General features: G+C 48.4%; 2 protein-coding genes across 13 annotated transcripts; one reads left to right on the forward strand and one right to left on the reverse strand.

Moving 5' to 3' along the window:
- Positions 1–13,670: 13,670 nt before the first annotated feature.
- Rimbp2 (RIMS binding protein 2) lies at positions 13,671–189,219 on the forward strand. 12 transcript variants are annotated; one of them, XM_060382288.1, is made up of 24 exons: positions 13,671–14,235; positions 61,205–61,312; positions 104,944–105,032; positions 112,508–112,622; positions 127,182–127,286; positions 132,976–133,026; positions 140,100–140,304; positions 143,006–143,142; positions 144,264–144,340; positions 145,773–145,882; positions 148,559–149,371; positions 156,853–157,004; positions 158,711–159,166; positions 161,965–162,111; positions 163,576–163,734; positions 166,207–166,902; positions 168,247–168,364; positions 173,258–173,442; positions 173,974–174,142; positions 175,768–175,871; positions 177,336–177,407; positions 186,367–186,501; positions 186,964–187,009; positions 188,533–188,640. In XM_060382288.1, exons 5-23 carry the CDS (start codon positions 127,185–127,187, stop codon positions 186,988–186,990), a joined length of 3,915 nt encoding a protein of 1,304 aa, XP_060238271.1. In that variant the 5' UTR covers positions 13,671–14,235; positions 61,205–61,312; positions 104,944–105,032; positions 112,508–112,622; positions 127,182–127,184; the 3' UTR covers positions 186,991–187,009; positions 188,533–188,640. The 12 variants fall into 12 exon arrangements, with proteins under 12 accessions (XP_060238271.1, XP_060238270.1, XP_060238272.1 ...); XM_060382287.1 differs by lacking the exon at positions 188,533–188,640 and having other exon boundaries at positions 186,964–187,287; XM_060382289.1 differs by lacking the exon at positions 188,533–188,640 and having other exon boundaries at positions 186,967–187,287.
- A 6,187-nt stretch (positions 189,220–195,406) lies between these two features.
- Piwil1 (piwi like RNA-mediated gene silencing 1) lies at positions 195,407–214,422 on the reverse strand. The gene is made up of 20 exons (XM_021639844.2): positions 214,345–214,422; positions 213,961–214,075; positions 212,601–212,726; positions 211,988–212,202; positions 211,611–211,732; positions 210,458–210,538; positions 209,815–210,012; positions 209,451–209,562; positions 208,292–208,418; positions 208,072–208,189; positions 207,500–207,614; positions 204,699–204,886; positions 204,288–204,360; positions 201,359–201,559; positions 201,142–201,245; positions 200,547–200,617; positions 200,281–200,434; positions 198,671–198,796; positions 196,718–196,865; positions 195,407–196,595 (listed from the first exon to the last, which is right to left on the reverse strand). Exons 1-20 carry the CDS (start codon positions 214,420–214,422, stop codon positions 196,479–196,481), a joined length of 2,589 nt encoding a protein of 862 aa, XP_021495519.1. The 3' UTR covers positions 195,407–196,478.
- Positions 214,423–214,716: the final 294 nt, after the last annotated feature.

A 214,716-nucleotide genomic window follows, 5' to 3' on the forward strand; every position in this document is an offset into this window, starting at 1 on the left:
CTGAGGCTAAGTCCCTGACAGTAAGGGAGTATGTGCTGGCTCCATCTGGCAGGGCAGGCACAGCGTTGGCTGGGACAATCTGCTGTTTGCTTACAGCGACAGCAGAATACTCTTCTTCAGGACGTGGTTACTCATGGAGACACCTGCCAGTCACGGGAACAGCATCAGGTGGCATCGGTCCGAGGAGCCCTGACTCCCACAGGTGGCAGTCGGGTGCTTCTCTTGGAAGGTGTTGGGGACCCTGAGAATGGGAGAGACAGCTCTGGGGGGCAGAGATCGGCCTCCAGATGACTCCCCACATGTGACCTTTCTTCCTTTCCAAGAAAGGTTGAAACTTATACACACGCAGGCAAACACTACACACATAAAATTATAAAACAGATCAAAGACAAAAGGGTTGAAGCAGATATTTCTCTTCTCTCTTATTTCCCTTTGTTTTTTTAAATAATTTATTTATTTTTATTTTATATGCACTGGTGTTTATCCTGCGTGTATGTCTGTGTGAGGGTGTCAGATCTTGGCGTTACAGACAGTTGTGAGCTGCCATGTGGGTGCTGGAGATTGAACCCAGGTCCCTGGAAGAGCGAGCAGTCAGTGCTTTTTACCATTGAGCCATCTCTCCAGCACCTACCTTTTTTTTTTTTTTTTTTAAGGCTGGCTCTTAGTCTGTAGAAGGCTGGACTTGAACTCATGCTAACCGTTCTGCTTTAGCCTCCCAAGTGCTGGGACTGCAGCCAGGAGCTCCCGTGCCCAGCTTTTTAATTACTTTTTAAACACTGTGATACTAGGTCTTGAACATTCCAGGTGAGGGTGCTAGTGCTCAGACACACCCCCAGCTTCATGCATCACAATTAGGTGGCTTCAGGTGAAGAGCTTATCCAGCCCCCTCACCTCACATGAGGGGCACATGGGGAGCCCAGAGCAAGAAGGACCATCTTGACACTGCTCCCCTCAAAGGACTAGCCTCTGTGATCCCTGGATGGACACTGGCCTCCATCTCAGCCCAGCCGTCTTCGTCTTCATCTAATGTCACTCACATCCTGCTGTCACCTGCTGCCTGCCACACCGCGATGCCCACTAAAGGCCCCGGAGGTGTGAGATGAAAGTTCTTGTTACCTTCTAAAGGTCCTGCTCAGGGCAGTTAGGATCCATACTGGCCATAGCCTTTGTGGGGTACAGTTCAAGCCCCTGCTTTCTGCAATGTATGCCTCCTAATTCTGCTTAACCTGGTGTCCATAGGGTTCATGCCAGTGGTTCTCAACCTTTCGAATGCTGCGACCCTTAACACAGTTCCTCATGCTGTTGTAACCCCAACCACAAAACTATTTCCTTCCTTCCTTCCTTCCTTCCTTCCTTCCTTCCTTCCTTCCTTCCTTCCTTCCTTCCTTCCTTCCTTCCTTCCTTCCTTCCTTCCAATGATCTGTCTGCATGTACACCTGCAGGCCAGAAGAGGGCACCAGATCTCATTATAGATGGTTGTGAGCCACCATGTGGTTGCTGGGAATTGAACTCAGGACCTCTGGAAGAGCAGTCAGTGCTCTTAACCTCTGAGCCATCTCTCCAGCCCAGAAACTATTTTCATTGCTACTCCATAACCGTAATTTTGCTACTGTTTTGAATCACAATGTAAATATTCTTGGAGACAGAGGTTTGCCAATGAAGTTGGAACCCACGGGTTGAGAACCACTGGTTTATAGAGATGAGGCTCTATGTGCTCAGCCTCTCTTGGTCACCTTTATCCCTTTAACCCACAGACGTACACTGGGACCCATCTACAGGATAGCTGAAGAGAGTCCATCACCCATGGACAGCCCCAGATCATTCTCTGCCTTCTTGTTTTGCTGCACCTGCCCCTCCTCACCCTGGACCTCAGGTGTGCCTGTGGCTTCCTAACAGTATGATCTGAGGTGTGTCCTTTAAATCTGCAAATGGAAGCTCCAGCTGCTAGTGCCTGAGAATGCAGAGGTCATGTGGCTGCTAGCTCTTCAAAGAAATGCTTATGCAGTGTGACTACATCTTTCTTGCGAGCAGTGATTAGGAAACAGGTGGGTAAAGGCACCCAGGTTACTGTCAGCTAGTTGACACCAGCCAGGGTCACGGCAGCCCTGGAATCATTGCATTTCCATGTTTTAAATCACATGTCTTGTGCCTTTTTCTCCTGGGTTGAGCTGACACACAGAACATGTTCTGAGGGTATCCAGTTCTTTGGGGATGTAGATGGTTTAGCTTCAGTTTTGCTCCAGTATAATTAGATGAAAAGGAGAGAGAGAGAGAGAGAGAGAGAGAGAGAGAGAGAGAGAGCGCCAAGTGTGTGTATGTGTGTGTGTGTCTGTGGAGGTTAAGAGACAGTATTGGATACCTTGGAGCTGTAATTATAGGCGGTTGTGGGCCATCAGACCATTAGACATAGGTGCTGGGAACTGAGCTCGGAACCTTTGGAAGGGCAGCAAAAGTACTCTCAACTGCTGAGCCATCTCTCCTGCTCTCAACTGTTTTGTGTGCATGTGTGCGCACATGTGTGTGTGTGTGTGTGTGTATATTTGTACAAATGAGTGCAGTGACTGAAGGCACCAATCGAGGGTGTTGCATTCTGGAGAGTTGGAGTTACAGGCAGTTGTAAGGCACCTGGTATGAGTACTGGAAACTGAACTCAGGTCTTCTGCAAGAACAGTACACACTCTTAATCTCCGAGTCATTGCTCTAGTTCCACACTTCTGATATATCTTTTTAAAAAGTCAAGATTGATGATAGAAGTCCAACAAACCCAAGCATCTGATAAAGTTACCATAAAACACCAGATTCTGCTATTCATTTTCACTAAGCTCTTCATGTTGTCATAGTGACAGAAAACTCAATAACATAAGTTTCTTCAAAATGAGTACTTATAATTTTAAAAAAGATTCATTTCTTTATTTTAATTTTTTTGTGTGTGAGTGTTTTGTCTGCATCTACATTTATGCTCTATATGCATGCCTTGTGCTCTCGGAGTATCGGGAGCCTTGACTCAGCGGCCTGCTTTGATATTTAAATCTCGGCGGAGAGATGGCTTTTAGCAGGCCTTTACTAATGGCAGAGGAGAACTTGCAAGTCCATCTCCTTTTGTTTGTGACAACAGGTGGGATAGCTTGTAAGAGTTACACCTCTTCCTCAGGCTCCTTGTGCAAATTAACCTATTGTTCTGAGATGTTTTACTGGCTAAAGTAACTCCTCAAAGAATAAAGTGGTCAGAAGGCTGGAGGCAGAGGATGAGGCAGCACTTGAGACTTGCTGCTTGGTGCAGTAGTCTGCCTTTTGCAAAAGCTGTCGAGTCTGGACCTTTAAAAAGTTTCCTGTGTGCTGTGTGTTTATTTTATTAATATTAATCCTCACACCCGACTCAAGAACCGTTCGACTCTGCCCGGCAGGCCCCGGCAGATTGGCGCCCGAACGTGGGGCTTGAGATACAGGGAACCTGTGAAGGACACCGCTGTTTGGCTGGCGAGCTCTCATTAAATAGAAGGGGAGCGGTGAGTAAATCCCAGAATAAAAATGGGACAAGGCATTAGCCTAGTGTTTTCTTTATGGAACTTAATTAAAGGTAGTCTGTATAAGCAACAGGAAACTGAGAAAGCTAAACTTTCAGGCTCATAGAGGAGGTTAGAAAGATGGCAGGCTTCAAGAGAAAATGTTATTATACCATCAGCTCCTCCAGAGGAGTTGTATTGCCCTTCTGATGACAATAATTTCTTGCCAGAAGGAGACTTTGAGGAAGACTTGCAACCTAATGAGGTTGCAGAGTTGGAGGAAGAACCAGATCAACACTATTCTGAGAGATACCCTCCAATTCAGGCTATGCATGTTAAAAAGCGTAAGCCTTGGCAAAAAGAAATTAAAAGACTGGAGTGGGGCTTGGAGGAAATAAACAGAAAAATTGGAGCATTAACTATTAGGGAAAATGAAGCTCAATCTCCCACTCCAACTCCATCATTGGTGAAAGGCTTAGGCCCTCCTTCTGGGAATGCTACAGTTTCAATGGCCCAGAAGGCAAGGAGACCTTTCCCTTTGTCCACTGTACGAACATCTGTATCTGCTTTACAAGCTTCTTTACGAGAAGCCAGGCAGAATGGAGAAGACGTATCTGAGTTTTATAGTTTTCCAGTTCTAGAGCAACCCGATGGACAAGGTAATATGGTGAGAGTCCATGCTCATATACCTTTTAAACAGATAAGAGAATTAAAATCTGCATGTTCCCAACAGGGTCCTACAGCGCCTTTTACCCTGGCTCTGCTGGAATCCGTGTCTACTGAGGCTCTCTGCCCAGGGGACTGGAAACAGTTAGCAAGAGCATGCTTATCAGGAGGAGATAATCTATTATGGAAGTCAGATTTTGCAGAGCATTGTCAAGCTACAGCTGAACTTAATCGAGCTCAGCAAATTCCTATAACTTATGACATGCTTGCTGGAGAAGGAATCTACAAGGAAATAGGACAGCAATTGGATTTTGATGTGGCCGTTTATGCTCAGGTCAATACTGCTGCCCGGAGGGCCTGGAATAAGCTTCCACAAGTAGGTAGACAGGTGGAGGATTTGTCTAAAATCTGTCAGGGACCTGATGAATTATTTCAAGATTTTGTGGCAAGATTAATGCAAGCAGCAAACAGACTTATAAGTGATGAAAAGTCTGGATTGTTATTAGTGAAACAATTGGCTTATGAGAATGCTAACAGTGCTTGCCAAGCAGCCTTGAGACCTGTTAAAAAGAAAGGAGAAAATAGGAAAAAGGCCAAGGATTGGGGTACTAAGTTACAGACAATAGTACTCATCCAAATAATTAGGTTAATAACAGCTAAAATTCAAAGCTCTCTGGCTGCAAGGTATTTGTCAGTTCTTTCTGGTAAGGGTCCGCCAATTTATTGAAACTTCAACTAAAATAATCAACTGGGCTTTGTTTGTTATGACATAAATTGGCTAAGACCCCATTTAAAATTAACAACAGGAGAACTAAAAGCACTTTTTGACATTTTAAAAAGAGAGGTTAATCCTTTGTCAAAAAGGGAACTTACCAAAAAAGCTCGTGATGCTTTACAAAAGATAGAATTAGCTATTGATAAACAACATGTTCAATATATTGATTATTCAAAAGAATGAGGTGCATATATTTTGGCTACTGTTCATACTCCAACTGCTGTATTGTGGCAAGAAGGACCATTATTATGGTTGCACCTGCCTTTATCTCCTGTTCGAGTTCTGACACCATCTTATGAAGCAGTGGCTAGTTTAGTTCAAATGGCTCGCTCAGAATCTCGTAAATATTTCGGTAGAGAGCCCTCCTTAATTGGAGTCCCTTTTACCAAACAGCAAGTAGATTGGTTATTTCAAAATGCAGATTGTTGGGCGATAGCTTTTGCTCATTATTTAGGACGTATTGATAATCATTATCCAAAACATAAATTACTTCAATTTGCCAATGAGCATGCTTTTGTATTTCCTAAAATAATTAAACAAAAGCCATTACCTCAAGGTCCAACAGTATTCACTGATAAATCTTCAAATGAAAAAGCTGTTTTTGTACTAGATGGACAAACTTTTGTTTTGCAAACATTGCCAGCCTCAGCTCAAGTTGTAGAATTATGAGCTGTTGCTGCAGTCTTTAAAAATTTGGCTTCTACCTCTTTCAACTTGTATACGAAAACAATTTAATATTACCAGAGAAGCCGCTAGACAAATTGTAAGATCATGTTCCTCTTGCCCTGAACATTTTAATGTACCTCATTATGGTGTCAATGCTAGAAGTTTAACTCCCAATCATTTGTGGCAAATGGATGTAACTCATGTCCCAGAATTTGGGAAACTAAAATATGTTCATGTAACAATTGACACTTTTTCAGGATTTATCATGGCAACTCCCTTAACAGGGGAAGCCACCAAACATGTTATAAGTCATTGCTTAAAGTGTTTTGCTGCAATTGGTATACCTTCCATTAATGTAAATCATAAAATGGGGATTCCATATAATCTCCAGGGCCAAAAAAATTATAAATCGAGCCCATGGATCTCTTAAGAACCAATTGCAAAAAATAAAAAAGGGGGATGTTATAAGTCATTGCTTAAAGTGTTTTGCTGCAATTGGTATACCTTCCATTAATATAAATCATAAAATGGGGATTCCATATAATCTCCAGGGCCAAAAAAATTATAAATCGAGCCCATGGATCTCTTAAGAACCAATTGCAAAAAATAAAAAAGGGGGGAGTCATGTCCCCAAATATTAATCATGCTCTCTTTATTTTAAATTGTTCAAATGTGGATACACAAGGCCGTTCTGTGGCGGATCGATTGTGGCATCCTAAAACCAAAGATAATTTTGCCCAAGTAAAATGGAAAGATCCAATTACTGGATTATGGCAGGGCCCCGACCCTGTATTAATATGGGGAAGAGGGCATGTTTGTGTTTTTCCACAGGACGCAGAGGAGCCAGGTGGATCCAGAGAGGCTGGGACGGTTTGCAGTTGTTCCCCAGAAAGAATATGTTCCCGCTGCTGACAACCGTAAACTCTGCCCTGACCTAGACTGAAAAGCTGCGTTAGACCTGAGCTCCTGACCCCGCTTTTGCTTCCTTCTGCTCCTGAGAGAAGACATCATGAAGAAAACCTCTTATATAATAAACTGGACTTGACTGTTTTGCTACAAACTTCAACAAAATCAAGAGAGAACTAACTGTAAAACTTTAATCTGGCTCTGGTTTTCAGCAGAGCAAAACAGACTTGCTTCAGGAACTATTGGGAGGCCCTGTAACTGCCTATGTAAATTCTTCTTTTGTTTTGCTGTTTGGAGATGTTAAGCTTTCAAATGGTTCTGTTTGCTCGACAGCCTTTTACTGTGGTTCCTCTAAATGTTTCTCAGACTTGGTAATTTGCACAGGGAGTCACCTGCTAGTCACTTTTGGAGTGTTACTTTGGACTTGGCTTGCGATAGGAGACGTGCTCCTATCAGTGACAACTAAAGCTGCCTGAAGGCCTTTTGGTGTGTCAAAGCTGAGCTGATCTGCACAAGATCATATCACAGTGTCCACCCTAGCAGAGGTTGGTAGTCAAAGACGGGTAAGTTTTCTCTGGGGTGTATGAAAATTCATGTACAAATATTGACCCAAAAATGGGGACATGAATAAAAAATATATACCTTTCGAGAGAAACAACCTAAGACAGGCACAATCTTCTGCTCCATAACTATTAAGTTATGGCCAATTTTAATAATATAAAAAAGGGGGACATGTCGGGAGCCGTGACTCAGCGGCCTGCTTTGATATTTAAATCTCGGCGGAGAGATGGCTTTTAGCAGGCCTTTACTAATGGCAGAGGAGAACTTGCAAGTCCATCTCCTTTTGTTTGTGACAACAGGTGGGATAGCTTGTGAGAGTTACACCTCTTCCTCAGGCTCCTTGTGCAAATTAACCTATTGTTCTGAGATGTTTTACTGGCTAAAGTAACTCCTCAAAGAATAAAGTGGTCAGAAGGCTGGAGGCAGAGGATGAGGCAGCACTTGAGACTTGCTGCTTGGTGCAGCAGTCTGCCTTTTGCAAAAGCTGTCGAGTCTGGACCTTTAAAAAGTTTCCTGTGTGCTGTGTGTTTTTTTTATTAATTTTAATCCTCACACCCGACTCAAGAACCGTTCGACTCTGCCCTGCTGGCCCCGGCATTGGAGGCCAAGAGAGGGCATCTGTTTTCCTGCAGCTAGAGTTACAGATGGTTGTGAGCTGCCGTGTGGGTGCTGGGAATCAAGCCTAGCAAGTGCTCTTACCCCCTGAGCCATCTCTCCAGCCCCAGGCTCATGACTTGTGTGATTTTTCTCCATCACCTAAATCAAGATGCCTGTGGGCCCTTTATCCACGATGAAGTTTGAGCAATCTCTGAAATTGATTTGACAAAAACATAACATTGAACCCTTTCCCAAAACCCGGGGATAGATTTTTCTGGATACAAAGAGGTTAAAAATTGAATACAGCAAAGTAATGTTATAGTTCGATACATACCAGGTTGGGCTGCTGTTTCATTTTACGTGTTAGCACTTGATTTACCTGGACCAGGATTGATGTGTAAGATGATTGTCTCCCTCCCATTTTTTTGAGACAAAGTCTTTTTGTGTTTCCCTGAAACTTGCTATGTAGGCTTTGATCTCGCAGAGATCCACCCAAAGTTGCCTTTGTCGTGGTGTTTTATCACGGCGATAGAAAAAGTAACCAAGACACAATAATACAGTTGATTTAGGGAGAATTTTACAAAAATCTAAGTAACCTCCCTGTCCCTTCTCACTTCTCTGTTACTCTGATAAAAACACTGACCAAGAGCTGGGGAGATGACTCAGTGGTTAGGAGCACTGGCTGTTCCTCCAGAGGACCCAGGTTCAATCCCCAGCACCCACATGGCAGCTCAGAACTGTCTGTAACTCCAGTTCCAGGGGACTCGTGGTGCACATATATATGTATGCAGGAAAAATACTCGCACACCTAAAATAAAATACATAAATCTTAAAAATAAAAAACGCTGACCAAGAGCAACTAGGAGGCAAGGGTTTATTTGGTTTACAAGTTTAATCTACCATAGAGGGGAGCTTTGACAGGAACTTATGCAGGAACCCAGAGTCAGGAACTGAAGCAGAGGCTATGGAGGGGCATTGCTTACTGGCTGGCTTCAACTGATTTTCTTAGCCTACCTTCTCATACAATGCAGGATGACCTTCCCAGGGGTGGTACCACCCACAGTGGGCTTGCCTTCCCTACATCCATCATTAATCAAGAACATACCCCTCAGACTTGCCTACATGGCAATCTAATGGAAGCATTTCCTTAGCTGAGACTTCCGGGGTGTGCCAAGTTGGCAACACAATTAACCATCACACTCCCAACCCTGCCACCTTCTTTTTATTAAACATCCCCCTTTCACTCCTCAGTCCTTCTTTCTGTGAGTCATGCATACTCATTTTTTTTTTTTTTTGCAGTGTTGGGGGAGGAGAGACCATTACTCTAAATAGGCTTGTCCTGCCCTTCTCTTTCCTTGTGGGTTATTGATTTCATATAGGAGGGTGGCTGAGTTTTGCATTAACTATTTTCTTGCATTAATATACAAATGTTACATTCATGAATTTTACCAAAAATAATCATTGCATTCTAGTTTAGGATATGTAGGATCTCCTGTTCATTCTTCTCTTCCCATCCTGTCCCCCATTTGATTTCCCATCTCATCCATCTCACGCCATCCATCTTATCCCATCTACCTCCTTCTACCTGATCTATCCCATCCCACCATGCATTCCGTTCTCCGTCTCATCTCATCCATCTACATCATCTACCCTATCCCACACCATCCAACACCATCCTCCATCCTATGCTGTCATTCATCCCTCCCCATCCCCATTTCATCCATCCCATTCCACCTCATTCACATCATCCTACCCCACTCATCCCATATCACTACATCCTATCTCAACACACCAATCCCAAACCCCCATCCTATCCATTCATCACGTGACCATCTCAACCCATGCCCATCCTAATCCATGCCCATGCTAGTCCGTGCCCATCCCAACCCCATCCTTATCTAGTCCATCCATTCCATCCAATTCTTTTTTAAAACATGTTATTTTTTATTTCATGTGTATTGCATGCACGTCTGTGTGAGGGCATCGGATCCCCTGGAACTGGAGTTACAGACAGTGGTGAGCTGCCATGTGGGCACTGGGACTTTCCTTCCTGTCCCCCAGGGAATTGTGCAGGTTTCTTCATGAAGAAACTACAAGCACAGTGCCGAGATTACGTCAATCCCCGACTTCAAAATATTGCGTCAAGGACTTAGGGAGCTCCTCTTTTTGCCCACTTCGGAGCTGGCTGGCTGTGAGGCTGGCTGTGCTCTGTGACAGCCTGCTGGGGCGCTGGCACTCAGCATTAGCAGAGACCTATTATTATGTACCTTTCAAACAAAGTCCGAAGCTCCACAGATCCCGTTTTAATGCTGAGCCCTGAGAACTCTGTGACCAGAATGCCTGGTGCTTCTGCCAGCAGCAGGACCTCACGGAGGCAGCTGTGTGTCTCCACCAGGTGAGGGCTGGGGCACAGAAGGGGTATTCATTACACAGCTCTGCTTCTGACCCTTTCGTGACATACTCTGCAGGTGCAAGATCCAGGATGGGACAAACTCTTGGTGGTGTGTTATTGATCATAGTCCGTGACAGCCGGCTGACCCAGCGAGCCCCATGCTCTATTATCCTCTCGGGAGTGAATAGGCGGGGACTGGCATGGTTGCTTTTGTTTTATCTTTCAGACTTGGCAGTTCCTCCTGTTGGGCTGGACCTGCCTTCATCTGTCTTGGAGCAGAGTGGCCTCACCTATCACTTCTTCTCAAGAGATGTACCCACAAAGCCTTGAGCTAGCACCGTTTCCAGTATTTCATGCACATACTCCCCCATTTATTTATTTATTTATTTATTTATTTATTTATTTATCATTCATTCATTCATTCATTCACTTGGTGGAATTAGGCAATGACATTAAGAAATAGTGTGGTCTGAGCTGCTCGCCGCACTGTGTAAGGCTTCATCCTGGCCTTCAGGATTTCTCAGGATGGCAGCAAGGGCCACAACTCTGCCCCCGTTCCTGTCTTGCTTTTTGACCACTGTGAGAGACACCAGCAGGGAGGGATAGAGCCATGAGCCTTGGACTTGGGGCCTATTGGATGTATGGGAATGCTTTGAAAATGATTTCTTCTCTGATAAGGAAGTAGGAGTCAAAAGCCATCCAATTCTAACATGTTCCTTATTTAAAAAGTTTTCACTATTTAATCTAATTTGATTTATGTGTGTTGTGCTTTTGTGAAAGTCTGTGCACTGTGTGTGTGCAGCCCACCAGAAGAGAGCATTGGGTCCTCTGGAACTGGAGTTACAAATGGTTGCGAGCCTCATCTGAGTGCTGGGAATTGAACATGGGTCTTCTGGAAAAGCAGCCAGTGCTCTTAACCACCGAGCCATCTCTCCAGTCCTAAATGGTAGGGGATGGAGTCAAGGGTTCCCTGCTATCCAGCTACAGCCCAGCCCATATAGCCATTGTATCAGTGACTGGCCTTTAGAGGCATGATTTCTGTAGCCCAGGCTGTGGCCTTGAACTTACAGCAGTCCTCCTGCCTCAGCTTCTCAGAGTGCTGAGCTTTCAGGTCTGCACTTCATCCTGGCTTAGAATGGCCCTTTTAGAGCAGTAATGGATTTACTTCCTCCTGTCAGATATTTTGTTTCCCAAAAAGGTGCCATGAAATTGGCATGCTATTTCAAACAGTTGGTGATTCTGTAGGAGAAGGACGGCTTGTCCTCTCCAAGGCCATGTGGAAAGTCAGGAGGACCAGGCCTGGACCAGTGTGACCCCAGATTAAATGACACAGTTTAGCTCTTGTAAAGAGCTAAATTCAGTGGCATGTAAATTCAGTGGCATGTAAATTCAGTGGCATGTGTAATCCATGGTGTGTGCCGTCACTGCCTGCCTGGCTACATGGTGTGCCTGTTGCCATAGAATAAACCCCATGCCCACTAAACAGAGTTTCCGGTCTCTTTCATCTCCAAGTTGCTTTTTATTTTCTTTTAAAAATAGTATTAGTTTTTATTCAGTTTACATTCTTGTTGTAGCCCCATCCTTCCTTCCCTTCCTCCCCCCTCCCTGCTTTTTATTTTCTATTGACTCATTTATCCTGGACATTTCATAAAAAAAAATACTCCGAAAAATATTTACCTGTTTCCATAGAGTAGTGGAAGTCAGTCCTTCATGTGTTGTGGGTGTTAGTATTTACTATTGATATATTTTTTTTTAGTTAAGCAGCGATTATTCCTAAACAGCTGTATACCCAAATCACCACCCAGAGACTAGGATTTATTTAATTAACCTAGAACACAATGCTGGGCAATAGTTACTCCATCCTAAACCTCCAAGCTCGCATAGTTTTCTACCATTCAGATTTCCCACATTATACTTGCTTTTTAGTCATATCTTAGGTCCAGTTCAATTCTCCATGCGGTTCCAAGATCTCTCCGGATTCTCCTCCTCTTCTGCTTCCTTCCTCCTCCTCCCACTCTAGACCAGGATGTCCCACCCTATCCTCTTTATTGCTCAGCATTGTGGCTGTTTTAATTGACAATACAGAGAACAAACGGTGGAATGTTTACACAAACTTGAGACAGGTGATGCTTAGAATAAGCACCACAGTGCAATGTCTGGATTGAAACCAGATAGTGGGGGAGAGAACTCAGCATTTGAATGAATAAGGGTAAATTGTATACATTCCACAAGAACATTATACCAACATTCATGACTTTTCACGGTTGAATTCTGTTGTGTGGGCATACCCCATTCTGTGGGTCAGTCATTGGTCCCTAGATATTGAGGTGTTTTTCCCAGTGGCTACTATGACAGTCCTGCTGTGAAGAAGAGCATGTGAGTCTTTGAGTAGGTTCTGGCTCTTTCTATGGTCTCAGGATGTTGGCAGTTGCCAGGACAGAATGGCTTTCAAGTGTAGGGTGTGGTAGGCATTTCACTTGCCACCTTCATATTTCAGTGTGGACCCGTGTTTGGGTGAAGCCTCCCTTCCTAAGGGCAACTTCAGAGGCTTATTTAGGATGCAAGATGACTGTAGATTAGGAAATTTCTTTAAAAAACATTTATTTATTTATTTATTTATTTATTTATTTATTTATTGTGTGTGTGTGTGTGTGTGTGTGTGTGTACTCGCCGAATCCGCTGGAGTTGGTGTTATAGGCGGCTGTGTGCGCCTGATGTGGGTTCTGAAAACTTTGGTGAGCAAAATTTTGTGGTAGGGGACATTATCTTGGAAGGCCAGACCCTTGGCCTCTTAGTTTTAGTTTCTGTAGTTCATTCAAGATCCAAGCATGAACCCACAGTGGCAGAAGGGTGTGTGGTTTTCACCACGGTGCCTTTAGAGTTTTAGGACTTTTTTTTTTTTTTACTTACTTACTTTTATTTTATGCGTGTGGGTATGCTGGCTGCATGTGTCTGTGTACCACATACATGCAGTGCCTGCAGAGGCCAGAAGAGGGCGTCAGATTCCCTGGAATCAGAGTCACACACAGATCGTTGTGCGCATGAGTGCTGAGAACCAAACTCCAGCCTTCTGTCAGAGCGCCAAGGGCTCTTAACCCCCAAGCTATCTCGCCACCCTGACGTGAGGGTTTTAAAACCACAGAGTGAGTACCTTAATTGGAGAGGCCACGGACAGCTTTCAAAAACCCCTTCATTTGGTAGGAAGGACCTGAAGATGATGAGTGCCAGCTTTGCTGCTTGTTTTTAGTTTTCCTCCAGTCTTTTCCTGCATAGGCCACAGGGCCCCACAGAGCCTCAATCAGGATGCTGCTAGGCTAAGGTGTCCCTTCAGAGAAGCGGAGCTACTGGGCATCTTTATAGAGCTAACAGCAAGATTCTGACCCCAGGGGAGTGTGTGTGTGTGTCCATTTCCTGGTATTATTTTCTCTTGCTCCTCTCCTCTGTTGCTAGGTAGCTGGTACATCTGGCAGTTGCCAAGATGAGGGTGCATGGGGCTGATGGGCAGCTGGGGGGGAGGGAGGCCGGATAGGGGTGAAGGACCCAGGCAGCTGGGAGCTCTGCACAGCGGCAGGCTTCTGCATCCTTAGCAGTGCCTGCTGGGCACACTGAGGTCTGCTTCCATCTGGCTGCAGGGCTCCGGACCACCTGCAGGGGCAGACCCAGCCTCGGGCCGCCAGGCGAGCTCTTCTGCCCAGAGCCCGCATCAAGGGCCCCAGCTCCGCCTCCATTCCTGCCCTGCTTTTGACCATGGCTTCGTGAGAGGCACCGACAGGGAAGGGACAGAGCCATCTTGGGATGAGTGTGTGCATGCGCGTTTGTGTGCACACGTGTGTGTGTGTGTGTGTGTGTGTGTGTGCATGTGCGGGCATGCTTGTGTTAAAACACTCCCTTTTCCAAGCTTTGGCTACTGCTCTCTGGCGGGTGGCTCTTGTGCTTTCTCTCTCTCTCCCTCTCTCTCTGCAAAAATTAAATGAATAATTTCTAGCTGATTTCAAGCGGTGCCCACACACCCTTGCCCTTTAGTGTTGATTGGATCCCTCCTCTCTCTCTCTCTCTCCACTGTCCTCCCTCCCTCTGGCCCCAGTTTGTAATCTGACACAGTGCACTGCAGTGGCTCTGGCTCTGTCTCTCTCTGGGAGCCCGGAGGCTGAGCACCGAGAACATCCAAGGTAGGCTGCGATTTGAGATTTAATTTTTCTCTCTCCTAAAAATAGCCGCTGCTCCATTCACCTTTCCTCTTAGAGCCGCAGAGACACGGGAGACAGGGGCTTAGCGGGGAACTCTTGGCCCAGGTGAAGTTTGCATCGGAAGGGTGTCCTTTGGCGTTGGGTGGGCAGTGGTGGCTGCCGGGGACGGAGGCTGCCGCGGGTGACGGTTGGTGCGGATTGCCACCGTGCTCCTGTCAGCGTGTGGCTTGCCACCAATGGATCCTTGTCAGAGTGAAGGGAAGGGCCGGCTGGCTGGCTTCTCTCACCCGTACTGTGTCAGCGATGGCGATGACGGTGGCGCTGTGGCTCTCCCGGTCCTCTTGGGCCCCCAGCCTTTCAGAAATGCCCCTTTGGGCAAAGTTTGACACCCGCTCTGCTGGGGCAGAGCTTTTGCAGAGGGCAGAAGCTCGGTCTTGGTTTCAGACGGGAGTGCCTGGGGCCTGGGGACGACTTCCTGGGGAACGGCGCAGGGGGGAGGGGCGGACTCGCAGCATCCCAGTCAGCCCCGCCATCCACTGCCCACGCGGACCGAAATGTGCAAAGTGAATTTGTCAAATAGTGTCCCGGAGAGCGGCTGCAATGATTTGTTTATGGAGACAGATGTTCTTGGCACAGTGTGTGTGTGTGTGTTCTGTGTGTGTTCACAGAAGCCTTCGCCTAGCGCAGACTTTCCTCTCCACCTGGAGAGGCAGGGGTTGCAGGTTTACTGGTTGGATGACCTGCCAGGACGCTGGTGTGGACAGTCAGAGGGAGACGATGGCTGGCTGGGACCTCTGGGGAAGCAGTTTGGTTCTATCCCCAGGGAGGGCAATCTGGCTGTCCCCTGAGCTGACTGGGAGCGGATATCAGGGCGATTGGATCAGGAAGAGAGAGGGGAGATGAGGGGAGATGAGGGGAAGAGAGGGGAAGAGAGAAAGGGGAAAGGAAAGGAAGTGGAAAAAGGAGAGGGGGACAGAGGAAAGAAGAAAGGAGGGAAAGAGAAAAGGAAGAGAGGAGAAAGAATGAAGAAGGACAAGGACTAGAAAGGAAAAAAGTGTGGAGGAAGGAAGAAAGAAAGGAGGGGGAGAAGAGAGGGAGGGAGGAAGGCATGGAAGAAGGAAAGAAGGAAGGAACTGGCCTTCTGCCTTCTGCTGGGTAGAGCGAGGCAGGTTTACTGTGGGGTGTCAGGACTGAACCTGGGGCTCCCTAGACCCTTCTGAAAGTCCATGTATTATAGAGCCTCAGAGTGCTGGTGGCTGAGGTGTGGGGTGAGTGGGTGGGGGCAGACAGGAAGGTCCTGTCTCAGTAGAGACCCTTCTGAAGGACACTGAAGAGGATGAGGGTGGGAGACAAGTCATGTCCGGAAGAGGGTAATGTCACAGGTGGAGCTGCCTGGTAGGGACAGGTGGATGTGGGGGAGTGTGGAGGAGGAGTTGGTACCTAGGGCCTGGGCCTCTATGACAGGTTGTGGAACCATTTCTTTCCTGTCCAGTTCTGAGCTAGGAGCCTAGAGCTGGGGGCATCTCAGGTGACCCCAGGTGTGGAATGTGACTAGCATGGGACCTTTGAAAACTGTCCCATCCCCCCATTTCTCCCAGCCCTACTAGAGTACCTCCAACGCCAAACTGGCTTCTTTCGAGGCTGTTGCTGAACCCCTTCCCCGACATTTACAGTTCTGTTGCATGGGTTCTGAGGCCAGGACTTCTGAGCTCCACACAGGGTGGCTCTTTAGGGGCATGGTATGACAGAGATGGAATGGCTCAGCACCCAGGGCACAGAGCTCAGCCCTCCTAGTAATCCAGGGTGGAGGGGGCAGCTGGCCCTTTACCCTCTAACCCCACTGGCAACATGTGGGAAGATGGGGAGGCATGGGGGCTACCAGGTGCTTCCCCAGTGGGTGGTGGCCATGCTGGGCTAACAAGCCTGTCTGCAAAGACACACTAGTCCCTGTACGGACTCTATCATGTAATGTATCAGGGGTGTGATTCAGGGGAGGGGTGAAGCATCTACCTTTCTAAAAGTTCCCAGAGATGGCTGCTGCTGCTTGGGACCCCATGTGAGCACCCCTGGATCAGAGGGCCAACCTCCTAGCACTCAAAGCAATTCTACTGAATGTTCTCCTTGCTTCCTTAGTCTGGGGGGGGGGGGGAGAAGGTCACAAATCATGCTCTGTTACAAGCCTGTGCCAGCCTTCCAGGAGGTATCTAGACTTGTGAGTACCAGGCAGGGCACAAAGACTCGGGGGAAAGTGGCCTTAAACCTCCTCTGTGCCCAGGCAGCTTCCACTGGTGCCATGGCGAGTTGGGTTCATGTGTGTATGTGTGAAGGCATGTGTGTGCAGATCAGGGGGAAACTTTGGGGAATTGTTATCTCCTTCCACCTTGTGAAGTTTTGGGGTGGAATTCATGTTGTCAGGTTTGGCAGCACGTGCCTCTATTCATTGATCTATCTTACTGTCTCCCCACCCCTTTTTGATACAAGTTCTGCTGTAGCCCAAGCTATCCTCAAACTCTTGATCCTCTGCCCCTAGCTCCCAAGGCCTGGGATTACAGGCATGTATTAGCATATCCAGTTTGACATCAGCATTTGTTTGACAGCTTTCTCATCGTATACTTCACTAACCATGCAGTTCCTCTGCGTAGTGTAAGCCCTGAGGGGCTTGTGATACAGGCTCTGTGTTGTATAGCCTCTTTATCCAGCTCAAGGTTCCCCACACTGTGAGATGTAGTGAAATGTGACAGCTTTTTTTTTTTTTAATAGTGGGTAAGTAGTTACATCATGTTGTATAGGTGGACATTTTAAAAACCAATATACCAGTGTGGGCATGTGTGCATGTATGTGTATGTGTGTAAGTATGATTAGGGATGGAACATAGAAGGCAGATGCTCTAGCCATACCCCAACCCTTCACTGGGGGATTCTAGGCAAATGCTCTACCACTGAGCCACACCCTAGCCCTTCACTGGGGGATTCTAAGCAGGTGCTCTATCACTGAGCCACACACCCCAGCCTCTCACTGGGGAATTATAGGCAGGGGCTCTAGCCACACCCCAGTCCTTCTCACTGGAGGATTCTAGGCAAGCATTCTATTCCTGAGATACAACCTTTGCCTGCTCAGAACTACTCCTGAAAGCAAAGGCATGTATAAAGCATATACCCCCCCACTTCCTCTCTCCTATCTAAACTTGGCATTCTGTCTGTCTAGACATTTATTTTGATTCCTCCAGCTCCACCCAGATTTGTCCACCACTGCTCCCTTTCTCTTTGCATTGAAGTTTGACCTCTTTCACTGTGGCCTTGGCCTGAGATCTCCTCATGGGCTGTGACTCATGCCCCTGGCCTCCTGCATCCATTTCTGATCTTCAGGTCACTCAGCATGACAGATAGAGTCCTATGAAAGCAGGTCCAGCCTGCTGTGTTATGGGAGCTCTGTCATATTTAGCATCTGTCAGAGCCACTGTGAGGTCCCTAGAGGCCCTGGGCACTCCTGATGTGGTTGTGTTCTGTCCTTCTCCCTGACATCTTAGCCCAGAAGCCTCTACCCAAAGTTGACCACTTGTTCAGGGCTCTGCTCAGAGGTCACTTCCTTTGAGAGTCCCTCCCTGCCTGACCTGCAGGACAGCTGATGCCCTCTCCCTCCAACACAGGCTCTCCTCTCCCGCGCTCCATGGACACGGCAGGGCCATTTGCTCTCTGCTGCCCTCTGGTGGCCCCCTTCTGTATGAGCACCGAGCACAGGGCACAAATGTCTTGGGCAGGGTCTCCTCCCTCCCTGGTGCCCCACAGCATTCCTGGAGGGAACTAGACTTGAAGCCACGATGACTTCCAGACTGCTGGCCCATTGCCGTTCGCTTGCAGGTCAGCAGCACCCCGAGGCTACTAACTGTCCACGGCTCTGTGACAGAGCAGGTCAGACTCTGGTCTAGGACGGAGACATTGATCTGAGTACCCAAAAGTGTAAGCTCAGCTCTTCTGCATTTTCAGAGTTTACACAATCCTCATGAATTTCCTCTTTTCTGTGGGTATGAGGGGAGCTACACTGGGCTAGCTGAGCCATTGGAGCCCAAGCAGAGCTTAGCAGACACTTGTATCCCTAGGGGCAAGAGAGATGAGAGGAGGTTCCTACTAGCCTTCAGACACCATTCTGGGACCACCAAGGTTATCCTGTGAGTTTCATTGCCATCCTTGATAGGCAGTTTGGAGCCCAGTGATACTCGGAGACCAATGACACTCCACTGGGAGCCAGGCCTATCCTAGAGGCTTCATGACAGTTGATAGAGGATTCCAGAGGCAATAGCTTCTATTTATTAAGTGCTTATACTGAGCATTTTTTCTAGAACAATCTCATTCCTTGATAACTCTGAGGATGATAAGCTGTGCTTCCCCTTTTTATAGTGTAGAAACAGAAGAGAGACTCTGAAGGAGGTGCCTGTAGACTTCAGGTGCCATAGACACCTAAAGACTGTGTTCCGTCACCTAGGGAAGGTCATTTCAGTTGGTCACGTGCATGGAGCTGTTTCTGTTGTCACTGTGGGGCCCTCACAGGCCTGCCTTGTCTGATACTGTGGTCAGTGATGTTCACTGTGACCACGGTACCTAGTTGAACTGGCGTGAGGACTCAGACAAGGGAATTTTAACACCTCAGATAGTTCATTATCATGGAGGGAAGCATGAAGGTGCACAGGCAGACATGGTGCTGGAGAAAGAGCCCAGAGTTCAACATCGTGATCAGCAGGAGGCAGGAAGAGAGAGTGACACTGGGTTTGGCTTGAGCTTCTGAAATCCTAAGGTCTGCCTCTGGTGACATACCTCCTCCAATAAGGCCACACCTCCTCCAACAAGGTCATTCCACCTTGGCAAGGCCACACCTCCCAATAGTCCATGGGGCCATTTTCATTCAAACCACTGCAATCCCCATTTGTGTCCCGCAGATGGGCTCATGTTACATTCTGTGTTGTGTTGAACTTTGCTCTCTGATGGTGGGGGCAGCCCAGCCCTTTTGCACCCTGGCTCAAACGGTGTGCCTCTCTCTTTCTTGTCTTTGATCTCAGTGACAGGAGCAGTTGGGTAGACATGCTGTTTCCCTGTGACACAGGAGTGGCCCAGTGTTGACGTGGCTGGGTTTACACCCCTGTGCCACCCTGTATCCTGCAAGCCTGGCTAGGGAAGGCTGGGTGCCCTGGTAAAGGGAGTTATACTAATGGCCTACAGTCTTGAGCAGTGGCCCTCACCGCCTGACCCTGAAGAGTGTGTGGATCTTTGTCCCCTGTGAGCATGGATCAGAATTTCTACAGACCCTTCTGCAATGTGTGTGATATTTTTCCTTTCTTACAAGCTGCACTGTCAAGAGTGAATGCAAATCTAGTGGCCAGGGTGGGAGGGAGAGACCTTCACATTTTGGCTGTCTGTGTCCCTGTGTCCTTGTGATGGGGGGGGGGTTGGAGAGAGGTAGCCCTAACCTTTGCCACAGCCTGAGACTCTAACCTTTGCCAAGCCCAGGACCCTGGCCATTCCTGGCCTTGCCCCAGGTCCATTGTAGTTTGGAGGCTTCTTTCTACTTTTTGGCTTGAGGCTCCATGGATGGAAAAGGGGTGTGGGGTACAACCCAGGGCAGCCAGAGAATGGAATAACACAGCTATGCTGCTGCTCTCAATAACATCACTCTTGCTACCTTCAGGTCTCCTATCCCATGGTTTCCCAGGGGCGATTAGCATGTGGTCTTGGGTTTGACTGGAGGTGGCAGGACTGGTCTGGTAGCCTGGCTCTTCTGGCTGGTTGTCCCAGGGACAGCTGTGTCCCCACCTCAGTGTGGTTCTATGGCTCACTATAATAGAGATGGGAACACAGGACCCCTTTTTCACTCCCAGAAGTGAGCAATGTAGGGTCACTGCAACACGGTCTCTGGCCTGAATTCTCCAGTTAAAGGCCATAAGAGTCACTACCATAAGACTTGTTCCCCTGTCTTGGTATGATCCTTCTGTTTTCACCCTGGGGACATGGTTATCACAGAAGTTCCCCCCAAGCACCAGTGTTGCTGGCTAATACTGCAGACCCCAATAACATCACTCTCTCTACCTTCAGCTCCCCTCCCATGCCCACATGAAATCCTGCCTGCATTTTACAGACTTTATCTGTTTTCAGTAAGTGTGCTTTTTGAAGGCATGCATAATTTAATGTAACTGTAGATGAGGGCCTATGCCTGCCACCTAAATAAAAGTAATGTATGGATGGCACAGCTGTGATGGGTGAGGGGTGCACAGCCTTCCAAGTCTGCATCCTGACAAGCCTGTGCCCGGATGCCTACTGTGACATCTATTGCGAGGTGAGGTTGGTCAGCCTGGGAGCCTCTGACAGTAATGCCCTCCCCCCAGTCCTCCACGCCCCCGACCTTCAGAGCAACCTTATAAAGCAAATGCTTTACGGTACTGACCATGATGAGGTCGCTATCCTAATTTCCTAGGGGTGCCAAAGGCTGCCAGGGAGGTCAGGTCTTACTTGGGGAGGTGGGGCTTTATCAGATGCACTCATACAAGTAAGAGGTTGGAGGTGGAGTCTGAGGCAGAGGAAAACAAAGCTGTGGGCCACAGAGGCAGGCAGGGCTGAGGTGCTGTGGCTACCTGAAGACACCAGAGAGTGACAGTCACAAGAGGCAGTCCCCCAAGCCTGCGGACACTGCAATCCCGGCTGCGTCTTGAGTGTTGGCACCTATGGTCCCAACCGTGAGGAGCCACAGCCCAGCATTGTTCTAACTTGTTGTGCAGCCCAAGCTTTTACTACCATTCACATTGTGTAGATGGGGAAACTGAGGCATGGAGGGAGCCGTGTGGGAGGGAGGAGAAGGGCGCTCTTCAGGGTGTCCCATGACATAAGATGGCTTTCTAGACTTAAAAAACTCCCATTTAGGGGACACTTGCTTTTGTTTACTTAGAAAAAGTTAGTTATCGTTTTTCTAAAGATTTATTTTTATGTGTATGAGTATTTGCCTGCATGTATGCCTACACCGTGTGTGTGTGCAACCACACACACACACACACACACACACACACACACACACACACTCGCTGGTGCCTGAGGAAGCCAGAAGAAGGTGTCAGATTTCTTAGAATTTGAGTAACAGGTGGTTGTGAGCCACCATGTAGGTTCTAGGACTTGAACTTCAGTCCTTTAGAAGAGTAACAAGTGCTCTTAACTGCTGAGCCGTCTCCCCTGTCTCTGTGTATACTGGAGATAAGATCTCATGTATTCAAGGATGGGGATAATTCTGCCTTTACCTCTGGGATGCTCAGATTACAGGTGAGGGTCCCCATGGCCTGTTTTATGTGGTACTGGGGACGGAGCCCAGAGTTTCAGCCATGCTAAGCAAGCACTCTACCAACTAAGCTACATTTCCATACTTTTCTTTTGTTTAAAAGAAGAAGTTGGGAGCCCACCGAATGGCTCAGCAGGTAAAGGTGCTTGCCACCAAGATGGATGGCCTGAGATCAAGCCCCAGAACTCACACATTAGAAGGAGAGAACTGACTCCCCAAAATTGTTCTCTAATCTCCACTCGGATTCTGTGGTATGTGTGTGCACCCACACAATAAACAAACAAATCAATAAATAAAACCACCAATGCAGTTTAGTGTTTTGTTTGTTTGTCTTAAACAAGTTGGGAGCTGGCTTCAGGAAAGCCTGGCGAGAAGGGCTGGTGGTTACCATTCTCAGGCAGGGCCTGGCCTCTCTGTGCCTTCTCCGGGTGATGTAGGCACTTGATGTCCTTACTTAGAAGAAGGCTTCTCCAGCTTCTCCTGGGGCACAGACAAGGAGATGTTTAAGGGGACTTTGCACAAGACCCTATGTGAATGAGTTGGTCGGGTTACTTTACCAGCCTGCACTGGGGACCCATCCCCTACTTCCACCATGGTCAGACACCAGGCCTGTGCATTGCTGAGTATTTAAGCTCTGCTTATAGATTTTTTTCCCCTTGCTTCTAGGAGTCTCTTTTTTCCCTGCATCCCATAAGCTCCATCTGCAACTATAATCCTATTTTACTTTCTTCTCCCTCAGCCAACCCCACTTAAAAGCAAGCCCCGTGTACACTGTACATTAAAGCTATTGATTCCGACTCAGAATGTAGAAAGCCACCAGACCTCAGAGGAGGCCTTGGCTGTGTGTGTGGAAAGCTAATCAAGGCTCATGAAGGCAAGTCATGGGGAAGAGGGGGGTGGGTGTCAGACTTCTGTGGATCCAGTTGGAGGCCCAGCCAGGCCTGTCAGGGCTAAGCTGGGACAGTGGCCACCCAGACTGGTTACCTCCCAGTTCATGGAGGCAGTTGGCCTGAGAATGGTCAGAACTTACTCATCAGTGAATCCGATGGTGAGTGAAATGTCCCGTGCAAACCTTTGATAGTCATTTCAAGATACTCTTTTCACTCAAATTCTAAAACAAGGTGGTTTTCAAACACCAACAGCAGGTGACATTCCTCCTATTAGTGAATAAGTTATTCTTGGGAAGTCTGTGTAATGAAGCGACCTGGGAATGGCTGGGCAGAGTGGACCTACCTGGAGATAAATGGGGCCTGCAGGAAACCGGTAGAACCTGGGACCAACAAGAAGCAAGCCTCTCTCTGTGAACCAGCTCATTGCTGTCCATGGTTCTTAGTGGGACCACTGGCAGCCAGGGTTACTTCTGACTTCCAGGCATTGTTAGGAAACCTACTTCTTCTGACCTTGGAGCAGCAGTGTTTCACGGCAAAGAATACATTGCCGGCAATCGTAGTCTCCTCTGGGCCCTTGACGGAGACATACATGCCTTGGGCCACACTGGCATGCCTGGACTGCACTGCTCAAGCATTTATTACACGAGGCCTCTACGTGGTTGCTCCCCACTCCAGCTTTATGAATAGAAAAGGAAGCATAGAGAATTCAGGTCATTCATTCAGAGTCACAGACTTTGTATCTGGGGTTGGGGAGGGGATCAAGACCCCAGGCTAGATGCTGATTCTAGAGCCTTCCATCATCACCATGGAGGATCTTGATAGGGGAAAACAAAGGAAGAATGTACACCCCCTCCAGATACTCATGCTCCACAAACCAGGCACACACAGAGACACTCCAAGCCAGCCCCTGTCCCCACAGCTCCTTGGTTGGGTGTATGGTTATTTCTTTGTTATTGTGGTGTTGAGAGTTTGGGCATTTTCCTAGGAATACTGCACTGCACAGGTTCTGCTGTTTAGAAGTCTGGGTTTCTCTGCCCCTTGTAGTATAAACTGACAGGGAATCCCCAGGACTCTTCGATGCTGTGTTGCCATGGAGGGAAGTCTCAGCCTGCAAGCTTTACTTTTTGGTATTCCAACCCTTTCTGAGAATAGCATAAGGGTGGCATGCTCACCTCACAGGGTGAAAGGGGTCTATCCTTAGCAAAGGAGGATGCAGGGAACAGCAGTTATTTACAGAGGACATTGCCATCTCCCACTTTTTACTGAGAATGTGAGGTGCTCCACTTTGGAGGAGACACCCAGCTCCACCAGCGCTGCTGGGGGAAGCCTTGGGAATGTCATCCTGGCCTCCTTCCCACCACTCTGGTAAAGCCGAATCCTTGACAAGTCAGGACAATGCTAAGGTAGAGAATTTCTTAAATAGATAGGGACAGTATGTGCTTCAGATTTAAGGGGTAAGGGGAAGGGGAGAGGAGAGGGAGGAGAAGGAGGACAAGGAGAGGAGAGAGCCCATTAGCACTTACCTCAGACATGGGTGTGGCCTTCTGAAGAGGAAAATGTCTTGCTTCAGTGTCTCTAATGGTTTTGTACAGGATCTTGTGGCTTTTGAATGTCCATTGCCCAGCTGATGTAATTTACAATAGAGTTTAAAGATTAAGCAGAGTTTTAAAATCAAGTACAAAAACTGCTGCTTTGCTTCTCTTTCCCTCTTTCTCTCTGTCTCTCTCTCACTATTTTTCTGTCTCTTTCTGTCTCTTTCCTTCCTTCTTTCTTTCTCTCTTCTTCTTTTTGGCTTCAAAACACGGTTTTTCTATATAGCCTTGGCTGTCCTAGAACGTGCTCTGTAGACTAGGCTGGCCTCGAACTCCCAGAGATCCACCTGCTTCTGCATGCGCCATCACTGCCACCACTGCCAGGGCTTTTTTTTTTTTTTTTTTTAATCTTAAAGAATTTTCTCCTGTAAATAAAACTGTAAGGTGGTTTTATGAGGTTCATTGTCTGCGTTTGGAAGAGGATCACCGATTCATTTAAGGTCAACATCTCGAACCTTCTTCCCTGTGCACTGTTTCTTATTTTTAGCATCTTTGTTTGAGTTTATCCCACGCAGATAATCTCTGTTATCATTCTTGTTGACTTTTCTGACTCTCCTGGGAAATGCAAATTAGACCCCAGGGGGAGGGGCTTGCTGTCCTCCCTGTAGCCTTAACTATTTCTTAACTGCCATGTCTCAGGGCTGTGACACAGCTAGCTGCTGTGCTGGTTATGTTTATAGCTGATCTGGTGATGTGTGCTGGCCCAGGAGTGTGCGAGGGGGCCACTCCACTCCAATAATCACATCAGCCGTGCTCACGAGCCTCCACAGGACCTATGTTTCAGTCCAGGGTTGTGATCTGCTGTTGGCAAAAATGGGATTGAGGTCGTGGTGGGGTCGGGGAGAGGGTGAGAGCAGGGAGGAGAATGAGGATGCTGAGCTGGAAAGATGCCTGGGCTGTCAGGAGACTTGTTCCTTCGAACCAGCACAGGCGCCGCCTTTATTAATTAAAATGTAATAAATTAAAAGAGAATAATGGACCTGTCAGGTCACTGTTTGTCATCTGCTGCTTAGAATCAGGCAGTTACAGAGCTTGTGACAATCAGAGAGAAGAAAGAGGCTGGTGGGGAGACAAAGATGGTATCAGCAAGGGGGTGGGAGGGGTGGGGTCTTTGGCAGTTCCACCCTGGGCCCATGGCGGTCTAGGCCTCGGCCCACATTCAGCTGCATCACAGAGAACCCAGGCTCTGTGCCCCTGGTCTGAGGTTGGAAGCTTCCCTTTGTGGAAATAACAGATCTATTCTCTTGATCCTGAGAACCTTCCAGGGCAGGAGTCCAGACAGCCCCTTCTCCCCTGATGCTGTACTTGGTGAAACCCAGCAGTCACCAACTATGCTTTTCCATTACAGCTTTTGTGGAGGTTCATGCTTGGAGGAGGCCGGGTGTTCAGTAAACATTCAAAACCATTAACTGAAAACAATCAACTACATTTTCTTAGGAAGTCTTTCCTGGTAACCTGGTAACATCTGCATGCCAGGTGAACTTAATTTTTAAGTGTTATTTTTTTTTTCTGACTCCTCTCCGTTGTCTGTTTTCCATCTCCAGAGACTAACTTTTGTTTCTATATTAGTCATATAGACCAGGCTGGCCTTGAACTTAGAGATCCACCTGCCTCTGCCTCCCAAGTGGTGGGATGGATGTCATATGCCACCATGTTGACCCTACAAAATGTGACTTTTATTGGTGTTTTCTGTTCAGTTTCTAGTCACCTGGTATGCTTGTTGTAATTTTTGTCACCTTGACACACCGGGGAAGCGGGTCCCCTTAGCTGAGGGATTGCCTCCATTGAGTGGCCTGAGAGCGCATATGTGGTACATTTTTCAATTAATGATTGAAGTAAGATGACCCAATCTACAGTGGGTGGGAGGTGTCATACCTGGGCATGTGGTCTGGGCTGTATGGAAAAGCAAAGTGAGCAAGCCGGGAGGAGCAGGCCAGTGAGGACATCCCTCCGTGGCCTCGGCATCAGCTCCTGCTTTGAATTCCTGCCTTGGCTTCTTTTGATGGTGGATTCTTAACAGATAAGCCAAATTACCCCCCCCCCATGTTGCTTTCGGTTAGTGTTTCATTACAGCAACAGACAGCAAATGAGGACACCTGGGAATGTAGGAAAAGAAGCAAGCATGTAGAAGTCAGAAGGCAGCTTGAAGAAATCTATTCACTGTCCATCATGTGGGTCTCACTGAGTCATCTTATCAGCCATTTATTTATTTATTTATTTGAGACAGGGTGACAAGGTTTTTCTTTGTAGCCTTGGCTGTCCTGGACTCACTCTGTAGACCAGGCTGGCCTCGAACTCAGGGAGATACACCTGCCTCTTCTTCCCTGAGTGCTGACATTACAGGCGTGCACCACTGCACCCTCTTTTTTTTTTTTTTTTTTTTTTCTTTTTAAACACACGCATACATACAGTGAGTGAATGATGATCAACCTGTTTGAAAGTGGACACTCTCTGTTTTGGGGGGCTTCTTTTGCAGGCTGGTCTTTCATCTCACTGGTGACATCAACCACTGCTGGGCTGCCCCACCCTTCCTGTGTTTTGAGCTGCTCTGGGTCCTCTCTTTCTGCTTCTCTCCCTGGCACCCTTTCCACTTCACCCTTCCTTCTCACCATCCTCCCGCTCCCAGCTGGACCATGGAGCCCCTTCAGTGGCATCCAGCCAGCTGGCAGGAGATACACACTTGTTGGTGTTGGAGCACATGGCCTTGTGGATTCAGCCAAGTGATAACTGCTTTAGCTGTGTGTGCTGGGCCCTGGGCCAGCATTGGGCCATCGTCTGCCTAGTGTCGAGTTATGGTCTTGGCAGACTCTCGTTCTCCCTACACAGTCATGGCCTCTAATCTCAGCAGATTCCTGAATTTATGCTTGGCACCCACCACGAGGGCCTACTGTCAGGACCAGCGGGCAGAGCAACGTGAGTCCAACACCAGGGCCCTTGTCTGGGTGTCTGTCTCATGTGGGATGATGGGAAAGGGGACAGTGGCTTCATGGTTTCTCTGTGTGCATCACACTTCAGTGTCCTGGCACTTCCTGTTTGTGGTACCCCATGACTCAAGCAGCCGGAGGCGGGCAGAGGATAAATGTCATAGCTCTCAGTACGAAGAGGAGAAAGAGCTGTGATGGATGTCACGTGACACACAGATGCGTCTTCATTCAGAAGGATCCTAGAGGAGGTGGGGGCTGTGGTCTGGAGGGCGTTCTAGCCAGGACAACTGCAGGGACCTCCAACACTAGGCCAGATAGGGTTTCTGTCTTGGAGGATGGGCAGTGATCTTGAGAGACTGATATTGGAGGCAGCTGGGATGTGCAGGCAGGTGAATCGCAGGCTGCTTCCTTGAGATATCTGTTTCCAGGGCTGTAAGCTCTATCCATGGCTTCATCCTGGGAATAACCCCCAAAGTAGAGTATGGCTCTTTCAGGAGGTTCCTCCTGTCTCTTGAGCATCACACAGAAGGGTCTTCCTGGAAAGAGACCAGATTTGCTAGTGCAAATGGAAGCCAGGCCACGGTGCTTGGATCAGACTCAGAGAGTCCAGGGAAAACAGTGAGAGGAGCATAATAAGAAAGAAGAGCCCTACCATGGTGTGGCTGTCTCAAGCTTCCAGAGCAGAAATTTATCTTCCCATGGTCAAATTCAAGGTCAAAGAATTGTCAGGCCATGCTTCTAGGTAGGAGGGAAACCAAGGGCTCCTTCTGCCCCTACTCCAGCTTCTGGTGGTCAACAGTCCTTTGCATGCTATGCTTGTGGCTACACTGCTGTGCTGTCATTGTTCTTCCCATGCATCTAGTCTCTTTTAGGGACAACCTTACTAGCTGGAGTGGTAACCTGATCTTCATGTCACCTGAACTAAATTGTAAGGGACCTGTTGCCAAGTAAGGTCACAGGATCTATGATGTGGAAGGAACTGTTCAACTCACCATAGCTACAACAGCTCACTATGCAACCCAGGCTGCCTAGAAATGTGCCGCAATCCTCAACCTGTGGAATTACAAGCACGTGGGGACCAAATCATCCCACCTTAAAAATGAATTACCTAGACCTCACATGGCCCTAGAGTAATTAGCAAATTAAAGAGGACTGCCCATTTCTTCCTTTTATTTCCTTCCTTCCTTCCTTCCTTCCTTCCTTTCATTTCTTTATTTTTGTTTTTGTTTTTGTTTTGATTTCTCTGTTTAACAGAGCCTTGGCTGTCCTGGACTCTGTTTTGTAGACCAGGCTACCCTAGAACTCACAGACATCCATCTGCCTCTGTCTCCCTGAGTGCTGGGAATAAAGAAATGGGCCAACATGCCCAGCTGTTTCCTTGTTAAAAAGGAAATAATTTACTTACAAATCTTTTGGGAACAAATGTGTTGTTATATTAGGGCGATTTGTATCTGAAAGATGGACAATCATAGCTGTAACTTCAGAGTTCTGTGGAAACAGGTCTTGCCTTTTTTAGTCTTAAGATTTATTATTTATTTATTTATTTTAGTTTTTATTCATGTGTATATTGTGTGTGTCTAGTGTGTGAGTAAATACCACAATTTGTGTGGGTGCTTGATGAAGAGGTTATTAGACCCCCTGAAAGTGGAGTTGCAGGAAGTTGTGAGTTGCCTGACATGGACTCTGGGAACTGAACTCAGGTCCTCCGTAGGAGCAGAATACACTCAAAACCAGAGCCATCTCTCCAGCCCCATGACCCTGCCCTTCTGAGTGCAGCCAGTGAGTGGGTCTCTTGTTACTGTGTGGTCCTGACAGAATGGTGAGGTCTAAACAGTGATTGGACAGTGCTTTCCATGGCATGGGGGAATCCATCTTGGTGGTGCTGCTGGCTTGGCCATAAAATGCTGAGCATACACTGTGCAATCCATCGTTTTCATTTTTGATGCATTCTGAAGTTCTTGGAAGACTGCAGTTTCTTAGCATATTTCAACTTTTAAGACTCTGTTTTAGCTTTCAGTAGCAGCAGCTTCTATTAATTGTCTCCAGCGAGCCATGCATTGTGGGGATTTTAGTTGCTCACATCTGTGTCTTGCTGTGGGTTAGGCCAATGCTAACAGCATCAATGGCCAGAGACTTGTCTGGCTCAGTACAGAAGGTTTACCACACCACGTAGAGGTGTAGAAGCAGTGGGTGTGGATTTTACATAGCCATTCAGGACCATGTATCGACTGTCTATGGCTCTACCGTGTTAGAGGGCCCCACGTCTTCACATAGAGCTGACAATAGGAATGAGGCTTCTGATCCCCCTTTGCAGATTTGGCATCCTTCCTGCAGCAGCAGGAAGTCAAGTTGCTCCCAAGGCTCCACAGTGCAAATGTGAGATCCATCTTTATGGGGACCCTGAGACCTGCCCTTGCCACATGTGTATCTATAAGAAATACAGGCCTGGGCTGTCGCGTGGAGGAAGGAATGGGAAAAGAATCGACGCCTCTTAATTACAAGTGCTTGTAATTAACACCCATGACCTTCAATTCATCTGCAATTCATTGCTTAAGCTTGGCTCGTTAGGCATGAGACCTGAGATTGACTTAAGAAAACTTCAGAAGCACATTGACAGGACCTGGGTATGGAGTGGGGATTCCCAGCAGGGAGCAGAGGGGCCAGGGACTTGATGGGCTCAGAGTACCGTGGATGATGAGAACTTTCTGGAACTCACGGAGGTGGTTCTGGACAACACTAAGAGTCTTTAGTGTTACTGAATGATTAATATTACTGAATGATTAATATACAAGGCTGACATGTTTTTACCGAAAAACATCTTTGTGGAAGGACAAATGTTTTATTTACTCATCTTTGTTGGGTGAGTTGGGTAAATACAGAGAGCAGTTGGTAATGCCTAATCATGGCTCCTTTATTTCTTTTAAAAATTAGTCCTTTGAGAATTCAGAACCCCTCCCTCCCATCCCTGCTTCTCTATCCACCCAATTTTGTGTCTTTTTTTTCTTCTTTAGTCTTTTTTAAGACCGATCTGTGCTGCCCAAATGTTTTTGGCTGTGTGGTCTTTCACTGGACAGTGGTCAACTTACCAGGAACTGTCCTCTTAAAGAAAACTCCCAGCAGCTAACATTCACTCCACAGGTCAGGGTAGGATTGTGGGCCCAGTATTCCTCTCTATGTTGGGATGTTTTTCTGGCTTGGGCCTGCACAGGTTTCGTGCATGGGGCTGCAATTGCTGTGAGTTCACGTCTTACACTCTCCTCAGGCCCCTCTTCTACAGTGATCCTTGAGCCTTGGTTGTGGGAGGGTGATTTCCTTTAGGGCTGAGCATTCTGCAGTCTCTTACTCTCTCCACTTTGACCAGTTACAGGCCTCTGTGTTGTTCACCAGCTGCTGCAAATAGAAGCCTCTCAGATGACCTTTGAGTCTTAGTCACTGTTCTATTGCTGTGAAGAGACACCACGACCATGGCAACTCTTATAAAAGAAAGCATTTAATTGGGGGCTGGCTTACTTATTGAAGGTTAGTCCATGATTATCATGGTGGGGAGTGTGGAGCAGGCAGGCATGCTGCTGGAGCAGTAGCTGAGAGTTTTACATCCTTATCAGCAAGAAGCAGGGGGACAGAGAGAGCAGTTGAGGAAGAGGGAGAAGAGGTAGAAGATGGAGGGAGAGACAGACTGGACCTCTTGTGGGTTTTGAAACCTCAAAGTCTACATCCAGTGACACTCCTTCTCCAATGCCACACCTGCCAATACTTCCCAAAGAGTCTCACTAACCAGGGAACAAGCATTCAGACCCGTGAGCCTACAAGGGCAATCTTATTCAGACCACCACAGGTTGAGAGATGCGTCAATCATCTCACTGGGAATGATTGTTCCTGCTGAAGTTTCTCTTCAGTGTTCTGACATCACCTGCTAATCAGGAGCAGAGCGAGAGGGACAGCCTTCACAGCCCACAGCAATAACCACTGAAAAATGTCAACAGATATACTGCATGTCTCCCCTGCAAGGGGGAGGCACACCAGAGCCAAACTGCCTCCTGAGGACCCCTGCCTTTGAGGCAGATAGTCACGAGTGTGTGTTGGCTGAGTGAGAATCCCACGTGGCCAGCAAGAGTCCATCTCCTGGCTCTCTCTGTCCACTCATCCACACCTTGCTCTTCTGAAATGTGCATCTCAGCTATCATCCGGTGTGTGGGTTGGCCTTACTCCTTGCTGAGAGGGTGCAGTGGTGAAGTGGTCTGTGGAGAGACGTGTAGGCTCCTTCCAAATGTCGTTCTTCTCTCTTATCTATGAAGTCACTGTAGGTAAGATTTCACACCCACGAGGATTCTAGCAGGATGGATTCGGGAAGAGGAAACATTTACCTCTCAAAGAGGTGGGACTAAGAGACTAAGGCAGGAGGATTTCTATGTGTTTGAAGTTAGCTTGAGCTATGTTGTGGGTTCTGAGCTAGAGCATGGTACCATGTCTCAAACAGAACAAAATGAGCTGGATGGTGGCTCATGCCTATAATAGCAGTACTTGGGAGACTGGGACTGGAGGATTTCTGCAAGGTCAAGACCAGCCTGGGATACATAGTAAGTCTGAGGCCAGCAAGAGTGCTCATGATGAGTCTGTTTCAAAAGGCTGAAGGGGAAAACAAAACAAAACAAAACAAAACAAAACAAAAACCAGGCATCCTTCCTTCCTGTGGTTTGTTGTTTTTTGTTTTTTAAATTAAGCATCTCTGAGCACCATCCACTCTTGATTTTCCACAGGTTGTTCAGGGTGCAGCTTGTGGCCAAGGAAATTGATTCTCACTCTTGGCTCCTCTTGTCTGTAGAGAAGTCTGATTTTTCTTTCTCATGTTTAAAAGTGGAATGTGAAGTGTTTTTCTGTGCAGCGTTTTGAAGTAGAGCATCTTTTTAAAAGGGGTAACTAGCAACATTTCCGGGTAGGGAAGTTTTACAGGGCAACACTTCCATCATAGGCACTGTACTGTCAGGGTGCCGGAAGCCCCTCTTGGACAGGGCCCTGCCATCCTGACCTCTAACACTGTTGCTAGTTCTCAAAACAAAATACAGATTTTAAAAGAGTGTCCTCCTGGAGGCTGTTTCTCGGGGCCCCTCCCGTCCTCTGGGTAAATGGTTTATTAGAAGCCAGTCCTGGGGCAGCAACCTCCAGTCACCTCTGGTTTCTGCCCTGAGCGCAGCAGAGATCAGTCATGCTGGCCCCAGCCTGCCTGGAGACAATAAAAAGGGCTAGCTCCCGACTGTGTGTGAGGTACCGGTTGGTTAGATTCCCTTCTCACCCTGGGCTATTATTCATCGCTTTATATCCTGTATCCTATCACCCGATCTTGCTGGGGATTGGGCAAGTTATATTTTCTTTATATTGGGCCATTGCAAGGCCCTGCAGCTGGTAGGTTTAGCACATTCACAGTGTATCAACACTCCCACCATCTCTGTCCAGGATTTTATCCTCTCTGAAAAGAAACTGGGCACATCACACTCATGTCAATTCCAGTTGAAAGTTGAGACTGAGAGCACTGGCCAATTTATTAAATATAGTTTTAAATATTTATTCATGCATCTGCTATGTTTAGATCCAAACCATCCCCCATTCCCTGCAATGCACTCCTTCCTCTATTTCCTCCCAACTTCATGTGCTTTTTCTTTTCTTTAAGTCCACTGAGTTCGTGTACTGCTTCCTGTATGTGCATGGGTATAGGGCCATCTACTGGAGCATGGAGTGGCATCGCAGGCACACATTCCTGAAGAAAAATGATGCCCCTCTCTCGGTAGCCTTCAATCACCAATGGCTTATTCGTTAGGGGTGGGCCTTTGAGAATCTGTCCCCCCACTTTTTTCACATTGGGCTTGTGTATACCAAACTTGGCCTCATACTCACCATGCAGCCCATGTGGTGGCATTTGGAAGACCGACTTCCAGCCCTAGACTCAGGAAGAGAGACAGGCTCTTTAGTGGGTGGCTGGGTACGGACCGAGCCACTTCACTCCGGCAGCACTTCTGATCTTTTGGGAGCCTGGACAAGGAACTGCTTTGAGGATGTTCCTGGGCTCAGCTCAAATCAGATAAAGGTATCAGTGTAGAGGCAGGCATGGGGGAGGGGGGCGGTGGTTGGAGGAGGGCCGGTGAGTGGGCTGAGAGCAGCGCAAACCCCTAACTACTGAGAGAAGGGTTTATGGAAACAAGCGGCCTCCTAATGAGGGTATGTGGGCAGAGGAAGATGAACTTACAGAAGACTGACCTATAAGATGCCCCCGCAGGACCTGCAGATATGTTGTCTAATTTGAATTAGGTCTCTGGAGTGTTAAACTGGAAGCCCAGAGATGGTCAAGCATACCCCAGGTTTATGATAGTGTTCTTGAAAAGAAATTAGGGGCTCTGCAAATATCTGTTCCCCTCCCTCCCTCTCTCCCTCCATTTTCCCCCTCCCTTCCTCCCTGACTCACCTGGATTGAACACAGGGCCTTATTCATGCTAGGCAGGTGCTTTTCCACTGAGTCACATCCCTTTTTGTTTTGGATCCTACTAAGTTGCCCAGGCTAGAACTCACTCTGTAGCCCAAGGTTTCCACCCTCCTGTCTTAACCTTCAAAGTAGCTGCAATGTCAGGCTTTCATCACCAGGCTCCTCACCCTACTTCCAAGTGGCTGCAGTCTTTATTCTTCCATAGCCCCTGACCAACCTCAGAATCTTTGCTCCCCCACCTCAGATGTTTCAGTCTTCTGTTAGAACACCCGAGGTTTGCCCCACATGGCAGCCTGGGTAGCCGGGGAGCCCTGCCCTTCCATCCCACCAGCAGAAGGCACTGCGGGACAATCTCAGGGTACAGTGACCTCATTGGATTTTCAAGAAAGGGATCTGGAGGGCCAGGAAGCCACAGGAAACTGGGTTTTGGGTCCTGTAAAGTCTCCTCACATGAGCTCCAGTCTCCACAACTGTCTGAAGATGGTGTTTAGCCACCCTCCCTGCTGGTGGGAGCCAGTTGCTTATTTTCATAAATAATTGCGCAGATAAGTGATTTAATTGACTTAATGAGTCAGATTGTGAGAGTCAGATCTGGCTGAGAGTACGAGTATATTTCCTGCTTATTCCCATCTCTGACTGTGGACCTTTCCCTGAAATCAGGGATCTGAGGGCTAATGGCATAATCAGTCCTTGGCAATGAAAACAGTAGAAGGCCCATCCCAGGCTGGTCAACCAATTCAGATTTTGGGGTTTCCTTTTGTCCCCAGGGATTGCATTCCTGGTATCAAGCCTGCTAAGCAAGCTGTCTGTCACTGGGCCATGCCCCCAGTCCTCTTTTCTTAAATTATTATTTGAGATCAGATCTCACTAGATTGTACAGGCTGGTCTTGAACTTGTAATATTCCAGCCCCAGGCTCCTACGTAGCTGTCATGACAAGTATGTGTCACCAGGCACACACTTACAAGTCACCAGTGAACACTAGAACCAATCAGTGAAGGCATTACACATTGACCAGTCTGTAATGTGATGCATTCCACCAGAGATTTTTTTTTTTTTTTTTTCATGGCAATCTTATGAGAAATGTCCTGCCAGTCTTTGGCACTCTCACGAGCACTTGGAGGAGCCATTCAGGCATGCCTTCATTAAACATGCTGTCTTGGGGTTTCTATTGCTGTGGTAAACACCCAACCAAAAGCAACTTGAGGAGGAAAGGGTTTACTTCAGCTTATAGGTTCCACATCAAGGTCATCATGAAGGGTAGTCGTGGCAGGGACTGGAGGCAGGAACCGAAGCAGGGACCATGGAGGAGACATGCTTACTGGTTCACTCCTCATGGCTTGCTCAGCCTGCCATCTTATATAACTCAGGACCACCTACCTAAAGTGGGTTGGGCTCTCGCACATCAATCATTAATCAAGAAAATGCTCTACAGACTTGCCTAAAGGCAATCAGGTGGAGGCGTTTTCTCAATTGAGGTAGAGTTGGCAAAACCAGCTTCATAACCAAGGATGTTAGAAACGTCTGCAGGTTTTGGTTGTCATAGGTGGGTAGACCTCATGGGCCAGGGACGGTTTCCTGTTTCCCCTCCCTGTAGACACCAGCTCATGCCCAATGTCCCCAGGCCATCTATACATCTGACTTACTCATTGTTTGCAGATCTCTGGGCTACCCTGTCTGCTCAGCCTCAAGGATTTGTGCATAGGATAGATAGCTCAGCCCGGGAAGGTGCTGTGGTCACAGCAGTCTTATGGGAAAAGCAGGACATGGGAAAAGCCTCACCTGGTGAGGCCATGAAGGGACTCAGATATGAAGCTTCTGGGACAGAAGGACAGACCACCCTGCCAGTCTGTCACCGGTGTGGATGCGTGTCCCTGTCCGGAATCCTATTGGAGATCTCACTCTATCTGTGATTGTCTGAGCTCCAGGCCCAGCCAGCTCAGGAGAGAGGTGAGATGTTCATTCCTCCCTGTTGGGGGCTCCTTCCCATTCCCCAGGCCCTCTGAGTCTATCTGTCTACTTTTTGGAGCTGTTGACCAGCTGTTGGGCTGTGGGACACCAGGATCTTGAGGATTTACACATTTGATGATGGCCCATGAGAGCTTCATTTCTTTTAAGAATATTTTTTCGTGTGTGTGCACACGCATGCACGCATATCTGTTCACATACATGCTACGGCCTGGGTGTGGAGTGTGGAGATCTTGCAGAAGTCAGTTCTCTTCTTCCATCATGTGGGGACCAGGTGTGGACCTCAGGCTGTCAGGCTAGGCAATGAGTGCCTTTACCCACTGAGCCATCTTGCCAACCCTTCTTTTTTCTTCCAGAAGATTTATTTATTTTGTTTTATGGGTGTGGGTGTTTTGCCTGAATGTATGTCTATAGGCAGCATGTGTGTAGTGCTGGTGGAGGCCAGAAGAGGGCATAACAGCCTCTGAGACTACAGTTGCAGAGGGTTGTTAGCTGCCATTGTGGGTGTTTGGAACTCAACTGGGTCCTCTGTGAGGGCGCCTGGTGCTTGTAACTGCTAAGCCATCTCTCTAGGCCCACTTCATGCTTTTTTTGTGTGTGTTTTTGTTTTTGTATTTTTGTTTTTAAGGCATACTCTCACTGTATAGCCCTGGCTGGCCTGGAACTCACTATTTAGACCAGGCAGGCTTTGAACTCACAGACACCCCCATCTAGCTTTCATGCCTTTCGATATTGTAGCTGCTTACAACCCTCTGAGTGTTGAGATACAGGGCTTCTGCCCACACTCATGTGTAGCTTAACGGCTGGTGGATGCCCCCGAGGGCTTCAGGACTGCACCAAGCCAAGCCTAACCTTTTCTTGCAAACAACTGCTGATTTTCCCACCCTGGAGGACTTCCAGTTAAACAATATACCTGTTGATGAATCTATGCCCATGAGTTACCATTCAGTTAGAGCCAGTCTCATGAAGAACACAGGCTGCTTTTTGTTTAGACATAACCCCAAGCTTTCTGTGAAGTTGGAAGGATTGATCCTGTGAACCTCCTATCACTTGGGGTCGTGTTTCTTCTCTGTTTTTCCCTCTCTCTTCTTTGGCCTGGTGGTAATGGTGGTGGTGGTGATGGTGAAGTTTATGGTGAAATGTCTGACTCTCTGTGGCAATGTGAAATGCTCCAGAGCTTTCTGTGGGAGAGGAGGATGGGTGAAATTTCATTGTGCAGATCAGGCTGGCATGAAAATCTTGGTTCTCTTGCCTTAGCTTGACAAGTGATGAGATTACACATATGTGCCTCCATGCTTGCCCGATGTAGAACATAGAAAAGGTGAGTCTAGTTGGAAGTATGTGGCTGGATGTGCCGCCCTCTGAGGGAATAATGCTGAAGATAATGCTGTACTAGGAAGAGAAAACCATTATGAAATAACCAGGCTAGCCATCCATGGTGATGCATGCCTTTATCTCAGCCCTTGACAGGCTGGGGCAGGCAGGTCTTTCTTGCCTTATAAGTGAGGCTGACCTCCAACTTTATAGCAGTTGAAGGTGACCTCGAATTTCTGATCCTCCTGGCTCCACCTCCCACATGCTGGGATTACTGGCGCATGCTACCAGAATCACTTTTATGTGGTGCCAGGGAGTGAGCCTTGAGCCTCATGCATGCTAGCTAAGCCCTCTACAAAGCCCACCACCACCACCACCACTTCCACCTCCACCACCCCACCACTACCATCACCTCCACCACCATCACCACTACCCCTTCCACCACTGTCACCATCACCACCACCACCCCTGTCTATTTCTGTTTCTGTTTCCAGACTGTCTACAGAACAACTGATATCCACTAGAGATCAGTCCACGGGCTCACCTGGCCTCTTCTCTTTCCACAGTTTTAGCTCCTTTACTGACAGTGAGAAGCCTGGATTCACCCCACACAGTCTGTACACTGAACAGCGTATTCCTTGAAAAACATTGCTGGTGGCTTTCACTTAAGCTTTTGGTTGTTTTAAGCCCTCGCTCCATAATCTTCATACCACCCAGGTATGTTTCTGGGATGCCCCACTGCCTGGGTCCGCCTGCTCATGATGTTACAGCTCCAGGGAAGCTTAACTCAGCTCAGCTGCTCCTGTTTTTTGTTCTGTTAAGTTCTCTCACCTGCCAATTTCTCTCTTTCTGAATATGTCCTTGGTACCAGAGCCTCTGACAGGCTTGTTGCCTGGAAGCATGGCACAATGAAGTGACTCCCTCTTTGTGTGCACCATCCCTAGCTGACACACAGGGAGCCCCACTCAGTAGAGCGGAGGAAACCCATACCTTCACAAGGCACCAAAGGTCCACCCACCAAGCCAGCCTCCTGTTCCTTCACTCCTGGCTTCAGGACTGAGGCAATAATGACACACTTGCACTCGCGTGCGTGCGTGCGTGCGTGCGTGTGTGTGTATACACATATATACAGGGATAGATACTGATACAACTTCAAACTCTGACATGGTTCCAAGCCAGAAGGACTTAAGAGGGAACTCCTGGGAATGCTCATTCCTTTTCCTTCCCCTCTCCCTCTCCCTCCCCACCCAGCTGCTCTTCCCTCCCTGTCTCTTCCCCATCCCGAACAGCTATCCTCCCAGCTCCACTTCTTTCCCACCTTCTGCATACAATCAACCCATTCATTTTCCGTCTACTCCCTTATGTTTCTTTGTGCACAAATGAGCACACACGTGCACATTCTCTCCTTTAAAAATTATATTTTACTTATTTATTCTATATTTTTGTGCCTGTTGCATCAAGGTATGAGTATGGTCAAAGAACAATTTATAGGAGTCAGTTTTCTCCATCTGGACCTGGGAACTGAACTCAGGTCATCAGGCTTGGCAGCAAGCTCCTTTGTCTACTGAGCCATTTTGCTGCCCTTTCTGTATTCCTTAGTGCCTTGCACAGTGCCCTCATTTAACAGTATACCTAATTCATTTGCACAGGAGGGGTACGTTCAAGGGATTCACTGTGTAACCTTATGCCTATACCTAACAGTGCTGAAGTACTTCCAGTAACTGCTTAGTAGTGGAGAAATCCGGTGTTTTCCCAGATACATAATGATACATACATACACGGTGATACATAATGATATGCTAATGAGCTTGTTAGCCCTTTCACAGTGCACACAAAAGATAACATCTTTTCCACATAAATGCATTCATTTTTGTCAGTCAATGAATTACAACCCCCTCCTCATCTTAGTTACTTTTCTGATTGATGTAACAACTACGTGGAGTGCAGTCAGGATGGTGAGAGCCACGAAAGCTGCTTTTTGTCTGTTTCTCATGTATTAGTGAAGGGCTCATCTGGGCCTTCCCATTGAGGAAAGGCAGGTTTTACCCAGAAAATCCAGGTTTTGAGCCAGAGGCATTGACGCCCTTCATCAGCATTAAGTTTAAGGTGTCTCTAGCTCATGGGGATAGTGCCTTCCCCATCAGCCATGCTGGGATTCCCATTGAGAATCTCTGCAGTTAAAGCCTCTCTGGAAATTCTCTCATACTAGAGAGATGATTGAAAATCCAGTGAGGTTGGCAATCAAGACCAGCTTGGTCTACATAGTGAGTTCCAAGACAGCCAGTGCTACACGGAGAGACCCTGTCTCAAACTCTCCCCACAAGAGAGTAATTATCACTCTCCCTGAGCCTGTACATATCCTGTAGATGGGTGAACACCCCTTTGTGAGGTCCATCTTTCCTCCTCCTTGTGTCCTACAGTGCTTGCCCATGGGAAGATATGAGCCTTTATGGCTATTCCTGACTCTTTGCCATTACTTAAATTTTTAATTAGAATTTTTATTAAAATTATAATTTTAAATTTGTATGTATGTATATATGTGTATGTATGTATTCATGTATACGCAGGTTTCCCAGGAGACTAGAGGCATTGGTTTCCCCAGGATCTAGAGTTACAGGTGGTTGTAAACTGCCCCATGTCAGTGCTGGGAACTGAACTTGGGTCCTCTGCAAGGGCAGGATGTCCTCTTGCCTGCTGACCTATCTCAATTCCCACACTTAGTCATCATTAACAAGGCTAGTTGGAGCACCTAATGCATGCATATTTTTGTGGCATTACAGATAATTCTTACTGTCTTGAGTATAAATTACCAGCAGCAGGGTTGCTGTGTCAAGAAGCAGACACTTAGGCGATTTTTTTGGAAGACCCCTGCAGAATGCCGTTCTCAGGAGTGTTAGGGCTACTTTCCTCACGCAGTTTGCTGCTACTCTTTGTCATTTTTGCCAATTTGAGAGAATCTAAATACAGTTTTAATAGACATTTGTTTAACCACAGGTAAAGTTAAATATATTCTCGTGCGTGTGTGTGTGTGTGTCTATGTCTGTACTGTATGTGTGTGCGTATGTAGAGGCATGCGTGCACATATATGCATGTATATGTGAAGGCCTGTTCTGTGTACTGCAGAATATGTACATAGATCCGATAGCCACACTTTCGGTTTTGAATGAGTGTGTTTATTAAGCATATAGCCAACAAAAGTGAAATAAAAATAGCAAGTAGGAGAGAGAGAGAGGGGAAGGAGAAGGAGGAGAAGGAGGAGGAGAAACAGACAGTAAACTATCATCCAGTCAGGAGTTTAAAACATCCAGCAGAGAAGACTAGAGTAGGCTGATTGACAGATAAACACAGACAACATCATCTAATCAGGGGCTTACAACATCCAGCAGAGACCAACTGGGGAAGGAACAGCCATGCTGGGGTTCCCATTGAGAGTCTCTTTCCATTGATGAGCTTTGGGCTTGCAGTCCCACTTCAAGCATTTTTACACCATGGGATAAGCGTCATTGGTCTCTGCTGGAAAGGTTCTTCTTTTAGCCAATCTCAAGGGGGCAATGTGCTCTTGGGCTGTTTTGTTCTTCTTTCTCCCTGTCACAGGGTTAGGGTCCAGCCTGCCTAGGGAAAGGAAGTTTAGGCAACACTTGAAATAAAAATAGTTGAGTCTGGGTAAGCAGGGATCTGCTGGTTTCCAGAGCCTGCTTTCAACATTAAGCACATGGAAGTTTAGCAATATAATGTACACCACAAGGCCAGACATCAACCTCAGGTGCCCATCCCAAGGACATCATCCACTTTATCTATTTTTTCAATTTAAAACAATATTTTTATGAATATGGGTATTTTGCATGCATGTATGTCTGTGCACCTCATGGAGGCCAGGAAAAGGTATTGAATCCCTTGGAGCTAGAGTTATAGCCAGTGGGAGTTGCCATGTGGGTGGGTGCTGGGAATCGAACCTAGGTCCCCTGCAAGAGCAGTCAGTGCTGTTAACTGATGAACCACTTTTCCAGCCCCAGTACACTTTATCTTTTGGAGGCAGGGTCTCTCACTAGTGTGGAACTCATCCATTTGGACCTAGGCTGTCTGGCCAGCAAGCTCCAAAGATCCATTTTTTTTGGCTCTGCCTCCCCAGCACTAGGATTATAAGCATGTATCACCATACTTGTCTTTTAAAATTTGGGTGTGGAGGATCGAACTCAGGTCTTCATGCTTGTGTGGCAAGCACTTTACCGACTGAGACATCTCTTCAGACCACGTTTTGAGGAGGCTATCAGTGTATGTGCATGTGTGTGATCCCTTTATGAACCCAACTCCCCCTCCCCATGTATTTCTATGTGTTCTTTGTTCTAGAATAGTCTCCCTCTTAGCTGCTATCTTGCCTCTTTCAGTGGGAAAGGTGATGCTAGGAATAAAGACTGGAGACCTTGCCCTGCCTACTGTTCTATGTTCCCAGGGTAATGGATTTGGAGCCACCAAAGTCCAGAAAGTTCTGCCAGCAGGTGCCTAGGCTGCTGCTGCCTTGTCCCTTTGGCAGGTGTCTCTTCATCCTCAGCATGGTTGCTGTGGCTTCTGGGAGAGGTGGTGCAGATGGGGGAGACATGCTGACTTCCGGTCCATCAGTCCCTTCAGCCTGTTCTTCATCCTCTCTGTCATTATCTTGACAACTGCTGAAAATAGCCCACCGGTTCTCTCTTGCTCCCAGCACCTGCTGTTTAAGCTGATTGTTCCCAACTTGGCTATGCACTGGAGCTAGCCAGGGATGGTTTAAAATAGCTAGGTACGTTTCTTTTCCCCTTCAGGAGATTCTGGCTAATTAGTCTAGATAAGAGTTGGCCTGTCCAGAGTTCTGAGTGCCTCCAGGTGGCTCCCATTCTTAGCTCCATGTTGAAACTCTCTGGGCTAGGGAATATATGAGTGAAAGCGGGCCAAAAAGAAGAAGGCTTGAATTCTGCACCCACACCGTCTCGTACTCTGTATGGTCAGCGGGATTTTTCCAGAACGGATTATTTCCAGAGCTCCCTAGGGCACCTGCTAGTTGATTCAGAGGGTGGGATCTGGACCCCATACTACCCAACACCCTCTCCCAGCCCCACAGCCTGCTGGGAAGGGAGCATGGCTCTCTCTTACAATGGCTCCTGCCTCTAGCCACCAAGGACCCAGTGTGAGAGACCACAAGCTGCAGCTCCACCCTGGCCTATAAATATTTAAATGACAGTTTGGCTTTCAGGGCAAGTGCGTCAGAAGCCAAGGTCAAGCTTTTTGACCCTTTGTCAATTTACACAGTGAAATATGATTCCGCTGGCTCCTATTCTCAAAAATCCTCTGTGGCCACCTTTGCCATAGTCCAAAGGGTGGCTTTGCCTCTAGATGCAGAATTCAGAGCAGGCAGGCCCACCTGCAGTGACTGGAAATATATAAATGCAGGCAATAAGATTTGTTTTTTGCCTATAGAGTCAGGCCTTGCTGGCATAGGCTTCCGCTTGTTCCTTCAGCACTGGGGCGGACGGACAGCTCCTAGCCCAGCTAGGGGCAGGCGTAAGCTATTTGCTAATAGGTTGCCAGAGAATTCAGGGGCCCTGGCAGTTAAAAGCCCCAGCCCCAGCCTTCACTACTTCTCTCCAGGCTGCCAAGCCTGACCTCAGCAGACCCACAGGCTCCAGTCTGCCAGAGCCTCCTTCCTGTGTTTGACAAAGCTACTGCCTGGTACTCCGGGGACCTGCTGTCAGCTCCTGTGGTCCTTTCAAAGCCTCTGGAAGGTCATCTGGTGGAGCGCTGGAGAGGGTACGTGGTGGAAAGGCTGGCGCCCGGGGATTTGGTTTCTAACTGTTGAACACACTCTGGTGAGCTGTGGCCTGGTGCATGCCTAGATGTTTTCCCATGTATGTTGCTGTGATAGAGACACCCTGACCAAACTAACTTCATAGAGAAAAGGGCTTGTTTCAGCTCACAATTCCAGATGCCAGTCACATGACACGTGCAGTCAAGAGCAGAGAGAAGTGAATGCTTGCTCACCCGCTCGCTTGTGCTCAGCTTAGTTTCTTCACTCATACAGTTCAGGAACTCCTGCCACAGAAGGCTTCATGTCCATGAAGACAATCAAGATAATTCCCCACAGGTGTGTCTACAGGCCAACCCGATCTACATGGCCTGCCCCCTTGTTGAGACTCAGGGCTGAGACAGGAGTTCAGCTCTGGTTCTGTGCCAAATCTCCATCGTTCTCCACTTACACAGCTTTCGTATCCCAGACACCCCAGATAGGCCCACAGGACAACCCCACTCCTCATCCAGACTCTCTTCATGGATGATTCTAGGTTGGTTCAAGATGACAACTAAAGCTAATGGGCCTATTAGCATAGAAATACCTAAGGCAAGACAAGCTATTACCGAAGGAAGAACTAAAGAATGGCCCAGGGTGGAGGGGTTGCTTCTAAGTAATACTAAGGGTTGGAAATTGCACATTTTGAGAAACTCAGTTAGAGTAATTAGGATGAGCACACAGATATTTATAAAGTAAGAGTTTATAATCAGCCCTCCCCTCCCCGAAAATACCATCTCAGCCGGCCAGATCATCTCTGCTGTCTTGGGTCAAATTGAATGCAGATGATGTTTGCTCTGTTCAGAAGGTGAATATTTAACTTTTAAATCATTTCCGGTGGCTTGGATGAGAAATCCTTATATGTGTTTGGATGCTTGGCTCCCAGCTGTTTGGAGGTGTGCTGTTTGGAGGAGGTTATGAAACTTTTAGGAGGCAGTGCCTTGCTGGAGGAAAGTTTGTCACTGGTAGCAGACTTTGAGGGTTTATAGTCTCTATCCACTTCTTGAGTGTATGAATTCCTTCCCTCCTTTTCTCGCCCCTGTCCTTTCTTCTCCCCCTCCCTCCCTTCCTCTCTTTCCCTTTTAGTATCTCTCTCTCCTACATTTCCTCTCTCCTCCCTCTCTCTCCTATGTCCTTTCTCCTCCATGGTTCTTTTGCTCCTTCTCCTTTCTCCCTCTGTCCCCTTTCTTTGTTCCCTCTCTCTCTGCCCCCATTCTCCCCTCTCATCTTCCTCCCTTTTCTCCTCTCCTCTTCCTTTACTTCCTGCTTCTTTATCTATATGGATGAGATGTGATCTTTCAACTTCTGGGCTCCTGTTATCATACCTTCTCCATCATTATGGATTCTAGTCTTCTAGAACTGTAAACCAAAATGAACTCTCCCTTAAGTTGCTTTTGGTTGGTCGTGGCATTTTTATCACAGCAGCAGAAAAGTAACTAATACACTTTTCTTTGCGTGTGCATGGGTGTGTGTGCATGCATGTGCCACAGTGCCCACGTCGGGGTCAGAGGACAATGTGTGAGATTTGCTTTTCCCTTTCTACTCTGTTGGCTCTGGGGACTGAACTTAGGTTGTCTGGTTTGGTGTCAAGTGCTTCTATCCACTGAGCCAGCTTGTCAGCCCCAGATGGTGAATACTCAACCATTCATTCCTAAGCACTGTCAGTGCGGTGATTGGACTGGCTGCTCCCTGCCCAGTCTTAGCTGCACTTGAAGCTTTCTGCCTCCCAGTCTGGGCCTGCAGGTGTCTGCGGTGGGTCTTGAATGCTTCCCTCTTCTTTGCTTTCTGGCTGTGATGAGTTAATGCAGTCTCCCCAGAGCAGAAGCTCTTTCCCTCAGCACCTTTGAACATGACCTTGTTTGGAAACAGGATCAGTTTTCACAGGTGCAAAGTTGGTTAAGGTTATTCGGTGGTCCCAACCCAGTGTGGCATGTGTCCTTACGGAGTGGGATTTGTCACAGGGACATACATACGGTGGTACAAAGACAGTAGGCAGGTGTACTCAAGTTGAGGAGTGCAATGTCTGATAGAGGCCTGGGACAGGCTTAAAGCAGCTTCTCCCATTTGGCCCTCTACAGAATCCAGACACCGTCAGCTTGAGCTTGAGTCTCCTGCTTTTCAAACCAAGAGACAGAACAAACACCTTTGTCATTGAGCTCCCAGCCTGTAGCACTCTGTTATCCAGCCCCAGGGCACAAGTTCCTGGCTCTGTCAGGAGAGCAGACATAAGAGGGACAGTGCTTGCCTCACACTGTCAAGACTGGCCATGCCAGGGATAAGAAGAATTTTAACTTTTGCCATCTATGGTTTCTTGTGGCTCCTACTTGCTTCTAGTAAAAGAGGACACATCTCCTCATATGAACCCTCACGATTCTTGCAGGATCTGTTCTTGCTTGCCAAAGTGATGTGATCCCACTTAGAGGGACATCGTGGTGTGTGTGTGTGTTTGTGCACATATGTATATGTGTGATTATGGGTATGTATATGTATGTGTATGTGTATGTCTGTAGTTGTGTGTATGAATGTATGTGTATATATGTGTGTGTATGTGCATGTGTGTATGTGTGAGAATGAGTATGTGTATGTACATATGTGTGTAAATATTTGTGATTATGTGTACATATATGTTTGTATGTGTATATATGTGTGTTTGTGTGTCTAAGGGTAGGTTTGTCTTGTAGGCCAGTTTCCCAAGTTCAGTACATGCAGCTGGTTAAGACTGGGACACAACCACACTCAAGAAAACAGAGAGTTGAGAATCTTTTCTTTTAAAAAGAATATTTAAAAACAGCCTAAATATTCAACATTGAAAATTAGATGAAAAAAATAAGGTAGAAGCAGAACAAAAGAGCAAACAAAGGGAAAATCAGGAAATAATGAATTAGGAATGAGCAGTAGAAGCAGAAATTGTATTTTGTGAATGTTGAAAAGACTTACTTTTCATTTTTATTCATGTGGTTGTGCACAAGTGCAGTGCCGGAAGAAGCCAGAAAGGGGGAGTCAGATCTCCCGGAGGGTTCACAGCCACAGAGGGTTGTGAATCCCCCCCATATGGGTGCTTGGAACTGAACTCAGGTCCTCTGTAAGAGCCATCCCTACATGTTCCTAAACCATCTCTCCAGCACGCAGGGAAAAGGTTTTCCAGTTTGAGATACACTGTTTTCATTACAATGTTTTTTTTTTTTTTTTCAAAATGTACAGTGTCCCCACCACAGTAGCTTATTCTCCCAGGGAAGAAGGGCAAGGCCGTGTTTCTATGCTTCCTGAAAAGCACCATGAGCTTGTATGTCCAGATTCCCAGTTCAACTAACCCACTCAAGCTGTTAGGAGTCCTTTACCAGAGACAGTGACAGGAGACAGGGCTCTAGAAGGGCTAATGGGAAAAGATCAGCTCAGATGTCATTGATGTCTAGATCCTGTCCAAGTGAAGCTGCCGAGTGGCGTGGGTCTGCCTTTCTGCCTTTGTACCAGTTTGGGCACTTCATCTGCTCTGGGATGGGCTAGTACTGTGGACAGCTCCAGGGCCTGAATGTGATCCTTGGCTGTGTGTGTACTTGCTTTTCCACATCCCATGTGCATTATTTGCTTGTGTCACTGCTGTGACAAAATGCCCGATGCAAAGGCAATTTAAGGAGGAAAGGTGGGGGAATGCTGACTCCAGCTTTGAGGGTGCAGTCCACAGTGGCGGGGAAGGCATGCGGCAGCAGGGCAGGATGCTTCCACAACTGGGAAGCGGAGATGAAGGACGGTGCTCAGCTTGCTTTCTCCATCTTACGCGCTTCGGGATCCCAGCCCATTGAATGGTGATGCTCGAACGCAGTTGCATGTGGGTCTTCCTGCTTCAACTAACACAATCTAGAGGCTCCCTCACAGACAAGCCCAGAGGTTCTGCTCCTAGGTGATTCTAGACCTTCTCAAGCCAGCACTGTTATACCACGTGACCACAGCTAAGCAGCTTCCCTTGGTCAGGCGGAGACTATCGCCACCAGGTGGTAAGGATGCAATGACCTCAGACCCAGGGTGCTCAGAACTCTGCCAGGCCCGTGGAAGAACCCAATGAGTGTTTACACTCACCCTCACTACCATTATTACGCCTCCTCTCTTGTTACGGTCTTCACATTTCACCTAGCAGCTACTTTTTTTAGCTTTATCTTTCTGAGCACCTGGAAGTCCCCCTAATAACCATGTGGCTCGCAGTTCTTTGTACCTCCTGTGGCCCTCCCTGTGTGTGTGTGTGTGTGTGTGTGTGTGTGTGTGTGTGTCCCAGAAATACCATATACAAGTGTGTTTCCATGTAGAGCAGTGGTTCTCAACCTGTGGGTCGTGACTCCCAATGACCATCAGAAAACAGATATTTACTTTATGACTCATAACAGTAGCAAAATTACAGTTATGAAGTAGCAATGAAAGTAATTTTATGGCTGAGGGAGTCACCACAATGTGAGGATCTGTGTTAAAGGATCACAGTGTTAGGAAGGTTGAGAACCACTGCTGTAGAGCAAAATGGGAATAAACTGAACTTTTTGGAACACAGCATATCAACAGTCCCTCTGGGGAGCCTCAGCAAAGAGCCTTAAGGGGGCAGGAGGTTCCCAGAAAGCAGTGGGGGTCGGGTGGAGTGGGGGATGCGGTAATTCACCCTGCCCTAGACTCTGGCTCTTTTCCCCTTATAGAAATAAACAGGTCCCAGGCTCCCTCTGTCTCTGCTTAGCATCCTTGCCATGACATTTACAAAGCAGCTATTTTAAAGAATGAAAATGCCTGCTGTATGAATTTTTGTTCATGAAAATGCTGCTTGAGATCTCTTTGGCATTTTCCTCTGAGGTCGGCCACCCAAATGTTTTGACCAGCAATTTTAGGGTACTGCGTGCTTTAAAGTATAGAAGTCATGCTTGTTTGGAGGGAGAATCTCTCCCTGCCACTTCCATTGGTCCCCAGAAAACAGTGATTATTTAAAAATACCCCTTGAGGGGTTGGGGACGCAGCTCAGTTGGCAGAATGCTAGATCCATGGCACCAAATAAACCAGGCATGGGTGGCACAGGCCTTTTGCAGAAAACCGTGAAATGGCAGAGGGTCTTTCTATCCCTGAGCAGACAGGCACTTTGCTGGCAGGGTTTGAAGAGAGCAACATTGGTGACTGAAGGGCTTTCTGTGTGCTTCCCATTGGGTGTCTAATGCTGAGACAGGAGGGTGCTCTTTGGAGAAACAAGCTTGTGTTCTTGCAGGGGATGGGAGACTCCAGCTCCCCCTACCATGGCTTGTAAGGCATGGGAAAACCTCCTTGTTGAACCCACAGAGACAGACAATGATGTGCTGTGAGCTGATTGTTTTGAAGGCCACTGCGCCTGGCGCAGGGCTGCCTCAAGTAGGAGCGGCACAGATGTGCTGTTAAAAGCAGTTCTATTTAAGGCTGCAGAGCGGAGGAGCGGATGACACAAAAGCCGAAGATGCTCGAATGTGCCCTGAAGGATTTTTAAGAATGGCGTTGGCAGCTGGCTGTTGGGGGAGGGGATAAGCTGGGTCCCCAGAAAGCATCTGCCCCTGAGAGACAGAAATTGCCCTTTGAATACCTTGCCAGCTGCCTGCTGGACCCTTTGGTTCTGGTGCTGGCAGAGTAGACGGTCAGCTCTTTCTTGACACAGTAGCCTGGGGATCTTTATCACTGAGCCATGAAATCAGCACAGGATTTGTCCCTTGGTGCTGGCATGTCTCTGTGTTTGATATCTGGGCTCCCATGATGCGCTGTATGCAAACACTGTCTTCTCTGATGTCTGCAGTACTTGCCCTATTTAAATTCTAGCTGTTTGCTCTCTGGAGCCCATGGGTGGAGGGTGTGGTGGTTTCTATACCACCTGGCCCTCTGCTATGGGAGCCATGGGTGGGTGCATTTTAAGTGCACAGAGCCTAGAGGATATTGCGTTAAGCGAAATAAGCCAGACACAGAAAGACAAGGACTGTACATTCTCCCATGCAAGAAATTTGAAAACTTAAGATCCAAGCCTGGCAGAGCATGCCTTCAACCCCAGCACTTCAGAGGCAGAGGCAAGTAGAAGCCTCTTTTAGAGACTAGACTGAGAAAATCAGGCATGGTGGCTAATGAAATGAGGGATACTTGTCAGTGTCTCCTCCGGGGCACAAGTTTCTGTCTCTGCATTGAAACCCACCCATTCTACTGGCCTGCAATAGCAGTAGGGGAGTTGTTTGATTCTCAAAGGAGGACCATGTTCCCAGAAAGTCTTAGGCCTGGGTGGGTTATATGACTGGCTCTAACCAATGAGAATGGGTTTATTGCATGCATATGTGTGTGTACATAATGTGCATATGTGTGCACATGTATGTGCATGTGTGTGGTTCTGCATTTGATTGTAGCCAGGTGAGAGCACCCTCAACACTCATCTTCCAGTGAGGCCTAAAGGTGTGTTGCAGAGGACCTGAAACGCCAGCATCTTACCTGGGGCAGAGGTGGGCTAACACTAACACCTTAGCATAGCTCTGCCCCCTTCAGCCACTCCCTTCTCCGGAAGTCTCTTCCTGAAGCCCCAAACACTCCAGCTGAATCAGCTGCTGCAAAAGGCCTGCAAGAGACCAGGGTCCTGTTCCCTGGGCTTTTAAGTTAGAGGTTCACCAAGAATCATGATATCCACACGTCATCATAGACCAGCGATAAATACAGCCTCTGGGATCCCATAATATTTAATTCATGATGCTTGGGACCAGTAATCACTGTGTGTTCCATCATGTGTATAAGTGTGTGTCTGTGTATGTGTGTGTGCTGGTATGCCTGTGTCTGTGTGGATGTGGAAGCCAGAGGTTAAGGTGTCTTGATCAACTATTCTTTATTTTGAGACAGCGTCCCTCACTGATCCTAAAGCTTGCCCACAAGAATAGACTAGTTACCACCAAGTTCCAGGGATCTTCTTGTTTCTGTGCCTGGTTGGTATTGGGGTTACAGAAGTAGGCTGCTTTGTCTGGCTTTAAAATGTTTTTAAAATAGGTATTTTTATTTTATATGTATTTGTGTGTATGTGATGGGTGTGTGTGCAATCCCTGGAAAGGCCAGAAGAGGGCATCAGATCCCTCTGGGACTGGAGTCATAGGGGATTGTAAGCAGCCATGTGGGTGCTGAGAACTGAACTCTGATTTTCTCTAAGAGCATCAAGTACTCTGAACCACTGAGCCAGCTCCCATTCCTCTGGCATATGGTGTTTTAATGTGGCTTCTGGAGAATCTAAACGCTGGTCCCATGTTTGCATGGCAAGTCCTTTACTGACTGAACCACCTTCTCACCCCTACTTTAAAAATATGCTAATGTCAATAGTTTTTACTTGATTAGGGCTTCTTTGAGAGAATAAGAGTTTAGGAAACAGTTGAGTCACCCATATGCCTATCCAGTCAAAGTGACAAGCTACTGCTGGTGTTTGTAGCTGGGGTCTTACTTTGCTGGGCTGAGTAAAGGATGTGGCTGAGTGTATTTTGGGATATGTTAGAATAGCTTTATTTAAATACTCACGATTATTAATATTCTGTGTTTAAATGATACATTCTGTGCATAGTTTGAAAGGGTGATTTAATTATGTCTACTGTTTTTCTTCAGACAAATTAATGCAAATGAAAATTTGATGTCAAGGAATGTTTCAAAGGCATTTGGTGAGCAGCCAAAGGCCTCTCGGGGCATGCCTTCCTTCCTGTCACCGGCCCACAAGGCCCTTCCCCTGACAGCCCTGGGAACATTTTTCCATCTGTAATTTATTATAGAATATTCAGATACAAAGAAATCTAGACACTGGGGTGGAGAGATGGCTCAGTGGTTAAGAACGCCTGCTGCTCTTGCAGAGGACCCAGGTTTGGTTCTCAACACTCCCGTGGCAGTTTACAATCTATAACTCCGGTTCCAGGGGATCTGGTGCCCCCTTCTGTCCTTCTAAGGCACCAGGCATTCATGTAGTGTGCTTATATACATGAAGGCAAAATACCCATATGCATATAAATAGAAATAAATAGCAACTGGGGCCATGTTTGCTCCATGACAATCATGGTTTATGTTTTGGGCTACCCTGTAGCTTTCCTATACAACGATATGTGAGTGTGTGTATGCATACATGCTTATGTGTACACGTCCTGTGTGTTCAGGGGATCCTATCGGCTCAGATTGTGGAGGACTAGGCTGGGGAACTAACCCAATGCTGCTCCTCAAGGTATCCATCACCCTGCCTTAGGGTGCCCATCACCCCTATCTCAGGGTGCCCATTATCCCTATCCCTGCTGACCATAGAGTGTATGCTCAGAGTCTGGCTCTGTGACAATGAGTTGGGTAGCCTTCCACAGCCTCCTCCCTTGTGACACTGTGTCCCCTTATTTTCTAGGAGATCGGCTTGAAGGCTCTAGTCATCTCTAGCTTTGCATGGTATGTGGTAGGGAAGGGTATTTAATCATAACAGGGGTCTGATCCAATGTTCGAATATTCATTGTCTCTCGGGTCATTTCCATCCCACAGCCCAGACATTTGTGACCCCCAGAATGGGGCCAGGCAAACATGGAAGGGCTTGCTCTCTTAATTCAGAAGGAAACAACTATGCCCAATCCTAAAATCCACACTGGCCCTGCTTGGAGCCTGGGAGGGCTCCTGTATGGTGAATACAATCTCCAGCCCAGCCAGTACTGACATCAGCGATGTGAGGCTCAGGGTGCAAAATGCCTGGATACCCAGCACACAGGATAGAGGCCTTTCAGGCCCAGTGACATAGGCTGGGCTTTCCAGGGTTGGCCTGGGGTTTCCTCATGTCACTCTCCAGAGTGACCATGACAGGACCTTGGTCTTGGACTCAACACAATGCCCCTCCCCATCTGTACATCATTCTCTAATTCTAAGTTGACACCCAGGCATGGTAACTCAAGCAAATTAATTTCAGCTTGCTCTTCAGACCCCTCGAGATACTGAGCGTTTTAACCTCCCTGATCCATGAGGGCTTGCTGTAATATTAGTTTTCTTAAGTGGCTAATAAATCAGGGGTATGCAGAGTCAGGGTCTATGTGCAGTTATATTTCAAGGCAGCATACAACCTGTGTTACACACACACACACACACACACACACACACACACACCTGCTCTAATAAATTGAAGAACAGCTGGGCTGTCAGTCATTAAGATCACAGCTCAGGAAGTAGGTGTGTCCTCATCTACCTCCCCCACCTTCCAGTCTGGCTTCAGACTTTTGTGCAGCTTTGAGGAATCAGCCTCCTTCTGGGTTTCCTTCCCTTATCCTGCAGGGTGGACCATAGATCTCACCAAACTAGGGCCAGGCATTTCTGCCCTGGGAGGAGGAGAGGTGCTAATGTCTGCTAGAGTTGCCTGTGAGTGGTTTTGGGCTAGTGCCTCAATGCCTCTGAGCCTGCTGCACCCATACTTGAGTTCTTTCTCTCTCTCTCTTCCCTAGTCCTGGAATCTTCTTTAGCAGTGCAGAGACCCTCAGACCTCAAGGGAGAATGCAGACGGGTACAGAGGTCAAAAGGGCTCTAATGGAGTAGGCAGTGGTTAGACATAGGCTCTCAGCATCTGCTTCTGCAGTGCGTGACCCTTCACCCCTGTTTGTTCGCCAGGCTTATCTTACCAGCTTAATGGCTGTCAAGAGTGTTGCTCTTAACTGTTGGGTCTTAGGAGGTGTCAGCTCAAGGTCCTGTGACAGACACAGTGTTCCCCAAGTGGACACTGCTGTATGACCCTACTTGAAGTTTCCTACTTCTGTGACTTACCCTCCAGGATTCCCTTTTGTAGGGTCATACAACCTCTGGACTTCCTAGACTCCAAACCAGCACCACAGCGGCCTGTTCTTGTGCTCAAAGTCCCACTGGCTCTAAGGTTAAGGTGGGGACTTCTACCATAGGTGACAGAGACCAGAACCCAGGTCAGCGCTTGGCAGCGGGGCTCAGTGCCAGGCTTATTGCCAAAGCATGCTGTGGTGGCATCTGGCTTGATATCTGTACACACTTGCATACATCACATATATCATTCACACATCTCACTACACACATACCACACATACATGCACACACACATTACACACTTGCATATATAAAATATCACACATACACACATCACACACATGCATGCTGTTTTACCTGGAAACAGCCAGCTGACACCAATCACCCCCTTCTCTGTGGCTTATCCCAGCTACCTACATCCTTACAGGCAAGAAGAAAACCCCATGGCTAGATAGGTATAGACTGGCCAAGTTAAAATCTCAGGACCTTTCCTTCTGAGCTGTACCTCAGTTTATCTATAACACATGAAGACAGTCTCAGCGCCCACCTCATGGGTTGCTGAGGGTTCCACAAGACACTCTAGTTAAGGTGCCTGGAGCACAGGGCTTAGTGTTCGGTGAGTTCTCACAGTGCCTGCCGTCATTCCTGTCCCAGGAGTGTTAACAATCGGCATTGAAAATGAAGATCAAAGTTCCCAAATTATTTCATTTTAGGAAAATAAACACCACACACTAAATTTCAGTTTGGAGAGAAGCAGTTGGGCTTGGCCTGTGACAGAGCCATGTGATTGTCAGGGGCTTTTAGTAGCAGTGAAATTAAGGTTGATGTAAGATGATTAACCTGATGGGTTGGCTCCTGGGTAGGGAGGCATTTAATTAAACTCCAGGCATTGCTTCTGGGGAGCTGCACTTGAGCAGGCGTCATCCCGTGCGCCCAGCTCTCTTCTCTGCAAGCTCTCTTCTTGAGTGACAGTGGCAGCTCCAGTGGTGGGCCCTCCCACCGTCTTCTTTGGCGTCTTAAGTACCACAACAGACAGCCCCAGACAGGTCCCAGTACTGGGCACTGCCTGGATCCTGCAGGTGACCATTGCCAGCGACTGGATATGGAGGTGATGCATGCCATTCAGAGCCTATCTCTGTGCACAGTCTGAGGTGGAAGCTGCAGCAGAGGCAGAGGACTCCTGACATACAGGGAGCTTGTAAGTGTCTTTCAAAAAATTAGTTATTGTGGTGTGTGTGTGTGTGTGTGTGTGTGTGTGTGTGTACACCATGATGTGCAAATGGAGGACAGAGGACCATTTTTTTTCCTTCCACTTTCATGTGGGTTCTGGGGATTTGAACTCAGGTCATTAGGGTTGTGTGACAAGTGCTTTGCCCACTGGGCCATCTCGCTAGCCCACAAGTGTCTTTAGATCTCTGGAATTACTTTATTGATGCCTCTCCAGGGCTCAGAACAGGCTGACTCCTTTTCCTGGGGGAAGGTTTTATCTTGCTTTCAATTTTCACTCGCTAATGCTCTGTCATTCACGGCCAAGTGGAAACACAAGACATAAAGTCTTTAATTCAACAATGGTTTCAGGCACTTGAGGAGCCGGCTGCCTCCTGGGGATGAAGACAGCTTTGAACACAGTGTCCCAGCTCTAGCCGTGTGATGTGTGACATGGACAAAAGTGAATGAACCTCACGTACGTGGGGTGGAGGGAGGTGGGAGCAGCTCCTTCCCTGAATGGTGTAGCTACTTGTTAAATGCAGAACAATAGTAGCTAATGGCTGGTGGCAGTCATAATTTTAGTCATTTAAAAATTAGATTTAGCTGGGTTGGGGTGGCAGTTGCCTTTAATCCCAGCATTTTGGAGGCAGAGGCTGAGTTCAAGGCCAGCCTGGTCTACAGAATGAGTGCTAGGACAGCCAGGGCTACACAGAGAAACCATGTCTCAAAAATTAAAACAAACAAATAAAGCAAAACTCAAAACCCAACCAACCAAACCAAACCAAAACAAAAACAAACAAGCAAACACAAAAGACTTAATAAAACAGAGTTTTAGGCTTAAAGATAAATTGATACAGAATTTGGAGTCCCATTTCCCCACCTTTTGTTTTCCTTAACATCTTCTGAGTGAGGTACATTTTGAAGTGAGACCCGATGTTGGGATTTGTATGTCCACATATCTATAGGTTCCCAGAATCATATGCCCTGTGGGTCAGGGGACCCACAAGGGAAGGGAGAGACAGAGTAGAGAAGGCAGTGTCTTCCGGGCCCTGGTTATTGTGGAAACACGAGATTCCATGGTAGCTCTGTCTGTGTGACTCACCGTGACAGATACGCCCCGTGCTAGCAGCCCCCATTTACAGATTGAATTTCCTCTCTATTGACTGACATAAAGCCGCTCCCGAGCCTGGGGCTGTCCATGAATAAGTAAACAGTCTTCCGGCCTCGCGCAGAGCAGAGCAGCCAGGGTTGGAGCTGAAGGCGGCTGGTGAGCCCTGGGGTGCTGGAGGGGAGGCCTGGCCAGACTGCGGGAGCCAACGATCCCATATCCTGTAAGTACCTGCTACATGGGATGGGGAGATCCAGGTGAGTGCCTGAGCTTCTGCTTAGCTGGACAGACAGAAAGCCCAGTTTCCCTGCAGGCTGTGGCTGGCAGCAAGAAGTATTGCTGGACCCAGTGGGGGGGACTTTCCCGCCTACATGTGTAACTCACACCTCCAGATCCTCCGGGCTCTAATAATGCTTTAAATTTTGCTTGTGATCTGTGGACTTAGCTCTCGACCTGTCTCCAGGCCAATGTCAGCCAGAAGAGAATTTTGGCCTAGAGGGATCAATTCATGGAGTAGATTTGCAAGGAAGGTGTTCACCCTCCTTTGTCACCAAGGACAACTCGGGCCTCACAAGTAGACCCTGTGGCAGGCTGCTTGCTGCCACTCCTCAGAAACTCTGAGCTTTCTGAGACTGGCTTTGCCCTTGCTCACTTAAACATCACACCCCGCCTATTCACCCTTAAGATGTCTTGGGCAGAAAGTCTTTCCTCTGCTTCCCTTCCCATTTGGGGGACAATGATTTTCAAGTTTGAAGGCTGGCTGATGAGCCCAGGCTTAAGCCTATGAAGAGTTTTGAGGGAGAATAGAATTGGGAAATGGTCAGGAGGATCACAGCATTTTCCGTGTCCAGTGTTAGTGCGTTAGCTCATGCCCCCTGAAGGGCAGAGGGTAGTTTATTTTGTCAGTGTGGGGCAAACCCAAAGAAAGAGACCTACCCTTGTGGTAGGAGGAACCCTCCGCTCCTCTCTGGTCCTGTTTATTCAGGGCAGAGCAGGTGGCCGGTGTTTGTGTATGTGGCTCAGCGCTTGATGGCCCCAGTAAAAAGGTGCATCAATTAATCATGGCTTCTGCTCCCATCTCCTTACGCAGCTCAGTTAATTAAAGCTCGGCATGAAAGCGATAGCCTAGCTCTGCGCTCAGTGCTGCCATGCACGTCCTCTCAAAGCTGTTATCCGCCGGACCACTTTTGAATTAATAAGCCTAGTTCCCAGGAAGCCTAGGAGAGCCATTTCCCACGCTTCGCAGCCAGGAGCAGACTATCCAGCCGGCCGGGTGGGACATTAGCCCTCGTACAGGAACCAGAAGGGTAACAGTGAAGCCAGTTTACTGATTCTATGCAGACACCCCAAGTTCAGGAAATGTACCATGGAACTAGGAATCACTGTTCTAACAACACATAGGCTTAGGGGCTGGGGAGATGGTTCCCGTGGATAAAGAGCTTGCCAAACAAACATTAGGGTCAGAGTTTGGATCCCTGGAAGTCATGTAAATGTTGGGTGTACATGGTTGCCCACCTGTAATTCCAGCCTTAGAAGGCTGAGACAGGCCATCTCCAGAGCAAATGGGCCAGCAAGGCTATCAGTATCCGTGAGCTCTGGGTTTGATTGACAGACCCTGCCTCAGTGAGTAAGGTGGAAGAGCAATAGAGGGCGATTCCTGACATTGACCTTGGGCTTCCACATGCATGTGTACACACATACCCATGTATGCATACCCCCACACACGTAAAAGCATGCCTACATACGTAGGGACGTCACACACCTGCAAATAGAGAGAGAGAAAAAAGATCATGCATTTGGAGAAAGGGGGGAAAGTTGCTGGAACTTGCAGGCTAAAATGATTGTTGTCATCCTGATTCTCAGTGGCTTTCTTAAGAAAACATGATGTCTCCAAGTACTGTGTGTGTCAGAGGAGGGACTGGGATGCATGGTATCCTTAGGTGACATCTGACACATCCCTGACAGTCAGAGGGTCACACTGGAGGGCTGCACTTTGATGCGCATTCTTGGGTGTGCATGTGGTGTGTGTGCATGTGTGGTGTGTGTGCGTCATGTGTGTGGGTGCACCTGCATCTGTGGCCTTGGTCATTTTCCTTGATTATGCTCCACTTTACATTTTGAGGAAGGTGTGAGACCAAAAGAGGAACAATATACCTTGCAGGTTAAAGGGAGACCAAAACAGGAACTATATGCCTTGCAGGTTAAGTGACCTTGAACCCAGAGCTAGCCAGCTTGCTCTAGGGATTCCTAGATCTAGGTGCTGGAATTACAGACGGGGCTGTAGGCATTTATGTGGGCTTTAGGGATCTCAACTCTGCCCCCCACATTTTCTGTGAGCTGTCTCCCTAGCTTTGCACTTAAAACAGTGTATTATTATTATTATTATTGACTGCACGTGTGTTTGTGGAGACCTTAGGGCAAGCCTCAGAATCCATAAGCCTTGCCGCTTGTCTGTCTCTCCAGTATAGGCATTGCAAGTATGCACTACTTACTGTCTGTCTGTGTATCTATCTGTCTGTGTATCTATCTATCTATCTATCTATCTATCTATCTATCTATCTATCTATCTATCTTTTTAATGTGAGTTCTGGGAACTGAACCCTGGTTCCTTGAAAGAGCAACAAGTGCTCCCAACTGCAGAGCCATCCCCCCTAGCCATATATGCTATTTTTTGACTAATCAAATTTTGTAAATAAAAAAAAAATATCACTTTGTGCTATGACAGATGAGTGGTTCTCTGGCAAAGGTGATTTTGTCTTTCAGGGGAAAATCCATTGAGAAAGAGAGGGAGGAGAGGGAGAGGGAGAGGGAGGGAGAGGGAGAGAGGGAGAGGGAAAGAGAGGGAGAGAGGGAAAGAGGGAGAGGGACAGGGCTAGCTGGTAGCATCTGGTTTTAGGGTTGCTGCTCAATCATCTACTCTGAGAGTTACTACCTAAAATGTGGACGCCGTGAGGTTGGAAGGTGTTACCCACTAAGAGATGAGGACTTGCCCGTTACCTCCACAGCCCACACACAGGGTCTAGTAGCTACTTTGCTCAAGGCAACAGTTAGCATTGAGGTTGTTGTCATGTAACCCAGCCAGCAGAAGGCATTGCACTTCTTCATCGTACAGTTTAGCCAGGCGGTGGGGGCACACTCCTCAATCCCAGCACTCAGGAGGCAGAGGCAGGCAGATCTCTGACTTCTAGTTCAGCCTGGTCTACAGAGCGAGTTCTAGGACAGTCAGGGCTACGCACAGAAACTGTCTCAAAAAAAATGTTTTTTTTTTTTTTTATTTTCCTGGAGTAACTCATCACCTCTCATTGTAATTATGCCATCTTCAACCGAGATATTAATACTTACTACTTACACCATGCCTGGTGGTGCAGACTTCCTTCCTTAGGCTGTCCCTAGAGCCTCTAGCCTCTCCCTGAGGCCTCGTACAATTAGGACAGAATTGCATACAATTGGTTGAGATGAGTGGCTGGATATTTGGGTGAGGGTCCCAAGAGGTCCCTTCTGTTTAGAGAATATCAAAACCAACAAGCCCAGCTGGGATGAACTTTGGTGAGTTGGGCCAGGTGAATTCCCACCCTGCCCCAACACCACATACTTCTCTGCAATAGTTTCTTTCTTTCTTTCTTTCTTTCTTTCTTTCTTTCTTTCTTTCTTTCTTTCTTTCTTTCTTTCTTTCTTTCTTTCTCTCTGTCCCTCTCTCCTCTGCTTTGGCCAGCTGGTGGTGGGCAGAAGAAAGCTTTAAGGAGTTGCTTCTCTCCTTTCACCATGTGGGTCCCAGGGATGGAACCCACCCCTCGCCTGCTGAGTCACGTCCTTGAACCTTGGGTTTTAAGCTTTTCTGTCAGTCATAGACATCTATTTGGAAGGCTTCGTTTGAATGCAGAGTCGTCATTCTTGGGGAGCTGCCTGATCATAGTGAGAAGTCTAAAAAGCTTAGAAGGTGTCAGAGGCAGGCTCAGTCTAGATGGCTGCCAGGAGATGCAGAAGCGTCTGGGGCTATGGTAGGGAGGACTTTGCTCTGAATTAGCCTTTAATAAACTTGGTATTTCCAGGCTCGGGGCTAGTGAGGTTGCTTTGGGGTGATGTTTAGGTACAGGACACCTTCAGAGTTGAGAGCAAAGCCCACAGACAGATTCTTTCTCTGTTTCTAATGTGGCGGCCTCTTGTGGCCTCTGTCTGCCCCCTCTACATCCAGAGTGCTCTCATTTAATGTCTCCAGAAAGCAGTCCCCACTCTCCTGTCTAGACGGCCTTCCGGCACGTCCTCCTGTGCATCCTCCTAATCTTATTAGATTCCAATTCGAGTTGAAATTATACATGAATGTTCCACCTTTCCCCACCAACCCCGAGTCCTGTAAGGACTGGATCTCATTTACCAACAGTCCCTGGACTGCCAGGCAGGGCAGAGGTGTGTGGCAAGCGCTTGCTTAATTGAAATAAATTGAATCTCAGCCACACAGACGGGTTCTTAGTTCTGAAGTCTGAGATGAAGCCCGGCTGTCTGTCTTTGTTCTTCTGTTACACTGTTTTGATTTCTGCCCGAGTCACTTGTGAGCCTTGTGATAAAACCCAGGGTCATTCAAGTTGTCACCCTCCCCACCTTGACTCTCGAGAATTGTAAAATCTCATTTTAGCAAAATAAGAGGGAAAAGAACCAACATCTTTGATTGTTTAATCTCCATCAGAGGGTCTGGGGTGTGAACATAGAAATACAACTCTCATTTCAAAGGGGTAAGAGATTAGTTTATTCTGGACCCAAATATGGGTGACCATGGCCTGAGAACAAAGACTGGAGTCACCCTACATTGTTTGTTCTAACTGTTTCATGAAGCCTTTGTAGTAGCAAAGTCATAAAGTGAGTCACTTTCCAAATGTGTTGCTGGAGGCATCAGGTAGGCTTTACAGAAAAGCCTGAAAACCTCTGCTGTAGGACTCGGGTGTCTCAGGTGTCACTATCTGATGTCACTCTTGGCCTTTTGGTTGGTAGAAAGAAAGGATTTCTCAATGGTTGCCATGATACGGATAGGTTGAAAAAAAAAAGGCTGTTTATAAGGGGACTAAAGATGGCCCAAAATAAATTTTAATTGGCCCTTGGATCTGTAAAATTCCAACCTCTCCTTAATTATGGAGGCTCTAAGGAGCTAACTGGTCTTGCAGAAGGTCAGTGCAAGTTGACCTTTTGATCACAGGTGATTCCTGATGGCTAGATGGAATTCTTTCGTGCTTGTTAGGTTTTCACTTAGTTTTCATTTATTATTTTGTCCTATGGAAACACTTTCTGGATGATGAAGGTATTAATCATGTTCTGATACTAAGGGCAGAGACAGAGCATTCATGTTGGCTTGTATGCCTGGCTGTCATCACCTCTGTCTAGATCATGAGTCTAGTGCTAGCTAGTTTTTAATCATCAACATGACATAATAGAGTCACTTAGGAAGAGGGCGCCTCAACTGGAGAATATCCTTGATCAGATTGGTTTGTAGACATGTCTACCAGAAATTACTTTGATTGATGATTGATATGTGTGGCCCCACTGTGGGTGACATCATTCCTATGCTATGTAAGAAATCTAGGTGAGCATCAACTTGTGATCAATCCAATAAGCAGAGTTTCCCTGTGGCCTCTCCTTCAGTTCCTGACATTGTTTCCCTCAATGTTGGTATCTTAGTTACTCTTGTTGTGATAAGACAGCATGACCAAGGCAAATAATAGAAGAAAAAGTTTATTTGGGGCTTACAGTTTCAGAGGGTTAGAGGCCATGACAATCATGGCGAGGAACATGGCAGCAGTCAGGCAGGCATGGCGTTGGAGCAGTATCTGAGACCTTACATCTGCTCTGTAAGTAGGAGGTAGCGAGGGCTAATTGGGTGGCATGGGCTTTAGAATCCTCAAAGTCCATCTCAATTAACACATTTCCTCCAACAAGGCCACACCTTCTAATCCTTCCTAAATGGTTCTTCCAGTTGGGGACAAAGCATCCAAATATATGAGCTTATGGGGGCCATTCTCATTCAAACTACTACAGTTGGACTTGAACTTGTGTGCCAGATCACCTTTTTCCAGAGTCACCTTTGGTCATTTTTTTGTTTGTTTTTGTTTTAAAATCACAGCTAAGGAAAAGCAAACTAGAGCAAGCCCTAAATAAATTTCTCTTGCAGAGTCCAGAATCTGGAAGACCCCTTGAGGGCCATGGAGGGGCTGAGGATGTGACTGTGTTGGCAAACTCTGTGTAGCATGCAGGAGACCCTGGGTTCAGTCACTGGACCCATGGCTGCAATCCTAGTACTTGGGAAGGAGAGGCAGAAAGACCAGAATGTCAAGGGTATCCTTGGATGCAGAGTGAGTTCAAACCAGTCTGATCTACATGAGACCCTCCTGGGAAGTGCTATGCCAGGAAATTTGGGTGAAGGTATGGAAAGTTCCAGGCTGGGAAGACTGTGAGTCAAGTCACTCACTCAGCTGGTATTGATGTTGACAGAGTAGTGCCAGCTCTGACTCCCCTGCCTCTAAGGTATGGAGGAAGGAGGAAGAGACAGAAACCCAACCTGGCGCCACTTCTGCCTGCAGAAGCTCATGTGTGCTCTTTCCTGCTCTTTAGAAATGACCTGGCACACCTGAAGACCACAGGTGCTAAAGACGATTTGATCAGACCCAACACTGGGGACACTCCCCCCCCTCGCCCCGTGCCCAGCTGCAGAACTTGGTGGTAAGTGGTCCTCTGGCCCTTTGAAAGCTCTGTCCCTCCTTCCTTTGTCATAGAAGGGCTGTTTCTGGTCTTCATGGTTCAGCAGTCTAGTCAAGACAAGTTTATCAAGTGTTAGTTGCCTGTCTTTGGTTTGAGAGGATGGAGTGGAGAACACAGAAGGTGGTCTGTGTTCTCGCAAAGGCAGTATTCTGGGAGGTGGCAGTGCAAAGGTCCTGAGGTCAGATGCACGGGGAGCAGTCTGTCTGGAACTCCAATAATGGAGAGATAGCTGGGCCAGTTTTCTTGGTACTTTATACTCTAGGTTAGAATGCTGATTGTAAGTCACGATTTATATTATGCTAAGATCACCCTATGTTCTGAGCGTTGTTACCAGTTAACCAAGAGCAAGGAGCACTCAAACAAGTATGACCTCCAGATGTTGGGGCTGGGAGTGGCAGTGTTCCTCAGAGTGAGTGAAAAAACTTAGGAAACTGATGTTCAGGTCCTCACTGAAGCCATTTCTGATTTCACTATCCTGGAGGAGGTGAAGCACGCGGCATAGTTCAGGAGAAAAGTGCTGTCTTTGGGTGGCATTTGGTTTGAGGCTTCCTATGCAGAAAGAGAGGTGTGGCTTGAACACAGGTAAGTTCACACTGTGACCAAAAGCTGGAGTCGAGAGGTAAAATGCCAGCTGGTTCTGCTGCTGTAGGTTTTCACCCTGCAAGTGGCTGGCCAGGAGCTGGCTGCTGTAATTGTTCCATTTGCATTTGGGTTGTGGAGCAAAAATGAGCCGGCAGAATTAGCCTAGGCATGGCATGGGGTGAGGCTCTGCCAGAACCAAAGAGTGTGGTGGTGAGCCTCACACTCCAAGCAGCATGATGGCAGGAGAGGTGATGATGTCACATGTGGGCACAGCAGATGATGGCCATGAGGAAATGGTGGTAATAATGATGGTGATGGTGGCGGTGGTGCGAGCAGGGGCAGTGTGAGGGTGGTAGTTGATGGTGATGATCTTGATGGTGGTGAATGATTATGATGATATTAATGGTGATGATAGTGATAACAGTGATGGTGATGATATTAATGTGATGATGGTGATAATACTGATGATGGTTACAGTGATGATACTGATGGTGATGATGATGTTAATACTTATGATGGCAGTGGATATTGAGGGTGATGATAGTGCTGTTGAGGAATGGACCCAGACAGTATGTGCTCCATACACTTGAGTTCACACCCTGACTTCTTTTGTCCTGCAGGGAGGCAGAAAGGGCCTGTATGTGCCTCTCTCAGCTATTTTGGATATAGGGTATATGCTTGGCAACCATTTGGCTTCCAGCATGAGAGAACCACAGCTCCTCAGTGAGGATCCTTTGAGGAGGCATCCTCAAGAGAAAACGCTGCCTGGAAAACACTGTGAAACTTTAATTTTTATCACTGTCTATATAATGGCATCAAAAAGTTAATTCCATAGAAGATATCACTTCTAGCAAGCAGGTGTTTGTTTTAAAAAGCCAGAGGGAGTCATGAAGAATGCTGTGGAGGAGGGCCTGGCTTGGCTGAAAGGGAGTGGCATAATTTCTGCATGTTTCCCCTCTCAAGTGTGTCTGTTACATGTCAGGTCCATGACAAGATGTGTAACAGATATTCTGTTTTCTTAGGTGTCACAGAAGATTATCTTGAAGGCTTTTTATTTTTTGAATGTTTTCACGTTGTTCTGGGGCTGAGAGCTATGGAATGGACTGATAGCATGTGGGAATCTTTTCTGTGTTTGGAATGGACTGGTGTGTGTGTGTGTGTGTGTGTGTGTGTGTGTGTGATGGATTATCACTAAATTGAACTGAACACACACCACTAAGAACTGTGTCTACATTTAGTTTTTTCTCTTACTTTGGAAACATATAAAACGTTCCTTCAAACAGAGATCAGGGCTCCCTGGTGGATTGAACAAAATGTTAAAATGTCCATTCACACAGGCCTGAGTTGGAAAAGCCGTAGCATCCACACCTCTTTCACAAAAGTGTGATGTGTGTTTTGTGCCTGAAGCTTTAAATAATTTACCCTGTCTTATTGCAAAGGCAACAGATGCACTAGAAAAAAAGAAAGAAAGAAAACATGTTTTACAGAGGCGTATGAAAGAAAATGTTAAAACGCCCCTGGCTAGCTTCCTGGTTGCTAATCCCACTGAGTACTGCAATTAAACTTTGGTATTTCTTTGCTGAAGTTGTAGCCCCAAAGACACATATACACATGTATGGTTGGTGCTATATTATAAAATGTGAGGGTTGACCTTTCAGGTTTGCGCTTGGGTGCGTGGTGAATGTTACAGGAGCTGGGCAAATATTTATCGAGATAGGAATCTCCAACCCCAGCAGCCACCCCCGCCCCATGCCTGGGAACGTTAAGTTACACCATCTGTTATTTCACCCTCCTAGATAAGCCTTAGAGGGCCTGTCACCTGTCTTGGTAGACAACCACTGTCTACTTGATGTCATATGCTTTGCAGGCAGAGATTATATCCAAGCATTGAGTTGTGGGGAGAGAGGGAGAGAGAGGAGGAAAAAGAGATATTGGGAGAGAGAGAGAGAGAGAGGCTGGGAGAGAGATCATCCTTTCTCTCTCTCTCTCTCTCTCTCTCTCTCTCTCAAATTTGAAGGTTTTATGTTTGGTGAAGCCATTGTGTGTATTCATTTTCTAGATTGTTCTGCAGGTAACAGAAGAAATGATGATTAACAAGACTCCTGTTGTATTAATGGGGAAAAATATATCCCTTTCATTCATGGGGATGTGTTCTGAGACACATGACCTCTAGGGGGTCATGGGGTTCTGAACCCTACACATACCTTGTTTGTCCTCTGCTGGCCCATGGCAATATTTAATTTATAAATTAGTAGCAGGAGCCCAGTCATAGTACAGTGGCCCTGGATTTGAACCTCAGCACTAAACCATATCAATCAATAAGCCACAGTGAGAGATTAACAACTAATGATGAAATGGAACAGCCATAACAACATACTGCCATGGTACAGCAGTTAAAACTTATTAGTTCTAGATTTTCCATTTTATATATATATATATATATATATATATATATGGTGAGTGTGGCTGTGTGGTAGCGGGGCTGGGCGAGGGAGAACATGATTGTAGAATTATTTATTAGAAAAAATTGCTAACATTCTTGGAAGGTGGAGGAAGGAGGATCAGGAGCTAAGAGCCATCCTCTGCTACTTGGTTAAGTTCAAGCCCAGCCTGGGCTATGCAAAACACTGTTTCAAAAGGCCAAAGTGTGTGTGTGTCCCTAACTAGCTTGCTACCAGTGAATTCATGCAAAGTTTCCTCCTTTCATAGTATCTCATTAAAAGAAGCGGTGGTTAACAGTGGGGAATACCTGAGAAGTGGGGACCCTGTTCCCTCTGCCCTCAGAGTTGGACCCTGTGATGCTCTGGGTTGCTTGGCATACAGTGGCCACTTCCTGAGGCACAAGGACCACCAAGCTAGGCTGGACTTTGTGGTGGGTGGTTTGGCAGGAACCCCGCATCTTCCGGTCTGATCATAATGTTGTTTGGGCAGAAATGTCTAGTTAAGTGGCTCTTTGTGTCTTTATTCTTCCTGGCTAAAGCAATTATCCATTTCAAATCTGATTTTGTTTACTTCTCTTTCTTAAGGAGGCAAGACAATGTGGGGCGGCTGTGCTGGCCACAGGCAGATGGGTTGTTCGTGACTTCCTGTGAGGAAGTGAGTGAGGCTGTCTGGTCTGCAGGGCTGGGGTGCTGACGGCGCTATGTTTGCCTCAAGGTCTGTAAAGAGTGAGAGAGAGAGGAAAGAAGGAAGGGAGGAAGGGAGGAAGGGAGACATACTGTTTTAGTTAGGGTTTCTGTTGCTGTGATGAAACACCATGACCAAAAAGCAAGTTGGGATGGAAAGAGTTTTTGTTGTCTACACTTCCATGTTGTTGTTCATCATCAAAGGAAGTCAGGACTGGAACTCAAACAGGGTAGGATCCTGGAGGCAGGAGCTAAATGCAGAGGCTGAGTAGGGGTGCTGCTTACTGGCTTGCTCATCATAGCTTGCTCAGCCTGCTCTTATTAATCCTGAGATTTGTGGGAGAAAAACCAGCTTCACCATTGGGCCAATTTAAAGCAAGCTTTTAATTAAATATTGACCAAGATGGGCTTTGGTTAGGACCATGGCCTGGAACTTCTAGCTGAGTGGCCCAGAGACACAGTTGTAGTGGCTCTTAAAGACAAAACCAACCCTACTTTTCTATGAGGCTTTGTTACTTTCCAAGAACTACAGCTCCCAGCATTCCAGAAAGTTACCTGGTCCTCAGGCAGCTGGGGCTTCCAGGTTAACTTTGGATATTACTCTTTCTTATAGAACCCAGGACCACCAGCCCAGAGATAGCACCACTCACAATAGTCTGGGCCAACCCCCATTAGTCAACAATTAAAAAAATACCCTTCAGCTGGATCTTAGGGAGGCATTTTCTCATTTGAGGTTCTCTCCTTTCAGATGACTCTTTAGCTTGTGTCAAGATGACATAAAGGACACATAATGAGTGAGAAAAAGAATATGTGTTTGGCAGCCCTCTCACCAGCCCCCGGCTATCTGCCTTAGGAAGGGGAACTTGCTGAAGTGTCCAGAAGGGCAAACACCAGAGAAGCCATAAGAATCTAGAGAGCCCTGTCAGTACAGGGACCCTTAGGGTGGCCTTGAAGGGTGGGCCACCCCACCGCTTTCTGTCTTTGGGTCCAGATGCTCAAGGATTAAGTTCAAAAGAGCCCGACTCATCTCAGGCATCCACCTTAGGCTGCAGGAGAGTACCCGGCTGCACTCTCACCCAACCATCCCCAAGCTAAAGGAGTGAGCCATACCTCTGACACTGGCTCTTGGATCCAGGAGCTGCATGTCCTGGGAAGATGAAGTCTGAGTCACGATTACCATCGCTGCAATGAAACACCATGACCAAAGCAACTTGCGGAGGAAAGGGTTGGTTTTACTCATTGGTCCACAGAACAGTTCATCATTAAAAGCAATGAGGGCAGGAACTCACATGGGGCAGGGACCTGGAGGCAAGAGCTGATGTAGAGATCATGGAGGGGTGCTGCTTACTGGCTTGCTCAGGCAGACAGACAGACAAACTGCTGGTGCTCTAATGACAACTCTATTCTATAAAGCAGAGTAGAAATCCCTTCATAGGGGTCTTATAGGCAGTGAGTATGTTGTGTGTGTGCTCGCACATGGGAGGGCTTATTTCATATGGGCCTCAGAGATGGGTGGGGTTCATGTCACATGGTTCATGAGTAGTTAACAACACAAGTCTTCATCCAGGTTATGTCTGGTTCCTGGGTGACACAGGGAGAGGATCCTGCATTCTGGGGCAGGGCTGTGCAATTCAGAGGGTGTGTGGAAGTGAAGAGGAGGGACACATTTTAGCTGAGCGGTATCCATAGTAGGAACCAAGGATGTACAGTCATCTTAGTCCTCTGATGCCCACAATCTGGTAACCTGAGGTCTGGGACTCTCCTTGTGGAAATGAGAAAGGCAGATGCCATTCTCCTGGCATCTGGGTACTTGGGGAACCTGAGGAATCACAGTCAGGCTCTCAACAGGAAACTTTCCATTTCCTAAAAAGGAGCTTTGAGAAATAGGAGGCTGCATGTAGGCATGGTCTGACTAACTTCTAGCCCAGAGGCCTCATCCCTCAGTACCTGTAGACCTCTGCTTCTGGGCATCACTGTCTCTATGCATTATTTAAAAAGGGTAATTAACACCAGGTGTGACATTTCAGCATACTGCCTCTAAGGCCTTTGTGCTGCTGGCATTCTCGGGGAGAGGGTGTAGGGGGGGGTGCCCTGAGGGCTGCGGTGGCTTCTTAGACAAGGACAGGCAGGGGTGGGGAGTGGGCAGTTACTCCAGCAGTTGCAAAATTGCTCTGGGGACCTGGTAGTCTCTCAGGAGAGCCACAGTGTACACCCATCTTAGAGTTCTAAAAAGACCAGGAAACCTGCAGATCTCTCCCTCTGTCCTTGGAGTCTTCCTAATAGTTGACCATATCTAGAGACAGCTAAGGTCCTCCTGTTGGAAGGTGTCAGATACAGGTTCAAGAGGAACACTGAGACAGGGTATGAAGGGGAAAGTAGTGGATTCGAAAAATTATCAGATAGGCAAACAGCAGCATGGTAAGGGCTCTGAGGAGGGAAATCAAGTTTCTTGTGTTGAAATGGAGGGGGTCTCCTTTACCTTTCTGAGGATAAGGGTTTCACGGTAGGTGCCTTCAATGAGACTCTCTTAATTCCCCAGCAGGAGACTGGGAAGGGGTGGGGAGCAGGCTGTTTGGCCACCAATACCCACTTTGATATACATTCACTTCCCCAGGGAAAAGACCCTGGCACTGGGAAGTGTGGTAGCTGGAGATTCACAGTCAGTGAATCAGCAGGTGCCCGTCAGCACGGCCTGAACAAAGCCTGATTTCAATATTACATCCTTAACACCGTTCGTCCAAAATAATGCAGGGCTGTTGCCTTGGAGGATCCGAGGTGCTGCCAGCTGGTGCCAGACTGGGACCCAATCTGCACCCCTCTCTCCAAGCCTATCTGGAGCAGGACAGCTGCCTTCCTTCAAGGGAGGGCTTTGGGTCTTCAGTGCCAGATACTGCGGGCGACAGAGGCCTGTCTGTCACTTCTGGCCCCAGATATAGGAGGCTATCTTCAGAGCAGGAAGCCCCCTGTCTTTGCCCAAGAGCCATATGTACTAGCAACCACTGGCAATTAGATAGAATTGGAGTACAAAGCTGTTCTTTTAAAACTTAAGAGGTAAAGGGAAAAAAACACTGCTTTGTGACTGGCTGCTAGGTACTGAGATATCAGTGCATGCTTGCTTGCTTGCTTGCTTGTTTGCTTAAAGATATATTTGATTTTAAATTACATGCACGTGTGCATGTCTGTGTGTGGGATATGGACACATGAGTGTAATTGCCCTGAAGAGTACTGAAGAGGGTGTCAGATCCCTTCAGACCAGAGTTCGGGGAGGTTGCGAGCTGTCTGATGTGAGTGCTGGGAACGGAACTCAGGTCTTCCGCAAGAGCAATACACTCTCTTCACTGCTGAGCCATCTCTCCAGCCCTGAGACCTATCAAGTTGGTTCCCTCATGACTCCAGAGGGTAGATCTGGTACACCGCCAGCCCTGCTAGTACCCAGAAATCTCCTGCGGAACTTCAGGGCTGAGAGGAACTGAGGTTTTCAAGAGACGGTGGAAGAAGGCTCTGATTCCTCCTCTGCAGAGGAACCATAATGAATGTCGGGACCAGCATCCTTTGTGAACATGAGGGTTAATGCCTGCCATGTGCCTGTTATAAATTGGCACTATGTAAAATGTTCATTAAATAAAGAAATCTCTGGAAAGCTTCCATGGCCAGAGGAAATGGGGGTGTAATAGATAGTGCTCTCTTTAACCCCTCTCAAGTTATACACCATTTACTTAAGAGGAGAGCCATAGGCTTCCCTAGTGAATTATGCCACACTCGTTTGCATTATAAATGCATAGTAGCTGCTGAATTAGATGTTTAATTTAATTAATGAATACGCATTTCCAAAGAGCCTCTCTCTCGTCGATGGATTCAGCTCTCCCATCTTTCTCTTTGAGCCTCGACTTGCTGAAATGAGTCTTTGAAGATGAACACAGATCAATAACTCTGTTTCCATTACGTGTGCACAGAGACCCAGGGTGGATTCAGACCGACTCTGGAGATAAGCAGTCTGTGTGCTGGGAGCTAATTGCATTACAGAGCTTGCAAACCTCTCGTCCAACACTGAGGCCTGGATCTGGGCTGAACCTCAGCGGCTCAGCACTGCCCTCACAACAAACTCAATTAAGGTATCAAGCTGGAAGATGGGCTAGGCAGTAAATTAATTTTTAATCTGTGGCCGTAGCTCGCATTCAAGCACAGTGGACATCCTGTGGCCTAACGACTGCCAGTCCAACAAGAAATAAAAGAGATAAACATACTGGCCACATAGCCCTGTCTGGTCCATTCACTGCGGGTCTGGCCTAGCGGCTTGCAGCCAGCTGATGAAGTTTGCCTAATTTCTGTAGACAAGAGTCCTGGTGGCTTGGACTGATTCAGCCCTCCTGGTGATCTCGATGGTGGTGCTGGCAAAATTTGCTGGATTTAAGGGAATTTACCTCAACTCTAATCCCCTGTGAGCTTTCCCACTGAGATTGAGGGTGTTTCTGAGGAAGAGGTCTCTGTTTGGGGTCCTGGCAGGAAGTGCAGGAAACCCTCAGGTGTGACTTGGTGGGGATGCTCAATTTGTACAGAGGTGGGCAGAACTCAGGAGGAAGAGAGTCACCTAGACCTGGCGACGCAGGGAGCTGTTGTCTGCTCAGTTCTTGAAGGTGACAGCTCAATGAGTGTCCATCTAACAGTCTCAAAAGTCTTCTACAAATACTGCTTCTTTCATTTTGTCTTTGTTACAATTAGCTTTCTACGATTTTTAATTCAAACTGTATTGGTCAGGGTTCTCCAGAGCAGTGGTTCTCGATCTGTAGGTCATGGCCATTTCACAGGGGTCCCATATCAGACATCCTGCACACCATATATTTACATTACGATTCATTGGTTTTTGTTTTGCTTTGTTTTGTTTGTTTGTTTGTTTTTGAGACAGGGTTGTGCACCTTGCCGCTCAGCAGGAGTCTTGGCATCTGCCCCCCTCGTGGCTAGTGCTGGGTGAGTGTTCTTGCGCTGAGCTGCACTGGGCTCTAGTTCCTACTTAAGCAATACTGTATGCATTTTAAAAACTTAACTGCTCACAGTACTTGGACATCAATTTCCTTGTGGAGAACTGAGCTTCCAGGGGCCACCCTGTCATCCCTAACTTTTCCTCCTCCAGGGGTCAAGCATCAGATGCAGGCCATGCTTGTCTCCCCTCTCTCCTGGCCCTCCTCAGTCATGGGAGGCTCTAGAGACAGAAGGACAGGAGTCCTGGTCAGTGTTTGGGACAGCTGGGCGGCATCCTTGCCCTGCCCAGAGTAGCCATGGCTGTGGCTGTGTCTCTGAACCTCTGTAGCCTAGGCTTACCCCTCCAAGTGGGAAGGAAAGACTAGACATGAGTCACAGGTGGCAGTGAAGAAAGAGTGAAGGATAGTGAGGAGACTGTTCTGAAGGCACAGTGTTCAGGCGCCCAGTGTTTTGCCACTCCCTGTCTGTGGGCCTTCTAGATAGTACCCTGGAATGGTTGTGGTGGCGCTTCTTCTGAATGCTGAGGCAGGTGCGGACGGACATGCAGTCCTTTCTGGAGGGCATTAGGTTGACAGGGTCTTCCCCCTATCAGAGAAAGTGTAACCACCTGTGGGTTTACCTGACATAGCTGGAAGTGGCCCTTTCCTTTCCCCTCATGCTTTTTCTCCATTCTTCCCTTCTTCTTCCCTCTCTTCCCCTCTTCCCCCTTCTTTCCTTCCTCCCTCCTTTTCTTCCTTGTTCCCATCTCTTCCCTGTCCCCTTCCCCCATTTCTTTTTTGTGGTGCTGGCATGGAACCTGGAGCCTCTTGAATGCTAGGCAAGAGTCCTTCGTTGAGGTGAACCCCAGCTCTTCAGGAAGAATTGTGGGGACAGTGTGAAGCTATGCACTCAGGTTCTGGGTGATGGGTTTTTCCCCTCCTGTACTAGCTGGGTGTCATCTGGCTGGCTTCTTTGTCTGAGGGTCCTCCGATTTCAGTCTTTGCAGGGCTGTGAGGTGCCGGGGCTCTGAACCTTCAACAAACTCTGGTCCATCTTCCGCTGATGCTGGCTCAGGGAGTCCTCTCTGAAAACCATTGCCTCAACTTCTGCTTTGGCTTCGGTGCTGATGGGTTAGGCTACTGGGGCTGTTGGTGGGGCTGACCTTACACCAAGGGCCATTGAAGAACCTGGAGTCCCCAAGCATGTTGAGCACAAGTTTTTTACTGGGATTTGGTAGCTGTAGTTCTTTTTTTTTTTTTTCTTCAAATCCCAGGATCATTATATAAACAGAGCTAGGCTCAAGCACTTCTAGTGCTAACTTGAAAAATAATTTGCAGTTGGATCCCATCTCCGGTTCTTACGCTGAAATAAATTCCAGATGGACTAAAGGTTAGAAGGAGAGCAGTAAAACTCCAGGCCCATTTAAAAAAAAAAAAGGTTAATGATTTACTGGGTGTGAGCCACTGGAGGAAGAGGAGATGGATGGGTTCAGCCTTTTAGTTTGATGGATACTCTCCATGTGAGGGGAAAACTGGCGGAGACCCCAGGTGCTGCGGAGTGATGAGAGTGGTTCCTAGCAGGCAGCCTTCAGCTCAGACAGTGGATGTAGCCTGCTAAGGAGCCCAGAGGCAGCTAGCTAGGACTGGGTCTCTGCATGATGGGTGCTGGAGAGTCTGGACCAGTGGGGAGAGCAAAGAAGCCTACCCAGGAGGAAGTGGCTGCTCTGGCGCGTGGGGTTGGCACCTCTCAGACTGCATTAGCGTTATCAGCTTTAGTACCAACAGCTTCTATGTCCCGGGGTCCCCTTCAGTTCTCAGGAAAGCTGGCAGGCAGGAACTGGCCACTAGGCAGAAAGTGGGGTGTCTGGGAGGAAGCCTCATGGCTGGTCTCAATCCCAGCTGCCCATGTGCCAGGAGCCATAAGCAACAGCCTCGAGGCTGAGCCACCCTGCAGCTGAGATTGCAGGATTGTGGGAGAAACAACCCTGATGCTTGACAGACAGGGACAGGAGCGGTTCAGAGCAGGGACGGGCGATGGCTACTCGGGGAGAGCTGGGTCTCCAGACTGCTTCTCATTTCAACCACAGGAAGAGCATTAGACAAGAAGTATGTGCGTGCCGGAACGCATGTGTGTGAGCTGGTGTGAGTGGGCGTGAGCAGGTGAGTGTGCATATACACACGTCTGGGTGAAAATCTTCCTCTGTGTGTGTGCCTCTTTGTACATATATGTGTTTTGTGTGTAGTGGCGCATGTGTACCTGTGAGTATAGAGTCCAACCGTGGGTACCAATTCTTAGGTGCCCTCCAGCTTGTCTTGTGTTTCAAGACAGTCTCTCACTGGCTATCACTTGCCAAGTAAACGATGCTAGCTGGCCAGCAAGCCTCGGGGCTCTTCCTGTCTCCTTCTCCATACCACTGGGATTACAAACACAGGCATTATGTCTGGCTGTCCCTGTGAGTTCTAGGTCTTGAGCTCAGGTCATCCTAATGACTGAGCCATCCTCCCCACACCCACGTGGGAACCTCTTGTTTAGTCCCAGTCTTCCGGAAAGGAATCGGTGGGGCGTGCTGCTGTATTGGATGCAACTGGAATATCAAGGTGCATCCTGGGAGGTTTAGTGTATTGATCTTCTGGTCACTGGGCAGCAGCTGTGACCAGTGTGGAGCCACCAGCTTTCTCAGAGGCTCAGGGCCAGAAGACAATCTCGCATCACCCAGGGAGTCCTGGAAAGATTAATTTCAGAAGGAAATCCTGATTCTATCATTGCAAATCCCCCGGGGGCTCGAGGGTTGCAGGGAAGAATTTCAATCACAGCGGTTTAATAAAGTGCCCACTGAATGAATATCTTCCAAGAGGCACCTTCGCAGACGTGGGGGAAGCTGGGAGATGACTCTCATTTGGGAAGGACAGTATAGTATATCCAGGTCACAGCATGAGTGTTCTGTATAGGAACATGTCTACAGTGTGTTACGGGAGATCAAACACCACGGTGCCAACTTCTATCCTCCCAAGACCTCTGTCCTGAAGGTGGGAGGTCTCCAGATTGCATACAGTGTCTCTGTGGCCTTGCGACGGTACCCCCTGCCTTCTGTGCTACAGCTCTGACAGCCTAGGTGACAAGCAGGTCCTAGTGACACACACAGACCAGCAGAACACAGCCTGCTCTGTTTGTGTTTTTATTTACTCTTTGGAGGGGGATGATACTGGTTGGTGGTCTGTCTCACTGTAGCCAAATGTAGTGTCCTTGAAGGTGAGTTTATTTGATAAAGTATCTCAAGAAGGTAAATTGATTTATATAAAAAAAATTCTTACATGAGCAAAATAGTCAGGGTATGGCTTTGGCATTGGAGGAAGGGGAACCTGGAATGAGGGTTCAGAAATTGCTGTAGGCTGAGATAAGGAAGAAAGGCTTCTGGAGGGGGCAGGACCCAAGCTGGGTTTTGAAGGTTGCAGAGGGGTTGGATGATGGCCTGGAGAGGAAAGGTATTTACAGACAGGGTGGAGAAACGACAGGAGCCAAGGTTGAGAATGCAAATCCTGCCAGATGTTCCGAGGGCTGAGAAGCCTGAGTGGCTGCTTCTTCCCTCCTGGCTGTGGTGGGTGTTGGAGGGTGCCTGGGAAGGAGGAAGAAGGAGGGGAAGGAGGGATTCATAAAGTGCTCTGAGTAGGGTGGTCTAAGATCTGCTATTCAATTCCTGAGGGGCAGGAAGGAAGGGGAGGGAGTCACCTCTGATTTTTTATCTTAGTCTGCAGATTGCCCAGGGGCTGGTGAAATGCTGGGTCCTTAGAGGAGACTGCCCATCGGGTGTTTCCCGGTTGGTTGTTGGGGCAGTCAGCTCAAGTAACCACGCCCATATATTATTTTGGTCTTTTCTGGAGACTTGGTTCTTTAGAATCTCGGGGTCAGGCTTGAAGCCTGTGGTGGAAGTGGAGCCAAGAGGGAGACATAGGATGGAAGAGTGTGTGTACTGGGGACCATGTCACCGTAGCTTGAAGGGAACAGCTTTGACCTTGACTTAGCACCAGAAGACTGTGTCAGCTTGGGACACTTGCTCATGATGTGGAGCAATGATGTGGAAGATGGCTGGGTGATGTGGAGAGAAGGGGGCAGTGGTGTGGAGAGTGTAGGTCCAGAAAGAACCCAGCAGAAAAAAAAAGTCTCTGGAAAGAGCACCCAGGCAAAAGAGAGAGGATAAGCAGAGGCCCCAAGGCCACAGCAAGGCTGTGGTATTTGAGAGACAGAATACAGATATTGTGTTGGCTAGGGCTAAGACAGTGAGGGTAAGCATGGTTATGCAGGACAGGGCTGGCTGGGGCAAAGCTGCACGAGGTCAGAGGTCGGATAGGTTTGCAATTCCCACAGTTGTCAGCGGGAGCTTAAACAGTGAAGTGGGTCTATAGGGATGCTTTAGAAAGAAGGCTGTGGCAAAATGACTGGTTGGGAGGCTGGTGACATGAAGGATGGGAAAGCACAGCATCCAATGGACACATGCCTCTAGGCTTCCCACTCTGGGCCCCTTTATCGATCTGCTCTGTGGGTACTTCTCTCACCTTTCCTGTTCTGTAATAGATACAATGAACTGGGGGTTCTCCAGGGGACCAGTAGCTTGGTGTGAATGGTACAGTTCTTTCCTGTGATATGTGACATGTTACCATTATCCAGCTTGCCGGCACTAGGTTTCTACAGTCCCTAGATGATGTCATCAGTGTCGCTGTTCCCTTATACAGTCATTCCTCCTTCCTTCCTTCCTTCTTCTTTTTTTTCCCTCCTTCTCTGCCTCCATTTTATTTATTTCTTTTGTTAAGGTATCCTACCCTAGTCCAGGCTTCCTGAGAACTTACAGAAACCTCCCCGACTCAGTCTCCCAAGTGTTGGAATTGTACCTATGAGCCTCCATCCTTGCTATACCTTTTGAAGGAAAGTGTCTGAAGTCAGCTTCGCCCACTGGGAGAAGTGCTAGAGGGATGTGTCTTCCTGTTTATGGTCCCTGGCAGCATCTGGATTGTTTCTGATTGTGGTGACTGTGATAATTGAGACCTGCAAGAACCATTGCAGGTGGCTGTGGCCATAACCAGCATGCAGTACCACTTCCTGGTCTTTGTCTTTGGAGCGCCAATCCAATCAAACCTGTTGCAGAGTCAGCCATGTCACTATCCCTGTTTAATAGAAAACAGGAAGCCCAGTTAGTGCACAGAGAGGCCTCAGGCTGTGCCTGTGCTCAGGGCAGTGTGGTGTTCAGGAAGACTGCCATCCTGGCCTCCATGCCCTGGCAAAGCTGATCTCTCCTTTCTCACTTCCCATTAGAATAGGTTTCTTTCTTTCTTCCTTGCTACCTTGCTTCCTTCCTTCCCTCCTTCCATCTTTTCCTCCTTTCTTTTTCCAGTGTAGCCTTGGCTGTCCTAGACTTACTTTGCAGACCAGGCTGACCTTGAACTCACAGAGATCCTCCTGCCTTTGCCTCCCCAAGCGCTGGGATTACAGGCGTGTGCCACCACGCCCAGCATTAGAATAGGTTCTTCAGTCACTTTTTTTTTCTTCTTGCATTTATTTTATTTTGTGTGTATGAGTGTGTTGCCTGCATGTATTTCTGTGTAGCATATGCGTGCTTGGTGCCTGATGAAGTGGTGAGCCTCCATGTGTGTGCTGGGAATTGAACCTGTGTCCTTTGTAAGAACAAGTGCTCTTAACCACTGAGACAACTCTCCAGCTCCCATTAGTCACTTCCCTCTCTCTCTCTTCTTATTCCAGCTCGGAACAGCCCTTAACTCCCTATGCAGTCAAAGCTAGTTTGGAACTTAGGGGTATCTTCCTGCTTCAGCCTCCGTAGTGCTTGGCTCTCAGGTATGGGTTACCATGCCTGGCTCATTCTTCAATCCAGGGCTGGCTCATTTTTCAGTCTTTGGCCCCAACTGAGCACAAAGTGCTTCATCTTCCCTCCTGGCTGTGGTGTCAGCTGTTTTCCCCTGAAGGTCTCTGCTTCCTGGCCCTGAGCCTGCCAGGCTGTGATGAGAACTCATCTTGCAATCTCTCCCCTGGTGTGATGCATTTAGGATTCGGGGCTTCGTTTATGCCGTGTGGTGCCTGCATATGCCGAGGCAGCTCCGACTGCTGCTTCCAGCAGCTTGTGCTAAAGAGCTTGCGCCACCCTCACCCTGCCAGCTTGTCGCCTCCTCTTAATCCTCCTCTCTGCAGCTTTCCAGGCCCAGCGGGACACTTGGCCAGGAGGAGCCGCACTGTCTGGCTTGATTCTCCTTTTTTGGGCTATTACTTTGGTCTCTGTATGAGCAAGCATGTGCGCACGCACCCCCAGGCACCATCTGCTTAGGCTGGAGGAGGTAAACACCTCCACTTTGCTCTAGAGACGTCACTACATGGCTTGAGCCAGCTGAGCTGCTTTTGGGGCTTGGGGAACAATACTCTGAGACCACAGATTTGTGGGCTGTGGAAGCCACAGTTCATAGTGGGTCCCCGATAGTACCTGAACCATCTCCTTTGTAGGTTGGTGCAATGGTCTTTTCCCCTGGTGTGAAGCTAATACCCTTTCTCTGCCTGCTGACACAACCTCCCTGTTCCCGGCCCTCCTCCCTCCCTTTTCCCACTCCGCCTTCTTTTCTTTCTTATCTCACTTTGTTTTGGCTCTGTGGTGTTCAAGACTGTATTAAAAGATCCAGAGAGCTCAGAGACATCTTTTCATGCTCAAAATTAATAGGTTATCTCCACCAACGAAATAAGGCGATTCAAGCCAAATTAAAGTAAAAATGGAAGTTTTTTAAGGGTAGCTCTCTGGCGGCTTCACAGACCTCACAGGAGGAGGTCAGGGAAGTTGACCTGTAGAGGTAGACAGAAAAGCAGGGGCTGGGGTGGGGAGAGAGAGGAAAGGGAGAGGGGAAAGAGGAGAGGGAAGAGGGGAGAGACAAGATATTTGGAATATTAGTAAAGAGCCTCTTGGGGAGAAGAAGCCCCACCCCTGGGCTGAAAAGCTCAGTGTAGAGGGCGGGGTATGCCAGCCCTGCCCTGGAACAGGTTGGGACTAAGGAATGCTGGGAGAATCTTGAGGCCAGGTCTGCTTTGCTTAAATAGGTACCTCAGCTACTTGTCCCGGGTCTGAATTCCAACAAATAAGGTCCAAGGATCTCAGCACTGTCCACAGGACACGCCCACTGTCAGCTCCGCCCTCTCCCCCATGATCCACCCTCTACTCAGTACAGCCTAGTGATACCAGAGACTCACCGGCTTCAAGTCTGTCCCCATTTCACTGAAGAGCCACACCATCTCCTTCTTTTTACCTCCCTTGGCTCCCCGTCTTCTCTGGCATGGTGTTGTGGTAAGTTGCCGTCTAGGAGAGGAAGACACAGGAGGGTTAGTTTTAACCACTAGACTCCAGGGAACCTGGGCCAGACAGACTCTGGTGGCTGCCCTGGGGGTGGGGGGCGCCGATAAGAGCAGGCACAAGGGTGGCCCTTGCTGCCGGCCTACCTAACCCATCCTTTTCGTTCCTCAGCACCGTTCAGGTTTTGCAGTAGTCTCCGTGGTCTGTATGCTGTTCCCACTGCATCGCATAGTGAGGTGCCCAGTGCCAGGAACAGGCCTGGCAGTTGTAGGTTTCTAGGGAAATCCAGATGATAGTTGCATAGAGAGGTAGCCGGTGCAGCAGTGTCTGTGACAGTTGGCGACAGGCAGGGGACAAGGGTGGACTCATTGCTAGGAGCGGAACTCTGATTCTGTTGTTCAGCAGGACTGTTGATTCTCCGATCTGTCTGCGCAGCATAGGGCACGCTGTGTTGATAAGTGACCCCTGCCTCTTTGGCTTCCCCAGATTCCCACCACCTGTTTGTTCTGACTGGCGGAACCTCTCCTCAGCGCTGTTGCCCCTGATAGACCCAGGCTCCTCTGGCACTTTCCATCGGGGAGAGGCATTTAGACAAACTGGATTCTAGTCTCTGGCCAAGGTCAGACCCTTGGCTATACTGTCCCATGAAGGTGTCTCCTGTAAGTGGAAGGACCCAATCTAGGCTTAACAGCAGGGTGACTGTCACACAGCTTGGGAAAGGAGCATTTTGCTGAGTGTGAGGGTAGAGGTGCAAATGTGGCTACCTCAGAGGCCTGCTGTTGGTGCCTGGGGCCCCAAGACATTTGGTCTGCATTCAGAGAGGTACAATCTCAATGGAGCAATGCTTTTTCTGAAGTCCACCCACCCACCCACAGTGTTCCTTGATGTAAACCAGCAGTCATAGTCACGGCCACTCTTTGGAAGGAAGGCTCTTACCCTGCAGTCTCTTTACCTCTCAGTCTTGGACTCTCCAACCTGGAGTTTCACAGATGGTTCAGGAGGAGGCCTTCTTCCACTTTAGTCTGCATTTCGGTAACTTTTCTCCACTTTTCTCATGACCAACTCAAGTCATGAGAAAAAATCACTGTGAAGCAGGGCTGGGAGACTGAGGCAGGAGGCTAGTCTGGGGCTCAGGGTCAGTTCAAGGCCAGCTTGGGCTATCACTCAAGTCTGTCTCAAAACAAAAAACTACAAAAAGAATTTGAGATGTGGCAGCTGGGTAGTGGTGGTGCACACCTTTAATCCCAGCACTCAGGAGGCAGAGGCAGGTGGGTCTCTGTGAGTCTGAGGCCAGCCTGGTCTACAGAGTGAGTTCCAGGACAGCCAGGGCTACACAGAGAAACCCTGTCTCAAAAAAAAAACCTATGATGCTGATGATGATTTGAGATGTGACTCAGTGGTAAACTACTTGCCTAGCCTAGCACTCATGAGACCCTGGGTTCAATTCCCATCACCACTTAAAAAAAAAATCACTATTGAATTTAGGAGGCCCATTCTCTCCTGAGCTGGATCCCCATTAAGCACACCTGTGGAAGGGTGACACAAGCCCACTTGTTGTTTAAAAGGAGAGGCAGTCTGCTGAGATGGTGGCGGGGAGCAACTCGGGTGTGGTAACGTGGAGACAGTGGCAACCAATGCTGAGCCAGCAGGCGTGTAAGAGACCTCGGAGGCGTCAGCAAGGGTTTAAGTAAACACTACGGAAAAGCTGATTCTTCTGGGACCTGCCACAGCCAGGTGTTTGTTTAAATTTTCCAAAAGCTATTGGCACTGAAACTCAAAGTTTTAACATAACGTCTCTCCTGGGTCATTCTCTGTGTACTTTGCCTCCTTATGTCTTTGAAAGGCTTCATTAAAGGGCTGGTGAAACGGCTTAGTGGTTAAGAACATGTGCTGCCCCTGTAGAAGGTACGCGTTGATTCCCAGCACCAGTGTTGGTAGGCTCACAACTGCGTCTAGGAATTCCAGTGCCCTCTTCCGGAAGCTGTGGCACTGTGTTGCGTACAGGGAGCAGTTAAACTCTTCCTAATACACATTGTTGAAGATAAAAATACATCTTAAAAATATTGGAGGGGGGAATGGAGAGATGGCTCTGAGGTTAAGAGCGCTCTCTGCTCTTCCAGAGGTTCTGAGTTCAATTCCCAGCAACCACGTGGTGGCTCACAACCATCTGTAATGTGGTCTGATGCCCTCTTCTGGCATGCAGGGGTATATGCAAGTAGAGCACTCGTATACATAAAATAAACAAATAATAAACCTTTAAAAAATATTAGAGGGACTGAGCCTTTTTTTTTCTTTGCTTGCGTGTTTGCTTGTTTGTTTGAGACAGGGTTTCTCTGTGTAGCCCTGGCTGTCCTGAAACTTATTCTGTAGACCAGGCTGGCCTCCAACTCAGCAATCCCCTTTCCCTTGCCTCCCAAGTGCTGGGATTAGAGGCATGTGCCACTACTATCCAGCCTGACCCCCTTTGTTTTAATTTTAAAAATTTATTTATTTTACATGTATAGGTTCTTTTGGTCTGCATGTATGTTTGTTTGTGTGTTATGTGAAGTGCCTGGTCGTACTTGTAGAGGCAAGGCAAGGTTTTGAATCCCCTGGAATTGGAGCTGGAGATGATGTGGTCCATGATGTGGTTACTGGAAATTGAATTCTTTCTCTGGGAGAACGGTCAATGCTCTTAACCACTGAGCCATCTCTCTGGTCCCTTACTGACCTTTGACCTGGTATTCAGGACCACTGATAATGAGGTACACCATCTGACCCCTTCTTTCATAGTCTTTGAGCTGGTTTATCATACTGTGCACATGAACCCAGGCTAGAGTGGCTGTCTGATATTTTGCTGAGAAAAAGCTGGGCATGGAGAAGTGTATGCTAAGCACCTAGCAAGCCATTTATTGATGAGAAAGCACCGTAGACTGCTTTAAAGGGTTCTGACATTATGAGATGGGCAGGGTGGGCTCCCGAGTTGTGTACACAGCTAACACCTAGATGGATTTTGCAAAGCCTGCAGACATAGACCCAAACCCTGGGCAGTGATGTTTGTCAGTAAGTTCCATATGGCACCATGGGCTGCCAGCTTCCGATTTTGTCTTCAGAAGGAAGGGTGCAGGGAGTGGAGTGGAGAGGACACGGGTCTATGCCCACATCAGTCATGCTGACCCAGCTGTCACAAACTTCTTGAACTACATGCAGGGCACAGGGAGTCCGTACAAGCTCCACAATACTCTTCTGTCTTCCACATTTCCTTCTTCTCTGAAAGTGGCCGAGGAGTTGTGACAAGCTGTCGCATGCAGACAGCTCCCTAGAGAAAAGGCTCATGTTTTGACTGTGGCTCATTGCCTTCTTCATTTCTGCCCAGCAAAGCCCTAAGGATTTCCACACAACTCTCACCTTTCCTAGTCTCCACATGTAGCGAAGGCAGGAAGAAGAAGAGCCTGAAGGCCCTTGAACAAAGCTTTTTCTCATTCTTTTCTGGATCCTTCCAGCACCACCCAGGCCCTCCCTTCACATGCTTTCATGCAAAGATGCCTAACTCTGCCAAACCCGTTTAATCCCAGCCCAAGTGTCAGTCTGACACATAGGGATGAATTGTGGCTAGCTGCTCGCTATTCCTGAGACTGATCCATTTTAGGGGCTAGCAGCTATGTATGTACTCACAATTCTCCCTGTATAAACTGATTTTTGTTTGTTTGTTTCTAATGGACCAGGACAAACTCTCCCCAAGTTCCTTGGTGGATAGCTTTGAAGTAATTTCATAAAATCATTTTCAGGTTAAATACCCATTTCACTTGCTGAATCTTAAAAAAAAAAAAAAAAGACTGGGAGAGTAACAGATGAATGTTTTAAAACCTAAGAGGTTCTCAGAGCGACATTTCTTTTTCCTGTGTCTAATGATGCAAATCAACATGAGCACCACTCTCATAGAGTCAGTAGAGCAAGAGGGTGGGCTGACAAGATGGCTTGGCAGATAAGGGGACTTGCTTGAAATGGATGTCTAACCTTTAGGAGGTGAGACTTGGATGGACATTGGCCTCCAAGAGCCTTGGAAGGTGTAGACGTAACTAATATAGACTGTGAGGACATCAACCCCAAGCCTCCCTCCTGGTATTGGTGGTAGCTGTCAATCTTGGGTGGTCCTTGCCTGCAAAGTTCCATCCCAGTTTCTGCCTCAGTCCCCACATGGTCCTCTCTCTGTGTCCTTCTGTGCCTTGAAACTGTCAGCAGGCATATGGGTGCAGGCTATCCTCTCCTAGTGTGACCTATTTTAATTTAGCTAGTTACATTGGCCCGATTGGCCTGCTTCAAAGAAAGCCACATGATGAGATCCTGGAATCTGGACATAGAAATCCGGGGGTATGGCTCCATTTACCCCTCACATATGGTTATGAGGAACTTTTATGGGCTCTTGGGTGCTAGGCGGGGTGAAATATTCTAGGTCCTAAGGGTTGATCCATCCTAGAGACCTCCCCTTTCAGAAGCAGGTTTCCATTTGGTATAATTATCTATGATGTGAGTTACTCTTGTGGCTCATTGTGTATGTTATAAGCAGGTTGGGGGTGGGCTTCTGTCAAAGTAATTTCAGGTGAGACTGGGTTCCCAGAATGCCCCAGAGGACACTTGTCCATGCCTGGTGAGGGGTCTGGTTGCCACTGCTGCATATAGCCAGGAATTCTGCTTAGCATCTGAAGAGTCATTCAGGGAGAAGGTCAAGATGCTAGGTTTGCAGAGCAATAGACACCTGCCCGACTAGATTGTCAACAAAGAGCGGGGCAATATGGGTAAGGAATGGGCTTGCAGGAGCAAGGAGAGGAAGGAAAGCAGAAATCTGTGCACCGTGAAACTTGGCCTTGGGACCACTTTTTGTCCTTTTTCCTCTTTGTGGCAGATGTCCTACTTGCTTCTCCCAGGAAGTGAAGCCCTAGCATTGGTTCCTTATCATCTTTGTTCCAGGGAGGGCGTGACCTCCTGTTTGCTGTGAGCAAATACTGCCTCTCGCTAAGCCCATTTTTCATATTATAAAAGGGGGTAGGGGCGGAAGAGCAGTGAAGATTAAGGCTTTCTGATAAGTGATCCATGAATAAGCTGAGAGGAAGGTGGTATCACTCGCTTGACTGGAAAAGTCAGAATCAGGAAGGAATGAGCTGGGCCCCGATGGCTGCACAGTGATGGGGTCAGGACTGGGCCTGCTGTCTCCAGGGTGGACCCATCGCTGGCATCCTCGGCAGCCGTGCTGCAGCCTTACTGAGCTGAGAGGCAGGAAGAGCACATGGGAACTTGACACTGGAGCTGGTGCCCTGTGCAGTCTCAACCGATCCCTGATACTCAGAGGAAGTCAGCCTCAAGCCTGCCTGGCCATTTTCTTTTCATAGCCGGCAAGTCATTTGAGTGATAGATTTTGTTAGCAGCAGCATATGAAGTGACACAGTTTCAGGAGGGAATGTGTGCCCCAGGGATCCAAGGTCAAAGGCTAGGGCTATAGCTCAGCCTAGCACACACAAGGCCGTAGGTTCAGTCCTCAGCACTGCTGGGTGAAAAAGAAACACTGAGTTTCAGGGTGTCTCCAGACTTCAGATATCCACATCTTTCTTCCCATTTTGTCATCTCTCTTAAGTCTCAGGTGTGTGGCCTCTGGCAGCCTCTTAAAAAAGGTTACCTGCCCTTGACTTTGAACTAGCCCATTGAGGTAAATCCTGGCTTGACTACATTTCTGTTATCTGCCTTTCTCTGAAGGACTCTCCCTCATGGGTTAACCAATGTGCCTTCTCCTTTGGGGTCCCAGGGATGTTATCAGCTGTTGTCAGTGCTCACGTCCCCTGGATCGGACTCACCGAGAGCGCGCCAGTGGTTGATGGGAGTCTGTCTCAGTCACTGGCGGAAGGGAACCAACTCCCAGCAGCTGTGTTTGTTCTCATGAGGAGGTGCGTCCGCTGGTGATCATAAAATATTATGATCCCATCTGTCCCTCCAATCACAACTGTGGGAGTGTCTGTTTCCATTTTCATCCGGTGTGCGTGCTGTCACCCTGTTAAGAGCTGTCCTCAGTGAGACAATGAGGGAGGGCTCAGTGGTGGACTGACTCGTTTGGATGACAGATGTGTGAGAAGGAAGCCTGGGCTGCTGTGGCTCCCGAGCCTCGTCCCTGGGTGATCTCAGCCGTCGCCATGTTTAATGATAGACAAGTTTCCTTCAGGCAGGTGTTCTGTGCAGGGCGTTGATGATACACACGGTGCATGTGTGCCACTCCTTGAGGTTGATGCTCTCTCACGCTCACTCTACAAGTGAACAACTGAGTCATGGGAGGTTAAACAAGAGTGAGCATATGTCCGTTCTTGTGTGTGCTCATGCCGTGAGAGGAAAACCAGGGAGCTGGTTCTCTCTTTCTACCATGTGGGTTCCAGGGATGAAACTCAGGCTCCCAGGCTTGCCGGCAAGTGCCTTGACCTGCTGGGGCTCCTTGAGGCCTTAACCAGGTTGCTTAAAGCCAGTTCTGGAGTACAGGGGCTGGGAGAAGTCAGTTTGTCTCAGCCCACAGTGTTTTCCCTATATTGTCCTTCAGCGAAGGCCGAGGTGACAGTATTGTCTGTGGACAAGTCCTGGGAAGGGGAGGGACGTATAGGCGATTCGTTACTGTTCTTTAAAGACAGCTGTGTCTGCTGCTGTTGTCATGTTGTAAGTCACCCCAGGCCTGTGTCTTCGGAGGATCCCTACTGCTTGTTCCTGTGGGCCAGGTGTCTCTTTGGTCTTATGTAGGCTTGCAGGCCAGGTGTCACCTGGAGCGGGAACTGTTCTGGAGGGGACTCTGCCCCTAAGCTCACTCTGAAGTGACCCACCTCTCACTCACATATGGCAGCCCCGGTGGCCGAACACTTGAAACTTTCTGAGGGGGTGTTACAGCCTCTCATGGAACTCCCAGGGGTCACTGATCTGTGGACATGTTGCCCCCTTTCTCACAGGACTTCATCTTAACAGTCATGTTTGCTGTGACCTGATTTTCAAATAAGGCTGCCTTCTGGGAGGTGGGGTCAGCAGGTCAATATGCGACTCTGGAGACAGGGAACCCACTTCATCTGACAGCAGGCCGTGGCTCATCTGTGTGGCTTAGGTCACAGAATTTGACAAATTGACAGGCGTCTCCTGGCCCTGTGGCCAGGCCTGCTGCTCTAGTACTGACCCTGTGTCACGTCTCCACTCTTCACCCTGATCCCTGCTGTCCAGCCTTTGCTAAGACCCCACCAACCCTGTGGATGTCACCACAGCTTGCTCCAGTCCATGGGATGCAGTCAGTGAGTAGCTTCCTAGAGCTGAGGTAGGAGAGAGATGGTCTGGAAGGCTGCATGCACCTTGACATGCCTCTGTAGTGTAGAGCCCTTAGACTCACCTCCTCCAGTTTCCCAAGATATCCCATCCTCCAAGCTCCTCACTCTCCCCAACCCTTCTCTCTTCTCTGTCTTCTTTCCCCAGATCCTCCCAGATTGTCCTTTCCAGCTCACCGCTGATCACAGCTCCTCTCTCCTTTCAGCTCTCTCCTTACCCCAGCCTGCCCAGCTCAGCCTTGTCCTCACACCAGATCCTATTGTCTTTGGTCTTCTCTTAGTAGCTCTCCAGCTATCCTTCTCCTCAGCTTCTCCCTCCTCCCAGAATCACTTCTCCCCCCTCCTCCCCAGCTTACCTGGCTCCTCCCTTCTTCCAAGTCATCCTTCAACCCACTCCTCCCCAGCCTCACTGCACTCAGGGCTGTACTCACTTTCCATATTTGCCAAAGCCAGTTATTCTGGTACCCAAGCAACCCTGCTGCGACCTGAGCTCTGCTCGCACCCTTCTGAATAGCTCCTTCATTAACTGTCTGGAATCCCAGCTGCAGGTGCCTTCTGTCCCCAGACAGAATCTTCTGATGCCACTTCCTGAGTTCCTGTCACTTGTGGGAGACAAGTGGCAAGAGGGATAGGAGGGATGTTTCACAGAGTAGATCATAGGTCTCAGGGCTCTTTGGAGCCACCTGAGTCACTGGGTATGGAGCTATTCTGAGCTTGTTCCTTCTGTCTTAGCTGTTAATGAAAGTCTGGCTACACAGAGCACATATCACGTGTCACCAGGGGAGGTCTGCCATGATATTCAAAAGAAAAAAAAATCTTTACATTAAAAATGGAGCTGTTCAAAGCCAAGACCCACATGTGTCAATGTTGCCGGGGTGGGGAATCTAACTTCATATTACTGCCTTGAATTCTTTTTTTGTCCAAGAGTATAGGACTGATAGGTACACCTGCCTCATCAAGTGGTTGTCATGACAACCACAGAGTTTCCTTTAGGGCACCACTTAGTCTGGCTCGCTACCACTACCATATTTATGGAAGCGGCCTTCATCCATTGCCTTTTGTGGTTATTGGTTAGAATGCAAGCAGACGCCAGTAGAGTTCTGCCAGATGAGAAGTGTGCTGTTTCCAAGGTCTCTGACACTGTCTCTCACATGACTCAAGAGTTTGACTTTGGCATTTTTTGTCATCGTTGTTGTTTTTCTGCAATCTTCCCAAGGTCAGGGCCATAAAAATGCCATTAAATAGCAAACCACTATCCCCTCTGGGTAGACTTAGTTTTGGATTTTAAAAGCCTTTGTATCATTTCTGAGAAGTGTTGTTTGCTGGCTTTTGTGAGAGTCCCACAGGAAGTGTCTTCTCTAATAGAGGCACAGCTCTATGTAGACAAATGCACTGTGTGTACAGGAACTGTGTGTGGCTCTTGACCACATGACATGCAGTTAAGCTCAGAGGTCCAATGATGAGGTAAGGTCACTGTGTCCAAGCAGCAAGCACCGGGCATTGCGTGGTCTGGCTTGCCATGTCTCAGTCATGGCTGCTACGCAAGATGTGACAGTCATTGTGGAAATGCTTGTTTCCTCTCAGGGTTTTCCTGCCGAATCTTGGTGTTCAGTGGGCTACACTTTCTGTCTTAATAGAGGGAGAGGTCTGCAAGGGCAGCTGAGGCAGGGTCGATGGTTCTGTGAGCAAGCTAAGGGGTGAGAATACTTGGCTTTGAACCCTGGCTCTACTGTCACCTCCTTGTGTGACCCCAGCAAGTCAGTGAACTGTTTTACATTTGCTTTCTCTCCATTAAATGGGGCTGATGGTGATAACAGATCCATGGAGTCACTGTAGCCTTTGAGTGAGTCAGTGTTGATAAGAAATGGCTAGGGCCAGCAAGATGGCTTAGTGGGTGAAGGTGTTTGTTGTCAAGGCCCATGACCTGAGTTCCATCCTTGGGACACACATTGTGGAAAGAGAGAACTGATTCCTGTAAGTTGTCCTGGATTCTACACATGCACCATACACACACACACACACACACACACACACACACACACACACACACAAATATTTAGTGTTTTTGCTCAAGAATGCTTTCACAATCACATTCTTTCGTTTCTGGTTCATCTTGTGTGTGTATGCATCTGTGTGTATGTGTGTGCATGAGGGATATACATGTTTGTGCAGGTATGTAGATACCAGAGGCCAATCTTGGGTGCTATTTTTTAGGTGCCATATGCTTAGATCTACTTATGTCTTGAGATAGAGTTTCTCACTGTCCAGGACTCACCAAGTAGGCTAAGGTGGTTTGTCAGAGAGCCCCAGGGATCCCTCCCCTTTTTCTGCCTTCCTGGCACTGGCATTACAAGCATGTGCAACCAGGCTGCCTTTTCTCCCCCATGGGTGCTGGGGATTGAATTCATGTCCTGTGCCTTAAGGCAAGCACTTCACCCACTGAGTCATCTACCAGGCCTTGATCCTGGCTTTTTTTTTTTTTTTTCTTTTTGAGACATGGTTTCTGTGGGTAGTCTTGGCTATGCTGGACTCACTTTGTAGTCCAGGCTGGCCTCCAACTCGCAGAGACCCGCCTGCCTCTGCCTCCCTGAGTGCTGGGATATCAGCAACTCTTCCTAATTTCACTCCAGGGGCATGGCTTCGGATCATGCAGATTATGAAAAGAGAAGCTGGGGCAGCCTTTCTCTTCCCGAATCATAATGAGTTCCTAGGGTTCCTTTAATGTCTGAAAAAAAAAAAATGGGGCCTTGTCTTAACTCCATTCCAGGATACCATGATAGCCTAGATTAATAACCTCCCCTCCCTCCAGAGTGGGAGCCATAATCCCCCTGCCTTGCTGCCTGGCCGGGAGGCGTCTATGGGCTTTATTGTTTCTTGAGGCTGTAAACAGACACCCAAACAGTTTCCTCAGGAAGTCTTAGTATGAGATGAAAAGCTTAGGCAGACATAAATCGAGATTTATCTTCCTAAACAATTCACACAGCCATGATCAAGAGCCCCTCCGCCTCAACCCAAGCCTGCCACCATTCTTTAGCTAGAAAACTGACAATATCATGCAACACTAAAGGAATTCAGGGCTTGGAGGATGCTGCAGGGGCATACGGAGGCTTACATACATATGCTTAGAAACTTCGTTTGCTCTCTTTACATAGAGTCTGGCTGCTCCAAGCTCTGCTGCCTAAGGGGAGAGCAAGGAGACCCTGATCCCTCAGAGGCTTGGTCTGGGAAGAGTTGGAATAATGCAGAGATTTTGGCAGCCTGCTCTCCAGGCCACTCTCTCTGCAAAAGCAAGTTCAAGAAAACGTTCTTTCTATCCACAGGACTCTCAGCACGCCACTCAGCTCATCGGCACCGGAGCAGTGATTCTCCTCCCTAATGCTGCAACCCATTAACACAGTTCCTCATGTTGTGGTGACCCCTGACCATAAACTTATTTCGTTGCTACTTCCTAACTGTAATTTTTCTACCATTATGAATCGTAATGCAAATACCTGATATGCCCGGTATCTGATATGCAATCTTAAAGGGGTTGTACCCGCAGGTGGAGAACCGCTGGAGTGTACGCAGAGTGGGCCTCCAGGGTTCCCTCCTTCCCAGCAGGGGTGACTGGACTCGGGGATACCGAAGTTGCTGGCACTCTCAGCTCCTCTGGAGGGCCCAGGTCATCTATAGGAGTTATCTTGGTTTCAGAGTGTGGGTTAATAAATTAAGCACCAAAGAAATCTTTTACACAGCTATTGCATGTACGCGTGTGCACGCGTGCATGTGTATGAAAGAATGTTCCCAGGTACAGCTATGGCCACACACAGACAGAAGGTTGGCTCTGGAGCAGAACAAAAAGATAAAAGTTGGGCATGCTGGCACACACCTTTAATGCTCTCATCCAGTTGGCAGAGGCAGGTTGATCTTTGTGAGTTTGAAGCCAGCCCGGTCTACACAGGGAGTTCCAGGCCAGCCAAGACACATTGCACCCCTGCAAAGCCCTCAAATCAGAAACAACAACAAGGAAAATGTAAACAAAAAGTTGGCAGGAAGAAACAAGCTGTGATCCTGTGAGTTGTTAATGGCATCACCAAAGGGGGCAGCCCTGTTCCACGAGGGAAATATTTGGTGTGGATGCTTGCATTCCCCTCTCTCTCCCTTTCCTCCTTTTTCCTCCAGTTCCCCCTTTTCTCTTCCCTTCCATTTCCCTTTCTCTCTCCCTTTTCCCTCCCCCTTTCCTTTTTCTCTCCCTTTTCTTCCCCTCCCATTCCCCTTTTCCTCTCCCTCCCCTCTCTTTCCCTTCTCTCCCTCTTCTCTCCTCTCCTTTCCCCTCTTTCCCTTTTCTCCTTTTCTCTTCCCCTCTTCTCCCGTCGTTATTTTTTGACATAGTGTTTTTCTGTGTATCCCAGGCCACCTTGTACTTGTAATTCTTTTCTTGCTGGGATTATAGGTGTCCAGCACCATGCCTGACTCAATTTCTTTTATATAAATTTTGTCTAAAATTTTCCTTTTAAAATTGCTTTTCAAATTTCGGAAAAAAAATTACTCTGTTGTATTTGAAGTTTCTGCATTTATTTTTGTATGCATGCATATATTTATTTAATGAGTGTGTGTGGGGGGTTGTCTCTCATGTGCATGCATGCCATAGGGTATGAGCAGAGGCCAGAGAACAAACTGTGAGAGTCCGTTCTCACCTTCTACCCTGTGGGTTCTGGGGATTGAACTCATGCTGCCAGGCTTGGCAGCAGGAACCTTTACCTACTGTGCCAATTATTGACCCCCTAACTTCTTTTGATAAGTCCCAAACCTGTGGCTTTCTGTTTCCCATTGATGGCATGAAAAGATAAGAACCACAGTTCTACAGAGATCATACCTAATGTCCGTATAAAAACCAAGAATACCCATGCTCTCAAGGTGACAGGGCTCATCAGCTCTAAAGGAGTGACTATAGTCAGTTGTGGTGGTGTCTTTAATCTCGGGAGGTGGGGGCAGTTGGATCTCTGAGTTAAAGGCCAGCCTGGTCTGCAGAGTGAATTCCAGGACAACCAGGGCTACACAGAAAAACCCTGTCTCAAAAAACCAAACCAAACCAAACCAAACCAAACCAAACCAAACAAAGAAACAAAAAGCAGGGACTTCAGGGGGCCTGTCAATGGTGCCTATCTCTTCTTCTGCTGTGATGGCCAAACATTCTGAGTCAGGCTTGTCCTTCTGTCACTCCTTCCCAGCTCTGCCAAGCAGAACCACATCTGGACCTCAAATATAAGTTGGGATTTTCTAGTAGCTAAGTAACAGAGAGGTAGAAAAAAAAGCAGCATATTAACATCAGTAGAGCTGAGTGGATGTGTGTTCAGTATGATTGGGATAGTATGAAACCACTGTGAATTCTGAGCATTTTGTGTTATCTCTCTTTCGGTACCAACTCTGGAGACCTGGGTGTGTCTATACCTGAATCACAACCAGGGGTGCTGTGGCTGACTGCTGAGAGGGTCCTGCATCTGCCAAGACTCAGGTGTCAGTTAGCTTTTTATACTTCCCTGGGCTAGGAGTGTCAGGATATCAGAACAACAGGCTCTGCCTTTGTTCACCTTGGGTTTTTTGTTTGTTTGTTTGTTTGTTTTCTGAAAAAAGCTCCTGGGCCTAAGAGGTGGCTCACCATACAAGTAGGAGGACCTGGGATTTGAATTCCCTGAACCCACATAAAGTTGAACACGATAGTCCGTGTCTACAGTTATAGTGGACCTAAGGTGAGACAGGAAGTAAGGACAAGTAGATCACTGGGCTAGCTCAGCATACCCAGCCACGGAGAAGAAAGATGCTGCCTCAAACAAGGTGGGAGGGGAGAAATGACACCCAGGTTTGTCCTCTGATTTTCACAGGAGGGCCGTGGCATGCGCGTGCCTGGATTCACGCAGGCAAATGTGCCGTGTACACGTGCATCATAGAGACACACATTTATACATAAAACACATAATTTAAAAACTAAAAACAAAGAGAAATTTGAAAACTGAAGGTTAAAATAATCATAGCTGGGAGAACAGCTCATGTTGGTAAAGTGCTCGCCGTGTGACCTGAGTTCAGTTCCCAGTACATGTATAAAATGCCAGTGCCAAGCTTATGGCCTGCTCCTGTGATGCCAGCGTAGGGAGACAGGGGCAGGACGGCTTGCTGTCCTCACTGGTCAGCCAACTTACCCTTCTCGGAAGGCTCTATGACAATCAGAAACCCTGTTTATAAAATGGTGGACTGACCCAAGGAATGACAGCTGAGGTTGACCTCTGGCCTGCTTTTCTCTCTCTCTCTCTCTCCCTTTCATAAACACACACATACACACACACACACACACACACACACACACACACACCACATACGACTCCAAATGAAACTGTTAGAGAATAAAGCAGTTTGGCTCAGAGACAGGCTCAAGTACAGCCACAGCATAAACTAGCATTTGTTCATGAGATGGAAAATGCTTGAGCGTTGTTCTGGCAAGCATGATTTTCCAGAATGTGTTCTCAAGATAAATAGCACACCCAGGAGCTAGCTGTGACACACTGCTAAGGCTGGACACTGCTTGCCACCATGGCTCAGAGATCCAAGGACTCTCTGGGTCAGACCAATACTCCCTGCCAGCTCTCCACCTGTCCATGCTGAGCTCAAGCACCCAGCAGGCAGAGAAGCCTCACGCCTCTCTCTCCAGCCCTCTCAGCATGCTGCCAGAACAAAGGACCCTGCTTTTATCAGAATTGAAATCTTCAGACTGGAACACCGCCTGCTCTGGTCTGAGACTCTCAGGAGTGAGCAGAATGCTAAGAGGATGAGAAGAAGAGAGGAGAAGGTGAAGGAGGGAGGAGTCCCATGGGGGGCTTTCCATTGGCCGGGCTCTCCGTAGCTCACTGTCTGTGAGGATTCTTCACCAGCTTGTCAGTGCCATCCAAGGAAGCAGCAAGGACACGATCATGCACCTGGCTCTGACCACATAACTGGACGCACCAGGGTGACAGCATCACAGAGAGCAAAGTCCCACACAGAACTCATGGTATGTCTTCTCTAGAGGGATTCTGGGGGGCCTAGTGTGAGGTAGACAGGAAGTGAAGGGGATTGGGATGAAAGAGGAAGGAATCAGGATGGAGGGCAAGAGAGGAAGCCAAACTGCCTAGGTGGCTGGAACTAGCATGGCAGGTTTTTCTGGTGTTCTCTGACAACTTCAAGATGAATGGTGATAGATCAGCAGGTGGTTCGGTAGCAAAGCAAAATTCAGGTTATCTTCAGTCAGTGACAACCTTGGTAGGTTCCTCTGTCTTGAGAAACATTCTGGAAAATTCACTGACTGCTAAGCAATGGCAGTTTCTAGAGTCCAAAGACGGTGAAACAGTTGCTTTGTGGTCGCATTGCAATGAGGTTAGCATGCCGCCTTCTTTTATATGGATTCATTTGGTTTTTAATTATGTGCAACTGTCTGTGTGTGGGTATGTGCATGTTGGGTGCAGGTACCCATGGAGGCCAGAAGAGGGTATTGGAGCTGGAGGTACAGGTGGGTTGTATAAAGGCATAAAGTTATTGTGTAATTCAAATGCTGATTTCTGTATCCTCCATGTTGGGCTGCAAACCTTGTTTTGAGAATCTTCTGTCTCAATGTATAGATTCTGTTCCCCAGTTATTCCATGATAGGCCAATAAAGCAGCTTAAAAACAATCAATGAGCAGGGAAGAGGAGTAAGAGGGAGAAGGAGGGGATTCAGCCGTGGGAGAGGTCCAGGTGACATCAGGAGAGGAGCTGGAGCAAGAAGAGCTACAAACTGCAAGCATCTCTGCGCTGTATGCTGGGAGGAAACCAGATTAGCTTAGAGGGTTAAGACTAGAGTATTAACTGCTCGGTTATTATGTTGTGAAGCTTATTATTAAACAAATATAAAAGAGTCTCAATTATTTGTGTGATTAGGAGAGAAACTGAGAAACAAACACAAATATAAAAAAAATAACTTTAGCAGTTGTGAGCCACCTGATGTAGGGTAGGAACCAAACTCAGGTCCTCTGAGCAGTATACATTCTTAACCTCTGAGCCATCTCTACAGCCCCGTTCTTGCAAGATGCCCCAATGTTTGGAACTCTTGGAGATGAAGGTGTGACTCGCCTATCTCAATTTTCACATTTCGGCAAAATTTCTGTGACTCTACTGTGCTGTCTCCTTGGGGTTCCTAAGACCTGGGAAATTTGGGGGAGATCTTTATTTAAAAGATTGTTAAGTTCCTTCTCGGTCAGTGTGGGATAATTCCTTGTGACATAGCCCATGTTTTCCAGTCTCTAGCCCATGGTCCTTGGTGGGTGGAAAGGAGGTGGGGCTCTTTCTTTGCAGGCTCATGGGATCTTCACCTACTGTTGGTGTCATTGCATCCTAGCTTTATTTCTCAGTGGTCTTTACAGGGTTGAATCTTCTCTGAGCCGGAATGGCAACCCCATTGCCTTTCTGAAAACTAGTAAATGTAAACTTTTGCAGGTGTGCTATTTCCATACCATAAGACAGTCCCCCCCACCCCCACCCCCCTCACCCCTGCCCAGCAGAAGTGAATATATATGTGGGCACTTGGCTGATAAATGTCTGAAAAAAATTTTAAACTTACAAATACTAGAAATTAATTAAACCAACAAGATAATGCTTCATATGTATATAATGTAATACTTTTGAAAATAACAGTGCTGTGTGTCGGCAAAGGTGTGGGAAAATATGGAGCTTTTGAGAGAGGAAGTGGAGCCATTCTGGAACTCCAAATAGCCTTGCACCTGCCACAGAGCAGAAGTTTAAAGAACAACCTGGGGATTGGGGAGGGGAGACAGTAAGGAGAACCTGAGGGGCAGACAGACCAAACTGTTTGGGCTTCATTGAACATATGGCTAAGTTTTTAAAACTTATTTTTTATTTAAACTTTTAAGTTAGCACAAAAATTGTGGATTTCATCATGACATATATGCCATTATGTCTTGTTTTTATTTGCCATCCCTTCTGCCTTCCCCTTATTGTTTCCCCACCTCCTTCCAAACATCATCCCTCCTTCAGCTTTTATGCCATATAGATTCCATTACCCTCCTTTTCTATTTCTCCTTAAAAGATTTGTTTTATTTTATGAATGCTGGAGTGAAGACTCAGTAGTTAAGAGCATATATTGCTCTTGTAGAGGACCCCAGTTTGGTTCACGTGTGTGTGTGTGTGTGTGTGTACATGAGTGCAGTTGAATACAGAGGCCAGCAGAGGGTGTCAGATCCCTTGAAGTTGCAGTTGAAGGCAATTGTGATCTGCCCTACGTAGGTGCTAGGAACTGAACTCTGATCTCTGAAAGAGTAGTATATGCTCTTAGCCACTAAGCTGTGTCTTTTATCTTTCATGAGTGGTAGTGGTGCATGCCTTTAGTCCCAGTACTCTGGAGGCAGGCAGATCTCTGAGTTGAAGGCCAGCCTGATCTACAGAGCAAGTTCCAGGACAACCAGAGATACACAGAGAAGCCCTGTCTTGAAAAGAACAATCCCTCTCCCTTCAAAAAAGACTGCCTTTAAGATTTTTTTCTTCCTTTTCATGGTCCTCTTTCTACTTTTCATCACTTGTACATATACCCCTTGTCATTCTGAGTCTGGTTTATTTCCGTTAAATATGAACCCCTCCAATTCTATCTGCTTCCCTGCAAGCATCATGATGCCTTTCTTCTCTATGTATCAAACTTCACCATGAACCCAACCCGCATCCTATATACCTACTGGTTGAGCATCACCTCATAGGTCAATCCCACATCAGGGTCCCACAAGTGTCTTCCTGGATCCACATAATGTTGCCTTAAGGGGTTGATGCACAAGGGTAGGCCGATCAGGGTTCTGCCTACCTTTTATCACTTTCCTTATACAGGGAGTTGACCCCTGCCTGCCACAAGATGCTGATGAATGAGCCTGGGGTGACAGCACTGGGCCAGTTATATCTCAGTCACCAACTGGGGTGGCTGATAAATACATGAGGATGATGAGCTGCAGCATCTGGCCCCTCTCTGCCCTGCTATAGATCTGAGAACACCTTTGTCACAGAGTGAATGAATCCTTTTGGATAAAGAAAGGCTCATCCCTTTAGCAATTACTTGAAACTGTGTGGTTCAGGGACTCTTTCTTGCCCGCCATCACCATCCCCTTTTCTCAAATCCATTTGCTGTTTTCCTTTTGGGAGAGGATTAGGTGTTTCTAAAGCAGGGGGATTAAACTGATCCGTAGTGATGGAGACTTGAGATGGTGTCTATGTGAGGCTGAGTGGAGCTTTGTAGCTTGAGGTGATGTCTCATGTCCTGCCATCCCTGGGGTTCAGTTCTTCAGAAAAGGGACTGTAGTTGGGGAAAAATCTTAGGGTTCTGAGTACCAATGAATCTATAGTATCCGAGAAAGAGATTGCCACTAGATGCGTGGAGGGGTTTCTGGTCCAACGGTGGCAACTCGCACATGGCACTGTCTCTAGCTAGGCAATGCTGTGGGCTCCACATCAAGCCATGCAATTTGCCTGGTGCTGCATCTTGGGTCTCAGCTGTGGCTAATGGTATCCTGGCTGCCCCTACCTTGTCCTCTTGATCATCCATTAAAACCCCACTTCCCTCTGATTCTCCCAGAACCCCTGCTCTCCTCTCCCAGGGCCTGTGCTCTTGAGATAGCCATGTAGTTTTTTCCCTTGCCAGGCTTAGTCCATGTCCCCAGGCAGCCTTGTTTCTCTGTTTTTCTTGAATTAATTTGATTTGTCTTTTTTCTAGAACTTAATCCATCTGGCATGCTGTGGTCCTTTGTGCATCTCCCCAACTAGGATACAACTCACTAGAGCAGGGTTTGTATCGGGGTTCCTTGGGGTGCCCCAATATCGACTGTACTTGGGACTTCTGAACAGGTTGATGATATAGTCACCTGGTCAGAGTCATTGACAGGACACTGGGACATTCTTTCACTCTTAGGAGGATCTTCAGTTTGCACGAAGCCTCCCGAGTTAAACCTTGTCTTAGGAAGCAGCCAAGGCACTCATCCACCATGAAACCCTGTTAGCAAGCGTCTCAGTATTTGATATTCATGTGTATGTGACAGTGCAAAGGCTGGGTCAGAGGCAGTGTGGTCCCCAGAGGTATGACACAGTCTGAGTCCCCCAGCTGGTTGCTGCATCAGCCTCATGGTCTGTGGATGCTTCAAAGGAGACCACTCCAACTTCCCTTGTGAGTAAGCCACAGACCAGAAGGACTTTGAAGGTCTAGTGGGTGTCTCTATCTCTCTCTCTCAAAGATAAGCTGATGAGCAAAGCCATATTGAACAGAAGGAGGAAGTTGGTGTCTTGGAACTGAGTACAGCTATGGTCAGGCTCCCAGGCAAAGGATGCATATGGCAGGGATCTCCTATGAACAAGTTGCAGAAAGTGAGGGGAACAAGTCTCTAAAAAATGCATAGCCCCAGGCCAGATGGAGGGCAGAGTGTTAATGGCAGGCATCACCTGGGGTAGTCTGCAGAGCCTCCTGTCACCTGAGCCCAATCTGTGACCATACAACCTTGGGAATTGACTAGAGCCTGGATGTAGATTCTGCCTGATCTGAGATGTTCAGCCTCCCACACTCTGTCCTAGTAAACCTTTTTTCTTTATAAAGTACCCAGGACCAGATATTTTTGTTTTAGCAGCAAAATAGAGCAAGACAGATAGTGTTATTGACTGAGTTGGGCTCTGAGATAGATTTGCTATGTGATCTTCCTTATATCTTCTAACCTCTCTGATACAATTTCTGGAAGAAGCCCAGAAATAGGCAGTTAGGTCTAATGACAGACACATGGATGTTTACAGCTAATTGTGACTGTCTGGAAGCACAGACACAGCATTGCCAGATCTTCAGTTTCACACCCCTCTTTCCAATAAAATATCAATCCTTACCTTCCTATTAAATATCTTATTTTTTTTTCAATATTTGTCATGATCTCTAAGCCTTGAAAACACATAAAGTATGTGGGCCAAATGCACTCGTCTGCCACCACACCAGATGGCTTCTCTCCCTAGGTTATGGGGTGTGCTCTGGTAGCTGTTTTTCACGAGGGTTCTGTGGGCACGTCAGCTTTCAGAGCCCTGCGGGAAGAAAAAGCTGTGCTTGATGACAATGCTTCCATCCAGCCAGAGCAGAGCTTCTGTGCTGAGAATCACGTTCTTTTTACCCGAGTCCTGCTCGCAAAGGGGGCAGTTTCAAAACTGACCCTAGGTTCGTTTCCAAGCCTCACGGCTCCTCTGTACCTTGTCTAGGTCAGACTGGTAGGGTCGGCTCCTCTCATCCCAGGCAGGGGCAGGTGTTGCCCTGAGTGCCACAGCTTGAGAATTTGGTAGGGAAGGGCCTTCCTTTGCGATGTGGCAGCTGCCCTGCGAATGGCCTGGGTGGAAGAAGCTCTGTCACATCAGGATGATGGAGGCTGGAGCTGGTTTTCTATCAGCCGGTACCTCAAGCTGTCACCTACCACATGGTGCTCATATCAGTCTCCCAGTGGTCTTGGCCAGGGTATACATGATACTTCTGCAGAAGGGAGCAGGAGGCATTAGGGGCATTAAATAACTTGATGGTACAACACAGGTAGAAATGAGGTGTGTGTGTGTGTGTGTGTATGTGTGTGTGTGTGTGTGTGTGTGTGTGTGTGTTGGGGGAATGTGGAGGCCTCCCTGGTCTTTACTGAATCTTTGCTGGCCACTGTTCATCGGGCTCTTTGTCCAGGCTGCTTTGCGTAGGGAACACGTGGGCTCTTGGAGATGTCTGGTCTTAATGACTATTGTGGAAGAAGAAGCCCGCTGGGTGTCTGTAACCATGGCCTGTGCCTTTTGGATGTGGCACCTGTGACTTGGGTGGACTCTTTGCATTACTACATCCAAGGCTACCAGAGAGCCTTCTCAGATGGCTTCCATGGAGGAATAATGCTGATAAGGCTGTGTTTGGTGGCATTTAGGCCCATCATTTCAATCCTAGAGCTAGTTTATTCTGAGGCTGAGTGTCTGCTCACCTTGCAGTTACCAATCCCTGTCTCAGAGGACATTCACCAGAGAGGCATACAGACATCCACAAGACACACATGTATTCAAGAATGTCCTTACTGACAATTTTAAAAATCGAGGTCTTATTCTGTAGCCCTAGCAAAATTGGTACTCATTATGCAGCTTTGGCTGTTTTCAAATCTCATGACAACTGTTCTGTCTCAACCTTCCAAGTTCAGCTATTACATGAGTGGACTGCCACACCTGTCTATAGCACCATTTATTTATTTATCCGTCCATCCATCCATCTGTGTGTGTATCTATGGTCAGACTGGCATAGGGAAGTAAGTCAGCCATCAGTCTTAGTGGTTAGTCTTTGGGAAGGGCCTGGGCCTTTCAGATGAAGTTTTTCTCTGGCAACCAGGATGGCTATTCTATATGTGTGCCATTTACCACATCACCTCCTCGGGGACAGTTTGCAGTACCAGCATCCTCATCTGCTGGCATGCCTGAAGTGGCCGTCTTGGGGAATTTGCAATGCGATGCTGGAGGCTCAGGGCTGGAAGGAAATGGGGAAAGGCTGGAGGAATCTTAATGAAAAATGTCATCATTTCTAAACCATTAATAAATTCTGTCTGGAAGAAGTGCCTTTTAAAAAATGTCACTTAATGTTTTCACGGCCTTGTTATCTGCGGAGAGACCCACAGAGGCCCATCTTTTATATTAACAGCGATACAATTGACGTGCCTTCCTTCCCGCATGGGTGGCTGGTGAACCCTCAGCTCAGCCATACCATGTAGCATCATGTCAACAACCCAGGTGTGGGATTCCAGCTATACACTTTTCTACCTATTCCTCCCTTTTTTCTCCCAGTTCACTGTTCTGAACAGTCTTATCACGTGACTATTTTACTGCAGGCACCCTTCAATTTGTTTTAGGAGTTAGGAATCACTTATGTGTTCTTGTGTGTGGTGCAGGCTGACAACCTGTGGGGTCACATTTCCTGCAAGTATACATCTCCTAAATCCACAGGTCGTGATGATGTTACAGGGAGTGAGGAATTACCCAGAAGTTCTCTTAGTCCTGCAGGAGCTAAGCATCACGAATCTTAGAGGGTTCCTTGGCCAGCTTTCCTGAGCATCTATCAGCAGTCACAAACACGTGCTTTCCTGTTGTAAATTTTTAGCATAAACAGAATTAAACAATGCATGGCATTTGAGGCTCGGGGTACTTCACCCAAAAGCATGCTTTTGAGAATTTTCTGAGAGTTGAAGGAACCTGAAGCTTAGAACTACCTCTCTTCCCTATCATTCTTAGGCAGCAGACTTTGTTATTTGGGCAGCAGCACCCCCTCCTTCAAATAATGGCATTTCCTACTCAGATGATCTCATGTGAATCGCCAAGAATTGAAGGGCTAAATAATTTTCTCACCACCAAACTTGGAATGGTTAGGACCAGACCTCCAGTACAAGCCCTTTGAGTTGTGATGATCCAGCTTATCTAGTAGGTGGCCAATCGGCTGGCTGTCAGGGCGCCAGCATCACTGGGCAAATGTGGCAGGAGGAGGTTAGGAGCTGGGACCGAGCAAACATTCCCTTCTGGCTTTCTTTTTGAGAATTCCATATATTATCTTTTATTTGCATCCCGTTCTCACCTCTTCTACTCTTCCCATTTCATCTCGAGTTCATGACCTCCTCTTCTTTAATTATTATTGCTTCATATGTATATACGAGTACAACCTGTGGCACCCACTTAGTGTTGCGGGTACTGGCTAAACTATCAGGGGCCTCCTCTTTGGGAAAAGCTGATTTTTCTCTCGGCAGCCATTAACTGTCTGCAGCTCTTCATCTAAGGCTTGGGGAGTTCTCTCCCACCAACACTTAAGGCTTGGGGAGTTCTCTCCCACCAGCACTGGCAAGTCAACGAATGTTGTCCTTGTGAAGGTCTTGTTGAGGCAACCATACTGTTCAGATTTCACGCGCACAGTTTTTTTGTCACACATGGAAGACACACTCTCACAGCAGACATCTCTCCCTGGTCCTCTGGCCCTTAAAAATCTTTCTGCCCCTTCTTCTTTGTTCCCTGAGCCGTGGGTGGAGGGGTTGTGCTAGGGATGGGCACCTCACAGTTAGCAGATCTGTTCCCTAAATTCTGATTAGCAGTGGCTTTTTGTGACGGTCTCCCAGCTGCTTCAAAAAGGGGCTTCGTGATGAGCTACACTTACCCATGGCTATAAGGACAGGTGTAAAGGATGTGGTTGAGAGTTATACTGGTGTGCCCATTGCTCACCCCATTGCATAGAGCATGTTTCTTTACATGCCCCACAAATCTATCTTCAAGTCTGCCCTCTCCCTCAGCAACTTCATCTTCCCTGCCAGTGTCACCATGCTGGCACCACCAAAGTTTTCCCAGAAAGAATGAGATAACAAGCACAGCCCAGTGTTGGCTTACTTTGTCATCAATGGTGCCATTCTTCTGTGGTACTATTAGGCTAGACTTCACGTTGTAATGGCACAGTCTCTAATTGAACCCAGTGCGGTGGCTCCTTATGATTTGTAAATAATTAGACCTATCCAGACAGGAGAGTGAGTTTGAAACTTCTGCAGCTCTTCTCAGATGACAAAACCAGAACAAATGACTTACAGTCAAATGCACAAACCAACTTCAGAATACAAACCCTGTCTCCTTTGGCATGTCATTACAGTCCTTAAATCAAGTTTCCCTTTGGAGGTAAAGAACTTACAGTTGGGGCTGTGGAATACTTGCCATGTAAGCATGAGGGACTTGAGTTTGATCCTAAGAACCCACATTAAAAAGCCTCACTCTGGTGAGTCTGGAATCCCAGCACAGGGAAGGCTGAGCCAGAAGGATTCTAGGTACTCTGGCCAGTCAGCCCAACTGAGTCAGTGAGTTTTAGCTTCACTGAGAGACTCTGCCTCAAACAGAAAGACACTCAAAATCAACCTCTGGGCTCTCCCCGACATGTGTACACAATGCATACACACCCACAGGTACACATGCGTGGATGCATGGGCACGCACCCTCACACACATCCTCCCACAAAAATGTTGCATCTGAGTTTCCATTGCTGTGGTTGACCTCTTCCAGGCTCCTGCTGCGTCTTGGTAAAGTCCTTTCTCACGAAATCCCTGCTTAGACTAGCTTGGCTGTTAACGCTGGACAGCCAATGCGGAAATTGCTTTAGTCAGTGAAGTAAGGATGAAACTCTGTGTGGAGTTTCAATGTATGTCCATTTTTTATTTCATGGAATTGAAGGATCCCCCTGATCCTCTTAAGCCCCCATTCCCAGGCTGTGCCTGCCTGTAAGTTCCTAGTTTGGACTAACTGGATAGCCTTCTAGAACATTCTAGGTAGACATTTCTGGGCTTGCAACCCAGGAGCCTGTAGTATGGCAAGAATGGGTGCATCAGGCTGTGTAGGGCTGGAGTCAGAGATCCATAGTGCCTGACTCAACCCCTGACCAATTCTTACTGTGTAGGGGCTTCTTACTCAGGCTGTTAATTAACCCCTGCCCCTTAATTTCTGCATAAGGCAAGCGAGGCACTACCCTGCAGTGCTAACGTGGCAGAGGTCTGGAGAAATGGGGAGATTTTAGGAGTAGAAGCAGAAAGTAGCTAGCCCAGACACTGCAGCTGTGACAGCCCTTCGGTGCCCCTGGCTCTCAGGCCTCCTTGGAGGCCAGGAGTTCAGTCTCTCCACCTCTGATGTCTGTAGCATCCACCTTTGTTCTGTGTCCAGTAGCATGTATCTATGAAAAGTGTCTCTTGGGTCCGTAAAGCACTGTTGGGAGCCTAGCATTTGGTTGCCATGGAGCATGTGGTTCTGGGTCCCTTAAATAGAGGCATCGTGAAATCTTCCATGAGCTCCTATTCTGTGTCCTTACTTTGAGGTTCTCTCTCATTTTACATGTATTTTAGGAAGGACAGAGTTCCCTGTGATCTCTCATGACACCTGCATTTCTGCTGTTGTCAATGTTTTTTTTTTTTTTCTATCTTGTCTTCCTTTCTCATGGGGCTGGGGACAGGGGCCATGTGTAGAACATGCGTGTGTCAGGCACCCACTGAGGTCAGAGTCTAGAGGAAGCAGGGCCCACAGGTTCTCCAGAGAACTGGCTTTCCCACTCTTGCCTCACTTTCCCCTTCTCTCCATCTTACCACTGAAACATGGATATAGTGAGCATTCCTCGAGCTTGGGAGACACCTAAAGCCTGTTGTTCTTTCCTTGACAAGCTCTTGACATGCTCATGCTCTTTGGAAACTAGAACTCTGCTTCCCTGTCAGTGATGTGACAAGATGATAGATCAGTCTGGGAATTCTAGACTGGGTTCATGAAATAAAAGACACTCCAAAGGCTGAAGTCCCAGATCAAGGAGCTGGTTGGTCCTATGCTATTGAAGTTCTTTCATGCTCTCGGGGGCCGATGTCTTTATGTGGCTCTGTGTATGGGAGGAATAGAAGAATGAAGAAAAGAGAGAGGGGGAGAGGGAGAAGGAAGGAGGGAGAGAGTGAGAGCATGAGAGTGTGCACAATTGATTACATTCTGGTAAGGATACCTTATTAATCTCCCAAGAGCCCCATCTACAAATATTGCAGCATTGAGGTTCCAGGGTATAAATTTGGAGAGAATACAATTCAACCCACAGTATGCGACCATGGCCACACCAGGCCCGGATGAATAAGAGCACCCCTCATCACCTCCTTTCTCCCTGCATAAGGGCAACTCCTGCCCATCAGATCTCTGTGCCCTCATTGACCCAGCAGCGTTTGGATTCTGTGTCTGTATGACTTGTCTAACAAAGAGCCTCACTTTCAAGCCAAATCCAACCTGTAGGCATGTCTATTTTGGGAACGAGCACTCTGTGTGTTTTTATTTGAGTCACCAGACCGCATATCAAAACAGGAGTAATCAAGAGAGAAAGCTGTGGTGACAGCTGCTGCAGGCACAGCAGCCCCGGTGACACCGGTCACTCTTCTTCCTGTGTGGCTGCTATGCTTGGGGCTGTGCCGCAGCTGACGGAGGAGGACACATCCGATTCCCCGACAGTCTAGAATGTGGCCCGACTGTCATGGTGTCATGGTCCTACTGTCCGTGTGTAGCGCTCACCTGTCCCTGAGGGCAACTGAGATTCAAGCTATTGATCAGGCCTTGCTTCCTCCTCCTCATTGGAATCTACCCCCACTCCAAAGTATGCTTAACACATCAGGGAATCACATTGGGCTTTTTCCTGCTTAGTGTATGGTAAAAATTAAGGGTTTGATAACGCTGTATTTACCACGCTTTCTTCTTTGGCTTGGAGCTGTTCAGGATTTCATTTTCAGCAGGTCTCATCAACACAGTCCTGGGACCTTCTGGCCCCTTGCCTGCAGCTGTTCCTCATTGCAGTGTGGCCATCTGCAGGGTGTAGCTGGTGCTTCCCGTCTGCAGCGTAGACGCTGGGTCTTCACATGCTCACTTGTCTCATGGGAGGGAGTTACTCTTTATAGATTCTCAAAGGTTGTGACCACCTGTGTCACTGAAGAGTTAACTATCTGTGGGCTAGGAAGTGGCTCAGTGGGTAAAGTACCTGCTGAGCAAGAGTGAAGACCAGAGTTTGATTCCTACAACCTGAGTTAAAAAAAACAAACACAAAAACAAAAACACAGATATGTTGATCTGGAGAGGTAGAGATAGGCAGGAAGGATCCTTTAGACTTGCTGGCGAGCACAGGCCGTTTCAGTGAGTGACAGTGTCTCAGAAAACAAGCTGAGGGCGACTGATGTGTGGCAGCTGACGTCACCCTCCTGCTTCTTCCTGCATCTGCATGTGTGTGTAAACACATGCACAGAACTAACTATCCGACGCAGCAATGTAGTCTGTGCAAGCCAGAGTGCCTGTTTTTGCAATGCTATCTCAGGTCAGAAGAGACTGAGGAGGAGGGACCTGTTTCCAGAATCAGTCCTCAGCACAGTCGTGACAGTGAGTGAGTCACAAGTCTCCCCATCTCCAGGCTGTGGGCGTGTGTCGTTGAGCTTAATAACTGAGCCCTCAGATGCGGTCAGCAGCCATGGTCCCCACCTCCGCAGGGGGTCTGTTCTGACACAGCGCAGAGCCACGGTGACGGGTGTGCCGGTATGTCCAGTGCCGGCTGCCTCCGCCCGAGGAAACCCTGCAGTGCTCCCTCTCACTTCCTTCCGTGGATCCTTAACTTGGCCGTCACCCGCACTGCTTGGTAGAGCTGGGTTTGTCGTGTTGCAGCTGCAAGCCCACACATGGACCTTCTGGTCTCAAGCATGCACCCGACATACACAGCAGTTTTGGCATTTTTTAGGTGGGGCTTGTGGAGTAGAGAGGCTCAGTTTAATTGGAGTGGTGCTGACTTGCCTGAGTAGGTAGCCCTGGTCCCCTCTAGCATCACCTATGATACCCTTTCGAGTACATCTCGCTGTCTAGCAGTATGGTAGGATAAGGGTGAGCACTGAGAACTTGCCGAGTTGTTCCCAGGCGTTACAAGGGATGCACACCAGAACTGCATGCGTGCTCTGTGACAGCAGGGAACATCAGAGCCCACACAGTTTAAGCAGCGGCATTGAAGGTACAGCCATGGCGTCCCTTCCCGTGCCTACTCTGGGCTTCTTTGAGGGTGAGCAGTGTGCTTATTAGTGACATGCTTATGATATTTTGCTCAGCCATGGAGCCTGCTCAGGCTTAACCGGGCTTCCTCCCTCATTCATTCCTGTCTGTCCCTGGCCACGTTCTTCAGCTCAGCTCTTTCTTGGCTGGTCTATTGGTTATTTTCCATCAACTCTTTCTGTGGCTGACTCCTTGCCATGGGGACTCGGGTCATAAGTGGCCCTAAGTGCCAGTTCATAATTGGGCTGATTCGGAGACATTGCAGTAGGAGCAAGAGGAGGCGACATGTCTTTCTCTTTGCCTGGTACTGTCTTGGAGTGGTGTCTCCTGCCTTGAATTAGGCAGCCTGGGTTGTCTTCACCTCTTAGAGCTGGAGACACCAAATGCAGCCACTGGACCCGGTGAAGTGGGATTTAGTAAGTTGAATCTTTCTACAGCTGCTAGAAAACTGGATGGCAGAGCCTTGCCCCCTCTGCACCAAAAGCAGCTCCATGGTCACGTGACATCACGGCACAGGTCACCAATCCCATTCTGCAACTGGGGTATGCATGGCTTCAATAAAAGAAAGACGCAATCTCACCTGGCTGAGGGTCCAGAGTGAGCACCCGGCTTAGAGCTAGGCTCTAAACCAGAACTACATCCCCCAGGCTCTCCCTTGACTCACCACACCCTTTCCTCCTTTTCCAGGAAGATGAACTGAAGGCTGCTGTGCAGAGGGAGCCTCGCCTCGGGCCTCTGGAAAGGCCTTCCCCTTGAGGGCCCGGCAGCATGACCAGGTAGCAAGGCCACTTTTAACCCACCTTGGAATCCCTCTGAAAGGCCTGGGAGGAGCCACAGGAAAGGAGGGGGGCATGTGGAACAGACAAACCCTAGACAGCCAACGTGGCCTGAGGCCTCAGGCTGCTGAAGCACCCAACAGCGTCTCTCAAACACGAACCTCCACCTAGACATCTACCAGACAATGAGTCAGGAGCCCAAACCAGAGTACAACGGCCTATCCCAACTTCTGCCTGGTTCTCCATCCTCTACCCTTCCCACCTGTGCTGTGGGGGTGCTGGCCAGGCCCCAGCTCTCTACCTGGTTTCCATAGCTGCTGGAATTCATGCCAGGCTACTGTTTTTGCTTACCGAGATGCAAAAATGGTTTCTTAATTAGCCTCCCTACCTCCCAGCTCGTCATCCTGCCACAATTCCTACAGCAGATGGAGTGCTCTTGGCTTCTTCAGTGCACTCCCTCCTGTTGCCTCCCATAAATACATGAGGTTCTGGTGACCTTGTACGACCTTGGTGTCTGCCACTCCACCTCATTCACCACACTTCAGACACCCTAACTTTTTTTTTTTTTGCAACTTAGAACCTCAGTGTGGTTTCAGCTCCAAATGGTTTCTGGGCCCAAAAGGCCACACTTCCTCCTTTTCCCAAAGCCCCACCCACCGAGGCCTCAAAGCTGCCCGCCACCACCAGCCTGAAAGCTCACCTTCCCTCTCTTTCCATGGCACCGTGTCTCACCTGGTCTTTATGTCCTTTAGTTTGTCAGTCCTTTCTCACTGCTGTGCCTGTCTGTCTCCTCTGGTCCAGTCTTTGCCGTCACCTCCATTGTTAAAACTCCAGCATGTGGAATGCAAGGATTTCTTCGGTGTTAAGTAGTGGGTTAACACCGGATCCACTTTTGGGTTTTGCTTTTTCAGAGTTTCACTATTTATAGCTGATAGTTCTAGAACTCACTATGTGCCCCTGCTTTAGCCTCCTGATGTCTAGAATGACAGGCCTATATAACAGCAGGCTTTAAAAATTCTTTGTTTGTGTGTGTGTGTGTGTGTGTTTGTTTTTTCGGTTTGGGGAACTGGGCCGTGGGCTTGCTAGGTAAGGGTTCTACCATGGAGCTTCATCTCCAGGCACCATACCTCCAATCCTGCCTGGTGGTTTTGAGCTGCTGATTTCACAGCTTCACCTCCTGACTGTATGACACAGAATAGCCAAACCATTTGATCCTCAGTGTCACTTAGCATCTTTTTTAAAATGTGTTTTTTGTATTAAGGATATAGCTCTATGGTAGAGCATTTATCTTGTATATAAAAGGCCCCCAGGACAACAACAACAAAAGTTTTGGGCCAGAGTGATGGCTCAGTGATTAAGAATATGAACTGAGTGAGGACCTGAGTTTGGTTCCCAGTGTTGATGTCTGACCCACAGCCTATAACTGCTGCTCCAGAGAATCTATCGCCCCCTTCTGGTCATGATGGGCATTGCACTCACATGTACACTACATTCATAAACACATTATTAAATTCTTAAAAGCATGGGCTTTTTTTCTCCCTGAAGAAATTACAGTGTCAATAAGAGTTGGGATCCCTGTACTGGTGGGAACTGGACAGTCAGTGGGGAATGTAGGCTGGGGGTCCCAGTCACTAGGACTGCGTCCTATCCAGCAATCCCACTTGGGGCTCTGTGTTCCTTTAATGGCTGCTGTGTTAAAAATACCCTGACAAAAACAACTCAAGGAGAGAGGGTTTATTTTATAGCCCACCCTTGCAGGGAAGTCATGGTGGCAGGAGTCCCAGGCAGATGGGTCTTCCTACATCAGTTAACCAAATCAGATTATCTGCTACGGGTATGCGCAGAGGCCCATCTCCCACGTGATTCTAGATTCTGTCAGGTCAACAGGGTGTGTAGCCAAACAGATCAAAAGCAGCGTGTAGCCATGGTATAAATTTACAGTGGCCCAAAGCTGGAAGGAACGCAGTGTATCGCCTGATGATGAATAGATATACAGGGCACTCGCAGACAACCCAGCTTGACTCTTCCCCTAAAGATCAGACACGTCTGCTCCTGTTGCCTTTTCTTCGTGCCCTTTTAAGCAGGCTTTGAGGTACTGAGTGAACGTACCTCCCCCTAGCTGTGCTTTGCAGGGGTGTCAGAGGAGCCTAGTGACTCACAGGGCACAGACGGGAACAGCACACTGGCAGGGGTGTGCCCAGACCTCTCCCTCTCCCATACCAGCCTGGTTGGGGCTCTGTTTTCTGTTCATCCATAATGAGATGGCATTCTAATATGAGCTGTAGCATGAGTTGATGTTGGGGACACCAGGTGAACCCAGCCATAAAAGGATGGATAATAAACAAACTTTTTATTTGTTTGCGTATTTGCAGACCAGGGATGGTACCAAGGACCTTGTGCATGCTGGGTAAGCGTCTACCACTGAGCCATACCCCCAGCCTTCTTTTTATTACTTTTCATTTTGAGATAGGGCGTCAAGTTGCCCAAGGTGGCCTTGTTCTTGCTCTATCACCAGGCAGGCTTTGAGCCATCAGTCCCCTTACTAAGTTTCTTGAGCAGCTGCGATTATAGGCCCAGCTCTGGTTGCCCTGAAATGAGGTCCTTGGAGTAGAAAATGGAGTGGTGCTTGGGGCCAAGGGAGCAGAGATTGGGGGTCATTGTTTAAGGGGACAGAATTCTGGACAGGGGTAGCAGTCATGGGGTATGACTGTTTGGTATGACTGAACTTGAAAAGCGCTGAGATGGTACCGTGGATATTTTTAATCAGGTCTTAAAAATGAATGTGCTTTTCAGTTAACACCCCTTTCCCTGCTCCCATCAGCCTCTGCTCTTCAAGGCAGCTCTGGGGAGCAACTCTAAAAAAGTCAGGCACATACACACTAAGGACACACACAAGGAGGCTCAGTGACCTTTTTAGCCCAGGAGTCACTGTTTCAATTGATGGTGACATTTGTTTTAAGCATCGTATACGGAATAATAGGGCTGGTGGGGGAGCTAGGCCATGGGATAGCTTTCTTCTTCCTTCTCAAGTCACTCCACACCGTGGGGGGGGGGTGTTGGTAGTGTGGGTTTCGGGGCACACCAACCCTCTCCCGGAAGCAGATGCAGTCCCAGCTTTGAGGTGGCCTCTCTGCACAGCCTCTGGGATGCACTTGACATTCTCTGCCTCCAAAGAGCAGGACTTGGTTCAGCTTTTGTGTTTTCTGTAAGGCTGGAAACTTCTGGGTCCCTTCTCAGCATTCCCTTTTAAACAGGCTGTTAGAGGGGCTGGAGAGATGGCTCAGAGGTTAAAAGCACATAATGGTCTTGTAGAAGAACTGAGTTCAGTTCCCATCACCCATATCAGGCAGCTTATAATTACCTGTAACTCCAGTTTTCCAATGGCATCTGCTGCCTCTGCAAGGTATCTTCCAAGGGTATCTTCACCCGTGTGTATATTATGTGTATATTCTTACACACAGACAGACACACACACATGTAATTAAAGTTATAAAAACATAAATCTTTGATTAGGCTTCTAGGTGCCCAGTGACAGTACCTCTCTTCTCTGCAGGGAAGACAGAGGAGCCTGGTGACTCATGAGGCCCAGACAAGAACAGCAGGCTGCCAGAGACGTTCCCAGATCTGTCCCACCCCCTTGCCAACCTGGCCGGGCTCTGTTCTCTTCCCAGTTCTGGGTGAGCTAGCTTGCAGGCTTAGAGCCTTTCACAGGAGACAGCAGCTCACCAGATTGCCCGTGGGCTGGGCTTCTTGTGTCCTTGGGTAGCTGGGAAGAGGGGAGTCCCAGGAAAACAGTGAATGTTACACCTGATTTATAGTAGGCAGGGGCTTGTCAGTATAAACCTGGCTCCCAGGAAATTTCAGAGGGCTCACTCCATTCCTTCTCTCATTCTTGCTTGGAGTTGCAATCTGCCTTTTCATAGTCCCCATGAAGAGAACATTAATTACAGATGTGAGGAGATGTGTGGATCCCATACTCGTCTTAAGCCTGAGCAGAGCTGATAGAGTCCAAGGTCCAGATGTGGTCCAGACTATTAAACACCGTATCAAAGTCCCTCTGGTGGACAGCCTTGCGGAGGAGCATCAAGCCCAGAAATCTGGGATGCACTACAAAAAATGTCCTCAATGCCTTGAGGCTTGCAAAATCACCCGTTTACTGATTTGCCAGACTAATTCTAATTCCTTCATTGGCTGAGGTAGACAGAGCTGGGAGCTGCCCCTAGGGCAGGACAGCTGTCCCATGGCAGGTTGAGGTTTGAGGCTTCATTTGCTTCGGGTAGCTATGGCTAAATGTTGTGAGCTTCTCTCTGCCAGGTACCTTGTGGCTCCCTCTAGAATCAGCTGCGAACTGGAAATGTTTCAGCAGATACTCAGAGGCCAGCATTGCCAGCTGAGCTTTGTCTGCCTCGTGGGGCAGCACACAGGCCTGGAGGTGGCAACCCCCAAGCCGAGTACTGTTATTAGTTAGTCTGTAGCCCAAGGACGTTTGAGCTGCAACCTGTAAATCCAGTGACCATGTTGGCAGAGTCCACATCCCACTATGGGATTCCATTATGAAAAGCGACACCATTAGTATAATTAAGAATATTATGAAAGGATGACACACAGGTATTTAGGACTTGATAGGCTAAGCAACTTCAGTTTTGTTTTGTTTTTTCCAATTTGTTCCAGAGATACTTGCACACAAGCAGTGACCTCAGGCATCTTACATTTGGGATGAAAGAGAGCTGCATGACTTTGTCTTTGGCCATCTGGAGCCCATGCTATCTGTCCTGAGGAGGTCTCTTGGGGTGCCTTGTTACTCTGAGTACTTCTCTTTTGCAGGAAGCAGCTCGGCTCAGTTCCCAGGAGAACATTCTAGGCTCAGTGCATCTCTGACAGCAACATGGAGAGTTTTAAGGGGTGCTTTATGGCCACAGTAATGTGGACCGTGAAGCTCTCAGATATGTATAGACACATATCTGTCCTCCCCCCTCCCCCATGTTCTGGGCTCTGCTGGGACCTGTGAGACAAAGTGATAGGTTCCTGGAGCGCCCTGGACTCTTGCCAGCTAGGCCACTTTTACTCACTGGGCCCTGAGGTGGCAGCAGGGTCCGGGGTGTTTGCATGTAGAGGCAACAGGTCTACATCCCTTCTATGAAGCCAATGGCAGAGGCCTTTTCTTGCCTGTCAGCTCCAGTGTCCCTTTTTCACCCAGCAGAAGTAGAAGGCGGGCCTTTGATTAAAGCAGTATGTTCATGGATCCTTATAAGAGGTGTTTCCTGAGCAGAGCTACCAGCTAGAGAGGGACTTGGATGCAGGCCCTGCCCTGCTGAGCCATGCCCTGCCTGGGTGGTGGCTTCTGGGACAGGGTGACAGGGTGTTCTCTTCCTCTCTGAGCACTGTCTCCTCAGTGTAGCTGGAAGAGGACCAGCCACAGCTTTTCTTGTTTTGAGCTCAGGATGGTCATAGTCACTGGGCTCCACTGGGGATTATGTCTCATGGGTCTCTGAGTCACAGCTGCAAGGTGAAACAGAGTCCTAGCCCTGGTAACACAATGGAGGAAACTGAGTCAGGGTCCTTATAAAGTATGGGTGGTTACAGAACAGAGGGTCAAGAGATGTGGGGTGGGAGTTGGGGGTGTGGAATGGCCTTGAGACACAGAACAAAAGGCGTGAGGCTCAGTAGGACCCCACCTGAGAGCAGAGCCCCACCCGAGGCTCTGGGGAGTAGGGTGTAGTTCCTTCAGTATCAGAGCTAGGATAACTGACCTCCCAAGCTATGGCATAGGATGCTGTCTGGGGTCAAGCTGAAGCAACATGGGGTGCGGTTTGGGGGCAGTCCCAGTGGCATTGCAACAGCAGCCAGCTTCCGTGCAAGGCTCATCATCTACATTGCAGAAGGCCCGAAAAAAAGCAGTGTGGTGAATTGGGAGTGGGCAGACAGAAGTAGTAGGGTGAGGTTTCCATTAGCTTCGGTGGGCAGGAGAGCCTGCCACCAGAGGGGCTCTGCTCAGAAATGGAGCTGGACTGGGATAGGAGTGGTACGGGATGGGTGACAGGTAATGGGGTCCCTAGGTGCAAAAGATCAGAGGTGGGAATGAGCGAGAGGCCAGGGTGCCCTCAGCATGTGGAAAGCCAGGCCAGGCCAGGCCAGGCCAGCAGAAGAGAGAGATTACAGAGGCTTGTAAACCTGAGGAGTTTTCATTTTATTTTGATTTCCATGAATACTCCAGGACATTTCTAGAAGGGAGAAGCAGGGCTTGAAAAACACTTCAGAAAGCCATACTGGGCTCCCAATGAGACCAACTTCTGGGTGCTTAAAGTACCTCCACCCCCTTACTCTCTTGACAAGTGGAAACATGAGGCATGGCAGCTTCCAGCAAACCTGTGCTCTGGGGTTGAGGTTCAAGAGTGAGGAGCGTTGGGCTGAAATAGACCACGGCGTTTTCTTCCAGATTTGTTGCCAGAAGCTTCAGGTGGCAGCAAGACGACATGTGTGAGTTCCTGCACACCAGACATCCCTACGGCCCCCGGTAGCAGCCCCTGCAACCACCAGGAGTGCCACGTGCCTGTCCCCCCTTCTCTTGGAGTCAGGGAAATTGTCTAGTTAAGGTTAATGCCTCATAGCTCATGAAGTCTCTTGAGACAATGAGGGCTTTGGAGGTGGAAAACATGTCTTTGTGACAGCCTGTTCAGGGAGGGAAGGAAGCTAGAAGGCTGCCTTTGGGGTGTGTTGTTTCCTCCTGAGAATTAACAGGAACTCGGTGCAGGGACTTCCCTCATCAGTGGCACTCCCTGACCTGCTTTAGAGAAACCACAAGAGAGACAGGGCGAAGGGTGTGCATGTGCCATTTTTATCCAAAGTCAGTCCTAGGCAGAGGTTTGAGAGAGAAGAATCAGTACTTCCAGATAGCCTGGGTAACACTTTCTTACCCGTTAGGATTCTCATGGCATAAGAGACAGAAAATGATTCTTGTTGGTCCAAGTAACTTTGGTAGAAAGGGAAACAGCTTCAGGTATGGCTGGATCTAGGTGCTCAAGCCTTTTCCCTCTGTATGTCTTGGTCCTGTGTCCTTGTCGTTGACTTCATCCAAGAACTTTTCTCCTCTTGTGGTGGCAAATTACACAGTAGTTATAGCCCTTACTCTCAGTTTCCTAGGTCTCCTGGGGAGAGAGGCTCCTTTTTTTCCCACCAGGTTCTCACACAAGGGTCATAGGTTACCTTGGGCTAAAGTATTGGCCACATATTTATTTGGGTCTTATTCCAAATTGCAGTCAATCACTTTGGGTGTGGTGAAGATGGGGATTGGGGGCTCCTCTGGGTGCCAGCTGACCCTGCCTTGTATGAACAGGCCCCAGGCAGTCTTTCCAGAGGGTCTCAAGGCTCTTTACTGCTCCAGAAGAGACTGTACAGGTGTTGGAGGGGACACACGTGCCCTTTCCCATCCTGGGGGATCCTAATGGCTGCCATGTCTCCTGACTTTCTCCTTATAGGTAAAGGCTGAACATGCCTGGCTCTCCGTGGTGACCTGTGAGGAGAGCTCCATTCACTGTGAAGGAGAAACGCCAGCTCCAAGCCAAACTGGAGAACTTGGAACAAGTCCTGAAGGTAGGGCAGTTTCATGTAGGGTGATGACCCTTCTGCAGCCAGCAATGGGGTAGGGGAGGGAGTGCTATTCTCTCAGATGGGAAGTAGCTGAGGGCTCAGAAAACCTCGTCAAAATTCAGGGCATTTGGGGCCACATTTACTCTGTCTCTGGTGTAATGTAGGAATGGAAGGCCAACCCAACAATGCATTCCATCTCTGAGGTGTCTAAACACACCACGGAATGTCCATAAACCATCGAATGGACCATCTCCAGCCCTATTGACCTTTTGGTCATTTGATTTTTCTTTTTTTCTGGTGTGGCCCTCATAGCCACACTTCCAAGCAAACAGCACTTCGACTTCAAAGCCAGTTCATTTGGAGACTCACAGAAGTATATGCTCACACAACACTCTGATGGAGACATACCCAAGCTATTCTGGGCAACTGGCTCCTCTCTGGGCTTTCATTTCAGGAAACTGAACTGAAGACAGAGACAGACAGAGAGGAGAGAGAGAGAGAGAGAAAGAGAGAGAGAAAGAGAGAGAGAGAACTACATCAATCATTAAGCCATTGTCTCCACCCGCTGGGCGTTGTTCAGGATATAAGCTGCCCACCATCTGGAGCCCACTCATGAAAGTGAGCAGCAGGAGGGACAGTTTAGATTGGCCATTCTCAGAAGACCCTAGTAGGCACTTGATGATGCCAGAGGTACACTAATCCCTATAGGAAAGAGAGCCACTAGTGATAGTCAAACCTCCTGCCATGCAGATCAGGACTCAATAGCAAGGGATTATCCCACACTAGTTGCTGGTAGTACGGAGACTGGGCCGTTCCTAAACACCCTGTGTGCCTGCTGAGGAGCCGGCGTACTGGCTAGAGAGACAGTGGGCAGCCTCTACTGTTTGCACATATGACTCTTGCTTTCTTCAAAGCAGACTCTTCGTGGAGCTGACCTGACCAAAACGGGGGTGGGTGAGGATTTGGGAGACAGACAGTGAGACTCCAGTCAGAATAACACAGAAATGGATCGGAGTCCCTCTTGTGGGTCAGGCCAGTCCTTGGTCTGGATCCCTCTTAATTGCTTTACTTTTAAAATGATAACTTGGCTGTGGTTGAAGAGATGGCTTAGCAGTTAAGACCCAATTGCTGCTTTTGCAGAGGACCCAGGTTTGGTTCCCATTGTGGTGCCTCATAACTGTCCCTACCTCTAGTTCAAAGACACCTGGTGCCCTCTTCTGGGCTCTCTGGTACCAAGCAAGCACACAGTGAGCATGCATACATGCAAACAAAACATGTACACATAAAATAAAAATAAATATATCTCAAAGACATGATGATTGGAAGCTGGGGAGCTGGCTCAGTCAGTGACGTGCTTGCTCTGTGAGCTTAAGACCCTGAATTTAGATCCCCAGAATCCACATAAAAGCCCAGTGTGGCAGATACCTAGAGTCCCTGGTGCTTTTGGACCAGTGGTCTAAATAAATGAGTAAACTCAAGGTTTAGAAGAGACCCTCTCTCTCAAAAAAAAAAAAATGAGCTAGAGGGCCTGAGAGGTGGTTCATTAGCTAGAGGTCTTGCTGCCAAGCCTGGAAGCCTGAGCTTGATCCCTGTAATCCTGCATGGAGAAAAGAGAGGATTCTCAAAGGTTGTCCTCTCACATCCATACAATCATGTGCCCTTGCCCATACACCACAGACCTGCGCACGCGCACACACACACACACACACACACACACACACACACAAATAATGACAGCGACAACAATAGAATGAATAAGTAAATATGAAGATGGTGGAGAATGATGGAGGAACACAAAGCTTCTCTCACAGTCTAACCCAGCTCCAAGCATCCAGGGAGACCAGACATAAACTTATGTGAACCACTCCACAATTCCCAACCTTTTTGGAGAAAGGAGCTGTTGTTTACACAGGATGTTTACTTGAAACATGAGAGAGATGCTGAGTGTCAAGGCTGACTCTAATATCATTGCCCCTTTCTTTGGGGGTGTTGCAGTTACAGTCCTATGATAGTTAGGTTTGCTGTGATAAATACCATGACCAAAAGCAAGTTGAGGGAAAAGGACTTATTTCATTTTACGCTTCCAGATCACCATCTCTTTTGGGAAGCCTGGGCAAGAGCTCAGGGCAGGAACCATGGAGGAATGCTACTTACTGGCTCATTCTTTGGATTGTCCTCAGCTAGCTTCTTTATTCAAACCCGGATTACCTGCCTTTGGGTGGCATTGCCCATAGTATGCTGGCTCCTCCCATATCTTTCCACAATGAAGACAATTCTCCTCATGTAGACTTGATCTGGTCCATTCCTCAGTTGAGACTCCTCCTTCTGAGATCATTCTTGACCATGTTAAGATCACTGGGGCAGGGAATCAGGTTTGGGAAAGGACAGTCAAAGGCTGCAGCATGTGGCTCTTGAGGCTCCCTTTTGAACTGTGAGTGGCGGGAATGGGTCAGCATGGGTTACTCCCACACAGGGAGAATATAAGAAGCATCTTAATGGTTAAAAGTGGAGAAGGGACCCTATGACACTCCCACCCCTCAATTCCATGCCATCTAAAACACCATGAGATGCTGTCCACTGTCTTTTGGAGGCAGTAGCTGGTCTAAGGAGACTGTGCTCACCTACACTTCAACAGCAGGCTGCCCAAGTATATGGGGCACGTAGTCTCCCTTGGTGATGATTCTCTGAAGAAAAGCCCACAGGCAGATAGGGGGCAGTGGGATGTATCTTAGGAATGTGCTTAGGATCTTCCCGGGGGGGGAGGATATTTCCAAGTGAAGCCAGGGAGGGGCATTGTTAGTATCAACAAAATAGCACTCGCATGTAGAAGCAAGGAGAGCTTGAGAAGTTTAGATTTCATCCTCAGAATCTTGGGGTACCCAGTCCTCCTGTTATTATTACAGTGATACCATGTGATGGACTGTCTCCAGGCTTGGTGGCTTAAGACTGTAGCCATTCCTTGTTGCTCTCCAGTCTGGGTTCGTGAAACTGCTTCTCAGTATGAGTGGGCTTGGCTGGAGGCTCCAAGGCTGTCACTCGTGGCTGGAGACAGCTGGACACAGCTAGACTAGACGGCTGTGCTCTGATGGCCACCCAAGTCCTAGCTAGCTCCTGGTTGTCTGTCCTTCAGCTATGTGTGGGGTCTGACCAGTGGCATGGAGGACTAAGCAGAACAAAGAACAGGTGTGTCCCCACAGGGACAAGCTTGAATCTGGCACAAGGTTCTGCCACCATGTTCTTGCGGCCAAAGCAGGTTCCAGGCTGTCAAGGTCCAAAAGAATAGAGAGGACATCCCAATGCCAGGCGCGCAGGCGCAGTGGGATCTGGGCATCTTCAACATTGTTTATCACATCTGTTCCTGAGGGCTGAGTCATGGACCCAAGCTCTATCTGATGTCAGTTGGACAAGAAAGCAGGGATCGGGATTGATAGGCAGTCCAGACAGGAAATGGTGGCAGTGTCTATCAGAGCGAGAGGAGGTCATGTTCCTGATCTGAGTTCAAGGTAGAGGCCACAGAAGCTGCTGATGGCTGGAGATGGCAATAGGAGTCAGAGAAGAGTCCTGATGGGGCTCGGACATGGGTTTTACCTGAGCTTAGGGGCCATGCCCTGGACAGGAGCACTGAGGATGGACAGATGGATTTGGCAATCATTTTGTGTCGGGAACAGTTTGTGGTGGCCATGCAGTTCTCTGTGCAGAGGACTCTAAGCTTACGCTTAGACATCCTCATGAACTACTGGGAAAGGTCTTCACTCACTGCTAGATGGAGCACAAGGAGGAATTGACCCATTCAGCCTGACGTTGAGAAGGTGATAGCAGGCGGGGTGTGTGTGTGTGTGGGGGGCATTTGTGTCTGTCATTGTGACGCCAAGTGTCTGGTAGTCATGGTTGTCAGAATTCTCTGACCTTCCAGCTCACACTGCCTTCCAAGTGTGATGGTGTGGACCTGACATACAGTAAGTGAAGGATGCCTGTCGAAGGCTTTACTGTTTGACATCAGTCTGTGGCTAGTTATTCCAGAGGCTACGCCCACACACTGGCTTTTCTGTTTCCAAACACTGCTGTGCCACTTGTCTTAACCCTGACCATTTCATTTAGCTGAAGACACTAGATGCCGCTTGCCTAATGGCTCCAGATTGATTGGTGAAACAAACAAGAAAATCAAGAACTAGAGAAGCGTTTTCTTTACACAGGAGCACACAGCTGGCTAGTGTGCTGTAAGTGGCATTTGAAGGCCATCGGGCTGGCTTGGCCTCTCCCCCCACCCCTCAAGTCCTGGTCTCCATATGTGAGCCTGGGGGTTGGGAACCACTGATATGGGATGTGAATTGTATTTGACAGGTTTTCCATACTTGTGAGTGATAGTTGCTTGATCCTTGGTTTTTGGTTGGTATTAGAGAAATGCTGGACAAAAGAGTGGCCAGCAAAGCACACCTTATTTATCTACTTTAGGTGTGGAGCATGTGTTCGTATGTTTATGAACTCGTGTGCCACCAGGAGCATGTGGAGATCAGAGGAGAGTTTGGTGGGAGTTGATTCTACCATGTGGGGGTTCAGAAATTGAACCCAGGTCATCGGTCTTGGTGGCAGGCGCCTCAATCTGATGAACCATCCCAGAGCCCACAAGGAGACTCTTTTAAAGTTTTTTTTTGAGGCAGGGTTTTTCTGTGTAGCCTTGGCCATTCTGGATGTGCTTTGTAGACCAGGCTAGCCTCAAACTCACAGCCTGCCTCTACCTCCCAGAGTGCTGGGATTAAGGGTGTGCATCACCACACCCGGCTTACAAGGAGACTCTTAAAGGCCCCTCCCTACTTCCTTTCCTCCATTTTGAGACACTAAGCTACTTTTGGTGAAAACAGACTTCAATTTCTGGAACCCTCATGACTCTCATTGCGGTAAGCAGATCTGCCGCACAATGGGATGGGCAGTCGCGTGCACTGATCACAAACAGCCTGCTGTGTTCTCTCCCAAGTCTGAAGACGCAGACTCAGAACCTGTGTCTACATGTGCGTGTGCACAGAAAAAAACCTGCCCCCCCCACCTCTGTCACCACTGTGGGATAACAGAGTCCTCAACACGGCTTTCCGAGCCATCACATTGAAGACCTGCCGAGTGAGGCTGTTTCCTTCATGCTTCTCCCCTCACAGACACAAGACCGCACACCTCTGATTCCCTGAGGGGGAGAAGAGGGGATAGTTCAGCCAGCTCTGTGTCTGCTCCCCATGGCAGCCATGCTTCTTTAGGAGGTCGCCCTTGACATTTGGAGGTGACTTAAGCACCACTGTTAATGTTGACAACCGGCTATAAATACCATAGCTTTAAAAATAAATCCAACCACAGGCAGGCTGGAAGCTGGTGATTTCCCCCCCTATGGTGTGCAATCAGTATTGCTTTAGGATGGTCAGGCTTTCTTGCTAATGAGCACAAGGCCCTGGGAGCCAGGCATGACACTGGGCAGATAGTGCCTTGGGAGAATCAGGGCTTTTAATTGCCCTGCAGTGGGTCCTGTACCATGCTCAGGGACAGCCAGCATTGTGCCAGTGTGGACGCTGTATTAAGTTACTCCCTACTGCTGTGATAGAGCACAATGACCAAGGCAACTTGTTCACTCAAGGGCCTACTTGAGCTTACGGTTCTAAAGGGTTTAGGAGTCCAGGATGACTGCAGGGACAGAAGCTGAGCACTCACATCTTGAACCCAAGCATGAGGCAGAGAAACCAAACTCAAAATGATGAGAGTCTTTTAAGTTATCAAAGCCCATCTCTGGTGACATAATTCATCCACCAAGGCTGCACCCCAAGCCTTGCCATACAGTACCACCAACTAAGAGCCAAGTATTCAAATGCCTGAGACTATGTGGGACATCTCGTTTAAACCACCACACATGCCATGTATAGAACAGTGAGAACCACCCCTTGGCAAGATTCCATGGCTATCAATGTGGCCACTCTGCCTGTTCCGACCTATGTGGCAGAGGAGTAGGAAGAAATACTTGGTAGCTTAAGAGACCAGGAAGGAGGATGGCAATGAGATTGCGGCACTGTAGGGACATTTCACAATATGGTAGGACCCACGGGAGACTCACAGAGTGGAGGACCTATAGGAATAGAAGAAAATATCAAGCCAGGGGACTAGAATTGGTCCAAATCCCGTTCTGGCCATGGGCTTCCTGTATTAGGTATTGTTCATGTTGCTGTGATTAAAAAGTATCTGGCGGAAGCAGTTTAAGGGAGGAAGGGTTCATTTTGACTCCTGGTCTGAGGGCTCACAGTCCATTATGGTAGGAGGTCATGGTGGTAGGGAACTCTATGGAGGCAGGAGCTTGCAGCTGAAATTCCTTACCTCCTCACATCTCAGCAGAGAGGGAAACAGAGAGTGGGGAATACTGGTGCTCAGCTTAACTTTTTTTTTCTTTATTCTTTTCTGGAGATAAGGTCTCATGGAGCCCAGACTGGCCTCCAACTTACTATGCAGGTTGATGATTTTGTATTTCCAGTCCTCATGCTCTATCTTCTGAGTATTGGGGTGTATACCATCATACCCAGTTTACACAATGCAGAGGAGTGAGCCCTGGGCTTCATGCATGCTAGGCAAGCATGCTGATAACGGAGCTCCACCCCCAGCCATAACTTTTCAGTTTCCCATTTTTTATTCAATCTGGGACCCCGGCAAGGGGTGGCATTGCCCATGTTCAGGATGAGACCTTCCCTTGTCAACTGATTATCTCTGGAAACACCCGAAAAGCCATGCCCAGAGAGTGTCTCTTAGGAGATTGAAAATCCAGTTGATAGTAAAGATAGGACCAGCCAGAGATGATGTGTGTTCCTCTCTGTCCCTGTGCAGGTCATCAGGCCCAACTCCCAACAGAGAGTTCTGTTCTTAGTCCAGCCATGTCTCTTTCCCAAGGCAGTGAGCCCAGAATGCACCAGCTGTTGCACAGAATCTGAGAGAGGGCGGGAGGGAAGCTGGGTCCACTGGCAGTCTGTGGTCCTGCAACATGGGTCATGACTGCCTCGGCCAGTTTGGGAAGCAGCCTCATCCTTCCCTGTCCACTTCTTAACTGTGCCTCCGTCCTAACACACTAGGTCCTCAACCTCACCACTTTTTCACCCTCTGTCTCCATTGACTTTGCTCCTGCTGTCCACCTGGATCCGTGAATTTCAACTTCAAAACCAATCATATTCTCCCCCACCTCTGTGTGTGTGTGTGTGTGTGTGTGTGTGTGTGTGTGTGTGATTGTGTATGCCACAGCACATGCATGGAGATCAGAGGACAATATTTGAGAATTAGTTCCCTCCTGCCATTTTGTGGGAACCAAGGATTGAACTCAGGTCATCAAGCCTGTGTACAAGTGCCTCTACCTGTGGGACCATCTTCCTATCACTTCTTACCTTTTTAGAGGCAAAGTCCTTTGCTGAAGCCAACACTCACTGATTTTATTAGACTGGCTGTCTAGTGAGCTTGGGAACCCCTTTGTCTCTGCCTCTCCAGTGCTGAAGTTACAGATGTGTGTGACCACAGCCAGCTTCTTTCTGTGGGTGCTGAGATCTGAACTCAGTTCCACATGCTTGCATGGCAGGCACTTTACCCAGTGGGCTATCTTCTAGCTGCTGCCCTCCCCTCCGCCAACTCCTATATTTGGCTAAAACTTTTTGTCACCCCCCATGTCACTTGACACTGAGCTGGGAAGCCAATTTCCCAGAGAAGTGTGAGGTGTGAGGGTGCCTCCTCCAGCGGTAGGAGTTCTCCAGGCGAGCTAGTGTATCCCTGGGCATAGCAGTTTGGTGTTAAGGCCTCTATCCTCACTAATCCCTCTTAGTTATAGATTCCTCCCTTCTGTGACCACTGCTTAAATTTCTTAGTGCATTCACACACGAGAGTGGAGGCATCTAGGATGATTGGGGACACAAGGATCCTTCAACGTCCCTAGTGCTATCATAGTGTTGAAGAATGTTGGCAAATGCTGTTCCTGTGGAGAGGAGAGAACAGGGCTGTGAGCTGCAAGTAAGTCATTCATTCTGCCCAGTGACAAAAGCCAGTCTTTCCGATCCAGCTATGTGGCATCACAGATCAGAGGAAAAAGGACATCAAATAAATGCAACTAGATGGTCAGCCATATAGACACACCAGAAAGCTCTGTGGGGCAGTGGGCATGGTATAGGCTGAGGTCTGCCATCTGGGTGGTGCTAGTACAGAAGCTGAAGTCACAGTGGCTAGGCATGGTGTTGAGGGGGGCAGTGAGGAGCTCAGGCCAGCAACCAGGCTGGGCTCCAAATTGCCTGCCAGCTGTGGTACAGTTTAAACTTTTTCCCAAGCTGGGTGATGGCTGCTGTGCCCTTCACAGTGAGCGAAAGGAGATGGCTTGACTGGGCACTGTCTCTCAGGGTCCGCCCTCAGAGGAGGGTAGGCCTGAGCCAAAGAGATGTCTGATCATGACCTGGGATGGAGGGGCTGGGTCTCATCTGGTGGTAGATGCAGGTGCCGGCAGGTGTAGGGGAAATCTGGATGGTAAAGAGGCCATTCACTGTCTCGGATATTGAGTGATGATGGGAGCATCACTCAATGGCTCCCAGCTCCTTAGCTGGAGGGGCTGGTGGCTTGATGCTGGCATCTGCTGAGGTCTTCTGACATCACTGATAGAGAAATCGGTACTTGTCTCTGAGACAAGATGAGGCTGGGTTTTGTGTCGAACTCCTAGGGGTTAGGAAGTAACCACTGGCAATAAACAGAGGGAGAAGGTTCTTCTGGAATCCAAACATGTAAGTGGCAATGAAGATGGGGAAGCAGGTCAACTCACCTAGGAAGAATAGAAGCAGAGAAGTAGCCATTCTCATTGGTATAGACCCATAGGGGCGGCAGGAACACTGCAGGCAGATGGTCCAGGGACCAGGAGCCTGACGCTTGCTGTCCTCAGACCCTGAACTCATCAGTGCTGCTGAGGAATTCTGTCTGAGAGGACAGAGTAGGGCACAGCCTGGTGACACCTCTGTTTGCAGGGGAGTCCAGGTGAGGGGTAGAGACACAGGGCTGATGGGTGAGTGGAAGGTCTCAGTGGCTATCTGAGTGGAATCTAGTCTTTCTGGAGGCCCTGCAAGCAAGCAGACAGATGTGCGGCCGTACTGAGGAGACACGGGGTGGCTGGACAGGGGCACACGGAAGCAAGGACAGCTACCAGCCAGCCCCTTCCTCTGGCTGTTTAAACAGCCTCAGCATATTGCCCTTTGAGGATGTGTTCCCTACCTCATCCTTGTGTGCATGTGTGTGTGTGCACATGCATGCATGTACATGTGTTCGAGTGCACACACATGCATGTGGAGGCCAGAGGACAACCTTGGGTGTTCTTTTTCAGGCTCTGTTCTTGGTTGTCAACTTGACCATATGTGGAATTAACTAAAAACCAAATGGCTGTGTATATCCCTCGGTGATTTTTTTTCTTAATTAAATCATCTGAAGTGGGAAGACCCACTTTTAATCTGGATCTTTTGAGGTGGCAAGACCTTTAATCTGGGCCACACCTTCTGCTGGCAGCCTGTAGAGAGAACACGGAAGAAGGAAGCCAGCTCTCTTTGTATGCTCGTTCTTGCTCTCGCTGGCAAGTCCATTCCTTCACTGACATCAGAGCCTACTTTTTTGATATTCTGGTATAATACTGAAGACCAGCTGAAACATGTAGCCTCATGGATCGAGAAACTACTGGATTCTTGGACTTTTCACTGCTAGACAGCCACTGTTGGACTAGCTGGACCACAGCCTGTGGGCCATTTTAATAAATCGTCCCTCTCTCTCTCTCTCTATTGTCCACCTTTTGTTTGAGACAGGTCTCTAACTGAACCAGAACTCTGATTAGTTTAGGCCAGCAAGCCCTAGGCGTCTTCCAGCTTCTACTTCCCTAATGCTGAGGTTATAAGCGAATGCCACTGCATTTGGCTTTTTATGTGGGTTCAGGGGTTTGAACTCAAGTCCTTATGCTTTCGAGGCAAGCACGTTACTGCCAGAGACATCTTCCTAGTGCCCCTATACCTTTTGCCAACAAGCTGCCTGGGGGATGTGAATATGACTTATCTACCTGGTGCTAGGGCCCACATCAGCTTTGCACCTCCTGCTAGGAAGCCCATGCGTCTCTGAGGACTCATAGCCTGCAGCCCCGCATCTGGAGCCATGTCTTCGTTTGGCTAATACATCTCCTGCATTCTCGTGAGGAATGTGGTCTCCTCCTCTCAATAATGACTTCCTCCCCCAACCCCCACCCCCACCCCCCCGCACTAAATAAAGAACGCCCGGGCTGCATTTAGCAGCACCCATTTCCAAAATAAACAGAAGCGCAGAAATTAGCTGGGATAATTGTGCAATTAAACAGCTGCAAGACGGCAGCGGCACAGGGTCCATGACATGGGAGGATGCCCACATGTGCCTCTAGAGTTTGGAGATGGCCATGGTGGTGGTCAAGGATGAGCTAGCTTTGCACTTTGTTATCCACAGATGGTGTCTAGGCTCTGCCATGTTCTAGTTGTATGGTTGTAGGCAATGAGCGTGGTCTTTGTGAGTCTGTTGTGGAGTACCAACCACGGCAACGCCAGACTTAGTGTCAACTTGGTAAGATGGTGGCATGTGGCTGGTCACATGTGTCTCACCTCCCATCATTTTACCAATGGCACTATGGTCACTTGCAGGACTAGTGGCAGAGCCCCTTGGTCTCTTGGTCACTGGTGGGTGTTTGGGAGTGCTGTGGTCTGGATGTAAAATGTCCCTTGCAGGATCATATGCTCGAACAGTTGATCCCCAGATGGTGATACTGTTTTGGGAAGTTGGCCAGGCTGTTAAGTTCCACTGATTGGTGGAGGTATGCCGCTGTGAGTCTCTGAAGATTACCACATCACCTCATTTCTGGTCTCAGTCTCTGTTCCCCCCCATTACAGATAGAGTCACCTGCTACCTTACTTTCTCTTTCAAGATGGTCTGATGTCTATGAAACCATGATCCAGGCTAAACCCTCCCACCCTTATGTGTTCTACTAGGAACTGGTAACTAATATAAGGCTCCCTAGAACCCTAGAGCTCCCTGTAAAACCCAGAGAATTTTGAGGTACATATCTAGTAGCTCTGCTGGTGTGGGATGGGGGACCTTTCATATCTTGTATCCTAAGAATGCATTGTGCTTCATGCTGCTGATTGGTAAAATCATACTGAAGCAGAGAGGAAGTGAAGGCTGCAATGGGTACGGTTAGAAATCTCCAGGCCTGGTTGGGCAGTGGTGGTGCACACCTTTAATCCCAGCGCTTTGGTGGGAGTGGCAGGTAGAGCTCTGAGTTCGAGGCTAGCCTGGTCTACAGAGTGAGTTCCAGGACAGCCAGGTCTATACAAAGAAACTCAACCCCCAGTGCTCTTCCCCCATCCCCCCAAAAAACTTAAAGGCCCAAACTGGCAGGCAACCACAGGCTGTCAGAACCAACCAAACATATAACAACTGACAGACAAGAGGATTCCATGCAAACATACTTATTCCATCTCCTGCTCAGGAAGTCAGACTGGAAGCATTCAACACTAGAGCAGGTAGCAAGGGTCCAGACCACACACTACGCACGGGTCTCCTGTGTAACGGGTCACTTGATAGGGATGGAGATGTTTAAAAGTGTGCACCTGTGGGGGGAATGCAGCTGTTCCTTTCTTTTTGTTGTTCTCTTAACACAATACTATTTACATAGCATCAGGTGTTCTATGTCATCTAGAGATGGTGGGAAGGATGCGGGGGAAGTATGTGTCAACACTGTGCCTTGGTGAGTAAGGGACCCGAGAAGCTAGGGTTTCGTTATCCCTAAGGTTCTGGGAAAATCCTCAGGGTACCTCCAATGGCTGCCCGGTGGCCCTGTCTTCAGCCAGATGGAACGACCCAGCTAAATCCCAGGGTGAACAGGTTATAGTAACTGTCTTATGGGGTTTTCTTCATATCTTGGGGAGTTCTGTTTTCCCAGCATCCTGAGTTCCTGTGAGCATTTCCATAGCAACAGTGAAACCATCACTTTTGTCTGCGGAGGTGCAGGATAATTACAGCTCTGGAGTTCCCTGGGAGTTACTTATGGAGACAGTAGAGGGGATGCAGAGGTCATGGTTCGTGAACACTGCAACCAGGGAAGAATTCACTTTTCTGGGCTGACAAAAAACCAGCTGAAAGCTTTCGTACATTGAAAGAGAGTCTCTGCCTAGGCTGAAGGCTTGGCTTACAGTATAGTGTGTGTGTAGAATCCACCAGTTTGGGGCTAGGAGTGTGGCTTAGTGGTAGAGTATGTTCCTAGAATCTACTAGTGAGGGGCTTATCAGTAAGGGGTAGGAGGCTTGACTCAGTAGCAAAACACCTGCCTAGAATCCCCCAGTGAGGGGCTGGGGGTGTGCCTCACTGGTAGAGCCTCAGCCTAGAATCCCCCAGTGAGGGGGCTAAATATGTGGCTCAGTGCTAGTGAACTTGCCTAACATACCAGTTAGATTTTGTCCATTTCACACAAACTAGAGTTAAGAATGTCAATCAAGGAATTGCCTCCATCAGATTGGCTTATGGGCAGGCCTATGGGATATTTTCTTGATTAATGACTAATGTGGGAGGGCCCATCCTACTATGAGCAGTGCCACTTCTGAAAAAGGTGGTCCTGGGTTGTGTGAGGGAAAAAAAAAAAAAAGCAGGTGAACAAGCCATGGAGAGCAAGCCAAAAAATAGTGTTCTTCATGGTGTCTGCTTCAGTTCCTACTTTGAGTTCTAATGGACTGTAACCTGTAACTCAAATAAACTCTTTCCTTCCCTGAGAAGCAACAGAGATGCAAACCACAGCACCTAGAATCCCCAGTGAGGAGCTAGGGGCATGGCTCAGTGGTAGAGCCCCTGCTAGCGAGGAGCTGAAGGTACAGCTTTGAGCACTGATCAAGAATGTGGTAGAAAATGACCCCATCACTGCTATGGCAAATAGGCTTCATGAAGTTTCTGATCTTTTTGGTTGGCTCTATTGGAGCATGAGGTGGGAAGCTCAAGGATCAGTGTCACTTGCCTTCCTTCCCCCAGAGACAACTTCTTTTTTTTTTTTTTGTAAATTTTTTTGTTTTTTGATTTTTTGTAAATTATTTATTTATTTTTCTTCACAATTTATTCATTATATATCCCGTTTGAAGCCCCCTCCCTCAATTCCCCTAGTCCCACCCTCCTTCCCTCTTCCTCTCATCCCCTTCCCTAGTCCACTGAAAGGGGGAGTTCTCCACTATTGCCATCTGCCCATAGCTTATTAAGTCTCATCAAGACTGCTTGGATCCTCTTCCTCTATGGCCTGGCAAAGCTGCATCATAAGGGGCTAGTGATCAGAGGGCAGTCAACTTAGTTTATGATAGAGGCAGCACCTGATCCCCTTACTCAGAGATCTACATGTAGACTGAGCTGCCCGTAGGCTACATCTGAGCAGGGGGTCTAGGTCCTCTCCATGCATGGTCCTTCATTGGTGCATCAGTCTCTGCAGGACCCCTGGGCTCAGATCTTTTAGTTTTGTTGGTCTCCTTGTGGGGTTCTTGTCACTTCCATGTCCCTCTAATCCCACCCCTCTCTTTCTCCATAAGACTTCCTGTGCCCTGCCCAAAGCTTGGCCCTGAGTCTCAGCATCTGCTTCTATTCCCTGTTGGGTAAATCCTTTTAAAGGACCCTTTATAGTAGACTCCCATCCTGTTTCCTCTCCCCAGCGACTTCTTACTTCATGGTATAAGCTGGAATCCTTTAACACACTGACATCAGGGGCTGGGTGTGTGGCTTAGTTTGTAGTGTACGTGCTATCATGCATGGGCCCTGGATTCAACTCCAAATAATGCACAAAACAAGTGCATCCTACCACTGGGGAGTTGGAAGCAGGAGAGTCAGAAATTTAAGGTCATCCTCAACTACATAGTCCCAGGCTGGCCTGGGCTAGAGGCCTGACAACAAACTGCCATGGTACCACGTGCATATTATATGAATACTTTGGAAGCTCAGACAGAAGGATCACAAATTCCTGGCTAGCCTGGCTATGTATGGAGACTCTGTCACCAATCAATAAATCAACCCAAAACCAACTAAATAAAGATAGTAAAACAAAACAACAACGGAAACCCAAAACTTAATAAAATTACCAGATCAAAAATAAATTATAGGGGCTAGAAAGTGTCAGCGAAGGGTCATGTGATTTTGTTGCAGGTAGGAAGCTGGAAGCAGTGTGGGCTGGACAGGAGCAGATAGGAGCCTTGTGTGGTGTTTGCAAAATACCTGAGCTAAAGCAGAGGGAGAGGAGTGAACGCCTTCCCACGCCTCGCTGGTGGGAAAAGGAGGTTCCCTGTGCCTGAGCCGCAGCTCTGCCAGATCTCCTGGGCTGCGAATATAGACAGCCAAAGCAGGGGAGGGTGCCTGGGGACCAGGGTTTCCCAATCTCTCTTCCTCCCTGGGAGAAAGCCTGGGAGAGGAGGCGGGTGTGTCGTGCTGCTCCTAGGGTGGGGGCAGAGAAAGCCTGCTGTACCGCAGTGCACGGTGGTGGGCAGCAGGTGCTCAGGGGCCTCCCTGTCCCCACAGCATATGCGAGAGGCTGCTGAACGGCGGCAACAGCTGGAGTTGGAGCATGAGCAAGCCCTGGCTATCCTCAATGCCAAGCAGCAGGAGATCCAGCTTCTGCAGCAGGTGAGTGTGTGTGTGTGTGTGTGTGTGTGTGTGTGCTTGGTGGGGAGGGTGGGGTGTGTGTATGTGCTGGGCCTGGCAGGGCTAAGTGTGTATATCGTATGTATATGTGTTTGTGTACATGCCTACTGGATCTGGGGAGGTGGTTGTAACTGTTCACGAGGCTGGATCTTGGGGGCTGTAAAGCCCCTTTGTGGCTTTTATTCTGCTCTGGGCCCTGGTTTCCCTTAGGCCTCCTCCAGGTTCTGTCTTGTAAAACAGAAGCCTTGCAAAGCTGTCCCATTGGATGCCTGGCTGTGTCAGGAAGAGCATGTCCGAGCAGCTTCTGCAAGGGGTGTGTCTTGTTTCAGCTTTGGGGAAATGAGGTGCTTCACTGATTTCACTCCAGTCTGGGATGAAATCTCATCCCAGGAAAAGGCAAAGAGCAGGCCAAGCGTATGGTGGAGGGAACCTAGGCTGTGTGAGTTTGGCACATTTTTGTCATGACCTGTTATGACAACATTGAATGGAGGGATTTGAGTTCATAGCTGATGTTCTTTATATATGCTGTTAAGTGATAAACCTAGCTATATTTATGTCAATATTTCATTATGAGAGAGAGGAAGGAGAGAGGGAGAAAGGGAAGAAGGGAGGGAGATGAGATTAAAAAGTGAGAGAATCCAAGAGAACAAGAGAAAACGGGAGAGACATCAGGAAGTAGGGAAGCAGGGCCATATAATTCAGGGTATACCTTCTACCACACTGTGATGGGGAAGGCTGAGGGAGCCTCCTCCTACCTCAGCCCATACTTGCTTTGCTGTCCTGACTCTTTCCCAGTTAGGAAGGTCCCTATGGCAAGAACAAGGTCTGGGAGAAAGGAGCACCAAAGAATTAGAATATGGGGACCAGAGACTGACTGGCTATCATCTCTCTGCTCTCTTGCCTGAAGCCCACTGCCCCCACCTTCCTGGCTACTCATTCTCTTAGCAGGGCAGTTGGCCCCTGCAGGCAGAGCTTACCTACTGAGGTGTCAGAGGTCAGACAATACCCACACCTGAGCACCTGGGACTAGAGGCTAGTCTGAGGACATGGGCTGTGGGGGGGTCTGTGCCCCTAGCTCAGTACTGGCCAGGATGGGCAGTGGGTGACTCCTCTACCCTCCGTGTAGCCCCTTGCCTGTCTGATGGCTGTCATGAATCTTTGATCTCACAGGGAACAGGGACACTCAATTTGTTCCACCAGCACAGGTGGTGATAAAAATCTGTCTGCTTTTCTAGATCAGGGTTTATCAGCCAGAGGCAACAGGTAGCTGAATTTTGAAGCCCCCTTTTTTTCTACCTGATAACCGACACTTTGTATTAGGTATAGATTTCATTAAGCCACTGTTCACAGGGACTGTCACGACACTGCTGCCTGTCATAACAAGTTAGCCAGCACACTGAAAAACAATATCTCGTCAGGATATTATTCTTATCTTCCTCCCTGGGGCTGAGAAGAGCAGGATGCCACTCTCATCTATTCATTACAATTTGGAAGCTGCATCCCCAGACCGGGGTCCATCTGAGACAGATAAGGAGTCTGCAGAAATACAAATAATCTCTAATAAGGGTGACAGGATATGACTGCTCTGCAGATGGCTCCCTGGCAGCCTGGGGTCATATTGACTGACTATGTATCTGATTTGAGAGGGAGCTAGCCCCACCTGTTTGCTCATCTTCCCTTCTTTTGTCTGGCATCCAATTTCCCTTGATCCCTCTGTCCCTTCATCATGGTCCTTATTTTGGACATAGCGGTGCTTCTTAATCCATGGGGACATAGGAAGAGAAACTGGATATAATCAAATGCCATTTCTGTAATTTCTTAGAAACGAAACTAAAAAAAAAAAAAAAGAAAAGAAAAAGAAAGAAAAAGCAATTAAGGAGGGTGGGGGAAGGCAGAGAGTGGAAGGAGACCGAGAATTCTTCCTCAAGCTCATGGTCCATTTGGTCCTCTCTGGATGGGAAAGTCTGAGCCTTGCCCATGTTTATCACTGCCTCTCTCATAGTGCTAGCTTCTGAGCCAGTTCAAAAAGGGAGATACGGTGTCCAGGGAGCCCCAGACTCTACCATCTCAAGATGGAGGTAGATGGAGACATACATGACAAAACACATAAGCCCCCATGATGACCAACCCCTTTTAGGGAGTCAAAGTCCCTCAGGGTTTTGCAGTGGCCCCCCCAGGCCTTGCATATTGCCTAACTGTCATGCTGAATGAGCTTGCTCCCAACGAAACCACACTCTTGGCACCAGCGTGGGACAAAGATCCATACTCAACAGTATCGAGCTGTGTCTACTTGTTTGTTTGGCCATGAGATGAACACCAGGGTTCCAGGACAGGTCATCTTGTAGCAGATGCTCTGTGACCACTGGGTGAACTCCAGGGCTGGGGAGAGAGGTTGGCATGGAGAACAGGTAAGATGCTGTCCCCAACGCAGCCCTTTCATCGCGGTGCCTCCGTGAGTTAGAGGTGGTGAGTTCCTGCCATTGCACACTCCCATCCTTGTATCACCTGCCGAGTGAATTATGACCAGGGTAGTCCGCCCTCCTGGGACCTGTGGTATGAAGCCCTCTTCTTTTACAGCTACAACCAAAGAGCCTGAGGTTGCAAATGGGCTAGAAGTCCTGCGATGTGAGCCTGATCCCGTGATGACCTCTTCAGAGCCTTTCTGTGACCCTAGAATGCCACTTTCATGGATGCAAAATTTCAAGAGTCTCAGGCTATCCATGCCCTTGTCCCACAACAATCTGTTGTATAAGCAAAGGTTTGGCCTTTTGAGGCCTGTGCATCAGAGTGACAGCTTTCAAGCCTGAGTCTGTTTCTGAAGTAGAAGGTGCAGAGGAGCCAGTGGTATGCATTGCATGGCGTATTCGTTGCTGGCCTCTGCTTTCTGGTGGAAGTCTAGGCTTTGTTGTTTTATGCGGAGAGTGGGGTATGCACAGACTGATAACTACTTGTGGACTCAGGACAGTCTGGGCCCTGATATTGTTTGTGCTATGGGGAATGGAAGTCAGGACCTTGTACACACTGATGAATGTCAACTCAGGGCTCCGGTCTGAGGCCCGGCAGCTCCAACAGTCTGCAAGAGTCTCGTTTAAACTAATTTCAATAGCAGCAGCGGAAAAACAGCTCTTCTCAGATCCATCCCACGCCAATCTTCCTGGCACAGGATGGCTCCTGGGCCAAATGTCCTCTGTCCTGCATCTGCCCTGTGTGCATGTCTGTGTTGAATCTATCATTGCAGCTGTGGCCTGTCTGTCCCTCCTGGACAAGTACCCCTGAAGGTGATGACCCCTTCTGTTCTGGGGAGCTCTGTGGGCTTCCATAGAGCTGTAACTCTTCCTCGGCACTTCTCCATCTGCAGGCATTCTGTCTCCACGAAGGTCACCCCCCCCATGTTGGCAGTGGCCCCAAAATGAGCCTCGCTTGAGCTACTGCTGAGAATTTTTTTTGAGACTCCGGAGCTGCCAATATGGAGTGTTAAATTTAACAATCTATTCCAATCGCCCAAATGGCCCAGCTTGGAAGTGGCCTATGAAAATGAACTCTTGATCGGCATCCAGAGGCAGAGTTGGAGTCGATGTTGCCAAGTTGGCCCGGCCTCCCCGGCCTGCCTGAGTGCTTTGTTGATTGAATCCTGACAGTTGAAAACTGTCTTTGACTCCATGACAGAGATATTTATAAAATCTCTCTGTTCCCTGGCTGTTTCTCCCCACCCCCTGCCCCATTTTGTTATTTCTTCTGTCATTGTTGCTGTTTTGTTTTGAAAGGAACAATTTCAAGTGTCAATGCGTGAGCCGAATTCAATAACCGTGTGATTAGAGGGCCGGGTTCTAGCAGCTCGCCTGGCTCTTATACCCTCTTTGGGAATCTGTGAGAACGAGACGTGTGTGAATGTATTTTATGGGAATCTTGGGCTTATTCCCCTTCGAGTCCATGCCGTGGAGCTGGGTTCTTGCCTCAGCCCGGCCCACACACAAGCTCACAGTGGAGGAGATGAGGTAATGTTCAGTTCTCACCCTTGACAGTGCAATGTCCAGGCTGATACTCTCTGGAAATGGAAACCCCGGTGTGAGCCCAGCTGGGCACAAGGGTTCTTAATTAGAGCAGGTGATGAGGCAGGAGACTGGAGTGCCAGGAAGCAAACCTATTCACGAGCTGAAGGATGGGGCACTGTGGGGGGGAGGGGCGATATGTGGCCCAGTTGGTACAACACTTGCCTAGCATACATGAGGCCCTGGGTCCACCCTCAGTATTGCATACATCTGCTCTGACAGAATCAGGAAGATCACAAGTTGATCTTCGCCTGTGTGGTGAGTTCGAGGCCAGTTTGGGCTACACGAAACCTTGTCCCAAACGTAAAACTAAATGAAACTGAAGAATGCTTGAAACCACTCATGAGCCCAGCTTGGTTGGACACCCAGCTTGGTGAGACAGGGGACATCCCATGATGCAACCTCAGAGTCCCCTGAGCCTCAATTTATCCACCTTTGGTGGAAGCATCATATTTTTACCAGTAGGTGATGGCATTTATCCTAGTTTCTCCAAACAGAAAACCCAATGGGGAAGTTTGTTGGTCTAGATCACTTCTGTATGACTTTGGATGTAGTTAGGTCCAGAACCTTCACCAGCCACTTCAGGCACATAATCCGCCATAATCCATTTCCCTCTGCCTTCCTCTGGGACAGCTTCACCTTCAGTTTTCATGCAGAGGCCCATGGCCACTCTAGCCTTTCCCCTCATGGTGGCAAGATGGCTGCAGTTGCTCCAACAGGAGTCTCAAGTCCAAAAGCAAAGGGCCCTTTTATTTTCCCAGCATCCCCCAGCAGAGGCTCCAGGCTGGAATTAGGCTCTGTGGTCATCAAGTAAACTAATTGGAGAGAGTCTGCGATTGTATTTCTTTCTTCAGTAAAAATCCAGGCACTGCTCTCAGGTGAAGAGGCTGTGAAGACAAATGTGACATGGGCTGTTACTCTGATAGGGCCCTAGGAGGAGTGGGGACAGGAAACAATGAGAAAACATTCTAATTTTTTGGGGGGTAAATCACCCTTTGCCAGACAGGGCCTCTCATGCGAAATTTCCCCAGTGTAACTAGTGACATGTCTCCTGTGTGGCCTCAAGTATGGGGAAAGGGGTAGGCCCCAGCAGCAGGCTGGAGGTGTGGGACCCCATGAACTATGGCACACTTTGGGCCAGTGTGACCCGAGTAGGACCTGGAGCTTATGCAGGATAATGCCATGTTTCTCAGGCAGGAGGATGGATGAGAAGACAGTGCTCTTCAGGCTTACCATGGAGATCCCACTGCCCTGGCTCAAACCTACAGGGTCCCTTCTCGGCTGCAGGGGCAGAGCTGCATACCCTCATTCTTAAGAGTCCATTCTTTCTCTGCCTGGCGATTGTATTTCTTTCTTCAGTAAAAATCCAGGCACTGCTCTCAGGTGAAGAGGCTGTGAAGACAAATGTGACATGGGCTGTTACTCTGATAGGGCCCTAGGAGGAGTCTCAAAGGTCATCAGATCCAACTGAATCCTCGCCACCTGGTGCAGCTCAGGGGAAGACATGCAGAATTTACTTTCATGCTGGGAAACTGGGGGCCAAGGGCTCACCCTCATCTTTTGCCCCAGTCCCTCCTTCCCCTGCCTAAATGCTCTCTCTTTTCTTTATCCACCATGAACAGGCTCAGGTTGAAGCTAAGAAAGAGCATGAAGGTGCTGTGCAGCTGCTAGAGGTGAGCAGAGGAGTGTGGGTGAGGCTGGGAGGGCCATACGGTTGCCAGAAAACAGATGGTACCCACCGCATGTCAGAAACTCGATGTGGCCACAGGACACCCTCACTCACATTCTTCTCACATGCATGCTCTCTGCCATTTCTGTCCTTACCACAGAGGAAAAAGCACAGAGAAGGGAATCAAGTTTTCCTCAACCACACAGCCTGGGCTAGAGGTGGGCTGTGTCCTTTGGGTAGCTGCTCTCTCTGGACCACGAGGAAGGGTTTCTCCTAGAATCGGTGTTGGGTTGTTCCTGGATGCTCCATCCTCTGAGGGGTGGCATGGGGGCTTCACCAAAGCTTTGTGCTCGTGCTGGGGAGACACTTGCAGGATCAGAGAAAGGAGGGGTTGGGGCAGTGTTCTCAACCTTCCCAATGCTGTGACCCTTTAATGCAGTTTCTCATGCTGTGGTGACTCCCGGCCACAAAATTATTTTATTTGCTACTTCATAGCTGCAACTTTTGCTACTGTTATGAACTGTAATTGTAATGTAAATCTGATATGCAGGATGCGTGATACATGACGCTCAAAGTGGGCAGTGACCCATGGATTGAGGACCATTGGTCTGGGAGCCTAAGTGATTAGTGCCACTTCTGGGATTATTGTCCCTGTGGGAGTGGCCATCTTAGCCACGTACAGACCTTCCTCCATGGTCCTGAGGGTCTGGAAGTGAGACAGCCACCAGGTGCCATCATCTGGGGTGGTATGCTGGGGTACCCACTCCTGGTCTGTGGCTTTGGTCCTCTGCTGGCCTACTTAGAGGATGATAGATAGGTAGGTTGAGCACTCCATGTCCTTAGGGGCCTTTGCCATTCATTCCCCATGCATAGTGAGCAGTTACCCAGAGGCCACACTGTGAGGGGGGTGGTTGTATACTTGACTGACCATACCTCACCAGGCTGCCTGTTGCCAGGGACAATGAGCTTTCCAGGTAATTGCAAGATGACCCTTCTCTCAGGGGAGTAGCTGCTACTGAACACAGAGTGTGCACCTCTTGTGTCGCCCTCTGGAATCTATTTCTCCCATGGAAAGGGTTCTGGGGTCACTATCCCATGTATTAACATTGATCTTTGGAAAGTTCCCATTAGTTAGACTAGGAGGAAGGTGTGTGTTGAATGACAGAAAAAATGCACCTCTTGGGAGACTGGAATAGGCCACCTCCAGATGGGCATCCATCTTCCTAGGAAAGAGTTTAGTCTGACCTACCCTGGTTGCAAATGAGTCCCTTTCTTTAGCGACCCTGAAGCTTACAGACCTGGTCACTTGTGTCATTTCCCCCTCCTCCTGAGCTGCCGCCGCAGCCTGTTACAGCGTTGCTGGTAGCCTGTGCTTTGAGCGTATGCTAACACCCACCACACAACATGCCTTTGTTGAGAAGCTGGGGAAGGCCGTCGGCCACGGGCTGCCCTGGACACTGTCCAGTTCATTTCCACCATCTTTCTGTAACTGTCTCGTCTGGCTCTCCACCCAGCACACCCTGGACTGCATGCAGGTATTCAGTGTGGCTTTCACTCGCGCACGTGCTTTGTGCTACTCTCCCTCTGTGGGCAGCTCTGAGCCCTGGGTCCGCTCCTCCTCCGACTCTCCTCCTCCTCCTCCAAAGCACCTCGAGGATCAACAAGTACCTGGTATGGGTGTGGACCAGGGCTCCTCAGCCTGGTGCTGACTGAGGAGTAATACAAAAACACTTTCTTGGAGTGCTGAGCTGGCCCTGTGCACACATCTTCCTGTTGCTGGCCGGTGCTGTGAATTCAGATGACCGTGGGCAAGAGGCTGGGGCTGATGTTCCCTGGGGCTGGCGCGTGGTTGGGAGGGACTGGCACTATGCCTAGAATTCCATTACGGGTCATCAGAATTTACTCCGGCCCCTATATGCTCTTCCTTCTATCCATTCAGAGCCAAGAGCAAGCTCCTTCCACAGGGAACAGGGTACTCTGCTCGCTCTTTTCACCTCCCCCCGGTATGGCTCTTGGTTCAGACCAGGGTCTGAAACTGGTCAGAAAAGGGTAACTTTCCTTGATGCTAAACGAGGGGCTTCCAAGGGGGGTTACCTAGACTGGTCATCATGGTATACATGGGGTCTTGTCACAAATATCGATCCCCAGGCTCAGGAAGAGCACAGACAGGGCTCTGCCTTATGCAGCCCTGAAGGGTCCCATATGGATGGGGGCTGAGCTACCTGTAGAAGGTAGCATCAGGCTAGCTGATGGGAAAGAGGGACACTTGAAGTCTGGACCAATGTACATTCAGACGTCATAGCTGAAAACTCCTGTCTCCTGTAACCCATCCTGGACCTCCAACCTAGCACTGTGGGGAAACAGGAAGACAGAGTCCCCCACACTACTTCTCAGGACACCTGCTAAGGGTGGGTATCTTTGGAGCATGTTTGAACACCCTAGATGCCACCTGGGAGGCTGTCTTTAGGGAGAAACACTGCTAAGAAAAGCAGCTTGCATCCTGGTGGTGTCAACAGCATAGACCCCAGAGGAGGCTGAGTTGGGGCGGATGTTGTACGCCCATGCCCTCTGCATACCCACCAGCCCTCTAAATATTTTCCAGGACCGATTTCCAAAAGGTGCAAGGACAGAATATGGGGTGGGGAGCTTGGTGTTCAGAATAGCTGAGAGAACGCCAGTTTCAGGAGTTGATCAGAAACAGTGTTCATCCCCATGGTTCACTCTCAGGGAGCGACCCCCCAGAGCCAGAGCCAGAGTTCCCAACATACAGACGGCTGCGCCCCTCTCCTCCCAGCAGGTGAGGTGCGGCAGCTGACTTGCTGGGTTGCAAGGGAGCTCTAGGCCCCTAGCCTGTGTGCACATTTGTTCCTGGCAGAAGGGATGAGTGTGCCTGGTGACATCACCTCCCTGGCACTGAGAAAAGTCGCAGCCAGGAAGATGTATGGCAGAGACTGCAGAGTTTGTGGGCAATGTTGGGATGAAAGCAAGAAGTCTTGGCCTTGAGGCTGGGGCCATTTGCACAGACATCTGTTCCTATGGCAACGATGAGGGATGTGTGGGGCTCCATGTGCTTGTAGGTAACTCTGCAGGCAATCTCTGCATATCCCATTGTCTTTAACTGGAGAAGTGCTCCTTACCTTCAAAGCTGCCTTAGCTTGGACACTAGCCCAGCATGCAGCCCCACACCACTGAGGATGAAAGTCAGAGAAATGCCCGTGGAGGCGGCAGGGAGTCATGTCTTCGGATATTTGCCTCCGGCTTTTAAATGTTCTGCCTGCATTTACAAGCTGCTGCACTTATTCCAATTATAGAACACTTTGCCATCTGCCACAGCCATGGTCGTGGTCACAGCACAGACCCCTCCATCCCCCACCTGCAGGTGGTTGTTCTCTGAGAGGCTTGGGCTGGGCCAGCACAGAAGAGAGGATGGGCGTGTCCAGGAGGATGAAGGCAGGCAAGGTTCCCACCACGCAATGGCGGAGGTTCCACCAATGTTCCAAATAAACACCACACTATCAAAGCAGTAGCCGGAGCAGAGCAGGGCTCTGCTGTTTCTTTCAGAGTGTCCTAGAAGCAGGTGACTTACAAGCTACGAGACTCATAGCCAGGCGTGGTGTCACATGCCTGTGATCCCAGCACTTTGGGAGGCAGAGGCAGGCAGATTGCTATGAGTTCAAGGCCTGCCTGGTCTACACATCAAGTCCAGGACAGCCAAGGCTACACAGAGAAGCCCTGTCTCAAAAAAAATAAAACAAAAAACAACAACAAAAACCTGCAAGCTATCAGAGTACCTAACCAGTGAGTGGCCCAGACATGCAGCAGCAGCAGCAGCAGCCAGGGAGAGCTCGGGTCTATGAGCACAGAGGCTCCTGCTGAAGGATCAACACGGATACCTGGGGATTTGAGACTTCTGGGGGCTCTTCCTCTTTACTGCTGGAAGCTGCTGAGGCCTGAGTTGGCATCCTGCCCTTCAAAGTTGTTTTCTCTGCTGTTGGAGGAGACACCAGCCAAGAGCTTGGGAAAAAAGATAGTGGTGATAGATCAGGGGTGGCCTGGCACAACTCTCAGATCCTCTGTACCGACTGTCCGACTGTCTTCCCTAACCTAAAAAACCAGGCTCTTCCAGTACTTTTCGGCTCACAATGGGTCATCCCCCAAAGCCAGGCCCACTGTAGCTCCCCCTGTGGTCATACTTTACAAAGCAAACAGTTGCAGACAAGAGGGATCATTGGCCTGCTTGCCTCAGTTGGTTCCACCAAGAAGCCCCGGGCCTGTTGAATACACAGATCTCCACCATCAGTTCCCTGCATGCTTTCCAGAGAGAAAGCTGCAAGCCAAATACACCCCAGACAACCAAGCCTTCTGAGCAGTGTATAGACACAAGAGTATTAAAAATCCTACCTGGCCACCATCTCCAGGACAGCAAGTTTTCATCACCCTGTGCCTTATTTATTCATGTAGGGAACAGTGCTCAGATAGGTGAGCCAACTCCATGTTTAGATACTTTAATTATTTTATTTTATTTTATCTGTATGGGCGTGTGCACCATGTGCATGCAGCGCCCACAGAGGCCAGAAGAGGGTATTGGAATGACTGAAACCCAAGTGAGTTTCCATGTAGGTGCTGGTAACTGAACCTGGGTCTTCTGGAAGAAAGAGCAGCCAGTGCTCTTAACCACTGACCCGTTTCTCCAGCCCCACATTCAAAAACTTTAAATTTCACTAACCAATGCCATCTTTTTCTGTTCCTTGCACTTAGGAAAAAGTTAGTATGGCTGTAACCCTGGCATACAAACCAGTCCCCTTGACTCTGGGGCCTCTGGGCTGGCTGCTCGGCAGCCTCTAGGGGTGCCAAGTTAGGACAGGAGAGGCGGGCCAGACCCAATGGTCTGAGCTGGTCATGCTCCTTGGATGGAGAACCCAAGTCAGTGCTCACCGATAACCCCTAACTTTGGTCTAGTGAATCGGTCATTTATGTATGAGGTCATAGCTTCTGTGGTATCTGTAAACACCTCTATCAACTTTTTTATTCTGCAACAGTTTTGGGACTCACAAGAGCTTTAAAAAGCAGCAGGAACAATTCTACAAGCCATACCCTTCCCTGGTTCCCCCGCGATAGTGTTCACACCTGTCAGAAGAGAGCAAGTACAGTACCCGAGGCCGGAGCAGCATCAATCAGCCGAGCTACAGCTGTCCTTGGACCTTACCGCCCACGTGGTTCTCCTCTCATTGCATAGTTCTCTAGAGTCTGGTTGCCACCATGGACTTTTGTAGCTTCAGCCAGATATATAGAGACTTCTGCCACTTGAGGACACCCGCTCACACTGCCTCTGAATGGTCACCCCACCCCCAAACCTGACAACCACTGACCTGTTCCCTAATAGAGCATTGACGTTTTGTGGTGTGGATGGACAGTCCTCCTGCCTCTCCATAGTTAGGTCTGATTGTGTGTGTACGATGCCCGACAGATGCTTTTCAAAGCCTAAGATGATTCACGCGCTGTTTCCTGCGTGTCCTCATACCCAGGAACCTCACCGGCCTCTGTAGGTACTCATGGCTCAGTTTGGCAACTTAGATGATCTGACGGCATTCCCCTCATGGGACATTTAGTGCCGGTCCCTCTGATGACCCTCCTCATCATGTAGGATACTTGAATGCCTTAAGGAAGAGTGGGGCTTCTAAGGCCCCAGGATCCTAATGTCACCATCTGACATATGGATTCTGGCCTTGGAGTCACATCTGTCCTCACTCATGTATCTCCCCCTGCTTTCTATAGCCCACCATGTGCCACAGAGCCCAGAGGTTAGGTTCCTTGCTTTCCTCTGAGGTGTTTGATATTTTAGCCAACCTCATTCAGCTTTTAAAAAGAGGTACCCTGCTGATTTTTTTAATGAATTGAAGAAATTAATTATAGGCTTGGGATCCATTGCAGTTATTTTTAGAAACCTGTGATCTCAGACATAAATAGTGCTCTGTTCTGGATGAAAGAGCTGAGAGACTTAATGCTTATGGCATGAGGAAGAGGGAGAGGAGGTAGATGAGGAGGGGGGATAAGGAGCAAGAAAAGAGGAAGAGGTAGAAGAGAGAGAAGGGAAGGAGGTGAAAGGGGAGGGGAAGGAGGAAGAAGAGGAAGGAGGATCAGGCAAAAAAAGGAGGAAGGAAAATATGTGATGCTTTGCAAGAGGAGGAAGAGGATGTAGAGTTGGAGAAGAAATGAAGAGATGAAGGAAGAGGAGGAAGAGAGAGAAAGAGGAGGGGGAGGAAGAAGACAGTCCACTTCTAAGTCCTGATCAATCCAGGCAGCAGACTGACTCATAGCCAATTTTTCTACATTCCCACATGCCTGTAACAAAACAAGAATCTACTGAACACCAACTAGGTACCCATGTCAGTGTCCAGTTCTTGGGGAGCAGTAGGAAACACATAGATTACACCCTCTGATGTTCCAATAGAGAGACACATAGCATTCAGGGACAACCTGCCATACCTGCCCTGCTCAAGGAAGGAGCTTGCTGGCTGCCCCTTTCTTCCATGTGTTTGCCTGAAAGGTTCTTGTCTTTCCCTAAGTGTCATGGTGGTGTTGGCCAATGACAGTGGTGCCTCTAACCCAATACCAACTAGAAATTCCCTGGTGTTGCTGCAAGCCGTGTTCTTCAGGGGTCTTCAGGCCCATGGAATGGGCACCCATCAAGATGGCATCATATGATGGGTTGGCAGCTGTGCTGTTCCCCTAGTCAGAGCTGTTTCAGCCTCATGCTCCAAATACCAAACAGTCGTGCCAACCACAAAGTGCCCAGGCTACACGCAGAGCCTGGAACAATCCTCTCTTGGCTGGGAGCTGAGCGATGGCAAGATTTCTTGGCACCTGTGGTTTCCCCATGGTGGCCAACAGCCAGGCTGCCTGTGAGGCTGGGCTACCAGACACTGCTGTTCTGCGGAGGTGGAAGCAGCCCCTGCCATACACAGGCACACAGCATGTGCACACACACATGCTCTTGAAACGAACACGTGGCCACCCCATGCACATCTCTATCACTGAATACCCCTTGTTGACGGCTGTCCTGCTTCTGCTGTGCAGTCCAAGGTCCGGGAGCTGGAAGAGAAATGTCGGGTGCAGAGTGAGCAGTTTAACCTGTTGTCCCGGGACCTGGAGAAGTTCCGGCAACACACTGGGAGTATTGATCTGCTGGGCAGCAGCTCAGTGACCTTGCTGGATGTCCCATTGGCTCCTGGCAAGCTTTTCCCACAGTACATGAATGGACTAGCCACCTCCATCCACAAAGGTAAGTGGCAGATGTTTGCAACAGTTGGGGGTGTGGCTAAGTGTATAAGGATCATCCACAGCAGGACTGAGGATGGCGCAGGCTGTACATGCCCTTATTCACGCATAGAATGGTTTGGATACTCCCATTCTCTCTGTGTTGGGGGGAACATGTTTGCATGGGCACAGGTGCACATGCGTATGTGAGTGCAGGCACGTGGAAGACAGAGGTCAACCTCTGGCTGTGGTCCTCAGGAAGCATCTACTTTGCTTTTGTGAGACAGGTATCTCATTGGTCTTGGCTTTGCTGATTAGCCCAAGATGGCTGGCAAGTGAACTCTAGGGAACTGCTTGTCTCCTTGGCCCCAGTGCTGGGATAATGGAGTGTGCTGCTATGTCTAGCTTCTTGCATGGGTGCTGGGGGCGGGACTGAATTGCGCATGCTGGTTTAGCAAACACCGCCAATTAAGCTATCCCCTAGCCCCTCCCTCCAGATTAAAGGCTCCTACCTGTAATCTAGCATTTGAGAAGCTGAAGCCAGAGAACTGCGGCCACTTCCACAACAGCTTTGGCTATAGTGCAAGACCCTAGCTTAAAAACAAAATCTCAAGTTGTTGATTTTTCTTTTTTAATTAGGAGAGATGAATGCCAGATTTCCTTTTGTAGCTGTATTAAGATCATTTCCAATCTCTCTTGGTTCTTATCAAAATGGAGACATGCTTCATTATTATTATTATTATTATTATTAAAACTAAGCAGTGCTCATTGCTCTGTGTCATGGTTAATGGAGTTCTTTCCCCCATCTCCTTAGCCCTTATGTTTTTCCTTTTAGCTCTTGCATTGCAGGGACTGACAGACAACAGCAGTGGCTGTTGCCCACACCCCTCTGGTTGTTTACTGAGCATAGTACACCCAGGAGGTGTCTTGATGCCGAGGCTGTGATATCTGTTAGATGACAGGGCCCCATGAAGCCCTGCTCAGATGCTTGCAGGTGGATGGTGAGGTGGAAAGAGGCTGAGGCTGCTCAGTGCCCACTGGGGAATTCAAGCTGTGAAAGGCATAAGCCAGCTTCTGTCCTCCTCCCTCAAAGAACCTGACGCTTCCTGTGCTGTATCCTAGCTGCAAGGGAGCCATGAAGATCATGTCCTCTGCCTGGCAAAATCCTAGGAGGTTTTTGCCAGAGCTGAAGGTTTCTTGTGGGGGCTAATTACATGGGCTCCTCAACTTGGCATATGCCCAGTTCTGACTCAGAAGGAATGCAAGTGTTTAGCACCAGCCCCAGGTGTGTGCTGCTCTGCTCAGGCATGATGTGGCTGGTGCCCCCTTGAACTTTTAGCAGCTCTGATCGTCTACAGAAGAACTGTACAAGATTAGGCCCATTAACTTCCTATCATGAAGAGGCTCCTTATGGCCCTGTCTTCTCTTTGAGGATCTATAGACAATTCATGGCTACTGTGGGAGGGGCTTATGAGACCTCCTAATGCTTATGTAGGCAGTTAAATATTTCTGGGAGAGACATTTTCTTCCTTGGTGTAGCTGCTGGTAAGTGACCCCTGCTCTTCTAATTAGCACTATCTAAACGTGTTGGTTCACCAATCTAGACAGGCCCTTAGAAATGTGCTCATGGATCACGGATCCAGAGCATGTGTTTCCTGACTGTGTTTGGGAACAGTATAGCACAATTAACTGCAAATGCAGTGTCTCAGGCCAGGACCTAAACCTATTCACCTTGCAGCCCACTAAAGCTTCTACACCTTCCTACTCAGCCGGCCACCTCTTTCTCCTCTGTGACATCATCAGAGTCCGCATGTGACTGGGTCAGTTTGGTCTGCATCTTCTGGTGCCTGGATTATTTTTATTTTGTGTAAGTTATTCCACATTCCTCCATGCTGGTGGGAGCAGCAGGATTTTCCTCTTTATTTAAGGCATTTGCTGGTTTGGTTTTATTTAAGGCATTTGATTGTTTTGGTTTTAGTCACTTTTTATTTTCTGATTTGTCCTGGGGCTCTCCTGTCCCTTAGTGAAGAGACCTCTTGATGAAGCAGTTCAGGAAGAGGCAAGGGGCTTGCTGCCCTGAAGGCAATGGAGGGCACCAGGAAAGGCCGTTCCATACTTCATGTTTGGGTCCAGATTGAAGAGTATGGCTTCAGAGTTCAGGTCAGGCCATCCCGGGTCAGTGTGCTCTCCCTGCAGCCAGGCCTGGCCTCAGAAACACCCTGGGAGGACAGAGTGCAGGGACTTACTTTGGAACAAGAAGCCTCCTATCAAACAAGTTCTTAGCCATTAACTTGGTGCCCTTGATGATGTCACAGAAGGTGACACACACTCCATATTATAGTGGCTGGTTCTCTGTGCACATGCTGTACACTCTGATCTTTTGTGTCCTTTCCTGTTCCCGGTGTCAGGCTGTGGGGGTCCCTGGGCCTCACAGCTTCAGTTTCAAGCCAACAGAAGTGAAAGACCCTGTACTCAGGACACACTGTCCCTCTGCAGTTGGACCTTCTTGTGCCTCATGTCACATGTCATCACCATGCCCTCAGCACAGCTCGCCCATATGCTGCCCATGATGATCCAGACCAGGGCTGCACTGATCCCAAGCTGAGGGGACTAGGATATGGGTGGCTCCGCCATGGACGTCAGAGAGAGTGCGGGGAAGACAAATGGCTGGTGCTGTCTTCTGATGGCCTGTCTCCTTCTCTCATCCACTCCTGTGTTCCCGCCAGGTCACGAGGGCTCCACCGGACACTACTCTGTGATCGGTGACTATATCCCGCTGTCGGGGGCCAAGCTGGAGCCTCCGTGTGTGAAGCCATCCTTCCTGTTGCGATCCAGCAGCCCAAGATGCAGATTTGAGTCCGAGGTGAGCCCTACCCAGGGTCCAGGCTGTCTAAGGGTGCCTTTGACCCCGACTCACCTTCCTTCCCCTGCCTTCTTCCTTTTCCCCACTTGCCTGGGTCTTCCTTTGTTCTCATTAATTTTCTACACCCATGAATGACCATGTTCCAGGACGTAAGGACCTACTGTTTGTGGGAAGAGGAGACCCTGGGTATTATGGGGTGTGAGGACAGAGCACCCTGTTAGCAACTGGACAGATCCTGGAGAGGGTTCCAAAGACAGCAGAACAGGGTGTGCGGATCTGTGATCAGACAGGGAGGGTCTGTGAAGCCAGGAGGGGTTGTCATTGGTGTTGCCATATGGCTGAGACACCAGGAGCTTGGTTAGCTGAGGAGAGCTGGAAATTGGGGGTAGTGGTGTAGGTGTAGCTTTGGTCACAGGATCAGTATTAGTATCTACGTGCATCACACAGGGTGGTGCTGGGGGGCTCCGAGGAGGAAGTGGTGTGGCTTGATTGGTACCACAAGGGACCACTCTGTCTTTCACACAGAGAAAGACATTTCAGAGATGGGATGAGAGAGGAGCTTGCCTTCTCCAGGACACTGCTATTCAATTTCCCCTTTATCCTTCTGAGGAAAGAGTGCATGCTCCTGGGATTATTGCAGTAGAGAGCTCTGGGGGCATGTCCTTAAGTTCTGCAGAACCCTTGACAGCAGGGGGCAAGTATGAAGTGAGAGGACTCCTGGCCTCTCCTTTAATGTAGGGCTTCCTGCTTACTGAACGCCACTGGACATGGCAACTGTGGTCCTCCATAACAAAAGCCCCCAGAAGCAGAGAATGTGGTCACCCCTCTCTTCCACAAGCTGCTTGGCATGATTCAGGTGTCTTAGGTTACAGTACAGGGGGAGGGCACCCAAGTCTCTGCTGATGTTTAGTCTAGGATTCCCAGCAAAGGTCTATGGAGGCAGTTCCCATTTCACGAGAGTTTCACAGATTGGGCCGCTTTCCTGATGGGGCCCAGTGGAGCTGCAGGCCGACTTCCTGAATGTCACCATGGAAGGTGTCATGTCACTGTGGTGGTGGTGGTGGTGGGGAACATGCAGTCTTTAGTGTCACTAAGTGGAAGCTACGATCACTGCCTCGCAGATGGACAATGACCGGAACTCTAACAACTCCAAGCAAAGCAGCTCGGGGAAGGTGCACCTGTGTGTCGCCCGCTACAGGTAGGGATGTGATGCCCCACCCCCACACTGAGTGTTGGGGCAGAAGAAGCAGGTGAGAGGCATGAGTGCACAACTTCCTCCCCCCGAATTCTCCCTGTTCTTCCCTGCTCTGCCCCCCATCAGCTGCTATGATTCAGTGTCTCAAACTAGGCCCACAGGGGTTTGCTCTCTCAGCTCCAAAGGTCATGATGAACTAGGGTACCCCACAGTCATGGCTCCAGGAAGACTCTAAAGTGCATCTTGGGCATTTCTCAAGTGCTGGTGGTCTCAGTGCCCTTTGCTTGTTGCTGTATCTAGTCTCTGTCTCGACCTTCCCATGGGCCCCTCTTCACTGTGTGTTCGTGTGTCTCAGGTATTAATATTCACCCTGGTGAGTAGAATGGCTTCTCACCTTGGGGACATGTGCAAGGACCTCATTGCAAAGGAGGCCACATTCACAGAGACCAGGAACTGAGGCTTGTGACAGATCTTTATGAGGGGCAGCACACAACAGGTGGCAAACAGAATGCCCAGGGGAGACTGAGCCCAGGGCCTTCATTGACGCCTCTCATTCTCCACCTCTATAAGCTAGCAGAAATCCCAGCCATCACATTTTAAAAGTACTCAGTAGGGCACACAGTCGATCAAACAAATGCAGTTTCTTGATTTTTTTTTCCTTTGTGAAAGTGTACAAAGATATGTCGTAAGGACATTTGCTGGGACACTGAATACATTAGCCAGGCATTAGAATCAATGACTACATGTGACATTGGGAAATGTCAATAAGTTTGGTGATCTCAACAGTGGAATACTACACATAAAGGAAAAGGCGATGGCAGACTTTATGAGTATGCTACATTGTAAGGCAGAAAATGTTGACTAGTATGTATAACGTTGTTTTACCTCAGTGAGTTAAGACATATTTAAAGACGACATACTTGGGCCATAAAGACGGTTCAGCCGTCAAGAGCACTCAATGCCCTTCCAGAGGACCCCGGTTCAACTCCAAGTACCCACTTCAGGCAGTTCACAGTTGCCTATAACTCTGGCTCAAGGGGATCCAGTGTCCTCATCTGCAGACACTCACTGAACAAAGGTGTGCATATATACACACCCAGACACATACAGATAAAGAAACAAATAATATAAAATAAAAGCAATAGCATTCTCTTTCTTCGGGCTAGCTCATTACTTTGGAAATGTATTGTTTAGGGGAAAGAGACACTTGGGAACAAGATGTTTGGACAAGATGTCCACAGACCCAAAGGGACCTCAGTGGCTGCACAATTACCTTTCACCTGTTGGTGTGATCTAGCCAAGAGGAAACTTGAGAGGAGGCATAGGGTCTCATTAGCATGAGTTGGGCACCATTTGTGATGTAACAGACATGAAGAACCACATGCCGGCAGACCCTGGCCAGGGCTACTAACGTGTAAACTGCTTCTTCCCATAGTTACAACCCCTTCGATGGACCCAATGAGAACCCGGAAGCTGAACTGCCTCTCACGGCTGGAAAGTACCTCTACGTCTATGGGGACATGGATGAGGATGGGTTCTATGAAGGTCTGTGGATTTGCTGCAGTTGGTGGGCACTGGCTTGGTCCATGCAGATGACTGGCTTGCCAGGGCCCTGGGAGATGCTTGCTCTCTGTTCTGTCTCTCCCTGACCCCAGAGGTCCCAGCCTCCCTCTGCGATGATTGCCTGGAGAGTGGAGCTGGCTTCCTAGGTGTTAATGGCAGTAGATGGCTGACACTTGGGAGCCTTGAGCGTTTATCCTGGTAGAACTGAGGGGCAGCTGTGTGCTGACACTGATTCTGATAGAAGCTCCTACTATCCATGAGGAAGAGTTTGATGTTCAACTTCAAGGATGCTCAAGCCCCCTTTAAAATCATGTCCTGTTTGCGCATAGCCTGGGTGCTACCTCCTATGCACTGGGACTTCTCCCTAGGTGGCCTTTAACATACACAGTGAGAACGCCTGCCAACAGCAGACTATAGATCCTGCACATGCTCTACCAAGAGAAACATTTAAAAAGGTCTTTTCTGTCTTTTGAGGACAGGGGACTTAAGACTCTCATTGGTTTAAGGGTCCAGGCTCATACCCTGACCATCCTCTCACATTCCACGCAGTGGCAAGCCGACTGAGGGTCACCCATCAGATATCCTGCATAGTAGATATCTACATTATGATTCATAGCAGTGTCAAGTTACAGCACCAAAAATAATTTTACAGCTGGGGGTCACCACAACACAAGGAACTGTCTTAAAGTGTCACAGCATTAGAAAGGTTGAGAACCACTTCCCTAGGGTTTACAGACAGGAACTGGGCGCTGTCCACCCAGAAGGCTTCTGTTTTGTTGGCTTTTAGCCTGACAGTGGCACTACTGCCCTGGTTTCCACAAGCAGCTTTATGGTTTTATTTTAATTTTAATTTTATGTATATGAGCATTTTGTCTGCATTTTAAGACTACGCACCACATGTGTGCAGTGCCTGTGAAGGCCTGAAGGGGGCACCAGATCTCCTGAAACTAGAGTTGCAGGTGTGTCTAAGTCATGGTGTGGGTGCTGGGCATTGAACCCTGGTCTCCTGGAGGAGCACCCGTGCTCTTAAGCACTGAGTCATCTCTCCAGGCGCCCACTTTCTGATTCTTTTTTTTTTTTTTTTTTGTGGGAAAGCCTCATCTCACCCTTATCTCTTGAGCAGGAGGGACTTTTGTTGAGTTAGTTTTCTCTTGCATGAGCTTGGATTGTTTCTCAGAGTGCCTGGGAGCTCTGGGCCTGGCTTTTCAGATGTCCGCTCATGGGAGGTTGTGTTGTTCCTGTGATATCATAAGCTGAGGCTGGGCGGGTGGGCAGCCCTCCCCCTGGGAAGCACTGTGACTCTGGATGAGCATTCCCCCGAAGTGCTCACTGCAGGGTCAACAGAATGTGCAGTTCCACTGGCAGATGGCCTGGTTGAAGTCCCTGAAATTTTCCCATCATGATTTATGCCCAGCTAAAGGCTCCAAGGGCCTCATTCAGAGGGGTTTCTAAACTCAAGCTTTTCTGGTCAATGTGACAATGGGACTTGCTTCTGTCACACAGTGCTCAGAAGTACACAAGTGCTAGGAAGTACTCGGAATGTAGCCTGGCACACAGCTCAGTAAATGTCATCACCACTGCCACCACCACCATACCCATTCCCATACTTGTTATCACCACCATCATAATCGCCCTCATCACCTCCCTCTCTAGCACCACCACCAGCACAAAGTACATTAACATCACAACTATAAGAATTGTCATAGGTGCCATCCCCACCGCACTTGTTGCCATTGTCACCAGCACCACCATCTGCAGCAGCACCACCATTACCACTTCCACCATCACCGCCATCATTATTGTTGCTATTACCTCTTCCGTGTTCCAGACTGTCTTTGGTACAAAAGAATGACTGCCTTAAGACCCATACCCTAAGTAGAGGTAAGGAACAGAATGAAAATCCTAATTAAGTGCCAGACCTGCCCTCTATAGGCCACCTCACAGATTCCTGCAAGGCAGGGAGGTCAGGTGAGGAAGATCCTAGGATCACCTGGCCTCTCTTGGAAGATAGACTGTGATGAATGGGGAAGACACAGCTCTTCTACATAGTTTCTCCTGGGAACTTCTGCCATGAGCATCCATTTGAGCCCATTAATCAAGTGTGTGTGTGTGTGTGTGTGTGTGTGTGTTGCTCTACAGAAGCCACCTGTATAGCATTTGCTTATTCCATACAACTTAAAGATGACTCTCATGTCCAATCTAGTGTTTTCCTTTCCCATGAGGTGAACTCTAGGAACACAGTTGCTTCAGTGACTTACTCAGTAGGAAGCTACCTTCAAATCCCTATTCACACGATCACAGGATCAAAAATGACAGGCATTTATTGATCTCCCAAAGCCATAGATTTGGCGTGTTACTTAGCATTTACTGAGCACCAGCTGTGTGCCAGGCTTATCCCAGTCTTATCCCAGTCCTGGGCATTCAGTCAGCATGAGTTCCCACTCCTTAGTGAAGAGCTTCCGGGCATGAGCTTGATGTGCACACCCAAATTCTCATAGGGGTGATGGAGGAAAGCAAATGTGGTGATGGATGGGGTTATTGCAGACAGGGTCCAGAGGGGACAGGTATGTGGACTTCTGGGACACCTTGCTTTGTGCCAGTGCTATGGGCCCAGGGTCCTGGAGTATGGTGAGTAATGTCTGTCCTTGTATCCAACAGGAGAGCTTCTGGATGGGCAGAGGGGCTTGGTGCCCTCCAACTTTGTGGATTTTATCCAGGACAATGAGTCGAGGTTGGCTGGGACTCTGGGGAGTGAACAGGACCAGAACTTTCTCAACCACAGTGGCATCAGCCTGGAGCGTGACAGCATCCTCCACCTTCACTCCCCAACTCATGCGGACTCCGGCCTCACCGACAACGGTGGGGGAAGTCTGGACGTGAACATTGACGACATCGGAGAAGACATTGTGCCTTACCCTAGGAAAATCACCCTTATCAAACAGCTTGCCAAAAGTGTCATCGTGGGCTGGGAGCCCCCTGCTGTACCGCCCGGCTGGGGCACCGTGAGTAGTTACAATGTGCTGGTGGACAAGGAGTTGCGCATGAGCCTCGCCCTGGGTAGGAGAACTAAGGCGCTAATCGAGAAACTTAACACGGCCGCCTGCACCTACCGCATCTCTGTGCAGTGTGTCACGAGCCGGGGCAACTCGGACGAGCTGCAGTGCACGCTGCTGGTGGGCAAGGATGTGGTGGTGGCCCCATCCCAGTTGCGTGTGGACAACATCACACAGATCTCTGCCCAGCTCTCATGGCTACCTACCAACAGCAACTACAGCCATGTCATCTTCCTCAACGAGGAGGAACTGGACGTTGTGAAGGCGGCCAGGTACAAGTATCAGTTCTTCAACCTCAGGCCTAATATGGCCTACAAGGTGAAGGTTTTGGCTCAGCCACACCAGATGCCCTGGCAGCTGCCACTGGAGCAGAGGGAGAAGAAGGAGGCCTGTGTGGAGTTCTCCACTCTGCCTGCAGGTGAGTCATATCCTCATGGGGGTAACCACAGGAGTCTGTGTTATCCCTGACAACCCTCAAATCCCCTGGGAGGTTCAGAGTGTGGGTACCTGACCATGGGTTTACATTGGCTCTTGGAGAGCATTTGGGGCTGTGCCCTTAGCACTTGGTCCTATCAGGGGCTGTCATGTAATAGATGGGAGGGGATGAGGCCACCTCTGGGACTGAAAATCCACACCCTACATCTCATACCACCTCCAACAACACGTGGATCATGAATTGAAGAGCCCACAGCTTCTAATGTCTCTTCTTTCTTGGTTTTGATTATAAATAAATGCTTACTGATGGACGGTGCAAAGCATGAAGTTGTCCCCTGATGCTTCCACAGGGCAAATCTATCCCTCCCCTGCCTTCTTGGCTATAAGTGGGAGAGAGTGTGCTCTTTTCCACCCTCTCCAATAATCTTGGGGACAGAACACACCAGGCTCTGGAGGTCTACTCTGGTATAGACAGGATCCAGCATTCTCACATCAGGGAGCTGCTGCTTCAGTCTCCTGAGTGCTTGTGATACCGGTGGCTGCTGTGTGCACCTTAGTAGGCCTCTGAAGGCAGAGGCAGCCCACACAAGTACACAGCACATACGTGTGTGTATATATACTTAAGGGTGTTTTTATATTCTAGAGAATAATAAAAGACTTGGTGGTGTCCCAGCAGCCCAGTGTACTGTCCTCAGGGAGAAGATGAGAAAGAAACCAAATTAGGTCATGAAAACTTGGTCACACCCATGGACAGGTCTCTGGTTAAGGGAAGCTGTAAAGAAATGCTCATTGGCTCTCTCACTGTGGGCCTTTTTTTGCAGCCTGCCTATGAGAGGTGTTCTGGGAGTGAGGGTGAAGTTGGTCCCAGAGAAAGGGGATGCATGGTGAGAGAGGAGGGGAGTGTCCCTGTTCATGTCTCCCATGAGACACTATAATGAGACCAAAATGAGTCCTGTACTTGCAACCAGGTTCTGATATAAGAAAGCCTTGTCACTGGTTTATGATTTCTGCTGGCCATTATTGCCTTGTTTCTGGCTTTTGGATGAATGAAAGACTATGGAATTGTTTAATGTTGGCCTTTGGTCACAGGAACTCTGTAACTGTGCACTCTAGTTAGCTTTAGCTGTCAACTTGGCTGTCGTCATGTTGGAGGAGAGTCCTGAGGAGTTGCTTAGACCAGATTGGCCAATGGGCGCATGTCTGGGGGAAATTGTCTTGCTCGTTAATTAATATAAGCAGTCCCAGCCCACTGTAGGAGGCACCATTCCCTAGGCAGGTAGTTCTAGGCTGTATACGGAAGCCAGCAAAGTATGAGACAAAGAGCCAGCCAGTAATCAGTGATGGCTTCTGGATCAAGTTCCTGCTTGAGTTTCTGGTATGAATTCCCTCAGTGATGGGGTAAGTATAGAAGTATAAGTCAAATAAACCCTTTCCTCACCCAAATTGTTTTTTGTCAGTATGTTATCACGATGACAGAAAGGAAACTAGAACACTGCTCTTCATTAGAGTTTGACACTTGCTTTCTGTCCCCAGTGTACCCAGAATTTTATCAAGATTGAATTAAATTTTCATTAAGTGCCATCTCTCTATGTATCAAGTCATGATTATTCTTTATTCAGTTAATGTGATGGTTATCTACTTATTTTTTTATTAATTACACTTTATTCATTTTGTATCCCCCCATACGCATCTCCCTCCTCCCCCTCCTGCTCCCACCCTACCTCCCCTTTCTGCATGCATGCTCCTCCCCACGTCCACTGATAGGGGAGGTCCTCCTCTCCTTCCTTCTGATCTTGGTCTATCAGATCACATCAGGAATGACTGCATTGTCTTCTTCTGTGGCCTGGTAAGACTGTTCCCCCCTCAGTTGGAGGTGATCAAAGAGCAGGCCAATCAGTTTATGTCAGAGGCAGTCCCTCTTCCCATCACTATGTAACCCACTTGGACACTAAACTGCCATGGGCTACATCTGTGCAGGGGTTCTAGGTTATCTCCATGAATAGTCCTTGGTTGGAGTATGAGTCTTTGGGATGTTATCTACTTTTGAATATTAAATAACTTTACACTTCCAGGGTTGAACTTTGTTTAGTATTTATGGTTAGATGAGACTTGTTTTAAATGATTTATTTTTTAAAAATTATGAGTACTTTGTGTGTGTGTGTGGGGGGTATGTATGTTTCCAGTTATCCAGGGAATTAGAAGAGGTCATCAGATCCCCAGAAGCCAATGTTACAAGTGGCTGAGAGCCACCTGATGTGGGTGCTGAGAACTGGACTCGGGTCCTCTGGAAGAGCAACAGGTACTCCTGACCACTGAACCATCTCTCCAAACTCATTGGGGATTTTTGCTTCTATGTTCACGAAGTATATTCACGTAAATTTTTTGTGATGTTTTTTTCGTTTGAGTACCAGGCCTCTGCTGTCTCATGCAGTAACTGGGGAATCCTGTCATCTTCAAGTGCCTCTGCAGTTTTTAGTAGCATCACTACTGTCTCCTTTTAACATTTGATACTACAGGCACACAGACCAATTGTTTTCTTTGAAGAGGTATCAAAAGTTTCAAGTTTAAGGTAATCGATAGACACAGGTTATTTAGCTTTTGTATCTTCTCATTTGTCAGTTTGGGTTAAGTACATTTCTTTCTTCACATCATCCATCTCTTCCTTTTCCTCTCTTCAAACCAGCCCATATACCCCTCCTTGCTCTTTTTTTAATTCATGGCTTCTATTTTCCATTAATTGCTTTTATTAATTAATTCCATTATTACATGTTGCATGTTACACAACACACAGACACATATGTTCACATTCATACAAATATGTGCATACACATATATCCAAAATGCAGCCTTCTCAGTATGCATAGTATTCCTTGTTTGTATGTTTTCAGTTTGACCATTTGGTGTCAGATAGCCATTTGGTATGCCCTGGAGAAGACTATTTCTCTGGCTGTTAGCATTCCTTGGTTTCCTGTAGTTCTTTGTGTATAGTTAAGGCCTCATGGGCCAACTGTGGTATTTCAAGGAATATCCCCCACGGGGTCTCATGAAATAGCCTTAGCTGGCCTGGAACTCACAAAGTTCCTCCTGCCTCTGCTGCAATTAAAGGTGTGCACCATGGCTGACTACATTATCCTTTAAGTGTCTTTATAATCAATAGTCATGCCTCCTTTTGAATTCTTGTTGGAAATTTATGTTTTCCTCTCTTTTGTGAAGAGAATTGTAATGCATTTGTCATTTTATTGATGGATTCAAGACTAAAGCTTTTGGCTTGGCTGAGTTTTGCTTTTCGTGGTTCTATATCACATCGTCCTCCTTTTTTATTGATTCTGTGCTTTATCATGCTCTTCTGTCCTGGCTTATGTTTTCTAGGTAAAATAGAGCTAACTATATTGTTTTCAATATAAATATTTAGACACATGAAATTGTTTGTTATGTAGTCATAGCTCTTCACATGTTCTTTTTTGTTATTTTTAAGTATATTCTGATTATCCAGGCAGATTCTTCATAACTCTAATTATGAGAAGACTGGTTAGTTTCCAAATATTTTGATGGTTAAAAAAGAAAACATGTCTCTATTATTGAGTTTGTAATTTAATTGTTTCAAGGTTGGACAGAGTTTCTTGTGTTTGTTCAGACGTATTAAAACCTGCTGAATAGATATTGTCTTCCCTGGTGAATATTCCTGCTGTATTTAAAGCAATGTATGCCTTGTGGCTTTGAAGAACACTGATAACACAGTCAAATTGCTCTTCCAGCACTCCATTTTCTCCCTAAGTTTTGTTTGTTTGACCTATCAGTTATAGACAATAATTGTTTTTCACGTTGGTTTTTGCTTTATGCATTTTGGAGTTTATTTATTAGTTGCATATGTATTTGAAAGTGTGAGCTCAGCCGGGCATGGTGGTGCACACCTGTAATCCCAGCACTCAGGGAGGCAAAGGCAGGCAGATTGCTGTGAGTTCGTGGCCAGCATGGTCTACAAAGTGAGTTCAGGACAGCCAGGTCTACACAGAGAAACCCTGTCTCAAAAAAAAAAAAATTTTAAAAAAAAGGAAGGAAGAGGAAAAAAAAGTGTGAGCTCTCCCTGATGGTATTTTTTCAGAACCAACAGTGCTCTCTCTCTCTCTCTAATGGTCTTTAAATTTATTTTGTCTGATGGTCATGCATTTGTAGTTTTATTTTTTTCCACAGACAGAGTTTCTCTGTGTATCCTTGGCTGTCCTGAACTCACTTTGTAAAGGAGGCTGGACTCAAACTCACAGAGATGTACCTGCCTTTGCCTCTGCCTCTGCCTCGGCTGGGAGTATAGGTTCCTGCCACTGCTCCCAGCTGTTTGGAGTTTTCCTAAGCTAGAACGTACATGTATTATTTTCCTAACACTTACTTTCAGCTTCTCTGAGTCCTATACTTTAAGCCTGCCTCTTAGGAGAAGCGTGCAGTAGGATCTCTGAGTTGCCAGAGCCAGATAACCTGTGATTTTTAACTGGAACGTCTGTCTCTTTTACTTTTCATCATAGACTTGATTTAAGTCTATGTCTGCCTTTTTGCACCTGTCCTTTCTGTTCTTTACATCATTGTTAACCTCTTCTTGCTTTCTCCTGGGTTAACTATTTTTTAAAAATATTTTTTATGTATTCCTTTATACATATGTACAATGTGTTCTGATCAAATCCACCCCAGCCACCCCAGCCACCCCCAACCTCAACTACAGAGTTTTCCAGATTATTTGTTTTTATTCTCTGTCTTCAATAGATTTGGGGGGGGGGTAAATAACATATGTATTATTTTTTTAGAGATTGATTTTATACATATATACATAACATATTTATTTGTTTTTAAAAAAATATTTTTTACATTCGATTTGCACGCCAGCTGTAGCCCCCTCATAGCATGTTGTTTAAAGGCCTAAAATTACAACGCAAGTCCTTTAGTTCTCTTTTGATTTTGCTCGTATATATTTTTCCTTCACAATGCTGTAAGTACCTGTTCTATACAAACAGTCTATAGAAAAATTACCATAGTCGCAATTTCAAATTTGAATGAGTTCATTAAATATAGTCAGTAGATGGTGATGCATCGTCAAATGCAGCCAAGGTGACTGGGGTAGCTGGACTGACCAGAGGCTTAAGTCATCCAGCAGAAATGGACTGGGGAAACTAAGGCAGCTTGGATGCAGCTTCAGGTTGAATTTTCTCTCTGTGTATGAGCCCCTGGTCTCTCTCTCTCTCTCTCTCTCTCTCTCTCTCTCTCTCTCTCTCTCTCCTCTCCCTTTTAGTCTATGGGATAAACAGTCAACTTTGCTGGAAATGATTTATCTTCTATCTGTTCACAGGGCACAGTACTTTTAATCCCTTAGCGCTCTCTCTCTCTCTCTCTCTCTCTCTCTCTCTCTCTCTCTCTCTCTCTCTCTCTCAGAGTCAGGCCAGCCTCATCCACAGTGGGGATTTTTGAGGAGATTTTGAGCCAAACATACTTGGGTCTGAGATAGTGGGGGGGGGGCAACCCCACTTCCAGAGCCAATTTCTTAGCTCAAACAGCTCATGATACTTCACAGCCCTTAATACACTGCTTTTCTCTTTATTCAAATAATGATTTCTGTGAGGAATCTGAGAAAAATGGCCTTTCATTTTTCCTAATGCATCTGCCATTTACACCGCGGTGCTTTTGCCTTCCTTTCTGCAGCCCGTATTCCCACCCACTTGTTAGCTCCTTTTAACCCAGATGGGTTCCCTTTAGATTTCCTTATGCTTTTGTTTAGCTAAAGTAACTCAAAGTAACCTCCATCTTTCAAATATATTTGCTTATGGAATTGGGTCCTGGATGATTTGTTTCTCTGAGGATGCCATTGTACCTTTGGTTGACCTGTCATTGTCTCTGTGATGAGCCAGCTGTCATTCCTTCTGTCACCTTTGGAATACTCCTCAAGGAAGGGCTTTGGCTTTTGAAGCTCATTCTGAACACACCTTCCTTAGACAAAGGTCACACATGAGCCAGCAGGGAAAAATGGACTCTGATGCAGGTGAGTTTCTGAGATCTTGATCATAGTAGGATCCCGTGGACCTGTGCCATTGGGGCCCAGGTACCAATTAGAGAGAATTCTGCTTCTAACATTGGGCAGCAGAGTGGCTTTTCTGAGCCACAGTTTCCTCGTTTACAAAATGACTTGTGGAGAACTCCTAGTACTCAGGTGAGGACCAAGTAATGAAGCATGCAAAGTGCATAGGATGGCTGGCATGTGGACTTTCCCCAGTGTGGGGTTTCTCTTCTGGGATGCCTTGGACAGGTCTGTGACATGTACCGCCTTCTTCGTGAGTTCATGAGCACATTCCTTCCAAACAGAAGCTATCTGGACTCTTGATTAAGAAGTAGGAAATTCCACCCCAAGCTGCAGATCAACTCCTTCACAGCCACTGGAATGGCTTGGAAACCTGGAAAGTACTTAGCTATTACCTGAATTAGTGGTTCTGGACACCATTTATTTTATTTTATTTTATTTTATTTTATTTTATTTTATTTTTTTAATTTTTTTTTGTTAGACCTAGTGAGCTTAGTTTACAAGGTGTCAGCCTGTAAGGAAGCTAGCAGTCTGGACCCTTGCAATATATAGCTCTTTCTTTTTCTTTTACTTTTCTTCTTCTTCTTCTTCTTTTTTTTTTTTTACTATTTATTTATTTATTTATTTATTTATATAGTTTATTCACTTTAAGTCCCAGCTGTAGCCCCTGCCCTCATCCCCCCCTCATTCTCTCCCAATCCCACCCTCCCTCCCTCTTCTTCTCCCATTCCCACCCTCCCTCCCTCTTCTTCTCCCATTCCCCTCCCCCAGTCCACTGATAGGGGAGGACCTCCTCCCCTTCCATCTGACCCTAGTCTATCAGGTCTCATCCGGACTGTCTCCATTGTCTTCCTCTGTGGCCTGGTAAGGCTCTCCCCTGCCCCCTTCAGGGGGAGGTGATCAGAGAGCCCAGGCTGGGCTCTTTCAATTTGAGTTTTCCCAGTTCCATAGAATGGTTTGATGAGTAGTATGAGGTCAAAGGTTGCTGTCTCTAGAGTCTGATGATGAACATGAAGAGAAGGGGGGTGTAACAGCCAGGAGGAGAAGGATTAAGAGAGGTGGGAAGAGAAGTGTACAAGCGTTATCTTTCCTCTGGAACCATCCAAGAACGCTTGGCTTCCTAGTCCCCTGGCAGAGGGAGGCCCATTCAATGGGGGCACAAGAGCAGGTTTCTCAGAGGCAAAGTAGGGTCCTTTCCTGGATGCAGGCGAATAAATGCCAGACTAAGGCTGGCATCCATCTGAATACTTGCTTTTGCTGTCCATAGTTTCTTAGTGGCACTCTCTCTCCTTACTTTCCTCTCCTCTCTGTCAGTCATATGAGTGGCTCCATTTCCAAGGGCGACAGACCAACTGAAAAAAAACCCAAGGGCCGTGCTCTAACTTCATCCTTTCCTTCTCTCCTTCCAGGACCCCCAGCCCCGCCACAAGATGTCACTGTCCACGCTGGGGCCACAGCTGCCTCTGTCCAGGTCTCCTGGAAGCCCCCTCCACTGACTCCCACCGGACTGTCCAATGGAGCCAATGTCACAGGATACGGCGTGTATGCCAAAGGGCAGAGGGTGAGCATGGAGTGTGAACCCCCCCTTGCAAGGGCAGGCTTAGGGAGGGAGGGGACAAATTCTCGGGGGCAGAAATTGAGGATCTTCCAGCTCCAAGTCTCCACCAGCCTTCGTGAGATCCCAGCTAGTCACTCTGCGGGACTGACTGCCACAAGTCTGAGGGTGGAGAAGTCCTCTCCTTTTTTGGTTCGCACCTGGGTCCCGCGTCCTCTCTGCCTCCCTCACCAATGCCCTGCTCCACCCAACACTGACACTTCACCTCTGAATTCACCAGCATCAGGCTCCTAGACAATGATTGGCTTGCCAGTTTTAACAGACTGCTCTTTGTCAACTTAAGACCCACCTAGCAGCCTTCTAGTGACAGGTGGCCAGATCTGGACTCTGAGAAATAGTTGCATCTCTGACTCCATTGAGTGGAGAACCCACCATCTCAGCCTGCCACCCATGTCCTGGCACGTGAAGCAGAAATTCTACCCCGAGGAAGTCTCTAGGAAGCTTCTGTTCACCAGAACCCTGTTGTCTTAGCTAAAGTTTCAGTTGCTGGGAAGAGACATCATGACCATGGCAACTCTTTTTTCTTCTTTTTTAAAATTTATTTTTTAATTAATTACAGTTTATTCACTTTGTATCCCAGCTATAGCCCTCTCCCTTTTCCTCTCCTAATCCCACCCTCCCTCTCTCTTCTTCTCCCATTCCCATTCGCCAGTCCTGATAGGTAAGGTCTTCCTCCCCTTCCATCTGACCCTAGCCTGTCAGGTCTCATCAGGACTGGTTGCATTGTCTTCCTCTGTGGCCTGGTAAGGCTGCTCTACCCCTCAGGGGGGAGGTGATCAAAGAGTCAGCCACTGAGTTCATGCCAGAGACAGTCCCTGTTCCCATTAGTAGGGAACTCTCTTGGACACTGAGCTGCCATGGGCTACATCTGTGCAGGGGTTCTAGCCATGGCAACTCTTATGAAGGAAAACATTTAATTGGGGCTGGCTCAAAGTTGAGAGATTTAATCCATTATCAACAAAATGGCATGAAGTATGGTGACACACAGGCAGACATGGTGTTGGAGAGGTAGCAGAGAATTCTATGCCTGGATCAACAGAAAGAAGGAAGAGAAAGATACTGAGCCTGGCTGGAGCATCTGAAAGCCTAACCCCATTCGCACTGACAGACTTCTGCCAACAAGGCCACACCTCCTGATAGTACTACTTCCTGCTGACTAAGCAGTCAAGCCCATGGGCCCCCAGGGACCATTCCTACTCAATCCACCTCAACCGTTGCCACCACATTCTCCTTTTCCAGGCTGTTTGACTTGAGTGTGAGGGCCCTAGCCACTTCTCACCTGATTCACCTCTTGCAGGCTGCAGGCTCTCACATTGCATGTTCTATGATCTTTGAAAGCAGATTCCACGCACTTCCAGAAAGCCCACTTGCTCTACTCTTTCCCCCTCCCCTCCATCGGGGGCAGTAAGTAAGCTCCCCTTCAGAGTCCCATGAGACCCTGCATCTGATCCAGAGATGGAGGAAGGAGATTCTGCTCCTGTGATCTCACAGCATACCTGGGTCCGAGGCTCCCATCTCGGCTTTGCCAGTGGCCTGGGCCAGATGTTGGGCTAAAGATAATTGGTCTTCTTCTGCCAGACATGTGGCTTTAAGAGGCCACCGCTGGGTCAGAACGTGCCGACAGTCTGTGACAAGGCTTCGTCTGTGTGCAGGTGGCTGAGGTCATCGCGCCCACAGCAGACAGCACCGCGGTGGAGCTGGTACGGCTGCGAAGCCTGGAGGCCAAGGCCGTGAGTGTGCGCACCCTGTCTGCGCAGGGGGAGTCCGTGGATTCTGCCCTCGCCACCATTCCCCCTGACCTCCTGGTGCCTCCAGCCCCCCACCCGAGGACTGCTCCCCCACCAAAGCCATTAGCAAGTGACACGGATACCAAAGACCAGCACCTGGGCCCCCACGTCAGAGTGGACGAATCCTGGGAGCAGAGCCGGACACCCGGACCCACCCACGGCCACATGTTGGAGCCACCTGACATGCATAGCGCCGGCCCAGGCAGAAGGTCACCTTCACCCAGCCGGATCCTTCCTCAGCCACAGGGAGCCCCTGTGTCGACCACCGTCGCCAAGGCCATGGCCCGTGAGGCTGCACAGAGGGTGGCTGAGAGCAACAGGGTAAGTTGTTTCTTCCTACCAGGCTGGTGGCCCCGGGACTCTTGGGGTGGGGTGTGAGCCCTGCACCTGGCAGCTAGAGACAGACCTATCAGCGAGTACTCTAGACCTCACCCTATCGCTGTTGTCCTGAAATGGGCAGAGCCTGTTTTCTTTTCTTCCTGGGGTGGAGGAGGAGGTATTGGAACTGTGGAGACTGAGTGAGGTTAGGGCGTGCTTTCAATGTGAGCCATGAGATGTGCGCTCTTAAGCCACCAATAAGGCGCTCCTCCCCACCAGGCCTGGGTGAGTCGGACCCAGGACTTCACTGGCCCAGGACCCTCCCATCTCTCCCAGGTCTCCACTTGCCAGATGCCCAGATGTTTGTGGCAAGCTTGAGGAGACTTCACCGAGGAGGCAGCGGGACCTACCAGCAGGATCCTCTTAGTGTCAGGCTGTCCTGTGGATCTCAACAGGATGGAGATCCCTGGGACCATCTGCTAAGGCCGAGGCACTCTCTCCCATTAGGCTGCCTCTGGCCAGGGCCCAGGTCAGGAGAGGGAAGATCTACTGCCCAGGGTGAGCACTGGTGTTGCAGGCGCCTGACAGAATGTGTCCAACACACGTTCAGCCCTGTGTATCCCCACGAGGGCACAGAGCTACCATGACCCCAAGGCCCTGCACCCCTTAAGAAACTAGAGCACCAGACTGTCTGTGAAATCTTATTTGCTCAACAGTGGCTACTGATACTTAACGCACATACACATGAACTTGCTTGAAGGGGCCTCTGCTTGAAGGGTGCATCTAGTCTTTGCTACTTTGTGGGTTCTTCTCTTTTTCATACTTTACTCCCCTGGTTTCACTCACTAGATAGGAGAAAAAGAAGGAGAAAGGAGAAAAAGAGACACAGAGACAGAGACAAAGACAGACAGACACACATGCAGAATCCCTGAATCTAATTTCTTACCTCTTCTTCGCTTGTAACTGGTTTTTGCTACTTGGTGGGTTCTTTTTCCCCAGTCTTTATTGCTCCATTTAACTCCCTGTCACTGGATAGGAGAGAAAGAAGGATAGAGGAGAGAGAGAGATGACGGGGAGAGAGGGAGAGAGAGAGAGATCCTTGGATCTAATTTTTTTCTTCTTGTTTCTTCTTTGAGGACAGCTACTAACAAGCTGCCACCTACTCCCCTAAATGGTCGACAACCACCAAACCTGCCTCTTGGGGCCTAGCATTTGTATACCCTCTGAAAAGTTCCCAGAATTCCAACAATCACACAGTCACGCAACTATCTGTAGCTGGCAAAACCATTCCTCTGCTAGAGCATTAGGCAAATCATAGTCAGCTGATTCAGACAGTCTGAAGCAATCCCATATCCCTAAACCTGGGATTAAAGTGAAAAAATATTCTTAAAATATTTCTGTATTTTTTAAAAGAAACCAAAAATTCAAAATTCTCACTACAGAGGTGCTCTGAGGCTCAGTGAGGCAGGAATCAGGCCTGCATTGGGATCACTGGGTGACACTTGTAGCTGAGGGCCCAGGGCAGCCTCAGAGCAGCTCCAAGAGAGCCCAGCAGCTGCTAGGCTGGGCCAAAGATCCTTCCCAGGCTCCTGCTTCAATGCCATGGTCACTGTCCAAACTAAAGCCAGGGGAGGCAAGCAATGGAAGACAAAGCTTTCCACTGAGGTCTATTACAAAAGTATCTTTTTTATTCACCTGTTTTTAGTGTTTCCGAAGATTATTGCCTCCATTAGTTAGCCTAGGCCTACTCCTGGAAGCTTCTAGCCTCCATACAATCTAACCTAGAATGTTTTCAGCCTCTGAGACTTACTGCAGAATAAGCTCACCCTTTCTTGTTCTTTCTGAGCTCTGAGCTGGCTGGTTCAAGTCAGCTGTTTTGGCTCAAACTCCTCTTCCAGCTGACTTATTCAGTCTGGCTTTTCTCTTGGCTCCTGAATTGCTCTGCTTGGCCTCAAACTAATTCCAGCAATCTTTTCTAATCTTCTGGCTCCTCAATCTCCGGCTCATTTGGTCTTCACCCATGTCTAGCTTGTTCTCTCTCTGCAGCCTGTCTCCCTATTACTGTCCAGGTAAAACTGCCTCCTCCCTCTCTCTTATTCTGTGTTGCTCCCTTAAGTAGTTTCTGTTTTCTCCCTATTCTCAGTGAGAGCTGGGTGTAATCCTATTCTATCAAATCATTCTCTGACTTGTCACTTTTTCTGCTATTCAATTAAACATCATTTTCAAACACGGGTGCTATCTTCTACAAACTAACTTTACCTTCATCATTTGGGATTAAAGGCATGTACCACCACACCTGGACCTAAGCTTTTCCTTACCTGAAACTTGCTCTGTACCAGGCTTGCCTTGAACTCCAATCTATTTGCCTCTGTCTGCTGGATTAAAGGCATACTTGTATTCCAGCCAGATCTCACAGGCCTAGAAGATCTTTGGATGTGATTTCTTGTCAGAGCAGCCACGTTCTGAATTAAGATTCCTCTATAGTCTATGGTTCCCTCTAGTGAAGCGGAGAGTGATCCAGGCCTCAGGGATGGGAGAGGCAAGGGGATAGCTGGCTCTGGGAAGCCTGGACCTCATGGGAACCACCTGCCAGCAGCAGCCTGGAGTCATGTGCTTAAGTCATGTGCACAGTTCAGCATCTGTCTTGCATCTGCCCTGAGGGAGGCTGCAGGGCTCCCAGGGTAACTCTGGGAACCTCTGTGCCCGCCTCAGCACTTGGGGCCCAGGAGAACAGCATGTCCCCCACTCTCTACATCCCCTCCCCATATGCCTGCTCATCTTTGTCCCTTTCTCTTTCCAAGTTAGAGAAAAGGAGCCTGTTTCTAGAGCAAAGCAGTGCTGGGCAATATGCCAACTCAGATGAGGAGGATGGCTATGCCTCCCCCGAGGTCAAGAGGAGAGGCACGTCTGTGGATGACTTCCTGAAAGGGTCAGAGCTGGGCAAGCAGGTGAGAGCGTGTACCCCTGCATCAGCCCTTGGCTGGCCGAGGCTTTAGCAGGATGCATAGGAGTTTAGAGGCATGAGGACATTGCCCTAACCTGCCCTGGGTGTGCCCATGGGCTCAGATATGCCTGTGTGTGCCCAAGCATAAGGATGTCTGTGTGCACGTGCATTGTGTATGCACTTGTGGTTATTTGGTATGCACATGTGTGTGTGAGTGTGCGTGGTGTGTATGTTCCTGTCTGTCATGCCTGTGCATGTATATGCGTGGTGTTGGATGACGTGTATGTTCCTGTGTGTGCACCTGTGTATACATGTATGTGCCTATGTGTGTACATGTGAAAATGTGTTCCTGTGTGTCTATGTAGGTGCACATGTGTGTGTGTTTCTATGTATTTCTGTGTATACTTGTGTGTGTGTGCATGTCTACTTGTCTGTTTGGTATGTAACGGCATGAGTGTGTTTATTTGTGTGCTGGTGTATGGAGCATGTGCACATGGGCTTGCTCTGTGAGTATATGTAACTGAATTCCTGTGTATCATTGTATACATGTGTATGAGTGCTTGTGTATGGAGTTGTGTGTGCATGTGTGTGTGGATGTGGACATGCATGTGCACGTCAGCAGTGTTCCTGTACATTTATGTGTCTCTGTAAGGGTATGTGCATGTGTGCATGTCAGCATGTTTCTGTCTGTTCTTGTGTGCACATATATATGCAGACAAACTTGTGTCTCTGTATGTGTGTGCACATATGTGTACATTTGTTTGCTTTACGAAGGTTCTTTTAAAACCCTCAGTGTCACCCTATGTGACCTCCTGCCCTGTTGTGTCCTTTTGTGTGACATTATACACATGGGTGCCCTGGCTCTCAGCCATCTGGATTGGCAGTGTTGGGTTTGAGCCTCTGTTCAGCTAGAGAAGTAGAGACATGACAGAGTGGAAATTGAGCATCATACGATGTGACTTATCAACGCTGCATGCTCTGTCTCCTTCAGAGTCCAGGATCTTCACGCCTGTCAGAGTGGGGTGACCTGTGCTGTCCTCTCTCTGCTGCCTAGACAACGTTGTCCTGTCAGGCTTTGTTTCCCTCACCAAGACAAGCTGTGCATATTCTGTACCCTCGTACCTTGTCACATGGGCTCTACAAACTGGAAAATATGGGTCCAGGACTCAGGCAGGATAGTCTGGGAGCCTGTGGTATGCACAAGATGTCCCATCAGGGGCTGGAGAGATAGCTCAGTGGTTAAGAATAGTTTTTTTTGGAGGTTGGATTGCCAGCACCCACATGGTGGCTCACAACCATCTGTAACTCCACAGACAATAGGCACACATATAGTGTACAGACATACATGTAGGCAAAACACCCATACACATAAAAATAGAAAGCAAGTAAGAAGGAAGGAAGGAAGGAAGGAAGGAAGGAAGGAAGGAAGGAAGGAAGGAATCCCATCTGTGTTCCTTTTTGACCATAGCCCCACTGTTGCCATGGAGATGAGTACCACACAGAGAGCAGCCGGGGCTCAGACCTGTCGGACATCATGGAGGAGGATGAGGAGGAGCTATACTCAGAGATGCAACTGGAGGATGGGGGCCGACGTCGGCCCAGTGGTACCTCTCACAACGCCCTCAAGGTGAGCACTAAGCTCATGACAGGGCGCCCACATCTGGGGGATGCTCCATTCTGCCTTTTTGCTGGGATGATTCCATGGTTGCATTCAGGAGTTACCTGCTGTCCCTGTCTGCTTTGCCAAGAGGTCTGGGTACTGGAGTTTGGGGGATCCATTTGGAACCCCTGAACGCAGCCAGTACTATAGTGGGAATAAAATTACAAGCAGCAGAACTAACCCAAGCCTTACATGCTCAGATAACAGGGGCAGACCTTTCCCCACAAAGGTCCCTGGAGGGGTTTGGGGGACCTCCATGAGGCCCTGCATGATACGGCTCACACGGTTCCCCATGCCACTCCTCCAGCAGATCCCACACAGCCCTCTCCTGAAGCTGAGATTCCAACCCGCTCTAGGCTGTGCTCCAGAGCAAGAGCCACACTGAAAGTGCTCACGGGTGGGTCGGGGAAAGGCATCCACCTGAGCCTTCCTTCTGGGTGAGCACTGAACTAACAGTTCAGGGCTGGGCCACACAAAGCTGTGCAAGAGGAGGAATCCATGTGGGCTAGAGCCACACCCTGGGGGCCAGAGAAAGCCTAGGCCAGCATACTTCTGGGTCCATCACACGAGCCCCATACTGTACTGTCCACCGCTGGCGACTGGAGATGGAAGGGTGGCTACTTCATGAGGATGCCTGGGTGGGTGGGGCCGGGAAGCTAACCTCTGCAGCTGTGCATCGCCCTGCACTGTGCTAGACAGGAGATGACATGCATTACTGCTGTCTGCTCAGGGTCTCTATGGAGACCATATGGATGTTTTCCCCATAAGAGTCCCTGGAGGGCTTTGGGGACCTCCATGCGGCCCTGCATGATACGGCTCACACGGTTCCCCATGCCACTCCTCCAGCAGGTCCCACACAGCCCTCTCCTGAAGCTGAGATTCTGACCCGCTCTAGGCTCTGCTCCAGAGCAAGAGCCAAGCTGAAAGTGCTCGTGGGTGGGTCGGGGAAAGGCATCCACCTGAGCAGTCCATCTTCCAGACACTACTCTGGACACGGGGAAGCTATTAGCCTCCCAAGAGCTGCTTAACCAAGGGAGGGGCACAGAGGGGACTGTGACGGGGGATGTGAAGCCCCACCCACCTCTCACCCTCTTCTAAACAGCGTAGCAGTATCCTAGGGGCCAGGATGGTCAGGGTAGCCACCGCCGCGTGCCATTCACCCACCCACAGGGCTTCTTATGGGTGTGGGGTTCACGATTCTCCTAACCAACTGCCAAGGGCAGCTGGGAGCTGTGGACCCACAGCCCCACATGGCAATGACTGGCTAAGCCAAGCAGGCTTCCCAGTGGGACCAGGGAACACGACCCTTCATCGCGGACTGGCCAAGCTCAGCTGCCTACCGTGCGTTACCCTCTTTTTCAGCTGTCATTCTTCACCTTCATAGTGCTCAACACAGCTGAGTCCAAAATCCTTGAAGGTGGCACTATAAGGGAGAAAAACGCATGAGTCAGCAGATCCTGTGCTCACCCACCTACGGTGGCGGTGGCAGAAGTAGTGGGGGCAGCTGGCAAGGCTGTCATGGGCACCCATCATAAGGGCACCCCCAGCTCTCAGCAGGGGATAGGAAGAGCTTTCCTACAGTCAGCCACACTCTCCCAAGGCAGAGTACAGAGCAGTGGTTGGCATCGAAATGTGCTTTGTGGATAGCGACAAAGGCGCTGGTGCTAGCGGGGAATGATACACGTGGAGACTCAGGCCAAAGCCTGAATGCTGGAGTGTTCATGTAGTGACGTCAAGAGTGGCTAGCTCTGTGCCAGGTGCTGAGACCAGATAGACCTGACGTGGTCAATTTCAGGTGTGGAGGTGGAGGACCTTGGTCCTTTGTAGGCAGCAAGTAGGCCCTGGGTCTGTTTGGCAACATTCACCAGATCACAGGTGTGCTATAAAGGGCCAAGTTCCTCCTAGGGCTATTGTTTTAGCCAAGGGAATGGTGAATGGTCAGCTGGGACGCTAAGAGCAGGGAAAGAAACAGTCCAGAGGAAGGGACGGGGTCAATATGGGGCCACCTCCCCCTACATTGGGCATTCAATGATGGCTGACCTTGGGCTGTGGGAAATCAGTCATGGTGGCATGCACAAATTCCTGCCACTACTCTGGGTACCTCTTCAGCATAGGACCAGGCAAGGGCCTGGGAGCATCGTTTCCTCCCATCTGGGCCACCGTTTCTCCTTCTAGCTCACCTGCATGGTGTCTGCTCCTGACGTCCCCGCTGGCTCGTCTGTGTGCTGTCCCTCACCTTCTGCTCTGCACCCACCACGAGACCCATTTGCTCCATCCCAATAGCCCCAGCAGGCATGCTGCAGGTCTCCGTGAGCAGAGGCTGCCTCACACTGACCCCCTGCCTCGCTGCCAACACTAATTCTGTGTGTGTTTTCTCTCCTTCCTCCACCGCCTCATGTCTGGTCATACAACCGCTCTCTCACACATGCTGTCCCCAAGGAATGCCATAAGGCTAGGAGCTTGGAAGGCACTTTCCTGGAGCAGCCCGAGTTCCCCCAACAGCCCCACCGCAGTAAGAGACTGTTCAGTATCCCTGAGGTAGCTGAGGAGGACACGGAGCATGGCGAGCCGCTGCTCAGGCAGGGCATGGGGTCCTCCAGAGCCAGGGCCTTGTTGGCCATGGAGCGTGGGTCAGCGCGGTCCTGTTGGGGACATCCAGTCCTACAGGGATCCTGGCTCCCTGCAGAGCACAGGGGCCCGGGCATCCATGTGGAGGATCTCTTTCTAGAAGACAGAGGCTGTCGGTTCAGCCGCTCGGCCACCAGGAGCCCGGACAGTGGTTTGGACTGTGGCAGTGAGGAGGAGGAGTCTCGATTTAGTTTCAGGAGCACCTCGGCCAAGTGCAGTCCAGGCCCTAGTCACTGTCCCTGTAGGAGAAGCCCGAGGCCTCTGCTGGCCCGGCGGCGGACGCTGACCCGACAAAGCAGCATCGAAGAGGACTTTGGGGAGCAGGTGGACCTCAGTGACGTCATCAGGAGCGATGACACCCAGCCCAGCCCGGAGAGGCCTGTACCCAGGAGGGATGGCTGGGACGAGGCCAGCGACCACGAAGATTTTCGGGGTGTCTGGAGGAAAAGCCCAGCCATGCCCGACAGTAGGGCAGCTGAGCGTCCCCAAGTGGCAGACGGCCCTTTGGTGTGTCAAGTAACCATCCTCTGCGCGCGCTTGCCAAACCAATCCGTGCTCATCCTTTTGTTGGTTTTTGCCTTTGGTTCGGGCTTTTGCGTGCATCGGGGGACTCTCTGGGCCGCTCTCTTTGGTTCTCCCTGCATTTTTCTTTTTCATTTCTCCAGTCCCATTGCTTCCTAGTTGCTTGACCATCCCGAAGGTTTCCTTGCTTTGGAATAACAATCTCCCCCACAGAATCAGCGATGGTTACGGCTGCTTTACTTAAAGGACAACTGAATCTAAGTTTTAATTAAGGGTTAGCTGAACTGCTGAGTATCTGAACTCAGGAAACACACAATCCCCCCCAAAATGGTCCTTAGGGGCTCACGGAGGACTGCTGGTATGATCAAAAGCTTTTTGTCTTTGTTGTTTGGCTTTTTAAGGTTCCCCCCCCTCCTTTGGCTTTCATCTATAACTGTTTAAAAATATGGAGAATAACTAGGGAAGAAACTCATTTTTGTAAATTGTTTTCAATGTTTTTCTCACCCTAATCTTTTCCCCCCTCTGTGTCTACTACACAGCAGGGGTTCATCCAAGTCTTCATTCATCTCTGTGATTGTATCCTTTCTACAATATCCCCAAATGCCCTGCTCAACTGTCATTGGGCAAACAGGTTCCTCCTCCCCCCCAGCATGGCAGCAAGCCTCCAACTGAGCTATACACTCTGTGATTTGTCCATGCCAGGCAGTGGCTGCACCCCATGGCACCCAGTCTCACCCATGGCTATAGGCTCATACACTCTGGCTCCTGTGTCCTGGGCGTGGCCTCCATCAGCCAGATTCCTAGCGACCTGCTTCCCTTTAGTCAGTTCTGACCTATTTCTAGATAGGAGGCCTCTGTTCAGGCCCAGGTTAACCAGAGAGCACAGTCAAGGCTGATAAGACATAGGAACTTCCCTGAATGTCCAGAAGCCTCCATATCCCTTCTGTCTGTGGACTTTGGGAACTATGGCAGTGTATCTCTGCTAGTGACACTTGGGGTCAAAACCAAGAAGAAGACTTACCTGAAGCGAAACCTGAGCTGTAAACCATAGTCAATTTGGTTCAAAGGATTTGGCTTCAGGAGCATCAATCAAAAGCTTCCTCCTCTGACTCATTTTTACTGCCAGCCCCACTGTGGGACCCGGATGTAGAAAGTGGGGGTTCTGGGCCCAGCTAGCATTTCCCCCAGGTCACTCAGCTAACCTTTCAGTTAAAAGCTACGTTTAGTTGCCTTTAGCGCTTCTGCTTCCAATCCGGATTGATTTGGCTTGAACACCTCCTTTCCTTCCGAGGCCAGCGATGTCTAACTACAGCCTTCTTCTGGCTCTAGATTTTAGGAAACTCTGCTTTGATGGGGCGAGCAGACCGGATGGATCACGTGAGCCGAAGGTATTCCCACAGTGGTGGAGGTCCTCAGAGACGCCGGCCGGCGATGGCTCCATCCATTGGTTAGTGGCCTGATCCATATCGTTCACTTCCTGTCCACCACATACTTAAAAACCATTCAGGGATGACATATTATGACTTTGGTCCCTGTGACAAATGCCTGAGGAAAACAACTGAAGAGAAAAAGGACAAAAGGATTCAGAGTGTCAGGATTCAGTCCACCATGAGTTCGAAGGGAGAGTGACACCTGTCCACATGGGAAGAGAGGCAGAAGAGGAGGAGCAGGAGAGTGGGAACAAAATGTTACATCTACTGGCTTTATCCGTTTCCCTCCTGCTCCCAACCACCCCCCATTCTCACACAAAGGATGCAGTTTCTCCTCACTAGACCCACCATCGTAGACATACTCAGAGGTATGCTTTAGTAATTTCCGAGGAGAGAGAGGTGCTGAGTTGACTATATACCCAACGTATCCAGGTGAGCTCCAGGTGTGCAGGGCCATCTGTGTGCACAGGCCACAGTGAGGCACGCAGGTCTTGGCAACAGCTGGAAGCTGGAAGTGTCCCCAGGGCATGTGTTCTCTTTCCTGTCCACCACAGCTCCCTCCCCGCCCCATCCATCCTAATTCCATTCTCTTTACCTACTCCATGACACCCGGGCTTCAGCCAGTGGTGCCCAAAGCTGTCATTTGGTTGTTGTCACCAACCTGTGGCTGCTGCCACCACTGACATGGAATCATGGAGACAGTAATTCGAAGTGGTGTCCATAAGGTAGCAAGGATGGGGAGAAGCCAAAGAAACACATGCACACACACAAAAACCTGCATACACATACACCTGCGCACGCGCTCGAGGGCACACACCCACACTCACACCAGCAGAGACACTAAACAGGAATGGCTGGGGACAATACCAGGTTCATCATCTCAGAGCTGAGGGAAGCCTGCTCAGGTGACCCGAATTGGAAAGGATTCAAATTACAGCAGGCAGGAAGTTTTAGAACATGTTCTTTCACAACCCCAGGAGGAATCCAGACAGCAGTGGGGTGTCTCCCTCCTGCAGAGGCGTGAAAGCATGTTCTTTTGCATCTCTGCAGTCTTTACCAGGCATCTGTTTTACCAGTAAAAATGACATGGATTGTGGTAGCCGTTTGTGCTACCAGCTGGGGATGAGGCTTCACTGGCAGAATGTGAGGCTTCAGGATTCCATCGCCACACCCACACTGACAAAATACCCCCACCCAAGACCTTCCCCTGCACACCAAAACCTATCCAACAACTACCAACAAAACCTGTTTTTAGTAAAACAAAAGATAGCAAGAGGTGTGTGGCCAGACTAAGAAACTACAGACCCCAAGATAGCAGATCAGAGTGGGGCTCTGTGATCTGATCCCAGTGCCTGGCCAACTAACCATGACCAAGTGAGCAGAAACTGGTTTGGACTGTCTCGTTCAGTGGGGCTTCTGTCCTGAGGCTTGAGAGTCAGGGCTAGCCCACTCAAGGTTCGGCTCAAGCTGTGCTAGTCAACTTGGCTGTCCAGTATTGGTGTTATTGTTTGACAAATGAAGGATGCAGTTCTGCTGGAGAAGATGTCACGTGGCCAAATAAACAGGCTTTTGTGAACAGCCCCCCCACCAGCAGAGACACCATAAGCAGCAGTGGACACGCCTGTGGGCACTGAGATACATGTCATTTATGGAGGTAGAGTGGGATTCCTATTCTAGTCTCCCAGAGCAGGAACTTAATGCCACTACCACAGCTGATCAGAGACTGAACAAGAAGACAGGGTCATCCCATGCCCATAGATATGTCAGGTGTCCTTGTCTCTGAGAGCTGGGGACAGGCTTCAAAGCCTTGTTTGGGGCCCTTGTCATTGACTCTTATGCAAGTTTTGTCTGGATTCTTAAGAGGAAGGACTCAGATGGTTGAGGCATGTGACTGGCCCCAAAGAAAGAGTGCTGCCGTATGACAAAGACCACATCCTTCATCCTGACATTCAAAGGAGCCCATGACAGGCCCCTTTACCTCTCCTTAGTTCTTGTGGCACTTGGGATCCTATGGGAAAACCACAACTTCAATCCAGCACTTTGTATGGCATATCCCTGTGTAGAAGGACAAACCTCTCTGCCCATGAAGGCAGAAGAAAACACCCATGTGGTAGGTCTGACACCCACCATGAAGAACAGCAGGGAGATGAGCCAAGGGGTCAGTGACTAATAACCAGGAGTCAGGGGTCGGAGAATATATTCCTCTGATCCTTAATTCTCTTTCCATGTTAAAATAGTAGCAATTAGGGTCTGATGGCTCACTCAGTGGTAAAGAGCATTTGCTGCTCTTGCAGAGGATCTGGGTTCATTTCCCAGTACCCACACAGCAACTACCTGTAACTTTAATTCCAGGGGACCTGATGCCCTCTTTTAGTATCCACAAACATACTATATACATGCATGCATACATACATACATACATACAAAATAAAAAGTAAAAAGTAAAAATATTAGCAATTAGTATTTTAGAAACCTGTTATATTCCAAAAGCAACCTTTTTTTTTCTTTCCTAATGGTAATGAAATCTTCATATCATATTTCCCTAGGTGTATTTTTAATGGACAGCAGAGCTGCAATTGAGTAAAATACCGTGGCTATTAATATTCTGATTTCTGAAACTAAAATTAAGTAAACCGTGTTCTGCGTGACTTAAAAACACATGCTGTTTGGTCCCCTGTCTAACAGCAGTAGGTCACTTAGTTGGCTCCCTGTTTCCAAAGGCATTTAATTGTGCCTAACATTTTCCTGAGTAGTTTTGGGCCTTTGTGTTAGTCTTCTCACTTACCCATCAAATGCAAGGCCTGGGGGTAGGGGGTGTATATGTCACTTTTCTGAAAATGAATGGCCACACCCATTTGGGTATACTGCAGTCTAGCTTACTAATCAACATGAACTCTCCCCTATTGTTTCCCAATCTCCTGATAGTTTGCAGCGCGTGTGTGTGTGTGTGTGTGTGTGGGGGGGGGGGGGGGTTATAGCCCATCCTGCGTCCACAGGAAATGTTGAAAATTGAAAACTAACTGGACAAAGTCTAACCCTTTAAAAGAGAAGATCCATCCCTGCCAAGAAAAGGTTGCTCGTTGCAGACAACATCAGACATTTAGGTGAGATTTGTTACGTGTCAGGTGCATAAGCATTCCTGCGTTCCCAGAGGACTTAATGGCGTTTTCCAGGGGAAGTTGGCCATGGGCCTCCTTTCTTAGGCTCACACTCAGCTCCCGACCACTGACACTTGCTATCCACAGAGGAGCTGCATAATGCAACCCAAAGAAGCACAAATAACTCACAGACAGCAAATGCTGGTAAAGCCACATCCAGAAGTTGCCATCCCAGGGCTGTTCCTACAGCTGAAGCTTTTCCAACCAGGTCCCGTGACAGGGGCTGACTTGTTCTTGCAAACCCCAGCTGGATTCAAAGTGGGGCCTCACAGCTGCCCTGGGTTCCACACATCCTGTAAGAGTGACTGTGGAAGTTCTTGGGCCAACACCACAGTGATGAAATGAACAGGCGGTCAAGAATTTTGTTCCAAGCGGAAGTTAAAGGTCCACAGAAAACAAAACAATGCATCACGAAGCAGCAGACTGTCTAGGACATATGGTTTCAACAACATCCATTCCAATGTAAAAAATCAGCCTTTCATGCCGCTATTATATTTTGGTTTTGGGGGGTTATTGAATATTAATTTAGAGACACATTCAGACACACCATGTTTTTCTTAAGGTTTGTTTATCTTTATGAGTATTCTTAGCGCTTGCATTAAAGGGCCCCAGCATTAAAGGCTGAGAACCACTGCCCCACTGTCCCCCTTTCCATGAAGTGCACGCCCATATACATGTTCATGCGTGTGTACAAAACTGGCCTCTGTATTTGCAGGCTCCACATTCTCAGGTTTGAGCAACCACAGACAGAAAATATCTGAAGGCCACTTCCACCTGTACTGAGTACACACAGACTTTTTTTTTTTTTTCCTTTCACAACCCTCAGAACTGTAAGACAGGCGAGCATTGACACCCTAGTGGAAGTACCCTGGAGCCAATTAAAATGTCCAGAATGGGGTGGGGGTAGGGCATGGCTGAGAGGTGGCTCAGAAGTTAAGAACATAGATTGCTCTTCCAGATTACTCGAGCTTGATTCTAGAAATCACATCAGGACACTCACAACCACCTGTAACTCCAGCTCTCAAAGGATCTGAGGCACCCGCACTCACTTGCACATACATACCTACACATAAACAGAAATAAATCCGCTTGAAAATGTCCAAGATGGAAGTGTAAAGGGCCCCTTATTTAAGAAGCAGGATTATTATGAAGTTTAGTGTCTGCGTGAGAGAGTCTGCAATGAGCATCCTGCCAGTAGAGCTAGACAACCACCCACCTCAGGATATATCAAGTTACACACACACACACACACACACACACACACACACAGAGAGAGAGAGAGAGAGAGAGAGAGAGAGAGAGAGAGAGAGAGAGAGAAATACACACGTTAAGATACAATAAAACCATGATTAGATACTGTAAAAGCATTCATTAATTTCCTTCCATGAAGGGTGTATCTGCTGCTGGTTAAACATTCAGGGGTGGGAGAACAGTGCTGTCGGCCGTGTTGAATTCTGAAATGTGAGAGTGACAAAAAACTTTGTAGTTAGCCTTGTGTTCTGCTGAGGACCCAAGAGGCATCTCGTGGGGATCACATCTGCCCTCCAAGGAGACCCAACACCTATTCTGGCAGAGGCGCTGACTCAAAGCCTCTTGCTACCATGGCTGATTTCTCTCCTCATGCTGAGCCCAAACAGACAAAGATGAGCTCACAGGGCTTCCTTTTTCATGGGTTCACACGTGTGAGCTGCACCCGAGTTGTTCCACAGATGTCACATGATCCCTGTGCTATCTGTACCCTGCGTGCTCCAGATGAATACACCGGGCGAGACCGCCTTTCTCCAGACTTCTATGATGAGTCCGAAACCGACCCTGGTGCTGAGGAGCTCCCGGCCCGCATCTTTGTGGCTCTGTTTGACTACGACCCCCTCACCATGTCCCCAAATCCTGACGCTGCAGAGGAGGAGCTTCCCTTCAAAGAAGGACAGATCATCAAGGTAGTGATGGCTGCGGTGCCATGGGTTGGGGGCAGAGACTGGCAGTGGAGATAGAGCGGTGCTCGTGCACGTATGGACAGCAGTAGCCCTTTGACCTCAAGGGCTGCTAGAGGAGGTGGCTCAGGGCTGTGAAACCCTTGAACACAGGACAGGCATTGCATTTACTTTACCTAGGAAAGGGGGCACTGCATTCACCTGTCTGCTTTTTAGGGTTGTGCATGCCTACACACCTGTGTGCCTAAGTAAGGCCTGTGTACTCCCTGCTCAGTCAGAGCCTGTGCTTACAGACCCTGAATCTGAAGAGCATTCGTTTCAGTGTATGACACCTGGACCTCAAGGAGGTATACCAAAAAAGGGGAGGGGAGAGGAGGTGAGAAGCCATGGTCACAGGTCCAGCAGGCCTATGACTAATGCAGGTGACAGGTGGGGTTTGGAAAGTGTGTTCTAAGCAGTTTTGACTTCAGGTGACTCTGCTGTCCCATGTAGCTGAGTCGGCCTATCGGAATGCTCTGATTTCCCCTGTGACTCCAGGTATATGGAGACAAAGACGCAGATGGCTTCTACCGTGGGGAGACCTGTGCCCGGCTTGGTCTCATTCCCTGTAACATGGTCTCTGAGATCCATGCGGATGATGAAGAGATGATGGACCAGCTGCTGAGACAAGGCTTCCTCCCTCTAAATACACCTGTGGAGAAAATAGGTGAGGGTGGTCCCTCATGCTTGGCTGCATTTGCACTTTGCAGCAGACCATAGCAAGGAGCAGGTGCGGCCCCAAGAAGCACAGGCTGCACAGCACCTCTGAGTGCCCAGTTCTCTGGAGAATTTGCTATCATGGTTGGATAAAATGCACTCTGCGGGCCAATACTGCAATACACCCATGCGCTTTAGGAACATTCTTGCACCCTAGTATTTGTGCAAAGACGGGCAGAATACAACTAAAAGTCTTTGCTGCTTCTTCTAGTTTGCTTTCTGTTATGATAAGACAGTCTGACCAAAACCAACCTGAGGAGAAAAGGGTTTACTTCACCTTATGTAAGTCCATCATTGAGAGAAGCAAGAACTAAGGCACAGATCATGATGATTGCTGCTTACTGGCTTTTTTTTTTTTAGCCTGCTTTCTTTATAACCTAGAGCCACCTGTTCAGGGGTGGCACTGGCCACCTAGGGATGTCCCCACCCCTACATTAATCATCAATCAAAAAAACAAATGCCCCACAGGCTTGCTCACAGGCCAGTCTGCTGGAGGCAAATCCCATGTTGATGTTTCCTCTCCACGGTGTATAGTTACATTAATAAAATGCCTTAGGTCTCTGGGGGTGACGGATGGGAAGAAGACCAACAGGAAAACCAGTCAGCATTGCAACATGCACCCCTTTGCACGGTGCTACGGGGAACCTAGGCTCTGCTTCTTGGAGGGGAGGGCAGGAATGGACGGGAGGGGAGACCTGCTTTCTCTTCACTCAACGGACTTTGGATTTGTAATTGGCTCAAGTCTGGAAACTGGTCAATGGGCTATGATTCCCTATTACTATGATCTAATAGAGCCTTTCTTTCCTTTGTTCTAGAGGTTTTCTGCTTTTGCAGATCTAACAAACTGAGCAGGCTTATCTATTTTGTTCCAAGAAACACCAAGATTAATTAGCCTGTCCCTAAATCAGGCATCGGAGCTATTGTTTTGCTTGTGCTGTCCATAATGGCAACTGTGCTAACTTTGCCTTTGTCCGATGCTGCCACCTGGCCAACTCTGAGTGACTCAGAGGCAGCTGCCGCATCGAAAAGATCACACTCCTAGCATGAGTGATAATGTGCAAAACTACCCCTGGAGCTCCTGTGCCCCTAGCAGCTAGCCCTAGCAAAGTCTCACTCTCTAGCAATTATCCACAGCTTTAGAAGCTAGGGAAGGAAGGGCCTTGTGAGTCTTATCAACTTCTGAATGTCCTTGTAATTGTAAATTTCCCTAGCTTCCTGGCTCTTTAGAGTCTCCATCTTCTTATTAGGAAGTAGGTTTTCAAGTCAAAGGAGAGCTGTGGCTCTTGCCCAGAACCTCATGGTACCTGCTAGGCTTTCCCAAGCCAAAACTGCCTGGTACCTCAGGCCAGGCACTTGGACTCAATTTGGAAGGAGTTCCTTTGTCTGAGGGAGCCCCCTTAGCATGTGGACACAAGGGAGAACGACACTGTGAAAGTGAACAGTCTAGGAAAAGACATAAGCTGAGACAGTCAGCCCAAGCTAGGGACGTTAGCAAGTTGTGCCCACCCTTTTGGGCACCTAGCAGGGTCACCCCTGATTTGGGGATATTCACGACTAGATCTTATGGATTTGCAGAGAGAAGCAGACGGAGCGGCCGGGGCCACTCCGTGCCCACACGAAGAATGGTGGCTCTCTACGACTACGACCCAAGGGAGAGCTCCCCGAATGTGGACGTTGAGGTACCAACCCAGAGTTCTTCCATGCCGACCCAGAACGGCTACTGGTGACTTCCTGGCTAAGCTTTTCGTGGGCACCACACTCAGGCTATGTGTCTTTATGTCTTCCTCCTGAACGGGGCAGGGAGGGAGCGCCAATGGCCAGCCACCACAAGGCAAACACAGCTCCACGTTTTCAGTTACCCATGGTCAGTTGAGGTCCAAGGATGCCAGCAGAAATCCCAGAAATCATTGCTAAGTGGCAAATGGCTGTTCTTAGCCACACTCACAAATTGCCCCACCCCATTCTACACAGCTGGGAGTCATTCCGACCTAGCGTATCACACAGGTTTGCCGCTGACAGTGCAAACATGCTCAGCCTTACTCCAGGGTGTGATCCACTTGCTCTATTGTGTTCTAAGCTCCTACTCATAGGGTGTCTAGTTTCCAACCTGTGTCATGGAGGTGTATGCATAGAATACACCTGGCCTATGTGAAGCATGGTGCTCACTGGGTATGACTGAGGAGTTTGATGTCGCAAGGACAGTTATAGCAGCAAATCCTCCAACTTTCCCAGCATAACTATTGGAAAAGCAACCCGTGATCCACACTTATTGGGCATGGCAATATGGAGTCCCTTTTAGCAGAGAAATCAAAGTTACTTTGGCTGATGACCTCTCACGTGCATATGAAAGATGAGCAAGGAGGGCTGGTGTCCTGGGGAACATGAGCCTGGAGCAGCTGGGCACCCCATGTCATGAAGGCAGAGAGCATGATCAGAAATAAGGAAAAAAAATCTAAGAAATCAGGCTGAGGTCTTTTGCTTCCAGAGTCACCTGTCCCCAAATCAGATTGATCTGGATTCTTGACCACAGCTTTTCTGTGATGGATTATCAGCTGCCACCTGGTAAACTTTATCACTTCACTCTTGCATTTAGACACAGCTGTGCTAGTTCCCCTCCACCAGCTTTGTGTTTTTACCTTCTGTTGGGCTCTATGGTCCAAAGGGTTTAAAGACAGTTGGAATTCTAGACCAACACCAGCGCTGGTGTTTAACATTCTCTGCTGTCCCCACACTGGGACCTGACATTTAACAGATGGGTGTTGAGTTGGTGATGGGGTTGGAAGATTTTCTTGGTGCAGAAAGAGTGGTCCTCACTCTTTAGGGAATGTTCCCCCGTGTTCCAGGTATAGTTACCATGTGGCTGGATTTCCTGTGCATTACTAGGAGGTCGCGATGACCTTTAATCTACAGTGTTTCCCTCAGGCTGGGAACATACCTTGCCCCCCACTCTGCTTCAAACAAACACTCCCATCCCTTTCCCTCCTCTCTAAGCAACCTATCCCCATCCATTGCCCTGCTCTGTATCCTGCATCATGACACAGTTGAAAGATAGGTTAATTCCCAATGTGTAAGAAGAACCCAGGGCCTTGTAGAACACCTACCATGTTGCAATATGCTCTTATCTCTGTCTTCTGTCTTTGCAGGCTGAACTTCCGTTTTGCACAGGAGACATTATTACTGTTTTTGGTGAAATCGATGAAGATGGATTTTATTATGTAAGTTTTTGGAACATCAAGAAATGCTGTTCATTTTGCAGGTCCCAACCCCTGGTTTGTGTATGCTTTCTCTCTCTCTCTCTCTCAACACATGAGCTGTGATATGACTATGTCATGTTCTGAAGCACTTGCCTGCTTGCTGCCTCTCTCAGCTGAGTTCTCTTTTGTATATAATGTAGAAATCTGGGGGCCAAAGTGACATGGCTGCAGCCCTGCTACTTCTAAGGCTGGGCAGGATTGTAAGTTTACGGAAAAACTGGGCTATATAGTTAGACCCTGTTCAGAAACAGAAAAGAGACGCAGGGCAGGGAGGAAGCAATGGAAGAAAAGGAGGAAGATGGTGGGAGGGAGGGATGGAGGAATGAAGAAAGAGAAAAAAGAAAAGGAGGGAGGAAGGGAAGGAAGCCTGCACCATGGTCTCTCATTGCTCTCTACTAATTACAGTATTTTTTGTGTCTACAATCTGTAGACAAAGCAAACATAAAATCGCAACCGTCCAAACATTTACAAAAACAATTTGATTTTCTAGGTTATTTATGGTCTGGGTGGTGGGTTTTCTTTCATGGAGAATAGGAAGTATAAACAAAACAAACAGGTAGACCCGCCTGGCTTCCCAGCTCCCACCACCCACAGCCAGACACTAGAGAGTCACTCTCCCTGCTCATTCATTGCCTGTATCAGCCATGGCACCACCCATGCAGAAGCTCTACAGCTCTCTAATGTTTTCTGGGCAATAAGGGAGGCCAGACACAGGGTGGGATTAACTTCCTGCTTCTGTAATTGGATGTCTTCTGCATGCCTCCCACCTCCTGTAGCCACTCTCTGTGGCTGCTCCCCATGGCCACCCATCTGTGGGCCCCTGAACACAATTGGGAGTCTTGCTGCTCCATGTCCCAGAGGCCCCTTCCCCACAGCCTCAGGCATGTAGGTTGTCAGAGCTCTGGTCCTCCGAGCTGCCAAAATTTCACAGCAGCTTTTGGTGGGATAGCCACACCTTCTTTCACAGAATGGCAATGTCTTCTATGGTCTGCTCTTTAGCTTTTTACTTTGAAAACAGTTTTAGTCTATGAATTTGAATGAGGTCACAGTTCACTGTCTTTGTGCGTGGCATACAGAAGGCTCATCACACTGATGAAAACAGCTACTCTTATTTCTTCAGTTCTGAGCCTATTTCTCACACCTGAACATGTGGCTATGTTTACTTTTTTCTGAGTTAGAACATTACAAAGATCATTTCTAAAAGAATCCATCCTGGGGCTAGAGAGCTAGCTCAGAGCTTAACAACCTTGCTTCTCTTGCAAAGGACCCACATTTGGTTCCCAGCACCCATGCCCAGTGGCTTACAAAAGTCTATAACTCCAGCTCCCTCTTCTAGCCTCCTCGATTGACACTGCACACATGTAGCATATATTCTCTCTCTCTCTCTCTCTCTCTCTCTCTCTCTCTCTCACACACACACACACATGCATGCACAAATGGAAATAAAAATACTTTTTAAAGAAAGCTGCTCTACATTGTATACACTAAATCCCACTTGCATGGAGGATTGCTTGGGCTGTAGTTCTTGCCTCTGCTCTTTCCATTGCTTTGTTTCTATACTGTATTTTATAATATATCCAGGGGAATAAATTCATAGTGATCCTTGCCCCTACCACACAGCCTTACCACTCTGCTTAGAGAAAGCCTATGTCAGATTTAGGTTAGGCTCAGGGAAAACCCTACCTGTCATCTAGCAAAAGACAAAGAAATTTATTCTTGTTGTTTTTAGCCTTTAAATCATTCTTAAGAATGCATGGTTCTTAAGGTTATTCTCTACCTCAGGCTTTAGTTCACTTTTTCGTTTTGAGATATGGTCTCTCTATACTGTTTAGGTTGGCCCTGTACTTGCCTCAGCCTCCTGAGTGGCTGAGTCATAGCCTGTGCCACTAGGCCTGGCTGTAGATGACTGTCATTGGCTGCACAGAATCCATCTTGGGAATGTGTGTATCCTCCATGAACTACTGTCCTGAAGTGTGCTTGTATCTTCTGTCATCAGCCGATTCTCTAGAGCGGTGGCTGTTTTATCTCCGATGTTTATGCCCATCATTTCCATTTGCGATCTTACTGTCATAACAACGTTGAATGACTCACCTGGGGTGGCCAGCCTGTTACTCGCCACAGAAGTCAGTAGCACACTTCTATACCACACCTGTCTACACAGGGAAGATCTCCATCTTCTTGATAAACAGGGCTTTTCTGTGTAGCCTTGGCTGTCCTGGACTCACCTTATACACCAGGTTGGTCTCAAACTTAAGAGAGCTACCTGCCTCTGCCTCCTGAGTATTGGGATTACAGGTGTGTGCCACTGTGCCCAGCTTTCCTGTAAACTTTATTTAATTTTTTATTATTAACTTATTGGCATAAAATATATAGGTGCATATATGAATATGTGCTTAAGCACATATATATGTATGTGTGTGTGTGTGTGTACATGCATATATACTGAATGAGCTTGTTTCCCTGATTTCTTTCTCATTATACACTTCATGACCATCTAGGAAAGCTACTATAATTTTTGTATTTTAATTTGTATTCTGAAAATCTTCTGCTGGTGATCAACTGTAGAGATTTTCCTGTTAGAGTCCTGGGCTCTTTTGTATGGAATCATGACATCTACAAACAGAGATATTCTGACCTCTTCCTCACTTGTTCAATACTTTTGTTTCTCTTATCACTCTAGCTAAGGCTTTCAACACCATATGGAATGGAGAAATGGATATGCTTGCCTTGTTACTGATTTTTTTAATTCTAACATTTTTTATATTAATTACAGTTTATTTGCATTGTATCCCAGCTGTAGTCCCCTCCCTCATTCCCTCCACATCCCACCTTCCCTCCCTCTTTACTTCCCAAGCCCCTCTCCAAGTCCACTGATAGGGGAGGTCCTCCTCCCCTTCCATCTGACCCTAGCCTGTCAGGTCTCATCAGGACTGGCTGCATTGTCCTCCTCTGTGGCCTGACAAGGCTGTTCCCCCCTCAGGAAGAAGAGGTCAAAGAGCCAGCCACAGAGCTGTCAGAGACAGTCCCTGTTCCCATTACTAGGGAACTCACTTGGATACTGGGCTGCCATGTACTACATCTGAGCAGGGGTTCTAGGTAATATCCATGAATGGTCCTTGGTTGGAGTATCAGTCTCAGAGAAGACCCTGTGCCCAGATATTTTGGTTCTGTGGCTGTCCTTGTGGAGCTCCTGTCCTCTCCAGGTCTTACTAACTCCCCCTTCTTTCATAAGATTCTCTGCACTCAGCCCAAAGTTTGGTTATGAGTCCCAGCATCTGCTTTGATACACTGCAGGGTAGAGCCTTTCAGAGGCCCTTTGTGGTAGGCTCTTGTGCTGTTTCCTGTTTTCTCCTTCCTGGTTCCTGATTTTAATGAAAATGCTTCAAGTTTTTGCCATTTAATATAATGCTGTAGGTTTGTCATGTATAGCTCTTATTATGTTGAGACATAGTTTGAGTGTCTTCAGGACACTCATTGTTGAAGGCTTTTTCTTTATATATCTATTGTGATGACAGTGTGATTTCTGTCCTTGACAACATATACTCAATGTAACAGTGGTTTTTGATTTACATATATTGAGCAGTCCCTGCATCTCTGGAACAAACCCAACTTGATCATACTCAAAGATCTTTTTTGTTTTGTTAACCCATTGACCATGAACTATATATGTGCATATATGTATATGTGTATGCGTGCACGCATACACATACATGCATAAATCCTGAATGGGCTTGTTCTTCTGATTTGTTTCTTAATACATTCCTCATCAGTGTGGAAAAGGGCTCTTGGATTAATTTTGCAAATATTTTGTTGAGCATTTAAGCATCTGTATTCAGCAGGGAAATTGGTCTATAATTTTCCTTTTTCTTGAGTATTTGCCTGCTTTTGGTATCTCTGTCGTACTGGCTTCATTAAAAGGACTTGGTCATGTCCCTTTTCTATTTTATGGAATACTTTGTGAAACATTGGTTTTATTCTGTTCTGAAGGTTTGGTAAAATTCACCAGCGAGTCCAAATAGGCCTGAACTTTTTCTTTTCTTCTTCTTTTCAGGAGATTTTAATTACTGGATTTTAATTTCAGGAGATTTTAATCACTGTTTTAGTCTCGCTGTTATGTACCAAATTGTGTATTTCATCTTATTTTAGTGGGTTATAATGTGTCTAGAAATTAGATCTTTCAGTTTATTGGAATATATGGTTTTTAAAGTAATAATGATTTTCTAAAGCTTGTTGGTATCTGTTGTAATGGCTTCCTTTTCATCTCTAATTTGGGTTTTTCCTCTCTTTCTGTTGGTTAGTTTGACTAAGGGACTCTTGCTTCCCTTTTTGAAAAATCAGCTCTCTGCCCATTGATTCTTTATATTTTTTCCATTTAATTAATTGCTGCCCTGATCTAATTCTTTCCATTTGCGGATTTGACATGTTTTCAGGTGTCCTGCTAGGCTGTTTACTCAAGATCTGATTGCTTGATGTGTAGGCATATATGTATTTATAAACTTCCTTACGAGGACTGCTTTTGTTGTATCCCAGAGGTGTTGGTACATTATCTTTTTATTTTCATTTGATCAGTTATGTTTTTATTCCATTTTGATGTTTTTGTTCACCATTCAGTTGTGTGTTGTTTAATCTTCGTGGGTTTGTGTATGCTTGAGAGTTCATCTTGCTGTGCACCTGTAGTCTTATTCCACTGTGATCATCAGAGATGATACAAGGAATTATTTTAGTTTTCCTGTGTTTGTTGTGACTTACTTTCTCTTTTAAAGAAAGTTCCATGGGCTTCTGAGAACAGTAAGTATTCTACAGTGGTTGGATAGAATGTTCTGTAGGTGTCAATTAAGTCCATTTGATCTATGATGTCATTTAGTTCAGATGTTTTTCTGTCAGAATGACTGGCTACCCACTATTATCGTGCTGGGTTATTCTATGCCATCTTAGCAGCACTTGTGTTCAGACATATGTGTTTAGAAAGGTGATGTCCTCTTGAGAGATTACTACTCCCTTGATCAGTATGAAGTCACCTTCACTATTTTTTCTCCCTCATTTGGTTTGACATCTATTTTGTCAGATGTTAGAGCACCAATAGCTGCTTGTGTTCTAGGACCATTTTCTTGGACCATCCTTTTCATCCTCCACCCTAAGGCAATGTTGGCCTTTTATGATGAGGTGATTTTTAGGGGGTGCGGGAACAAAAAAGATGCTTCATTTGTCATTGGTTTTGGGGAATTGAGACTATTAAAATTCAGTTATTTTTGAAAGTTGTGTATTTATTCCTGCCACTTTGCTGATTTTTGGAGTATTTGTTTATGAGATAGGGTCTCTCTGTGTAGCCTTGGCTGTCCTGGAACTCACTCTATAGAACAGGCTGGCCTCAAACTCAAGAGATCCACCTGCCTCTGCCTCCTGAGTGCTGGGATTAAAGTGTTTGCCACCGCAGCCCAGCTGGCCATCCTGGTTTTCAAGCATCAATCGTCCAGTCTGTTATTACTCTGATGAGCCTGCCTTTGTGATATGGAATTTCTCTCAACACTCTTTTTTTTTTTAAATTTATTTATTTTATGTGCATTTGTATAAGGGTGTCAAGAGTTCTTGGAACTGAAGTTAGACAGTTGTGAGCTGCCATGTGGGTACTGGGAATTGAACCCAGGACCTTTGGAAGAGCAGACAGTGCTCTTAACCACCGAGCCACCTCTCCAGCCCCACACTCTTGACACTCTTAATATCCTGTTTTGTTCTGTATGTTTAGTATTTTGATTAAAACATAATGAGAAGTTCTTCGCTGATCTGTCTGTGTGGTTTGGTCAGGCCCCTCTCCCTAACTCTGAAGAGCTGTCAATCTTGAAAATGTGACTTTAGAATCAGATTCTCTTCCTGCTATGCCTATAAATCCATATATTTGGTCTCTTTAGTGTCACTTATATCTTAGAATTAGATTGTATAGCTCAGTATTTTATCATTGTCCTAGCTGGATCATTTTGTTTCTTCCATCGTGTCTTCAGGCTCAGATATTCTGTATGCTCCTTTATCTCTGTTACTGGGACTTTCCACAGAGTTTTTTATTTTCTATGTGTTTTCATTTCCAGTACTTCAGACTAGGTTTTCTTCAGCATTTCTCTTTGTTGGATTCCTCTTACACACCGTCCATCACACCTTCCTTTTTCCTTCAGTTGTTTATGTTTTGAACATCCTTATGACCATTATATTGAGTTCTGTGTCTAGGATTTCTTTCAACTTGTTCAACTTGTTGATGCATTGCTTCAGGATTAGTCATTTCTGGAGGGATTCCGTGTCTAGTTTTTCTTGTTTCTTATATTACTGTGATGGGACTTATGTGTTTGATATTATTGCTTGGTTCTTGAAAATTTGCTCTTTTCTTTCAGTTGCTGTATTTTTAACATTCAAGATTAGTAGAGTTGAGTAGCTCATAAGAAGAGCGTGTGAGTCCAGGGGCTCTGAGGGCCTTGGTGAGCTCTGCAATTATCCCCGGGTGGCACATTGACCAGCAGGGCCACCACAGCTACCGGGTAGTACTCTCCAGTTAACAGGGACCCTTTAGACTTCAATGACTCTTGGAAGATAACCAAGTGCAGTATGAAGTACACATGGGTTCATTTAATGAGATTTAGAGTGTGTGTGGGGGGGAGTACAGTGGGAAGGAAAAGGATTAACTATTAAATTGACTTTGAAAAATATTAATGAGATTGGTAAAGTAACAAGAGGAAGAAGTGGACATATCGTCAGCGTTCACAGATTTTCAAGAGTGTTAAATCTGCGGAAGGTTATATTTAAGAAGCAAAAAGAGGAGAGAAGAAAAGATGTAGGAAGGGGAGCATATAAGATATGGCTGGGGAGTATAGTTAAAATTATAGTAAACTGGGTAGGAGATGTAGACATCTTCAACATGAGCGGTGTACAAACGAGAGCAAAGGCACATACATGCACATGCCAGGGTAGAAATTATAGAACAGAAAATAACAGAATGCTTACAGTGTGACTTGTTGGCATGGTTATGCCAAGTTGAAAGGCAAAGTTCTCAGATCTCCCTGGCTCTAGAAGGATCCATGATGCTGTGTGCAGGAGGGACCAGCAGGAGCCACGGATCTCTGCATACTCGTGTGCCTGGTGTGTGTGTAGGATTCTTTTGAGCCCTTGCACCCAATGAGGCCTCTTCTGTTCCTGTGGGTTAGGTGTATTCAAGGAGCAGCTTTTCTCTTGTCGTGTGAGCTACTATGTCCAGGGCAGCTTGATTGGCAGGCAGGCTGGTGTGGCGAGGGATCTCCCTTGGCTTAGCAAACTCAACAAGACCTCATCTCTTCTATAGAGAACTAGCTTTTTTCTTTCATCAGGTTTTGGTGGTGAGACTTCCAGCCTAGTGGCTTACTCAGAAATCCTTGGAGAATAATCATTTTTACAGAAGTGGGTTCAATTTGCCATGCCGAGGGCATGTCAGAAAGGGGTTTTCTTAAGTCTGACTTTTCCATGGCATACGTCATTGTCTGGTAATCCATTCATCTGGTAGCGGGCATTTCGGTTGCATTTGCCTTGTGAATGTGGCAGATGATACAGGCATAAAGATTGTATGTATGGTTCTCCGAGACCAGACTCTCCGGTTTTGGTACACACCTGGAGGTGAAGCTGTGGACCACCTTGTAGCTCTCTGTCTGGAGTTTCTTGGGGACCTGCCACACTGTGCTCCCCAGTAGCTACCCCACTGTATTTCCTCCAGTGTGATGTGAAGGTCCAGTCTCTTTCCACATCTTCACCAATATTCGTTTTCTGGGTTGGAAGGGCTCCAGGGAAGTTCCTGACTGTGCTCATTCTGATGGTGGAAGAATCATGTATTTTTTTTTTTAACTTGGGGGAGACAGTAGGTACATGTGAAACTTGGAGTTGGTTCTCTCCCTCCACCAAGTGGGCTCAAGGGGTTGAACACTGGTCCATCTATAGTTTAATCTGTGTTTGACCTGTGTCTAGTGCTACTGTGATCTTCCCCACTTTTTTTTTTTTTTTTTGGCCATTTGTTTATTTGAAGAAATGTCCATTTAAATGTCTTTTGTTACGTGGCTGTTGTTCTTTACATATTCTGGTTAATAACCCCTAGCAAAAAAAAAAAAAAAAAAAAGCGTTGCAACTAGGCATCCCTTCCTCAGGCCCATCACTATGCTTTTGGTTGTGGACTGTAATGCTTGCAAGATTTTTTATTTGATGAGTTAGGCCTACCATCAATGAAGAGACCCAACTCCATGCTGTCAGGACCAACCGGGTTTTTTGTGCCATGTTTCTGAGGACGATGCTGTTTTGACCAGGATTGTCTCCAACCTCCAAGTCTCCCAAGTGGCTGGGACTTAAAGGCATGAGGCACTATTCGGCCCATGGCCAGCCCACTTTGAACTTGCAGTGTTGGGAGCCCTGGGGTGGAGTGTTGGGACTGCTAGGACACTACACTCCCGGACTTCCACCTTTACTCGGCCTGTGTGCAGGTGTGTGGATGAACACAGCCTCAAGGTCCTCTCTACTACCCTGAAGCAGAGGTCTGTGGGGTCGAATGCTCTCATCTCCCCCTTGTCGGCTAAACTTCTACGGTAATGACATGTTCCCATGTAAGAAAGAAACTGCAGCATTGCTGGCACAAGCAGGTCTGACCTTCTTTGCACTTCGGAACCCTTATCTCCCAGTTCTACAAGGAGTGACACTGGCTGGGGTCGTTGCTGTCACAGCTAGGCTAGCATGCTGCCATTGTCTTCTACCCTCAGCCATTTTTACCTTGATACAGGGTCTCACCAAGTGTCCAAGGCTGGCCTTGAACTCTTGTCAGTAGCCCAAACTGGCTCAATAGAACGCAAATACCAGGTCAAGTGTTTCACCATACTCCAGCCCTGGAAAAAGTGGCTCCTTTGACATTCCCCCAACCCTGTGATTACAGGGAGAGCTGAATGGGCAGAAAGGCCTTGTGCCTTCCAACTTCCTGGAAGAAGTGCCTGATGATGTGGAGGTCCACCTTTCTGATGCTCCGCCCCACTACTCCCATGACCCACCCATGCGCTCCAAGGCCAAAAGGGTAAGCTACCCCCCTTAGCCTGCCTGCCTGCCTCCCTCTCTCCCTCTGCGGTCTGGCGCAATCTTTGCATTGCTGCTTTCATGACTTGGGCCCCACCAGCATCTGCCCCCGATTTTTTCTCTGTCCTTCTTTGGACATTGTGCCCGAAAATGCTTAGCTCCAACCTGTAAGTTGGTGTCCCACAGAAAGACCTTTTGGTGTCAGTCTGCCTGACCCCAAGGCCTTCCCTGGCCTCCACAATAGGTGCACAGTTCAGCCGACAGAGAGTGAGGTTCGGGGACCCAGGTGCCACTGGCCCCCCACGTAGGGCTCTAGCTGGCAGGGCTTACGTAGTGTAGCGCGCCTGCCTGAGACTGCATTCTCTTGAGTGTCTCATCTTTACGTTTCACCATCACTGCGAGTTCTTATCTGTTGTATTTTACGTATATGTTTTTATCTCTTCGCTCATCTGCTTGGACATAGAAGAAGAGTGTTCATTTCACACCCTAATCAGGCATGTAGCCTTCACGTAAGTGAGCAACCGAAGACACCTTAGAGAGATACCGACTTAAGCTACCCTAAGCGGACAGCGCGGTAGTCTTAAGACTTCAATGTGGGCTTAAAGAGAGAGAGAGAGAGAAAAGAAATATGTCTCAAAAACCCATTGGACCTAAAGTATTAGGCTATCTCACCTGATATCAGTTGCCCGGCAACTGGATTCATAGTGAAACAAATCGTCTTGAACAATCATTTTTTAAAATCTGTCCATTGAGAATATGGGCAAGGCCAACCTTGGGAACATATTTCTTCAAGCTGTTTGTTTACACAGAGTGCGCCAGTGTGTACTCACAGGGGAAGCTGCCTATTGCATTGTCAGCCACCCTCGGTAAAAAGCACAACCCCGGATCCATGTGTTTACTGTACCAAGTTTGACTTATAACAGCCAAGACAAAACTTTTAATCCCAGATCAAGCCCTTCGGGGTGGCTTTGGCTCTGGGTTTGCCAAAGCTGGCCAGAACACCCAGCTGCAGCCCCTTGGCCTTAGGAGCAGGTGTTTCCTTCTGCTCAGAGCATGGTTCAGATCTCATGGAGGTTCAAGAAAGGTGCTGGCACACCAATGCAATACTGTCTCCCGACGTGGCAGCTCCCATGACTGCACTAGCTGGCCCCATGGTATCTTCAGGTGTGCTTTGGGTGTGCCCTAGGTGTTCTCCATTAGAGTTAGACCTTGATTTTAAATCCAAGCAAGCTTAGGCCCCCTCGCCTTGTTTGGTATGCCCACTGGGTGCCCAGCTCTCACTTGCCAAGTTTTGCTCTGGCGAGTTTATAGTGATCCAGAGGCCTGGCGATTTACTGGGCATGCTCAGGTGTGTGCCGAGCTGCAGAATGATGGGAAATTGGCACTCAGTGTCCCTGAATCAAATTCCACCCTTTCGAAGCACTGCTGGTCAAAACCCACCAATGCTCTGTGCTTCGGAAAGCATGTACTCCTCTATTTGGAAATGGTGAGAGTGTTCAAGAAGGGCCTTTGAGCTTCCTTAGATTACAATTAAGGTTCATTTCAGTTTTTTTTTCTTTCAAACAGTGTGCCATCCCCAAAGTTTCTGTAGGATTCTAACTGACCCAAGGGCTCACTCCAACATGGCAGGGTCTCGATCTATCCCACCCAGTTCACGATCCATCCAAATTCCCATTGAGAGCTTTTGCTTTACAATGACGATTGATGGGCACTTGGCCATCTGCCTATCCATCTGATTGACAATAACTTCCCCTGCTTTTAGTCTGAATTTTCAGAGTAAATTATGACCTGGCTTTCTTTGCTAAAGCGATGGCCAAGACAAAGACAGCGAAAGCCCAATCGAGGCCAGTCTCTCTCTCTCAGAGGGGCCTCGGGAGTGGGCGTGTGCTTCTCATGGCATACTTAAAAATTGAAAGAAGAAACGAACCACTCACCCTTTCCCCTGGCTGGCGGGAGACGGGGGCAGTACGTGTTGCCGAGTGAATTGTTGGCGCTGACACACTCAATAAAACTGTCGCAATGTACCTACTAGGTTCCTCCCGAGGGTTCAGGGACAGCAAGGAGAGCTCCATCCCCCACAGCCCATCTCCATTCGGGGTCACCTACGTCATCTATGGGTTCTGGTAGTCCTGGGAGAGGCAGGGAAATGTCCTCGAAAAAGAAAAAAGGGCTGCTCTCCAGAGGCAAGAAACTGCTGAAAAGGCTGGGCGCGGTGAAGTGACCCGAGAGCCTTCGGACGATCCCAAATCCATGGCACTTGCTTTAATCCCAAACTAGGGCTTTCGTGACTCCCAAAACCCAACCCTGGCCACTCCCCCTAGCCCCAGCAGTAGAGAGATGCACTCTTCCACGCCTACCATTCATGTAATACCACTGGAGAGACCAGGGAGAGAGGCTATACTGTGGTCCCCTCCCTCTCCACTTCCAAGCTTCTGTCCAAGGCCTGGGGTGGGAGGCGGGAGGGGTAGCCAGCTGAGCAGCAGGGGAGGGAGGGCTCTCTGCAGCCCTCCAACCTGCAGTTCCAGCCTGTACACACTTGACATCAGCCAGCCCTTACAGGATTTCTGACCTCCCCCACTTCTCAAGATGCTTGCCTCATTATGCATTACTGTCATTTCCACTCTGGTCTTGAAATTTCTGGTTTAATTTGCCTTGATGTTCTGGCCTTATAACTGCACAGTGGTTTGTACTGTCGAATAAAAACACCGTGTATACTTCGCATGTGTTGTGCATTCCTGGTCTTCATACTCACTGACACAGTGGCTTCACATCACAGTTGCCCAGTCCCTACACTTTCAGATGCCTCTCTTGGGTCTTTCAAAGCAAGCCAGAAGCACACAGGAAATGTTTACGAATCCCACCACACAGAAGAGCAAAGGAGAGGGAGCAATCCAGCAGCATGCACATCCTTCAGCCAGCCAGGGAGCTGATAATCTTTGCTTTCAGTGTCCCAGCCTGTGACTTTTAGATTTCTGTTACTTTCATTATTAATTGAAATGCCTTGCCCCATACACCACCCACAGAACACGCAGCAAAGCCACCACACACTTCATTAGCCAGACCAGGAGGAGCTTAATTGAAATCTCTCAAGACATAGCCCCACACTCATCTTTATCATCAGCCTTGAATAACAGACCTCCTGAAATGCTGGCAGATATGTGTGGCGGCCACTACTTTGTAATTCCTGTCCACCGTAAACTGTTTTTACTCTTTATACACACTTTTCAGACTGCCTTTCTTTTGTAATTTCTGGAAGGTTTGTACATGAATGACAAAGCTTTTCCCCATTGTGTCTTCAAAAACTATATTGTAAATTGTAATATAATTGTATGTGGTAGACTGATTAAAAGGCTGTTCCTCAGTGTGTGAAGTGTGTGGATGTATGCATGTGTACACTTAGGGTGACATTTTCTAGAAATAAACTTTGTTATTTTGTACAATGCCATGTATTTTGTATCTTTATTTTAAATATTCCTATCATGGCAGGGGAATGGAATTCCTTTCTGCCAAATGTCCATAAATAACTCTATGGGCTTGGGTCTTTTTTAACTAATTAAAATATGATCTTGAACCCATGTTCTAGGCGTCATTTGTATGATATAAGACACTCCTGGTGGCAAAACGGACAGAGGTAATTAGCGCTGAGTCTATGTGTTACCTGAGACACGCACACAACGGAGACCACAGAATGTGCTGAACTGTAGATTCAAATCGAACCTCTTGGCAGCACCTTGGCACCTTTTCCAGGACTAATAATGAAGAACCACTTAAACTCAGCACAACTAAATACAGCCTAACTTACCAGATAGGTCTACAGAGGTTTTCCCTTTTTCAGGTTCAGGTCCACAGGCAGCATCTTTCTGGGATGTGGTGAGATGGAAAGGCACGGTAGAGAAAGGCTGCTCTCCTCACCAAGGCCAGAAAGCAGAAAGCACAAGGGAACAGGGGACAGACACTCCCCACAAAGCTGCATTCCCACTGATCTATTTTCTCCAGCCAGGCCCAGCTCGTAAGAGCCTGTTTAGCCATGAACTAACTCATCAGTACATTAACTGATTGATGAAGCTGTCACCCTCACCATCCAGTCATTTCCCAAGAGCTCCTCTCCTCAGATGGCAGCCAAGCCCTGAGCACATGAGCCTTTGGAGACAGTTCTAGGTTCAGTCCTAATAGGAATTGTTCAGAGAAAGCAATAGAACCAGGCTGTTTACAGCAGTTCAAATTTCTCTCTCCATGGGAAGACGTGCAACTCTGTAATTCCAGCCACTGCCACAGCATCATTATTCATGCAGAATCTATACTTTTACTTTTTGCATTTAAGCAAAATTCTCCAAAGGGGGAAAGAACCAGCCAAGACCACTAGGACAAATGTTTCTCTGGGTTGGTGACCTTTCTCACGGCTCTAAAGGGCGGACTTATTCTGGCCACAGCCTTGGGGTGCATCCACTGTGAGGCAGCTGGCCGCAGCACCACCTAGTTGGGCAGCTGGTGTGTAATGCTGCTCCTCACCTTCCTTCTGTTAGCTCAGCCCATGACCCCAGCCCAGGGCGGGTCTTCACTCCTCAGCTACCCCCCCCCGCAACACCATTATAGACAGTGCCAGAGAATCCCTTCGGGTCCATGAGGAGAAGGAACCGTCACACTCACTCAATCGTTTGCTAACATTTACACCCCCAGCAACAACAGCAGAGACAATTCAAAGTTGATAATGAGCTAGACTGAACACTCTCCCCCAACCTGTTGCCTGAAAGTGACTTTATAAATTTCTCACAATCAAGGCTCCTCCTGCCTACAGGGAAGGGGCTTCCACCACCACCTCACTGGGCTCAGAGTCCAAAGCCAGGAAGTATCCTTTTTGGAAATGCCATACACTGACATGCCTTTTCTACAGCCTTACACTTTGTCAAAATTATCAATAATGAGTTCATAAAATACAGCAGACAGGATCCCCACACCGCTAGCTGAAGGAACACAAACTGTGATACAGCACCCTCTAGTTCGGAGTCCCTCGGGTCTAAACCTGACAATGTGCTTTACAGACAAGGACAGAGGCTCCTGTGTGGCCACACAGCTGACTCCGCTAATCTGGACCTGACCAATGTACCTGCCCTCAGGAGTCCCACTGAGGAAAGAAGAGATGTGATCAAGTACAGATAAACAAGAGTTCAGACTGTTCACTTTGTCAGACACAGTCCTGGGAGAAGTGGTGTTCCTGTCCTGAGGGGTAGGGCCCATGGAGTTGGAGGGCCACAATCCAGGCCAGCTCTTGGGGACCACATCCTCTCTGCTTGTCCTCTTGCTTCTTCCCTGATAGCTTAGCCCTACTTAGCCTCCTTGGCCATTCACAATAGCTAGTGTCTTTGATTCTAGCCTGGCTAACTCACCAACACCACATAGTCCACTCCCCAAGGCTACCTAGGATATATGCAAACTCATGGGATAAAGGATGAGGCAGCCCCTCCCTTGCCCCTCCTTCTGCATCTCTCTGAGGCTCAGTAGCCAAAATGATGCAGTTCATTTTTCCACCCTGCTGCTGGTCATCAGCCTAGACACACAAAGCTACTTTTTATATCCCTGCTAGCATTTCCTGGACCCTTTGTACCTACTATTGCCCCCTCCCCGTGTTCCATATCCCATTGGTTCAGGATGCAAAGTCTTACCTTATATATCTTGGGGCTTGAGATTCACTCCTTTTCGGATAGTGTGCTCTGCCTGTAACCTTTCAACCCTAAGATGAACTGAGAGGCCCAGACAAAGAAGGCAGCAACTGCCCACCAGGGAAGGTAGGGGCCTAGCATCTTGTCTGCCATTCTCCATGAGCTCTGAATGTACCGGATCCTGAAGGGGACCATAATCATTGTTTCTTGCAGTAGGGAGAGGGACAGATTTCCAAGGAACCCCTGCCTTTGTGCTCATGTCTACACCCCCAAGAGAGTCCTCCCAACAATTGCCGAATTCCTGTCAGATTTGAGTAACAAGTTCTATTTGTCCTTAAGGGTATGACAGTCTCTGGTGACAGTCTGCTCCCCTTGGTGGCAAGTCCCTCAGAAAGGTGTCACAACTCACCACAAATGCAGCAGCCACCCTGCCTCTGGCCAGAGCTCTGTGTCTGTTTCTGTCATCTGCTGACTATCATAGCTATGACTTCAGGTGCAGCATGGAGGGAGGAAAGAGGTGGGCTGTCTGAAGGAATCACCACCACAAGGAATGCTAGACTAGAGGAGAGGGACAGAGACCCCTGTGCACAAAAACTGGCAGAAAAAGGAACGGTGTGTTGGGGTCATATGTATATACCAATAAGTTCTGGGAAAGTGGTATTGGAGAAGAATCTAGTTGGTCCACAGAAGACAAAGAGCAGACCAAGCCAGGACACAGTGCTGCCAGTGATGCGAGCGGCTTGTGAGAGATGAAAAAGAAAGGGCAGGAAAATGGGAAAGAGCAGTGGGGGAAATGAGGGCCAGTCCCTAGGAGGGAGTCCCTGCCTAGCCTAACAGACCTAGCTATACCAAGTATGGTTGGTGAGGTCACAGACCCTGGAGGAGAGCCTACTACTGCCTCTTTCCTAAACAGGCACAATTCGTAACTAATTCGAAATGCTTATCCTTATGTCCACACGTAAGTGTAGTTCTCTCCCCGTCAAAGAAGATTTTTTTCTTGGAGCAGACAGAAGCTATTACAGAAAACCAAACTGCAGAGAACAAATGACCATGGGGTGCCCGATCCCCGGTTGATACATCTACAGCACAACCCTATACGTAAGGCTCATGGCATATCTGCTGTGAGGTAGTGTCTTCTACCCACGACTGGGAAGGTATATACATAAGGCCTGCACACTGACACCTCCAGTTGACTTTCGACGTGTTTGTGTGGGGGGATCTCACAAGCCCCACCCCTACAAGTAATCAAAGGCTGCTTCAGGGCCAAGCCCCCCTCCCCTGTAGTTTATTCACTCCTACGCGATCAGCCCGAAACACATGCAATCATAAAGAACCCTTTCCTACCGGTCTCAAGAGTTAGGTAACAATAATAATTCCAACAAGATGCCAATCATAGCAGGGCATGCTGTCTGGGCCAGTGTTAGTACAACATGGGAGTCTGGTGTGGCGCCGAGGCAGAATCAGGATGGGTCAGCGGGGAAAACATGCTGATGCCACACACTAGTGCGCTCGTTGCTGTGGGGTGGCTGTGGTGCCACGACAGGACCTCACACGAGGCTACAGCCACTGCTCCTTCCTGCCCCCCAGGATGCAAGTGGTTTGGGGAATGCTACAGAGATGGCAGATGGTTGCTGGGGGCTCCACTGAAGCAACTTTGACGAGCTGTCGCCAGGGTGGGAGGGCTTAGGTGACGCAGCTGCCTTTGAGTAACCCCAATAAACACACCGGCTCACCTGAGTGGGATCCAGCTGAAATGGCTTCTTTGGTCTGTTCATGCCCTTTTGGGAACGAACAGATGTTCTGTGTGTTGCCCCTGGGTATGAATCCCTACTTCAGTAAAAAACAAAACAAAACAAAAGCCAAGGGCTTGTTTTTGCTTGGGGAACAGGGTCTAGGCTGGACCCTGGGCTGTCGTCAAACTCGTGGCATTCCTCATAACCTTGGCTTCCCCAGGGCTTGGACAACCGGTGCAGAAACCTTGTGTCGGCTTAAGAGTAAAAAACTGACAAAACAAAACAAAACAAATGGAACCCCAGAAAGTGGAGGAAGGAAAAAGCTAGGGCTCTGATGCCAGCCGGAGGGGAGCTTGTGGTCTAGAAAGAGATTTCATGAAGGTGTGAGAGCCTGTCAGGCTACCTTGCAGGAAGAAGGAAACCCAGGCTGTGGCGGTGGGTGCAATACTCCCTGACCACAACTGCTTTGCTGTGCAAACCTCTTGCCCTCTATGTGAACATAAGCCTTACTTCCAGATCCTGAGGCCAGCTCTGCATCGCTGGATCACTTTTCCTTTCAGGGTGGCCACACTGAGTAAGTAATTCTCCCCTTTGTGGCTTTCACTGTAACTTGCCTGTTTCATTGGCCTTTGGGGGATGGGTCACTTGAGCCCACCAAGGCCTAGCTTGTTCAGGCCACCAAGGCCTAGCCTCTAATCCTGAAAACTGCAGTAACAGAAGGTCAGGGTCTTAGGTTAACATGCAGAAACCACTTGGGGAGGGCTGGGGACTGGAGCAGGACCCTACCACGGATCCAAGACAGGGTGGCATGGCCCTGTCTGGGTTATGCTACTCGGGAGTTTGGGTCTTCAGGGAAACCTCCAGGTTGGTCCTCCCCCTCTACTGAAGAAGTATTCTCTCTGGGTGAGGCCGGCTACTTCATACCTCGTGTGACGAGTCCACATACCCACACTGACAGCAAGACAGGCCAGACCCTGTATACCTGGCCTTTCGGCACATGCCCATATACCCTCTCTGCCCGGCTTGTCAGCACCTGCCCCATACCTCTGGACAAATCAGCTGTGCCTATCCGAACACCCCGCAGGTAACACTGGGGGGTCAGAAAGGGAAGAGGAGCAGGCCTCTTTGAGAACAACCTGAACACCCACAGCCATGGCTATGATAATCAGGGGCTATGCTGTAGCTCTAAGGAGATTCTGCCTTCCTGCCAATCCTTGGGGAATAAAGTCATGCTGACCCATCAAGGCTCAAATCTGAGTTTGAAACCCTAATACTGTACTTCTTTTCTTGGGGCCTGACAGCCTGTGTGTCTCTCTCTGATGCCAGACATGGGATGGGTTAAGGCTGCATGCCATGAACCCAGGTGGTGGCTCAGGGACTGGCTTCGAGAACTGCAAGGAAAGAAAATGCTTGTCGTTGACAATACATCAATAAGGCCAGATCCTAGAGGTATCACAGAGACGCCCACAGCAGGAAAGCAAAACGGAAACTTTATTGAGCTGTGCCAGGGACACATGCACTGCCAACCTGTAAAACTCATCACATAGTAGCCACATATCAAGCTGCTCTTGAGACTTGAGCAACTCCAAGCCTTCTCTTTGCAAGAGCCAGACAAAGAGCTGCTACCTCACCTCGTGTGGCATCTGCTCCTCCAGCCTCAGCCTCCCAGACTCTAGGGACAGAGGCAGCTCTTCCTCCCAAAGTTCCATGCAGATACTGGCACCCACAACTTATATTGCTGTATTTTTCTTTTTCCTTTTTTCTTTTTTCTTTTTTTTTCCTTTTGTTAAGACAAGGTCTCACTATGTAGCCTAGGCTGACCGTGAACTTGGGCTTCTCCCGGCTTCACCTCCCGAGTGCTGAGATCACAGGCATGTGCCACCACATTGGCTTTCAGGAGTGGAGCTCTATCCACTGTGGTCTCCAGGAGTTTTAAAACAGAAAGCAAACGCAGGCTTTAAAAAACTCAAAACTACCCTGTTAAAGAAAGTGGTCACTTCTTTTCCTTGGTAAGAAAACTACAAAATAAGGTAAATAACAACACTACCAGCCTCTTCAGCCTGAAAACTCTTCCATGGTGGAGAGTTTAAAGCCTTCAACAATTCTTTTCATCCCTTCTGACCTAACTCTTAAGAGAAACAGAGGAAGGCACCCCAGACTTACTATCTTTAAATCCCGAGGTGTCCGAGCCCCACATAGCACCTGCCTGTGCCGCTGTGGGCATTCTTGGCTTATGCCTTTTCCTCCTTTAAACTCAATGTGCACAAACAAAGAGAGCAGTGTACGGTAGCATGTGCTCCCAGGAGCACCTCTGAGAACCTGCCAACACGGCTGCTTTAGGAAAGTCTATCTGTGGTACCAAGGGCCTTGTCACCACTCTGCCAAGCAAACTGTTGCAACACACCATGAGAAACAAAGCAAACGTTAAACTTTAGTTAAATCTATAGCAACACTAAAAACCAAACTGCGGCTCCCCGACCCCGTCCCCCACCCCTATCATCCTGCTAGAACGACAACCATGTGAAAACCGGAAGTGGAAACTTGGCAGAGTTCTGGAAGGAGGCCAGCGCACAGGCACTCACTGTTGGTTAGAGGTAGTAGAGGCGGTTTGACAGGGAGAGGTTCGGCTCTCTGTGGATGCTCTGGCCCACAAGGAAGGCCAGCTTGTGTGCGTACTGGCAGGGTGCAGGGACTCGGATGACTCCCTGTTGGGGGGAGAGAGGGCCAGTCACTGGGTTAGACTGGGTGGGACTCCTAGGGTCCCTACCACAGCAAGCTAAGCACAGGAGGCGGCCCTGAATGGGGACCCGGACCGTAGTACACTCACAGGCCAATTGTAGTACACATGGCAGAGCTTGTATGTCAGCCGCTGGATGTGATCGGGCTTCAGGCCACTGCTGTCATAGATGACATTGTAGTGTGTCGGGGACACACTCCCGCTCCTCACTGCCTGGCTCACAATGAAAAAGTCATACCTGGAAAGGCAGGAAGAGCCAGGTAAGGCAAGGACACATCCTTTTTATGAGGAAAAACCTTGTGTTCTAAACAATCCCATCTCTCCTCCATCCCCAGTGTGTCTGTGACAGCCAGCATAGGCTCTTCATGGGCCACTGTGATAGCGGGCATAGAAGACTGTGAAGGCAAGACTCTTTCCATATGTGTTACCGTGCCAGTGCCACAGAGCATACTGGCCACACTCCTAGGCCTTGTGTCTCCTGCATGCTGTAGGGGCACAGCATGGGCACAGCAGCAGGGTAGGGTAGAACCAATTTCTTCCTGCTGTTCTCATCTTAGTAACAGCAGTGTAACAAATGTTACAAATCACTGAGGACTCAGAAGCAATGTGCTAGGGCCAGAGGCAGAGCAAATGTAGACAGCTAGCAGAGGACCCAAGCAAAGGCCAAGCTAAATGGCATGCTAGGAAACAACTGAACACCACTCATAGTTCATTGTTCTCTGGTACCAATGAATGTCAGCGAAGGGCTCCTGCGATCCAACCCTAGACAAATCGGAAATCAGAAGTGGACTACACTGGGGTCTGCCTGGGAGATACTGAGAGTCAGAGAGATTCAATGGCGTGCCCACCAGGAACAGACAAGCTCTAACCAAGAGAGGGAGAGCTGTGTGTGTAGCATCGAGACTGCCACCTTCAAAGGTCCCTGCTGTCGGCTCCAAGGGCCTGAGTGGCTCGCACAGCTGCTGGGCTTGAATGGCATCTGGTGAGAACACAGGCCTGTCACTTTCAAACTCACTTGGGTATGTTGTCCCTAAGTACATGGGCTCCCAACCCTCTCTTCTTGTCTAGTGCCCTGGATCCTTAGTGGCAGGTTCTGTGAAGGGTGACAGAGGCCTCAGACAAAGGACTGGCCCTTCCTGGGTATTGGCCTCATCTGTTTGCCCCACTGTGCTCCTTATGTGACAGGCCTCTCCTCCAAAACCATTTCCACAGCCAACCTCTGAGCAAAAAGGAAAACCTAAAACTTGTGCATTTCAAAATAAATACCTGTTTAATCACATAGCTGAGAAGACAGCACAAAAACTTTTTGTAGCCATTTCCATCTCTGAGATGCCACGGCCCACAGATGCTTCAGAGGTTAGACTTTGGAGTGTGTGCTTAAACTGAGCACTTAAACCCCTGATTTGGGTTTTCATGATGCTCTGCTGTTATCAGCAGCTTGCCCACCTGAGTAAGGAAAAGTGGGGGCTTTATAGAGTTTCCCAGCCCTCACCTGCAATGCTGGAAGCCCTCCATAGCCTTACACTCTAGAAGAAAGGGGGCTTCAGACTCGGTGGTAAACTGCTGCTCCCTGGGTGAAGCTTACTACCTGGGACACCATCCCAACCCCAGAAGAGAGCTGGTGAGACGGTCTCCGGAGGTGAGCATCTGTCCACATACTCAGCTGAAACTGCATGCTGGGACCAGCCTAGCTCCCTCTTACTTTCTTATTTTGAAGTCTGCTGCAGGTATCTGCTGACACACATACCTTCTCATCACCTTGACCCCTGGAGGACTGCATGAGGCATCACAGATCTAAAGATCTGCTTGACACAATCTATGGAAAGGCCACACAGGAGAAAACTTTCCAACTCCTAAGCAGCCAGCCAGGGGGCGTTGCCTCCCAAGGTCTCAAATGCTCAGAGTCTGGAACTCAGGACAACGCTGGGCTTTAGGGAGCATGCCAGACCAGGTTAGCAGAAGAATGAAGACTTCCAAGGAACACAGTGTCAGGAAATGGAAACAAACAAGCTAACACTGACAGCCGAGAGGCCCAGAACTCACCATTCTGGCCGGGTGACTTCCACATCAATGACTGTCCCCGGAAGAGGGTTCTGGAGTCTTCCCCCGGACTGAGCAAAAAACCTGGCATTGACACGCTTCTTCACTACAATTACAGTGAGTCTTGGGCTGAGGACGAACAAAGAGAACAAAGAGTCGGTGGCCTGTCTAGGCAAGAAGTGACATGCTCACACATCCCTCAAGAGAGAGCCCCGACATGACACCTCATCTCACGGCATGCTGGAGGACGGTCAGCACCATCCCCAGGTTCAAAGGCCAGGAGTGACGCAGAGGTGGACAACCATATGTCACTTGTGTGCCCTGTGACATGAGGCTAGTCATGTGTGGGCATAACCCAAATCTACTACAACTGTCACCCCTGCAGACTTGGTGTCGACACTTCAGTGAGCATTTCCTGCCCTGAGATCTGTCTAGGAGAGCTGGTTCAGGGAGCACTCATGTCTGACTACTGAATCCCAGAATTCAAGATGGATCACACTGTGGTGTATGTGTGTGTCTGTGCACGAAGATGCACATCCTCTACTGTATATCACGGTATATGTTAACAGATACGTTAACAAAGGTTAACATTTGTGCAATATATTAAATACAAACACACAGCACTAATTCACATTACCAGGAAGGGCTGACACTCATGCTCCACATTTTTCTGGAGTTTCAGAGACGCTCAGCCAATGCTCTTTGGCTGTTTTGTAGCATATACACATTACCATGAGCTCCCTCTGTATTGCTTACACTGAGTGGGAATTAGAGCATGTGGCCTGTAGACAGTTCTCCCTTGGGGCAGTGAGGAGTCTGCTGATGACTCACCACCTCACCCTCCAACCTCTGATATGATTCTCTTAAATTCCATGAGACAGTCACTTGTGCATATACAACTCACATGGAAGTCTGCGAATCAGGCCTCAGAATGAGGCTGCCTCTAACATGATTGGCAGTCCTGATCCAGTTCCTTCCCAAGCTCAGACATGGCTGACCCCCATTCTCAGGCAGAGTGGGGTCCTAAGAACGTGCTACTCAGTAACTGCTCATTTTCCAGTGATCAGCATCTCCTGAGAGCCTGGGCATGAGGCCCGCACAGCGCACCCTGCGGGTTCTCTTCCACAACACGGTGACAATAAGCAGAAAAAAAAATCAGTTTTACTGGGGGAAGCAGGGCCCTGCCAAAAATGTCACCAGCTGCCTGGGAAGCTCTGCTTCCGCAAGGCCTGCCAGCTGCTCACAGCTCTGGGTAGATCAGAGAACACAGCTGGGCCCTGCATCCATGTGCCGTGAGTCACAGCACTCTGTTTCAAGTGTCTCTGCTTGTCTAGACTGGGCTCAGAGCAGGGAGCTTATGGTGGTGTGTTGGTAGGGACTGCTGGGGACCACAGAAAGTGTCTTACCCTGAGCGAACCACAGGGGATGAGCAGGGCTGAATTATAAAGTAACCAGGCCCAGTTTCAGGGAACAGGAAGGCTGCCCTGGCTGCCTGACCCGCCCTGCCTCCCTCACCTGTCACGGCCTTCACTCCTGTGAAGCCCATGCACCCTTCTTCTTGCCATCGAGTGACAGCTTCAGAGTGGGCAGCTATGTGAGACCCATGTACTTACTTGTAACCTCTCCCGACTGACTTAAGGCAGTCCAGGAACTGTGGGACCTCATAGTTGACAAGGGTCTTCAGCTGCCCATCCCCAACACCATCTCGGTACACAATGACACGGCTGGGCATATATTCATTGCAGCCGCTCCAAGCCCTCAGAGCAGCTGCAAAAGGTGGGGGAGGTTGTGAGTTCACAATCACGGTCTCCTTCAGGTCCCAGCCACCTTCAAGTAACAGCCCAAGGGCCCCAAGCAGGATCAGGGGACGCAGACTCACCTTGCAAGCACACTTTGAGCCCATCCACTAGCTCCTGTCCACGGTCTTGAAAGACACAGCGGGAGAACCAGCTGTTGAGAAAAGAAAAAAAAAAAGCCAGGTGGTGAGGACTTGGCTCTGCCAGGCTCAGCGGCTCTGGGCTCTATTTTCCTATGCAGATTCTTGCCACCTTCCCCACATTCCCAGGAGACCTCAGCTAAGCAAAAGAGCAAGAAGCCATCTCAGGTCATCCACGAGAGTCCCAAATTTTAACTTAGCAGTGTCATTTCTTCAGCAGGAACTGGTGAGTGACCAGAGGGGCACTGGGGAGCACCCACCCACCAGAACAAGTGTTCACTCCTGGGAGATTGTGTCTTCCATGATCCCCTCTGCTCCACAAGACCAAAGCCACAGCCACTGAAACACTTGGCCAGGCTCCAGGCTCTGCCTTTGTGGGCTATTCCCTCATTCCACAAACACATTGAGAATTGATGTTGAAAAGCAGAGGACTGGGTGAGTCACATTTCAGGGGCCTTCAGGGGCCAAGAACCGCTGTCAAACCAAGGCACTTTCAGAGCTGGCCACCTAATGGTACCACTGCTGCTCCCTGGCTTACCGGGTCATCCCTTCGTTGATGCTGGCAACGAATCCTGCGATGGACCTCCGCCCAGCTGTGGTGTCATGATAACAGTCGATGCCCACAATCATTGCCAGCTTCAGCTTTAGTGAAAACAGTGCCATTTAGGTGTGGGAGGGTGACGCTAGCCATGAGCTAGGCTCCTTTCCCTAAATAACCATGTAACCACCCTGGCTCCGGATGAAAGCCAACTCACAGGCATGTCCACCCGCCAGAGCTCGCCTCCCATCTTGCAGTTCATCTGCAGGGCGATCTTGGTGGCAATGGCCATGACTGTCTGCTGTTTGCCCAGGGTCCGGGCCACCACACACTGACTTGGGGTGGGGCAGTCTGTACAAAGGTACTTTTTGATGGCATCGTATTTGTCCTTCCGATTACTTGACAACAGACAGACAACCTGAAAACAAACCAAGTACCTCATTACAGAGAACCAGGAAGTGGAAGGCCGAGAGCAGGGGGACAGACCTGAACCCTGTGCTGTCACCAATTCTTGTCACCAACCAACTCTGCCATGTGACTAATCAGTGGGGCAGGAGTGGCATTTCTATTTTGCTCGTTTTATTCTATGTGATGGGTACTTACATGGGAGGCAGTGCACATAAACGAACCTGGGCAGCGGAACAAAGCCATTGCTCCTTGAGACCTGAACATAGCACACAGGCAGCATGGGTTGCCCAGGAAAAACAGGGAATACAAGTGCCCTGCCTGGCAGGTGGGCAGACCTTAGCTCACGGCTCCTCTGGACCCACAGCTTTTAAACCCTAAAGCTCCAGCTTGGGAATCTGGTGAGAATGAACTTTCCCAGGAGAAGGTGACTATTCTGAGGACAAGCTAGAGTTACTGACCCAAGTGTTCCCCTGCCCAAACTCTGAGGATCCCCATTTAAGATTCTAAAGTCAAATTTAGTTTGTGACTCACGACTGCAACCCCCAATGTGCACCCAGACCCATCTTTCTTATCTCTGGTCCCCAACAAAATAGGCCCCACCTGCTGTCTTCATTACGCTAGGGAGAGCGGCAGCTATCCAATTGCCTGTGGCCTCTGAGAAGAAAACGAAGGCAAAGGAATAGTGTATGGGGCATGGCAGGCCACTGTCCAGGTCTCCATTCACACGGGCAGCCTGCTCCTGCCCCTCGTGGTTGTATGGCCTGCTGAGGCAGAGGGTATGGGACACACCTCTGCTCTTCACTGCTTCTGCATGAGCCAGACAGAAGCTTATGGCTGGTTCTTAGAGACAACTTGCTTTGGCTTGCTGAGGGCTTGGACTCTAGTGTAGCAGTGTTCAGAGGTAGGACTCTGCCCTCACTGGTGATCTGCCTGCTGAGCCTTGCCTCAGTGACACTGGGAGATGGTGTAAATGAGAAGAGCTGAGGCTAGATAGAGGTTGGCCAGGGTGGGGTGGGGATGGGACACCAATAAAGGATGTGATGTATGTGGTATCTTTACTTGCTGCTCTGGGACCACCATGGGGTGACCTCCCTCCTGAGATGCTCTGCTCCACCATAGGTCAGAGACGATGGAGCCAAGAGGCCCTAGACAGAACCTCTGAACCATGAGCCACAGCCACTCTGTCCTCTCTTGGATCTGTCTTGGTGATAAAATGGCTGCCCTAATGCACAATTAGACATATTCCTGTCAGCTAGTCAGCAGCCAGCATGGTATGTCTCCACTCAGGAAGCTATCTTTACCATGGCCACAGAGGACTGCAGCCCCTCTACTGGAGGCCCACTCTCCTGCTTCATTCACCAGGTGCCACTCACAGGCTCCCACTAAGGTACAAAGGCAATGGGGGCCTGTGGAGCCCCACACTGCTCACTTGCTTCAGGTCAGCACAGCTTTTAGCCTAAGCAGTTACTGGCTTCACAGAATCTGCTCCTTTGGGGCTTTGTTTCATTCACAGAGGCCAATGACTTTACAAGTGATTGCCATCAGTTCCCAAGCTAATGAGATGTGTAACAGTGGCCTCACCATTTGAGGACACAGAGAGCAGCAATATGAAACAAAATATGGACATGTTCGGCTGGGAAACTCGAAGACATCTTAATTAATTGGCCAATCTCGAAGTCCAAGGATGTGCAGGACCCCATCCCCTACAGGGCTGAGGATGTGGGAATTGGGGGAAATGAATATCCCTGCTGGTTCCACCGTTAGCCTGCTGTGGCTCCCTGGGCAGAGGACACAGTAACCAGGCTGGCTGCTGGCCCAAGCCCTGACCCCACACTGTTGCAGTGCTCAGTCTCCTCCAGGCACCCTCCTTGCTTGTGAAGGCATAGTCAAACAGCAACAGGGCAAGCAACAGCATGAACACAGATCAGGGTGGCTCAGCCTTCACGCAAGAGTCAAAAGCCTTTGCAGGAAGCACACAAACTTAGACTCCTGCCTGGTGTGAGCAGGAGGTGACGGAATCCTAGGCCCCAGCACAGTGATGCCATGGACAGCACGCCTGAACTATGTGGCCCAGGGTGGCTACCTACACTTCTAAGATGCAGCCTAAAACTGGACCAGCAATGAAGTCAGAGGTGGGGAGTGTGAGAATGCAGTGATGCTCTCCTTACCCCAAAGCACCACAGCCTCAACGTTCTCCCTAGTCATACCTCACACCACCACTGTGAGCACTCCCACAAGCACACAGGGGGCCTGCTGTCACCAGCCTACCTTATCACCACTCCTCTTTTGGGTGCCAGTGTCACATGACAGAGAGATCCCAGCTCAGGATAGGTGCCCATCCTGGTGGCATGTTTTGTGCTCAGCAGCCTGTGCACACTAACCTTACCTTACTTTCTGCAGTTTGGTTACCGACCTCCATAGTCTCTATATGGCTACACACTGATACCAGTTGAACACCCAAGAACTGACCCTTACCCTTCTGCCTTTCTGCTTTCCCCAAAGCCTCTAGAATCAGAGCCTTCGAAGCAGAATGTAGTCTTCCTCTTCCCAGCGTCTCCTCACACAGGGTACACACTCACACAGGGTACACACTCACACAGAAACCAGCTCAGCAGCCTTACTAAGGGCATGTGTATTTTTGAGAACTACTATCTGAAAAGAAGCTCAAAACCCCAGTCCTCTGTCCCCCGGCAATGAACCTCCCTTCCCAGCAAAGCATGCGCCCAGCAGCTACTCACTATCTGAGTGTCTGACGTCACCTTCTGCTGCAAGGCTCTCAGATAAGCTTCTGTTCGGTCATCCACCTCAATCCTAGGATCAACAATAAAAACGGGTGGTACAGCCCCTCAGACTGTCACACAGCCATAATTTCTGCACCAACCCTAAATGGTACCGAGCACAGATACGGGAATGGCCACTCAGTGAAGGCCACAGATAACAAGCTGCACCACCATCCTGGCTTCAGCACCTAACCCGAGAACATTCCTGCCTGCTCTTCTCTCCCATCGGATCCCTCCGTGTTACCTGAAGCCATGGAAGAGCTAAGAGCTTCCGTGAGCTCACCTGTGCATCACTCTGGAGCATGCACCCCCTTCTGATAAGTGCCAATCTCTCTGCAGACTGGAGAGGAGATGGCACTAGACACTCACATGATTGCCTTTTTCATCTGGATCCCCATGGCTGGAGTCACTTTGAACAGGTTCTGTATCAGTGAGTTGGCCGCTTCATAATTCCTGCGGGTATAGATCAGCAGCCAGTTATCCAGTGGCTTCACGCTGATCAGTGGTGCGCCTCTTGTTTCTTTGGACCAGTCTGCAAACTGCGGGTTGTAATCAAACTAGAATAAAGGGCAGAGATACTACTGTCAGCTGTGATGAAGCTACTGGTCTTGCACAATCCCATCATGCATATGGAACCATATACTACCATACTTATTGAGTAAGAGTGACAGATCAAATGTCCTGATGGAGAAAACATCAGAAGCATCCAGAGGGCCCTTCCTACACTACACCTTCCCAAGTGCCCAGGACAGGCTCTCCATCCTTCCTCTTAAAGGCTTATTAAAATACTAGTGCTATGGAAACCTGGAGGTTTCTCGGGAAAGTGGGAATAGTTCTACCTCAAGACCCAGCTATACCATTCCTGGACATATACCCAAAATATGCTTCACCAAACCACAAGGACACTTGCTCAACTGTATTCACAGCAGCTTTATTTATAATAGCCCCAAACTGGAAACAACCTAGATGTCCCTCAATCGAAGAATGGATAAGGAAACTGTGGTACATTTATACAACAGAATACTACTCAGCTATTAAAAACAAAGACATCATGCAACTTGCAGGCAAGTAGATGGAACTAGAAAAGATCATCCTGAGTGAGGTAAGCCATACAGTATATAATCACGTATAAGTGGGTTATTAGCCATAAAGTACAGGATAACCATGCTACAATCCACCAAGCAGGGTCCAAGGGAGGATGCTTGAATATCACTCACAAGGGGAAATAAAATAGACATCTGAAATAGATGAAAGGAGGGAACTGAGTAGGAGAGGGGGTGGGGAATCACTTAAAGGGAAATGGGGTGTGTGGGAGAGAGAGGACTAGGAGAGAGAAGGAAATCAGTGGGGGGCATCACTGAGACAGGGGAAGCTCCCAGCACTCTATGGGGATGACTCCAGCTGAGACTTGTAGCAGTGGGGGACATGAAGCCTGAAGTCGCCACTTTGTGTAGCCGGGGGGGGGGGCTTCCAGTGTGGGGAGTGGGACACCAACCCACCCAGAAAACCTTCAACACAAAATTTGTCTGTCCTACAAGAAGTGTAGGAAGAAAAATGGAACAGAGATCGAGGGAATGGCAAACCAATGACTGGCCCAACTTGAGACCCACCCCATGAGAGAGAGGCAACCCTATCACTATTAATGACACTCTGCTCTGCTTGCAGACAGGAGCCTAGCAGAACTGTTTTCTGAGAGGCTTCATCTAGCAGCTGACAGAAACAGATGCAGAGACCCACAGCCAATCAATAGGTCCAACTCAAGGAGTGCTGTGGAAGAGTGGGAGGAAAGAGAGAGGGAGCCAGAGGGGTCAAGGACACCACAAAAAGACCTCCAGAGGAAACTAACCTGGGCCCATGGGGGCCTCACAGAGACTGAACCACCAACCAAAGAGCTTGCATGGACTGGACCTAGAGCCTCTCACATACGTAGCAGCTGTGCAGCTTGGCCATCATGTGGGTTCTCTAACAATGGGAGTAGAGGCTGTCTCTGACTCTGTTGCCTTCCTTTAGATCCCTTTCCTCTAGTTGGGCAGCCTTGTCTGGCCTCAATGGGAGGTGATGTGCTTAGTCCTGCTGTGACTTGAGGTGCCAGGATGGCTTGGTACCCCTTAGAGATCTTCCCTTTTCTGAGAAGGTGGGGATAAGGGTGAGGGGGCGTGGGGTGGGATTGGAAGAGGAGGAGGGAGTGGGCTGGGATCAGACTGTAAAGTGACTAAATTAAAAAGAAAAAATATGAGTGCCATTTTCCTCATGATAAAGGTGTAGAAATTACAGCTGAGACTGGGGTGGTGGCTCAGGTGGCTTACAGCACTCAGGAGGGAGAGGCAGGCAGATCTCCATGTAGTGGAAGCCAACATGTGAAATCCCAATGGGGTGGAGAAGAAAGCTAAGCCCTCTGACAATGGTCAGGTTCAGGGAAGAGCCACTCATGGTCACCATGGCAGCAAACACCCAGAGCTTCTAGGGCCCCCATGAGTCTGCTGTCCCTAGCTGGACTGTTCCTCTCAGTACTACCCGGGGCAGAAGGCACAGGCTGCTACAAACAACTTAAAAGGGTAGGCATTTGCAGTATTTTGATTTCATAAAACTATTTTTCCTTTTCCTGAAGATAAAATAGAAAAGCATTTAGCATGAGTCCTGAGAGACATGTGGCTCAGGCAGAGACAATCAAAGCCAATCAAATGGGGCTTCTCAGCAGGATTTTTTTGTGCCATAAGTTGTTCTATTACTTAAAAACTTCAGTCTTTCTTTTCTTTTCTTTTTTTTTTTTTTTAAGACAGGGTCTCACTATGTAGCCCTGGCTGTCCTGGAACTCACTCTGAAGACCAGGTTGGCCTCTAACTCAGAAATCAGCCTGCCTCTGCTTCCCAGTGCTGGCATTACAGGTGTGCACCACTCCTGGTTCTTCAGTCTCTTTTTAGCAGATCTCAGTTTATTTATTCCAAGGGCTGGACTTGAGGTTCTACGTGTGCTAGGGTTGCAGGTGGTGTCTTGCAGAATGCCCCTGTTGGGTGGCTCTGGTGGTTTTCAAGAGTTGGCAGAGAGCAGGATGGAGGGAGGAGCAGACTGGAGCATGGTGGGCTGTCTCCCGCCCCAGTGAGATTTGGTCCGGACCTCGCCCTGCCAGCTTTACCATCTTCCCACCCCAGACACCACCCCGCCAGCCTTACCGTCTTTCCACCCTGGTGGATCTTCTCGGATTGCAAGATTCTTCCTGAGAAGGATAGCAAGTTTGAGTCAAAGCTCAGGCCCCAGTCTCGAAGCTCTCTCTGCACGTTGTCATCCCTGCGAGTTGAACACAGGTACCCAGCACTGCTGAGCAGGCAGCAGCTACACCAGCAACCCACATTCAGGTGGACAGAGTGCCACTGTGGCATGCAGCACCCTTCAAGGCCACCCTGGGCCTGAAATTCAAGGATTAGCTTCTCTCCACCCCCTTAAGAGTCCCAGTGCCCAGACTGCCACAACGCTGAGTGACCCACAGTTGATGCAGGCAGGAAAATGTGCGTCTGAGAACTGCTTGCTCTTCCTTCCCACTGCCTTTCCCTGGCAGGACTGAAAAGAGCACATCTGCATATCACGGTTTCGTTTCCTGCCTCCCTGAGAAGCAACTGGTATCAGAAACCCAGGACAGCCTTCCACAGCCCTGCCAACATAGGAGGCCACACTTCTTGCCCTCCAGAACCCTCCCAGATCCACAGGGGACCCCCAAACCGGAGCTGGGAGTGCTGAGCCGGCCTACTTGTGGATGTAGTCGATGAGGCGGCCCACCTCCCGCTGCCGCTGCTCAGGGGTCAGCCTCGTGTGCACCGCCAGGTCCTTCATCACATTGAAGTCATTGCGCATTTTATCAGTCAGACCTGCAGCCAGAGCCGTGTGGGTGAGAGCCAGTCAACAAGGCTGCAGAGCCCCCCGTGGAGGTGGCCAGGGATGAGTGAGGACAAGCGGGGAGCACTATGCACCTGTGAGATAGCAGAGCTCGGGGATGAGCATGGCTGGGCCAGGCAGGATGCCTCCGGGGCCTCTCCTCCTCTTGGGCTGGCTTACCAGCACTGGCTGCTTCAAGTCTGTGATTTCCTGGTTGTACTGCTGCTCAGGAGGAAAGGAAGGTATGCTAGGCACCAACAGGAAGTATGGCACATGGGCAGGTGCAGCAGGTGCCTAATTAACAATGGAAGCCTAGTACCAAGCTGGGCTAGACACCACGTCAAACCATCCTGAGGGTGATGTTCAGATTCCAGGAGCATCAACTGAGGGTCTGGGGGAGGAAGGATGGGTCTGACCCAACTTCCCTAGGTGAATAAGCTCCATGAAGGCAGGACTTACCTAGGGAGACCTGACCATGGTGACAAGAACAGACGTCCCAGGTTTGTCATGGTGTTCCCAAGCCCTGGGGCGGGAAGGTGCTTTCCTGTCATCTATAGTCCCAGAAGCTGCTTATTCTATAACCATTTTTCTTTTTAATTTGGATTAATTTTCTTTCCCACTGAGCATGAAAGGAATGGTCAATAAGCCAAGCCATACCAGTCTAGTCTTAATGACCACCTTAGCAGTAGGCCATGCCATAAAGAACCTGACTCACGTCTTTTCTCCTGTGCCCTCAAGAACCAACCACCAGGGTTTAAAAAGTTAATTTTCCCTCAGACATGGTCATCACACATCACTAGACATGCATGGCTAGTATGGCATGAATTTGGGGTGTCCCTCTCCCCATCTCATGGGCCTTCATTAGAGTCCTGGCCATAGGATTCAGGTAGGTAGAGCGGAGTGCACAGATGCGGGAATGACCCTTGGCCTCCTGTCATCTGCCAGGATCAAGCTCTGCCCTGCTGGGACCTCTCTGAGACGTATGTACTCCATAGTAGCAGAGAGAGAGAGCCAGCTGGAGCAGAGCTGGCCAACCAAGGATCAGACCAAAGTACAGAGCAAGGGGCCATGGCAAGCTGCTTTCCCCCACTGGCAGCACCAGTTTGTCCCCATGATGCACTGTCAAATTTGATTGTTCTGCTGGACAGAGCCACCAGGGCAGGGTGCCTCTGATGTGTGCAGAATTTCTCGGTGATGTAGGCAAGACTGAGCAAGGTCCACATGCTCCTGCACTCTACTCAGGGAACTGCCTACCTTCCTGTAGTACTCCAGGAAGCTGACCTCCGAGCCATCTGCTTTCTTGAAGGTGCTCTTTGGATTCTGGTCCCAGTCAATGTCATCTACCCTGTAGGTCTTGTTGTTATACCTGTGGGCATCCAGGACATGAGGCTCCAACTCACATTTCCAGTCCCCTGGAGATGTATGGTGGAGGGAGGGCAGGGGAAGGGGAAGGGGAAGGGACTGAACAGTGGCTGGAAACAAAGGGTGAAAAGCAGGAGGTGCCTGTCCTTTGTACCTGACTGCAGGATAGGCAACACGTCACACATCTGGCTCGCTTTTGCTCACCACTGCCTGACTCCCCAACCCCACCGCTTCCTGAGACGAAGTCAAGCCGTACTTGGTGAGGACGATTAGGCCTATAAGCTCCTTCGACACCTGCTCCTGGAACTTGTGCTCCTCCGTCTGCTGGTACAGATTGAACATGAAATCTAGAACAGTCTCGCTGCGGAGAACCTTGTGGCTGACATCTGTGCAGAGCATGATGTTGTTCTCATACTGAAGGATGGAAGTGGTGAAGCCAGGCCAGATCACCAACCTGCCAATACAGGCTGGGTCAGGGGCAGCCCCAGGCTCCTTTCCCTATGTCTGACACAGAAAGGGCTGAGCTGTCTCACTTCCAAGTACAAGATTCCAGACAGAGCCCCGTCTTTCCCAGGGCTTCCACGGCATTTGTTAAGTGTACACACTGACATGATTAAATTCATCTTTATGAGGGGCCACCTAACATCCTGAGTTAACATGTCTCAGCATCCTCAGCTGCTGGCACTGAGGACCGACCACAGGGCACATGGTCTGTGCAGCTGACTGGGGTGGGATTTTTTTTTTTTTAATGTAAGTATTCTGGTATAAATGTACATCATCAATTAAGCCAGGTTACAAGCTACCTTAACTCTGAGTACCAACAGCAGGCCATTTCAGGTTTACAGATCATTTCAAAGTCTGTGCAGCCTGAGGACGGTGGGCTTTCACAGAATACAAACCTATGATTTGGAATATCAATCGGGTCACTCGGGTTGTAATAATTCCGTCCAATTTGTTGCAAGTTCATGATTTTCAAGAGCCTACAAATTGAGAGTGAGAACAGTTAGCACAGTGAATCCTAGGGACTTCCTGGAGCCATAGACAGCCAGAGCAGGGCTGGCAAGCTATCACCCCTAGCCAGGCCAGTCATTTCTACACTGCCTAGGAGTTAATGATGGTCCTTAAAATGTCCAAACATTGGAAAAAATACTTCAAGACACAAATGAATTGTGTTGATTCATTTTATGGTGGTACACCAGGATAGCCGACTTGCATACTATCTATGGCTGTGTCTAGCTACGAAAGAAAGGGGAACGGCTGTCTAATGCACCTCAGGTAGCCTTCCTTTAAGAAAAAATGCACCAAGCAAATGCATTCCCTCCAGCCAAGTGTCCCTCACACTGAGCTATGCTTCACCAGTGAGCCTCTATGCGCTTATGAAGGAAGTCACAAACCCAAGTATTGGCCCATTTAGATGACTCCTCACAGGGAGGGGTCTTCTACAGAATACTGTGTGTGTGTGTGTGTGTGTGTTATATGTGTGATGTGTATGTAGGTATGTGTGCCCATGCATGAGTAAGGAGGGCATCGGGAATTCTGTTCTAACACACTCTACACGTCACTCCTTTGAGACAGGGTCTTGCGGAGACCCTGGAGCTAGGTTTGCTGATGGCCAGCAGGTCCAGTGACTCTACTGTCTTGCCCCATTCCCCAGCACTGGGGCTTACATGTGAATGGCCATGCCTGGCTTTTGTGTGGGTGCTGGGGATTTGAACTCAGGTCCTCATGCTTGCACAGCCATCTTCCCCAGCACCTAGACCATGACCTTATTTGGAGACTGCACTTGTGCACTGAAAGTTAATTGCTCCCTGCCCTAGCAGCTACCCACCCATCTTGGGGAAGGAGAAGTCAAGTTGCTTCTAACAGCTCAAATAGTATTTCAAAGGCATATACTCTCAGCCCCGGTAGGGAAGGGGCAGAATCCTGGAGGCAGATAAGTTAATTTCCTATCAGAAAACCATGTTTTAAAATGACCGTGTAGATCAGGACTGCTACCATCTCCACGCCCCCGCCCCCACAGGCCACAGGGCATGCATTGGCCACGGCACACACCTCCTGAAGATGATGTTATAGAACTGTAGGCAGGTGGGAGAGGTGGGCGGCAACTCGTTGGTCAGGGTGATGGTGATCCTCACGTGCTCCCCATTCCGAGTCTGACTGAAAACTTCTGTGACCTAGAGCCAGAGAAGTGAGAGCCTAGATCTTACCTCTGTGTACAAGAGCAGGCCCAGGCTCCTGGGGCCCCTGCAAAGCACAGACATGTATGAACTGAGACTACGACGTCTGCGTAGCTGTGGCCCTTCATATAACTCTCGCTGCCCATCCATCTCATGGGGAGCCCTCTTCCCCTAACCAGGAGACCCTTTCTGAGCTTTGCTTTAGCGTGGACACCCCTACCTCCCTCTGCCAGTAGGGACATTTGAAATAACCTTCTGCTGTAGTCTCTTAGGTAGAAACAATATTGTCCCATCGAAAGCATGACACCTTCCAATGAGGTCTTCGTGCTGGAAGAGCAGTGCAGAGCGCAGCCTGCGGGCCTCCATCAGGGGATTATAGTCGATGTGGTACTGGTAGAGGGCCCACTGCGGGCGTGAGGTCAGCCGGAAGTGGTTGGTGCTCAGCTTCACAATGATGCCTGAGGAGCCTGAGAGGTCATCACACTCGCTCAGCCCCTGGCATGGTTATGCTCTACAAGAGCATTTCTTCAGACACAGTGAACTGAGGACAGTGGTCAGCACTCCCCTTCAAGACAGCTGGCCTGAAACCCACTGCCCTATTGCTTCAAGAGATACTGTGCAAGCTACCACAAAAACAACTGATCTCTTTAGAAGGGGTTTATGCAGTGTTTAACAAAACCTTCCACAACACACAGTGAAGACCAGCCATGTGGGTGTGAGACACACACACACGCACACACACCCGACGAGAGGCTGGAAAGGCTGCAGCTGCTGAAAAACGGCTCTCCTCTTCCCTGAGCCTGAGAAGCACTGCAGCCCAGCGCCATGAAAAATGGCCTCTGAAGAGGCGCTTCCATGAGCCTACCTGTCTTTGACTCTTTGACATGGTCAAGGTTCTGTCTGGTGTTCACACCAAGGTCATGAAAGTCTCGGCGACGCCCTCCTCTCTCTGCCAATGACAGCTCCTGAAACCCAGCTGACATCTGCAGTTCTTGTGGAAAGAGGAAAGCAACTCATGCATGCCAGCAAGTGGGTCAGAATCCAGCGGCATTCCCACAGTGGCTCGAGGCGAAGAATGCAGCCCACTCTTTTTCGCCTGTCATCTTGTGATCTCATCCCTCATAGAGCATCTCTATGCTGCGTCTGGCCACTCCTTACACTACCACTTCACTCGAAAAGGCCAGGCACCTGAGTTATGATGCCAAGACCTGAGGCATGGATTTGTTGGTTGGGAAAAAGTTTTTCATATTGTAAATCTCAAGGGATCCAGGGAATAGAACACTGCTTCTCAACCTTCCTAATGCTATGACCCTTTAACATAATTCCTCATGCTGTGATGCCTCCCAACCATAAAATTATTTTTTTGCTACTATTATGAATCATAACGTAAATATTTTTGGAGATAGAGGTTTGCAAGCTGTGAACTGCTGAGGTAGGGTGTTCACTCTGTAGACTGCGTGAGGATATGACATGAGTGTGACAGGTAGCCTTCTGACTGTATTCTACCCACAAGCAGAAGCAGGGGTGTGTACACTCCCATACAGGGTCACACTGGGCATGGAATGGTACCAACCCATCAATTTTCACTTTTTCTGAAAACAGTCCTAAGAGTTCGAGGTTACCAAGCCATTCCATGTGCAATGTGTGTTCAGCCAGGTGCCTGAGAGCAACAGCATACACGGGCCATGGGACAACCATGGCTTTGTGGTCAGCTGGTGGCATTCTAGCTGGAGACATGGGTGTGGCTCCTGTAGTAGTGCCTGCTAGTAGGCTTCTAAGAGACGTCTCCCCTCTTTCAGAGGAGCAAGAAGTATATGGGAGCAGTGTCCCTCAAAGACAAGACTTCCCACCCTCCCCACAGCCGAGCATGCTTTGGCAAAGTGCCTATGAGCTGGCAGTGGCTGCACTGATCCTCTGCCAACCCCACACATATGAAGACACACTGCCTAAATTAAAGCCACAGTAGAATTGGTCTAGCTTCTGAAGAAACCAACACAGATGCCAAGACAACGTTCTAAAAGTGGCTTATCTGCACAGAGGGGGCAAACTGAGGTCACATGTAAAATCAGTGTATTGCTGAGATGGCCCTGGCAAACTGCAGCCTCTCATTCAGAGCCTGCACAGGACAGCACATGTCCCACTATTCTGCAGCGTGGCTGGCACTGGGCCCTCGTGGAAACACCAGCAACTCGCACGTGGCGGCCCTCCCCTCTCCTCCCATTTACCTTGTGACTTGGACGTGGCTCCGACTACCATTCCTCTCTGTCGTCCTCGGCCAACCAAGTCCCCCTCTGCAGGGGATGGCTGAGGTCTCGGTGGGATGTACCCAGGCTGCTGGCTCTAGTTATACATAAACACAACTGAATTCTCTTACGCCGCAGGGTGGGTTCCAGAGACTAGTCCTAAACTAGCATGCAATCATTTAAAAAGGGTGAAGGTCCTTACAGCATGCTCAACTCCTCCCCCCCCATCACACCTGCTTGGCTAAGTGTGATTTGCCTGGGGATGTAGAGACTCCTACATCCTGGGCAAATGCTCTGCTACTCAGCCCTTTAATTCCCACAGGCCGATGTCAAGACACTGCTGAAATGGAAAAGGTGGGTGCTCACCGCTGCAGCCCCAACATGCTGTACTGTCTCCTGCCCTCGGGCTCTGCCACGGGCCCGGGCTCGGGCTCGGCCCGTCATTTTCTGTAAGAAAAGAAATAACTGCGATAGCACTCAATGGACCCACATATATTCAACCATTCTGTCACCACTGAGGTGGTGTTAAAATGAGCCCCCAATTATGTATGCTTGAACCTTTCCTACTGAGGAGTTGGCTCAAGCATGCTGGGCTAACACCCCCACACAGTTTTCTCAGGAAAACCTGGGGACTAGCCACTGTGCTAGATGGCAGAGCTCAAGCGGAAATGTGAGAAAATAATTTGTTTTCAGAGTGGCTAGAGAGATGACGCAGCAGCTGAGAACCCTTTCTATGCC

The sequence above is a fragment of the Meriones unguiculatus genome, chromosome 4, assembly GCF_030254825.1.
Source record: "Meriones unguiculatus strain TT.TT164.6M chromosome 4, Bangor_MerUng_6.1, whole genome shotgun sequence".
NCBI classification, from domain to species: Eukaryota; Metazoa; Chordata; class Mammalia; order Rodentia; family Muridae; genus Meriones; species Meriones unguiculatus.

What these genes read in the sequence shown, in the direction of transcription:
- Rimbp2 (XM_060382282.1), top strand. Translation starts at nt 127,185, where the DNA reads ATGCGAGAGGCTGCTGAACGGCGGCAACAGCTGGAGTTGGAGCATGAG. An exon ending in GGGTGGCTGAGAGCAACAGG is followed by an intron (nt 159,167 to 161,964) that starts GTAAGTTGTTTC and finishes TCTCTTTCCAAG; the next exon opens with TTAGAGAAAAGGAGCCTGTT. An exon ending in AAGTGGCAGACGGCCCTTTG is followed by an intron (nt 166,903 to 168,246) that starts GTGTGTCAAGTA and finishes TTCTGGCTCTAG; the next exon opens with ATTTTAGGAAACTCTGCTTT.
- Piwil1 (XM_021639844.2), bottom strand. Translation starts at nt 214,422, where the DNA reads ATGACGGGCCGAGCCCGAGCCCGGGCCCGTGGCAGAGCCCGAGGGCAG. An exon ending in CGAGCTCTGCTATCTCACAG is followed by an intron (nt 208,190 to 208,291) that starts GTGCATAGTGCT and finishes CTCTGGCTGCAG; the next exon opens with GTCTGACTGATAAAATGCGC. An exon ending in ATGTGTACTACAATTGGCCT is followed by an intron (nt 196,596 to 196,717) that starts GTGAGTGTACTA and finishes TCCCCCCAACAG; the next exon opens with GGAGTCATCCGAGTCCCTGC.